Source organism: Bufo bufo, chromosome 1, assembly GCF_905171765.1.
Source record: "Bufo bufo chromosome 1, aBufBuf1.1, whole genome shotgun sequence".
NCBI classification, from domain to species: domain Eukaryota; kingdom Metazoa; phylum Chordata; class Amphibia; order Anura; family Bufonidae; genus Bufo; species Bufo bufo.
Genome location: NC_053389.1, coordinates 266,872,535 through 267,160,892, shown reverse-complemented (window position 1 = coordinate 267,160,892; position 288,358 = coordinate 266,872,535). Strand labels below are relative to the sequence as shown.

The window sequence follows — 288,358 nt, the reverse complement described above, 5'->3', positions numbered from 1 at the left end:
AAGTCATAGTCTTTGTAGAAACTTACAATTGCAAAAAAGATACATTATAGGGATTATTATATGAGAGTTTGTGTTACATTAAGGCGCTCATAAAGGGTTAACATCTGGTTGATGCTGATTGGTTGAGATTACGTAACATGGTTTTTTATATAATGCCACCAAGCCATCCAATTTTGCTTATCGGATTCCAAGTTCAGGCTGGGTGGAGGAGGGTATTGTACAGGAGGCTCAGTCAGTGTCTAATAGATAATGGGATGTGAAGGGTTACTAATATAGCTTAACCCCTTAAGCCTGTTTTGCAGCGTAGTTGCCAAGCTTTTTGTATAATTTTTCCGGCACACTCCATTGCTATAATTTTTAATTTTTTTTTCATTTTTCTATCAATATTTTTTTTGTGCAGGGCAGGTTGTAGTTTTTAAAGACACCATTTTGGGGAACACATACTTCATTGATTAACTATTTAACTGGTAGAATGGAAGAAAAAACAACACTCCAAACAACGACTTTAAATTTTTTTTAAGTTTTAGTGCTTTTTTTAAAATAAAATATATTTTTTGCACTGCTTACATCTCTGCATCTGAAGACCCATAACGTATTTTAATTTTGACAGAGCTTTGTGAGGGTTTGATTTTTGACTTGTAGTTTTCTTGTATATATATGTTGTATTTTTTGGGGTTGAGGGATTGCCTCTCAGCCGCTGGCACTCCAGTTGCTTTTTTTCCATAGCTGTGCTTCCTGATTAATCTACATTTTATATATATACTAGCAGAAGGACCCGGCTTCGTATGGGTATATTTCATCTATTTCATTTCATGTTTCCATGTGTCGTAAAAAGATATCAACAGTGTCCCCCATAACAGTGACCTCTACAGTACCCGCCCCTTTAACAATGACCTCCACAGTGCCCACCCCTTTAACAGTCATCTCCACAGTGTCCGCCCCTTTAAGAATGACCGCATCTTTAACAGTGACCTTCACAGTGCCTGCCCCTTTAACAGTGACCTCCACAGTGCCTGCCCCTTTAACAGTCTCCGCCTATTTAACAGTGACCTCCACAGTCTCCACCTGTTTAACAGTGACCTCCACAGTGTTCGCCCCTTTAACAGTGACCTCCACAGCAGTAATGGCCAGTTCGCATTGCTCGCCCGCGAACATATGCGGGCTGCCATCTTTTTTCACAAGTCCGGCGAGGCACAGGGAAGCCCTTACCTGTTCCTGTGCCGCGAGCCGGTCTAAAATCAAATGTGGTCACCGGGAGCAGGCAGTTCCGAGAACAGCCTGATTAGGGCCCCCGGTAGCTGTTCTCGGAACTGCCTGCTCCCGCTTACCGCACTTGTTTTCAGACCGGCTCGCGCACAGGCACAGGTAAGGGCTTACCTGTGCCTCGCTGGACTTGTGAAAAAATATGGCAGCCCGCATATGTTCGCGGGCGAACAATGCGAACTGTCCATCACTGCTCCACAGTGCCCGCCCTTTTAACAATGCCCACCCCTTTAACAGTGATCACCCCTTTGACAGTGACATTCACAGTGCCCTCCCCTTTAACAGTGACTTCCACTGTGCCCGCCCCTTTAAAAGTGACCTCCACAGTGCCCGCCCCTTTAACATTGACCATCTATTTAACAGTGACCATTATAGTGGCCGCCCCTTTAACAGTGACCTCCATTAACCTCCACAATTCCCGAACCTTTAACAGTGACCACCCCTTTAACAGTAACCTCCACAGTGCCCCCCTTTAACAGTGACCTCTACAGTGACTGCCCCTTTAACAGTGACCTTCACAGTGCCCACGCATTTAACATCGACCTCCACAGTGCTCGCCCCTTTAACATTGACTACCCCTTTAACAGTGATCTTCATAATGGCCGCCCCTTTAGCAGTGACCTCCACTGTGCTCGCCCCTTTAACAGTGACCTCCACAGTGCCTGCCCCTTTAACAGTGAACTCCACAGTGCCCGCCCCTATAACATTGACCACCCCTTTAACAGTGACCTTCATAGTGGCCGCCCCTTTAACAGTGACCTCCACTGATAAGGAACATGTGACCCTGTGTACAGTCTATTTATGGCTATGTTGTTATGAAAACCTGGATAAATTATATATGAACTTATATTGACTGACACACCTCATATGACTGACTATTTATGGACCTGCAAACTGCTAAAACCTGTGATCAGTTGTTATGGAAACCTGGAGTAGGACCTGCGAGCTTCTATTGGCTAATAAGGGACATGTGACCGTGTAAATGGCAGTTCGGATTTAAGTCAAAGGCTTGCTGGCTTCTATTGGCTAATGCAGGTAATTTTTGGGGAATATAACAGGAACGGTAAGTCCTAGAGAGATGAGAACCGGTTTAAAACCTTCCCGGACATCTGATGTACCTGAGCGCCAACTTTTGCCGAATATTCGCCATAAATTCCCAAATTCGTGAATTTGTGATCTCCGGACATTGTTTACTTGATTGCGAAAATCGGCAATGTAATATATTCGCAATAAATTTGCAAAAAATTTGCAATTAGAATATTCAACACTATTCGCAAATACGAATATATAGCACTATATTCTAAATATTCACTATTATTATTATTTTTATTTTTTATTTTAGCTACTTATACTGCAATAAAACCCCTTTTTTTAAAGCAAGAAAAAGTTTTTGCATTGCTTCATCCCAAGACATTTTTTTTATTTACCCATAACTAGGGAGGAACGAAGCGAGCTTTGGACAATAGATCCGAAGTGGCTTCACTAAAAACTGTCATGAGTTGGAGGTCCCAGGAGAGACCACCGCGTCGTCAAGCAATAAACAAACGGAAATCAGATACAGACACATAAGAGTTTATTGCACAAAAAAAAAACAGGGAAGGCAGCACAGACAAAACATGAGCTCTATGTACCGTCAGCACAGTGGGAGAAAACCCCCACTGCGCCACTGTCTAGTAATACTCCAGAGGGGCGTGACTAAGCAACTCCTGGTTTTCACTAGGGCCCCAGAAGGTAGGGTTAGGCTTTGCCGCAGGAAGTTGCCAGGGTCCACTCTGGAGCGTGAACTAGACAGTGACAGCAGGAACGAATGGACAACAGGTACCAGAAGGCACCGACGGCACATAGGCAAACATAACAGACAGGCAAATACAAAACAGGGCAACTAATAACACAAGCAGAAATACATAGCAAGGAAACAGGAGTGACAATGAGCAGAGAAGGACTTGCTCCACCAGTGGTATACTGCATGGCCTTGCGCATGCCACTCTGCTGCAAAGGCTTGCTGAACACAGACATATGAATACACACAAAGTAACTAAAACATAACTGGCAGAACAGATAACAGAAAGACAGGAAAGAGGACGTCAATGAACAAGTAGGAAACCCACAGAGCACAGACAGACAGACACGGATCCCATGGGTCAGCAGCATGGGAGAGTGAGTACAAACAGGAGCAGGACAAGACAACACACACCAGGAGAGCTGACACAGAACTGAGGAAACCCCAGCCTTATATACAGGTTCCATGGGTGCAGCAGAGAAGCCACACCCAAGGAGCAGACAGAGAGGATTAACTCCTAATAGACACACAGGGGAGTTAACCCATAAAGAACCACAAATAACACACAGGAACGGAGCTGCAGCGAGAGCAAAGACAGAAGGTCACAGCCAGAGGTAACGACTGTGACAAAAACTTTGTTTTAATACTGTATGGAGATTCGGAGTAGGAGTTGCCCGGTAATCGGGGGTTGTGAAGAAGTTGCTGGGGGGTGGGGGGCATTCAAGAATTTGCTGTGCGGCCCAGTAATTTTTAGTTACGCCGCTGCTCCGAAGCTCGCTTTGCTCACCCCTACCTATAACATATCTATATGAAGGCTTTAGTTTTACAGGACAAATTCATTTTTACCACTTATTAGTCCCACATGGGTTCCTTGACATGCATTTGATCGCTTTCATAATACACTGTACAACTTGAGTAGTACAGAATATCCTGTTGGCAGCAGGTAACTGAAAGGCATATTCAGAATACAGGCCTTCTTTACATCACTGACTGCAATCTAAAGACATCAGTACCCAGCTATCACATTCTCATTCTGAAACCACTTAGATGCTGAAGTCACTATTGGCCGTGGCATCTAAGAGGTTAAATGTCCACAATCAGAGATTTCTCTGATCCTGGACATTAGAGAAGGTGCCAGGACACCAGCTCCACCCTGCCAGGACACCTGTTCCAGGCTAAACATGTACCTGCGTAAAACGGTGCATGTGTACAGTCGTGGCCAAAAGTTTTGAGAATGACACAAATATTAGTTTTCACAAAGTTTGCTGCTAAACTGCTTTTAGATCTTTGTTTCAGTTGTTTCTGTAATGTAGTGAAATATAATTACACGCACTTCATACGTTTCAAAGGCTTTTATCGACAATTACATGACATTTATGCAAAGAGTCAGTATTTGCAGTGTTGGCCCTTCTTTTTCAGGACCTCTGCAATTCGACTGGGCATGCTCTCAATCAACTTCTGGGCCAATTCCTGACTGATAGCAACCCATTCTTTCATAATCACTTCTTGGAGTTTGTCAGAATTTGTGGGTTTTTGTTTGTCCACCCGCCTCTTGAGGATTGACCACAAGTTCTCAATGGGATTAAGATCTGGGGAGTTTCCAGGCCATGGACCCAAAATGTCAACGTTTTGGTCCCCGAGCCACTTAGTTATCACTTTTGCCTTATGGCACGGTGCTCCATCGTGCTGGAAAATGCATTGTTCTTCACCGAACTGTTGTTGGATTGTTGGAAGAAGTTGCTGTTGGAGGGTGTTTTGGTACCATTCTTTATTCATGGCTGTGTTTTTGGGCAAAATTGTAAGTGAGCCCACTTCCTTGGATGAGAAGCAACCCCACACATGAATGGTCTCAGGATGCTTTACTGTTGGCATGACACAGGACTGATGGTAGCGATCACCTTTTCTTCTCCGGACAAGCCTTTTTCCAGATGCCCCAAACAATCGGAAAGAGGCTTCATCGGAGAATATGAATTTGCCCCAGTCCTCAGCAGTCCATTCACCATACTTTCTGCAGAAGATCAATCTGTCCCTGATGTTTTTTTTGGAGAGAAGTGGCTTCTTTGCTGGCCTTCTTGACACCAGGCCATCTTCCAAAAGTCTTCGCCTCCCTGTGCGTGCAGATGCGCTCACACCTGCCTGCTGCCATTCCTGAGCAAGCTCTGCACTGGTGGCACTCCGATCCCGCAGCTGAATCCTCTTTAGGAGACGATCCTGGCGCTTGCTGGACTTTCTTGGACGCCCTGAAGCCTTCTTATTAATTGAACCTCTTTCCTTGAAGTTCTTGAGGATCCTATAAATTGTTGATTGAGGTGCAATCTTAGTAGTCACAATATCCTTGCCTGTGAAGCCATTTTTATGCAACGCAATGATGGCTGCACGCGTTTCTTTGCAGGTCACCATGGTTAACAATGGAAGAACAATGATTTCAAGCATCACCCTCCTTTTAACATGTCAAGTCTGCCATTTTAACCCAATCAGCCTGACATAATGATCTCCAGCCTTGTGCTCATCAACATTCTCACCTGAGTTAACAAGACGATTACTGAAATGATCTCAGCAGGTCCTTTAATGACAGCAATGAAATGCAGTGGAAAGTTTTTTTGGGGATTAGGTTAATTTTCATGGCAAAGAAGGACTATGCAATTCATCTGATCACTCTTCATAACATTCTGGAGTATATGCAAATTGCTATTATAAAAACTAAAGCAGCAACTTTTCCAATTTCCAATATTTTTCTAATTCTCAAAACTTTTGGCCACGACTGTAGGTTTAAAGCCTATTAGTAATCACTGTAAAAACATGCATGGGTGGTTACTAAAAGTAATGAAAACATCAAATTTTCTAGTGTTGTGAATTAAAGGTGTTTCCTGATGGTGACAAGACAACTTTCGTCATATGCCCTATTAGGGCACACAAACAAGATGAGGGGAGGCGTTCAGGACAACCCTCTTTGAGACAGAATGTGGAGCTGTTCTGAGTGGATCGAGTTGTCCATGGACATTAATTTATCTGAATGGCTGAAAAGTAATTCTACATTTCTCCTCCCTGGGGAAATTTTTGTTCTGCCCACATTTTATGGCAGCAAAATCAGATCCTGTCGAGGTAGCGATCAGCTGATTGCCTTAGAGGCTCTAAACTGAAAGGGTTATCTTTGATGAGACTACCCCTTCAAGGAAAAAAGTACAGATATAAAGTTATTCTTACATCACAAAGTAATGGCATGTCACTAGGATATGCCATGACTTTATGATCCGTGGGGATCTGATCTCTGGGATCATCATTAATCAAGAAAATGAAGGGACTGCACTGCTTCTTACATCACAGCAACGCTCTCCGCCACCTGCTGTGCAAATACCTTGGGCCCTAAAATGTATGAGATGGTACTGAAGCCCACTTTATCATCAGTGGCCGGGGTACTGCTGTGCAGAAATGCAGTGCTGTACCAGTGCTGTAGCTCCTTCACCTTTTTATGATGGTAGATAGATTTAGATGCAATATACAGAGGTACTACTGCAGCATCTAATTCCTGATCTTTGGTCATGACGGCCAGGGTAAAAAATTTAGCCAGGACAGGAAGTTAGTGTGTAGTGCTGTTCCAGTCAGTGTATGTGTGGGCAGAACTGTTCCGGAGGTAACACATGTGACCTGTGTTAAGAGAAGCTGTTTGCAAATAATATCTATGCAAAGAAGCTGAGCAGTTAGTACTGGCAACCCAAAGCAATTCTGGAATGGAACCAGAGCCAGCAGTGAGGAGGCAAGATGACTAGACACTGAAGGTCCCAACAATGGTAAGCCACAGACAGGTCTCAAAGAAAACATTAGATGAACTACAGAGTGGTTGGGAGTGGATATCCAAACAGAAAAGAGCAGCTGGAGCACAGATAGACTGACACCATGGAAGGAATCAGAAACCAAGAAGATCACTGCAAATCCTGACTTGTCCCTTTGGACTGTTTGGTCATTTTTATTTAATTTACAGAAAAGAGCTGTCAGATGAAATTCAGAATTTTAGTACCCCAGTATTACACGCTTTAGTTGCCACTGGTGCTAGGAGCAAAGACTAAATCAAGCCTGTTAAAGATGTCACAGTTTAAATCTGTTTGCCTGATCTTCTTCAGTGAAAGAAGAGTAAATTGTGACCTCTGTCTGGGGCCGTCCACCAAACCCTTATAGATAGACATATAACTAAGTGGATATACATACATACACTGCCCGTCCCCAAAAAAAGTCGCCACCAAAAATATTTCGTTGGACCGCCTTTAGCTTTGATTTCGGCATGCATCTGCTGTAGCATTGTTTCGATAAGCTTCTGCAATGTCACAAGATTTATTTCCATCCAGTGTTGCATACATTTTTCACCAAGATCTTGCATTGATGATGGTAGAGTCTGACTGCTGCGCAAAGCCTTCTCCAGCACATCTCAAAGATTCTCAATGGGTTTAAGGTCTGGACACTCTGTGGTGGCCAATCCATGTGTGAAAATGATGTCTCATGCTCCCTGAACCACTCTTTCATAATTTGAGCCCGATGAATCCTGGCATTGTCATCTTGGAATATGCCCGTGCCATCAGGGAAGAAAAAATCCATTGATGGAATAACCCTGTCATTCAGTATGTTCAGGTAGTCATCTGACCTCATTCTTGGAGCACATACTGTTGCTGAACCTAGACCTGACCAACTGCAGCAACCCCAGATCATAGCACTGCCCCCACAGGCTTGTACAGTAGGCACCCTGATGTGCCTATCACTCTGGAAAAGGGTAAATACTGATGACCTATCCTCTGTATAAGTCATCAGTATCTGATTGCCTTCTTCCATTGCTCCAGAGTCCAATCTTTATGCTCCCTAGCAAAATGAAGCCTTTTTTTCTGGTTTGCCTCACTGATTAGTGGTTTTCTTATGGCTACACAGCTGTTCAGTCCCAATCCCTTGAGTTCCCTTCGCATTGTGCATGTGGAAATGCTCTTACTTTCACTATTAAACATAGCCCTGAGTTCTACTGTTGTTTTTCTTCGATTTGATTTCACCAGACGTTTAAGTGATCGCCGATCACGATCATTCAGGAATTTTTTCCCGCCACATTTCTTCCTCGAATACGATGGGTCCCCACTATCCTTCCAGTTTTTAATAATGCGTTGGACAGTTCTTAACCCAATTTTAGTAGTTTCCGCAATCTCCTTAGATGTTTTCTCTGCTTGATGCATGCAAATGATTTCACCCTTCTCACCCATGCAAATGATTTCACCCTTCTCAAACATCTTTTCCACGACCACGAGATGTGTCTTTCAACATGGTTGTTTAAGAAATGAGAAGCAACTCATTGCACCAGTTGGGGTTAAATAACTTGTTGCCAGCTGAAAGATAATCGCCCATGCAGTAATTATCCAATAGGAGGCTCGTAACTATTTGCTTAGTTAAATCCAGGTGGCGACTTTTTTTTTGGACAGGCATTGTATATTATAGATAGGGAAACGCCATCACAATATCCAGAAACAACTATTCAAATAGTTGGAAGGTGGTCAGTCAACCTTTCAGCCCTCTTAGCTGTCCTCGAGAAGTATTATATGCCGTAGGCTCTGCTCCACTTTTCAGCGAGGACGAGCTACTAGAGGACAGTCAGCAGCTACTGCCCAGCCAAGATGTGGAGGAGACATCCGCAGCTTTCTCCAGTAGGTGGGCAAGTAGTGATGATGAGAGTCGCGTGAGAGCTGGTGTTGCGAGCGGTCAGGCTGCTTACCCTAAGACCATTGAGGGGGACATCAGTGACGTGCAGACAGTAGTGGATGATGATAATGTAGCCAATCGCACTTGGGAGCCTGGTGAAGAAGGAGGGTGGCAGCTTGCATGTGAGGCAGCGGCTGAGCCAGCAAGGTGGTAGCGATGTGTGAGTCATCAAGGTGGCAACAGTGGGAGGTCGGCAGCCAAATGTGCCCGGGGTAGGCCACCCACTTTGCAGGGGCCTACCTGCCTGGAAAGTAACGGTGCAGGGGTTCATGGAGGCAGCAGTAGCAGGCAGTCAGTGCAGAGTGTTAGGGGGAAAATGGCATACTCGGCAGTGTGGCAGTTTTTTGTTAAGCCGCCGGAGAAGGTGAACATTTGCTGAATTCATGGGCAGAAGGTGAAGCTTTGCCAGGGTGCCAATGTTGGCACCACGGCCCTGCATCAACACATGTGGCGTCACCATAAAGTGGCCTGGGAGAACTGTGGCTCCGATGTGGTGGTCCGGCCTGCCGCAGCAACCGCTGCATCACCCAGTGGCACACATCAGATTTCATCCAGTCAAGGCTCCATCACCTCAGCTGAAGGGAGCTGTCTGTCCTTTCCATCATCTACTGGTCCTGATGCTCCTGCTCCTCGTCCTCCTATTTCTCTCATTTTGTCAGCAATCGATCACTGAAGCGATTGCCAAGAGACAACAGAAACAAGTGATGGATTCTGCACCTTTCAGAGAACTGATGGCTTGTGCTGAGCCAAGGTGTCCCAAGCTGTCATTTCATTGCGAAAAAGGCAGTACCAGCCCTGCACACATATATAGAACAGAAGGTGTGCCAGTCCTTGAGCCTGTCGGTGTCTGCCAAAGTGTACAGCAGCACTGACGTGTGGAGCTGTAACTCCGGTCAATGACAATACATGTCCTTTACGGCCCACTGGATAAATGTGGTTCCTGCCCAGCCACACCAGCAACTTGGACAGATGACGCCGCTTCCACATTCTCACGCCGCTGGTCCTGCGACAACGTCCGCCTCTGCCTCCTCATCCTCCACTTCACAGTGCTCCTCCAGCATACCACATGTGCAGGGCACGGTGGTGTCACGCTGTTCTGGACCTAGTTTGCGTGAGCAAACAGTGTCACAGAGGGGGGGAACTGCTCTGCGTCATTCATCAAGAATTCGAATCTTGGCTTTCTCCTTGACAACTCAATATCGGAACCATGGTGACCGACAATGGGAAGAACATATTGTCTGTGCTGCGTCAAGTAGGGTTGAGCCATGCGCCCTGCATGGCGCATGTGTTCAATCTGGTTGTAAAGTGGTTCCTGAAGTCTTCACCCCATCGGCAAGACATCCTGAAAATGGCCCAAAAACTTTTCATGCACTTCAGCCACTCGTACACCGCAATGATCACCCTCCTTGAGCTGCAGCGGCAGAACGGAGTCCCCCAACATAGACTGATATGCAACGCTTCCACCCATTGGAATTACACCCTCCATATGTTGGACCGATTATATGAACGGAGAAAGGCCATAAACGATTTCTCGATGATACAGTCGGACAGTACTCCCCTGTGTAACTTTGATGTCAACCAGAGGAGGCTCATGTGTGACACCTGCTGTTTGCTCGGGCCTTTCGAGGAGCCCACTTTATTTGTCAGTCGCCAGGACTACGGGATGAACAATGTCGTGCCACTGATTCATGTTCTGGAACAGATGCTGCTAAATCTTGCTGACCAGGAGACATGAGTTGGTGACTACATCTCACGACCACATGAGCCATGTGGGGGCTAAACTGGAGGAGGCGGAGGACATTTGAGCACAAGCAATACGCAGAAAAATTGGTGTTTTTTCTACACAGGTGACAAGAGAGGAGGAGCAGGAGCAGCCGGAGGAGCTACAGGGCGATGAGGAAGACGAGGCAGATGACGCAGACACACCGTGGAGATGGAGGCAGGGAGTCCCTCTGAGTCACTTGCGCAAATGGCCGATGCATGCTCAGTTGGTTGTCTAGGGACAGCCGAATTGTCATCATTCGGCAGAGGGATGACTACTAGCTCTCCACCATTTTAAACCTTCACTACTGGTCCAAAATGGGGGCCTTTTTTACACCCGCTGAGAGGGAGGTCAAACTGAGCTACTGTAAGCCGTGTACCGGGTGGGCTCCCCTGGATACAGCGTAATCACGAACAAGGAAAACAACTCCACCACCAGCTTTTTCCAAAACAGAATTTTATTTAAATGTGGTAATTAGTGTTGGGCAAGCATGCTCTACTGAACACTAATTTTACTTGAGCGATGCTCGAGTCTCCTCCCCGCACGTTTGTTGGCTGCTACGCAGCCAATAAACTTGCGAGTAAGTTTCTGCCATTCACTGTAATGCCGTAGCCATGTTGGCTACTGGCATTACAGTGATCGGCTGGCCGGAACGTGTCATCGGGTGCTATATAGCACCCGATGACACATGTTCGACTCAGTCTTTAGTCAGGGAGAGCTGTGCTGAAGAAGGATCAGATAGTGTAGGGAGCGAAATAGTAAGATTTTATTGAAAAAACTTGTTAGAGACTCAAAAGTCCTTTTAAGAACTATTGTTGTATCTGGCAGCAATATATATTTTTAGCGCAACCTGCGCTAAATAGCTTGCAATTGCTTGGCCGCTGCAGACAGCGACATTATCTGCGCTACATCTTCTTGGTAACATGTGCGCAGCCTAAAAATATCTGTGACATCCAGTGTACTTTTTCCGTAGACAGTGTCCGCTGCGGACAGTTACATTACCTGCGCTACATCTCCTGTATAACGTTTGCGTATCTGAAATATCAGTGACATACATTCAGTCTCATTTTTTTGCTGCTGTTGGCAGCGACATTGCCTGCGCTACATCTCCTGTATAACGTTAGCGCATCCGAAAAATCTGTGACATTAATTCAGTGTCATTTTTTATTAGCAGCTGGTGACAGCGACATTACTTGCGCTATACACCCTGTATAATGTTTGCGCATCCTAAATATCAGTGACACTCATTAAGTGTAATTTTTTATTAGCAGCTGGTGACAGCGACATTACTTGCGCTATACCTCCTGTATAACGTTTGCGCATCCTAAATATCAGTAACATTAATTCACTATAATTTTTTATTAGCCGCTGGTGACAGTGACATTACTTGCGCTATACCTCCTGTATAATGTTTGCGCATCCTAAATATCAATGACATTCATTAAGTGTAATTTTTTATTAGCTGCTGGTGACAGCGACATTACTTGCGCTATACCTCCTGTATAACGTTTGCGCAGCTTAAATATCAGTAACATTAATCAAGTGTAATTTTTTATTAGCCGCTGGTGACAGCGACATTACTTGCAATATACCTCATCTATAACGTTTGCGCATCCGCAAATTATCTGTGAGATTCAGTGTACTTTTTTCATAGACCCTGCAGACAGCGACATTATCTGTGCTACATCTCCTGTTTAACCCCTTAAGGACTCAGCCCTATTTCACCTTAAGGACTTGGCCATTTTTTGCAAATCTGACCAGTGTCACTTTAAGTGCTGATAACTTTAAAACTCTTTGACTTATCAAGGCCGTTCTGAGATTATTTTTTCGTCACATATTGTACTTCATGACACTGCTAAAATTGGGTCAAAAAAGTTAATTTTTTTCATAAAAAATACCATATTTACCAAAAATTTTGAAAAATTTGCAAATTTCAAAGTATTAGTTTCTCTACTTCTGTAATACATAGTAATACCCCCAAAAATTGTGATGACTTTACATTCCCCATATGTCTACTTCATGTTTGTAGCATTTTGGGAATGATATTTAATTTTTTGGGGATGTTACAAGGCTTAGAAGTTTAGAAGCAAATCTTGAAATTTTTCAGAAATGTACAAAAACCTAATTTTTAGGGACCACTACAGGTCTGAAGTCACTTTGCGAGGCTTACATAATAGAAACCGCCCAAAAATGACCCCATTCTATAAACTACACCTCTCAAGGTATTCAAAACTGATTTTACAAACTTCGTTAACCCTTTAGGTATTGCACAAGAGTTATTGGCAAATGGGGATAAAATTTGAGAATTTCATTTTTTTGCCTAATTTTCCATTTTAACCAATTTTTTCCACTAACAAAGCAAGGGTTAACAGCCAAACAAGACTGTATCTTTATTGCCCTGACTCTGCCGTTTACAGAAACACCCCATATGTGACCATAAACTACTGTACGGCCACACAGCGGGGCGTAGAGTGAAAGGTGCGCCGTTTGGTTTTTGGAGGGCTGATTTTGCTGGACTGTTTTTTTGACACCATGTCCCATTTGAAGCCCCCTGATGCACCCCTAGAGTAGAAACTCCATAAAAGTGATCCCATCTAAGAAACTACACCCCTCAAGGTATTCAGAACTGATTTTACAAACTTTGTTAACCCTTTAGGTGTTGCACAAGAGTTATTGGCAAATGGGGATGAAATTTGAGAATTTCATTTTTTTGCCTAATTTTCCATTTTAACCCATTATTTCCACTAACAAAGCAAGGGTTAACAGCCAAACAAGACTGTATCTTTATTGCCCTGACTCTGCCGTTTACAGAAACACCCCATATGTGTCCGTAAACTACTGTACGGGCACACAGTAGGGCGTAGAGGGAAAATAGCGCCATGTGGTTTTTGGAAGCCAGATTTTGCTGGACTGTTTTTTTTGACACCATGTCCCATTTGAAGCCCCCCTGATGCACCCCTAGAGTAGAAACTCCATAAAAGTGACCCCATCTAAGAAACTACACCCCTCAAGGTATTCAAAACTGATTTTACAAACTTTGTTAACCCTTTTGGTTGTTGCAAAAGATTTAATGGAAAATAGAGATACAATTTAAAAATTTCACTTTTTTGGCAGATTTTCCATTTTAATATTTTTTTTCCAGTTACAAAGCAAGGGTTAACAGCCAAACAAAACTCATTATTTATGGCCCTGATTCTGTAGTTTACAGAAACACCCCATATGTGTTCGTAAACCGCTGTACGGGCACACAGCAGGGCGCAGAAGGAAAGGAATGCCATACGGTTTTTGGAAGCCAGATTTTGCTGGACTGGTTTTTTTGACACCATGTCCCATTTGAAGCCCCCCTGATGCACCCCTAGAGTAGAAACTCCAAAAAAGTGACCCCATTTTAGAAAGTACAGAATAGGGTGGCAGTTTTATTGGTACTAGTTTAGGGTACATATGATTTTTGGTTGCTCTATATTACACTTTTTGTGCGGCAAGGTAACAAGAAATAGCTTTTTTGGCCCGTTTTTGTTTTTTTTGTTATTTACAACATTCATCTGACAGGTTAGATCATGTGGTAATTTTATAGAGCAGGTTGTCGCGGACGCGGCGATACCTAATATGTATACAATAATTTTTATTTATGTAAGTTTTATACAATAAATTCATTTTTAAAACCCCAAAAAGTTTTAGTGTCTCCATAGTCTAAGAGCCATAGTTTTTTCAGTTTTTGGGCGATTATCTTGAGTAGGGTCTCATTTTTTGCGGGATGAGATGACGGTTTGATTGGCACTATTTTGGGGTGCATATGAATTTTTGATCGCTTGCTATTACACTTTTTGTGACGTAAAATGACAAAAAATGGCTTTTTTTACACTGTTTTTATTTTTTACGGTGGTCACCTGAGGGGTTAAATCATGTGATATTTTTATAGAGCCGGTCGATACGGACGCGGCGATACCTAATATGTATACTTTATTTTTATTTATGTAAGTTTTACACAATGATTTCATTTTTTAAACAAAAAAAATCATGTTTTAGTGTTTCCATAGTCTGAGAGCCATAGTTTTTTCAGTTTTTGGGCGATTATCTTGAGTAGGGTCTCATTTTTTGCGGGATGAGATGACGGTTTGATTGGCACTATTTTGGCGTACATGTGACTTTTTTGATCACTTTTATTACCTTTTTTGGGAAGTAAGGTGGGCAAAATTTCAATTTTCTCATAGTTTTTATTTTTTTATTTTTATGGTGTTCACCGTGCGGGGAAAGTAACATGACCGTTTTATAGATCAGGTCGTTACGGACGCGGCGATACCTAATATGTGTAGTGTGTTTTATTTATTTTAATTTTTATTCGGTGATGAATGTTTTTTTTTTTATCTTAATTTTTTTCACTTTTTTTTACATTTTTTTTGACCCAGACCCACTTGGTTCTTGAAGATCCAGTGGGTCTGATGTCTGTATAATACAGTACAGTACAATATATATTGTACTGAACTGTATTTTACTTACACTGAACAGATCTATGCTTTTAGCACAGATCTGTTCAGCACCATGGACAGCAGGACGCCTGAGCAGGCGTCCTGTTGCCATGGGAACCTTCCCCGTCTGCCACAACTTTGCAGACGGGGAAGGGTAAGCACAGGGCTGAGGGGGGCTGTCGGGGGGCTTTCTCCCTCTCCATCGGGGGGCTGCAAAGGCACAGCAGCCCCCCGATGGAGAGGGAGGGAGCTCCCTGACCGATGACAGTTAACTTTTTCCATACAGCGGTCCGTACGGACCGCGGTATGGAAAGGGTTAAACGGCTGACATCTGCACAGATGTCAGCCGTTTATACCAGGGTGCCAGCAATGTGCTGGCACCCTGGTATACCCACAAGAAGCCAACGATCATTCATGGGGAGGCGGGCGGGGGATCGCGATCCCGCCTGCCGCACCGCCCGCCTCCCGCAACGCCCCCACCGCATGCGACACCCCCCCGCACCACCCGCCGGCATCAAATCGTGCAGGGGTGCAGGGGGGGGTGAAAAATATTGATTTTAGGCACTCAAAAGTTTCTGATCCCCGCGGTCAGGGACCGCGGGTATCAGAAACTGCAAAAAGCGCAGCAAACCGCAGGTCTGAATTGACCTGCGGTTTGCTGCGATCGCCGACACGGGGGGGTCACATGACCCCCCCTGGCGTTGTCACAGGATGCCGGCTGAATGATTTCAGCCGAAATCCCGTTCTGATTAACCCCTGGGGCGCCGGAATACTGATTTCAAGTTAGGACGTACCGGTACGCCCTGAATCCTTAAGGACTCGGGAAATAGGGCGTACCGATACGCCCTGCGTCCTTAAGGGGTTAACGTATGCGCATCCTAAAAATATCTGTGACATTCTGTTACTTTATTTACGCATACACTTACAAAACCTGCGCTACTGTACGTGTGACATACTTGCAAGCATATATCCCATTTAATATGTGCAAGGCGAGCAGTAAGGGACGGGGAAGTGGTCGTGCTGCTGATGGCGCATGTAGAGGCTGTGGCCCTGGGCGCTGTGAAACTGTGCCTGCTGCCAGAGCACAAGAAACACACTCATCCACGATACCTAGCTTCATGTCCCAGTTTGCAGGGCGGCGCAGGACACCACTCTCGAAGTCTGACAAGTGTGACCAGGTGGTCAGTTGTATTGCAGCAGATAATGCTTCTAGTGGGTTAAGCACCACCCTGTCTCCCAAAAAGTTCAGTCTAAGTAGCCAAAAATCTGGTCAACAGAATCCTCACCCTGATACTCCTTCCTACCACAATGAAGAGTCTTGGCAAACAAGTGATCCCACACTCGGATATTCTGAGGAGCTCTTTTTATCGCCATTCCTTGATTTGGACCTCTCGACAAGCCCGCTTGAAGAGGGACATGAGGAGATATTGTGCCCTGATTCCCAAACTCTTGAGCATCCACAGTCACAAGAAGATGACGGTGGGGAATGGCAATTAGTGTTTCACGAGGTGGATGATGATGATGAGACACAGTTGCCAATAAGTCAACCGCAATTAGTTTCTCAAGAGGTTCATGATGAGGATGAGACACAGTTGTCAATAACTGAGGTTTTTGTTAGGTCAACAAGTCAAGAGGATAACCAGAGTGAGGAAGTGGAAGAGGAGGTGGTGGACGATGAAGTCACTGACCCAACCTGGGAAGGTAGCAGGTCGAGTCAGGACAGCAGTACAGAGGGGGAGGGATCCGCAGCACCGCAACAGGCTGGAAAAGGCAGTGGGGTGGCAAAATGGAGAAGGTGGGTCACACCAAACAGGCCCGCAACTGTTCCCTGGAGCCCCCCCCTGCGGCAATCTCCCTTGCCAAGGGGTAGATGTTCCGTAGTCTGGCGCTTTTTTGAGGAAAGTGCGGACGATAAAAGAATTGTCATTTGTAACCTGTGCAGTACCAAAATGAGCAGGTGCATGAACACCACCACCAGCATGATCTGCCACATGGCATCAAAGCATCCTAATAAGTGGACCGAATGCCTGGGTCCACAATCAGTGTCTGCGGGTCACACCACTGCTTCCTCTTCCCCTGTGTTACATGCTGGTCAATCCTCTGTCCAAGACGCTGGCCCGGATGCCACCCGCCATGCACCTGACCCTCGCAAGCACCATCAGCTAGCACATCCACTTCTGTGTCCCAGTGCAGCGTACAAATGTCTATACCCCAGGCCTTTGAATGAAAGTGCAAATACCCAGCCAACCAAACACAGGCCATAGCACTAAATGCGCACCTTTCCAAATTGCTGGCCCTGGAAATGTTGCCATTTAGGCTTGTGGACACTGAGGCTTTCCGCAGCCTGATGGCGGTGGCCGTCCCGCGTTACTCTGTCCCCAGCCGCCAATATTTCTTACTGATCAACGCAGTTATTGGGAAGGTCCACTTAACGACCGACACATGGACAAGGGCTTTTGGCCAGGGACACTACATTTCCCTGACGGCACACTGGGTGAACGTTGTGGAGGCCAGGAGCGAGTCGTACCCTGGGATGGCACAGGTGCTACCAACACCAAGGATTGCGGGCCCTACTTTCATCAGAGTTTCTGCCACCACCTACGTTAGTGGCTGCAACCCCCCCTTCTCGTCCTCCACTTCCACCTCAGTATTATCCTCTTGCAGCACCAATCAGACATGAGTCAGTAGCTGGAAGCAGTGCAGCACTGCAGTTGGGACGTGGCAAGAGGCCGAGCTTAAACTGATCTGCTTAGATGACAAACAGCACACCGCCGCAGAGCTGTGGCAGGGAATAAGAGAGCAGACTAAGCTGTGGCTCTCGCCAGTCAACCTACAACCAGGAATGGTTTTGTCTGATAATGGCCGTAACTTGGTGGCGGCTTTGGAGCTCGGCAAGCTTACACACATATCATGCCTTGCCCATGTGTTCAACCTAGTGGTTCAGCGGTTTCTCAAAACCTACCCCATTTTGCCTGAGCTACTGGTGAAGGTTCGCCGCGTGTGTGCCCATTTCCGCAATTAATCGACAGCTTCGGCTGGTCTGGCAATGCTGCAGCAGCGTATGCAATTCCCAGCTCACCGTCTGTTGTGCGACGTGAGCACGCGCTGGAACTCCACGTTCCACATGTTGACAAGGCTTTGTGATCAGCAGAGGGCAGTAGTGGAATACCGGCTGCAACATGGTCGTCACCTTTCTAGTCAGCTTCCGCTCTTCACAAGCGACAAATGGGCATAGATGATGTCTGACCTTTGTGAGGTTTTAGGAAACTTTGAGGAATTAACACAGATGGTGAGCGGCGATAATGCTATTATCAGCGTAACCATCCCACTTCTGTGTCTATTCAAACGCTCGCTTCTCACAATTAAGGCGGATGCTTTGCATGTGGAAGAGGTGGAAATGGGGGAAGACAGTACACAGGGTGACAGCCAGACCACCCTCAGTTCGTCTTCTCAGCGCAAATTGGATGATGAGGAGGAGGAGCAGGAGACGGTTGCCTCCGCTACAGAGGGTTGTACCCATGGAAGTTTTATACCATCTGTTCAGTGTGTATGGGTAGAAGAGGAGGAAGAGGATGAGGAGATTGAGAGTCATCCTGATTAGGACAGCAAAGTCTTGTCTGTTGGGACTCTTGCACACATGGTTAACTTTATGTTAGGTTGCCTTTCCCGTGACCCTCGCGTTGTACTCATTTTGGCAAACACCGATTACTGGTTGTTCACCCTTCTCGACCCCCGCTACAAAGAAAACTTCTCATCTCTAGGGATGAGCGAACCCGAACTGTATAGGGTTGTCCGAATTTTGGGGTGTCCGTGACACGGACCCGAACCCGAACATTTTCGTAAAAGTCCGGGTTCGGGTTCGGTGTTCGGTGCTTTCTTGGCGCTTTTTGAAAGGCTGCAAAGCAGCCAATCAACAAGCGTCATACTACTTGCCCCAAGAGGCCATCACAGCCTTGCCTACTATTGGCATGGCTGTGATTGGCCAGTGCAGCATGTGACCCAGCCTCTATATAAGCTTGGGTCACGTAGCGCTGCACGTCACTCTGCTGATTCAAGCATAGGGAGAGGTTGCTGCTGTGACGTTAGGGCGAGATTAGGCAGATTAACTCCTCCAAAAGACTTAATTCAGTGATCGATCTCCAGCTGTGGATCATTGAAGTGCTAATATTGAATTGCTCACTTTTTTTAGGCTGCCCAGAGCGTTTTTATGTCACTTTTTTCTGGGGTGATCGGCGGTCATTTTGTGGCTTGTGGTGCGCCAGCACAAGCTACCACCAAGTGCTTTTAACCATCAATAGTGTGGTTATTTTTTGCTATATCCTACATCAGCTGCAGGCTGAGCCTGTGTCACCGAAGTGCATTTAACCATCAACGGTGTGGTTATTTTTTGGCCATATACTACATCAGGTGCAGGCTGAGCCTGTGTCACCCAAGTGCATTTAACCATCAACAGTGTGGTTATTTTTTGGCCATATACTACATCAGGTGCAGGCTGAGCCTGTGTCACCCAAGTGCATTTAATCATCAACAGTGTGGTTAATTTTTGGCCATATACTACATCAGGTGCAGGCTGAGCCTGTGTCACCCAAGTGCATTTAACCATCAATAGTGTGGTTATTTTTTGGCCATATACTACATCAGGGGCAAGTTGAGCCTGTCACCCAGCGCCTAAAAAATAGACCTGACATTTATATTCCTCCAAATCAGTACTGTTTTAGCTGGTCAAGTTATTTGTAGTGACCGTAAAAGCACAGTTTTTGTTCTGGGTTGAAAAACTATTCCCAAAATTGCCATTCTCAAAATTAGTAGTTTCAGCTATATCAGGCCTACTTTAAATCTATCCCAAAAAGGATATCTTAGATTCAAGGTGCTGATAGTGTCATTCTGAAAAACTTAACACACACGCTACCGTGCAAATACAAGTCTAATTCTGTGATTAAAGGTATATCTGTCACACAGCGCGTAAAAAATAGGCCTGACATTTCTATTCCTCCAAATCAGTACAGTTTTAGCTCGTCAAGTTATATTTAGTGACCGTAAAAGCACAGTTTTTGTTCTGGGTTGAAAAACTATTCACAAATTTGCCATTCTCAAAATCAGTAGTTTCTGCTATATGAGGCCTACTTTAAATCTATCCCAAAAAGGATATCTTAGATTCAAGGTGCTGATAGTGTCATTCTGAAAAACGTAACACACACGCTACCGTGCAGATACAAGTCTAATTCTGTGATTAAAGGTATATCTGTCACACAGCGCGAAAAAAATAGGCCTCACATTTCTATTCAACCAAATCTGTACTGTTTTAGCTGGTCAAATTATTTGTAGTGACCGTAAAAGCACAGTTTTTGTTCTGGGTTAAAAAACTATTCCCGACTCCCAGTGACCTATTACAAGACATTCCAGCAAGTGGTTTTACCGCATCTGCTCTCAGTCTGCAACATGGCTTTACAGGGGAAACATCTATCCAGAGATATGACAATGGCCCACATAACTTTAATCCCCAAAGAAGGGAAAAACCCCAAACAATGCGCAAGCTATAGGCCCATCTCACTTCTTAACATTGATCTCAAGTTACTTGCGAAAATGTTAGCAAACCGCCTTGCGACGTTGCTTCCTCTGCTTGTACACAGGGATCAGGTGGGTTTTGTTAGAGGAAGGGAGGGTAGAGACAACACAGCTAGAGTCTTAAATGTGCTTTACTACTCTTCCTTACGGTCAAAGCCGTTGCTTCTTTTAAGCACAGATGCAGAAAAAGCATTCGATAGAATTGGCTGGTTATATTTAAAACAAATCTTACTTAGGTTTGGCCTGCCTGATCCCTTTGTACAAGCAACCTTTGCAATGTACTCCCAAGCTTCAGCATCAGTACTAATCAATGGAGACCTAACCGACCCTTTTAGCATAAAAAATGGCACTCGCCAGGGATGTCCCCTCTCGCCCCTACTTTTTGTTTTAGCCCTGGAACCCCTTCTTGCTAGACTGAGAGCAGACCGGGACATTCATGGAGTCATATTGGGTGACCAAAACCACAAACTTGCGGCTTTCGCAGACGACATAATGATTATGACATCCAATCCCAGTACTTCACTCCCCTTAATCCAAAAACACCTAGAAACATATAGCCTATTGTCAAACTTTAAAATAAACAAACAAAAATCCTTAGTGATATGTGTGAAGATCTCTCATAGAAACCAAATGACTCTAAAAGAAAACTCACCCTTCGACTGGTCATCTCCATTTATCACCTATCTGGGAGTCAAGATAAGCCCCAATCCATCTGAACTTTTTACACTTAATTATTTGCCCCTTTTACAATCTCTTACCACTGACATAAATAGACTAAATATACCTACGATATCATGGTTTGGTCGTAAAAACCTTCTGGCCTCACTAATTTTACCTCGCCTTACTTATATCCAGCAGGTTTTACCCATACCAGTCCCTAAGTCTTATTATGTCTCCCTCAGAAAACTTTTTAGTTCATTCATCTGGACCCAAAAAAAACCTAGACTCTCTTACGCCTTATTAACACGCCCTAAACATTCAGGAGGCATAGCCTTCCCAGATCCTGAAATATACGGCAGAGCCGTCTTACTATCCAGAGCAATAGATTGGCTCAGAACACCTAATCCTAAATCTTGGGTAGCAATGGAACAAGAACTTGTAGGTCAACCCTTTCGGTCTCTCCTTCTAGGGAATTCCAGCCAGAATAAAATACCCTCCTGTCCCTTTCCAATAATACAGGCTACTCTCAAAGCTTGGAAACATCTTCAATCCTCACATTGCTCAATACCATTTCCATCACCAACCCTTTCGGTGGGAGATGTCATAGGTACATCTCTCCCAGTAATTAGAGATTGCACCCCACGTGACATTAGAGAATCTAGTATATCCATATTTGGCCTTCACCAAGCTGAAAATACTCCTCTCACAGTCAAAGAGATTCAAACTAAATTAAACCCTCACAAACAGTGTTTATCCGCTAGCTTATATATCTACTCTTATATATCTCTACACATCTCAAATAAAGATCGGCTGAGACCCCTGGTCTGGATAGAATCTCTTCTTACCCACCCTAACCCACCGGAAAGGTTGATCTCACAACTATATGGAAAACTCAATAACCCCCCATCACTAGTCAAACCAGCCTTTATTGGATGCTGGGAAAAGGATTTAAGCCTTGATTTCGCATTCTCTGACTTACCAAAAATTATGCTTTCTCCACATAAATCATCTCGCTGTGTGCGTATACAGGAGAATGGTTATAAAATATTAACCAGATGGTATAGAACCCCAGATGTGACTTCCCATTATTCAGATGTGGCGACAGACCAATGTTGGAGATGCCTTGAAGATAGAGGCTCGTTCTACCACATATGGTGGTCTTGCCCCATAATTAATAAATGGTGGCAATCCATATTTGATAAGAGCAATCTGATTTGTCACTCAAATATACAGATTTCCCCGACTTTAGCCCTACTCAACATAGATATAAACAAATCCCCCCCCTATCCCTCATTTCTATTTAGACAACTGTTGATAGCAGCACGTCTATTAGTGCCTAAATTCTGGTTATCAACCTCTATTCCATCTTTGGAACAATGGAAACTGAAGGTTGATCAGCTGTTCAGATTTGAGGAAATATCCTCTTGGGAAACACGTACCCACAACACGTTTTCTAAACAATGGAAACTATGGTCAGAATATAGGCTCCCGAAACGAGATAGCTAAAGTTACAATTACTCGGTCTTATACTAGTACAGGATAGCACCTTATAGAAGCTCTGTTTATAATTTGAAGGATTAATATAACTGCTATCATAGACTAGATACGATATAAAGGGAATTACTATATCTTCATTTATTTATCTATAGAGGGTCAAGATTAAACCTACTGGGACTCTGCCTCGTTGTACAAAATACCATGTTGTACAAGTATATCTTGATGTACAATATTATTACTATGTCATGCTGGAGATATAAGACACTTGTATATGTACCACTTTATAATTTGTTATGTTTTATTACTTTAAATAAAAAATTTATAAAAAAAAAAAAAAAAAACTATTCCCAAATTTGCCATTCTCAAAATAAGTAGTTTCTGCTATATCAGGCCTACTTTAAATCTATCCCAAAAAGGATATCTTAGATTCAAGGTGCTGATAGTGTCATTCAGAAAAACTTAACACACACGCTACCGTGCAGATACAAGTCTAATTCTGTGATTAAAGGTATATCTGTCACACAGCGCAAAAAAAATAGGCCTCACATTTCTATTCAACCAAATCTGTACTGTTTTAGCTGGTCAAATTATTTGTAGTGACCGTAAAAGCACAGTTTTTGTTCTGGGTTGAAAAACTATTCCCAAGTTTGCCATTTTTAAAATTGTGGTGAACGGGAACAATGAGGAAAACATCTAATAAAGGACGCGGATGTGGACATGGTCGTGGTGGTGTTAGTGGACCCTCTGGTGCTGGGAGAGGACGTGGCCGTTCTGCCACAGCCACACGTCCTAGTGAACCAACTACCTCAGGTCCCAGTAGCCAGCAGAATTTACAGCGATATTTGGTGGGGCCCAATGCCGTTCTAAGGATGGTAAGGCCTGAGCAGGTACAGGCATTAGTCAATTGGGTGGCCGACAGTGCATCCAGCACGTTCACATTATCTCCCACCCAGTCTTCTGCAGAAAGCTCACAGATGGCGCATGAAAACCAAGCCCATCAGTCTGTCACATCACCCCCATGCATATCAGGGAAACTGTCTGAGCCTCAAGTTATGAAGCAGTCTCTTATGCTGTTTGAAGACTCTGCTGGCAGGGTTTCCCAAGGGCATCTACCTAGCCCTTCCCCAGGGGTGGAAGAGATAGAATGCACTAACGCACAACCACTTATGTTTCCTGATGATGAGGACATGGGAATACCACCTCAGCACGTCTCTGATGATGATGAAAAACAGGTGCCAACTGCTGCGTCTTTCTGCAGTGTGCAGACTGAACAGGAGGTCAGGGATCAAGACTGGGTGGAAGACGATGCAGGGGACGATGAGGTCCTAGACCCCACATGGAATAAAGGTTGTGCCACTGACTTTCACAGTTCGGAGGAAGAGGCAGTGGTGAGACTGAGCCAACAGCGTAGCAAAAGAGGGAGCAGTGGGCAAAATCAGAACACCCGCCGCCAAGAGACTCCTCCTGCTACTGACCGCCGCCATCTGGGACCGAGCACCCCAAAGGCAGCTTCAAGGAGTTCCCTGGCATGGCACTTCTTTAAACAATGTGCTGACGACAAGACCCGAGTGGTTTGCACGCTGTGCCATCAGAGCCTGAAGCGAGGCATTAACGTTCTGAACCTTAGCACAACCTGCATGCAAAGCATGAACTGCAGTGGAGTAAACACCCTAAAAACAAAGAAGTCACTCAGGCTCCCCCTGCTACCTCTTCTGCTGCTGCCGCCTCGGCCTCTTCTGCTGCTGCCGCCGCCTCGGACTCTTCCTCCGCCTCTGGAGGAACGTTGGCACCTGCCACCCAGCAAACATGGGATGTACCACCAACACCACCACCTGCGTCACCAAGCATCTCAACCATGTCACACGGCAGCGTTCAGCTCTCCATCTCACAAACATTTAAGAGAAAGCGTAAATTCCCACCTAGCCACCCTCGATCCCTGGCCCTGAATGCCAGCATTTCTAAACTACTGGCCTATGAAATGCTGTCATTTAGGCTGGTGGACACAGACAGCTTCAAACAGCTCATGTCGCTTGCTGTCCCACAGTATGTTGTTCCCAGCCGCCACTACTTGTCCAAGAGAGCCGTGCTTTCCCTGCACAACCAAGTGTCCGATAAAATCAAGTGTGCACTGTGCAACGCCATCTGTGGCAAGGTCCACCTAACCACAGATACGTGGACCAGTAAGCACGGCCAGGGACGCTATATCTCCCTAACTGCACACTGGGTAAATGTAGTGGCGGCTGGGCCGCAGGCGGAGAGCTGTTTGGCGCACGTCATTCCGCCGCCAAGGATCGCAGGGCAACATTCTTTGCCTCCTGTCTCCTCCTCCTCCTACTCAGCTTCCTCCTCCTCTTCTTCCACCTGCTCATCCAGTCAGCCACACACCTTCACCACCAACTTCAGCACAGCCCGGGGTAAACGTCAGCAGGCCGTTCTGAAACTCATATGTTTGGGGGACAGGCCCCACACCGCACAGGAGTTGTGGCGGGGTATAGAACAACAGACCGACGAGTGGTTGCTGCCGGTGAGCCTCAAGCCCGGCCTGGTGGTGTGCGATAATGGGCGAAATCTCGTTGCAGCTCTGGGACTAGCCGGTTTGACGCACATCCCTTGCCTGGCGCATGTGCTGAATTTGGTGGTGCAGAAGTTCATTCGCAACTACCCCGACATGTCAGAGCTGCTGCATAAAGTGCGGGCCGTCTGTTCGCGCTTCCGGCGTTCACACCCTGCTGCTGCACGCCTGTCTGCGCTACAGCGTAACTTCGGCCTTCCCGCTCACCGCCTCATATGCGATGTGCCCACCAGGTGGAACTCCACCTTGCACATGCTGGACAGACTGTGCGAGCAGCAGCAGGCCATAGTGGAGTTTCAGCTGCAGCACGCACGGGTCAGTCGCACTGTGGATCAGCACCACTTCACCACAAATGACTGGGCCTCCATGCGAGACCTGTGTGCCCTGTTGCGCTGTTTCGAGTACTCCACCAACATGGCCAGTGGCGATGACGCCGTTATCAGCGTTACAATACCACTTCTATGTCTCCTTGAGAAAACACTTAGGGCGATGATGGAAGAGGAGGTGGCCCAGGAGGAAGAGGGGTCATTTTTAGCACTTTCAGGCCAGTCTCTTCGAAGTGACTCAGAGGGAGTGCAGCGTACTCAAGTTAGGGTTAATAGTGTTCCTGGGTGTTGTAGTGCAATCATGACACTAACCTGAGACGGCTGACTCTCTGCAAGGGCAGGGGATGATAGGAAATGTTCGTGACGCCAGTGCCAATTAAACGGTGGCACGCCGTTTGCTGATAGCAGGAATAACTGAGGAACCACGTGATGTTAAAGCAGAACTCAAACTTTAGTAGTCATCATATAGGGACATTAACGGAAACGCAGTTCCTTTGCAGACAGTTGATTTTCAATACAGTTGATGCAGGCAATATATGTATAGCAAGGTGACTTCAGAGTGTTAAACACAGGACTTGCAGTACAGGCGGCTTGCACTCTATTCCTGACTGATCCTGGAACATATAAACTCTCCTCCAAGGTCCAATGCCCTAGCTCTGGCGTATATCCTTGGCTTTATAATTATCAAGTACCTCCTCCGTTGTCTTGAGTACCTCTTGCTTTTCTTGACTTGCCTCTGTCTCTCTCTCAGTTTCCTCAGGCTCTTTAACTGCGGTATTCCTGTTTCTGCATATGGGAACTTAGGAGGGGAACCTTCTCCTTGAATCTGGAACCCGGTTACAGGGACTGCAATACCCTCTCCTGGTCTGCAGGCTTCAGGCCTGGACTTGACTCTGACATAGCCTAATCTCTGGTTAGACTAGACTACAGACTTCAGACTCCAACTACAACTCTAGACTCCAACTCTAGACTGACTTTCCTTTCCCTGACTGGGCCTTATATAAACTAGGGCTCCCTAGCTCCCTCTATTGACTAAGAGCTGGAATGACACCCCTAGCAGGCCTGTACATGCAAGTTTCACAGTAACAGGGAAATACATAGCATTATATTTTATAAAGATGACTTATACCAACTTCCCCATAAATAAGGGGACACGACAGCACAACAAGTGACCCTTTTGTAGTGACGGGCATTACAGTCCCCGTACACTACATACCCCACTGCTTTAAGCTGAGTACGACCTCGTACTCCATCAGGGCTCGCCCAACTGGAATCTCTACCTGAAACAGAAAAAGAGACATGCAGGCATACATATATGTAATTCATCTGCATTTACATTCATATCAGGTCCAATTGGCAAAGGTGAAGGGTGGTGACAAGGGGCGTCGTTCTCTTCTTCTCAGGATAGTGAATGGAACTGGGGCGCTGACCTGGCACAGCGTAACATTATAACCAGGATAGTCCATGACAATGAATAAGTCCATAATAGAACAGCAAAATAGATAAAACAGTATAAAAGTTCTTGGAGGCTCAAAGAACAAACATGAGTCCGTACCCAGGTTATTTTCCTATTAAATCACAGAGGCTCTCGTGCGGTGGAGTCCATCTCTGGGCACATTTCCTTTAAAAAGAGTAAGAATCTCAGAGGCTCAGGTTCTTTTGAGTCTGTCTCCGGGCACGGTTCCTTAGTATCAAGTTGCACAATAAAATTGTATAATATAAAACAAGTGCTGTAATACCCCTGATCAACCTGAAAAGGGGGTTAAGGGTAAAAGGTGCAACTAAGGAACAGGCACAACTTGGCGTGGGGTAGCAAAAGCAGGCAGGAGATCCTGGAAACAAACTTGGCTTCGTTGACTTTAATACTTCAGTGGTTAACACCTACCACTGAGCCGTGGATGAACTGGCAGCAGCAACAAAGAACCAGAAAACATAGGACTCCTGTCCTGGAAGGGTTAACAACATCATTCTTTGGTGAAATAAATCAAAGGCCTAGCAGGCTGATTCACAGTGGCATGTCATAATCACTTGACTCTGCTGGCAAATACGGCCTGTAGTAGTCCTCTACAGGAGGATGTGCCCACATAACGGTGTCAGGGGGCAGCTGCAAGGTAAAGGGGCCCCTAATAGGTATTGGCCCCATGGGCCTAGGGGTAAACCCTCGGGTGGACCGTACCGGTCCCGGCATACTGATTGTGGGTGGTGCTGCATTGGGTACCGCCGCTGCAAGCGGTCCGGTGGGCTCTGTGCAGCAGTTCACAGCAATAGCGGGTCCTCTTTGAGGCCGCAACGGAGTGGTGGTGACAGAAGGTGGTCTACGGGTGGTGACAGGCACCCTTACCTCGTCTTTCTTTGGCGGCGTCCGGATCCTGGCGGTCGCCATCTTGCGCAGCTCCCGCAACTTCTCTTCCAGCCGGACAATCTGGTGACCGATGCTCTCCGTGTCGGAGTCGCTGTCATCTGCTGGCGCCGCCGGCGCAGGTACAGTCAACGATGGCTCGGACTCGGCCTCTGCAGGTTCTGGTGGCGCATCGGGTCTCCGACCCTTCCGGATGTTCTCCAAGGTAACCCGAAGTCCTTTTAAGTTCTCCAGGTCCTGTATGGTCTTCTCCCGACGAGGCAGCTCGGGGGAAGGATAAGGGCTCACCCATTTTTCCAACACGGTTGGCTGCCAGAAGACATTAGGCCCAATGAAGGAGCTCCGCTCCTGGAAGGCGTGATGGGCCGGCTCTGGAGAGCGTTCCGGTTCCCGCTCGCAGCCAGAGTAGTCTTCTTCTGCCTCCCAGTCCTCAGGTTCTCGCTTGGGACGGGTCACGGCAGTTGCATAAGGGCCTCTCAGGCTCTCGGCAGGGGTGAACTCCACTTCCTCTCCCTCGCGGAGGCTGTGCTGATAGGAAGGGAGGTAGTCTCTCTTGACAGATCTTCTGTTAACATATAAGTCTCTGCCAGTTAGATAATCTTGGATGAACCCGTAGCCCCGGGTTTTGTCAAAGGACACCACCAACCCCTTTCTCCTTTCCAGGCGGGGTTGGGTGTCGGTGTGTCGTTCATGGATAGTCTTGGTCAATTCCTCATAATAGATTTTAGTCTTTGTATTCTGCTTTATAGCGGCCTCCTGGATCTCTGCCATTAGTGAAGACCACTTGAAAGAGGGCTGAAAGAAGTCTCTCCAGGAGCCATAGCAGGGCTCTGGTTCTTTCTCCCGTGGCGGGCAGGCGGGTTTCTCCGGTCCCGGAGAGTAGGCCGGTGGAGCCTCCTCTGGCTCTACACTAATATCAGTCATCTTTGGTATTTCAGGCGCGGACGTTGCAGCAAAGCGGTGCTCACTCTCCAACATGCTCGATCCTTCCCTGGAGAGCGATAGGGTGGCGCCAATAAGATCAGCCAGCTCCTCCCATTGCACTGGGAGGCCACCCCCCAGGTATTCCAGTATATGGAAGGCGGAGTCCATGCTAAAGATGACTTATACCAACTTCCCCATAAATAAGGGGACACGACAGCACAACAAGTGACCCTTTTGTAGTGACGGGCATTACAGTCCCCGTACACTACAGGAGGTTTTTTGCAACACCAGAGGCCAGGTACAAATGTGGCCAGACAGGACCCACTACTGGAGGACGAGGAGGACGAGGATGAGGAGGAGGTGGAGGAGGATGAGGATGAAGCATGTTCACAGCGGGGTGGCACCCAAAGCAGCTCGGGCCCATCACTGGTGCATGGCTGGGGGGAAACACAGGACGATGACGATACGCCTCCCACAGAGGACAGCTTGTCCTTACCTCTGGGCAGCCTGGCACACATGAGCGACTACATGCTGCAGTGCCTGCGCAACGACAGCAGAGTTGCCCACATTTTAACGTGTGCGGACTACTGGGTTGCCACCCTGCTGGATCCCCGGTACAAAGACAATGTGCCCACCTTACTTCCTACACTGGAGCGTGATAGGAAGATGCGCGAGTACAAGTGCACGTTGGTAGACGCGCTACTGAGAGCATTCCCAAATGTCACAGGGGAACCAGTGGAAGCCCAAGGCAAAGGCAGAGGAGGAGCAAGAGGTCGCCAACGCAGCTTTGTCACGGCCAGCTCCTCTGAGGGCAGGGTTAGCATGGCAGAGATGTGGAAAAGTTTTGTCACCACGCCACAGCTAACTGCACCACCACCTGATACGGAACGTGTTAGCAGGAGGCAACATTTCACTAACATGGTGGAACAGTACCTGTGCACACCCCTCCACGTACTGACTGATGGTTCGGCCCCATTCAACTTCTGGGTCTCCAAATTGTCCACGTGGCCAGAGCTAGCCTTTTATGCCTTGGAGGTGCTGGCCTGCCCGGCAGCCAGCGTTTTGTCTGAACGTGTATTTAGCACGGCAGGGGGCGTCATTACAGACAAACGCAGCCGCCTGTCTACAGCCAATGTGGACAAGCTGAAGTTCATAAAAATGAACCAGGCATGGATCCCACAGGACCTGTCCATCCCTTGTACAGATTAGACATTAATTACCTCCCCTTAACAATTTATTATTGTAATCCAGGGCACTTCCTCATTCAATCCTATTTTTATTTTCATTTTACCATTATATTGCGGGGCAACCCAAAGTTGAATGAACCTCTCCTCTGTCTGGGTGCCGGGGCCTAAATGTGTGACAGTGGCCTGTTCCAGTAGTGGGTGACGTGAAGCCTGATTCTCTGCTATGACATGAAGACTGATTCTGTGCTGACATGAAGCCAGATTCTCTGTTACGCGACCTCTCTCCTCTGCTTGGGTGCCTGGGCCTAAATATGTGACAGTGGCCTGTTCCAGTGGTGGGTGACGTGAAGCCTGATTCTCTGCTATGACATGAAGACTGATTCTCTGCTGACATGAAGCCTGAATCTCTGTTACGGGACCTCTCTCCTCTGCCTGGGTGCCTGGGCCTAAATATGTGACAGTGGCCTGTTCCAGTGGTGGGTGACGTGAAGCCTGATTCTCTGCTATGACATGAAGACTGATTCTCTGCTGACATGAAGCCAGATTCTCTGTTACGGGACCTCTCTCCTCTGTCTGGATGCCGGGGCCTAAATATGTGACAGTGGCCTGTTCCAGTGGTGGGTGACGTGAAGCCTGATTCTCTGCTATGACATGAAGACTGATTCTCTGCTGACATGAAGCCTGAATCTCTGTTATGGGACCTCTCTCCTCTGCCTGGGTGCCTGGGCCTAAATATGTGACAGTGGCCTGTTCCAGTAGTGTGTGACGTGAAGCCTGATTCTCTGCTATGACATGAAGACTGATTCTCTGCTGACATGAAGCCTGAATCTCTGTTATGGGACCTCTCTCCTCTGCCTGGGTGCCTGGGCCTAAATATGTGACAGTGGCCTGTTCCAGTGGTGGGTGACGTGAAGCCTGATTCTCTGCTATGACATGAAGACTGATTCTCTGCTGACATGAAGCCTGAATCTCTGTTACGGGACCTCTCTCCTCTGCCTGGGTGCCTGGGCCTAAATGTGTGACAGTGGCCTGTTCCAGTGGTGGGTGACGTGAAGCCTGATTCTCTGCTATGACAAGAAGACTGATTCTCTGCTGACATGAAGCCTGAATCTCTGTTACGAGACCTCTCTCCTCGGCCTGGGTGCCTGGGCCTAAATATTTGACAGTGGCCTGTTCCAGTGGTGGGTGACGTGAAGCCTGATTCTCTGCTATGACATGAAGACTGATTCTCTGCTGACATGAAGCCTGAATCTCTGTTACAGGACCTCTCTCCTCTGCCTGGGTGCCTGGGCCTAAATATGTGACAGTGGCCTGTTCCAGTGGTGGGTAACGTGAAGCCTGATTCTCTGCTATGACATGAAGACTGATTCTGAGCTGTCATGAAGCCAGATTCTCTGTTACGCGACCTCTCTCCTCTGCTTGGGTGCCTGGGCCTAAATATGTGACAGTGGCCTGTTCCAGTGGTGGGTGACGTGAAGCCTGATTCTCTGCTATGACATGAAGACTGATTCTCTGCTGACATGAAGCCTGAATCTCTGTTACGGGACCTCTCTCCTCTGCCTGGGTGCCTGGGCCTAAATGTGTGACAGTGGCCTGTTCCAGTGGTGGGTGACGTGAAGCCTGATTCTCTGCTATGACATGAAGACTGATTCTCTGCTGACATGAAGCCTGAATCTCTGTTATGGGACATCTCTCCTCTGCCTGGGTGCCTGGGCCTAAATATGTGACAGTGGCCTGTTCCAGTGGTGGGTGACGTGAAGCCTGATTCTCTGCTATGACATGAAGACTGATTCTCTGCTGACATGAAGCCTGAATCTCTGTTACGGGACCTCTCTCCTCTGCCTGGGTGCCTGGGCCTAAATGTGTGACAGTGGCCTGTTCCAGTGGTGGGTGACGTGAAGCCTGATTCTCTGCTATGACATGAAGACTGATTCTCTGCTGACATGAAGCCTGAATCTCTGTTATGGGACATCTCTCCTCTGCCTGGGTGCCTGGGCCTAAATATGTGACAGTGGCCTGTTCCAGTGGTGGGTGACGTGAAGCCTGATTCTCTGCTATGACATGAAGACTGATTCTCTGCTGTCATGAAGCCTGAATCTCTGTTACGGGACCTCTCTCCTCTGCCTGGGTGCCTGGGCCTAAATATGTGACAGTGGCCTGTTCCAGTGGTGGGTGACGTGAAGCCTGATTCTCTGCTATGACATAAAGACTGATTCTCTGCTGACATGAATCCTGAATCTCTGTTACGGGACCTCTCTCCTCTGCCTGGGTGCCTGGGCCTAAATATGTGACAGTGGCCTGTTCCAGTGGTGGGTGACGTGAAGCCTGATTCTCTGCTATGACATGAAGACTGATTGTCTGCTGACATGAAGCCTGAATCTCTGTTATGGGACCTCTCTCCTCTGCCTGGGTGCCTGGGCCTAAATATGTGACAGTGGCCTGTTCCAGTGGTGGGTGACGTGAAGCCTGATTCTCTGCTATGACATGAAGACTGATTCTCTGCTGACATGAAGCCTGAATCTCTGTTACGGGACCTCTCTCCTCTGCCTGGGTGCCTGGGCCTAAATATGTGACAGTGGCCTGTTCCAGTGGTGGGTGACGTGAAGCCTGATTCTCTGCTATGACATGAAGACTGATTCTCTGCTGACATGAAGCCTGAATCTCTGTTACGGGACCTCTCTCCTCTGCCTGTGTGCCTGGGCCTAAATATGTGACAGTGGCCTGTTCCAGTAGTGTGTGACGTGAAGCCTGATTCTCTGCTATGACATGAAGACTGATTCTCTGCTGACATGAAGCCTGAATCTCTGTTATGGGACCTCTCTCCTCTGCCTGGGTGCCTGGGCCTAAATATGTGACAGTGGCCTGTTCCAGTGGTGGGTGACGTGAAGCCTGATTCTCTGCTATGACATGAAGACTGATTCTCTGCTGACATGAAGCCTGAATCTCTGTTACGGGACCTCTCTCCTCTGCCTGGGTGCCTGGGCCTAAATGTGTGACAGTGGCCTGTTCCAGTGGTGGGTGACGTGAAGCCTGATTCTCTGCTATGACAAGAAGACTGATTCTCTGCTGACATGAAGCCTGAATCTCTGTTACGGGACCTCTCTCCTCGGCCTGGGTGCCTGGGCCTAAATATTTGACAGTGGCCTGTTCCAGTGGTGGGTGACGTGAAGCCTGATTCTCTGCTATGACATGAAGACTGATTCTCTGCTGACATGAAGCCTGAATCTCTGTTACGGGACCTCTCTCCTCTGCCTGGGTGCCTGGGCCTAAATATGTGACAATGGCCTGTTCCAGTGGTGGGTGACGTGAAGCCTGATTCTCTGCTATGACATGAAGACTGATTCTCTGCTGACATGAAGCCTGAATCTCTGTTATGGGACGTCTCTCTTCTGCCTGGGTGCCTGGGCCTAAATATGTGACAGTGGCCTGTTCCATTGGTGGGTGACGTGAAGCCTGATTCTCTGCTATGACATGAAGACTGATTCTCTGCTGACATGAAGCCTGAATCTCTGTTACGGGACCTCTCTCCTCTGCCTGGGTGCCTGGGCCTAAATATGTGACAGTGGCCTGTTCCAGTGGTGGGTGACGTGAAGCCTGATTCTCTGCTATGACATGAAGACTGATTCTCTGCTAACATGAAGCCTGAATCTCTGTTATGGGACCTCTCTCCTCTGCCTGGGTGCCTGGGCCTAAATATGTGACAGTGGCCTGTTCCAGTGGTGGGTGACGTGAAGCCTGATTCTCTGCTATGACATGAAGACTGATTCTCTGCTGACATGAAGCCTGAATCTCTGTTACGGGACCTCTCTCCTCTGCCTGGGTGCCTGGGCCTAAATGTGTGACAGTGGCCTGTTCCAGTGGTGGGTGACGTGAAGCCTGATTCTCTGCTATGACAAGAAGACTGATTCTCTGCTGACATGAAGCCTGAATCTCTGTTACGGGACCTCTCTCCTCGGCCTGGGTGCCTGGGCCTAAATATTTGACAGTGGCCTGTTCCAGTGGTGGGTGACGTGAAGCCTGATTCTCTGCTATGACATGAAGACTGATTCTCTGCTGACATGAAGCCGGAATCTCTGTTACGGGACCTCTCTCCTCTGCCTGGGTGCCTGGGCCTAAATATGTGACAGTGGCCTGTTCCAGTGGTGGGTGACGTGAAGCCTGATTCTCTGCTATGACATGAAGACTGATTCTCTGCTGACATGAAGCCTGAATCTCTGTTATGGGACCTCTCTCTTCTGCCTGGGTGCCTGGGCCTAAATATGTGACAGTGGCCTGTTCCATTGGTGGGTGACGTGAAGCCTGATTCTCTGCTATGACATGAAGACTGATTCTCTGCTGACATGAAGCCTGAATCTCTGTTACGGGACCTCTCTCCTCTGCCTGGGTGCCTGGGCCTAAATATGTGACAGCGGCCTGTTCCAGTGGTGGGTGACGTGATGCCTGATTCTCTGCTATGACATGAAGACTGATTCTCTGCTGACATGAAGCCTGAATCTCTGTTGAGGGACCTCTCTCCTCTGCCTGGGTGCCTGGGCCTAAATATGTGACAGTGGCCTGTTCCAGTGGTGGGTGACGTGAAGCCTGATTCTCTGCTATGACATGAAGACTGATTCTCTGCTGACATGAAGCCTGAATCTCTGTTATGGGACATCTCTCCTCTGCCTGGGTGCCTGGGCCTAAATATGTGACAGTGGCCTGTTCCAGTGGTGGGTGACGTGAAGCCTGATTCTCTGCTATGACATGAAGACTGATTCTCTGCTGTCATGAAGCCTGAATCTCTGTTACGGGACCTCTCTCCTCTGCCTGGGTGCCTGGGCCTAAATATGTGACAGTGGCCTGTTCCAGTGGTGGGTGACGTGAAGCCTGATTCTCTGCTATGACATAAAGACTGATTCTCTGCTGACATGAATCCTGAATCTCTGTTACGGGACCTCTCTCCTCTGCCTGGGTGCCTGGGCCTAAATATGTGACAGTGGCCTGTTCCAGTGGTGCGTGACGTGAAGCCAGATTCTCTGCTATGACATGAAGACTGATTCTCTGCTGACATGAAGCCTGAATCTCTGTTATGAGACCTCTCTCCTCTGCCTGGGTGCCTGGGCCTAAATATGTGACAGTGGCCTGTTCCAGTGGTGGGTGACGTGAAGCCTGATTCTCTGCTATGACATGAAGACTGATTCTCTGCTGACATGAAGCCTGAATCTCTGTTACGGGACCTCTCTCCTTTGCCTGGGTGCCTGGGCCTAAATGTGTGACAGTGGCCTGTTCCAGTGGTGGGTGACGTGAAGCCTGATTCTCTGCTATGACATGAAGACTGATTCTCTGCTGACATGAAGCCTGAATCTCTGTTACGGGACCTCTCTCCTCTGCCTGGGTGCCTGGGCCTAAATATGTGACAGTGGCCTGTTCCAGTGGTGGGTGACGTGAAGCCTGATTCTCTGCTATGACATGAAGACTGATTCTCTGCTGACATGAAGCCTGAATCTCTGTTACGGGACCTCTCTCCTCTGCCTGGGTGCCTGGGCCTAAATATGTGACAGTGGCCTGTTCCAGTGGTGCGTGACGTGAAGCCAGATTCTCTGCTATGACATGAAGACTGATTCTCTGCTGACATGAAGCCTGAATCTCTGTTATGAGACCTCTCTCCTCTGCCTGGGTGCCTGGGCCTAAATATGTGACAGTGGCCTGTTCCAGTGGTGGGTGACGTGAAGCCTGATTCTCTGCTATGACATGAAGACTGATTCTCTGCTGACATGAAGCCTGAATCTCTGTTACGGGACCTCTCTCCTCTGCCTGTGTGCCTGGGCCTAAATATGTGACAGTGGCCTGTTCCAGTAGTGTGTGACGTGAAGCCTGATTCTCTGCTATGACATGAAGACTGATTCTCTGCTGACATGAAGCCTGAATCTCTGTTATGGGACCTCTCTCCTCTGCCTGGGTGCCTGGGCCTAAATATGTGACAGTGGCCTGTTCCAGTGGTGGGTGACGTGAAGCCTGATTCTCTGCTATGACATGAAGACTGATTCTCTGCTGACATGAAGCCTGAATCTCTGTTACGGGACCTCTCTCCTCTGCCTGGGTGCCTGGGCCTAAATGTGTGACAGTGGCCTGTTCCAGTGGTGGGTGACGTGAAGCCTGATTCTCTGCTATGACATGAAGACTGATTCTCTGCTGACATGAAGCCTGAATCTCTGTTATGGGACATCTCTCCTCTGCCTGGGTGCCTGGGCCTAAATATGTGACAGTGGCCTGTTCCAGTGGTGGGTGACGTGAAGCCTGATTCTCTGCTATGACATGAAGACTGATTCTCTGCTGACATGAAGCCTGAATCTCTGTTACGGGACCTCTCTCCTCTGCCTGGGTGCCTGGGCCTAAATGTGTGACAGTGGCCTGTTCCAGTGGTGGGTGACGTGAAGCCTGATTCTCTGCTATGACATGAAGACTGATTCTCTGCTGACATGAAGCCTGAATCTCTGTTATGGGACATCTCTCCTCTGCCTGGGTGCCTGGGCCTAAATATGTGACAGTGGCCTGTTCCAGTGGTGGGTGACGTGAAGCCTGATTCTCTGCTATGACATGAAGACTGATTCTCTGCTGTCATGAAGCCTGAATCTCTGTTACGGGACCTCTCTCCTCTGCCTGGGTGCCTGGGCCTAAATATGTGACAGTGGCCTGTTCCAGTGGTGGGTGACGTGAAGCCTGATTCTCTGCTATGACATAAAGACTGATTCTCTGCTGACATGAATCCTGAATCTCTGTTACGGGACCTCTCTCCTCTGCCTGGGTGCCTGGGCCTAAATATGTGACAGTGGCCTGTTCCAGTGGTGCGTGACGTGAAGCCAGATTCTCTGCTATGACATGAAGACTGATTCTCTGCTGACATGAAGCCTGAATCTCTGTTATGAGACCTCTCTCCTCTGCCTGGGTGCCTGGGCCTAAATATGTGACAGTGGCCTGTTCCAGTGGTGGGTGACGTGAAGCCTGATTCTCTGCTATGACATGAAGACTGATTCTCTGCTGACATGAAGCCTGAATCTCTGTTACGGGACCTCTCTCCTCTGCCTGGGTGCCTGGGCCTAAATGTGTGACAGTGGCCTGTTCCAGTGGTGGGTGACGTGAAGCCTGATTCTCTGCTATGACATGAAGACTGATTCTCTGCTGACATGAAGCCTGAATCTCTGTTATGGGACCTCTCTCCTCTGCCTGGGTGCCTGGGCCTAAATATGTGACAGTGGCCTGTTCCAGTGGTGGGTGACGTGAAGCCTGATTCTCTGCTATGACATGAAGACTGATTCTCTGCTGACATGAAGCCTGAATCTCTGTTACGGGACCTCTCTCCTCTGCCTGGGTGCCTGGGCCTAAATATGTGACAGTGGCCTGTTCCAGTGGTGGGTGACGTGAAGCCTGATTCTCTGCTATGACATGAAGACTGATTCTCTGCTGACATGAAGCCTGAATCTCTGTTATGGGACCTCTCTCCTCTGCCTGGGTGCCTGGGCCTAAATATGTGACAGTGGCCTGTTCCAGTGGTGGGTGACGTGAAGCCTGATTCTCTGCTATGACATGAAGACTGATTCTCTGCTGACATGAAGCCTGAATCTCTGTTACGGGACCTCTCTCCTCTGCCTGGGTGCCTGGGCCTAAATGTGTGACAGTGGCCTGTTCCAGTGGTGGGTGACGTGAAGCCTGATTCTCTGCTATGACATGAAGACTGATTCTCTGCTGACATGAAGCCTGAATCTCTGTTATGGGACATCTCTCCTCTGCCTGGGTGCCTGGGCCTAAATATGTGACAGTGGCCTGTTCCAGTGGTGGGTGACGTGAAGCCTGATTCTCTGCTATGACATGAAGACTGATTCTCTGCTGTCATGAAGCCTGAATCTCTGTTACGGGACCTCTCTCCTCTGCCTGGGTGCCTGGGCCTAAATATGTGACAGTGGCCTGTTCCAGTGGTGGGTGACGTGAAGCCTGATTCTCTGCTATGACATAAAGACTGATTCTCTGCTGACATGAATCCTGAATCTCTGTTACGGGACCTCTCTCCTCTGCCTGGGTGCCTGGGCCTAAATATGTGACAGTGGCCTGTTCCAGTGGTGCGTGACGTGAAGCCAGATTCTCTGCTATGACATGAAGACTGATTCTCTGCTGACATGAAGCCTGAATTTCTGTTATGAGACCTCTCTCCTCTGCCTGGGTGCCTGGGCCTAAATATGTGACAGTGGCCTGTTCCAGTGGTGGGTGACGTGAAGCCTGATTCTCTGCTATGACATGAAGACTGATTCTCTGCTGACATGAAGCCTGAATCTCTGTTACGGGACCTCTCTCCTTTGCCTGGGTGCCTGGGCCTAAATGTGTGACAGTGGCCTGTTCCAGTGGTGGGTGACGTGAAGCCTGATTCTCTGCTATGACATGAAGACTGATTCTCTGCTGACATGAAGCCTGAATCTCTGTTACGGGACCTCTCTCCTCTGCCTGGGTGCCTGGGCCTAAATATGTGACAGTGGCCTGTTCCAGTGGTGGGTGACGTGAAGCCTGATTCTCTGCTATGACATGAAGACTGATTCTCTGCTGACATGAAGCCTGAATCTCTGTTACGGGACCTCTCTCCTCTGCCTGGGTGCCTGGGCCTAAATATGTGACAGTGGCCTGTTCCAGTGGTGCGTGACGTGAAGCCAGATTCTCTGCTATGACATGAAGACTGATTCTCTGCTGACATGAAGCCTGAATCTCTGTTATGAGACCTCTCTCCTCTGCCTGTGTGCCTGGGCCTAAATATGTGACAGTGGCCTGTTCCAGTGGTGGGTGACGTGAAGCCTGATTCTCTGCTATGACATGAAGACTGATTCTCTGCTGACATGAAGCCTGAATCTCTGTTACGGGACCTCTCTCCTCTGCCTGGGTGCCTGGGCCTAAATGTGTGACAGTGGCCTGTTCCAGTGGTGGGTGGCGTGAAGCCTGATTCTCTGCTATGACATGAAGACTGATTCTCTGCTGACATGAAGCCTGAATCTCTGTTATGGGACCTCTCTCCTCTGCCTGGGTGCCTGGGCCTAAATATGTGACAGTGGCCTGTTCCAGTGGTGGGTGACGTGAAGCCTGATTCTCTGCTATGACATGAAGACTGATTCTCTGCTGACATGAAGCCTGAATCTCTGTTATGGGACCTCTCTCCTCTGCCTGGGTGCCTGGGCCTAAATATGTGACAGTGGCCTGTTCCAGTGGTGGGTGACGTGAAGCCTGATTCTCTGCTATGACATGAAGACTGATTCTTTGCTGACATGAAGCCTGAATCTCTGTTACGGGACCACTCTCCTCTGCCTGGGTGCCTGGGCCTAAATATGTGACAGTGGCCTGTTCCAGTGGTGGGTGACGTGAAGCCTGATTCTCTGCTATGACATAAAGACTGATTCTCTGCTGACATGAAGCCTGAATCTCTGTTATGGGACCTCTCTCCTCTGCCTGGGTGCCTGGGCCTAAATATGTGACAGTGGCCTGTTCCAGTGGTGGGTGACGTGAAGCCTGATTCTCTGCTATGACATGAAGACTGATTCTCTGCTGACATGAAGCCTGAATCTCTGTTATGGGACCTCTCTCCTCTGCCTGGGTGCCTGGGCCTAAATATGTGACAGTGGCCTGTTCCAGTGGTGCGTGACGTGAAGCCAGATTCTCTGCTATGACATGAAGACTGATTCTCTGCTGACATGAAGCCTGAATCTCTGTTATGAGACCTCTCTCCTCTGCCTGGGTGCCTGGGCCTAAATATGTGACAGTGGCCTGTTCCAGTGGTGGGTGACGTGAAGCCTGATTCTGTGCTATGACATGTAGACTGATTCTGTGCTGACATGAAGCCAGATTCTCTGTTACGGGACCTCTCTCCTCTGTCTGGGTGCCGGGGCCTAAATATGTAACAGTGGCCTGTTCCAGTGGTGGGTGACGTGAAGCCTGATTCTCTGCTATGACATGAAGACTGATTCTCTGCTGACATGAAGCCAGATTCTCTGCTATGGCATGAAGAGACTGATTCTCTGCTGACATGAAGCCAGATTCTCTGCTATCGCATGAAGAGACTGATTCTCTGCTGACGTGAAGCCCGATTCTCTGCTATGGGACCTCTGTCCAATTGATATTGTTTTTTTTTTTTATTATTATTTTTTTTAATTCATTTTCCTATCCACATTTGTTTGCAGGGGATTTACCTACATGTTGCTGCCTTTTGCAGCCCTCTAGCTCTTTCCTGGGCTGTTTTACAGCCTTTTTAGTGCCGAAAAGTTCGGGTCCCCAAAAATACTAACTTTTAGAATTCTGTTAGTTAGGTGGGTGGCGGCGGCGGCCATTTTATGCATGCTCAGTGCACCAGCTGAGCTTTTGGGACATTGCAAATCACCATTTTTTGGGTGCAAACTACAACATCTGGATTAGTCAGTGTGCAATTTAAGCTAGAAATACACCCATCATTTTCTGGGGTTTGAAAAAAACATTTTTTTTTCTTCAAAAAACAGTATTTGCCAGATCTGCAAGTGTTAAATTCAAGTTTAATATATACAGCATTCATATTCTGTTAGCAAAAAAAGACTTTTTGGGCAATCTAAAACATCTGTATTAGTCAGTGTGCAATTTAAGCTAGAAATACACCCATCATTTTCTGGGGTTTGAAAAACACACATTTTTTTTTTTAAAAACTGTATTTTCCAGATCTGCAAGTGTTAAATTCAAGTTAAATATATACAGCATTCATATTCTGTTAGCAAAAAAAGACTTTTTGTGCAATCTACAACATCTGTATTAGTCAGTGTGCAATTTAAGCTAGAAATACACCCATCATTTTCTGGGGTTTGAAAAACACACTTATTTGACAAAAAACACTATTTTCAGGACTTGCAGCATCAGCACGTGTGAAATTACAGGCTTATATACTACTGTCAAATTCAGTTGTTAAACAAACAGTCGTTTGGGCTCCAAAAATTTAGTTGGCAGCACTCTTAATATATTTAGGTTACATTCAGAGATTTTAAATACCGCCATTTGGTGCACCAATATTGAATTCAGGCCTACAGAGGTTCAGGCCCTGTGAGAAACCACCTCTACATACAGGGGTTTGAATTAGGCATTTGAAATACAGCCATTTGAAATGCAGCCTTTTTGTGCAAAGATATGTTTACTTCAGGCCTACACAGGTTCAGACCGTGTGAGATATCCCCCTACATACAGGGGTTTGAATTAGGCTTTTGAAATACAGCCATTTAAAAATACAGCCTTTTTGTGCAAAGATATATTTACTTCAGGCCTACACAGGTTCAGACCGTGTGAGATACCCCCCTACATACAGGGGTTTGAATTAGGCATTTGAAATACAGCCTTTTTGTGCAAAGATATATTTACTTCAGGCCTACACAGGTTCAGACCGTGTGAGATACCCCCCTACATACAGGGGTTTGAATTAGGCATTTGAAATACAGCCATTTGAAATACAGCCTTTTTGTGCAAAGATATATTTACTTCAGGCCTACACAGGTTCAGACCGTGTGAGATACCCCCCTACATACAGGGGTTTGAATCAGGCATTTGAAATACAGCCTTTTGAAATACTTACTGCCTTTTTGTGCAAAGATATATTTACTTCAGGCCTACACAGGTTCAGACCGTGTGAAATACACCCCTACATACAGGGGTTTGAATTAGGCATTTGAAATACAGCAATTTGAAATACAGCCTTTTTGTGCAAAGATATATTTACTACAGGCCTACAGAGGGTCAGGCACTCTGAGATACTACCTCTACATACAGGGGTTTGAATTAGCCATTTGAAAAACACCCATTTGAAATACAGCCATTTTGTGCAAAGAAATCTTTAATTCAGGCCTAGTCTGGTTCAGGCCGTGTGAGATACACCCTTTACATACTGTCATTCTTTTTTACTATTAATTAAACACCCATTTAGGGCAAGATCCTAAATTAAAAAAATATGAGGAGAGCGTCAAATAAGGGACGTGGCCCAGGTCGTGGTGCTGCTGGTGGAGCTCCTGTTGCAGGGAGAGGACGTGGTCGATCTGTGCCAGCTACAAGCAAAAGTGAAACCCCTTCCTCAGGTGCGAGTAGGCGACAAAACCTGCAGCTGTATTTGGTCGGGCCTAATGCTGCTCTACAAATGGTGAGGGCTGAACAAGTACAGGCGATAGTAGATTGGGTTGCTGACAGTGGATCCAGTTCCTTCACATTGTCTGCCACCCAGTCTCCTGCTGAAAGACCACAGTTGGCACCTGCAGCCGATGTCCATCAGTCTTTCACCTCACCCCCTTGCAAATCAGCCAAGCAGTCTGAGCCCCAAGTCATGCAGCAGTCTCTTCTGCTTTTTGATGACACTGTTAGCAGGGTTTCCCAGGGCCATCCACCTAGCCCTGCCCCAGAAGTGGAAGAGATTGAGTGCACCGATGCCCAATCACTTATTTTTCAAGATGAGTACATGGGAGGACCATCGCAGCACGTCTCGAATGATGACGAAACACAGGTGCCAACTGCTGGGGCTTTCGAAAGCGTGCAGACCGACAAGAAAGTCAGGGGTGAAGACTGGGTGGAAGATGATGTGGAGGACGATGAGGTCCTCGACCCCACATGGAATCAAGGTCATGCGAGTGACCGATGTAGTTCGGAGGAAGAGGCGGTGGTCGTACAGAGCCACCAGCACAGCAGTAGAGGGAGCAGTGTGCAAAAGCGGAGCGGCCGTCCTCTAGACAGTATGCCTCCTACTGCCCACCGCAGCAAGGGACCCAGCACACCAAAGCCAGCTCCAAGGAGTTCCCTGGCGTGGCAGTTCTTCAGACAATGTGCTGACGACAAGACACGAGTAGTTTGCACGCTGTGCAATCAGAGCCTGAAGCGAGGCATAAACGTTCTCAACCTGAGCACAACCTGCATGACCAGGCATTTAAGTGCAAAGCACGAGCTGCAGTGGAGTAGACACCTTAAAAACCAAGAAAGGTCTCTAGCTTCTCCTGCTTCCTCTTCTGCTGCAGTCGCGGCCTCTTCATCCACCTTTGGAGTGACAGTGCCACCTGGCTCCAAACAAACAGAGGATCTGCCAGCAACACCAACACCTGGGTCACCAAGCATCTCCACAATGTCCCACGGAAGCGTTCAGCTCTCCATATCCCAAAGGCTGGAGAGGAAGAGGAAGTACCCCCTACCCACCCGTGATCCCTAGCACTGAATGCCAGCATTTCTAAATTACTTGCCTTTGAAATGCTGTCATTCGTCTGGTGGAGACGGATAGTTTTAAAGGCCTTATGGCGGTGGCTGTCCCACAGACTGTCATGCCCAGCCGCCACTACTTTTCAAGGCGAGCCATCCCTTCCCTTTTACAACCAAGTAGGGGACAAAATCAGGTGTTCACTGCGCAACGCCATCTGTGCCAAGGTGCACCTGACTACGGATACGTGGACCAGTAAGCACGGTCAGGGCTGTTATATCTCCATAACAGCACACTGGGTAAATGCAGTGGCGGCTGGGACTGAGGCGGATAGCAGTTTGGCGCATGTCCTTCCACCACCGAGGATTGCAGGGCGCTTCAGTTTGCCTACTGTTGGTTCCTCCTCCTACTCCGCTTCCTCATCCTCTACCAGCTCCTCATCCGGTCAGCGTAATACCTTCACCACCAACTTCAGTACAGCCAGGGGTAAACGACAGCAGGCAGTTTTAAAACTTATCTGTTTGGGGGACAAACCCCACACCGCGCAGGAGCTGTGGACGGGCCTTGAACAACAGACCGATAAGTGGTTTGTGCCAGACAGCCTCAAGCCCGGCCTGGTGGTGTGCGATAATGGGCGAAATCTTGTAGCATCTCTGGGATTAGCCGGTTTGACGCACATCCCTTGCCTGGCGCATGTGCTGAATTTGGGGGTGCAGAGATTTCTTAAAAATTACCCCGACATGTCAGAGCTGCTGCAAAAAGTGCAGGCCGTCTGTGCGCGCTTTCGGCGTTCTCACCCTGCTGCTGCTCGCCTGTCAGCGCTGCAGCGTAACTTCGGCCTTCCCGCTCACCGCCTCATATGTGACGTGCCCACAAGGTGGAACTCGATACACCTCCCACAGAGGACAGCTTTTCGTTGCCTCTGGGCAGCCTTGCACACATGAGTGATTACATGCTGCAGTATCTCCGCAACGACCGCAGAGTTGCCCACATTCTAACTTGTGCTGATTACTGGGTGGCCGCGCTGCTGGATCCCCGTTACAAGGACAACGTACCGTTCCTAATTCCGTCACTGGAGCGTAATCGTAAAATGCGCGAGTACAAGCGCACACTGGTAGACGTGCTGCTAGTGGCATTCCCACCTGACAGCGGGGGCACAGTGGAAGCACAAGGCGAAAGCAGAGGACGAGGAAGAGGTCGCCAACGCAGCTGGGGCACCGCCAGAACCTCAGAAGGCAGGGTTAGCATGTCCGACATGTGGAAAAGCTTTGTCGGCACGTCACAACAACCAGCACCACCAGCTGATATGGAACGTCTTAGCAGGAGGCAGCATTTCACCAACATGGTGGAGCAGTATGTGTGCACACGCCTACACGTACTGAATGACGGGTCTGCTCCCTACAACTTCTGGGTCTCCAAATTGGGCACATGGCCTGAGCTTGCCCTTTACGCCTTGGAGGTGCTGGCCTGCCCTGCAGCCAGTGTATTATCTGAACGTGTGTTTAGCACGGCAGGGGGCGTCATCACAGACAAGCGCAGCCACTTGTTCACAGCCAACATGGACAAGCTCACGTTCATTAAAATGAACCAGGCTTGGATCCCACAAGACTTGTCTGTACCTTGTGCAGAATAGACATTTATACCGCCATCAAACATACATTCTTGTACGCAAATCAAGTGCAATGATTCTTTGTTTTCTTTTTTTTTATTTGTCACAATATTTTGGGGGCTACCTACCCCAATAAAAAAAAATAAAAAAAAACATTGTTGGCTACCTCCTCCTCCTCCATTGCTGCCTCCACCTACAACACCACATTCACCGCCTCCTCAACTTCCGACTCCATATCCACCTCCTTCTCCGAGTTGCAGGTTAATAATTTGTAATTTGTAATTTGTAATTTTTAGTTATTTTATTTTAAGTTATTTCCCTATCCACATTTGTTTGCAGAGCAGTTTCCATGCATTTTATAGCCATTTTAATGCAAAAAAGTGCCAATTTTTGGGCCCTTAATTGAAAAAATTCTTATTTTCAATTGTCGGGTGACATTTTACCATTTTTGGCGTATACAAACGCTGAGCCTGGGTGACAGGGGCCTAAATCTCTCCAAATCGTCTGTTCTATTGCCTCTGTGACAAAAACCCCTTTTGCCGTGAATAAACCCCTGCTGTGCCTGGGTGACAGGGGCCTAAATCTCTCAAAATCGTCTGTTCTATTGCTGGGTGACATGAACCCCCTTTTGCCGTGAATGAACCCCTGCTGTGTCTGGGTGACAGGGGCCTAAATCTCTCAAAATCGCCTGTTGTATTGCTGGGTGACAAGAACCCCCTTTTGCCGTGAATGAACCCCTGCTGTGCCTGGGTGACAGGGGCCTAAATCTCTCAAAAACGTCTGTCCTATTGCTGGGTGACAAGATCCCCCTTTTGCCGTGATTGAACCCCTGCTGTGTCTGGGTGACAGGGGCCTAAATCTCTCAAAATCCTCTGTTCTATTGCTGGGTGACATGAACCCCCTTTTGCCGTGAATGAACCCCTGCTGTGCCTGGATGACAGGGGCCTAAATCTCTCAAAATCCTCTGTTCTATTGCTGGGTGACAAGATCCCACTTTTGCCGTGAATGAACCCCTGCTGTGCCTGGGTGACAGGGGCCTAAATCTCTCAAAATCGTCTGTTCTATTGCTGGGTGACAAGAACTAGTGTTGATCACGAATATTCGAATTTCGCATTTTTATTGCGAATATAGGTACTTCGAAAATTCACAAATATTTCGAATATAGTTATATATATTCGCAATTTCGAATATTCAAATTTTTTTCCCATTTTTTTTTTTATTCGATTTTTCTTTTTTAATCAGTACACATGATCCCTCCCTGCTTCTAGCTTGTGGGCCAATAAGAAGGCTGCAATATACTTGACTTTAGGAGTAGTAGTGTTTGCGAATTTTGCTCTATATTCGTTTTTTTTCGAATATTCGCTATATTGCTATATATTCTTGTTTTAGAATATTACGAATATTCGAAAAACGAAGTTATAGCAATATAGCGAATATTCGAAAAAAATCGAATATAGAGCAATTTAGCTAATATAGTGTTATAATCTTCTTTGTCTAATAGTTGTAAGTTGAAAAATTTGCAATAAAAAAATTTGAATCCGAAAATTCGTATTACGGAAATTTGCATATTACACAATCAATACCTTGCCGATTTTTCAAGTAAAAAAAATCACAAATTTTCGAATTTGTGAATATTCAACGAATATTCTACAAAATATTCGCAAAATATCGCAAATTCGAATATGACCCCTGCCGCTCATCACTAACAAGTACCCACTTTTGCTGTGAATAAACCCCTGCTGTGCCTGGGTGACAGGGGCCTAAATCTCTCAAAATCCTCTGTTCTATTGCTGGGTGACAAGATCCCCCTTTTGCCGTGAATGAACCCCTGCTGTGCCTGGGTGACAGGGGCTTAAATCTCTCAAAATCCTCTGTTCTATTGCTGGGTGACAAGATCCCCCTTTTGCCGTGAATGAACCCCTGCTGTGCCTCGGTGACAGGGGCTTAAATCTCTCAAAATCCTCTGTTCTATTGCTGGGTGACATGAAGCCCCTTTTGCCGTGAATAAACCCCTGCGGTGCCTGGGTGACAGGGGCCTAAATCTCTCAAAATCGTCTGTTGTATTGCTGGGTGACAAGAACCCCCTTTTGCCGTGAATGAACCCCTGTTGTGCCTGGGTGACAGGGGCCTAAATCTCTCAAAATTCTCTGTTCTATTGCTGGGTGACAAGAACCCACTTTTGCCGTGAATGAACCCCTGCTCTGCATTGCTGACAGGGAACGAAATTTTGTGAAAACATCTGTTACTGATCGGAAGATGCGCGACTACAAGCGCACGCTGATGATAGCATTCCCACCTGACAGTGGGGGCACAGTGGAAGCACAAGGCGAAGGCAGAGGAGGAGGAAGAGGTCGCCAATGCAGCTGGGGCACCACCAGCACCTGAGAAGGGAGGGTTAGCATGGCCAAAATGTGGAAAAGCTTTGTCAGCCTTGGAGGTGCTGACCTGCCCTGCAGCCAGTGTTTTTGTTCGATTTTTCTTTTTTAATCAGTACACATGATCCCTCCCTGCTTCTAGCTTGTGGGCCAATAAGAAGGCTGCAATATACTTGACTTTAGGAGTAGTAGTGTTTGCGAATTTTGCTCTATATTCGTTTTTTTTCGAATATTCGCTATATTGCTATATATTCTTGTTTTAGAATATTACGAATATTCGAAAAACGAAGTTATAGCAATATAGCGAATATTCGAAAAAAATCGAATATAGAGCAATTTAGCTAATATAGTGTTATAATCTTCTTTGTCTAATAGTTGTAAGTTGAAAAATTTGCAATAAAAAAATTTGAATCCGAAAATTCGTATTACGGAAATTTGCATATTACACAATCATTACCTTGCCGATTTTTCAAGTAAAAAAAATCACAAATTTTCGAATTTGTGAATATTCAACGAATATTCTACAAAATATTCGCAAAATATCGCAAATTCGAATATGACCCCTGCCGCTCATCACTAACAAGTACCCACTTTTGCTGTGAATAAACCCCTGCTGTGCCTGGGTGACAGGGGCCTAAATCTCTCAAAATCCTCTGTTCTATTGCTGGGTGACAAGATCCCCCTTTTGCCGTGAATGAACCCCTGCTGTGCCTGGGTGACAGGGGCTTAAATCTCTCAAAATCCTCTGTTCTATTGCTGGGTGACAAGATCCCCCTTTTGCCGTGAATGAACCCCTGCTGTGCCTCGGTGACAGGGGCTTAAATCTCTCAAAATCCTCTGTTCTATTGCTGGGTGACATGAAGCCCCTTTTGCCGTGAATAAACCCCTGCGGTGCCTGGGTGACAGGGGCCTAAATCTCTCAAAATCGTCTGTTGTATTGCTGGGTGACAAGAACCCCCTTTTGCCGTGAATGAACCCCTGTTGTGCCTGGGTGACAGGGGCCTAAATCTCTCAAAATTCTCTGTTCTATTGCTGGGTGACAAGAACCCACTTTTGCCGTGAATGAACCCCTGCTCTGCATTGCTGACAGGGAACGAAATTTTGTGAAAACATCTGTTACTGATCGGAAGATGCGCGACTACAAGCGCACGCTGATGATAGCATTCCCACCTGACAGTGGGGGCACAGTGGAAGCACAAGGCGAAGGCAGAGGAGGAGGAAGAGGTCGCCAATGCAGCTGGGGCACCACCAGCACCTGAGAAGGGAGGGTTAGCATGGCCAAAATGTGGAAAAGCTTTGTCAGCCTTGGAGGTGCTGACCTGCCCTGCAGCCAGTGTATAGTGTGAACGTGTGTTTAGCACGGCAGAGAACATTATCACAGGCCGCAGCCAATGTGGACAAGCTTAGCTTACATTTATTAAAATGAACCAGGCATTGATCCCACAGGACTTGTCCGTACCTTGTGCAGAATAGACATTTATACCAGCCTCAACCATCCATTCTTGTACTCAAGTGCACTTATTCTTTGTTTTATTTTGTTTTATGTCCCAATATTTTGGGGGATACCCCAATAAAAAATAAAAAAATAACACAAATCAGTGTTGGCTACCTATTCCTCCTTCACCGCCACTTCAACCTACACCGCCACGTCAACCTACACCGCCATATCTAACCATCCACCACCTCCTCAATCTCCTACTCCTAGATCCAGATTGTTATTTTTAAATTTTCTGTATTTTATGTTATTTTAAGTCATTTCTCTATCCACATTTGTTTGCAGAACAGTTGTCATGCTCTTAAGCACATTTTGATGCCTTTTGCAGCCCTCTAGCCCTTTCCAGGACTATTTTAGAGCCATTTTAGTGCCCAAAAGTTTGGGTCCACATTGACTTCAATGGGGTTCGGGTTCAAGTTCGGGTCCCGAACCCGAACTTTTTTTTTCAAGTTCGGCGGAACTCATCGAACCTGAACATCTAGGTGTCCGCTCAACTCTACCCCTGACTTCTCTACTCCACCAGAGGAAAGCGGCTGAACATAAAGGCACTCTAAATTGGCTTTTATGACACTGTATTCCCATGCACCCCTTCACCACTAAAAAGGGTATATGGTTCAATCGCCCTTTTCGTGTCCTCCTTCTCCATCATATCAACATGCTTATTAGGCTGCCCTCACTCCTAATGTTTTAGAGGGTCAGCTCAACAGCAGGCCCTCACCCATAATGTTTTAGAGCAGAGTTCCCCAACTTCAGTCCTCAGGGCCCACCTATCGGTGAGGATTTGAGAATATCCCACAGAATGAACACCTGTGGTAAGTCCTAATGCATTGACACTAATTATATCACATGCTCAATACTAAAGAAATCCTAAAAACATGACCGGTAGGTGGGCCCTGAGAACTGGTTCACCAGCATGCCCTCGCCCATAATGTTTTTAAGGGTCACCAGCTGGCCCTCGCCCTTAAAATTTTTGAGGGTCACGACAGGTCCTCACCCATAATGTTTTAGAGGGTCACCAGCAGGCCCTTGTTCTTGATGTTTTAGAGGGTCACCAGCAGGCCCTCACCCATAATGTTTTTGAGGGTCACCAGCAGGCCCTTGCCCATAATGTTTTAGAGGGTCACCAGCAGGCCCTCACCCATAATGTTTTAGAGGGTCACCAGCAGGCCCTTGTTCTTAATTTTTTTGAGGGTCACCAGCAGGCTCTCGCCCATAATGTTTTAGAGGGTCACCATCAGGCCGTTGGTCATTAGGTTTTTGGGGGGTCACCAGCAGGTCCTCGCCCATAATGCTGCTGCCATCTCACCACTTTGTGGACTCCTCATGCTGCTGCTACCTCAACACTCTGTCACTGGGCCACTCTGTAGTCTCCTCATGTTGCTTCCACCTCACTACTATGTCACTGGGTCACTCTGTGGTCTCCTCATGCTGCTGCCAACTCAACACTCTCTCACTGGGCCACTGTGTGGTCTCCTCATGCAGCTGCCAACTCAACACTCTGTCACTGGGCCACTCTGTAGTCTCCTCATGTTGCTTCCACCTCACTACTATGTCACTGGGCCTCTGTGTGGTCTCCTCATGCTGCTGCCACCTCACCACTCTGTCACTGGGCCACTCTGTAGTCTCCTCATGTTGCTTCCACCTCACTACTATGTCACTGGGCCACTCTGTGGTCTCCTCATGCTGCTGCCAACTCAACACTCTCTCACTGGGCCACTGTGTGGTCTCCTCATGCTGCTGCCAACTCAACACTATGTCACTGGGCCACTCTGTGGTCTCCTCATGCTGCTGCCAACTCAACACTCTCTCACTGGGCCACTGTGTGGTCTCCTCATGCTGCTGCCACCTCACCACTCTGTGGTATTCTCATACTTCTGCCACCTCAACATTCTATTATTGGGCCACTCTGTGGTCTCCTCACACTGCTGAAACCTCACCACTATGTCACTTGACCACTCTATGGTCTCTTCATGCTGCTGCCACTCCACCAGTATGTCACCGGGTCACTCTGTAGTCTCCTCATGCTGCTGCCATCTCACTACTATGTCACTGGGCCACTCTTTTGTCTCATCATGCTGCTGCCACCTCACCACTATGTCACTGGGCCACTCTGTGGTTTCCTCGTGATGCTGCCACTTCACCACAATGTCACTGGGCCACTCTGTGGTCTCCTCATGCTGCTGCCAACTCAACACTCTCTCACTGGGCCACTGTGTGGTTTCCTCATGCTGCTGCCAACTCAACACTCTGTCACTGGGCCACTCTGTAGTCTCCTCATGTTGCTTCCACCTCACTACTATGTCACTGGGCCACTGTGTGGTCTCCTCATGCTGCTGCCACCTCACCACTCTGTCACTGGGCCACTCTGTAGTCTCCTCATGTTGCTTCCACCTCACTACTATGTCACTGGGCCACTCTGTGGTCTCCTCATGCTGCTGCCAACTCAACACTCTCTCACTAGGCCACTGTGTGGTCTCCTCATGCTGCTGCCACCTCACCACTCTGTGGTATTCTCATACTTCTGCCACCTCAACATTCTATTATTGGGCCATTCTGTGGTCTCCTCACACTGCTGAAACCTCACCACTATGTCACTTGACCACTCTATGGTCTCTTCATGCTGCTGCCACTCCACCAGTATGTCACCGGGTCACTCTGTAGTCTCCTCATGCTGCTGCCATCTCACCACTATGTCACTGGGCCACTCTTTTGTCTCATCATGCTGCTGCCACCTCACCACTATGTTGCTGGGCCACTCTGTGGTTTCCTCGTGATGCTGCCACCTCACCACTATGTCACTGGGCCCCTCTGTGGTTTCCTCATACTGCTGCCACCTCCCCACTCTGTCACTATGCCACTCTGTGATCTCCTCATGCTGCTGCCATCTCACCACTTTGTGGTCTTCTAATGTTGCTGCTACCTCAACACTCTGTCATTGGGCCACTGTGTGGTCTCCTCATGCTGCTGCCAACTCAAAACTCTGTCACTGGGACACTCTGTGGTCTCCTCATGTTTCTGCGACCTCACTACTATGTCACTGGGCCACTCTGTGGTCTCCTCATGCTGCTGCCATCTCACCACTATGTCAATGGGCCACTCTTTTGTCTTATCATGCTGCTGCCACCTCACCACTATGTCGCTGGGCCACTCTGTGGTTTCCTCGTGATGCTGCCACCTCACCACTATGTCACTGGGCCCCTCTGTGGTCTCCTCATGCTGCTGCCACATCCCCACTTTGTGGTCTCCTAATGTTGCTGCTACCTCAACATTCTGTCATTGGACCACTGTGTGGTCTCCTCATGCTGCTGCCAACTCAACACTCTGTCACTGGGCCACTCTGTGGTCACCTCATGTTTCTGCCACCTCACTACTATGTCACTGGGCCACTCTGTGGTCTCCTCATGCTGCTGCCACCTCAACACTCTCTCACTGGGCCACTGTGTGGTCTTCTCATGCTACTTCCAGCTCACCACTATGACACTGGGCCACTCTGTGGTCTCTTCATGCTGCTGCCACCTCAACACTCTCTCACTGGGCCACTGTGTGGTCTTCTCATGCTACTGCCAGCTTGCTCACCACTATGACACTGGGACACTCTGTGGTCTCCTTATGCTGCTGCCACCTCACCACTCTGTGGTCTCCTCATGCTGCTGCCATCCCAACACTCTATCATTGGGCCACTCTGTGGTCTCCTCATGCTGCTGCTAGCTCACCACTCCATGACTGGGCCACTATTTTGCCTTTTTGGCATGGATGACATCACTATTTATTTGACCCTTCTTCTGATCTGTCATAAGGAAGGAAAAATGAGACACACAATGGATCCTGTCTATGTAGCAGCTGTAAGGCCTGTATGACATGGTCCCTAGTTTGCATCAGAATTGGCTTATGATTTGGTAGCCAAAAGCAGGAGTGGGTGCACAACACAGAAGACAAGCAAATATTCCATTCACGTGCCATCTCTGTTTTGGCTTTTGCAATACCGATGGATTACTGACCAAATGCTGACCGACTGAAGGCAAATGCTCAACAGACAGGATCCGTTTATTGGGGGATTTTCACACTTGAGTTATTAGGTCAGTTTTGGCCCCATGAAGTGTGCAGTGATTCTAAGAGCGATGCCTGTCATCTGTGTGTCATACTGACTCACAGTATTGTTTCACAGCCCCAGCAGACTCCCTGCGTGTTTCTGCAAGGCACAGTGTACTACACCACTATAGGCTCTCTGCAGCCAGAAAATAGCTGTTTTTAACGAGATTCGCCACAAATAAATTTGGATTGAATCTTTTTTTTAAATTCGGCGAACCAACCGAATTAAATTTTTGAGAATTCGCTCATCTCTTGTGTGAACCCACTATGCCAATTAACTGGTTTGGCTTTGGGCCAAACCCTAAGGGCATTATTACTCTTCGGATAGTCCCAGTATAGTTAGAATCTGACCCACCATGGTCAGGGACTTTTGTACAAGCAGCAGAAGCTCCACGCACAAAAAACACACCAAAACCGTGAATTTTAATAGTCACTTTTAATGATTATGTGGTTTTTGGCACAACTTGCCTCTAGGAAAATTGACTGGATGGCTGTGCCAACTGTGCCACAATCGCAGAAGTAGGGTTAACAGGAAGTCTTCAACAAGGAGATTAATCTTAAATGTGTATTTCCACTTAAGCTATGGATTACATATCCACAGAATATGCCATAAGTCTGATACATGGGGGAGACCCAACCCTGGCATCCACACCTATCTCCTGAATGGCAGCCACTGAATTTTACTGTGCAAGATACGTACAACAGCTGAGCATGCTTGCTTTGCTGCTTATGCAACTGCCTCTTCTTCATTCTTCAATTGGCTGTGGCAGTTGATGACTGCTTCACCAGGTGGGACAGGTGTCATGGGAGTTATTCTGGAGATTCCAGAGGTGGTACCCTCATCTACCAGACATTTATGGCTTATCCCTTGGATATGCCCTACACATGTATAGTGTAAATACCCTTTTAACCTTACTAGCAGTTTAAACAATGTTTTCCAGGATTACTATGGTTTTTAATAGATACTGTATGCTCATGTACTTGCTTATCCTATGTTCATCTTCCTAATGTTTGTTTTTCAGTTTGGACTTTACTGACCCATTTTCAACATGTAAATAGATCACTCTGGTTTGTTAACATACTACATGTAGCACTTTCTGATGCTCTATCCAAACAAACCCATGATGCACTTCTCCTTTCTCTGCCACAGCACTGGCACCACCCTTAACAACTCCCAGCTAGTTATATAATCCAATAAGTGATAACGGAGGCAGCATGTCCGGTGAAAAAATCCCTTTATTGGGAACTGCTTACATGCAAAACGTGTTTAAAAGATTGCTACGTTTCGGCTACTACATAGCCTTTGTCAAGCACCAAGTGATCCCCAAATGATCCTGTTTAAAAAGTGTAAGCCACACCTCCACATACCGACGTGGCCAATTACATGATTACACAATACAATGATTATCCACAGTGCATCCAAGTGTGTACATATAAACCCGCTTACCATATATATCGGTGTCCTCCCATATGGAGAGTGAAGCGAAATGGAACACATACCTCCATGATGCACGCTTCCAACGCGTCCTTTGGCAGCCAGTGCGCATGTCTGGGGAGGAGAAGCCGTTCACTCACGTGTCTCACTGGTCACACAGGAGGAGAAGGTGGTGGTACCGGTATCTGACACTGGAGATGGTGTTGATTTTGCATTAAAAGCATTGGAATTAAGTGCTAAGAGTGATTTTGCACCTCCCCGCAATAATTATGTTGTGGAGGCTTACATAGATATTGTGTCACACCAAATTGACCGATTGAGGGAAAGTGGGGAGATGGGGTCCTCTGTGAACCTGAAGAGGGGAGAGAGGGAGGCACTTAAACAATTGGAACAGAATAAGACCCTGACCATTAAACTGGCTGACAAGGGAGGGGCGGTGGTGGTGATGGACACGATTGTCTATGAATGGGAGGTGCATAGACAGCTGAGTGACCGGGAGGTGTACATAGAGCTACAGAAAAATCCCAAGTGGGACATCATGCGTATCCTGGAGAGCATCATCGGTAAAGCCCTAGTGGAGGGCATCATCGACAAGGATGTCAGTGAATTCCTCACGATTAAGCATCCGGTCACTCTCCTGTTCTATGTACTCCCCAAAATTCATAAAAGCCTTGTCGATCCTCCTGGCCGACCGATTGTGTCGGTAGGGGGTCAATTTTCAGTAACACGGCTGTATTTCTTGACTCCTACAGGTGGTCCGGAGGCGGAATTATTTCCGCTTTGGTGACACCTTTTACCAACAACGTGGTGTGGCCATGGGGTCCAACGTGGCACCCACTTATGCCAAGATGTTCATGGCGGAGGTGGAGGACAAACTTATTTACATGTCAACCTTTTTTGGGGGGGCTCGTTGTTGGTGGCGCTACATCGACGACATCTTTGTGATCTGGGGTGGGACCCGAGATGAATTGCAATTATTTTTTCAGCACCTCAATAATATGGTACCTGGTCTAGAGTTCACCATGACGGTCTCCCCAGTCGAATTACAATTCCTAGATGTGATGGTATATCTCAAGGATGGGGCAATTGCGACAGATATCTATCACAAGCCTACTGATAGGAAAAGTTTGCTCAAATTTGATAGTAACCATCCCTGACGGATGGTGAAGTCACTCCCCTGGAGACAATTGTTGAGGGTGAGACGAGTGGTATCTGGGGAGGAGAGGTTTGATGTAAGAGTCGAAGAGATGGGGAGGAAATTCCTAGATAGGGGTTATCCGCGTAAACTAGTGGAGAAGATGACGCAAAGGGTGGGGGCCATTGACCGTGAGTCCACGCTCCAAGGCAAGAAGAGGGACAGGGATCAGAAACGTATCCCCTTTGTGTCCACTTATGGTGCCTTTAGTGGGGAGATTGCACGCATTATACGCAAGGAGTGGCATATCCTGCAGAAAGGGTTACCTACAATTGGTGAATTTGAAAATTTCCCCATGATGGTGTACAAAGGAGGCGCCAACTTACGGGATAAATTGGTGAAGACAGAAATCGGGGATGCCCGAGGGGATGGTCAAAGGTATCTGGCGCCAAGGAAGTTGGGGTGTTATCCCTGCCTTGGCTGCTGCAACTGTGGCAATATGGTGAAAGGAGATACCTTTGCCGACCCCTATAGTGGTAAAATTTACAAAATCAAAGAATTTTTCACATGTAGATCTCGTGACGTGGTGTACATGATCACGTGCCCTTGTGGTCTCATCTACAGTGGGATGCAAAAGTTTTGGCAACCTTGTAAATCGTCATGATTTTCCTGTATAAATCGTTGGTTGTTACGATAAAAAATGTCAGTTAAATATATCATATAGGAGACACACACAGTGATATTTGAGAAGTGAAATTAAGTTTATTGGATTTACAGAAAGTGTGCTATAATTGTTTAAACAAAATTAGGCAGGTGCATAAATTTGGGTACCACAAAAAAGAAATGAAATCAATATTTAGTAGATCCTCCTTTTGCAGAAATTACAGCCTCTAAACGCTTCCTGTAGGTTCCAATGAGAGTCTGGATTCTGGTTGAAGGTATTTTGGACCATTCCTCTTTACAAAACATCTTTAGTTCATTCAGGTTTGATGGCTTCCGAGCATGGACAGCTCTCTTTAAGTCACACCACAGATTTTCAATAATATACAGGTCTGGGGACTGAGATGGCCATTCCAGAACGTTGTACTTGTTCCTCTGCATAAAAGCCTTAGTGGATTTTGAGCAGTGTTTAGGGTCGTTGTCTTGTTGAAAGATCCAGCCCCGGCGCAGCTTCAGCTTTGTCACTGATTCCTGGACATTGGTCTCCAGAATCTGCTGATACTGAGTGGAATCCATGCGTCCCTCAACTTTGACAAGATTCCCAGTCCCTGCACTGGCCACACAGCCGCACAGCATGATGGAACCACCATCATATTTTACTGTAGGTAGCAGGTGTTTTTCTTGGAATGCTGTGTTCTTTTTCGTCCATGCATAACGCCCCTTGTTATGGCCAAATAACTAAATTTTAGTTTCATCAGTCCACAGCACCTTATTCCAAAATGAAGCTGGCTTGTCCAAATGTGCTTTAGCCCACCTCAAGCGGCACTTTTTGTGCTGTGGGCGGAGAAAAGGCTTCCTCTGCATCACTCTCGCATACAGCATCTCCTTGTGTAAAGTGTGCCGAATGGTTGAACGATGCACAGTGACTCCATCTGCAGCAAGATGATGTTGTAGGTCTTTGGTGCTGGTCTGTGGGTTGACTCTGACTGTTCTCACCATTCGTCGCTTCTGTCTATGCGAGATTTGTCTTGGTCTGCCACTTCGAGCCTTAACTTGAACTGAGCCTGTGGTCTTCCATTTCCTCAATATGTTCCTAACTGTGGAAACAGACAACTGAAATCTCTGAGACAGCTTTCTGTATCCTTCTCCTAAACCATGATGGTGAACAATCTTTGTCTTCAGGTCATTTGAGAGTTGTTTTGAGACCCCCATGTTGCTACTCTTCAGAGAAAATTAAAAGAGGAGGGAAACTTACAATTGACCCCCTTAAATACTCTTTCTCATAATTGGATTCACCTGTGTATGTAGGTCAGGGGTCACTGAGCTTACCAAGCCAATTTGAGTTCCAATAATTAGTTCTAAAGGTTTTGGAATCAATAAAATGACAACAGTGCCCACATTTATGCACCTGCCTAATTTTGTTTAAACAATTATAGCACACTTTCTGTAAATCCAATAAACTTAATTTCACTTCTCAAATATCACTGTGTGTGTCTCCTATATGATATATTTAACTGACATTTTTTATCGTAACAACCAATGATTTATACAGGAAAATCATGACGATTAACAAGGTTGCCCAAACTTTCGCATCCCACTGTATATAGTTGAGACCACGATGGAGGCCCGTGAACGAATTAACTCCCATAAGAGCAACATCAGAAGGGCCCAAGTGGACAAGCCTGTAGCGAAACATTTCTTGGAGTGTGGACACTCGATCAATCAGCTTCGGTTCCGGATTATTGACTCAGTTGGTAGAATGAGACGTGGGGGTGACAGGGATCGTATCCTACGTAGGAAGGAACTGAAGTGGATTTTTGAATTGAAGGCACTCCATCCTTTTGGGATGAATATTGAGTTCTATGTGGGGAATATATAGGTGATCCATGTGACGTTACGACAAATTTGTTCTCTGTATAGTGGTTTTTAATAGATATCTGTTTTCTACACTAATGTTATATCCACTTATGCTCACTTTGTTTTACACATTGAACACTGCCTCATGATCCACCTGATTGAGGAACTTGCCCCCCTCCTTAAGTAAGAGTGAATACACGATCGCTGGCTCTTAGGAATATGATGCTTTTTCCAGCGTTACTAATGAGGGGTGGGCGGTTCTTTGTGTGTCCCTAGCAACGGAGCGCTGCCTTAGTGAGGAGTGGGAGGTGGCTCGGCGCCACTGACGATCGCTTGGACGGGCTTGTCTGCGATCATGTGACCAGTGACGGACACGTGAGTGAACGGCTCCTCCTCCCCAGACATGCGCACTGGCTGCCGAAGGACGCGCTGAAAGCGTGCATCATGCAGGTATGTGTTGCATTTCGCTTCACTCTCCATATGGGAGGACACCGATATACACTCACCTAAAGAATTATTAGGAACACCATACTAATACGGCGTTGGACCCCCTTTTGCCTTCAGAACTGCCTTAATTCTACGTGGCATTGATTCAACAAGGTGCTAATAGCATTCTTTAGAAATGTTGGCCCATATTGCTAGGATAGCATCTTGCAGTTGATGGAGATTTGAGGGATGCACATCCAGGGCACGAAGCTCCCGTTCCACCACATCCCAAAGATGCTCTATTGGGTTGAGATCTGGTGACTGTGGGGGCCATTTTAGTACAGTGAACTCATTGTCATGTTCAAGAAACCAATTTGAAATGATTCAAGCTTTGTGACATGGTGCATTATCCTGCTGGAAGTAGCCATCAGAGGATGGATACATGTTCTCATTCTGTTTACGCCAAATTCGGACTCTACCATTTGAATGTCTCAACAGAAATCGAGACTCATCAGACCAGGCAACATTTTTCCAGTCTTCAAAAGTCCAATTTTGGTGAGCTCGTGCAAATTGTAGCCTCTTTTTCCTATTTGTAGTGGAGATGAGTGGTACCCGGTGGGGTCTTCTGCTGTTGTAGCCCATCCGCCTCAAGGTTGTGCGTGTTGTGGCTTCACAAATGCTTTGCTGCATACCTCGGTTGTAACGAGTGGTTATTTCAGTCAACGTTGCTCTTCTATTAGCTTGAATCAGTCTGCCCATTCTCCTCTGACCTCTAGTATCCACAAGGCATTTTTGCCCACAGAACTGCCGCATACTGGATGTTTTTCCCTTTTCACACTATTGTTTGTAAACCCTAGAAATGGTTGTGCGTGAAAATCCCAGCAACTGAGCAGATTGCGAAATACTCAGACCGGCCCGTCTGGCACCAACAACCATGCCACGCTCAAAATTGCTTAAATCACCTTTCTTTCCCATTCTGACATTCAGTTTGGAGTTCAGGAGATTGTCTTGACCAGGACCACCCCCCTAAATGCATTGAAGCAACTGCCATGTGATTGGTTGACTAGATAATTGCATTAATGAGAAATAGAACAGGTGTTCCTAATAATTCTTTAGGTGAGTGTATATGGTAAGCGGGTTTATATGTACACACTTGGATGCACTGTGGATAATCATTGTATTGTGTAATCATGTAATTGGCCACGTCGGTATGTCGAGGTGTGGCTTACACTTTTTAAACAGGATCATTTGGGGATCACTTGGTGCTTGACAAAGGCTATGTAGTAGCCGAAACGTAGCAATCTTTTAAACACGTTTTGCATGTAAGCAGTTCCCAATAAAGGGATTTTTTCACTGCACATGCTGCCTCCGTTATCACTTATTGGATTTTACATTCAGGAGCCTCTATGGATCTAGGGCTCCAGGTAGGCTGCTGCATTCCGGATGACCGTAAGATCTGGCGAGTGCGACTCCTTATTGTTATTTTTTCAGCTAGTTATATTGACAGTCCCCTTTCACTGCCCCTAACATCCCCAGCTAATTTATAGCTCCTCCCACCCAGCTGGTTACATAGACACTCCCCTATCACCGGCCCTAACAACACCCAGCTAGTTTATAGCTCCTCCCACCATCGTTTACATAGACACTCCTCCCCTATCACTGCCCCTTTTGCTATTTTGACAAGCTAATGGGCATAACATCAAAGGAAATAAGAAAAAGCTGCATGGACATGGTCATGTGACCACAGCCCAGAACAAAAATAGTAGCAATAAAGGTAAAAGAAACACCCTGCATTATGCAAAGGCTTCACAGCTTGCCTATCGTCTCCCTGCTCCAGCTTCTGCCTCCATACTCCAGCCTTGCCTCCCTAAATGTGTAATATCTAGTTTTCATTGGGATCACAGGGAGAGGACTTGTGCAACAATGATCAGTGCTGACAGTGTTTGCACTCTATTCCTGTATACTTACTCTCAGCATTAAATGCTGCAGCCCTGCTTGTCAGTCACACTTTCTGTCCCTACACATTACAACAAAAATAAAGTGACAGTTACACTTTTACCACTTAAGGACCACAGGTTTATACCCCCCTAGTGACCAGTCCCTTTTTTACAAATCGGCACTTCACAACTTTAACGGTTTATTGCTCGGTCATGCAACTTGGCACCCAAATGAATTTTACCTCCTTTTCTTCTCACAAATACAGCTTTCTTTTGGTGGTATTAGATTGCTGCTGAGATTTTTCTTTTTTTTTTATATTAATCAAAATAGACCGCAATTTTCTCAAAAAAAGTGTATTTTTAACTTTTTCTGGTAAAATTGTTCAAATATAATTACATTTCTATACAAGTTTGTGTCAGAATTTATTGTTCTACATGTCTTTGATAAAAAAAAAATCCAATAAGTGTATATTTATTGGTTTGCGCAAAAGTTATAGCATTTACAAACTATGGTACAAAAATGTGAATTTCCGCATTTTGAAGCAGCTCTGACTTTCTGAGCACCTGTCATGTTTCCTGAGGTTCTAGAATGCCAGGATAGTATAAATACCACTCAAATGACCCCATTTTAGAAAGAAGACACACCAAAGTATTCGTGGAGGGGCATGGTGAGTTTATGTATGATTTAATTTTTTTTCACAAGTTAGCGGAAAATGACACTTTCTGAGGAAAATAAATAAATAATAAAGTTTCCATTTCTGCTAACTTCTGGCAAAAAAAATAAAAAATCTCCCACGGACTCACTATGCCCCTCAGTGAATACCTTGAGGTGTCTACTTTCCGAAATGGGGTCATTTGTGGGGTGTGTTTACTGTTCTGGCATTTTGGGCGGGGCTAAATTGTGAGCAACCCTGTAAAGCTTAAAGGTACTCGTTGGACTTTCGGCCCCTTTACGCACCTAGGCTGCAAAAAAGTGTCACACATGTGGTATCGCCGCACTAAGAAGAAGTAGGGCAATGTGTTTTGGGGTGTGTTTTTACATATACCCATGCTGGGTGTGAGAAATATCTCTGTAAATTGACAACTTTGTATAAAAAAATTAAAAAGTTAGCATTTACAGAGATATTTCTCACACACAGTATGGGTATATGTAAAAATACACCCCAAAACACATTGTCCTACTTCTTCTGAGTACGGCGATACCACATGTGTGACACTTTTTTGCAGCCTAGGTGCACAAAGGGGCCCAAATTCCAATGAGTACCTTTAGGATTTCACAGGGCATTTTTAGGCATTTGGATTCCAAACTACTTCTCACGCTTTAGGGCCCCTAAAATGCCAGAGCAGTATAAATACCCCACAAGTGACCCCATTTTGGAAAGAAGACACCCCAAGGTATTCCGTGAGGGGCATGGCGAGTTCATAGAAGATTTTTTTTTTGGCACAAGTTATCGGAAATTGATTATTATTATTTTTTTTCTTACAAAGTCTCATATTCCACTAACTTGTGACAAAAAATAAAATTTTACCATACCCCTCACGGAATAACTTGGGGTGTCTTCTTTCTAAAATGGGGTCACTTGTGGGGTATTTATATTGCCCTGGCATTTTAGGGGCCCTAAAGCGTGAGAAGTCTGGAATCCAAATGCCTAAAAATGCCCTCCTAAAAGGTACTCATTGGCCCCTTTGCGCATCTTGGCTGCAAAAAGTGTCACACATGGAGTATCGCCGTACTCAGGAGAAGTTGGGCAATGTGTTTTGGGGTGTATTTTTACATATATCCATACTGTGTGTGAGAAATATCTCCTTAAATGACAACTTTTTCCATTTTCTTATACAAAGTTGTCAATTTACAGAGATATTTCTCTCACCCAGCATGGGTATATGTAAAAATACACCCCAAAACACATTGCCCAACTTCTCCTGAGTACGGCGATACCACATGTGTGACACTTTTTGCAGCCAAGATGCGCAAAGGGGCCAATGAGTACCTTTTAGAGGGCATTTTTAGGCATTTGGATTCCAGACTTCTCACGCTTTAGGGCCCCTAAAATGCCAGGGCAGTTGAAATATCCCACATGTGACCCCATTTTGGAAAGAAGACACCCCAAGGTATTCCGTTAGGGGCATGGCGAGTTCATAGAAGATTATTTTTTTTGGCACAAGTTAGCGGAAATTGATTTTTTTTTTTTTTTCTCACAAAGTCTCCCTTTCCGCTAACTTGTGACAAAAATTTCAATCTTTCATGGACTCAATATGCCCCTCAGCGAATACCTTGGGGTGTCTTCTTTCCAAAAAGGGGTCATTTGTGGGGTGTTTGTACTGCCCTGGCATTTGAGGGTCTCCACAATCATTACATGTATGGCCAGCATTAGGAGTTTCTGCTATTCTCCTTATATTGAGCATACGGGTAATGAGATTATTTTTTTCCGTTCAGCCTCTGGGCTGAAAGAAAAAATTAACGGCACAGATTTCTTCATTCGCATCGATCAATGTGGATGAAAAAATCTCTACCAAAAAATGTGCAAAAAAAAAAGAGGGGAAAGGACATAGAAGTGCTTGCGAAGTAAAGCTGCGATCGCTAATAAAGAACCAAAAAGATCAAAAGTGATCTTTATAGCGCCGCAGCGATTTTAGTGTTTTTGCAGTGATCAGAAAAAAGAAATTCTGTCACTGCGGTGGGGCGGACTGAACGAAAGTGTGCGCACAAGATCAGGCCTGACGGGGGCGAACACTGCGTTTTTTGTAGAGCCTAAGGTGACCCTAATGTACTGATATAGATCTGATTGCGATCAGTCTTGATCACTTACAGATACTATATAGTACTAGTGCTGATTAGCGACAGCGATGACGCTAATCAGCGACTAATCAGTGACTGCGGTGCGGTGGGCGCTAACTACCTAACAAGTAGCTAACTAACTGGCGGTGATAAGGGACCCTTAGGCCCCATTCACACGTCCTCAATTCTGTTCCGCTTCCGTTCCGCTAAAATAAAGAACATGTCCTATTCTTGTCCACAATTGCGGACAAGAAAAGGCATTATTTTATATAGTTCTGGCAATGTGCGGATCCGCAAAATGCGGAAAGCACATTGCTGGTGTCCGTGTTTTGCGGACCGGCGGATCCGTGGATCCGCAAAACACATACGGACGTCTGAATGGAGCCTTACAGGGGGGTGATCAGTGACAGGGGATGACAGGGGGGTGATCAGGGAGTCTATATGGGGTGATCAGGGGTTAATAAGGGGTTAATAAGTGACAGGGGTGTGTGTGTAGTGTAGTGTGGTGCTTGGTGCTACTTACAGAGCTGTCTGTGTCCTCTGGTGGTCGATCCAAGCAAAAGGGACCACCAGAGGACCAGGTAGCAGGTATATCAGACGCTGTTAACAAAACAGCGTCTAATATACCTTTATGATGCGATTTTTTTTAGCATCTACAGCCTGCAGCTGATGATCAGCGCTGGCAGGCTGTAGTTTAACTTCAGAGCTGCGCGTTGCCGTGAATGCGTGCGCATGCGCGCGCCTGTTCACGCAAAATCTCGGGTCTCACGAGATGACGCCAATAGGCGTCGCTGAGACCTGAGAGTGCTGCCGTCTGGACGCCTATCGGCGTTACAGTGACGGCAAGCGGTTAAGAGTTAATCAGAAATATTTATCAAGAAGTCATATACTTTGTACTACCTATTTTTCTCACCACCTTGGAAAACTGATGTGAAGCACAAAAGATTGGAATTTATGGTGCAATTGCAGAGTGCCCCATAATTTGTAACTGTTTGACAAGTCTCTCCTATGTACACAAAAGCAACCCATGTATGGGAGCAGACAGATCATAATTATGTCTGGGTCAGGGGGGAACTAACTCTCCTTAGGGAGAGAGCACCTTAATCAGTGTACAGAGACTTATAGGCCATACATGCTCCTCTAGAATTCTGGGAGGGAAGGGATGCAAATGAGCCTCTTAACAAGCTCTGCCTCTAATACAACCAGATGTAAGGCAGCTATCCTAAAAGTCAATGTTCAGCTCTTAAAATATGCCTTGAGACATGACTTGGATATTAAATAAGCCAGCACCTCAGCTGCAGACAGCTGTTTCATTGTGTTTTCGCCTCATCAGTGCAGAGAGTACTGGCTTAACTGGGTGAGAGGCCTGTGTCCTGGTCAGGGGGGAACTAACTCTCCTTAGGAAGAGAGCACCTTAATCAGTATGAGGAGACTTATAGACCATACATGCTCCTCTGGAATTCTGGGAGGGAAGGGATGCAAATTAGCTCTTAACAAGCTCTGCCTCTAATGCCACCAGATTTAAGGCAGCTATCCTATGTCAATGTTCAGGCCTATAAGTCTCCTCACACTGATTAAGGTGCTCTCTCCCTAAGGAGAGTTAGTTCCCCCCTTACCTGGACACAGGCCTCTCACCCAGGTAAGCCAGTACTCTCTGCCCTGCACTGATGAGGGGCAAACATCCTGAAACAGCTGAATGCAGATGAGGTGCTGGCTTATTTAATATGCAAGTCATGTCTCAAGGCCTATTTTAAGAGCTGAACATTGACTTATAGGATACCTGCCTTACATCTGGTGGCATTAGAGGCAGAGCTTGTTAAGAGCTCATTTGCATTCCTTTCCTCCCATAATTATGTCTGTATTGTTCTACATGGTGCCCTATAAGGCACTATTTTATTACTAAGCTAATCCTTTGTGGGAAACTATCTCCAGTGGAGAATGCCTCTGAACAAAATCTGAGGCACATGAAGGTATGGGATGATCTTATATGAAGCTATAGGAGCTTGCATTACAGAACCATATACCGTATTTTTCGCCGTATAAGACGCACTTTTTCCCCCCCAAAAGTGGGGGGAAAATAGCAGTGCGTCTTATACGGCGAAAGCTGCTGATTTTGCTGAGTTTTCAATGATACACCCGCCGCGATGCCGTGCGGCGGGTGTATCAGCTGTGAGGGAGGCGGGACTGGGGGCCAGCATCTGCTTTTATAATGAAAGCGGGGCCCGTGCAGTGACTGTATTCTACTACACGGGCCCCGCTCACTGTATAATCCTATGTCTAATAGTTAATTGTAATTGTATGTAATCACATAAGGAGCGCTGTGTATTACCGGTACTTACAACTACAAGCGCTCGCCGCTAGGTAGGTAGGAGGGAGGAGGCAGGCCGGGAGGACGGACGCTGGCAGTGTGAGTCATACGTCATGCGCCGCCCACTTTATGAATGAAGCAGGCGGCGTGGGCGCATGACGTATGACTCACACTGCCAGCGTCCAACCTCCCGGCCTGCCTCCTCCCTCCTCTCTGCTACCTACCTAGCGGCAAGCGCTTGTAGTTGTAAGTACCGGTAATACACAGCGCTCCTTATGTGATTACATACAATTACAATTAACTATTAGACATAGGATTATACAGTGAGCGGGGCCCGTGTAGTAGAATACAGTCACGGGCCCCGCTGTCATTATAAAAGCAGATGCTGGCCCCAGCGTGTATTAAGGGTCATTCACTACAGGGACACTTATGGAGGGGATCTGTGGATGACACATAGCATAAAATGCTATATATGTGTCATCCACAGATCCCACCCATAACTGTCATACACAGATCCTCATAACAGTGCCATCCAGAGACCCCAACAAGAGCCACCCACAGATCCCCCATATGTGTCACCCACAGATCCCCCATAAGTGTCACCCACAGATCCCCCATAAGTGTCACCCACAGATCCCCCATAAGTGTCACCCACAGATCCCCCATAAGTGTCACCCACAGATCCCCCATATGTGTCACCCACAGATCCCCCATATGTGTCACCCACAGATCCCCCATAAGTGTCACCCACAGATCCCCCATAAGTGTCACCCACAGATCCCCCATAACAGTGCGTCACCCACAGATCCCCCATAACAGTGCGCCATCCACAGATCCCCCATAACAGTGCCATCCACAGACCACAATTAGTTCAAAACCCACCAAAAAGCACACCTTTTGGTTCAAAATATTTTTTTTCTTATTTTCCTCCTCAAAAACCTAGGTGTGTCTTATGGGCCGGTGCGTCTTATAGGGCGAAAAATACGGTACCTGATATCTGTAATACAGTTGTGTAAATGAGGCCTAAATCACAATCACAATGTCCTTCATATCTTCATGGAAGAATTTTCCCCTCTGTCTCAACACTAATTATCCAAATGAGAGTTGAATGTTTTCTGTGCTATAACAATTAGGAAAATTGCTATAATCACTGGAGGCCACCAGCACAAAAATAGACCTGATGCCTTTAATTTATGACAATGATGTACGTCCGACATGGTTAATTTTTTTTTCTCACTTTTAATGAAATTGCCAACAAGCCGAGCACCTCAGCAGTAATATATACAACATAATTGACAAGGGATCTCAGATATGATTTGAATTATCAGGATTATCTTGACTTTTCCAGCATAGAGGAATCAAGTGCAAGATCTAACAATTAAAATGTCCACTAATTTTTATAAAATATAGTCCTTATCATTACTGTTTGTAAATCCAAGTTTAGGTCTTTATCGGATTTCATGCTGCAAGACATTACTTGAGTCAGGATCAGACTACAGTATGTTTAGTGTAAAGATAATTTGCTCCAGCATGAAATAAGTAGAGATATACCCATCAATTGCACATCCAGCACCAGACTTGACGTTAGCTACCCAATTCAGCGAGAGCTGGCCAACTTAACCTGCAACACCTCTAACACTACAGGCGCCCTGCCTACAACAGAATAGCTGTCTTGGTAGGGGCAATCCCACTTAAGAAACTAATTAACCCTCAACAGTCCTTTTAGTTGGTATAGAATCATATCTGGCATTTACAGGGTAGTGTAGCTGCTAGCAGGTGGCGTGAACAGGTTGAGAACCAGAGGGGAAAAAGTGCCCAAACCAAAATCCTCAACAGAGACAAACCAAGTCAAACCCGAAAGAGACAAACAGTACAATAACAAAAGGAAGGAGAGTAGTCAGGGATAGCGAGCGGAGTCAAAAACACAATAAAATGTACAGAATGCACAGAGCAAAATAGCACAGGAACCAGGTTGAGAATTAAATAGCTGGCACTGCGCAACCTGACAGCAGGAATTATGTAGAGCACAGATCTCACATAAAGGGGTAATGTAAAAAACGAAAATCATGCATGATCTAGTACATGACAATCTCTAACAAACTTAGAACCAGCCGTGGATGTCACCTGGATTAAGAGATCTGCCCATTCATTGCTGCAATTTCTCTCCTAGATTTATTTCAAGATTGGGGTCTTCGCTTTCTCAGGGTGCATGTCCTTTCTGCTGCAGCTGGTGGCAGTTGAAGAATGGAACTGAGCATGTGGTCCACCTCAATGAGCTAGACAGAGAATTTAGAAAAAGGACAAACAGCAGGTGGCGCTATACATATAGCTCTCATTGAATAACTTGGTAGTTATGATACATTTTAATTACATGCAATTATAAAAGTATTCAGATCCGGTTGCTGGTTTGACAAATGTAAAATATTTTTCATGGGACAACCCCTTCAAGCCAAGTCCCCTCCTAAGTCTCAGAAAATGTCTTTTCCTACCCCTTTGCTTTCTTTGATTTCTGGAGCAGAGATTGTTAAACATAGGGTTGTCATCTTCAGGTGAATTTTGACTTTGTCATTTAGCCTTATAATATTTCCTAAATGTGGTGGATTAAAAGATAATTTTAACCCTAGGCCAAACTGCTACTTTTAAAATTCTCCTCTATGATTTTCATTTATATCTCCTCTGTGTATGTCCCATGTAAATAAAACAATCTTATGCATTTGCATTTCCAATCCCTGGTGGCCCAAAGGAAAAGTCTACCCTCGTTGGTAAACTTTTGTTATGACATCCATTCCCTGGTCACCCAGTTAAGTGCTAGTCTCTGGTGAGCTAGTTGGATAGCACCTAGTTTGTGGTGACCCAGTGGGATAGAATCTGCTCCCTGGTGAGTCTATGAGATGGTATCCATTCACTAGTAATCTCATTGAGTAGTATGAAGTTTTTGATAACCTAGTTTAAGATCAAGTATTTTGTGTTGATTCAATAGGATGGCATTTACTCTCTGGTGAGACTATAATGTCATCCAATACCTGGTGATGCCATTTAATAGTATCAAGTCTGGTTAAATCAATGTAAACATGTTTACTACATGCATCAATCCAGAGCTCTGCTGTAGAGACTTAGACATAGACTGTGTCTAGGTCCCAATATGGCAGCTGCAATTTCACTGTGATGATAGGGGTGTTTGAGGGCCACCGATCCCTCTCATAGGTCTTAAACTGGGGCAGTAACAAAAGGGGGTTTTGCCATTGATGATGGTGGCAGTTGTGCCCCTGGGACACTCCCCTGTATGTATCTCTCCTGGCTAATGTTATGTGGGGCAGGGTGTGCTTGATGTTGGCACAGAATGAAGTCAGGGAGTCATGATTAAGTGGAACCAGGCACAGTTTGCTATTTTACGATACAGTTCTGTTTAGCATACAGGTTCATAAGGCATTATACAGTATTTCAAGTACAGTTTATCCAAACATAAGTGACATGTGCTGGGAGTGGTAGGTCTCTGTCCTCTCCTAGTTCTACGAAGGGTATCTTCTTTGGGTCCCCCAGAATATATTGATTGCCAACCTTTTGGTAGCTCACTATTTACTTACAATCCTGGTCCCTTTTCCACAGTCTTGTCACAGTCCGGTTCGATCAAGCATTCTTACTCTGGTAATCTTATACAGCACCTTCAGGGTAAGGTGGACCCTTGAATAAGCTGGGTGTGAATGCTGACATTCCAGCAGCAAACAGTGCACACACTACAGGCTTCAGGCTCGCTTGCTGAGCACACTCCAATATATTACAGGAGCTCTTCTAAGCCACCTTCCTCTGACCATGGCAGGGCTAGAACCTTCTACAACAGGATATGGTGTCTGCTATCTAGCTACTAAGCTCCACCCATACACAAACTAATCAGGACACACCACGTCTTGCCAGCAATAAGGGTACATTCTGGTAATACAGCACAGTGTAAGACAATAGTAGCAGATGTTACATAATCAGAATATACACGTCACCACTGAGGACACTGCATATTAAACACATTAATGGGATTTCCAGACACAATAAGGAAGCATACCATACTGTGTGACACCAAAGAGCACAACCAATGGCAACCAATAACTGGTGATATCATCAAGTAACAGGTATCGGGTTACCTAGTTGGATACCACTTGGTTTGTGGTAACTCATTGAATAGCAGCTACTCCCAGGTGAAACAATTAGATGGCATTTATACCCAAGTCAGGCTACTTTCACACTAGCGTTCGGGGCTCCGCTCGTGCGCACCGTTTGAAGGGGCTCACGAGCGGCCCCGAACGCATCCGTCTGGCCCCAATGCATTCTCAGTGGAGGCGGATCCACTGAGAATGCATCCGCCTGCCAGCGTTCAGCCTCCGCTCCGCTCAGTGAGCGGACACCTGAACGCTGCTTGCAGCGTTCGGGTGTCCGCCTGGCCGTGCGGAGGCGAGCGGATCCGTCCAGACTTACAATGTAAGTCAATGGGGACGGATCCGCTTGAAGATGACACAATATGGCTCAATCTTCAAGCGGATCCGTTCCCCATTGACTTTCAATGGAAAGTCTGAACGGATCCGCTCGGACAAATTTCACACTTAGAAAATTTTCTAAGTTTTAATGCAGACGCATCCGTTCTGAACGGATGCGAACGTCTGCATTATCGGAGCGGATCCGTCTGATGAAACATCAGACGGATCCGCTCCGAACGCTAGTGTGAAAGTAGCCTCACCCCACTGAGTAGAATGAAAAGTGTTTGGTGAGGCATTTGGAAAGCATCCGCTCAGTGGGAAGCTGATGAAATTACATTAATTTCCTAGTGACCCTATTAAGTCATATCAAGTTTTTGGTAACCTACATGAAAAAAAATTAATTATGTGGTCACCCAGTTTCTGGTGACCTCACTGGATAACACTCATTCTGTGGGATAGCAACCATTCTCTGATGATCTTGCAGAGGCTTAGGAGATGGATAGGATGCGAGTAGTAGTAGTTTCATGGATGGGGATGTAGTAGTCATGGTGTTTGTCCTTCCCAGCGATTCCTGAAGCAGGCAATGAAAATGATGATGCATACTATAGTGTAAGGGCAAAAAACAGGTTTTGGTGCAAGAAATCCATTGACTTTACTGAAGCTGGTCAACATGTGATTCACACAAACACTGTATGCATGAAATGCAGCCTTTATAGCTGACATAAGCAATTCCCAAAGTTGTATAAGGTTGTATGCTGTGCAATCTCTCCTTTTTCGGTCTAAAGGGATGCAGTTTCTCTGTCTCCAGATATACTGTATATCTATATACAGACTATCCTCAGATTAATACAGTCTCTAAACAGAGGACCCTTTCTGTTCTTTAGCTATGTTGGGATGCCTGAGTCTTGTTTGCTTCCCACAACATACAGAGAAGCCTATAAGCCAGGATGTAGACCATTACCTTCTCTCACAAATGTTCTGAAGTCCTCTTTGTGCCGGCTAAACATTTGCTAATTTCTCTTTCTCTTGAGCGCTGGCATCTAAACTATCACTTTTACAGCTTGTAATCTACAGGGTAGGAAGATTCCCGGGGTCTCTACTCCACACTGCTCTTAGGTGTTCACCCTGTTAGAGCTAGCTGTAGACTAACTAGCAACTTCCTTCTTGATAGGCAGAGAACGTACCATCTCCCCCTAGCTACATAACTAGGTAACTCAGGTTCCATGTGTCCTATGGGTGTCACGGGTGAGGTATGGGAGGGAACATGAAAATACAATGTAAGCTTGGCATTACACATTTTGTGAGGGAAGGTGAAGAAAAACTGCTGTTTTTGCACAGCTTTTATATTTTTATTTTACAGGTTCACCTGACGGGGCGGATCATGTTATATTTTTATAGAGCGGGCTGGAGTTTTCACTGATGCCGGTGCACCCTGCCCTGATAGCAGGGGCTCAGCTGACAGTGACAGCCAGACCTGTGCCGCTGATCGGACGGGCACAGCTCCTGCACCTGCCCGATCAGCCCGCCATGCCTGTACAGTGCTGGGACTCAAGTCACGTCCTGCAGCGCCGTATAGGTATGGCACTGGTATCCTACAGGTTAATAAGCCTGGTCCTTTCCCATCCATATTTGGGCGCCTTGTAAATTTCTGCCCTGGCACTGGCTGGCAGCAGCCTTGTGACTCCTCAACACTTCTCCCCTCCATTGAAAATACAACACAGCAAGGCCCTTAACTGAAAAAATACCTCTCTAGCAGCGGTGTTGCTGGGGTCTCAAAAGATCCGGGGCCCAAGCAAAAATGCATATGGCCCAATTCTCTAAGTTGAACAACCGCATCCCCCCCCTGCAAACACTAGCACTGAAGACATTTTACTGTACTCACTGTACAGCAGCACGTACTTCTCACATCCAGGGTCTCCCAGGTGATGTCCATTCGGTCCGGACACTTCTCTCAGCCGCCTCGTCTCTGCAGAGTGTGACGAATAGACATCTTAGTTTCCTTACTTTTCTGTACCCCCAAATACTATCCTGAAGAAAAATGAGTGCCCCCCATAGTAATAGTGCTCCTCATAGTCCCACCAATAGTAATTCCCTTCTAGAATGCTAGAATTCCCTTCATTAGTAATACTGCCCCCTACTGGACCCAAAAGTGATAATGCTCCACAAGAGTGCCCCCATTAGTAGAAGAGCCATCCAGTATTAATAATACCCTCACAGAGCCCTCAGTAGAAATAAGGGCCCCCTATTATTAACCCAGTGGTAATAAAGCTCTCTACAGACCCTCAGTAGTAATAAGGCCCCCAGAGTGCTCTTAGTAGAAATAATGCAGATCCCTCCTATAGAGCCCCCAGTAGTAATAAGAACGCCTAATGTCCCCTGAATTTAAAATGCCCCACAGTGCCCCCAGTATTTATACTGCCCCCTACTGTTATAATGCTCACCCTGAAGCACCCCAAGTATTTATAATGCCGCCTGCAGTGCCCCCTGTAGTTATATCGCCCCTACTGTTATAATTCTCGCCATGAAGCGCCCCCAATATTTATAATGCCGCCTGCAGTGCTTTCTGTAGTTATATTCCTCTGTTTAGTGTCCTCAGAAATTATAATTCCTCAGCACCCCCGCCATACAGTCCCATGTAAATAACCCTGTTTTCCTCCCTCCGCCATAGAGTCACATAAAAATACCATCACACCATCTCTCCAGCCCCCTCCAAAATACAGTCCCATGTAAATAACATCACACCATCTCTCCTGCCCCTTCCAACATACAGTCCCATGTAAATAACATCACCCCCTCCCCAGCCGCCTTCAACATACTGTCCCATGTAAATAACATTACCTCCTCAATATTCAGTCCCATATAAATAACAGCACTTCCTCCCCCAGACACCTTCAACATACAGTCCCATTTAAATAAAATCACTCACTCCCCAGCCACCTCCAACATGCAGTCCCATGTAAATAACATTACCCCTTAACATTCAATCCTATGTAAATAATATCACTCCCTCCCACAGCTGCCTTCAACATACAGTCCCATATAAATAACATTACCCCTCAACATACAGTCCCAGGTAAATAACATTACCCTACCCCAGCCACTTCCAAACTTTAGTCCCATGTATATAGCATCACTCCACCTTACTGTCCCATGTAAATAACTTCCCTCCCTTCAGCCCTAACATACAGTCCCAGTTAAATAACTACAACTGCTGCTTTGTAGTCAGGAGGAAGATATAACACTTCTGGGACATTTATTAAGTGTGTTAAATAACTACAACTCCCAACATTGTTCTGCCTCTCTCACTGAGTAATCTTCACTTACCTCTCCTCATGTAGCAGACCTCACCTCAGCCTCTTCCCAGGGCTGCTCTTCACTGCTGAGCCGTTGTCTCCTGCACTGGTCACATGATGCTGACATCATCCCAGGTCCTTTTCAGCTACTGCATTTAGAACTAATCACATGACCTGTGAGGTAATCACAGGTCCTTCAGCTCTTGCAGTGCATTAGATTCAATTGTATTGCAGTCCTGAGTTATATCTAACAGGCAGGCAGTACATTTGGGGCCTGGGACAAAACATCAGGGGCCCAGGCCACGAATGTTTTGACCTAGCAACGCCCCTGCTCTCTAGTCTGTCTAGTATGCTGCCTCTTGCCTGCACACTGTTCTGCCACAGTGCCACTGTGACTGTCTGCACCACTCCTAACTGCCACACACCACAGTGCTTTTTGCAGGGTCAGCTCGGCGGTAGTGTACCGTATCTGCAGACACACACAACACTGGTGAGGTGGTCACTTCCCTAGAAGGCACAGGCCGCACAGCACAGCCGTTTTCTTGCTCAGGAGCACTGGAGCAAGCGGCTACAAGGAAGATGGGAGGTTTTCCTGCCTGGAAAGTGAGCGGCGGCCGGCGGCGAGCATTCAAGTGAGATAGGCGTGAGAGCGCCCACACGCAGGGGTGGATTTAGTATATGATAGGCCGGGAGCTGTTTACCCATCTTGGGCCTCTTCTGTCCATTTGCCCCCGACCATCCCCTCTTTCGCGCTGTTTCCCATGTTTATTTTTTTCTAGTAAATATTAACCCCTTAAGGACCCATGACGTACATGTATGTCATCTCTGGCCATGACTTAAGGACCAGAGAAGTACATGTACGTCATGGTGATCGGGCGGGTGCAGGAGCTGCGCCCGCCCGCTCCATGACAGGGGTCCGGCAGTCACTGATAGCCGGACCCCTGCTGCATGCGCCGGCATTGGTAAAATCACCTATGCCGGCGCTTTGACCCCTGCACAGCCGTGGTCAGCGCTGACCACGGCACGTGCAATGTCCGTGCAGTGAGGAAGCAGCCATTGGGTCCCCGTGCTGCTGTGACGGGGACCTGATGGCATGGAAGGCAGCACAATGCCTTCCTTACGCATCGTGGTTGCCTTCTGTGACAGCCTATGAGATCCAGCCCCCTGGATCTCACAGGCAGGAAGGCTGTAAGTGTATTACAGCGTGTAATACACTTACAGCCAATGCATGACAATACAGTATTGTAATGCATTGTAAAGGGGATCAGACCCCAAAAGTTGAAGTCCCAGAGTGGGATAAAAAAAAAGTTTAAAAAAAAGTTTAAAAAATAAAGTTTTCCCCCAAAAATAAAGTTTGAAGTAAAAAAAAACTAAAAACCTTTTGCCAAAATAAAGGGAAAAAAAGAAAAGTAGACATATTAGGTATAACTGCATCCGCATCGACTGGCTCTGTAAAAATATCACATGACCTAACCCATCAGGTGAACACCGTCAAAAAAATTAAACAAAAACTGTGCTAAATAAAAAAAAAATTCTCACTTGACATCACTAAAAGTGCAACACCAAGCGACCAAAAAGGCATATACCCCCCAAAATAGTACCAATCTAACCATCACCTCATCCCACAAAAAATTAGCCCCTAACTAAGACAATCGCCCAAAAAATAAATATGGAGACACTAAAACATAGTTTTTTGGTTTCAAAAATGCTGTTATTGTGTAAAAATTAAGTAAATAAAAAAAAGTATACATATCAGGTATTGCCACCTCCGTAACAACCTGCTCTATAACAATACCACATGACCTAACCCCTCAGGTGACCACTGTAAAAAAATAAATATAAAAACGGTGTCAAAAAAGCAATTTTTTGTCACCTTACATAACAAAAAGTGTAATAACAAGCGATCAAAAAGTCATATGCACCCCAAAATAGTGGCAACCAAACCGTCATCATATCCTGCAAAAATTTTACCCTACCTAAGACAATTGCCAAAAAACTGAAAAAACTATGGCTCTCAGAATATGGAAACGCTAAAACATGACTTTTTTTTGTTTAAAAACTGATATTATTGTGTAAAACTTAAATAAATGAAAAAAAGTATACATATTAGGTATTTCCACGTCAGTAATGACAGGCTCTATAAAATACCACATGACCTAACCCCTCAGGTGAATACCGTAAAAAAAAACAAAAAAACTGTTAAAAAGCCTTTTTTTGTCATCTTACATCACAAAAAGTGTAATAGCAAGCGATCAAAAAGTAATATGCACCCCAAAATAGTGCCAATCAAACCGTCATCTCATCCCACAAAAATGATACCCTACCTAAGACAATCTCCCAAAAACTTAAAAAACTATGCCTCTCAGACTATGAAGACACTAATACATAATTTTTTTTGTTTCAAAAATCATTCTGTAAAACTTAGGCCTCATGCACACGAACGTATTTTTTTGCGGTCCGCAAAACGGGGTTCCGTTTTCCCGTGATCCGTGACCGTTTTTTCGTCCGTGGGTCTTCCTTGATTTTTGGAAGATCCACGGACATGAAAAAAAAGTCGTTTTGGTGTCCGCCTGGCCGTGCGGAGCCAAACGGATCCGTCCTGAATTACAATGCAAGTCAATGGGGACGGATCCGTTTGACGTTGACACAATATGGTGCCATTTCAAACGGATCCGTCCCCATTGACTTTCATTGTAAAGTCTGGAGTCCCTTTTATACCATCGGATCAGAGTTTTCTAACTACCTAGTTTTCTCCCTTTCTCTCTAGGAGAGAACTGCCATTCATCAGCAGATGGGTGAGAGAGCAGGAGATTATAATAACCAGCCACATATCACTAAAGAGAGACATCAGTGATAACAGCCACTACTAAAGGCTTAATGGGCACCTTTGCACATGGTGGAGGACAGTCTAGCTACAGGCAGCCTCACCATATATTGAAAAATACAGATTAGCTACCTGTTCAAGGGCTTGGAAGATACAGAAACAATAGGACTAAACATACCAATAAGTATTGCAGGTAGTGATGGGAAGTTCGGATCTTTTAGGTGAATCGGTTCATTTGAATCAGCTCATTCAAATGAACCGATTCATGAATCGGATCTTCGGTTCACTTCGTGAGTCAGACTGCTGAGAGCTGACTCGCAAGTGCCAGCCCCACCCCTCCCCGCCCACCAACCAATCACCGACCAGAGCTGAGGGGGCGAGGCAAGCACAGCACACTGCAGCTCTGACTCGAGTCCTCTGATGAGTAGTGCAGGGTCAGGGAGTCTAAATGAATCGAATGAGTCACAAGAATCTAAAGATCCGACTCAGTTAGAGACTCATTCGATTCATTGAGTTAGAAGAGCCGTGAATCAGACTGTAGAACAGGTTACATTACACTGAGGCTGTCGCTCTTGTTGCAGCAGTGATAAGATTAAGGGACAGACAGGAGCAGAGAGATAAGAGAAGGGACAGATGACACAGAGTTTACATTACAGGTTGAATTAACCCTTTAGAATCAAATTGGCTTCTCAGGAGATATATATAACATATATATCTCCTGAGAAGCCAATTTGATTCTAAAGGGTTAATTTAATTCAACCTGTAATGTAAACTCTGTGTCATCTGTCCCTTCTCTTATCTCTCTGCTCCTGTCTGTCCCTTAATCTTATCACTGCTGCAACAAGAGCGACAGCCTCAGTGTAATGTAACCTGTTCTACAGTCTGACAGCCTCAGTGTAATGTAACCTGTTCTACAGTCTGATTCACGGCTCTTCTAACTCAATGAATCGAATGAGTCTCTAACTGAGTCGGATCTTTAGATTCTTGTGACTCATTCGATTCATTTAGACTCCCTGACCCTGCACTACTCATCAGAGGAGTCGAGTCAGAGCTGCAGTGTGCTGTGCTTGCCTCGCCCCCTCAGCTCTGGTCGGTGATTGGTTGGTGGGCGGGGAGGGGTGGGGCTGGCACTTGCGAGTCAGCTCTCAGCAGTCTGACTCACGAAGTGAACCGAAGATCCGATTCATGAATCGGTTCATTTGAATGAGCTGATTCAAATGAACCGATTCACCTAAAAGATCCGAACTTCCCATCACTACCTGCAATACTTATTGGTATGTTTAGTCCTATTGTTTCTGTATCTTCCAAGCCCTTGAACAGGTAGCTAATCTGTATTTTTCAATATATGGTGAGGCTGCCTGTAGCTAGACTGTCCTCCACCATGTGCAAAGGTGCCCATTAAGCCTTTAGTAGTGGCTGTTATCACTGATGTCTCTCTTTAGCTTGGTTTTCTTCCAGGGACGCAAACACTATCCTCTGGTTGTAGGATGTAGGAACTAAGAGGATCACAGGAGGAAAACGCTCTCCTGCCCCTCATACCTTGGCTCTACCTCATTGCTGCATCAGACTTCACCCACTACTCAGTGGTGTGTAGTCTCAGCTTGCCAACTACTTTCCACTCTTTACATTCTCCTTCACCTCTCTCTCCTCACACTAGGCCTGACCTAAGTATATATATAACCTAAGTGCTATCCCCATCTAGTGGTGGGATGTATAAATTACACCAGACCAGCCTATGAACAGGGATACAACAGGTGTTGTAATACAAAATGACATGCAATATGATAATGCCGTTTCACAGTAATTTTGCAGTTCCCACGTGTCCTGAGTGGGACGCTGCATATAGCGTACAACACTCCGCAGTATACAGTGTAATACCCCACATTATACAGTATTTAACATCGCCCAGTATACGGCACCCCACAGTATGCAGTATAGCACCCTATAGTATACAGCACCACACAGTATGCAGTATAGCACCCTCTAGTATACAGCACCCCACAGTATGCAGTATAGCACCCTATAGTATACAGTACCCCACAGTAAGCAATATATAGTATAGCATCCCACAGTATACAGCGCCCCACAGTATATAGTACAGCACAGTATATAGTACCCCACAGTATGCAATACATAATATAACACCCCACAGTATACAGCGCCCCATAGTATATAGTACCCCACAGTATATAGTACCCCACAGTATGCAATACATAATATAACACCCCACAGTATGCAGCGCCCCACAGTATATAGTACCAGTGATGGCCAGTTCACATTGTTCGCCCGCGAACATATGCAGGCTGACATCTTTTTTCACAAGTCCGGCGAGGCACAGGTAAGCCCTTACTTGTGCCTGTGCCGCGAGCCGGTCTGAAAACAAATGTGGTCACCGGGAGCAGGCAGTTCCGAGAACAGCCCGATGAAGGCCCCTGGTGGCTATTCTCTGAACTGCCTGCTCCCGCTGACCGCACTTGTTTTCAGACCGGCTCGCGCACAGGCACAGGTAAGGGATTACCTGTGCCTCGCCAGACTTGTGAAAAAAGATGTCATCCCGCATATGTTCGCGGGCGAACAATGCAAACTGGCCATCACTGTATAGTACCCCACAGTATATTGTACTCCACAGTATACAATACATAATATAACACCCCACAGTATGCAGTATAGAATCCTATAGCATACAGTATAGCACCCCACAGTATACAGTCGTGGCCAAAAGTTTTGAGAATGACACAAATATTAGTTTTCACAAAGTTTGCTGCTAAACTGCTTTTAGATCTTTGTTTCAGTTGTTTCTTTGATGTAATGAAATATAATTACACGCACTTCATACGTTTCAAAGGCTTTTATCGACAATTACATGACATTTATGCAAAGAGTCAGTATTTGCAGTGTTGGCCCTTCTTTTTCAGGACCTCTGCAATTCGACTGGGCATGCTCTCAATCAACTTCTGGGCTAATTCCTGACTGATAGCAACCCATTCTTTCATAATCACTTCTTGGAGTTTGTCAGAATTAGTGGGTTTTTGTTTGTCCACCCGCCTCTTGAGGATTGACCACAAGTTCTCAATGGGATTAAGATCTGGGGAGTTTCCAGGCTATGGACCCAAAATGTCAACGTTTTGGTCCCCGAGCCACTTAGTTATCACTTTTGCCTTATGGCACGGTGCTCCATCGTGCTGGAAAATGCATTGTTCTTCACCAAACTGTTGTTGGATTGTTGGAAGAAGTTGCTGTTGGAGGGTGTTTTGGTACCATTCTTTATTCATGGCTGTGTTTTTGGGCAAAATTGTGAGTGAGCCCACTCCCTTGGATGAGAAGCAACCCCACACATGAATCGTCTCAGGATGCATTACTGTTGGCATGACACAGGACTGATGGTAGCGATCACCTTTTCTTCTCCGGACAAGCCTTTTTCCAGATGCCCCAAACAATCGGAAAGAGGCTTCATCGGAGAATATGACTTTGCCCCAGTCCTCAGAAGTCCATTCACCATACTTTCTGCAGAAGATCAATCTGTCCCTGATGTTTTTTTTGGAGAGAAGTGGCTTCTTTGCTGGCCTTCTTGACACCAGGCCATCTTCCAAAAGTCTTCACCTCACTGTGCGTGCAGATGTGCTCACACCTGCCTGCTGCCATTCCTGAGCAAGCTCTGCACTGGTGGCATTCCGATCCCGCAGCTTAATCTTCTTTAGGAGACGATCCTGGCGCTTGCTGGACTTTCTTGGACGCCCTGAAGCTTTCTTAACAAGAATTGAACCTCTTTCCTTGAAGTTCTTGATGATCCTATAAATTGTTGATTAAGCCACAATATCCTTGCCTGTGAAGCCATTTTTATGCAGCGCAATGATGGCTGCACGCGTTTCTTTCCAGGTCACCATGGTTAACAATGGAAGAACAATGATTTCAAGCATCACCCTCCTTTTAACATGTCAAGTCTGCTATTTTAACCCAATCAGCCTGACATAATGATCTCCAGCCTTGTGCTCGTCAACATTTTCACCTGAGTTAACAAGACGATTACTGAAATGATCTCAGCAGGTCCTTTAATGACAGCAATGAAATGCAGTGGAAAGGTTTTTTTGGGATTAGGTTAATTTTCATGCCAAAGAAGGACTATGCAATTCATCTGATCACTCTTCATAACATTTTGGAGTATATGCAAATTGCTATTATAAAAACTTAAGCAGCAACTTTTCCAATTTCCAATATTTAGCTAATTCTCAAAACTTTTGGCCACGACTGTACAGTAGAGCAGTATAGCACCCCACAATATAAAGCACCCCACAATATACAGCACCCCACACTATACAGTACCCCACACTATACAGTACCCCACAGTATACAGCACCCCACAGTATACAGTACCCACAGTATACAGCACCCCACAGTATACAGCAACCCACAGTATACAGCACCCCACAGTATAAAGTAGAGCAGTATAGTACCCCACGCTATACAGAACCCCACAGTATAAAGTATACAGCACCCCAAAGTATACAGCAACCCACAGTATACAGCACCCCACAGTATACAGCAACCCACTGTATACAGCACCCCACAGTATACAGTAGAGCAGTATAGCACTCCACAATATACAGCACCCTACAGTATACAGTAGAGCAGTATAGCACCCCACGCTATACAGCACCCCACACTGTACAGTAGTTTATAGTATAATAGCATAACAGCCCCTGTCACCTTTTCCTGATGTAATCTTCACACAAAAAAAGCTCCACAATTATGGCAAACTTCTGCAGCAACACTCCTGGTAAAGAGAAAGGACCTTTGATTACTTCATAGCAATGTGACCAGTAATTTCGATGTGTTACTGGTCAATGGTGATGATGTCATCAAAGGTCCTTTCTCCTAAGAGAATCACAGCTCTCCTTCCTTGCAGAGACATTGGGCCAGGCGCTGCTGCTCATCCCGCCTGAGTAATTCATTAAATTATTCAATGAATGGCAATGGCAGGATGCGCTAGCGCCGCTAGACTCTCAGTCAGTGGCTGCCACCTGCCTCTGATTTCTGAATTCTCTTACAGTTCACTGCCTGGAGGGGTGTGGTCAAGAGAAATAACAACTGAAGCAATTAACCAAAGAGGCTGTTAGATTCCTTCACGTGTAGCCAGTCTCTTTGATCTCCTGACATCTGTCACAGGAGGGACCGTGACAATGGGACATGATACATGAAATATAGGACACTGCAATTGTATTACATAGTATCTGGTCTCTGGTGAGGTCACAAGTCTACCAATTTTGTGGTAACCCATCTTAAAAGCATCTACTCCCTGGAGAACCTATTAGCTGGCATCTATTCTCTGGTGACCATGTTGGATAGCATGTTGGAAGTATTTTGTGGGATAGCATCCATACCCTGCTAATTCTATTACATTTTATATTTTTCTGCACTCCCTCTAAACACCCCGTTCCAACCCCCTACTTTTAGTGAAATATCATACTCAAAATTATTCCAGGTTAAATTCAATTTAAACACAACTATTGGAAAACAGATGAATGGGATTTTCTGACACAATAATGAAGTATACCCTGATGCGTGACACCAATAGACATAGGGTAATCTGCCCTAAAACGCAACACTGCTCAAATTTCAGTGTGTATCAAAAGTTTATTTTTTTTCCTGTAATAAAGATTATCTTGATGAAAAGTTTGTTCTTTAAGCCAAACTCTCCAAGCAGATGTCTGGGAATGTTAGAATAATTTTTTCCTCTAATACGTTTTACCAACTGCTAATGGTGTTTTCTTTATTTTCCTGATGGCCAAAGTAGAAAAGGTGATAAAATAATAAAAGAATATTCCTTATCCGTTTTTTCTGCAGCTGATTCCGTACCTATCTGGCCCTTCTTGCTTGCGCCTTTGTTTACTTGGCTTTAACGGTAACATTGCTGTATAGCTTATGCCTTATGGGTCTCATACTGTACATCACCAAGGCCAATTTTTTGCCCAACTTGGCTAACCCCTTTAATAGTCCATCATGCAGCCACAGAAAAAAAGCCATGTGGAACTACCACGAGACAAAGTGGTACTTTGCTTACCCAGCTTTTGCCTCAAAGAGAACATTTCTCCCTGCATTGGGGACACACTGCATTGCTATGACAAGCCAGTATTCCTTCCGTTATACCTGCCAAGGTTTAGTGTCTCTGCTCCTTGAACATAACTTTATTCTTCAGTTAAGAATTTATTTTCCTTGGGTCCCCTTCTCCAGTATTGACTCCCTTCCTCTTGCTCCAGGGCATATCACATTCCTGCTTTCACCTTTGACTATACCTCTGGTTTTTCTTTTTGGTACTGTGTTCTTGGGATTCCTCTGCCAACTTTGCCTTAACATGATGATTTTTTAGTGAAACCAAAATCCTGTCACCAAAGGTGATTATCCGGGAAATTGGTGTATAGACTCTGCACCTCAGTTTATCTATGATCGTGTCACAGTGGTACCTTTTACTTCCGGCCCTAAATACCCCTGAAATCCTTAAGGCTTTTTCCTGCTTCTTGATCAACTTGTATATATCAACTTGAACAACTTGCTTCTTGATACTTGTATATGTAAGTTTTTGTATCACGTAAGTGCAGTGTCGGACAGGGGTACCTAGGGCCCACTAGTCAAATTTATTTTGGGGGCCCACCGTACGGATGCATTCAAATATAATAATTTAATAATTTTAGTTTTTTTATATGAACATCGGCTGGTGGAGGTGCTGTACATTGAATATATGTATGTAGTACAGTAAGTCTACTGTGTTATGTGCCACTTGTGCAGGGAGTGGGAGACTAGGGGCCCACCAAGCCCAGGGGCCCACCGGGAAATTCCCCTGTACACCTGTGGGCCAGTCCGAGCCTGCGTAAGTGTATGGCTAGTAGACTCTCATGTACCTAATAAAGGCAATATTATCTATAAAGTATTGCTGTCAAAACCCTACCCATAATAAAAGTTATGATTTAAAGGGACACTGACAGGCCCAATAGAAACATAGAAACATAGAATGTGTCGGCAGATAAGAACCATTTGGCCCATCTAGTCTGCCGTTTTGAAGCGCCGCCCAGCTCATCAATATTCACTTCGCTGGGCGGCTACTACTGTCCCCGACTTCACAAGATCCGGCGCATGCCCAATACATTCCTATGGGCATCGGCCTCCGTCTCATCTTCAGCGCATGCGCCCGGCACCCTCACTGGCCGGGATCACATCGCGCCTGCGTACAGTCTGCATCCTAGAGGCCGCTTCAGCCTCTGCATTATGCGCATGCGCCGGGCACTGTTCAGCACAGCGCTTCAGAGGGGAGACAGCAGAAGCCGCCCAGCAAAGTGAATATTGATGAGCTGGGCGGCGCTTCAAAACGGCAGTTGGGGCGAGGCTGGCTGGGCGCAAGTGGAGGTGAAACATCGCCCCTTGGGCAGATTGAAGACGATTCAAGCAGGTTATAAAACTTCAGTTTACTGTATTTATAAGGTGGACAGGGGGGATACTTAGATGATTTTAATACACTTTATAAGACCTGTACTGTCATATATATATACCTAAATATGCTTATTGGGCCTGTCAGTGTCCCTTTAAGACTAATTCTTTTGTGATATTTATATACCTGGATGCTAGCTCCCTGCTCTAAAATGGACACGAAAAAGACACTTGCTAAGGCTATGTTCATACTGTATCTGTGGCAGAGGTCCTGTTAAAAAATCTGAATGAAATAGCAGATGGGGCCGATAGACCTAACTATAGTCAATTAACCCCTTAGGGACACAGCCTTATTTCACCTTAAGGACCAGGCCATTTTTTGCAAATCTGACCAGTGTCACTCTAAGTGCTGATAACTTTAAAACGCTTTGACTTATCCAGGCCATTCTGAGATTGTTTTTTCATCACATATTGTACTTCATAAATAAAAAAATACCTAATTTACCAAAAATTTTAAAAAATTTGCAAATTTCAAAGTTTCAGTTTCTCTACTTCTGTAATACATAGTAATACCGCCAAAAATTGTGATGACTTTACATTCCCCATATGTCTACTTCATGTTTGAATTATTTTGGGAATGATATTTTATTTTTTGGGGATGTTACAAGGCTTAGAAGTTTAGAAGCAAATCTTGAAATTTTTCAGAAATTTACAAAAACCCAATTTTTAGGGACCACTACAGGTCTGAAGTCAGTTTGCGAGGCTTACATAAGAGAAACCACCCACAAATGACCCCATTCTAGAAACTACACCCCTCAAGGTATTCAAAACTAATTTTACTAAGTTCGTTAACCCTTTAGGTGTTGCACAAGAGTTATTGGCAAATGGGGATGAAATTTGAGATTTTCATTATTTTGCCTAATTTTCCATTTTAACCCATTTTTTCCACTAACAAAGCAAGGGTTAACAGCCAAACAAGACTGTATCTTTATTGCCCTGACTCTGCCGTTTACAGAAACACCCCATATGTGGCCGTAAACTACTGTACGGCCACACAGCAAGGCGTAGAGTGAAAGGGGCGCCGTTTGGTTTTTGAAAGGCAGATTTTGCTGGACTGGTTTATTTACACCATGTCCCATTTGAAGCCCCCCTGATGCACCCCTAGAGTAGAAACTCCCTAAAAGTGACCGCATCTAAGAAACTACACCCCTCAAGGTATTCAAAACTGATTTTACATACGTTGTTAACCCTTTAGGTGTTGCACAAGAGTTATTGGCAAATGGGGATGAAATTAGAAAATGTAATTTTTTTACAAAATTTTTCATTTTAACCAATTTTTTCCACTAACAAAGCAAGGGTTAACAGCCAAACAAGACTGTATCTTTATTGCCCTGACTCTGCCTTTTACAGAAACACCCCATATGTGGCCGTACACACTACTGTACGGCCACACAGCGGGGCGTAGAGCGAAAGGTGCGCCGTTTGGATTTTGGAGGGCTGATATTTATGGAACGGTTTATTTACACCGTGTCCTGTTTCAACCCCCCTGATGCACCCCTGGAGTAGAAACTCCCTAAAAGTGACCCCATCTAAGAAACTACACCCCTCAAGGTATTCAAAACTGATTTTACATACGTCGTTAACTCTTTAGGTGTTGCACAAGAGTTATTGGCAAATGGGGATGAAATTTGAAAATTTCTTTTTTTTACCTAATTTTCCATTTTAACCCATTTTTTCCACTAACAAAGCAAGGGTTAACAGCCAAGTGGAAACTCCCTAAAAGTGACCCCATTTTGGAAACTACGGGATAAGGTGGCATTTTTTGGGGGACTATTTTTAGGGTACATATGATTTTTGGTTGCTCTATATTACATTTTTGTGAGGCAAGGTTACCAAAAGTTGAAATTCAGAAATTTCATCTCCATTTGCCATTAACTGTTGAGGAACACCTAATGGGTTAATAAAGTTTGTATAATCAGTTTTGAATACCTTGAGGGGTGTAGTTTCTTAGATGGGGGAGTTTTTACTCTAAGAGGGCATCAGGGGGGCTTCAAAAGGGACATGGTGTCAATAAAAAAGGCCATCAAAATCGGCCTTCTAGAAACCATGTCGGTCCTTTCCTTTTGCGGCCTCCCTTTTACTGATACAGCAGTTTACGACCACAAATGTGGCATTTCTGTAAACTGCAGTATCAGGGTAATAAACATAAACTTTTGTTTGGTTGTTAACCCTTGTTTTGTTACCGGAAAAAACGGATTGAAATGGAAAAGTACCAAAAATAGCGGTTTTGGCACCATTTTTTTTTTTTTTTTTGACCGTGTTAATCTGGGGGGTAAAGTAATTTGATATTTTTATAGAGGAGATTCTTACGGACGTGGCGATACATAATAAGTCAACCTTTTTTTTACAATTATTTAGGATTTTGACTATATTATCCTTTTTGATACAAATTTTTTTTTTTGTATCTCTAGAGTCTAAGTGTCATTTATTTATTTTTTTATCCGATTATCTTATGTGGGGGCTCATTGTTTGCGGGATGAGCGGACGGTTTTATTGGCACTATTTTGGGGGCTATATGACTTTTTGATCGCTTGCTATTAAACATTTTATTATGTAAGGTGACAAAAAAAAAACTTTTTTTGCACCGTTTAGATTTTTTTTTTTTGGACTGTGTTAATCTGGGGAGTTAGGTCATGGGGTATTTTTATAGAGGAGATTATTACCGACGCGGCGATACCTAATATGTCTACTTTTAATGAATTATTTTAGTTTTTTTGGGTGTCTCAAGTCTGAGAACCAGTTTTTTTATCCGATGTCAGTGCTAAATCGGGATATAAATTTAGTACTCCATGGAAGTGTGATACTCCCTGAAGCAACCAATAATGCAGAAGCCCGGATGATCGGGGCATGTGTCACATTGAGTTGTGGTGTCCTTCCGTATCCCCCTCCTGTGACACACTCTGCACCTTTTTTGGGTTTGTCCCTTCTTTCCAATATGGGGGACCACACCTGGAAAGTGTTGGCCAGGGACGATCCGGGTGCCTACAGTTCCCGTGGTACTCCGCCCTGCTCTTTCCTGGTCCGAAAAGATCAGGGCCTTGAGGACTGCCTCATAGAACTGAAGGAATGTCCCTGTGTTGCCAGCGCTCCAGGACAGCACAAAAGAGTTGTACATGGCAACCTGTACCAAGTAGACCGCAACTTTTTTGTACCATGCCCGGGTTTTGCGCATGGCGTTATATGGCTTGAGGACTTGATCAGAGAGATCAACTCCTCCCATATACCGATTGTAGGCGACGATACAATCGGGCTTGAGGACCGTTGCCGCGGTACCTCGCACAGGGACAGGGGTGATGCCGTTACCATGAATTGTGGACAGCATAAGGACATCCCTCTTGTCCTTATACCTGACCAGCAACAGGTTTCCAGTGGAAAGGGCATGGGTCTCACCCCTGGGGATAGGTACCTGGAGGGGGAGGGCAGGGAGGCCGTGTTGATTTTCCGCACGGTCCCACAAGCGGACGTGGATCTGGCGGCAAGGGACTGGAACAAGGGGATACTGGTATAAAAGTTATCCACGTAAAGGTGGTAACCCTTATTCAGGAGTGGGTACATAAGGTCCCACACAAGTTTCCTGGTAACACCCAGAGTGGGGGGACATTCTGGGGCTTGAATCCGGGAATCTCGCCCCTCGTATACACGAAATTTGTAAGTGTACCCTGAGGTACTCTCACAAATTTTGTATAGCTTCACGCCATACCTCACCCGCTTGGAGGGAACATACTGGCGGAAAATGAGTCTCCCCTTGAACGCAATGAGAGACTCATCAACCGCGACCTCCCTTCCAGGTACATAGGCCTCCATGAATTTGGCCCCAAAGTGATCGATGACCGGCCGTATCTTATACAGACGGTCATGGGCAGGATCACCTCGGGGGGGACATGCTGCATTATCTGAATAATGCAGACATTTCCGGATGGCCTCAAACCGGGAGCGTGTCATGGCTGTAATGTAAAGTGGGGTCTGGTATAGGACGTCCCCACTCCAGTACAGCCTGACACTGGGTTTCTTGACCAGGCCCATATGCAGCACGAGGCCCCAAAATGTCCTCATTTCGGCTGCACTGACCGGCGTCCAGCCACCGGGCCTGGCCAAAAAGGAGCCCGGGTGTTAATCAACAAACTGTTGGGCGTACAGGTTCGTCTGCTCCACCATCAGATTTACCAGTGGGTCACTGAAAAAATGACAAAAAAAGTCATATTCAGTGTAGCCCACTGTGGAAATCTGGATTCCTGATTGGCCTACAAAATCAGGAATCACGGGCTCGTATCGCTCTGGGCTACACCAGACTAGTTCACCGGCAGGGTGCTCTGGTGGATTTAACTGGTGGGCCGGGAAACCAGTACGAGCCCCGGAGCTGCTCGTACTAGGATGGGCCACAGGGTCCCTAACATGGCGGTCCCCTTGCTCCGCCTGGCAGCGTCTCCGCCGCCTTGGGGGATCATCATCATCGCTAGATGATGAGGAGGACGCGGATGACAACAGGAATGTGGGGTCATCCTCGTCCTCACTGGGACTTTCGGAGTCTGAGGCAAGCTGGGCGTATGCCTCCTCGGCCGAGAACGTCTGGCGGGCCATAGGGGAGTGTGTGTCTGCGTGTGTATGTGCGTGTGTGTAAATCTTTATTAGGTGTGCGTGTGTGTGGGGGCACGGGTGTTCGCGAACTCACCCTAAAACTAACAGAAAAAATTAATAAAAACTAACTAAAAAAAGGGCAAAAAATGTGGGGAAAAAATTTCAAAACCGCTGATCAACCGTCCGAAGTTGATCAGCGGTGGGGTGTGCGATTCGCTAACAGTGGCCGGACGCTAAGAGTACCGGCCACAGTCAGCGTACACAAAAAAAACTATAAAAGATAAAAATACTGCACCCCAAAAAAGTGTGTGGGGGGGAAGCAGGGGGGGCAAGCGGCAGCACCCCTGGGGGGTCTAGGGTCACACAGCTGTGCTGTGGACCCCAGACACCCTAACTTAGGGTGATGCAATCAAAGTTTATCCAACTAACTTTCCCTTTATTTTCCCTGTCTAACCCAAACTTTCCTTATGCTTTCCCTATGTACCTGCGGTATAGATGGGGGGTGCTGGGGCACAGATCGGGTCCTGGGGGGCACAGATGGGGTGATGCTGGCACCGATGAACACGACGTGCAGGCAGCTCCTCTCTCCTCTGGCTCTGGAACACAAAAGGAGGAGGAGAGGAGCGCTTGCATCTTTTGAATCTGCCGCCGTCCCGCCCACCAGCCAATCAGAAGCGATCCTGGAAGGTGATGTCACCATCACCTCTCAGGATCGCAGGATGGTGATTGGTGGGGTAAAATCACACCACCATCACCATCCTGTTCCGGGTTATCAGGTCTTCAGAGACCCGAATAACCCGGAAACGCAGAAAACCGCAGGTCTGAATTGATCTGCGGTTTTCTGAGATCGCCGACATGGGGGGGTCACAGGACTCCGAGGCGTATTTAGCCTAGGTGCCTGCTCAATGATTTGAGCAGGCACCGGGTTCCGATCACCGCCCGCCAAGCGGCGGTGATCGGAACCATACATGACGTACCTGTACGTCATGTGTCCTTAAGTACCAGGACATCATGACGTACCGGTACGTCATGTGTCCTTAAGAGGTTAACTCCACCATATCTGTAACTAAACAGTTTTACTTATAGGAAGATAGCGCAAAAAAACAAAAACAATAAAACTTTATTCACATATAAAGGGTTAAAAGGCTATCTGCCCTCTAAATGTAGTAGTATAACACTTCGGATAGAGGGTAGGGATAACTTGCGCGTAAAGACCCCTCAGTTTGCTTGACTGCCAACACCTGCACAACTCGCTGCCCTGAGATTAGTGGATACATCCATTCATCCACCTTGCTCACTTGAATCAGCGGCAATGTGGCACACCATCAAGCATTCAGATGGTGGAGGAGGATTGCGCATACAAGCACACCTATAGCACACTGTTCACACTCGCACCTACTGATGCCCTATGTTAAATAATCATCGATCTCAGTGCGTATCGCTCACTTGAATCAGCAGCAATACAGAGGATTGCGCATATAGGCACACCTCTAGTATGCTGTTCACACTCGCACCTGCTCATGCCCTATATTAAATAAACATCTATCTCGGTGCATATCGCTCACTTGAATCAGCGGCAATACAGAGGATTGTGCATATAGGCACACCTCTAGCACGCTGTTCACACTCGCACCTGCTGATGCCCTATAATAAATAAGCATCTATCTCGGTGCGTATCGCTCACTTGAATCAGTGGAAATACAGATGGCTAACCTGCCTGTAGCTCTATTAGTCTCCCTCAACACTTTGTGTAGAGGGTAGGGAAAACGTGCGTGTAAAAACCCCTCAGTATGCTTGACTGCCAACACCTGCACAACTTGCTGCCCTGAGATTAGTGGACACATCCATTCATCCACCTTGCTCACTTGAATCAGCGGCAATGTGGCACACCATTAAGGATTCAGATGGTGGAGAAGGAATGCGCATACAAGCACATCTATAGCACACTGTTCACACTCGCACCTACTGATGCCCTATATTAAATAAGCATCTATCTCGGTGCGTATCGCTCACTTGAATCAGCGGTCTACAGATGGCTAACCTGCCTGTTACCCTATTAGTCTCCCTCAACACTTCGTATAGAGTGTAGGGATAACTTGCGCGTAAACCCCCCACACTGGTCACACTCGCACCTACTGATGCCCTATGTTAAATAAGCATCGATCTCAGTGCGTATCACTCACTTAAATCAGCGGCAATACAAATAGTAGAGGAGGATACAGGCACACCTATAACACACTGTTCACACTCAAGTGAGCAAGTTGATGAATGGAGTTGTGCAGGTGTTGGCAGTCAAGCAAACTGAGGGGTCTTTATGCGCAAGTTATCCCTACCCTCTATACGAAGTGTTATACTACATTTAGTGGGCAGATAGCCTTTTAACCCTTTATATGTGAATAAAGTTTTTTTGTTTTGTTTTTTTATCTTCCTATAAGTAAAACAGGTATGAATGTAACCTCATAATAATGTTGTACAGTATAGTCCAAAAATTTCCTCAAGGTGCCTTATTAATAGTGTTGATTAACATAGTACATATGATTGCGAATATTCGAATCGCTAATTTTAATTGTGAATATCGTCACTTCCAGAATGTGCGAATATTTTGAATATAGTGGTATATATTTGTGTTCGCGAATAGTGTTGATCGCGAATATTCTATTTGCAAATTTATCGCGAATATCTGCATTTAGCAACATCCCTAGCAACCAATAGGAAAGTTGACTACCCCTTAGTGTAGATCGCACATTTTTATTGCGAATATATTACATTGCCGATTTTCACAATCAATTAAATAATGACTGGGATGACTGGACTGGAATTCTCGAATTTGCGAATTTATGGGCAAAAATTTGTGAAATATCACGAATTCGAATATTGCCTATGCCGCTCATAACTACTTATTAACAAGGCCCACAGATTTCTATGAGTGCTGTATTACAGATACCCTTCTTACAATAGGCTTGGGGCCTATTGAAAAATTTACAGGTTCAATTAACCCTATATACCTCCATAAATAGGTCTGTGCATAGCTTCCACTGTCTTTTTTATACATTTTTTAGCCACATAGTGGCGCTGTTGCAGTAGATGAAGCTCCACTATTCAGCTTTTCAATCTGGAGTGTTCATTTTTGCAGAACCACGTGTTAGTTCATTTGTAGGGATAAAAAGAGGAAATCACTAATCTATAATGAGCATTTATATTCTGAATGAAATTAAACATGCAGGTCTATACAATTCATCTGGTGCACTGATTATTTATTAAATCTTTTGGTGGTTCTCTGGAACATCTCAACACACGTGCCGCCTTTCATGTTTGTTGACATGGTCAGGGTAAAGGTACCTAAAAATATAACACAGTTAATTCCTCAGGAAAGGCCTAGCACAATCGGATCTGGATTATAACACGTCTTAGCTGCCAGTCTATCAGTCTTGTATTCAAGTACATAAGTAGAGATCATTGCTCTGGTTGCAGAACATTCACAATGTGTATGACAAGTTCTTCTGTTTACAATCCCTCTTCTGGATGCTCAAAAAATATAATACAAAAGAAATCACTGTCCTTTCAACGAATATAATAAAATCCAGAATTTGTTTCAAAGAGCATGATCAAGATTAAATACACTTCCACTGTGATCAAAGATAAATGATGTTTGAAGAACTAAAAACATGTTTGGCGCTGAGATGTTTCATATTTCAGCCCTTTTCCACAATGTTATTTTCTTTTTCTTTTGTTCAGTGTACACATTTTTGGCAAGTTTTAGCTGTCAGATATCAAATTTCAAGGCGTGTTATTTGCATGCAAATGTGTAGAGTACACACATACGTTATCCCCTCACACAGACACACACGAACACATTTATGCTTATGACCCCACCACCCCACCCTCCCACCACCCTTATGCAACAGAAAAGTCAGTCTTGGTCCACGTCTCTCTGTCTCTCGGGAACTCTGTAATAAGTGTGAGCCTTTTGCACTGCTTATCGTAGTCAGAGTTTCATAAGACTTAGTGGGATGAAAGAGCCTCCTAGATCTATCTTATCTACATTCAAATGTTAACCCTTGTGATGGCTAACAAGACCGGTTGACTCTTTGTTTGACAGCAGTGCTCTGAAGCCTTCTCTGTCTCTAAAAACTACATTGGATGGCTTAATCTGTCACTCAACTATCCAGGGGGTGGTGTATTCCTATGGGAAAACATATTCTGAGATTTGCCAGCCAACACTTTCACTGCAGTTCGTTTGACTTGGCTTGCTTGAAACTCCCTGATCGGTTCTTGGGACTCATGTTGGAGAGTCAATCTAAGAGAGCTGGGAAACCTTTGCACACTTTGCAATTTTTTCTTTCAACTTTTGTGGACTCAGAAAAATGCTCAGATCATTGACATTACTACAAGCTACTGAGAAGCAGTTTTTTAAACAATTTTCCGCCCAGGAGCGTGTGGCTGATACCTTTTTCGTGTCTGATTGCGAGCTTTCAACTGTGACCAGTAGAACAGCCGGGAATGTTCAGACCTGGGCAATTTGTATAGAGCAGATTTTTTTCAAGCTGTTTTGTCTATTTCATCTGATTGGAAAAACTCTTCGGATTCAAAGTAAAATTTACCCTACTGAGAATCCTAGACCCAGAAGAGGGTGTAGGATTTCCTGAAAAGAGGGCACAGGTAGGGTCAAAATGCCAAAAGATATTTGAAGATGCAAAAGGGGAAACTGGAGATGGATATACTCAGGAACAAAAGGAGTTTTGGGAAAGTGGAATAGAAGCAACTACACCTAATTTCAATGTAACCCAATGCTTTCAGTCTCTAAAAGGTATTTGAAGGTCCACTTAACAGTTGCAAGAATATACATGTCATCTTAACTGTTCAACTGATAATCTAACATATAGTTTAACACATTTATTTTAAGTAACTAAAATAAGGTTTAGAGCAGTGCATTATGAATTATGTTAAATATTCAGTACATAGATCTGTATAGGTAATAATGTAAATCAAATTACAATGACCATAAAATAGAGATTTGGCCACCATCACCAAAGTCCTATTTAGAGACTAATATAAGTATATTTTTGTATAGATAGCAGTTTTAATACTTTTTGACAGCCATGAATGTCAATATACTTTTCGCTTTCACTATAACAGTTTGAATTTTATATTTAACGGCTATTTTATTTTTTATTTTATTATTGCTTCCTTATAATATTTTGACATGTAAAGGCTATGTCACATTGAATCATTTGAAAATTAAATGTAAAAAATTGTCTCAGAATTTTATAAAAAAAATTAATAATAATAATTCAAACAGTTAGTTCTTTACCTCAATCCCAATGAAAAAAAATAACAACTTTTAAAATACAATCAGGAACCTAGCACGTTTTGTGGTCAAAATCAAGTAGCAGCTCCTGAGATTCTGCACAGTGTTGCTTGGCAGGGAAAGGGTTACTCTTCAGAGCACCGAGCCATCTGGCTGGGCTGGTTTGGTATAATCGAGCAGATTATGTTCACAAGACTCAGAGTTTAAGGCTCCTCACCCATAGAGCAACTCAGAAAAATCTTTTGTAGAAGGCTTGCAAAAACCAACTTTTTTGTTACTCTGAATGAATACACTTCCAGCAAACTACAGCTTCATGTCGATGTTTCTTAATAGATTAACACGGATGCCATGGTCAATCCAACCACCACGGTAAGAAATATTACCTGTGATCTGCAAAAGCAAGGTAGGCAGTTAAGAATAGGAAAGGGTGGGGGTAGATCTAAGACTTTATTAAATGTTTAGATAATTTTATATTCTCATTTTTGAAAAATATTTAGCTTTACCTATTTTGCTGGTAATTTAAATGTATTCTTTCAGAAGATATACATATTTACTGTATACATAATTGGTTACCTTTTCAAGTAAAGAAAATGGGGAAAAAAAATTAAAAAAAGGAAAAAATATACAACTGCTGGGAATAAAAAAAAGAACTTTGCTCACAGAAGGAATGTAGAACTAGCTGTAACAGACCTCACTCACCCCAGAGGCAAATTTTAGTCCTTGCAAAAGCAGTCAAAATCTCTCTTCTCTTACTGCTTTCCTGCTCAGGTAATGCACTTAAGCTGCCAGCTTAGTTAAACATTTGCCACCATTGTTTGTGTGTGTGTGTTTTTTTTTTATAATGCAGTGTTCCATCTACATATGCTGGATACTGTAAGTGTTCTTGTAGAGTGTGGTGATAGGGTTATTTACTATTCTAACAATCTCTCGGGTATACTAATTCTGAACATACCATTTCCACATGCTTAAAAAGTTACTTAATAGAGTGTGGTATCCAAAAATAACGTCCTGTTCCTTAAGACATGTCAAACTGTTTTATTACTGTATTTATTTTAGTTAAGTGTAGAAAAAAAATTATTGAAATAATATATTAGGCTAAAAAATTCTCTATATGTTCAGGTGCATTTAGGAGTCATGTATTTATGATAATATTAAACAGTTGGGACAAAAATGTCACTTTGGGACGTGATTTATACAGTTACACCCTCATAGGTATACTGTTATTGTATAGTTTTTGTGCTGCTTAAGAATCAACATTATGTTCTTATGGTAAGAATCGGTTTACTATTTAGTGGTTGTATAATGAATGTCATCAGTGCTTAGTGATAGACATAACACTCTGAACTGCTGTGCTGTATGGTAGGTTTACAAAAAAATTAAGTGTGAACATGTTTGGCGTGTACAGTGATAAACTTGACTGATTGCAAAGAAGTCATCCCTACATGCATGGGCATAATAGATGATTATGACTAAACGCTAAAGGGAAGCTAAGAGTGTTATAACGATGAATGATCTCAGCTAATTACTTTGCTTGCTCGAAAAGCCATTACAGTGTATCATTTATGTTTCTTTCTGAAATCCGTAAGTCAGAAGTTCAGATTCTCTTGGAATCCTTCACTTTTTCTTCTCATCAGTAATTATTTTAAGGCAATGGGTTAGCATGGTTTTGGAATCTCATTTGGTAAGTCACAACTAATAGGATTGTACCGGATATTTCTGAATAGCTCTAGCCAGTTTGCTGTGAGCAAATCTTGTGATGTGTTGATTTATTTATGGACCAGTGAAATTTTGAATGCCCACGTATTTAGTATTTGTTTTTTGGGATTTGTGTTTTAAAGATTTTTATATTTCGTTTTTTGTTTTTGGAAGGAAAGGACAGGTGCAGCCAATGGAGAGCTCACATCTCAAGCTATACAATACTAGATATTACAATATTAAAAATTTATGAAAATGATAGTGCTTTATAGAGTAGTGTCAGTGCACCATTTGAGCTTCACACTTTTAGCACATCTTGCCCCTACAATTACCTGCCAGGGGTAATATGTAGGGCACAGAAATGGAGAAAGTCCAGAAAGGTCAGAAACTAAATTTGATTGGCCTATTAATTCTACCAAAAGCAGAACAGACTAGGAGCAGAACTGTCACTAAGATGTTGATGAACGTGGTGGTACATAGGTAGAAAATTTGGAAAAAAAACATACATTTTTGGGTTTAGTTGGACCTTAAATTAGTTCAAAATGTGGGTACCCATAGAGGAAAGTGTAGAAGAAGATTCAGAAAACCATCTTTTGGGAAACACCACACAAGATCGTATGTTGCCCTAGATGATGGATGATTTATCAACACAATACATCTCTATGGTTTCAGGACATAAACTATGGAAAAGGCTCCATGAAATGATTGCACTTTATTTTGCATTGCTTGAATCATGAGTGATTTAGATGAGCAGAGAGACACTTGTCTAATGTATGAAAATGTAATTGTAAGTTAAGATTTCACTTACTCACCTTCAAAAGTGCATAACAGTAAATATGTGTCATATTTAAAGATGATAGTAACAGAGGGTGTCCTCCTACTGGGATCTCCAGTAATCAGCTGCAATCTGGGAAAGAACTCAAAAGCAAGAGCAGTTTATCTACAGCGCCACTACAGGAGAAATTAAGAATTACACAGTTCTCATTGAACTGTGTAGGACACAGGTCTGCCAGTTCCTCCATAGAGAGAGAGAGATGTTCTTCAAAGCCTATAAAGATTATTAGAAGTGGTTTGTAACTTTAGATTCCACTGATCATGTCAGAAAAATCACTAATAGGGTATTTAAAGTGGTCTTTCTATACAGTACATCTCCTTTAACTAACATATAATAGACATAGTCACACATTAGATTTGTGCTCTGATACCCATACTAGTAGGCATACAAAAAAAGCTACAGATATGGGATTTGGGTTTGTCTTTTCATTTGATGTAGGCCACATTCAACTAGAACTGCAGTAGAATGAGGCTTTTAGGAGTTTTGTTGAAGAAATGGCCCAAGAGAGAATTATCCCTAGATGATCAACATGAACAATGTGATTCTTGATTCCACAAGATACATAAACAGGAGACCTTGTAAATCACTCTGTCTCCATCTATACAAACCAACATCTGAGGGCGGCATAAACCAGTGACGGAAATCTTGAGCAAAACGTACAACTGACCCAGTCATTTTACTAAACTCTTTATTGAACAGCTCCAGCATGAGTTGAGCACTAGAGTCATCTCAATATACTGTAAAAGGTAGGGAGTCTTGATATTCATGAGCTCCCAGCTCCCCCCAATCCCCACAACTGATTGACATATTTTTTCCTATTGCAATCAACATAAAGGGACAGGGAGAGCTAGGAACTAATATAAGTACTCCCTAGCACATAATGTGAATTGAACAGCTCCAACACTGGAAATGTTCTATACAGATCTTAGTAAAATGACTGGGTCAAGTCAAGAAAGTGACCCAGCATTTTGTTTAGGATAGTTCATGCTGCCTTCAGATAGGACACCATAAAACTGGTGACAGATTCCCTTTAAATACCTACAAAATATTGGCCTACAAGACAGGGTTATATGGCTCACTTGTAAGCATTAGGACATGCCATCTCTTACATACTTACTGTATGCTAATAAAGAATGGAACCCCCAATACTTTCATTCATATCGTTTTTATGTGTACTGTATGTACAGTTTATTCATTCCATGCTTCTTGATTTTGACATAAAATAGATACATTCATTGTGTGTACTTGGCAAGTTAATTAAGCATTTTTTGTTCTCATGCTGGCACTGTTTCTAAAAGAAGGCAGCTATGTCTTTCTAATTCCGGACAACCCCTTTAAATGATCACTGAGATTTCACAAAGCTTTTTATATATCATAGCAACTATCAAATATTTTGAGAAATGAAGAGCAAAGGTAGACAACAACAATCTGAGTTCATAAGAAGCCAAACATAGAAAAACAGGTCCAGTCCACAAGGCCCAGTTTACACACATTTACAAAAGTCAACTTTTGCAGACTTATTCAAGCTACTACTGACCAAAAAACTGTTGCCACTCACCATTACCAGTCAGCGATAAAAATCAAGAAGGAAGGGTCTCTGAAACTGTCTGAAATCTCATTTCATTAAAGAACTGGAAGAAGCCTGAAGTTAGGCAAAACACTGGGTTGGGCCATAATCTCAGCATACCTGTATTTTAAAGATTTATTGTTAGTAAGGAGAATCAACCTTCTTACTTTTAAAAGTGCCTATGCACTATTTCTATTCCTCTCTCCTAAGTGTCCTGATCAAGATTTGTGGAGTCTACATTTTTGATCGTGATTACACCTGAACCACTCATCTTCATTGACAGTGTCTGGATTATCTTGCTGTTGTGGAGAGGATTTAATGAAATGAGATCTCAGACTGTTTGGGAAACCGTTTTACCACTGACTGGTATTGTTTAGAGGCAACAGTTTTTTTTTGGGGGGGGGGGGTTTTGGTCAGAGGTAGCCTGACTTTTGTTTGTGCACTTGCTCATTATTGTTCACCAATGTGTCTGTAAGATAATTATACGGCACTTACTAATATAGTCCTTGTTGAAATTCTGCACCATTTTATATATTTTAAGGGGTTTACAAAGTCTCCCTTGTTTACAAAGTCTGTCCAGAGGTCCTGTCCATAAAATGGCTGCTGCTGGTGGGTCATGTGACTAGGCAAATCACCTCCATGTTATGCCTCCTCCATTTAAACTCACTGCACCTACCAACTGTACTTGTTCTATTGAGAATTTAGTGCAGGTGCAGTGTATTTGAATGCAGGAGACATTGCATTGAGGTGATTTGTCTGGTCACATGACCCTCCATCACCAGCCATTTTATGGACAGGACCTTTGTGTGGACACTACAAAAGGATTTGTAAACAAATGAGCATACCCCATGTTGCAGAATTTCAACAATGACTATATTAGTAAGTGTCATATAATCATCTTACAGACACATTTGTGAACAATAACCAGAAAGTGGCCAACCCATTCAATATAAAGGGTTTTGATTGGTGGAGATCTAGATGCTGAGACTGACCCCTATTGCAAGAATGAGGAGAGAGAAGCACTCACATAGCATGCTCTCTGTCCTTGCTCGAGGAGACGGGTTTAATAGAAAGTCTGAGTCCATTTAGAGAGTACACTTCTCTCTCCTCTTAATAGTAATCAGTATGGGGCTTAGAACGTAGACCCCCACCAATCAAAACCTTTCATATGATGTTATTACATAAGCTCACTGACCCTTTAAAGGGTAACTGACATATTATTTTTTATTTGCTAGTTTATTAGAGCTAGGCATGTATACCTGAGTTAGTCTGTCAATTATTGTCAAAAGATCTGTAATTACCTTATAATAACAGCTTTCATTAATGTTGTCTGTCCTTTTCCACTGCTCCCTTAAAAGAACGTTGCTATGGCTTGTCTGTCTCCCAACTTACTGTAAACAGAAGACAGGGGCGGTCCTTCACACTGCATGCCTGCATTAGGCTTCAGAGTGAGGAGGCATGTCTCTCAGTAATCCAATCTGATTGGCTGGCAGGGAGCTGCTGGCTACAAGTATGTATGGGAAGTGAGGGAAAGCAGTTTTGGCCTCAGAGAACTGGCAGAGGAGCCATCTTAAGAAGGTCCTCATACTCATATTGTAAATGTTTAAACAGCCATAACTAAGGGAAAAACTCAAGGGAAACAGGGGTTGTGAAGAAACTAAAGATTGCTTTATGCATAATGCTGCTGCAGCAGTAACATATGCTAAAATTGATTTTTTTATGAAAACATGACAGTTACCCTTTAAACATACTGAATGTCTGTACTTGTTCTACATAATAGGTCAATAGACAATGACCAGTTCATTTTACTCTTGCAAGCTTATTTTTACCCAGTTTCAACACACTACCTTTTACTAAGTAGTGTGTTTTAGTAAGATTCTAATGCACAAGATCTTATGTTATACTTGGTGGTTACATTTTAGACATACAAAGCCAAATTAACAGATGTGCACATAGGAATTAGAATGAATTAAAATGTATTTAGGACTCCATTGTCTACAAATAAATGCCTAGAAGGCATGGAAGCAAAACTATGCCTTCATTTATGTTGTAAAAATTTGGAGTTAATCCAAAAGAAAGAATCTTTTTCTTTGGTGTACCCAAGACACATATTAAGTGCACTTCTCAGCACTGCGGGTGAATGGAGATTGCCCATTTAACAATCTTACGACAGTTGTTATGTTGATGATGATGGCTTGTTACCATAGTAATATGACTTGTTCAACCATATACCCTTCAATTTACAATAGCCATTGACACAGTCTTTTAAACCATTGTCTGTTTTATATCCTTCCGAATTAGTCATAATGTTTGCCTTCATCATTAAGCTTTTTCTTTAGGGAGTGGTAACCTAGAAGATGTATAGTAGAATGCGGGGCCATTTTAATAATAGATCACATGATGCAGCTGAACCAGGTCTCCCCACCCCCCTCAGTCCATATTCCTGTCCATAACCCACCAGTATTAACTATTAGTTGAGATATACATAGGCATGCAATATGAGGTAATGCCTGGATCGTCTGCAGCAGGTCTGCTGCCTATAGCTTCCACGTTTCATGCTTCAACCATCGCATGCTCTTGCCCTCGCCTGCAGCAAGGTAGTATGTCATTTAGTTGTGTTTCTATAAGCATGTCCAACTACTTTATATATACTGTACATTGTATGTACCTAATGAGCATATATTTGTCCTTTCACGATTGGTGCTTCCCTGCATGAAAACTAGACTGCAGCATAAAATCAAGTGAGCAAGTTATCTGTAGACCAGTTTCAGTGTCTATTCACATTAGAATTGGAAAATCAAGTTAAATAAGTGACGTGGAACTAGGCATGGCCAGGGATGGACTGGGAACTTAAAGTGGCCCTGGAAGTAGGTGGGCCCAAATTGACAGACGGTGGGGCAACACAATTAGGCATGGCCAACATATGTAGGCAGGGAAAAAAGAAGAAGGCGGGGCCAGCAACACCATAATGCAGAACAAAATACCGTCCCAGCAGAAGAAATACCACAGTTAAGCACATAATACTGACTGGTGGCCATGAGGAAGGCTTGGGGGGCCGTCCTCTGCATTGGCCTAGCAGGAAATATCCCTGAAGGGTCTATGGCAAGCCTGCTCCTGAACATGGTCATTAGTGCTAGACTAAATAGGCCCAGTATTTAAAAAACTGCCATTGTTGAAGGGTTTTCTCATTCAACAGCGTCAAAAGCATACTGAAAATGGTGCGATCCAGTGGACATACTGTAAACTCTTCCACAAAATGGACTGAGGAGGATGTCAAGAATCGCTCTGAAGAACAACAGCGCACAGTGGAGAAATTGTAGCCTAAAACAACCCTAACAATCACATAGCCTGAACAGGCTGATATCCTCACTTGTCCCTCCCAGATAATAAAATATAACTTTCAATAGATACATTTAAAGAAAATCATCACATCTATTGAAATATTATTATGAGAAAAGAAGTGTGAGTTAAAACTAGCTGATACTCATTGCTAGTGTTTATATAGGATAGCTGGGAGTGCACTTCCCTGCACTACCACTCTAATTATGGCACACACTGGCACACACTGTGCACTCTTAGACACTCTTCTAAACTACTTTCGCTTTTTAGCACATTGACAGAAGAGATCAGCAAACTAAAACCTAATTCTGCCCCCCTAGTTCTAACCCACACTTCTTTGCTCACTAATAATATTTTAATAGATGCGATGATTTTCTTTTAATTTATCCATTAAAAATTATATTTTATTATCTGGGACAAGTGAGGATATCAGCCTGTTCAGGCTGTGTGATTGTTATATTGTAAATCCTTTCCCAGATAGGGTCTACATTATTTTTTGTTATTTTTTTAAAACAACCCTTGTGCTCCAACTAATGTGTACAAATGCACAACTCATCATCCCTTACCACAGATGAGTTATAATAGCAGATGAAAGAGAAAGGCAAGACTTCTGTGGGCAAAAGACCAGAAAAATTGGATCATTGAGCAGTGGAAAAACAGTACCTGGTCAGATGAATGCAGATTTCTGTGGCATCTTGCTGATGGGAGGGTCAGAATTTGGGCTCTAGCAGCACAAATCGATAAACCTTTTCTGTCAGGTGTCCAGGCTGGTGGAGTAAAAGCATGGGGAATGATACCTGTAGCACACCTGGGTCTTCTAATACCTGTGGATGGATATTAGGACTGTAGGGGCTTACCTAGGCATTGTGAATGACCAATTTCATCCCTTCACGGCAGCTATTTACCCTAAGGAAGGACATTTTTAGCACAACATTGCCACAAAGGTGGTATAGTCAATGTTTGGTTGCTTTAATTCTCTTCAGAGTTCCTAGATCTTAATCCTATAGCGGATGCTATAAAGTCAATGAAAAAAAGTTATGATGCATTTAGTTACATGTTGCATAGCTTTTGCTCAGCACCTCTTGTAGGGAAACCCACAAGTTTATACTTTTTTTTATATGTTTGTCATGTAGCACTATTCGATTTATAACAACACATGAAGTTACTTGTTCAATTGTAGTTGATCACAATTTTCTGCTCGTGGCCATGTCACAATTACAGTGTCGCATGAAATTGAAATTGACTGGCTCCTTGCATTGGAAATCTGTTAGTCGATGTTAATCACTAGTGATGAGCGAATTATTGAAAAGTTCGATTCGGCTGCTTTGCTGAATTTTACAAAAAAATTCACTTCGTGATGAATTACTTTGTCTAGCAGTGTAAAAATGTAAACAAAAAGCCCTTGCCCTGCACAATTCAGTGCAGGGCAAGGGAGAGTATTGGAGCATTAAATGCTCCAATGCTCATCTCAAAGCGACTGCCTGGGTAAAAAAAGGGGATATGTCTGGGTTCAGCTCTGAACCTGGACAACCCCTTTAATACTGCCACTGTGAGTAACTACTACCTCCATCATTTCTACCACCAATTCTGTCCTCTTCCACACTATTCCCTTCCTGGACTCACTGCACATACAAAAACAGATTGTCCAGCTGGGACTAGTCTAGATAGTATGTTGATGTTATATCATATAGATACCACCCATTTTTTCTGACTACAGCTGACATCCTTACTTTTCAAATAGTATACTATTGTAATCTAGGGAACACATAAAAACTTAATCATGCATGTTTAAGTCAAGTTACAAAAGTTTAGACAACTCTTCATAATAGTTTACAATTCACAATTCACTTGAGTACAATTGAAATCAACCACAGTGAAATCCAACCGTAAACCTCAAGTATTTGTTTGTCTGCGGTAACCCCTTACCAGTCTGATCCAAAGTGCTTCAACGAACCAATATTATGCTTCTTAAAAGACACTGGAGTCAACTGAGAAGACAATGACCCGACCTAGAACAGTATTAAGCAGCAAATATCTTCAAGTGTTTTTAAAGAGCCATTGTGAGGTTTTGGCATCACATAACATACATCACAATATCACACATTATAAAGTATTTCCACAGATGGGAGATTTTGCATCAATTCTTAAAGATGTAGCCAAGCAATTTCATGTCTAATAATAACAGATGTATCTTCTAAAATGGCTTCATGAAGTCTGAGTGAATGATGAAGGATACAACAGGGAAGATATACTAACTACACTGTGCCAGAATTCTGCCGCAATTTGCACCAAAAACTAGTATACATGCTTTGCACCACATTTATTGTTTTACATAATTTTACACCCTTTTTTTTAATTCATCCAACAAGGGACAAACCTTAACAGAAAATGGTTGCGACCTATCGGGAAAGAGGCACCAAATTATGCCAAAAATATATCAATATTTTGACACACAGACAATTCTGGTGTATACTAAGCCAACTAGTAAGAAGTGTAAATTTAAACTAGACTGCCTTAAGGTGCTCCAGATTTATCATCCAGCATCAGCCACATTGTTAAAGGGATTGTCCGGGTTCAGAGCTGAACCTGTACATAACCCCTTATTCCGTCATTCAGCCCAATGCTCTCTCTTGCCCTACACTGCATCGCTCAGGACAAGGGCTGTTTGTTTACCTTTTTACCCTTTCTTCCTCCATTCAGCCCCTCTGGCTAGGGCAGCGCTAAAGACCGCCCATAAGTGCTGGTGACATCACTGGGCTCACTGCTAGGCAGAAGCCTCCGCTCAGCATAGCCCGGAACATCACCGGATCTTAAAAGATGCTCTGAGGGTTATGACTGGGTTGAGCTCTGAACCCGGACAACCTCTTTAAATCTGGCACATTTTTAGACTGCGTGTTTACTGTTGCATTAATTAAACTGTCCTTGTTTAGGGGTTATCCCATGACAACAAATTATCCCCTATCCACATGTCTAATCCGCAAGGGTCCTATCATTGGGGCCTACCTGATCAGTAGAATGGGAGCTTGTGTTCCCCATTTGAATTGAGCAGCAGACATGTATGCTTGTCTGCCATTCCAGTCAACTCTATGCGACTACTCCAAAAGAAACATTGATGGTCATCTACTTACCTCCGTCTGGTTGTCCTCAAAGTGGAAATCTGAGTACAAGGAGACAATTCTGGATTGGAAACAGAACTGGAATTAGGTTTCTAGAGAACTTGCATACAAATACATCCTCTTCTCTAACACTTATTTATTCAGTTACGATTAAAAACATCTTGTACAAAAGCAAACAGTAGTCAATAACTTTATGGAACTGCTGGAGATAGCCGAGTACAAGTTCTCATGTGCTTTTCTTTAATAATCTTAGTTTCTCATCTCTAACTGTATGGTTATGGATTTGATGGACTTCTAGATTTTGGTCTCTTGAGTACACTGTAATAGACTGGACTTGGTTTACATTATTCTATATATATATGTACTATTTTAGGCCCCTTTCACACGGGCGTTGCGGGAACACCCGCAATTTTTCCGCGCGAGTGCAAAACATTGTAATGCGTTTTGCACTCGGGTGAGAAAAATCGCGCGTGTTTGGTACCCAAGTACCACTTGGGATAGGTGTTCTGTAGATAGTATTATTTTCCCTTATAACATGGTTATAAGGGAAAATAATAGCATTCTGAATACAGAATGCATAGTAAAACATCGCTGGAGGGGTTAAATTTTTTTTTATAATAATCATTTAACTCACCTTAGTCTGCTTGATCGCGTAGCCGGCATCTCCTTCTGGCTTCATCTGATCTCTGTGCAGCAACAGGACCTTTGGTGACGTCATTCCAGTCATCACATGATCCATCACCATGGTAAAAGATCATATGATGGATCATGTGATGACCGGAATGACGTCACCAAAGATCCTGTTGCTGCACAGAGATCAGATGAAGACAGAAGGAGATGCCGGGCTACGCAATCAAGTGGACTAAGGTGAGTTAAATATTTTTTATTTTTTTTTAACCCCTCCAGCGATGTTTTACTATGCATTCTGTATTCAGAATGCTATTATTTTCCCTTATAACCATGTTATAAGGGAAAATAATAATGATCGGGTCTCCATCCCGATTGTCTCCTAGCAACCGTGCGTGAAAATCGCACCGCATCCGCACTTGCTTGCGGATGCTTGAGATTTTCACGCAACCCCATTCATTTCTATGGGGCCTGCGTTATGTGAAAAACGCACAAAGAGGAGCATGCTGCGATTTTCACGCAACGCACAAGTGATGCGTGAAAATCACCGCTCGTGTGCACAGCCCCATAGAAATGAATGGGTCGGTATTCAGTGCGGGTGCAATGCGTTCACCTCCCGCATCGCATCCGTGCGGAATACTCGCTCGTGTGAAAGGGGCCTAAGGCGTTTGCCAAAACCCAAGAGACCAAGACATAGTACAATAGGGGCATTACTAGAAGTACAGGAACTGAGCTGGGACGATTGGCATTTTTCATGGTGTGATGGCTATGATTATGATTTTGTCAGACTATATTTTGCTGTAGTGACATTACCAAGTAGTACCTGCGGTTATGTTACTTTATGTAGTGTGTCAACTGGTTTCTAGTTCCATTGACAGCTTGGGAAGAAGGGGGGGGGGGCTGTGGCTTTCCACAGCATCTGCTCTTTTCAGCACCTACTTATTGCATGACTACTCAGTTTATCCTTGAGAGAAGCTGACAGGACCACAAGATTCCCTTATGCCTCAGATAATGGACCTAGTAATGAAGCCTTCTCTGAAGGTGACTTCTTTGATACTCAGCCAGTATAATAACTTGCAATCTTACATTAATTGACAACCATACAAAAAAACATGGAGACGATTAAAACTCTTAATCCTGCCCCAGCCCAACAAAAGTAACTGTGGCTCTAAAATAATTGCCCATTGCAGATAACCTAGCATTTCTTTAATGTAAAAAACATGACAAATAGGGTACCAGTGAAACGATCATGATGTTGCTTCACAGACAAAGGTGCTCAGTGTTGGGGAGATTCCCATCACATACCTTGGTGACTTCTGTATTTTGTCTCATGTGACATTAATACATACTCCTCCATATCCTCAAAGCAAGCAACATGAATTTGAAGACACCCATTATAAATGTTGAAGCTGTAAAGAAATGTTGGTGTAGAGGGCAATGACATTCATAGGTTTGTATGAGTAGCCTCCAGGCTTTGTAACTTGTAAAGTGGAATTTTCTGGTGAACTACTTTAATTACATGTCATTTGTAATCTTATTGGAGTTAATGGTCAGTGTTAGTCATTGACGGTCTACATAATGAGTATGACCCATATCTGAGCTGAGAAGATTAGTGGATTATTGCGTAAAGGAATGGAAGGAACCAAGTTAACAATTTTAGTTAATGATGGTGCTATCACACAAGTAATGGATAGTTCTGTTACTAATCTTGTAAATCCAGCCATTAACAATAGGACAGATTTCACTTGTGGATATTTTTTTAAATGGAGCGATTAAGAATTGAAAATATTTACTTTCCTCTAAGGTTTTTGGCAATTTAGATTTCTTCCAGGTTTGAAAATCTCTAGAAATACCACATCTATTGTCCATGTGCTGTGTCTTGTATTGCAGCTCAGCCACATTAATTTGATCATATCTATCTATAGAAATGAAAAAGAGCAGCATCATTTGGAAACAGCAACAAAGCGGCTGCAACTTCTCAGGATAAATCTATCAATCCTTGATATATAAAGTAGAAAAATAGACAGCAGTGCAATAATCCCAAAAAGTTTGGACTTTATTTTGCCCATGTGTAACACGTTTCAGTCCATATAACAAGAAAGGCTTGAGCAAGGACCTTGTTATAGAGACTGCAACATCATTCATGTGTTAAAAAAGTACTTTCTTGTTTTGAATTATTGTAGTGAGGTATCTATCTATCTATCTATCTATCTATCTATCTATCTATCTATCTATCTATCATCAGGTCTATGATGTCCCACCTGTTGGAAGCATAAACTTATGACAGACATCCTGATTGAAGTGTTTGCTCACTAACAGTATATTTAGACTATATGAATCACTTTTTATTAGCAAAAAATCTTGCTTAAATGTGCCAGTGTCTTATCATCCACAGTCAGGGTGCTCCAACAGGGTCAGACCTCCCTGACTGCTTCCTTAGCAATCCCTCAGAGTGCTCAGATTGAGCTTTCCTGGATAAGCAAGTGAGGTATGCCTCTGCACACTTCTCTCTCTCCCTGCCTGACATTGATTCATGTAATCAGTGCAGGCAGAAGAGGAGACTGCTCATGCTAAGGGTCCCAAGGCAGCAAGGAAATACATGAAAGTTCTGACTTAGTGTACCTAATGGATTTTTGATGATATCACCAGTGGGAGGGGCTAGTCTAGTATGCAGAACAGGATGACACAGGGGGTACTGTATTGTACTGTACACTGTAACTTTTGATATTTATTGTGCTATTAATACTCCTATCATGTGGCCTCAAGCGCCATTGCTGTTTGTTTCAATAGTCAAAAGTTGACACACTAGGATTAACAGGAGCTGACTGTAAACTATTAAAAAAGGTACTTCTATTAACCCAATCATTTAAAAAAAATCCCTGGTAAGAATCTCCAGCATGCTGAGCTTTCGAGTCCTGATATTTATAGGCTGACAGTTCTCTTCCTATACTGTGTATAAGGAGAAAGTTGCCAATCAAGGAGTGTGGGGATTGGAAACCCAGAAGCTCTTGAATATGTCAACCTCTGAGCTAGATCATTGCATTGAGTTGACACCAGTGCTTGAGCTGGAGCTGTTCAAAAGGTATTTTAAGAAAACTACTAGACCAAAAAAAAGAAAGTGACTGATCTTCTTAAAGGGTAATAAAGACCACATTATAAAAAAAAAAATCATTAAATCACCAATAAATATGCTCTTGTGGCATCCAACACTGAGTGACAATTAATATCAATAATACAGCATCCAAATAGGTTGTCACCCAGCTTCTGAAGTCTGTAGAGGAGTTATAAATAGAGGTCATCCCAAAGGAGGATTGACTACTTATTTTTTGGATGAATGATTGGACTAAAGTATACAAATACTTTCTGTGATAACATGTTTTGGGCTATTTTTTGTTAAGCTTTTTGTAAAACTCCCCTTTAATGGAATTTTTTTTTAACTTTGATTTTAGGGTGTTAATGATCTTTCAAATTTATTTCTGATGTCTTGAATTACTTGAAAAACAAATAGGTAATGTGTGTCTCTATGTGTTACTCAAAACCATAAGCTGTTTGGAGTCTATAATAGAAGCAGACAGGTCTTTTACACATACAGAAGATCTAGGCTAAGCAGGATTTAGAAAATGAGAACCACAAATGGTCTACCCAAATGCAACCCAAGAATCCGCTTAGCAAAAGAACTTACCCATGACATTCTGACTGTGACATCAGAGGATTTCCCTTTATCTATCGTCAGATCTTTAAGGTATTTTTTCAAATCAGAACTGTAGTATCTTCAGTAAAAATACAGTATTTTATTCTTACATGCCTAGAATGTTTTCCTAGTGTAGTCTATAAATCCTGAATACCCAACATGTGGTGTTTCACATGAAAAGAACCAAGAACAGTAAGTACAAGATGTGTTGGTAAATAATGGAATATGGATTATCTTGTTGGATTAGCCAAAGTAGGTCTCCAGAGGACTTCTCAAAGTTGAAGCCACTAAGGTGTTTAACTATCATTAATTTATTAGAACAAGATTGAACATCAGATCAATAACTTTGGCCTACCAAAGCCAGATTTCATAGTATTCACAAACACCCCATTCATTTATTTTATGCCAAATTCTATATTATTTTTATTATGATGTCCTGAACAGTAAAGGGTGACCTTGGTCACTGCTGTATGCGTACAGTGTAAAAAGAGAGCTGTTGATCTTGGGTTCATTTGTTCTGTGAGACTTTATGATTCTATAAACATAGCTTTATGTATTTACATAGATTAAAAGCTTATTTATGTCATTAGCACCCTTTGGGACTCACCTGAAATAGACGTAAATTGGGTCTAGGTGTAACCCGTGGAAGAGGCACGTAACAAAAACTCAGCAAGAAATTTGTAACAATTTACATAGAGCGGACTCACAGGGAACTTACATACGTGATAATGTTGTTAAGGAAATAACTCAATAGGCCCACTTTGGCTCCCCTTTTTCATGTGCAGTTTAAGAAAAAGCTGTAAACTTAATAATTTACCAACATTAGCCTAATACCTGTATTTAAGATAAAAAAAAGTTTTCTCTAAGGGATTATTCGCCAGTTAAAGGGATTGTCTGGGTTCAGAGCTAAACCCGGATATAACCTCTTCTTTACTCATTTACTATGTACTAGTGGTACCCGTCTCTAAAACAGCCTAGGGCAATGCTACAGACTGCCCATTTGTGCTGGTGACGGAAGTCTCTGCCTAGCATAGTGAGGAGAAGCCCGGTACGTCACCGGCAGTAAACAAACAGAACTTGCCCTGTATGATGTAGAACAAGGAAGGGGGAAGCATCGGAGCAAGGAAATGCTCCGATGCTCCACTTATACATAGTAAATGAGTAAAGAAGAGGTTATATCCGGGGTTCAGCTCTGAACCCAGACAACCCCTTTAGAAGTTGTGATGAGCGATAAGTGATGAGCGAACCCGAACTGCAAAGTTCAGGTTCGCACCGAACTTTGCGAGTTTGGGTAGCCAGACTTAAACCTGGACTTTTTCACTGAAGTCTGGGTTCGGGTTTGGTATTTTCTGTAATATGGTTATATCGCAAAATAATCTCCAAGGTACAAGTTTTTCCTTTTGATCTAGTATTCCCTCTTTTGGTTAACAAAAGGCCACTTGATCCAGTGCTCTTATTTCTTTTCCATGCTCCGTTACCCCCTCCTCGGTCCATAAGGGATCTTTTTAGGCCATGTTATCTTGATGCACTAGCTTAGCCGCATCTAGCGACCCGTTACCCGGGTAACCAGTAATGTGACCGTGGATCTTGCGATCACATGACCGGCCGGCACAGTTGCACATCTGGCATCTCCCAGCTCATCCCGAGCAACCGCTCATGGGACAATGACTGCTGCGATCACGTGACTGACCAGGAATAGCACATATCCGCCATCACTTCTCTTCTCCTGAGCAACCGGTCATGTGACCACAAGGCCAACAATCACGTGACCAGCCTACATACATTCATTTATTTCATTTTTTACTGTAAGTCCTATTTGTTTCTCTTTCTTTTCATTCACATCTGCAACCAAAGATTCTAATCACTGTGTTGACATTCAAAACATGGAATGCAAAATGGAATGCCTCTTAAAGGCTTCCGCTTTGCATTCTGTCAAAATAGAAGTCTATGGGCAGCATAACAGATTTGTTATGCTGCCCATAGACTTCTATTATGATGGAATGCAAAACAGAATGCCTCTAAAGGTTTCTGTTTTGCATTCCATCTTAAGAATGCCATTATTTTTCAATATAACCATGTTATAATGGATAGTAATTAAGTGAAGTTCGGGTCCCTATTGACTTTAATGGGGTTCAGGTTCGGGGTCAAGTTTGGGTAAAGTTCGGGTACCGAACCAGAACTTTGACCTGAAGTTCGTCCGAACCTGGCAAACCCAAACTTCCTTATCGCTTATCCCTAGTTATCATCTATTCATGAGAAAGGTAGCAAATGTAAAATGGAGAGGGGGTTCAACCACTGGAACCTCCAGTTTTTTTTACATGTGTCTCCCACCAACATGTTCTACGTAAATTGCAATGGCCAGTAGTTTTAAATTTGCACAAAATCAGGGCTAAAGCTTTAGGTTTTAATCCAGAAACATGTAATTCTATCCTATTCATTGAAGTACCACACCAGAGAGACTGCATGGTCATGAGTGGAAAAAAATGCAGGCCTTCTTTTCTAATCTCAGAAACCATCTTTAAAGGGCTTCTGTCACCCCCAAAACACATTTTTCATTTTTGGGCTTGTTAAAATCCTTATTGAACGACTATTCCCTATATAGGGCTCTTACCTTGGTCTGTGGCTTCGTTTCATTAAAAATCGATCTTTTAAAATATGCAAATGACTTCACTACCAGCAAGTAGGGCGTCTACTTGCTGGTAGCCGCGGCATCCTCCTTTTAAAAAACCGCCCCCTCCTCCTGTTGATGGACAGGGCCAGCGAGCGCTCTCCTCCTCCGGCTGGCCCTGTCAGCATTTCAAATCCCGCGCCTGTCTTCATTCGGCGCAGGCGCTCTGAGAGAAGGACGCTCGCCTCCTCAGCACTCCCTCAGTGCGCCTGCGCCGAAGACCTCTTCTCTTTCGGTGACGTCATCGGCGCAGGCGCACTGAGGGAGTGCTGAGGAGGCGAGCGTCCTTCTCTCAGAGCACCTGCGCCGAATGAAGACAGGCGCGGGATTTGATCGGGCCCACGGAATTTCAATCACATTGGTCACTCATCTACTCTTTCCCCTATACATTACATGATTAGTCTGTCCTAATATTAAGTAATACTGTAAAACTTTTTGCCCCTGCTATAGGTGCTCTCATTTTGTTTGTCTATAGCAATAGAACCATTAGGTCTCCCTGTATTGAGTGGACCGCCAATTTTATACTTTTCATAGTGTTTATGTGCACTTTTTTTTAAGTATAGTGAAAAAATTCTATTGGCCTCTTCAATGTACTAAATTTAATATACAATATTTTTAGCATTACGTATACAGTACACAGTATAGACTTTTATTTTTGGAGGCTGCTATTCTTTGTACCCTTACTTTTTTAATTTTGTTGATTTTTTTTGTCTTTTTTTTTCTTCCACCTCTGTTCTTTTACAGAATAGATTACCAAGAGGTATGTAGTAAATAATCAGCCAAGTAATATGTGGTAAGGGACATAATACATTTTTTCAGCTCAATACTTTTATACTTAGAGTCTAATACTTTTATAAGGATATTACTATAAATGATCATTTTATGGTTTGAAGTTTATCATACATACACCTACTCTACAATCTTATTGCTGTGCAACAGTATCTTGATATATAAGAGAGTATACAACTTTTTTCCAACATTTCTTGACTTTTGATTTTGATCTTTTTTTTTTCCTTTTTTTTTTTTATAACCTGGCCTTTTCTGTTGCTTCCTTGTTTTTCGGTGACGCAGAAAACTGACAGAAAGTTATTTATATCCACAATATCATTAATCAATCTCTGATCATTTCAGCTGCTAACTGTACTTGGCCTGGAACACTTGGCTAGTTAAACTACAGAATCCGAATTTCTTGCCTTCCTGTTTGGAATATCATATTTTTGTCTTTGGAAAGCTGCTAGGAAACATCAATGAGGCTTGTAGCAGCTACCCATTAACTAGGTGAAGATGAGATAGTGAGCACAAGTGATGACATTTTACAGTTGGCAACGTTCTCCAGTGAGAGGTTTATGTATCAGCTTTGGTTTACTCTCGAGTAAAGAGGATTCTTATGAGGCAAAGGAACACTTTTGACTTTTAGAGAAATAAGAGGCGACCATGTTTCCCATGGAGCAACTTGATAAACACCAATTTGATGGCTCAAATTACTGAAGTTTTGAAATCAAACACATGTCTGGTGCCAAGTATTTTCATATTACAATTCTTGAATTATGGAGAATACATACAGTTTAGGACAAATTCTTCTAATCCTTATGGAAATGTTACAGAACGCACACTGGGGCTTATTTGCATGGCCAACACTAGTACTACGTGAATCTTGGTAGATATCAGTGCTTTTGCACTGAGGTAACATGTTCTAAGCCATTTGGGGGATAGAGACCCCAAATGTGAGGTCTGTCACCACACATGAGGCACTGTCCTCTCTCTCTTCCTTTTTTCTCTTGTTCTGCATTCAATGGAGGCAGACCACACAACTGCTACGGGGCCCAGGGAAGGGGGGTCCAGCGCTGAACTCCTTCTGTTCCTAATGTGAAAAAAATGTATCCATTTGTAGGGGCAAAACAGATTATTACAGCTTCTAATTCAGTAAATTGTTACTGCATAAATTCCCATACACTGAGCTCCCCCTAGTGGTGGATATAGGCAGTCAGCTTTGTAATAAAAGAAAATATAATATCTTAGGTTAATAAATAAAAAATTATTAGTGGTATTGCACTTTGCAAAAAAAAACAAAAAACTCTTGACAGGTTGCATGTGGTATTGTAGCGCATAATCATTCACTTAAAATGAGTGAGTTGCCATACCAGACAAAACCTTTGAACAAGTGCAGTGATAAAGGTAGAAGCCATGCTTTTATAATCCCCTTTAAAGGGATTGTGTCATCAAAAATGACCAATTTCAATCATGTTTTTATTTTAAACATTTTTATTTTTATTTTTGGTGAGTTTTTAAAATGTTTCCATGTCACTATCTACATTAAAAAATGTATATAATCCTGCAATGTTCACGCTTGCCACTAGACCTAAAATATGTTAGGACTTCCTGTCTTTTGACAGCATCTACAGGGGCCATAGACACATTGGACAGGAGCTGACTCATTGTCTTATATGGGGCAGTTTTCTAGGCATGCTTTGTGACCTGTGCAGAGGTCAGAAAAGAGCTGATAAGCTGTGATATCAACTATTTTGAATGGTGTATCCTGTTTTATCCATATAGCGGTGTTGCTTGCCATTGTAATTTTGCCTGTGGTTATAATGATAATAGCTATTGAAAAGTTATTTCCACATAACAGGAAATCATGACCTATTATTACACCTAGAAGCCAGCCTAAAAACTGCACGATTATATAAAAACTAGTGGAACTGAGCATGTGCATCCACCTCAGTATGGTGGGCAAAGAAATTACAAAAATTAAAAACAGCAGGTGGTGCTATACAGATAGAGTTTATTGAATAACTTAGTGGCTAAGCTAAATTTTTAATTACATGCAATTACAAAAGTATTTGGATCCAGGAGCTTGTTTTAAAGCTGCAGAATTGTTTTATGGGACAACCCCTTTAAGAGGTCAGGATGTATTACTTTATTTCCCTTGTAGTTTCCAACTTATTCACAGATGAGTTGTAATACTAGACACATCCTATGAACAAGAGTGGTGCTGTGTCTAGAAAAAGGCAACCATGTTTTCAAACTCAAGCAACCTGTTTAAACTGGCCATAAATATTAGATTTTTGTTTCTCTGCGGATCTTGCTGAAGTCAAAGGATTTACTTAAAACCTTAACATGTATGGACATAGCTCAACAGTTCCTCGACATCTCTTTTCCAAGAAGAACCTGGCAGGTTGAATTTTAACTGGTCACTTTGTTCTCTTAGGATATAAATGGCACCATAAATGTCAGGCAGCCTATTATCCCCTTTTTCTATTGAACATAGAACTTGAACAATCCAATTGTGCATGTGTAGGGGGATGTCAAGGAATATGGTAGTTGTTTGAATCAACATTTAAAGGGGCTTCCCGATGAAAAATATTCACATTTTTCAAAGCAGCACTTGAAAGCAAATACTTTTTTAATTGCGTATAATAAAATCAAAGTATAGTCACTGAGTTATTCAATGAAATCTATCTGTATAGAGCCACCTGCTCTTTGCTCTTTTCCTTATTTCTCTGTCCACCTCAGTAACTTCGCTGAGGTGGTCGTGCATGCTCAGTTCTATCCTTCAACTGCCCCAGCTATATCTACAGTTTGAAGCTATGACAGTTACAGGGATAGAGCTGCAGCAGAAAGGACACAACACCTGAGAAAATACACACCTCCTAAGAAAGGAGACACCCCTAAGATAGGACACACCTCTGATCTACAAGCTTGAAAAAATCTAGTATAGCAAGTGGAACAATTAATAGGGGATCCTTGAATCCATGTGAGGTACAGGACTGGTTCTAGCTTTGTTAGAAAGATATTGTCGTGTACTATATGATGTCTGATTTCCATGTGTTACTTTAATCATAGAATAACCCTTTTAAGCACATGAAGAAGGGGTCCCTTCTCAGTTTTCCGCCAGATCAATCCAACATTGCATATTCCCCATGCTGTAGCTTCTGTATTTTACATCTCGGAGGTTGGGCTCCCACAATCCTAACATGCCATAACATTCAATGACGTGGATACCTCTTTAAATCAATATTATGTTAATATCAATATTACTTTTGAATGCAAAGTCCACACTAATACAAATCAGTTTTCAGATACTCAATAACACTCAGGTATCTGCATCTTTTGTAGACCCACTTTCCCCAACAACCTCATGAAGCTTTAAATACTGTAGGTTTGAATTGGCTAAGATTCTTTTACACTGCACAATTTAGCAGATGATTGTCATGAATCAAGTGTTCCTTCCAGGCAAGAGACTGCTCATCAGTAATGCCATCGCTCATCCCCATACAGAATCTTTTGCCCTTAGCAGAGGCTGTTTAGACGGCACAATTTGCTGCCAGTAAGCAATGATTTAGGTGACCCCATGAAACTTGTGTTCATCAGGTAATCGGCGACACCTTTAAACCAGCAGATAACTGCTAACAAGCGTTTCTACGAATGCTTGTTAGCGATGATCTGGCTGATGCTTGGTCAGTGTAAAGGGTTGCAGTGTAGTCATCATCAGCTCTGACCTTGAGGTACCCCAAAGAGATAAACATGCCATTACTATGGTATATTCATTTAGAAAAGATGTTACCTAAAGCTTCATTCACACGTCAGTGTTACACGTACATGTGCTGTATGTGTTCTCCACGGACAGCGTACTTACCCATTCATTTTAATGTGTGTATTCACACATCAGTTTGTTACCACAGTCCATGAGTCCGTGTTTTTAGCACAGATGCATGCTATATTTTGCCTGTGGTCATGGATCCATCACACCCATTATAGCTATAGGTGGACCACCCCCTTCTATTCAACAGATACAAAGATACCAACTAACCTACACATAGGTTACTGATAATTGAAGTAATTATACATAAATCCTTAATTGACCTCTACACGTAGTACCATGACAATATTCCATTGCTTTATGTTGATAGCATAGTTTTCCACTAGCAGCAAATCTGGAAGGGTAGACTACATATTTGTTCTATGTAGTGTTGGCAAGCTGAATCATGATTTAAAAGAGGACATTGGTGCAGGTTCCCATGAGAAAGCAGTCTAATCACAGTCCTTGACTCTGAAAAAGGTCAGCTATGTTCAGCATGTCAACCGTGGTAATAGCGTTCACTGCTGGACTCATGCACTAAAAACATTCATTTTCAGAATTTCTTAATGTGAACAAAGTCTAGATGTAGAGACATGAGATAGGAGAAGTGGGCTGTTTAATAACAATGTCAGTTGAGGGTCTTAGGATCAAGGGGTGGTCTTATGTTCTGCTCAATGACCTGAACGATGGCCCTCTGTCCTACAGACAATGTCACCAACCTCACTGCAATGTGTTTGACATCATATGACTGTTGGAAAACATTCAGATGTAGAAAGATAACAAAATATATCAAAAGCCCAGTTTGTGATGTATGAGGATCCTGTGGGAAAGCTTGCATTCTGTTTCTAATATAATTTTCCAAGTAATTGAATCTTATTTGCTGGAGCCATAAATATCCATGTTATTGCAAAAACATTAGCAAATATAGGGAATGTTACTTTGATGAGGTTATCTAAGGCAAGCTTCACAAGATGCTTTGGCCTCCAGGCACATACTGTGCATCTAGTATGCCCATAGACTTCTATTGGGCAGATGCACAGTTGCAAATATCTGGGGTATACGTTTGGCGACGCTGTTCAAACAAGTATGCCAAATGTAGAGCCGAAGAATGATGTGAGCGGAATCAAATGAAGATATCAGCAGCAAGACATGTTTTACTTTATGTAAATGTGACAGGCAACTGCAATGAGTATGGTAAGAGCACTCCTTGATGACCCTTTCCTGTAACTGTAGATGTTTGCATATGGATTCCTCTACAAGTTGAAAGCTGCTTATTTGATATTCAAAGCTTTTAAACACTTATAGCCCATGCAGCTAGTGGCTGAGGAGCCGGTGAAGAGGATGGGAGTGGTAGTGACCCTGATGAGATGTATTCCCTCAGGCCATTGCTCCCTGGGGATTGGTGCAGTTTGAAAATGCAGTTTGAAGAATGAGGCTAGAAGTAAATGTATAACAGTCTCTTCTTACTGTTCAAAATATAACTTATGGTACTTGTACATCCAATAGCATCAGAATAAAAGTGCAGTCCCTGGAACCAGTTGAGGAGATAAGGAGGCAAGTTGGATGGCTGCAAATGGTACCTTGTAGGCATAGGCACTGTTAAGTTCAGAATTGAACTTTAACTGGCCTAGTGGTGATTTTGAGTGATGGTTGTCTGAGCCGTAGTCCCTCACTTTGCAGCAGTGTCTTTAATGAAGGATTTTGTTGATACTGTCTTGCCTCTCAAATGTTTTCTTGAGGCAGGATTAAGTTGGTCTCTCTGGAGAATTTTTACAAGAAGAAGAAGCTCTGCATTGTGCTTCCTCTCCCTTCCAAGACTGCTCCCCCTCCTAGTAGGAAGCAGGTCCTGCCCACTCTTACCAAGAGAGAAGAAACAGGATGGTTAGCTCTCTTCCTGCCAAACATTTGCCATAAATATATTTTCTTACTGGAACTTATGGCTAGAACACAAAATATATAACATTATAATGCACAATAAAACAATGATTACAGATACCTACCAGTTCTGGCGTATTGCACCCATTGCAACCAATCACAGCTCAGCTTTTACTTTTTAAGAGTATTATAAGTAGTGTTGAGCAAATCGAAGTGCAACAAATTGACTTCGATCTGAACTGAAAAATTTGATTCACAACAAATCTGAATTTCTTTGCTCTTCGTGGTAATGAATATTTTTTTTCCCTTAAATGGTGGCTACACGTATTACAAAGTGAAAGTAAGAAGCTGGGAACGCGATATGACCCATAATGCCATAATGTCCCTATAAAAGCTTCATCCTGCGCGGTCACCGTCATTTCACTGTGAACTGAGCATAGGGAGAGACGTGGCAAGTGATAGGGACAGTGTTTTAGAAAGCTTTCAATTGTAGAATATTGTATATATACAGTGCAGGGACATTGTAGGCATAATCATAGGGAGAGTTTTTAGACACTGTAAGGAGAGAATAGGAAGATCATAGGGAGACTGCAGGAACAATGCAGGGACAGTGCAGGCTCAGTCTAATCTTCTTTTTCCTCTTGTTCACCTGCTGTGCAATTCATATTTAATCTGTTCTGTTATACATAGACTTACTACGCATCAGAATTAGTCTCAACAGGAGGTCTAACAAATAGACGGGTTTACCTAATTCAGACCCACTATTACCCCTACGGGGGATCCTAGGGATGAATAACACTGAAAGCCCAACGATCTATTTGATCACAAAAAATCCCAATAGGGATCCTCTCACATTAGGTTTAAAACTTAACTTTTATTTGAATATATACAAAAGCAAAAAAGTGAAAAAGTAAGTAAATAAGGAAAAAATGATTAAAACTATCAGCTGACCCATATGTATATCCTGATCTCAAACTGATGATCACACATGGTTTCCGGATTGTCGGTAAATGAAGCATTGACAGAGTGAGAGAGGTGATAAGAAACTGGAAGAATATAATTACCTCACTTGTTACTGGCGCTATATGCTACTAGCTATGAAAGCAGTCCTGTAACCAATCAACTGTAACCACAAGCATATATCTGTGGCCACAGACTATAACATGTAGCAACAATGATTATTTTAGTTATAGATATGCTGGGTTTCCCTGCCTTCTAATTTTGACCCTACGTCTGTAGCGGTCAGATAAGCCCTATTCTGCCTCTCTATCAGCTCTAATATGGCTCCATAAATACCATGTAAATTGCCTCTAGTGACTATGATACTGGATATAAAGGGTCAGCTAAGTCTAAAACATGAACTCGCACACCCATCCCGACATGTTTCACCGCAGAGTGCGGCTTCATCAGGGGATGATGGGTCATGGTGTGAGAACACCATTTTGCCCTGTTTTATGGCCTCCCTATTCCCTCCCCACCCCTCACCAGTAGGTCATAAGGCATTTTGATTGTCAATAACTAAAGCCAATAAGCATATCTTGCCTCAAGATATCTTCTCCACAGTAATATGTAAATGAAAGTGCTCAGCCAATCATTGTTTGCTATGTAGAGTGTCATCAGTGACGCTATATGAGCTGTGGGCATTACTAAAGGTCCTTGCTGCAGCAATATAAGAGTGGTGAGGGCTCTCAGCCAATTAAACCATCAGCAGTGGTGGGTGTCCCTAATATGCATTATTACTACATTACCTTCAGGTCATGTAGGCAGAGATATTCAGCCAATCAGCTCCAGTAGTAGTTCACCTACTGCGCCATTAATAATGAATCTGTTCAGTTACACATAGACTTACTGTGCATCAGACTCATTGTCAACAGGTGGTATAAAATATAGGCGTGCCATTGCCATTCACCACAACGTCCTAGAGGCACGCCGCAAAAGATATAGCCATGCACCTATTCCAAGTTTTTCCTCCCAGGATCCCTCTTTTAACCTGCTCAATACGACAAGAACAGTTTAGCCAATCTATCCTGAACTAAATTTTTACAGGTGGGTAGGTGGGTGGGAAATTTCTCTTCCACAAATCCAACTGACCCGGAACTCCTCCCCCAAAGCCTTAAACACCTGGCGCGTTTCGCTCAATCCCCCCCACAACTCCACCCCTACAACCTAACTCTATCCTAATTTTAACCCTGTGTGCCACAACCTTCCACCGCAGTCAAGCCACATTTCGCTACGTCTGCGCCCCGCTCCATTGCTTTTCATCTAGCACCTGCTGTGCCATTCATATTTAGTTACTCTACACTGTGGCCAACAGACAGCTCCCTTGACCCTCAAAAGGAATGGGCAGTGGCAAAAATGTTCCTGTAGCAGGCACAAGTAGCAGCAGAAGAGGTGATAGTAGCAGCAGCCGCAGCAACAGTCCAGAGATGCCAGTGTTATACAGCGGTCGTGTTTTGACCAAAAATCCAGCTGTACTGGAATGGTTGACTCACACTTCAACATCATCTCAGGTGACAACAGATATGCACAGCCAGGAATCGGTGGGTGCTTATGACACCACAATAAGTTGGCATGGCCCAAGAGCAAACTCTATGCCCTCACCTGTCCTGCAAGTGCCTCTTTCTTTTGCTGCTGCTTCTGCTCAGGAAGTAATGCATTCTGCCAACTCTGCTCCACTTTTCAGCAAGGATGATCTTAGTGAGGACAGTCAGCAGCTACAGGCCAGCACAGACTTGGGGGAGAGGTCCGCTGTATCCTTAGGTGTGCAACCAGAGATGATGACAGTTGGGTGGGAGCACGTATTGTGAGCGGTCAGGGATGTGGCCATGAAAATGGTGAGGGTGACATAAGTGACAAACAGACAGGGGGAACTGGGTGAAGAGGGGGCATCATCATCAAGGGGCGAGGATGGCAGCAGGCCCACAAGACAGCAGCAGGGCTGCAGCATGCCAATGAGCCAACAGAGGTGAAGCAGTGGGAGATCTGGAGCCAAACGCGCCTGTGGTAGACCGTCTGCTACTCAGGAGTCTAACTGTCAGGAAATAGCTAGTGGTGCCGGGTTCATAGGTAGAGGCAGGAAGTCAGCATGCAGTGGGGGGTGCAATATACCATACTCGGCAGTGTGCAAATTTTTTATCAAGTCCATGGAGGATATCAGTGTGGCAGTGTGCAGGATATGTGGGCAGAAGGTGAAGCGTGGTAAGGGTGCCAATGTTGGCACCACGACTCAGCGTCAACAAATGGGGCACCACCATAAAATGGCCCGAAAAAACCATGGCAGTAATGTAGTGGTACAGCCTTATGCAGCAATTGGTGCATCTCCCAGCGGCCTGCATAAATTCTCCAGCAGTCAGGGCTCCTCAACCTCAGCAGAAGGAAGCTGTTGTTACTTCCTTTCATCTATTGCTCCTGATGCTCCTCCTCCTACTCCTCATCATGTGTTGAGGATTGCAAAGAGACAGCAGTATGCGTGCACTTGTCCAATGGCACAGGAGCGAAAGTTGCATGTACTACAGTCCCTTTCTTTCCATATTGTGGACTCTGAACATTTCAGAGAATTGATGGTTTGTGCCCATCCAAGGTGGAGAGTCCCAAGCCATTAGTACTTCTCTAAAAAAGCTGTACCAGCCCTGCACACGTATGTTGAGCAGAAGGGGGGCAAGTCCTTTAGACTGTTGGTGTCTGGTACAGTTCATGCCAACGCCGACATGTGGAGCTGTAACTATGGTCAAGGACAATATATATCTTTTACAGCCCACTGGATAAATGTGGTTCCGGCCCAGGCATACCAGCAACTTGGCCAGGTGATGGCAATGCCTCCTTCACATTGTAATGCTGGGATTTCTTCGCCAATGTCCTCTTTTGCCTCCTCATCCTCCACCTTGTCCTTATCCTCCACTGTAGGCACAGTTCAGAGTGGCCCTCCAGCATACCACCTATGCAAAGCTTGGCCTTGTCACTGGGTTCTGGACCTGGTCAACCTGTGGGAAGGAAGTCACATAGGGGAGGAACTGCTCCGCATCATCAACCAAAAAATCGAATGACAGAATTGTGCTCCCCTACATCGCCTCATTTGCGACGTTTCCACATGTTGGAACTCCATGCTCCACATGTTGGACCGACTGTATGAGCAGAGATAATCCATGACCAATTTCTTGATGATGCAGATGGACAGGACTACTCCTGACTTTGACATTAGACAGTGGCAGCTCATGCGTGACACCTATCGCTTTCTCAGGCCCTTTGAGGAGGCCACTTTATTTGTCAGTCGCCAGGAATACGAGATGAATGATGTCATTTCACGTCCTGGAGGGGATGCTGATAAATCTAACTGGCGAGTGGACAGAAGACGTGGCGCCTACATCTCATGGCCACCTGAGCCCTACAATAATAATAATAACATTTATTTATATAGCGCCACCATATTCCGCAGCGCTTTACAAATTTATAGGATTCATGTAGAAAATAAAAGTAACTGGCTACAACTGAAACACTAGGAGTCAGGGCCTTGCTCTCAAGAGCTTACAATCTATGAGGAATTGGGGGTGATACATAAGGTAGTTGATTGTGATCTGTAGGATTTAGGCCATTATTGAACTGAAAGGAGTGGTGCCAGACGATCTGCTTCGGGTTTGGGACTGTTAGAGGATCGAGTTCAGGCCAGAGGAGTTGGTGGGGGAGATGTTTAGTCGGGGAAAAGTCATTTTTGGTAGGTTGAGAAGCCTGCCTGAAAAGATGTGTTTTTAAGGCACATTTGAAGGTAGAGAAGTTGTGAATTGACCTAATATCTCAGGGCAGAACATTCCAGAGAATAGATGCAGCTCGAGAAAAGTCTTGAAGATGGGAGTGAAAGATACGATTTATGGAGGATATTAATCTTAGGTCGGTAACAGAACTGAGAGCACGAGTAGGGTGGTAGATGGAAATGAGGGAGGAGATGTATGGAGGTGCAGCACTGTGGAGAGCTTTGTGGGTGAGGATGAGAAGTTTGAACTGTATTCTATGGTGGATGGGCAACCAGTGAAGTGACTGGCACAAACTAGTAGCATCAGTGTAGCAGTTGGATGGATAGATGAGCCTGGCTGCAGCATTTAGGACAGATTGAAGGGGAGAGAGTTTAGTAAGAGGGAGACCAATTAATAATGCATTGCAGTAGTTAAGACGAGAATGAATCAAGGGTTTTTGCCATTTCTGCCGCAAGAAAAAGGCGGATTCTGGCGATATTCTTGAGGTGCAGACGACAAGAACATGTAAGTGATGGAATTTGGGGAACAAAGGAAAGATCAGAGTCAAATGTTGCCCCAAGAAAGCAGGCAATTTGCACAGGAGTTATGATAGTGCTGCAGACCGAAATTGAAATATCAAGTTTAGGTGGGTTATTAGATGGGGGAAAGACAAGAAGTTCCGTTTTTGAGAGGTTCAGTTTTAGATACAGAGAGGACATGATTTTAGAGACAGCTGCCATACAATTACTGGTGTTTTGGAGTAAAGCAGGGGTGATATCAGGGTAGGAAGTGTATAGTCGAGTGTCCTCAGCATAGATGGTACCAAAAGTCAAATCTACTGATAGTTTGTCCCATGGGGGCTGTATAGGGGGAGAAGAGTAGAGGACCTAGTACTAAGCCCTGAGGAATGCCAACATCAAGAGGAAGAGGAGGAGAAGAAGAAGAGCCAGAGAATGATACACTAAAGGAGCTGCCAGAGAGATACCAAGATAGAGCAGTGTCCTTAAGGCCAATTGAGTGGAGTATGGTGAGGAGGAGTTTATGGTCTATGGTATCAAATGCTGCAGAGAGATCCAGAAGAATCAGTAGAGAATAATCACCATTTCTTTTTGCAGTTAGGAGATTGTTAGACACTTTGAAGGATGAACTGGCACAGGAGGAGGATAAGAATGAGAAGGAGGACATAAACATCCAGGAATTCTATACAGAACTACATGGTTTATCTGCCCAAGCAACATGAGAGGAGCATAAGGAGATAGAGGGCAATGAAAAATATGATGCAGATGACCTAGACAGACTGTGTCAGTATGCAGTAGAGATGGAGGCAGGGAGTCCCTCTGAGTCTCTTGTGCAAATGGACAGATTTATGCTGAGTTGCTCGCATAGTGACAGCCGTGTTATCATTTGGCAGAGGGATGACTACTGGCTCTCCACAATGTTAGAGCCTTGCTACCAGTCCAAAATGGGGACCTTTTTCCCACATTCAGAGTAACTACTATTGAGACATCCTTTGTAGTCAGTTGGTTGCTGCCTAGGTGCTCCATCGCCCATCCTCATGAAGGTCTAACCGGGGGAACCTCTGACCTCACGCTCCACTGTCATGACTGCTGTGTGGGGGCACAGGAGCAGCACCAGCTCCATCAGCAGCAACTTTAGTCTTGTCTCTGATGAGCAGTTTTCTTCAGCCACCTACTGAAGAAACCACCCAGCAGCAGGACATGGAACAGAACCTGAGTCAGCAGGTGGTGGGATACTTGGACTGCACCCTGCCACCCCAGATCCAATATACCCTGGACTACTGGGCAGCCAAACTTGAATTGTGGCCACAACTGGCTGAGTTTGCCCGGGGAACGCTTTCCTGTCCGGCCAGTAGTGTGGCATCAGAGCAGTTGTTTTGTGCTGCGGGTGGCATAGTTACCCCAAAGAGAACTCGCCTTTCAACACAAAATGACGAGAAACACATCTTTATAATGATGAATCTGGTGTGGATCAAGCAGGATTTCCAGACACTGGTGCCTGATGCAACAGACTAGATCATTCTGGCAGTAATGTGATAAATGGCCTATTATTTCTGGCCATATGCCGCTGCCACTATTCTGATGCTGCAGCTGCCTGATCTCACACGCCTGCTGCCTCTACTGCCATCTGCTCCTACTGAGATCTGTCACCATCTTGTGCTGTTACTGCCACTGCTGTTGCTCCCCCCCTCCCCACTCTGTCCGGGAACACTATTGTGACTCTTCATGCTGTTCCCACCCTCACCACTCTGTTCTGGGACCACTATTGTGACTGTTCATGCTGTTCCTACCCTCACCACACTGTCCTGGGGCCACCATTGTGACTCTTAATGATGTTGCCACTCTCGCCACTCTGTTCCAGGACTACTATTGTGGGTCTTCATGCTGTTACCACCCTCACCACTCTGTTCCAGAGCCACTATAGTGACTTTTCATCATGTTGCTACCCTCACCAGTCTCACCAGGCCATGTTGACATCACCGTTTATTTTTCAGTTTTTCCGTCAGAATTTTGCATCAGGTCAGTATTTTGCATTAGGATTTCATCATGATTTGGAAGCCAAAAGCAGGAGTGGGTCCAAAACACAGAATACATGCAATCACATCTCTGTTTTGGACCCACTCATGTTTTTGCCTTACCCCAATACTGATCAAATACTGGTGCAAAAAACTCACCAAATACTGACCGTGTGATAGAGGCCATTAATATCCTTCATGCAAAACTTATTTTCCATCTGAATAAAGCCAATTTCAGATGCAAATGGCCAAAACTCATGCAATTTGAATATGAGGCCTCTATCACACGGTCAGTATTTTGCATCATGATTTGGAAGCCAAAAGCAGGAGTGGGTCCAAAACACAGAACAGATGCAAATATTTCCATAACATTTTATCTCTGTTTTGGACCCACTTCTGTTTTTGCCTTACAAATACTGACCAAATGGTGACCAAATACTGATGGATTGAAAGCGGATGCTCAAACTACAGCATCTTCTTTTTTTGGACTGTTCCTCTGAAGGATTAGAAGAATGGAAAAATAGACAGTGATGTGAACACAGCCTTACTGCTAAAACCCTCCCCACTGTCATGGGGCCACTACTTGAATCTTGGCCGACTGCACGGTTAAGTCCATGCCGATAAATTAGACTTGACGCTAACATTCATCTGTAAAGCTAAATTCACTTTTCTTATATTTGGTCAATTATTTCCATCACTTATTGTGAGCCAAATTCAGGAGCCAAGCCTATCCTCAGATTAGGTATCATGAATAGATCTGCACCTGTTCTGTGGTTTTGACCCGCACCTGCTTTGGGCTGACAATAAATGATGAGAATAACTGACCAAATCAGTCAAGTGTGAACTAAACCTAATAGTGACGCACAGTCATTCTGTAGCTAACAGAAGGGATTCCAATGCATGTGTTTGCTTTGTACTGCCACAACATGCATTAAAAGACCTTTTTTTTGTCCATTACTTTATTGGTGCTGCCTGCATGTCCTTATTTTGTTCCACTAAAGAGTCATTGGGACACAGCTTCTGCAGGGGCACACAGCGTTTTGTTTTTTTTGCTTTACTGAAGGCTGCTGTATGCTTTTCTTTTGGTTTAGCTAGGGGTTAACTAGGACTGTGGGTGGACTGCACGATGATGCACACTTCCATATATGTGACCTGCCTGACATTTTGATGCACAGTAACTACCTGAAAGGATTAGCTATGCATGTTGCTGCAATGCACAGTGATGTACGCCAGGATACATTCTCACTAAAGTTTTACTGCAGGCCGGGATAGACCTGATTTAATGCGCTTCGTTTTGAATTAATTTGTAACAAACCAAATTTCTTGGAGAAGTTTGGGAAAGCAACAGAATGAAATTTTTGAAAACAAATTATATTAGAGATGAAATCTGTGCTACTTGCTGTCCTTGGTTGCTATGAGCAACAGATCCAGTTTTTCTTTTAGACAGGTTCAACCAATTAAGGTTTAACTTTAAATGGAGTCTGCACTGTGATCAGTTTCTAATGACTTTGCCCAGAACCTGCCAGAACCTGGCACCAGGGGCATGTTCCCTTAGTTATCTGCTTAGCACCCGGATCTCTTGGCACCAACCATCACAACATTTATTCGTATCTGCCATTGCCAGATAGTGCCTCTGCAACATTCTGATATTGTTTCAATTCCTCACACTTTTCAAGATCTCTTTTGGCTGTCAATGGATGAAAAACATTTTGTTCATCCTGAGGCAGACTAAAGGCACTTTTACACGCGCCAAGGAGAAGCTGATTGTCGGGAAGGAAGCGCTGGTTCCCAACAGTCAGCTGCTCTACTCAGTGGAGGTGAAGCACTGCATTTACATGCACCGATCTCCTCCACGATAAATGATGTGTCTGCATGAATGACAGAATCAACCGATGAACTTGAGTTTCGCTAGTTCATCGGGTGATCTGCTGCACATTTAGGCCGGCAGATTTTTAGGAACGAAGCGTTCCCAAAAACCTGCCTGTGTAAATCCACCTTTACAGTACCTTCACTTTACAGTGTAAGATCCTTATCAGGCCCCCTTATTTACTATACATTATTTGTAAAATTGGTGCCTTCTTCAGTAGCACAGGAACCTTTGGGATCCTCAGACACATGGCCTCATGTGCAGCTGCATATGCCCTACCTATTGCTACTTTCCTGTCCACAGGCTGAAAATCCATACTGGCCTAAAACTTCTAACAGATTTAAAAGTAGATATAATTGTACCTAATTTAAACCATTCTTTGTGTGCTAAACATATTAGCAAATCTCTGTCTTATAGTTTGCTACAATATATCAGTGCAGGTAAAATATATCATTTTGCTTAGTTCACAGAAGATTGATTAGACTGGATAGGAAACTCTCAGCTGTGTGTGGTATATAAAAGCCTCTAGATTAGGCATGCTCAATCTGCGGCCCTCCAGCTGTTGCAAACAACTCCCATCATTCCCAGACAGCCTACAACTATCAGCCTACAGAATGGCATGGTGGGAATTGTAGTTTTTACAACAGCTGGAGGGCAACAGGTTGAGCATCCGTGCTCTAGATGATCATAAAAAAGTAATTGACTGACAGCAAGCAAAGATCTTGAAAATGATGAAATTTTGAAGCACAAAGTATATTAGAAAGTTACAGGTGTGGTCAGGTTACAAAGACTAAAGAGTCACTGTAATTTCACACAATTTCATTTCATTTAATAGAGAATGGTGTAACTTGAAAATTTCTAAATGACTTAATTTAGAAAGTATAACTGCATACTCCTGAAAAAAAGCAGTAAAGGCAAGGTCTGTCCCTGGTAACAGAGACTCAGAAAACAGCTGAGAGGAAGGAGAAGGGGGGAGGTATCAGAGCTGGCTAAGATTGTGAGCATGATACAATAACAGTTTCTGAACATTGCATGAGCCTCCTGTGTGTCTAGTTGTGATTAATCCCTCCTTGTGTTTTCTGTGAGCTCTGGAGCTGAAAACAATCATAGTGGTAAGTAAGGGAAAGGATGTCACAGTAGAATAGTTCTAGCAAAAGTTAAACACCCCCTGCTTCTGAGTGAAATGCATCTAGCTGTGCAGCCCAAAACAGACATGTTCCTTTACAGTTATGATTGTACAAAGAAGCACAGCCATTGTACAAGATATTTTTTTTTTTTAACTCAGGTACGCTTTAAGCCTTTAATTTAAAATCTTTAATTTCCAAGTACTTTAAATACACATGAAAACATATGCTCTGGAAAATAGTTTCAACACATATGCTGAATATATCCCATAGAGTCTATAGACTCTATGGATTTAACAAATCCCCAAAAAATCTTTAAGTATATAAATGCTAAAAAACCAAGGTCCGAGCATGTAGGTCTCCTAAATAATGGTAAGGCAGGGGGGGGGGGGGGTTGTAGTCACTAAAGATAAGGAAAAGGCAGAGTTACTAAATGTTTTTTTTAGCTCTGTATATACAAAAGAAGAGAAAGGACCTGATATCTGTGGTGCTGGGGCTGTTAGTACATCCAGTAATATACTCAATTGGCTAACTTTAGATATGGTCCAAGATAAGTTAAATAAGGGAAAAATGAACAAAGCTCCGGGTCCAGATGGATCATATCCAAGTGTGCTTAAAGAGCTCAGTTCAGTCATTGCTCTGCCCCTGTTTAGAATTTTTAAAGATTCTCTAGGTACTGTTACAGTGCCAAGTGATTGATGCAAGGCAAATGTGGTCCCATATTAAAAAAATTATCTAGGTCCACAGGTAATTATAGACCAGTTAGTTTAACTTCTGTTGTTTTGAAGGACTCTTAAGGGACTATATACAGGAGTATAAGACTGTAAATAATAATATAAGTGATAACCAACATAGGTTTACCAAGGACAGAAGTTGTCAGACTAACCTGATTTGTTTTCATGAGGAGGTGAGTAGAAGCCTGGACAGAGGGGCGGCTGTGGATGTAGTGTTTCTGGATTTTGCAAAGGCTTTTGATACTTTCCCTCCTAGACGTTTAATAGGTAAAGTAAGGTCTATAGGCTTGGAAAGTATAGTTTGTAATTGGAATAAAAACTAGCTGAAGGGCCGTGTCCAGGGAGTTGTGGTTAATGATTCCTATTCAGATTGGTCCCGGGTTATAAGTGGTGTACCCCAAGGTTCAGTGCTGGGCCCACTATTATTTCATTTATTTATTAATGATATCGAGGACAGGATTAATAGCACCATTTCTATTTTTGCAGATGACACCAAGCTATGTAGTACTGTACAGTCTATGGAAGATGTCCATAAACTACAAGCTCACTTGAACACTCTGAGTGATTGGGCATCAACTTGGCAAATGAGGTTCAATGTGGAAAAATATAAAGTTATGCATTTTGGTAGTAATACTTTCCATGCTTCATATGTCCTAGGTGATGTAACACTGAGAGAGTCACTTATAGAGAAGGATTTGAGTGTCCTTGTAGATGGTAGATTAAATAACAGCATACAATGTCAATTAGCTTCTTCTAAGGCCACCAGAATATTGTCATGCATTAAACGAGGCATGGACTCGCAGGGCAGAGATGTGATATTACCACTTTACAAAGCACTGGTGCGGCCTCTTCTGGAATATGCAGTTCAGTTCTGGGCACCAATCCATAGAAAGGACGCACTGCAGCTGGAAAAAGTACAGAGGAGAGCGACTAAACTGATAAGGAGCATGGAGGGTCTTAGTTATGAAGAAAGATTAAAATAATTACATTTATTTAGTCTTGAGAAGAGTCATCTAAGGGGGGACATGATTAACCTATACAAATATATACAAATATATAAATGGGCCATACAAAAAATATGGTGAAAAACTGTTACCTAGAGAAGAAAAAGTTAAATCTCCAGAAGCGTCAAAGCTTTTTTACTGTAAGAACTGTGAAGCTGTGGAATAGACTTCCTCAGGACGTGGTCACAGCAGGAACAGTGAAAGGGTTTAGATAAATTCTTAAAAGTAAACAACATTAATGCTTATGGAAATGTGTAGAAATCTGAGTCTCACTTCCTTCTTGGATTCGCGTCCCCACCTATCCCTTTTTTGAACTTGATGGACTTATGTCTTTTTTCAACCGTATCAACTATGTAACTATGCAGAACTGTTCATTAGACAATGGATAACCTTTATTTATATAAAATTAGAAAATCTTCTTACAAAATCAGTCTAATGTATAAGAATTCCTAACTGATAGCAATAACAAGTCAGTATCTGCCCCACATATCAATAGATTACATACCGTACTAAAGGTATTAAAACTTTTTTGGTAAACTACAGATGAAAAAAGTAAATTAAACTTTTAAAATGCTGCATTCCAAAAGGTAAAAATTTGGCTCGAGCCTCTGTCACGAAGTAGTCAAGCACCTACGTTTATTACTCTACGGCAGGAAGTTGTTTGACTCATGAATTTTTATTACAACACATGTTTACCATGATCTCTGGAATTAAACCTGCAAAAGGCCTTGGATACCAAGGTACTCACATCAGAGGTGTATGTTCTTTCTCTGATACTGTAGAGGCATTGGCAATTTTTTGTTGGTGAAATTGTTTCTGAAGTTGCATTTTTCATCTAGGAGTACAGATGTGGGTGAAGTATATCTGGTCGTTATAAATGTGTATTATGTGTAATATGAAGAACAATGTCATCAATATACAATGGCATTTTACAATACATGTAAGGAGTGATGTCATTTTATAAATTAATATATATATAAAAAAGTTGTTTTAGGGTGAATGTGGATGTTTTAACCAGTTCACGACCGGGCCATTTAACCCCCTTCCTGACCAGGCACATTTTCAGTTTTTCTGTTCAGTTAAGTAAATAATTTTTACTCTTTTTACATGGGGCTTTACTTTTATTTCATTTTTATTTTAGTATTTTTTTATTTCTTATAACCAGGAAAAAAAAAGAAAAAAGAAAAAAATACTGTTTCACATTTAAAAATATTTTCTTATAATAGAACAACGTGCAACTAAAATATTTTTTTTAAATATATCAACTTTCTGTAATGATCATCATTTTGATATATGGTTATGGTTTCCGAGGGTTGGACTAAAAGCTGTGGTATGGTGTGTGGTGTCAGTTTTTTTTTTTTTCTTTTTTTTTTACATTGGGGAAAAAATATTAGTTCAATTAGTACAATTGCATGGAGGAATACAGCCCCCAGAGAGGATGTACAAGGCTGTATGGCCTCACTGTAGAAGTGATCTGGATCTGCTAAGACTCAGCAGCTTGTGCAGATACCCAGCCCCTTGGGATCACGTGACCCATGGGACTGGAGCAGAAAGCAGCAATGTGGCTTCCTAATCTCTATACACAACGCTTGTTGAGCACTGGGTATAGTGCAATGGGGAAGACATGAATGGTTCTCTATGTAGACCCCCACTGTCACTGACAGCGGTCTCCCCACTGTCACTGACAGCGGTCTCCCCACTCCCACAGCAGCACAATTAGTGTGCAGCTGCAACCTTTATCTGTACATATATAGTCAACGGGTGGTCGGTAAGCCGTAAATATAGATCAAGGAATAATGAACTGAACATTGTAAATCATGATGAAGCTAATTAAGATACATAACTGAATCTGTTGTATACTGTAGGTGTTTGTTCTTAAAAAAGTTGTTGCCCTAGAGCTCTACAAGTCAAGCATATATTAACCATATCTTGTTAATTATAATATATGATAATAATTTGTCCTAACTATATTATACTTCTAGGAGTTTTGCTTAGCACTGGGTAGGTGGCCATAGCGGCAATCCCTTGTTGCTCGAAAGATCCTTACAAAATCAGATGATCACATGATCACTGGGTCTTCCTCTGGTGGCATCCCTAGTAATCATCACTGATCTTTGGCTAAAATTGACATAAAGTGTTCAATTCCCCTACAGCGTCACCACGGAGAAAATGGAGCATTTTTATTTTCTTTGAACGCTTTCTTCATTATATTTACTGTAGTTATCATGGCAGCAATACTTATGACTGCAACAAATTTCAAGAAATAAATATTTTATGACATTCTCAATCACAATCAATGAATCTACTATAAACCTTTAGGCACTGGCCAGGTGAGTTAAGAATGAGGAGTGACAACGAGCCTACTCTTTGCTTTAGGGCATCGTGAATCGGCCAGTGAACTAGTTATTGTTTGAGCCTTCAGCTTATGTTAACCTAACAGTACATTAATATGAAAATGCAGGAGATTGTTTTTGAATCTTGTGCCATGGACTTCCTCCTTCAGGCACTGTACTGACATAATGTAGTGTATCAGGTCATTTAGGAGAGTTTTTTTTTTTTTTTTTTTTTACCAAGGTTTGATAACACTCAGATAACCAGAATATCAGGGAAGTAACTATAGAGTGCATATGGGTTTCTGTTGCTTTTGGGTCCTTTTGGGGCACATATGCCTCTCTGTCACATAAAGAGATATCTGTATTACAGTATAAGGGCAGGTCATAGATGTTGTATGGAGACTAGAGACGAGCAAATTGATTCTATACAAATCACATTCGTTACTATTTAAAACAAAAATTTGGATTGTAGCAAATCCGACACTTTTGCAATTTGTTTCGGATGAATCATTCAAAATGGCATCTGCCATTTTACAAATTAGAGAAAAGCCCAGCAGGGCAAGGAAGATGAAGAGCAGAATTACAGGACCCATTTTTCTCCATCACAGTTTCTGTGTATTATAATGGACTCTGTCCAATTGACCAGTTAAAAAAATATAAAAATGTTCTTTTTGTGTTTTTTTTTAAACAAAAACAATTTTCATGTATTAGTGGCTGTCTTGATGCTAAAGACCTTAAAAGAGGTTGGATACAGTAGAAGGATTCCTCAAAGTGTCATACGTGACTTTTCAGGTCAATCAGGGCACTTTCTACTCAGATTAATTTATTCTGACATAAATCGAATCTGATGACCGATGCAAATCGGACACGAAACAAATTTGCTCATCTTTAAATAAGACCTAAGAACTGCCTGTTGTGCCTCTGATCATTCTCAATGTTATGGTGTATCAAGTTGTAAAACTCAGCGTCAGGGGCACCGCTTTCACAAGACCATAACATAAATGCTATAGCAACGTTAATACAGCTTAGCAGAACCATACTAAAATGCAGCCATAATATGGCCCTATTAAAATAGCCTTATTAGACAACAGCTTAAATTTATTAAGGCACTGCCTATCAAGAAAAATACTTGCTGAGATTAATCATTAGCAAATCTAAGGCTCCAAAATCAATAATCACAATGGAAAACTTTGCTTTGTTCTAGAATTTTTGTATCTTCTGAAGATTTCTAAAAAGTTAAAGAAGGAATTGTCCAAGGTGAGATCACTTTATATATATGCATTCCATATACAGTAGCTGAAGGAGTCTAATCTATTGCACTGTCCTTGATTTACCTGACTGTGAAAGCCTACTAAATAAAGAACCATACTTTCCTAATCCTATGTTGATTTTAGGAAGCGATTTATCAAACACAGAGGTGTTTTATAAGACACTTTAATAAACTGACGTAATAAAAGAAGAACACAAAGTGAAAATTTTCTCAACAGTGTTTTCTTTGGCACCAAACAAACCAGACATTCTGGTTTTATTTGAATTAGAATGCCCCAATGAGACTTTTTTGGAAAAGTTATGTCGTCCTCAGGAAGGTATCAAGATCTACAGACCATTAGCCACAGTCCTACTAAAAAGCATTTATCATATATATAATACTTGTTGTCTTCAGACAATAAAGTCTGTTTGTTTTTTGTTCCGGAGTAGAATTATCTAGAAATCTATTGAACTGGGAACTAAAATATTACTATTAAACTCAATCACAGGGGCGTACATAGACATCATTGGGCCCCATAGCAAGAATCTGAATTGGGCCCCCTAACTCCGCCCACTACCCACCACTGGCCCATCCCACCACCTGACCTGGCTCCTCCCCTGCAACCGTCCCATTGTATTCCTACTGACCCAGAGAATAAAAAGCACAGGTCAGTTTCGTTGCAAAGGAAACACCGTAGGAACAAAAAACAAATCTGGTATCCTAACTGTTAAAGGGGTTATCCAACCCCTATTATGCCCCACAAAGGGGATGGCCACCACATACAGGTAATACTAATGCCCAGGAGGGTGAAGCCAATAGCAGGCCGCAAAGGAAATAAGCCTCCCTAGCGTCACCAGTGATGCTAAAGAGGCTCGTTCCCATTGTGGCCTGCTATTGACTGCCCCCCACGTCTCCGGATGTTTTTATTCATGTGATGGGGGCGATGCAGTGGCGGCCGTGTGGGCATCAGTGACGCGGGTGCCGGGAGCGAGCTAAGTATTCCCTGTATGAGGTGCCCAGGCATTTTGGGGGGCATTATAGGGATTGGATGACCCCTTTAACTCCTTGCTGCTGATGCTTAGTTTACCATGAGAAAAATAGCCATTTATTATGAATAATGACTTTAGAGTATAAGTTGATATTGCTGTCATAATGTGCAAGAAATAAAAGCGTTCACATCATACGTTATACACAAAATAATATAATATATATTAGAGGTTACACACCAATAATGTTGTTATACCTTGCACACACCAGTAACTCCACCATATAATGCTTCTCCCATACCTATGCACAAATAATAACATAATATGCTATACAGATAATCCTGTTAAGGGTCCATTCAGACGTCCATAGTGTTTTGCGGTCTGCAAATTGCGAGCCGGCACTGTGGACAGGAATAGGACATGCTCTATTTTTCTCCGCAGCCGCGGACCGGAAGTTCGGGGCAGTGGACCGGAAATGCGGATGCGGACAGCAGACTGTGTGCTGTCCGCATCTTTTCCAGCCCCATTAAAATGAATTGGTCTGCCCCCGTTCCGCATAATTGCGGAACGGATCCGGACCCATTCAACGGACGTCTGAATGGACCCTTATACAATGTACACAGATAAAGCCACCATATCCTGTACACAGTGGGACAGGGCAGCTATTAGCACTTTTTTGTCCCATTATTGCCACAGAGTCAATGCCACTAGGCACTGTTAGAGGAAGCAGATGTCAGGGACACTGCAGTGGGTGGGAGATTAGAAGCTGCTAGAGGCTCTATGAAGAAAATGAACATAAAAGACAAAAGGTGATGGAGATCTGTTATTAGAGGGAGGATAGCAGCAGCTGACATGGACTCTTTGATAGAAAAGGGGAAAGAAGCAGGTGGCATGGACTCTGTTAGATCAGGGGGCAGAAGTTGACAAGGGCTTTGTGCTAAGGGACTGGGCACATCAAGTCCAATAGGTGATAGGGGCTGAGTTACTGATGGATGGACAGAAACAGATTGGAGGAGGACAGAAGGTTCCATGGGCTTTGTGAGTGGGTGGTGGTGACAAGGAATACAAAAAGTGGCAGGGGCTCTGTTATGAGAAGGGGGCACAGAAAGTGGTACAGGTTCTTCGGGTCACAGAAGGTGGCAAGAAGTCTCTGGGGAACATAGAAGATGATAGTGGCTGGAGGCCACAGATGATTGCAGCTATTCTGTGGGGAGAGTAGTAGAGGGGCATACAAGAGAGGTCCTGTGGGGGCCAGGAGGGCGATAATAGGTAACAACAGCAGGATAGAGGGAGGTGGCAGACAGCTAGTTTCCTACCTGAGATTCTTTCCTGCTGCAATATTTTTTCCTGCTGGCGTTGGGGGGGGGGGCTTCATGGGGCATAGGCGGGGATTCATGGAGGAGGGCGTGGCCGGTGAAGTTCTGTCTGCTTGAACCTGACAGGGAGAGTCGGGACATCAGCAGCGTGTGCTCCCTTTGTGTACGGGATGGGGGAGGTTCGGAGGGGGGCCCTGACTGAGCATAGAGGAAGCCAGCAGGGCCTGGCCAGGACTGAACGGAGGACAAGTGGACATGCCTCAATGCCTGATAAACTGTCTGCAGATGTAGGGGGCGGGGCCTTCCATGCACTCTTGGCCCCCCATGCAACGGGCCCGATAGCAGCTGCGTGATCTGCCTATATGGTAGGTACGCCACTGCTTAGTCACTACAAGCTGTCATCCCAGTTAGGCATGATCTATTACTTTGCCATTTGTCTCTAACATGGAGCTGCCAGTTACTCCTTATATTAAATCAGGAACTTTTCAGGTGCTTAGTGTTTTGCGATCACTTGTACTCTCTCTGTTATCATCAAAATATTTCAAATAGATGATGTTTGGTTAAAAAATAAAAAAGACCATATTAGGAAACATTGCATTTGTAGAAGATGTGTCACGATTCAGTAAGCATCTTCTACTTTGGAGCACCCAACATGTCTGTGCAGGCAAGTAGCTAAAGGGTCATGGGGCCTGGTGAAAGATTTCAGCTTGGGCCCCCTCCCCTCTGTGCTATGTGGCCAGGGGCAGGGAAGCAAATAGCCTTCGTGCTGCCAGAGGCAAAACTTGGAATGGCACCACCGCCATGCCAAATTTTTGACCTAACCGCTTCACTTTAGCCAGAGATGTAACTTGACCTGCATGTACTTTCAATAATACCGGTGTCTTCTGTGGCATAAGGGTCTTTGGGCCCCCTCAAGCTCCTGGGCCTGGTAGCAACTGCTACCTCTGCACCCCCTATAGCTACGCTCCTGTGTCTGTGCATTATACTGACATCCCACTCTTTTTAATACAATTTGTGTAATACCTAATTTCTCCCATAGTGGCACTACTGAGGAGTTAAATCCTTGCTGCCAAGTTCCATCACAGTTTACAGATGGTGGTCTCAGTAGCAGGGGCACCATTCTAAAACAAAAGAAATTATCCAAATTGGATAAATTCTTTAAGATTTGGATTGTAGATAGGGAGAGCAGATACAGTTTCAGGAAGGTCTGTCTGGTTGATTCAGGCCTATTGCTTGAGCACTCGGCCTTCATTCAAGGATTTTGGCATTTGGCCTAAATATGAATAGACTCATACCTTAAAATAGAAGCTTGTTGAGTAATTGTTTAAATTCTTCTCATAATTCCTACTTAAGCAAGCTCTTGCTTTTGAAGAATTGCTGGTAGAGAACAGGCATTTATTATGTTTATGGAGATTTGTACAAACTACAAATTGGCGTGGTATTAAAAAGCAGGAAGTGCTCAACCCCATATGCAGTGGTGCATCTATACCGGGGGGGGGGGGGGGATCCTGCACTTGTGGCTCGTTGCTAATGGCCATCCCAAGCAAAAATGCATACAATGGAGGATGCCTGCAGCGGACCACAAGTACCACAATGGACATCCTACACAGGATAGCAATTGTGTGGATGTGATAAACAGTCAAAATAACATAACAAAAACAAATACAGGTGCACTCTGCGGTCTTACTAACCCTCGTACTGGTGTAAAATTGAGAATTAGCCAACATATCCTGCTTGGAGGACATGTCTGAGCCCGAGCACCGCGCCAAGGTTTCTCAAGTAGCCTGGGACCTAACACTCACCTACCTGTGCCGTATGGGCAATACCAGGAGCCAGTGGGCAAATTACAGGTGCGCAAGGTCCGACTCAAAGCAATCTCCCAGTAACCTCCAGCATGTGACCAAGCATACAATGGGAGGAGGCAGAGAGCTCTGAGCCCCACCCAAGACTGGCTGATATAGCCTGGGCCTCACATGTGCACCAGAATGCTGTCTGTGGATGGAAATGAAGGCACATTCAGACTAGGAGCTTCTACACCTCCAAAAATTCAAAATACAAACTACAAATTGGCATGGTATTAAAAAGCAGAAAGTGCTCAACCCCATATGCAGTAGTGCATCTATACCGGGGGGCAGATCCTGCACTTGTGGCCCGTTGCTAATGGCAATCCCCAGCAAAAATGCATACAATGGAGGATGCCTGCAACGGACCACAAGTACCACAATGGACATCCTACACAGGATAGCAATTGTGTGGATGTGATAAACAGTCAAAATAACATAACAAAAACAAATACAGGTGCACTCTGCGGTCTTACTAACCCTCGTACTGGTGTAATATTGAGAATTAGCCAACATATTCTGCTTGGAGGACATGTCTGAGCCCGAGCACCGCGCCAAGGTTTCTCAAGTAGCTCGGGAACCTAACGCTAAACCTACCTGGGCCGTATGGGCAATACCAGGAGCCAGTTGGCGAATTACAGGTGCGCAAGGTCCGACTCAAAGCAATCTTCCAGTAACCTCCAGCATGTGACCATGCATACAATGGGAGGAGGCAGAGAGCTCTGAGCCCCACCCAAGACTGGCTGATATAGCCCAGGCCTCACATGTGCACCAGAATGCTGCCAGTGGATGGAAATGAAGGCACATTCAGACTAGGAGTTTCTACACCTCCAAAAATTCTAAATTGCATGATATCACATTATTTAAATGTAAATTTTTAATATTTAAGGACAAAACATAGTTGTAGGTACTACACAGGGCTTACCATAACAGTAGGATGTACTGGACAGCTTATAGAGTCTCAGTAGGACATATGCCCTACTCATAATGGACACCTTTTGAGGGTCTTGAATAGTAACCATAACCCTTAGGTACAGGGACATAGCTACAGAAGGGTCAGAGGTACCAGCTCTACCCAGGCCCTAGTGCTCCACGGGCTCAACACCCCCTCTGACACAAAAAAAACACCAGTATTCCAAATGACACATAGTAAGTCAAAGATTTTGCATTGGGATCCAGGAGCTTGAAGTAATTCCTCTCCTGAGATGGACTCATGAGTGGAAAAAGCTCTCTTGGTGCGCAACGTAAGGGTTTCAGAATGCGTACTACCATTGATTCCTGAAGTTCAACATGATAGATTGCAACCAGCAACATATTTGGCTTTCCTGAATATGCATGATATCCGTTCACATACACGAAAGCAGTCAATGACAATAACAGTACTGACAGTGTGCCTGACTAAGTGCAATGGGTTTATTTATGCAATAGTCACTCTTTTCTCACCAATGAGCACTTTCATTTAGCTTAAAGGGACTCATCTTCTTAGACCCAGTATCCAATTGGGTTACATAGAAATATAATTTTTTTTGCCATTTCCATGACATCCTCTTCTAGAGTAGGTATCCTAGGTGGCTGCCCTCTCCCTGGCCCTGCATAGACTGTAGGGTAACTAAGGCTGGGTCCACGTTGCTGTTCTGTTTTCTGTTCTCCTGATCCATCAGTAGAGCAAAAAAAAAAAAGAATCCTGTATTTTAGGAATCAATTATGCACATTTCACATCTGGTTTAGCTATTTCCAAGTATGCTTTTTTACCATCTAAAAAAAACGGATCTCAGGCGCAAATGGCTAAAGCGGATGCAAAATGTGCATAACTGATGCTCAAAGTCCTTTTTTTCTACAGGATCTGTATTTTTTTCTGCTGTGGATCAGAAGAACGCAAAATGAAATGATGATGTGAACCCAGCCTAACAGTGGTAAACACCGGCTCCTGATAATGGAGGGTTATTTACAGTCTTTGAGGAAACACAAGTAAATAGCTGTAAGAAGTGAGAAACTTGACTGCTGCCAGAGGGAATTTATGCACCTGAAAAAGGATTTATGGTGACTCTTAAATGCATTGTGTGTCCTTGTGTCCACAATAAATCTTACATTTCGTACCTACAGAGATTTTTCTTGACCCTTCAGATCCTGCATAGTCTGCATAGTTGTTCATGTCTACAAAAAAAAAGGATCAGAATCAGATCTCTACTGTAATGCAAGCACAATGAGTCTGAGCAAATGAAGATTTATCCCATACACCATGGGCATAAGTATAAAAGATGCAGAGGTACTGGGTTCTGGTGCTTCTTTATGGCCCAAAAGTCCCTCTGCACATAGGAAGAGAGAAATACTATAAATGGGGGATTGTCCTATTACAGATTTTCCATCTCTGAAGCCTCTTCATACTGTACCTACAAGACACCAACAGTGAGCACCTTCTCTCCAAACTATCTCACCTCTAATCAAGAACTCTAGTCATATCCATCCTATACTAATGTTGTTCTTACAAAAGTAGTAGGTGGTTATTTTCACTAATGGCACGTTGGGCCATACAAAGCACACAACTGGGTTATTGTAATAACAGTTTCTCCTCAATACTTATAACTTAAAACTCTAGGTGAAAGCAACGGTGTTTAAAAAAAACAAAAACCCTCACTCACCTTTTTAGGACCAGGACCAGAATTGATGAAGAACCATAATTAGTTACAAGACCACTACGGTCAATCAATAGCCTCAGCGGTCACATGTGCAGGAATGGCACATCACTGAAGAGGCAGTGTGGCACCATGGCACTGGAAAGGAGAGTTTTTTAAAAGGTGAGCGGGGGAATTTCTTTTTTAACACATTGCTGCCCTTGAGTTTAAATTACCCTGGACAACCCCTTTAAAGGGTATGTCCTGTGTTCATTTTTTTTGTTTGGCAAAGGCATATACAATATAAGATGAAGGATGTATTTTGTATTTCTTTTGCAGACTTATATGTTTACCTTGTTATGGGATAAAAACAAACCTAGCGTAGTCTGATCCTGCAGTCATCCTTCAATCTCTCAGCTTCTTGCTAACCTTCAAACTTCATGTTAACCTACAAACTTGTTGAAGCTTCATTATGCAGCATGTATTTCTTATAATTACTGTGATGACTGCTGTGCAAATATTCCATTAACAATTGTTGTCAGCGCAAGATAAACTCCGGCCTTACAGGGATCAACAAAATGCAATCACTGGATATCTGCTGACATCAGCCGTTGAAACATGAAAGATCACGGTGACTGATGGGACAGATGTGTAATCTGTTTATTTGTTATGTGGATTAGGATGAGAGGATGGTACCCAATATTAAATAATGCCCATAATAAGGCTTGGCCTGCACTATGATATCAAATTGCATGTAAATTGTGGTAAAATTGAAGTCAGACCTCAACTGCAATTGTTCTTGAACCTGTGGCTATTGCAAACATTCTGGTACAGTTGGTCATGTTTTACATGGCCACTAGATAATCTCCTTCACATAGGAACAACTGAAGTGATTTTAGTGTAACAAGCCCATGGAAGCCACTGAAAAAGATTTTAGATGGCCATACAACACCAGATAGATGGTAGTGGAACCCTTCAATTTGGCAGAACTAACCAATTATATCATGTATTTATCACCTAAAAGTTAAGTGTCACATTTGACGTTTTTTCTTACTTTAAGTTTCCCTTTCTACAATTATTGAAGTGTGGATACACATTTGAATACCAGTTTAGGCTAGGTTCAACATTATAGGGGCAGAACAGTGAAAATGACGCATTGCTTAAGCTATCGCATGTTGGATACCAACTACACCTGACAGACAACATTGACTGTAATGAGGTCCGTTGGGTTTACCATTAAGGTGTACATCAGTTTAACAGATAAAAAAGCTGTACTACTTTGCCCAGCAACATTGCGAGTCTCCAATGTAAATGTTAGATATGGTAATGGTGATTGTATTGCGTTATGTATCTTGTACTGGTCCTATTTTATAGCCTGTATTACTGTATACTGCAGAGCTGCATTCACAGTTCTGCTGATTGCTGCTATCATCAATCAACATGTCCACAGCCACATAACATAATAGCTTTGCTTACGATCATGATGCAATAACCTCTCCATTTTCTCTCCCCCTGTTAAGGAGGCCATCATTGTGTTTTTTTTACATGCAGAATCCTCTTTTTCCCAATGCGTGAAGTTCCTAGAGGTGGGACCTCTACATCTCAAATATTCATAATATATGTTTCTATGTTTGTAAATAGAAATGGCCTTGCGGTTCGCCCGGCGGTCGTTTCGCGGCGAACTTTGCCCGTTCGCAATTCGCCGAACATTCGAACATATGGTGTTGTCCGCCGGTGCAATATTCTTTTGCATTGCGCCAAACTTTGACCCATGACAGGTGGGATGGGACAGGTGGGATGGGACAGGTGGGGTGGGATGGGACAGCCAATTGAGATGTTTAAGCACATGGACACACCCCCAACCTATCACAGAACCCGATCTGGCAGCCATTTTACATTCTGTGTTTTGCCAGTGTAGGGAGAGGTTGCTGTGTGGAGCAGGGACAGGCTGTTAGGGACACCATAAGATAGCTAATAGGGCCACAAAAGTTCTTCTAAGGACTGGTATAGGTGTGCTATCGATAGGTGTGATAAACTGAGGGGTGTCATATACTTATAATATACTTTCTAACATAGAAAGTATATTATAGTGCATTTGTATTGTATGTGCAGTTGTGTGCGGTTCTGCTGCGAAACTGCAGCTATACAGAGAGACAAACACTATTGGAACAACTATCTGCAACTGGTGTGAAATACCTGTTGCCCCCAGAAAAAACTGATTGAGGGGTGTGATATACCTATAATATGCTTTCTAACATAGAAAGTATATAGTGCATTTGTATTGTGCAGCAGTTGTGTGCGGTTCTGCTGCGATACCACAGCTAGATAGAGGGACAAGCGCTATTTAAACAGCTAATTGCAACGTGTGTGATATACCTGTTACCCCCCAAAAAACTGATTGAGGGGTGTGATATACATAGTAACATAGTATATAAAGCCGAAAAAAGACATCTGTCCATCCAGTTCAGCCTGTTATCCTGCACACATCACTAATTCCAGTTCTCCAGTTTTATTAGTCAGGCTTCTGGCATTAATATACATACAATTAAGCGGTTTATGTATATTTATGTATATTTTTTACCCTACACCTTTCCTTCTGAACTGTTCTAGTCCCTCCTTCCATTCCTCCTCCAGTCCCACTATACTTTCTAACATAGAAAGTTTAGAGTGCATTTGTATTGTTCAGCAGTTGTGTGCTGTTCTGCTGTGATACCGCAGCTATATAGAGGGACAAGTGCTATCCAAGAGAGGAAGAGGAGTGGAGTTCAGAGAGAGAGAGAGACGGAGCTGCAGAGAGGAAGGAGAAGGAGGAAAAGCAGGCAGAGCTCGTAGGGCACAGGAGACAAAAAGCAGACTGCAACTGTATCTGGAGCGAGCCATCCACCATGCACGGTCACTTCTGGCGCTCCCAGGACGCTGGCACTTGGCTCCACAGTGTGGACTTTGCTGACACTAGTGTTGCCACCTGCAGCCTGTGCTGTCAACGCATAAGTCGCGGTAAGCCCAACACTCACCTAGGGACGACTCACCTGGCCTCCCATCATCGAGCCCAGTGGGAGCAACGCCGTCAAAACCCACAAAGCCACACTCCTGGCTCTCCACGTCCTGCCTCTTCTCCTTCTCCTCCCATTTGTTCTCCACCTTCGACCGAACCGTCGTCGCGTTCATCTGGCAGAAGGCAGGCTTCCGTGGCCCAAATGTTCGAGCGTAAAAATTTACTGTATACTGCAGAGCGACAGTAACCGCCTAATGTACCTCCAGCCACATAATCACAAGTTATTTTCTGTCAGGTGAATACCTAATTTTTGGGGACTGTACTGGCCTACAGTAACATTTTTATCCAGTGACTACCTAATGTACAGTACCTCCAGCCACATAATCACAAGTTCTTTTCTGTCAGGTGAATGCCTAATTTTTGGGGCTTGTACTCCAGTGGCCTACAGTAACATTTTTATCCAGTGACCTCCTAATGTACCTCCAGCCACATAATAACACGTTCTTTTCTGTGAGGTGAATGCCTAATTTTTGGGGCCTGTACTGCCCTACAGTAAAAATTTTATCCAGTGACCGCCTAATGTACCTCTAGCCACATCATCACAAGTTCTTTTCTGTCAGGTGAATGCCTAATATTTAGGGCCTGTACTGTCCTACAGTAAAATTTGTATCTAGTGACCGCTTAATGTACCTCCAGCCACATCATCACAAGTTATTTTCTGTCAGGTGAATGCCTAATTTTTGGGGCCTGTACTCCCGTGGCCTAAAATAAATTTTTTCTAGGCTCCAGCAGGGCACATTTTTGAGAGTTTCCCTTTAAGACACATAAAAATGGCCCTGATTGAAATACATATTTTTTGTGGGAATTTTTGCCAATGATGCCCTATTTGGTATGTCACTGTCCATGTTGTGGGACTATTTGTATACTTCTATTAAGTATTTGGTGGCTGCAAATATGACCTGAATGTTTTTCAGGTTCGCCTGCCATCAAAGTGAATGGGGCCTGTTCGTCCATCACTATTTGTAAATACCCACTAAATCAAGTTGTTTCTCAGTTTAAAGTTGTCTTCTCTTGGAAGAAGGAGAACTGTCAAGTGCCACTTTTTTTTTTTTTTTGGGGGGGGGGGGGGGTAGCTGCTGGATAAGCCAATGTCTGACATTTAACAGTCCCTGTAACTTGACTTGGAATATACGCCAAACCAGGAACTTCTCGACAAGGAAAAATAACCATCTGTTTCTGGGTTTTTGCCCCTCCTCAGTGAAGTGCATGTGGCTGGTTTGGCTAGATGTGAGGTCTTTGACATGGATTTGACTTTTTGTAGCGTGCCAAGTATTTTTGACATGGGAAAGTGAGGTACAATGCATCAATATTTAGTCTTATACTCACATCCTTTTAAGTATTTTTAACAATGCATTGTTTTGACACAATGTAGGAGGATTAGTAGAATGTGGCTGTTTACTTTGAGAAACAGCAATACATCTGTTCATAAACTACATATGGTATTGCAGACCAAGTCTAATGTAGTGACTGTGGACATGTTTTTCAAAGTTTTATTAGGATTTTGAAAATGGCACTGTCATTGGTAAACAGAGGACAAATGTTCATTCATTGTTTTTTATTAAATGTGTTTAATCAAATATAAGAAGAAAAATGAACTGAGTGAGGCTACACATCATCACGGATGGTTTTGTGGTTTTCAAACTGTTTCTGTGGTTGTTCTAGGCTCATGAACTTCTAAATGCTCCCTGAATGCCTTGTTGAATAATGACCTCATATCATCATGATCTATCAGTCTCTCTGGTAAACCATGTACTAGTATTATTTAATTGTAGGCTGAGCCATGTGCCATTATTATTTCACTGTATAGTAGTCATCGACTCCCCTCCCCCAAACCCTTTGAACATTCAGACTGAGCTCCAAAACCAATGAAAAGCCTAGCTTCCGAGGACTTTGCATTGACAACTGTCACTGGCATTTCCAAGGCTAGGAAGTTGACCAGTTCTGATCCCATAAGAAACTTAGTATGCACTTTAGTAGTGTAAAGTATGCACTTAATTACTGTTCACAATCCCATAATGCATTTTGTATGCATTCTAAGACTGTGATCCATATAAAAGTCAAGCAATATGGCTCCTTTCTCTCCTAAACTTAATTAATCCTCAAAGGTCGACAGAATTGCTGCATTGGTTGTTCATAGGATTTTAATTTTGTATACTAAATATTGATGGTTTTAATTCTTGAGCCAGCCATGCATAGGTCACCAGGGAAAAAAACCTAATTGCTTGGCAAGGTGGCTCTAAAAATGCATCAAAGCTAAAATAAAATAAAAGGTCCCAAGAGAATGAAAGCATGTTGTTTTAAAGGGGTTGAATGTGATTAGATATGATTCTACTTTTTCCAGGAACAGCTCCAGTCTTGTTTAATGGTCACTTCTGGTATTACTACTCATCAATATTCAAGGACTCAGTTGCAATATCAGCCATTGTTTATGGACAGGTGTATAGTTGAGGATGACTACTCCAGTCAGCTGATATATAATCTGGCAGCCTCTACAGAACAATGAACAGCAGATCAAGACATGGGATGATACCCGTGTGAAATAAAAGTGAGAGTGTAATTGGTGGCGCACCTCATGAGTTGCAACTATGCATGTAGACAAATAAAGGTCTTCTGTAGACTTGCTGCTAGAATTTGGGAATTCTCATTGAGGCCGTAAGGAGGTAACCAGACATATATCTGAAGAGGACAGAGGAAAAAATCGTAGGGCTAGTGATTTCCACAATCAAAAACTTATATATCGCCTATAGAAAGGACACACAGTTGGCACAGCTACCTATGGTATGTTGGTATGAAGTTTCTCTGGCACAACTTCAGCGGGGTGCTCAGAAGCAAAAGTCAGTGCATAAATGCGCCTCCATAAGAAGAATATCCTCGGCACTCAACCGCAGTGAATGCCTTGGAAATTCATGTTATGGATGTACATATATATCACCCATATGTTCTTATCTGAGGAAGGTGCTGTTATCCCGAAATATGTCACTGGACTCATTGAACCATCTTGTCTACATTAGAAGTCTTCGATTGTGGAAAACGCTGGCTCTGGGATTTTTTCCTCTATCCTCTGCAGCACATATACCGTAATCTGGCTGGGGAGGGGAAATTGATGGTCATTTTGCCCTTTGAAACATCACCAAAGCTCATTTAGGCATCAACAAACTGGAGACATTATCTAAAGTCAACAGAAGATTAAAAACCACAAGGTGTGCCACGTTTGTGCATAGGTTGCATCCAGTATTTCAGTTCAGCCCTGTTGAAGTGAATGGAACCAAGTTGCAAGGCCACACAACCTGGGGACAGACATGGTGCTATTTTTGGAAAAAAGCAACAATATTTTTTAATTCGTAGACAATCTCTTTAATGATGTCCTCATAAGGCCCATGAAGAGGATATTTATAGAAGACAGTCCCTTTAAGTAAAATCTTTTAGTTGCACCAAGCAGAAAATTCTAATTAATTATACTATTAAGCGGCTATAAATCAAATATAGAGCTATCACTTTTCTTCTAATGGGTTCACTTAAATTACATATCGGCTAATGGCTAAGGTTCAGATGGAATAATTAGAAGCAGATTCATGGAAGCTGCTAGTGCTTGACTGGATAATTGGTTTTACTTGTTTAATTGAAGAATGATAACGGCATATGAATTAATTTGAATAATAATTGAATTAATATTATTTAATTTCAGCCAAATAAGATCAATTATTTTAAAATGTTGTAATATTTCCAAGTTAATATAACTTTAAGATGGAATGTTGTAAAGGAATATTCCCATTTCAGACATTCATGCGGCAACCAATAGTTGCCGGGAAGATGAAAACACACCAACTGACTGTGCTGTACTTTTTCCATAACTTCCATGGAAACAGGAAGTTACGGAAATACGTAGGGTGCAGTAGCTTCCATTTATTCTGAGGGGATTTATGCAAACAGCATAGCACAGCCATAAGCCATAAGCAAATGTACTGTAGAATGTTCTACAGAAACAGTTGCTGGCATGTGACTAGAAGCTAGAAGCAGTATCATCATTGCACACCCTCGGACAGTCCCATTTTTTGCTAGACAGTCCCAAAACTGGACAGCAAAAAGAGAATGGCTTGTTCAAATTTGGAATAAAAAGGCATTTTGCAACAATTGAAGACAATCCTGGACATGGTAGGACTAAAAATGACCCATGATTTGGGATTCAGTTACTAGAAAAGGATACCATTGTTCTGCACATCAATGCACACATTATTGAACCTTAAAGAGAATTAAAATTAAAACAATCCCTAATATAGTTGCATCAGGAGGGCAAAAAAAATAGTTCCTAGTTTTGTTTACTCAGTATCACATGACCCCTCTTAACCAGTTTGAAGACCTTTCTGTTTAGTCCCTCTGTTAAGAAGCTTAGAGGAATGTTTAGCCAGTGAAAATGCACCTACTTGTATAATACTGTTAAAATATCACATGGATGTTCTAATTTGAATAGGTGCATCATAATGATGGTTTATTTTTTACTTCTTGTGTACAGAAGTTCTATGTTCTGGGTTACTTCATGTGGCACCTTATTAAAAATATATTCTCTAAACTGCTTCTATGAAAGAATAACTCCCTAATTATTGCATGTGATGGAGACAGCTATAATTTTTGTTCTGAATTCATCTGGACCCTTATAGAAGCTCTGTGAAACTCATAGGTTGTATAGTATTACACAAATATAACTGCCTTCTTACAGAAAGAGCTCCACACCTGACCACTAATTGTGTCTGTTATTGCAGCTCAATCCCAGTGGAGTGAATGGGGCAGAGCCACAATGCCACACCCAACCTGGGGACATAAATCAGTGCCCAGATGTGGTTGCAATGCCCCACTATTTATCTTCTTCAATTTTGACACCTCTTTAGCTTGAACTACAGCATAAACATCGTGTTTACTAGAGATGAAAGAAGGCTCGAATTGACTGAAATCTATATTTTTCACAGCATATTTGCTTTTTGTGATTGGTAGCTGTGTATAAAATCAGGTCTGTCAAAAGCTGTTCAGAAAATTGGTATATAAAGAGCCGGGTTTAAATACAGCAAGGAATAATTGAATGATGACTCTCTCAGACCGTGGCAGCAACCAAGGGTACCCATATCTCCGGCCTTGGTGTGAATGGTGGGGCCCTGGAAAATCACAGATTTAGGGTCCATTCACACGTCCGTAAGTGTTTTGCGGATCCGCAAATTGCGGATCCGCAAAACACAGACACCTGCAATGTGCGATCCGCAATTTGCGGATCCGCACTTCACAGACACTATAATAGAAAATGCCTTTTCTGGTCCGCAATTGCGGACAAGAATAGGACATGTTCTATTTTTTTCAGGAACGAAATTGCGGATCCCGAAAAAACGGATCCCGAAAAAACGGATGTGGATCCCGAAAAAACGGATGCGGATCCCGAAAATGCGGATGCGGATCCAGGAAATGTGGATTTGCATCCGTTCCAGCCCCATTGAAAGTGAATGGGTCCGCAAATTGCGGAACGAATGCGGACCCAAATTACTGACGTGTGAATGGACCTTTAATGTGACTTTAATGCAGTTACATTTTAGTGTCCATTTAACAGTCACATATGGACCCCTGCTCTTCTGCTCAACCTAATATGATCGCCATCGAACCCTATGGCAATCTAAGTTCCTTTCAGTATAATTGTTTGGGTTGTCTCAGCCTTTGCTACTATAAAATGGACACTACAATAAAGCTACATTATGCCCATCTGAAACTAGCCTAGGGGAATGTTCCACTTTAAAAAAAATAAACTGTTGGTAATCCGCATATATTTACAGATGATTTATCTGCAATGTATTCGGAAAGTCTTCAGACTCACTTTTTTCACATTTTGTTGTGTTGCGGTCTTGTGCTAAATAAAATAAAAATCAAGTTTTGCCCCATCTTTCGCCACCTAATACCCCATAATGACAAAGTGAAAACAGAATATTTGGAATCTAATTTATTGAAATGGAAAAACTAAAATATTGCATTGACATAAGTATTCAGAACCTATTCAGTGCTTAGTTGAAACACCTTTGGCACCGATTACGGCCTCCAGTCTTTGTGGGTATGATGCCACATGGTTTGCACATCCGGATTTGGTGATTTTCTGTCATTCTACCCTGCAGATTCTCTCAAGCTCTCTCAGGTTACATTGGGAATGTTGATAGAAAGCTATTTTCAAGTCTCTCCAGAGATGTTTGATTGGGTTCAGGTCAGAGTTCTGGCAGGACCACTCAAGGACATTTACAGAGTTGCCCCTAAGCCACTCCTGTGTTGTTTTTGCTGTGTTATTAGAGACATTATCTTGTTGAAAGGTGAATATTCACCACAGTATGTGGTCCAGAGCACACTGGATCAGATTTTCATTAAGAAGATCTCTGTATTTTGGTCCATTTAGCTCTCCCTAAACTTTGACCAGCCTCTCTGTCCCAGCCAATGCTTCACTGTGGAGATGGTAGTGGGTGGGTGAGAATTTTGTTTGTCACAGTTTCAGTCTTTTAGGTGCTTTTTGAAAACTCCAGTTGGGCTTTAATGTGTCTTTTGCTGAGCAGAGATTCTTTCTGGCAACTTTGCCATAAAGCCCAGAAACAAGATCTTTGGAGTTCAGCCAGAGTCACTATCGGGCTCCTGGTCACCTCTCTTACCAAGACCCTTATTTCCTGATTACTTAATATGGTGGGATGGTGAGCTCTAAGAGAGATGGGAGGCCCAGAGCTGAATTTCAAGTGTCATATCAAAGGGTCTGACATACTTATGTCCATGCAAAATTTTAGATTTTCCTTTTTTAATACATTTTCAACAATTATGGAATTTTGAATGCAGAATGATGGGGGAAAACTTTTTTATTTTTTATTTTAGCGCACGGTGGCAACATAACAAAATGTGAAAAAATTTAAGTATCTGAAGACTTTCCGAACACACTGTAACCCATAGATTTTTTTCTTTCTGATTATTCTGAGTCACAATGAAATATCCTATGACATATTTTTCCCATTCTAAAATGAGGTTTCCTTTTGACTTCAGCTTTTTTTCCAAATTGTGAAATCCCAGACTCAGAACTCTCTTGATGCCAATAATCCATATGTATTATAGGTTATGGCTTTTATTACATATGCACTTGAAGTATCTGGTTGTGGGTAATGGAAGTTGGTAATCCCATTAATATATACATAAAGAGGTATTAATCGAAAGACGTGGGTCTTACAAACAGTAGTGTTATCCTAGTCAGCCTCATTTATAATTTTTTAAACAGGAATTACCATGTAGCCCAAAAACAGCCATGTAAATCTATTCCACATATGTACTGAAATTGAGAGTACTGTAATACAAAGCTCATTTATTAGCCAAAACAGAGTGGCTACAAGAATATCTCTAATTTTGGAGGACCCAGTAAATTAAATGATTCTTATCCACTGTGGAAACACTGGAGGGAAATGTAATCCTTTCTATTGGGTTCCTTCACAGACTACAGCTGATGCTTCTGACAAAAAGATTGTCCAAAGTATAGAGTTTCTTTAACAAAAGAAAGTTAACTTCCGAATTGAGATGAGCAAATTTCTTAAAATTCAATTTGTGTCCAATGAATTATATCCAAATTGAAAGTGTTCTGACTGCCTAGACATCTCTATTTCTCTGAATCGAATCACACAAATATTGGCTTCATTAGAATGAGAAACTTTGTAAAATTCAGGTTGAATTACCACATTTTAGAATCACTTTGCTTATCTCCAACTGGAATTTGTATTTTGGAACATCAAAAGTGTCTTATATAGTCTTAATTGCCTTGATTCTGTAGATTCATAGGCCTGTTGATCTAGTTGTAGATATTCATATTAGGATTTAGTATAAAGTGCTGTGGATGGGGCAGGAGAGTCACAGGAACTGATATTTCTAGTTATCTATACAATGTAAAATATGAGCAACAAACCAGAGGAACCCTGCTGGTATTTAGTTGAATTCAGAGAAAAGATGATGAATACTGGAGCCAAGAACAATTATGAGAATTATCTACACTTGGTGGGATCATTTAATAGTTCTGGTGTCAAATATGAAAACTATACCATTGGGACCTTGATGATATGTTGTTAAATTTAGTGACCAGTTGATGCAAACTGGAGCCGAGAACCATTAGTATAAGTATAAGAGACATCTTCACTTGGTGGGATCCATTAAATAGTTCTGGTGTCAAATATGAGAACTACACCAGTGGAAACTTGCTGCCCTTTAGTTGAATTTAGCTTTCAGATGATGCAAACTGGAGCTGAGTATCATTAGCATGGGTATGAGAGGAATCTACAATTGGTCAGATCCATTCAATGGTTCTGTTATCAAATATTAGAACTACACCAGTGTAAACTCACTGATATTTAGTTGAACCAGAGCTAAGTACTATTAGTATGGGTATAAAAGGCATCTACCCTTGGCAGGATCCAATCAATGATTCTGGTTCTTAAAGACATTCAAGTCAAAACTTTATAGCTTAACCTATAGATTTCCTTTTGACCATGGACATTGTGATGTTGAATAATTTTGTGTTAATAAACACAAAAGTATTATGGGAGTGATACCTGTATTAGCTAAGCAGAAAAAGTCATTGCAGCTTTCAGAGCACAGGGCTCCTTTTTAAGGCAAGATCACAAATTAATGACTAGGAAATAAGCACATTATTTAGATAATATTACCACAAAACATGTACATGGGGAGATACATAATTAAGATAAGACATACAATGGTAACATCAGTAATGAGTCTGTAGATAAGGGATTTGGAGCTGCACCAAGAGTGTGTGGAATATGGACATATAGTGGCTCATAAATCCAGGTGTTAGATTTAGTTCTTGATTAAAGTCTGGAATGTGGTCATAAGCTTAAAACCCCAAGTTTTTCTGTCCGTATGACTCTTAAAATTCCCTTTATGAATTAAAATTTGTCCATGGAGTGTCCTGGTCCAGAATAATTGTTTCCCACAGTTGTATCAGCCTTGTGCTTTATTGTGTATCTGTGTAAATTAACTCTGGATTGCAGTTTCTGTGCAGTCTCCTCAATATAAATTCCTCCATTAGGTCACCTTGTACAAAGTATTGTGTACACCACATTGGAGGATGCATATAAAAGTGTCCGTGATGTTATAGATCTGTTCGCTTCTCTGCCTTTTGGCTAAGATCAAGTGTAGTATCGAGAGGTGCTGCCTTGGTCTTGGCCGGAGGTGCCCCGGGTACCCTGACCGTTGGCCTTGGGGGAAGGCAGTAGTTCATAGCTGCTGCTGGACCCCTTGCTGCTATTGGAGGAAAGGCTTAGTCCCGGGGCAACGGGGAGCAATCACCTTACCTGCCCACTAATCTTTTGGTGGGTGAAGGGTTTTGTGAACCCGGAAGAGATGGAGTCAATGGATGTGCCAGAAGTCCAAGTTCCTAAGAACGATGAAGTTCCTGCATATGCGATATGCGAGGATCAAGAATGGAGTTTGTTTTGTCTTGAAGGATTCTCAGAAAAAGGAATACGGATTGGCTTTTCTGGTGGAAAAGGTTCTATTCGCCTTATTTGGGATTCAGAAGCACCAGGGACTTTCGATGCTAGAATTCCCTAAGAGGGGATACTATGATGTTGTTTTCAAAACAGATGAAGATTATAATTGTTTCTGGAGTCGCTTTGATCTTTGTAAAAGAGATCCGGTGTTGGAAGGTGTGGAAATATGTCCTCACTTTCCGAGAAAAGAAAGAATACTGGTCATTCAAATGTACAGTCCCCATGTACCAGAAGAAGACATTTTGTTCTTTATATCTAGATTCAGCAACGATGTGTTTTGTTTTGTTTGGGGAAAGTTTATAACCAGTATGGTTTTTGGACTACTAAATGGAGGTTTACGGTAAAATTAAGATGTGATGATGATGGAAAATTTATTTTCCCTCCTAGTCATTTCAGAATTGGTGCAGTTAATGGAAATATTTTTTTTGCGGGGATGCCATGTTTCTGCAGTAATTGTAAGCAATATGGACATAAAAAGGAAAATTGTTCATCTGTGTGGTGTCATAAGTGTGAAACAAAAGCAAAGGACTATTCACAAGCAAGAAGTTGCAATTTGTGTGGTAGTGATCTACATTTATATTGTGCCTGCCAAATAGTCGAAAGGAAAAGAAAAAGATAGAAGATAGGAAAAGAAAAGCTCAGGAAGAAGCTATGATTCTAGAATTAGAAGAGAGGGCTAGGGATATTGTAGAAGAGGAAATAGAAAAGAAAGTTGGAAAAGAAGAAGTGGTAAAAGAAAGGAAGAAAGAAGAGAAAAAGAAGAAAATGGAAAAAGAGATAGGATTAAAAATATCTAATTCAGAAAGTGAGAGTAAATGTGGAAAATTTTGAATACCAGAAGAGTATACGAAATGGAAAGGCCTTTTAGAGACAGAATTCCCTGGGAAAAAACTAGGGAAAGCAAGAAATAGAGTTTTAGATGATTATGAAAAAGACCCAGTTATGTTTCAAAGGAATTTCAAGTTGGAGGGATGGTTAGTCAAATTTCTGGATGAAAAAATTGATGTCACAATGGAAGAATTACAGTTTTTGGAAGATGCTCTACTAATTGCTGTTAAGAAAACGGGTCGGAGGGTTCCGTAGGGGTGTTAATTGTTTTTTGTTTGTATATATGTTTTTTGAGTTATTTATAGTAAAGAAAGACCACGATGATGAGTTAAATTAATGCAACGTGGAGTTAAGATAATACTGTTTCTTGGTAATGGGATATAATGTGTGTTTTGTGTTTTTGTATATTTTTTTTTGTTTTGAAATAAAAATGAAAATAACCATGAGGATGAATGGCAAAGTATAAGCTTACGTTATAGAATGCTGAGTACTTTTTACTGAAATAAGATACTAACCATTCTGAATGGTTCTTAGATTCCTGGTGGCCAGAGCCCTGCCAGGATGTAGAGTAGAGAACCCCACAGCAAGCCTAGGGTGTACGGCTTGGGTTTAAAGGCACCCTTGCTAAGTGACCAAGGCTTCTGCTGGATCTAAGCTAGTGGCGCCAAAGTTGAAGACCGGAGCCACAGACGTGGCATACCCTTCAGCTTCGGCTGAGGGTTGCCTGGGTGTACCCCCGGCTTTGGATAGGGCTTACCTGTTTTGTCTCAGTCCCTTGCAGGAGCCTTCTGGCCCGGAGGGACTGGGAAAGGTTTATGGGGGGCCCTTCTTCTTTGGAAGAGGGCCTGTGATGGACCGTACCTAGTGCACGTTTTTTGTGTGGCACGCTGCACGATTTTGTTGCACGGGTGTAGAAAGCACGCTCCTCGGGTTTAAAAAAAAATAAAATCTGTTGGGTATTGGGTATATGGACTGTATTTGTGGATAAGACATTTGTGCGGATCTTGCATTTTTCGTTATTGCATAAAAAGATGTCAGTCTCTGGTGGTCATTAAAGGGCACTTCTGACAAAGAGATTCCTTCCTTTGGTGGTTGTTTGTATGCCAGAAAAGGGTAACTCTGGAAATATTTATTTTAGGCTGTTGTCTTTGTTGAATATGGGGTGGAGAGCCACCACAATCTTCCTTAGGATGCACATTTGAATACTGATGGTGTCCTGCTCTTGTCTTCCTTTTGTCTATACTTCAAGAGGCTACTCTTTGGAATCTTTGTGGCCCTATGTATTTGCTCATCTATAACCATTGGATGATATCCCTGCTGCAGGATTGTATTCCTTAATGACAGCAGGTGTGGCTTTCTGTCCTTGCTGTCTGAACAGATACAAATATATCAAAGAGCCTAAATGAATTTTTTAAATGTGTTTATGGTGAAAGCTGTCCCATCTAAGATATGTTGGATGGCCTGTAGGTTTATAATAGATAGATAGATATTTGCATGTTTTTGTTCCTTATGTATATAGTTGTATCCAGAAAATTGATTTGGGATTGAAAATAATTAACAGTAAGCCTGATGGTCAGATGTTTTTATGGAAAATCAGTAGTTCCTCCTCCTCCTGAGCCAGACCTGATTATCAGCAGGTCATCAATATACCAGAAGTATGCTATAGGTTTGGTTGTGCAGTTCGATAGAACCTCCTTTAGTTTAGCCACCTACATGTCTTGTTATAATAGCCTTTAAATGATGTGCCTATTTCTTATTCATTTGTGATCTTGCCCAAAAGCTCTGAAAGCAATATGACTTTTTCTGGTTAGGCATTAAATGTTTCAGTTCCATTGTACTTTTATATTTATTAACACAAAGGTATTTAATATCACATAGTTTTTTTTTCTAGCTGTGCAATTTTCACTGCACATTATGACCACTGACATTGGTTTGGGTCACCACCACCCTCTTGGCACAAGAAATAAGGTATAGTTATGTGGCTCTACCCAGGCATATTAACTGAATAACTCTGCCTTAAAGGACATAAAGGAGATATCGCACACCATAGCTTTTGCTTGTAACTGGGAAATTGTATGTTTGGTCATATGTGGTGTATTGTCAGTAGGCAGGCTTGTAGTCAAAAACAAACCCGGAAAGCTTGGCATTGGCAACTCCCTTCTTTAAGCAGAGCATCTCACCCTCTGGAGGACTACATAACAGTTCATTCATGGATGAATAGGCTGTATGCAATACCACATGCAATACCACATTTCTCCAGCAGTGGCCACTTTAGAAGGATTGTGTTTTGCCGTTCTTGGCTTTCCTCAACGGGTTTTTAGCTGATTTTAGGAGTTTCTGCTGCTGGAAACAAACCGTGGGTCCTTTACTCCAGATGAGACAAACCCTTTAATCTTAAGTCTGGAATAAACTTATTTTTTTGTTCATTTTCACTTGGGAGAGCTGATTTAGTTCCATGTAGCTATAATACTGAGAATTCTAGCTTAAAGCATATTAGTCACAATTTCAGATACCAGTACATCTGTGACCATCAAAACTTCAATGACATTCTTATTAAACATGTCCAAGAACGCCCTGTGAGCCTAATTATTAAATCCCTCAATTACATCTGAACACCACAGGCAAATCCTTCAATATAGACCTCAGTTCAACTGAGGACGATGTAGGAAACGGCCTTGTGTGCATTCTGATTGGAAGCAGAGTGTTTTGTGAACTCTTCCTATCTCTTCTACATGGCTGGTTGCTATATTAAGCTTTGGCTCCTTTGAGACTCTGAACAATTTCAGATCTGCAATGTCACATTTTATCTCTGTCATTAAAGTTGTGCGCAGTGTTGAAATTTCTTAAACCTGCTCATGTTTCTCTTTGTTCATTAATATCCAAAAGAATGAAATCAGTAAATTAGAGTGTAGACAAGTACCTAGATATATAACAATACTGGGCAGAACTATGTGTTTTCATAGATAAAGATAAAGAAGATGAGCAAATCTATTCGCAGATTCGTAGATTCGTTTCGAATCAGTTTTTTTTCAGCTCTAAATCGAACCCGAATCTTTTCTAGTTCGATTCGGACAAATCTTGTAAAACGGCGCCCAATAGTGTTCTGTCGCCACCAGACAGGAGGTAATTGCAGTCAGTTGCAGCCAAGCAATAACCACAGTTTGCGGAGGCAACGATAAAAGTAGATACAGTTACACCTGACGCTGTATCAGACCGAGGCGACGGGTGAGTGAAAATTAAAAAAATTAGCAAAAAATGAATGAAACGAGATAGGAGATTTTCATTAAAAATAAATCAGTGTTTTAGAGGACTAGAGGGGGTTATATACAGGGAGTGCAGAATTATTAGGCAAGTTGTATTTTTGAGGATTAATTTTATTATTGAACAACAACCATGTTCTCAATGAACCCAAAAAACTCATTAATATCAAAGCTGAATATTTTTGGAAGTAGTTTTTAGTTTTTTTAGTTTTAGCTATTTTAGGGGGATATCTGTGTGTGCAGGTGACTATTACTGTGCATAATTATTAGGCAACTTAACAAAAAACAGATATATACCCATTTCAATTATTTATTTTTACCAGTGAAACCAATATAACATCTCAACATTCACAAATATACATTTCTGACATTCAAAAACAAAACAAAAACAAATCAGTGACCAATATAGCCACCTTTCTTTGCAAGGACACTCAAAAGCCTGCCATCCATGGATTCTGTCAGTGTTTTGATCTGTTCACCATCAACATTGCGTGCAGCAGCAACCACAGTCTCCTAGACACTGTTCAGAGAGGTGTACTGTTTTCCCTCCTTGTAAATCTCACATTTGATGATGGACCACAGGTTCTCAATGGGGTTCAGATCAGGTGAACAAGGAGACCATGTCATTAGATTTTCTTCTTTTATACCCTTTCTTGCCAGCCACGCTGTGGAGTACTTGGACGCGTGTGATGGAGCATCGTCCTGCATGAAAATCATGTTTTTCTTGAAGGATGCAGACTTCTTCCTGTACCACTGCTTGAAGAAGGTGTCTTCCAGAAACTGGCAGTAGGACTGGGAGTTGAGCTTGACTCCATCCTCAACCCGAAAAGGCCCCACAAGCTCATCTTTGATGATATCAGCCCAAACCAGTACTCCACCTCCACCTTGCTGGCGTCTGAATCGGACTGGAGCTCTCTGCCCTTTACAAATCCAGCCACGGGCCCATCCATCTGGCCCATCAAGACTCACTCTCATTTCATCAGTCCATAAAACCTTAGAAAAATCAGTCTTGAGATATTTCTTGGCCCAGTCTTGACGTTTCAGCTTGTGTGTCTTGTTCAGTGGTGGTCGTCTTTCAGCCTTTCTTACCTTGGCCATGTCTCTGAGTATTGCACACCTTGTGCTTTTGGGCACTCCAGTGATGTTGCAGCTCTGAAATATGATCAAACTGGTGGCAAGTGGCATCTTGGCAGCTGCACGCTTGACTTTTCTCAGTTCATGGGCAGTTATTTTGCGCCTTGGTTTTTCCACACGCTTCTTGCGACCCTGTTGACTATTTTGAATGAAACGCTTGATTGTTCGATGATCACGCTTCAGAAGCTTTGCAATTTTAAGAGTGCTGCATCCCTCTGCAAGATATCTCACTATTTTTGACCTTTCTGAGCCTGTCAAGTCCTTCTTTTGACCCATTTTGCCAAAGGAAAGGAAGTTGCCTAATAATTATGCACACCTGATATAGGGTGTTGATTTCATTAGACCACACCCCTTCTCATTACAGAGATGCACATCACCTAATATGCTTAATTGGTAGTAGGCTTTCGAGCCTATACAGCTTGGAGTAAGACAACATGCATAAAGAGGATGATGTGGTCAAAATACTCATTTGCCTAATAATTCTGTACAGGGTGTACTAGTTTCCAGGGCAATTGGAGCAAATTTGGTTCAGATTAGTCATACTAATAGATCGGACCCGATACAAACTTTTTGAAAAATTTGGCGAATCCGAAACAAACCGACTCTTGGAATATTAGCTTATGTCTAGTTATAGACTACAAATAAATCCTGTGTGTAGTCTAATCCTTAATTTGAAGCAAGCCTGTGGGATGAATTTTGTTACCTTATCTGAGAACATGATGTGATAGAGAGAGATAAACTGAGCCCTTTAATATATGGTATGGGCTTGTATAATTTGGAACAGGATTTCTGATTAAAAAGCAGAGTAAATCCTGACAGGATCCCTACAAGAGACAGTGAGAATCCTGCTTACCTCACCCACACACAGTGATTGACAACCTTCTGTGTGCACACACACATGGGACAGCTATCAATCCTTCTTTGCGGGTTGAGTAATCAGGACTCTCACTGTCTCTTCCAGGAGTCCTGTCAGGACTATGCTTTTTACTCAGAAATCATGCTCCAAATCAGATAAAATGATATATCTCTTAGCGGCTCTCATTCCAGCATATAGAAACATAGAAACATAGAAACATAGAATGTGTCGGCAGATAAGAACCATTTGGCCCATCTAGTCTGCCCAATATATCTGAATCCTATGAATAGTCCCTGGCCCTATCTTATATGAAGGATAGCCTTATGCCTATCCCATGCATGCTTAAACTGCTTCACTGTATTTGCAGCTACCACTTCTGCAGGAAGGCTATTCCATGCATCCACTACTCTCTCAGTAAAGTAATACTTCCTTATATTACTTTTAAACCTTTGCCCCTCTAATTTAAAACTGTGTCCTCTTGTGGTAGTTTTTCTTCTTTTAAATATGCTCTCCTCCTTTACCGAGTTGATTCCCTTTATGTATTTAAAAGTTTCTATCATATCCCCTCTGTCTCTTCTTTCTTCCAAGCTATACATATTAAGGTCCTTTAACCTTTCCTGGTAAGTTTTATCCTGCAATCCATGTACTAGTTTAGTAGCTCTTCTCTGAACTCTCTCTAGAGTATCTATATCCTTCTGGAGATATGGCCTCCAGTACTGCGCACAATACTCCAAGTGAGGTCTCACCAGTGTTCTGTACAGCGGCATAAGCACTTCACTCTTTCTACTGCTTATACCTCTCCCTATACATCCAAGCATTCTGCTGGCATTTCGTGCTGCTCTATTACATTGTCTTCCCACCTTTAAGTCTTCTGAAATAATTACTCCTAAATCCCTTTCCTCAGATACTGAGGTCAGGACTGTGTCAAATATTCTATATTCTGCCCTTGGGTTTTTACGCCCCAGGTGCATTATCTTGCACTTATCCACATTAAATTTCAGTTGCCAGAGTTCTGACCATTCTTCTAGTTTTCCTAAATCCTTTTCCATTTGGCGTTTCCCTCCAGGAACATCAACCCTGTTACATATCTTTGTGTCATCAGCAAAAAGACAAACCTTACCATCGAGGCCTTTTGCAATATCACTTATGAAGATATTAAACAAAATTGGTCCCAGTACAGATCCCTGTGGAACCCCACTGGTAACATGACCTTGTTTTGAATGTTCTCCATTGACTACAACCCTCTGTTGTCTGTCACTCAGCCACTGCCTAATCCACTCAACAATATGGGAGTCCATGCTCAATGACTGCAGTTTATTGATAAGTCTTCTATGTGGGACAGTGTCAAAAGCCTTACTAAAATCTAGATATGCGATGTCTACTGCACCTCCACCGTCTATTATTTTAGTCACCCAGTCAAAATAAATCTATAAGATTTGTTTGACATGATCTCCCTGAAGTAAACCCATGTTGTTTTTCATCTTGCAATCCATGGGATTTTAGATGTTCCACAATCCTATCCTTTAATAGGGTTTCCATTAATTTGCCTACTATTGATGTCAGACTTACTGGTCTATAGTTGCTAGATTCCTCCCTACTACCTTTCTTGTGAATGGGCACGACATTTGCCAATTTACAATCTTCCGGGACGACTCCTGTTACTAATGATTGGTTAAATAAATCTGTTAACGGTTTTGCCAGCTCACCACTAAGCTCTTTTAATAATTTTGGGTGTATCTCATCAGGCCCCTGTGACTTATTTGTCTTCACTTTAGACAGCAAACTTAGAACATCTTCCTCTGTAAAGAAACATGCATCAAACGATTTATTAGTCATCCTTTCTAGTGGAGGTCCTTCTCCTTCTTTTTCTTTTGTAAAAACTGAACAGAAGTATTCATTAAGGCAGTCGGCTAGCCCTTTATTCTCTTCTACATACCTTCCATCCTTTGTTTTTAATTGAGTTATTCCTTGTTCTAATTTCCTTTTTTCATTTATATATCTGAAGAATGTCTTATCCCCTTTTTTCATAGACTGAGCTAGTTTTTCTTCTGCCTGCGTTTTAGAAGTTCTTATAACTTGCTTGGCCTCTTTCTGCCTAATCTTGTAGATTTCCTTATCTTCATTGCTCTGGTTTTTTTTATAATTACAAAATGCTAGCTTTTTATTTTTAATGATTTGGGCCACTTCTGCTGAGTACCACAGTGGTCTCTTCCTTTTTTTGCTTTTACTGACAAGTCTAATGCAATTTTCTGTTGCCTTCAATAATGCACCTTTTAAGTAGTCCCATTTCTCCTGGACTCCATGTAATCCGTTCCAGTCTGATAAGGACTCATTTATGACTAATTTCATTTTTGAAAAGTCTGTTTTTCTAAAATCTAAAACTTTTGTTTTTGTGTGGTGGGACTCTTTCACAGTTCTTATATTAAACCACACTGACTGGTAATCACTAGATCCCAAGGTTTCGCCTACAATGACATCATATACCGAATCCCCATTTGTGAATACCAAATCCAAAATGGCCTCCCTCCGGGTTGGCTCCTCAACCACTTGTTGTAGAGATAACCCCAGTAGGGAATTTAGAATATCTGTACTCCTGGTAGAACTTGCTATTTTGGTTTTCCAGTTTATATCTGGAAGATTGAAATCTCCCATAATGATAACTTCTCCTTTCATTGTCATTTTAGCTATTTCTTCAACTAGTAGATCATCTAGTTCTTTAACTTGACCAGGTGGTCTATATATCACACCTACACGAGTTACTGCATGATTAGCAAACTGCAACGTAACCCAAACTGACTCTATGTTGGCCTCACCAACTTGTATTAGGTTAGATTTAATGCTATCTTTCACATACAGGGCCACTCCTCCTCCTTTCTTGCCTTCTCTGTCTCTTCTGTATAAAGAGTACCCTGGTATGGTTATGTCCCAGTCATTTCTTTCATTAAACCATGTCTCCGTAACAGCCACTAAATCTACATTCTCAGATGCCATTATTGACCCAAGTTCATTGATTTTTTTACCTAAACTGCGAGCATTTGTAGACAGGACTCTGAGCTTATCATTTCTTAACCTCTGTGCTTCTGACCTGTTCTGGCATTGTTTCTGATATACTCATGTCAGATAGGGCATCAGAAATAACTTGACTGGTTCACTTAAATTTAATATACAATGTAGGCAGCTGAATGTGATAATGTACCAAAAATATACAATTCTATACAGTCCAAAGCGTTCCAATTTTATGATAGCATTCATTATTGTGCTTGGAGTAAATTGTACTTAAACTTCAACCACAAATGTTGAAATGTCTGCTCTGGAAGTGAGTGTGAACATTTTGTGAAATATTTTCCTACTAGTGAAAGTAAAATGTCTTTTGTTTGTCATCTTGATTACTCTTGACAGATTTATGCTGTTCAGTTGCAAAGGGTAGATTAATAACTATACATAACCTTGTAGTTTACATGGTCTGGCTTTATATATTAAATATGTTTTAATAACTATAAAATTATGCTTTAAATAACTACAAAATTACTACTAATAGATGTAATGTGCAATTATCTCAAAACAAAAAATATTTAATTTTGGTCTCCAACTCACTTGATAATAGCTACTGTACATCTTTAAGAGTTTGTCTGCCTTATAAAGCCCAATTTTATATAAACAATTAGGTAATTCTGATTTAAGAGAGGGGGTCCTCTGTTGGTGATCCACAGCTATTAGCCATATTAGAGAGCTACTATAAAGTGTCTGCAACTCTGGAGGACCCATCAAAGCATGTCAAAGAAAACCCCTTAATTAAAATGGACAGTACTTAATTTTACACATGGTGGCGCTGCCGGGAAATGGAACACTTTCTGCCAGGTTTTCCCAGAGATTAGAACTGATGACTGGTGTCCCAGCAGTGGACAATTTATGATCAGTTTATTTTTTAAGGGAAGTTCCTAACAAGTAGTGATTATCCAGAGTGGAGAACCCCTTTAACCCCCTAACAATATTGGGAAAAGGACCCAACAGTTAGCAGAGCCCAAGCAGCAGGGTGAGTGTGGGAAGGGGTGCTTTAAGCCTTCATATCTCAGCTTCTGTAGAAGATAAAGATATTGTCTTGCTTTAAAGCTTTAAATTTCTCTCTACTGTACTCGAGAGATATAACCTTTAGAAATCGGGTCAGGAGTGGCAGCAGCTGATCGTGAAAGCAGTTTTCAGCTGCTTTCATTCCCAATTTCATTTCTTAAGGCTGTACCTTCCAATGTAAAGCAACCTCCCCCTTCAGCTGACTGTGATCTCAGCCAGGCTGAATAAGGAGGGGGCAATAGGGGAGATGACAGCCTGCAGTATAGGAAAGAAAATCATCCTTTCTCATGATAACAATTATCACTAGAGAAGAATCTAATATATTAGCTGGTTATGTAGACCGAAAAATATTCTGGGTATTGGAATGCAGTGACACAAAAATAGATTATTTAGAAAAATTTATTTTTTTAATTATGCAAGTATTAAAACATAATAAAAATGACATAAATTTGACATCATCATAATCTCATTGACCCACAGAATAACGTATTTAGAAATTTTGTAATAATGTAACCACACCGTAGACATAAATCCCACAAAATAATGTTAAAATGTTTCCCCTCCCCCCTTAAAATAAAATCCTAAAAGTTATTTAATACACTATATGTACCCCAAAATGATTAAAAAGAAAACTACATCTTGTCCTACAAAATTCAAGGTCTCACATAGCTAAATTGTGTGCTGGAACAAAGAGGGGGGAAAGTGTGAACTTTTTCCACCTTTAATATGACCTATAAACTGTACAACGCAATTAAAAAACAAACTGAACTCTTTTAGGTAGAGGGAAGAAAAAATAATAATATGAAAATGGTTACATAAGTGTGCACACCCTTAAACTAATATTTTGTTGAAGCACCTTTTGATTTTATTACAGCACTCAGTCTTTTTGGGTATGAGTCTATCAGCATGGCACATTTTGAATTGGCAAGATTTTCCCACTCTTCTTTGCAAAAACACTCCAAATCTGTCAGATTGCGAGGGCATCTTGGATTCAGGTCTGGGCTCTGGCTGGGCCATTCCAAAACTTTAATCTTCGTCTGGTGAAGCCATTCCTTTGTTGATTTGGATGTATGCTTTGGGTCATTGTGATGCTGAAAGATGAAGTTCTTCTTCATGATCAGCTTTCTAGCAGAAGCCTGAAGGTTTTGTGCCAATATTGACTGGTATTTGGAACTGTTCATAATTCCCTCTAGCTTAACTAAGGCCCCAGTTCCAGCTGAAGAAAAACAGCCCCAAAGCATGATGCTGCCACCACCATGCTTCACTGTGGGTATGGTATTCTTTTGGTGACGTGCAGTGTTGTTTTTGCGCCAAACATATCTTTTGGAATATGGCCAAAAAGTTCAACCTTGGTTTCATCAGACCATAACACCTTTTTCCACATGCTTTTGGGAGACTTCAGGTGTGTTTTTGCAAAATGTAGCATGGCTTGGATGTTTTTCTTTGTAAGAAAAGGCTTTCGTCTTGCCACTCTACCCCATAGCCCAGACATATGAAGAATACGGGTGATTGTTGTCACATGTACCACACAGCCGGTACCTGCCAGATATTCCTGCAGCTCCTTTAATGTTGCTGTAGGCCTCTTGGTAGCCTCCCAGACCAGTTTTCTTCTCGTCTTTTAATCAATTTTGGAGGGACGTCCAGTTCTTGGTAATGTCACTGTTGTGCCGTATTTTTTCTACTTGTTCCATGGTCTATCTAATGCCTTGAAAATTCTTTTGTACCCTTCTCCTGACTGATACCTTTTAACAATGAGATCCCTCTGATGTTTTGGAGGCTCTCTGTGGACCATGGCTTTTGCTGTGGGATGCGACTAAGAAAATTTCAGGAAAGACCAACTAGAGCAGTTGAACTTTATTTGGGGTTAATCAGGGGCACTTTAAATGATGGCAGGTGTATGCTGACTCCTATTTAACATGATTTTGAATGTGATTGCTTAATTCTGAACACAGCTACATTTCCAGTTATAAGAGGGTGTTTTACACTTATGAAACCACATTATTTTAGTTTTTTTGGTTTTCTTCCCTCCACCTAAAAAAATTCAGTTTGTTTTTCAATTGAGTGGTAGAGTTTATAGGTCAAATTAAAGATGGAAAAAGTTCTGAAATGATTAACTTTGTCTCATTTTTTTACAGCACAGAAAACTGACATTTTAACAGGGGTGTGTAGACTTTTTATAACACCATGTAGGTGGTGTAGAGATAGCATCTGAGGCCTGGTGTCTGAGTATAGCCAAAGGCATCTCTGCCACATAGGATGACAAAAGTGATTAAATTTTTTTACTGGGGCCCTGGAGCTTCAATTTTTTGGGGAACTACTAAAAGATACTTGATATATGACACAAACCTCGTAATAGTAAAATTAATCAGAGTTTGTCTGCTTTATAAAACTCGTCTTCAAATATAATTTTAGGGAATTATGTGTTAATAAAGGTGTCCTACATTTAGGACATCTAGGGTGGACTATGGCTATAATAAGCATATCTCTCTGGAGGACAATATGGATTACGTGCTTTCAGTAGACACTATATAATGCTTAATTGGTGGAGGGACAGAGGAATCTTAGCAATAGGGAATATTGTGATAAGCTTTCCCATTGTAGATACTTTCCAACTAAACTTGCCTAATTGATTATATTTTTAAAATTATGCAGTTAAAACAATTTTATGATAGAAACTAGCTTTGAGCAAATCGAAGTGAAACAAATTGACTTCGATACGAATTTCAGGAAAAATTAGATTTGCAACAAAGCTGAATTTCTTTGCACTTCGTGGTAACAAATCAATTTTTCCTGAAATGGCGTTTAAAAAACCCCAAATAAAACTCACCTCATCCATTTGCTCGTGGAGAGTCATTCGCAGCCATTTTGATTGAATGAACCACGCACAATCTCGTATGCTGTGATGTGTGATATCACCACGTCAGCACACTGGCCGAGTGCGGTGACATCATAAGTGATGACGTCGTCATTCCTGGCCAGCGTGATGACGTGGTGATGTCATCATGTCATCATACGCAATTTTTTATGTGGTTTCTTCAATCAAGATGACTGTAACGGCCTTTCCATGAGCAAATGGATGAGGTGAACATGTTTTTTTTTTTTTTACCCCTGATTAACGGTGAACGCGGCATCTGATGGGTTCGCCGTTCCCCATCATTGCACCCACTACATAAAATGGCATGCGATTTGTGACTAAATAATTCATAACAAATCGAATTTCTTTGCAAAATTCGGCAAGGCAGCAAAATCGAATCGAATTGAATTTTTTTATAGCTTTGCCCATCTCTAATGGCGACAATAAGCTTTCCTGTATATAACAACTTAAAGATCTAATTATTATATGTGTCCTAATATGGTAAAAAAAAGAAACCCAGGTCTCTACAATCTCAAGCCCCCTACCTGCCCTTCGGTTGTGCCTTGTATTGTAGCTCAGCTTCATTGAAATGAATAGAGCTGATCTACAATACCATAATGAACCGAAGTGCAGGTATGTTGCTGCTTTGTTGCTTGATACCCCATTGTAGGTATCTGCGTGGGCCCCAGCTTTGAGGCCTCCAGCAATTGGACTTTTATCACCAATCTGGTGGTTAGATGCTAAATGTAGATAACCCTTTAAAGGAATTGTTCACCTTTAGCCTTTCCATCCATGTATAATAACATTTCTACCCAGGTTACCGTATATCTAGAATATGGCAATTTCATTAGTAGAATTTTTATATTGCCAAATTTTCATAGATAGGTACCCACAAGTATTTACACATCCTGACTTACAGGGCGTAATGCAAACAGGTGGAAAAAAAAAAAAACTGTAGGACTATAACACATATCTTACATTGTCTCTATTTCTCCTAAACTAAACTAATTCTGTGTTTTTTTATCCTTTAGATCTTACAGGTGAATAAGGTGATGTCCATCCTGTTCTGTGTGATGTTTCTTCCTTATCTTTGTGGCATCCACGCTACCACCATGGATAAAAGGAATTTGCCAGAAAGTTCTGTAAATTCTCTATTTATTAAACTCATGCAAGCAGATCTTCTTAAAAATAAGATTCCCAAACCAGTGGTCAACACCAAGGAAATCAAGCAGCAAAGTACAATACCAAAAGCAGAAATACTTGACGTGGACATGGTTGACAATGGAAAGTCTGACTTCCAGCCAGTCATCTCAATAGAAGCCGAGCTGTTTAAGCATCAAAGACAAAAACGCTATAACTCACCACGTGTGCTTTTAAGTGATAGTCTTCCCTTGGAACCACCACCTTTGTATCTTATGGATGATTTTATTGGACACTCTTCGTCTTCCAACAGAACCTCAAGGAGGAAAAGATTTGCAGACCACAAAAGTCACCGAGGGGAATATTCCGTGTGTGATAGTGAAAGTTTATGGGTCACAGATAAGTCGAATGCAGTTGACATTCGGGGGCACCAAGTAACTGTTTTGGGTGAAATTAAGACTGGAAATTCACCCGTCAAGCAATATTTTTATGAAACCAGATGTAAAGACGCAAGACCTGTCAAAAATGGGTGCCGAGGCATTGATGACAAACACTGGAATTCTCAATGTAAAACATCCCAAACTTATGTCCGTGCATTGACTTCAGAAAATAATAAACTGGTGGGTTGGCGATGGATAAGAATAGACACATCTTGTGTGTGTGCATTATCAAGGAAAATAGGAAGAACATAGCTTTGACTTTTCACTATATAAATTATTACTTTAAATTATATAATATGCATGTAGCATATAAATGTCTATATTGTTTATATATTATAAGATGTTCTTATTTATTAAATTTCAGTAAACATATATAAGCTTTATCTCCTCTCCAGATGGATCTCAGAAGAAGTCTGTGCCTTCTTTCAGGGCATTGTCAAAATTTCAAAACATACACATCCAATTCTACTGCGAGCAGTATATAATATGACCCTATGAAACCAAATCTATATGTCAGTATTCTTCCTACAGTATTTTCATGTCATTGACTCTTTCTAAGTAGACTTTTGAAATCCGACTATATCAGAGATATATAAATTGTATGAACATTATATTCAATTCAATATATTTTACCTCAATTAAAAGAAGAAAAAAATAATATTTAAAAAAACTAACTTGTTCAATTTCAAACAAATGTTGAAATAAGATCCTGGTGATGTTATATGTGACTTTAGTTTGTTTCTTTTTGTATATATGAGATGTTTTTATCGATATAGACATTTTCTTCTTATCTCTGACATTTTTCAAAATAGTAGCCCATTGGTGTCCACAGAAGAGAAAGAGCACCATAGCAAAGATCAAAATTATCCCCATTATACTATTGGGTTTTGCCACCCAGGACAGAAGCACCTGTTGTTTGTTTCCCCCTCCATGGTCTCTCCTGGTCCTATGGGCCAATTCCTCAGGTCCTTTTGAGAGGGGGAGTTCTGTACGGTCAGGATGGGACTAGCCAGGGTGGAACTCCTCTGTAAGAGCCACATAGCATGGCGTATCTCTATGGTATGTACACCCTTGTAGCTACCCAAATTAAATGAAAATTTCTATCACATTTGCAATGTAATGGGTCATGTTTTACTGCCAACTTTATTTAAGCTACCTTAGAACTTAAACAGTATATATACTCTACTGAAAGTGGCATCACTGCCAGTATATGTGACAAGAGGATATTCTGCATTTATATTTTCTACCAGATATGTAAATTAGAAAATATCTACTGTAGATCGCAGTAAGCCTACATCTGTAAAATATCATGTATGCATGATGTTGGCACCAAGACACGTAAATCATTGGAGGTCATAGAATTATCCAGATAATTGTAATTGCATTTATTAAGGTGCATTCCAAATTGTCCTATTCCTTTTTTCATTATCCCTATCAGTTATTTCCAAATCGTATTTAAACAAAGCCAAAAGAAATGTATTCTCCCATGGATGTTCCAAGACCATAACATTAAAGTGGTTGTCCTCTTTCGATAATCCTTGTTGTAAGAGTATCCCCTAATGCAGTGTTTCCCAACCAGTGTGCCTCCAGCTGTTGCAAAACTACAACTCCCAGCATGCCCTTAGAGCCTTTGGCTGTGCAGGCATGCTGGGAGTTGTAGTTTTGCAACAGCTGGAGGCACACTGGTTGGGAAACACTGCCCTAATGAAATCGGGTTGCTAGCAATAATCGTTAATTTGTAAGGGAATCTAGCAGTGAGTGTTCAATTTCTGAAGCATTGCCCTCTGCCCATTTAACTCAAGGGGCTGTCTGTATGATGTGTAGACATGCTGGGTCCTCCAGAGTAAGAGATAATGTCTGTATCCACTCTTCCCCCTTGCCAATAGATGAGAGTCCTGAATGGAAGCCATTATTTTGCTAAGAATTACTTAAGCTCTAAACAACCCATTTAATCTATAAGGATTTTGATGCTCACCTAAACGTTCTTAATCACCTATGCACAGCACCAGTAATAACTGTGCTACTTTCAAAAAAACTGTGTGTAGGTCGTTTAATAGTCCTTTTATTCTAGGATCTAGCAGTCTAACTGGTGGATCCTTGGTGATATTATCTCCCACCATTTCTCAATAACCAGTCAGTAGATAAGTGAAGGCAGAATATCCATTGAAGAAACCTAATGCAAAAAGTATACATAGATGCAAACTATCCAGATACCCCTGAGAACCTAAAGGGAACCTGCAGTCTATGGGACTCTGCTGCCCTAAAGCTTCCACATAGTTCTTCTAAGGAAAGGCAAATGCTCTCTTCATCTACCTACAACCATAATACTTAATATTTATTATAACTTGAAAGGTATGAAACATGTTCAGTACATAATTGGCACTATATGTTGTGTTATTTATACAGCCAATACTGTTGTTAGTAGTTTTATGGTAGTCCCTGACTTGGCTGAATTGTAGGACATGTGCAATTGCAAAATATAGCAGTGCATATACTCAAGATCCAAAGCCATGACTAGGAATACTACAACGTGCACAATCATAAGTGGTAAGGATATAGGACAATGTAAAGAGTGCTCCCCAGACTCTTCTATCTCCCAGGTTATACTATTACTTACAACACCCTACGTTCCTGTGAAATCATAAAATGAGATGGAATAGCACAGCATAAAACATCACAGATGACAAAGTCATGTCTCTTAGTATCAATTTTGCATATACTTGATATAGAAAATTGACCTTTTGAGATTTTTTTGGGAAAAATGAAAGATATTTTTAAAGTTTTACTCCAGTTTGGCTATTGAATGAAATGACCAAAGTTATGCAAGAATATTCTGTTTTTCACTCATGTTTCTGACAGATGTTTTGTGCAGTTCAAAGCTTAAACAAAATTTGATACGTCCTCCAAGTAGCCTTATTCAATATGTTTTGTATTATTTTCTGTATGAAATAAATGTGTCTTTTGATATGGAAAGATCTTACTTAATCTCAGTGGTTTGCCTGAAATCTCTAGAACAACCGTTTATAGCTAGATCTATCTATCTGTCTCTATCTATCTCATATCTATCTACCTATCCCTTATCTATAAAAAAAAAACTATCTATCTATGTATCTATGTATCTATGTATCTATGTATCTATGTATCTATCTATCTATCTATCTATCTATCTATCTGTCAATCTATCTCATATCTATCTATGTATCTATCTACCTATCACATATCTATTTTATGTGTGTGGGGGAAGGTGGTGCTAAATCAGAAAAAATTAAGGTGGCATGCTACTGAACCAAGTGCAGTGACCCTTTATTTGGCACATTAAAAGCCACATAGTAACCAGTAGACCCTATTACAAATTTGCCATTTGGAACTAGACAATTTTGCCCAGATATTTATACAGAACCTCTTTGGAAATTCCAAAAGCTAGGTTTGAAAATGTAGTGCACATAAGCATATATTAATATACATGGTTGACAAATGGCTGAAAAAATGTTTCTTTGATGTCTATATATCTTAGAAATAACCTTCACTCTACAGACACATCAAGCTATTCTGAAGGAAAAGAAACAGGCACAAATATGAAAATCATCTACTACTAAACATTTTTCTGTTTGTGAAATGATCCAGTGGCGCCATTCATGTGTAAGGTTTCAAATGTCATCTATAAGTTTCCAAGAGCAGTGATGCATAAGTAATTTGTACCACACGTTCACAAAAATGTCACCAACGCCATAAAGGAAGCTTACATTAAACAATAGGCATCTTGTTGTGAAGTCACCATTTGTCATTTGTTGCAGTGTCTTAATATAGTATGTGGGTTTGGGAGAAAGGGTTGGATTCAGCAGTTCTGTGTTAAGCAAGGAGAATACATTGGAACTAAGAATTTTACTCTTTAGTTTTTAGATTTTCTACCACAGAACCACGGCTGAACAAGTAACATGGGTAATATATTTTCAAATACAGTGAAAATCAACCAGCCCGAACTGCTGGGCCCTTGCAGGATGTCATTTATAGTAATGTTTTTTTTCATAGGGGATTCATAGGGCCACCTTCAAGGACATCTGTCAGCAGATTTGTACCTGTGAAACTGGCTGACCTGTTGCAAGTGCGCTTGGCAGCTGAAGGCATCTGTGTTGGTCGCATGTTCATATGCATATGTGGTGATATTGCTAAGAAAGATGACGTTTTTTGCAAATGGGCCTCTAGGAGAAACAGGGACGTTTCTGTTACTCCTAGAGGCTCAGCTCTCTCTACAACTGTCACACCCTCTGCACTTTGACATGGCCAGGTGTGATCACCTTTACACTGCCTGATCCTGTCAATCAAAGTGCAGAAGATACGGCGGTTGCAGAGAGAGCTAAGCCTCTAGGTGTAATGGCAATGCCCCCTTTGCGCCTAGAGGTTCATTTGCATATATTGCATATAAAACTTCACTTTTCTCAGCAATGTGGGCACATATGGACATGGGACCAACACAGATGTCTTCAGCTGCCAAGCGCACATGTAACAGGTCAGCCAGTTTCATAGGTACAAATCTGCTGACAGATGCCCTTTAAAACACCAGGGTCTACATGGAGTGCCTAAGGTGGCAAGATACCCTTCTCTGAATGCTAAGCCCAAGGGCAGAATAGTACTATTATAAGGCATTCAATTGAACATGGCAAACATTTTTTCGTGTATTATGGATTCAATATGATAAAGTGTTCACATAAAATCAAGGCACTTGAAAGTACAGTATAAGTCATTAGTAGTGTTTTTTTTCTCTTGGGGGGGAGAGGAAGCAACAAAATGTAAGCATATTTTTAAAGAATTTTTGGTGGTTATTTTTCATTTTCCATGTCAATATCTGTAATTAAAAAGAATCCTACAGTCTAGCTGTTTAGGCACTGGGCACTAGGCCTAATATTAGGCACCCCTTCTTGGTCTGTACAGAACACTTATCAGCAGTCATCTCATTGTCAACACAGACATAATTACAATGACTGATATCACCCTACATATACAGATAACACAGGATCCACCATTCACAATAGGTGATATCACAGCTGATCTATTCCCTCCTGACCTCTGCACAGGCCACAGAGCATGCCGAGAAAATGCTCCATAGAAGTCAACGAGTTACCTCCTGTCTATTGAGTCTATCACCCATGGTGACTGCTGTAAAGCATGTCTCTAAATGCTGTTAACAAAATTTCAGGCAAGATGGAAGCCCTCATAATCATGTGCAGGAAATTAAATGAAATAATCTACAATTAGAAAATAAAAACAGATGAGAAAACAAGATATGTTTTGCTACCTGATTTTTAACTGGCAGAAATAATTATAGGTGGCACATTCCCTTTAATACAATAAAATAATGACATTTCAAAATAAAACAAAATAAAAAAATATATGAGTAATAATAATATGCAATTTTGAATACAGTAAGGTCTGTAAAGAACAAAGGCTGAGGCAAAAACATTGCAAATTCGTGTAAGTCAAAAGTTTAAAAAAATATTTGAAATTCCTTCCCCAATCAGTGACACATTTTGGAAATGTTTAATGAAATGAAAAAAAACAAAAAAAAAACTGAAAACAAAACTACAAAGCGTGTAGCTTAGAAAGCCCATTGTTCTAATATGGATTGCAAACATTAATCCAAATGATACAAAACAGATGGCAAGCACAGAGCTTTGTTAGAATTGTTTATAGGAAGGCTATGTGGTATTATTGGCTTCCAACAATCTTTTGTCAGGCTCCAGTCTCCTTTCTGTACTCGGTTTTATGTTACAAAAAGCATAAAAGCTATCATTAACCCCGTGGAGGCCGATGCACGGTGACATGTGACCTCAGCATTTCACAGATATCACTTCACTTCAGGAATTAATTCTGAGGATTTCTTCATAACATTGCCACACTGTGTCCAGTTACTGGAGAGTAGATGGAGGCACCCCAGATGTTAAAAAACTGCAACTCCCAGCAAGATTAGGCAAGCAGTAGTTTGGAACACATAGTTTTGTGATACCATGTTGACAGTCCACATTGGCTCCAACAAGCACCATAAAATTCACTGTAAATATAAAGGGGCATCAAGGTTGGTAGAGGCTACTGGGTAATTTTTTTAATGTCTCCTCTGAAGTAGTCACCTTATATAATATGACACTCATAAACTGGATATAAACATAGGATCCATCATCAATAGATCATAATCTAAGGCACATGAGGGCAGCTTCACTGTGCCATGATGTCTTCTGTTGCATGAAGGAGGAGGGTTCTGGGAAGTTGCCCACTGTTCCTTCCTAGGATTTAGTCATGAGTTGTTGTTTTTTATAATTGACTGCAAAATGTTAAAATGTCTCCAAGGACAAATTTATGTATAAATCACTGTGTTAAAGAGAGTCTGTCATCTCCATAATTGGTTTTAAAGTAAGCATACCACCATGTTGGGTAGGTGCCATGAAATATAACCGTACCTTTCTTGTGAAAATCCCGTTCCTGCAATCCAGAGAAAAGCTTCTTTTTATTTTTATGCAAATTCGATTTTCAGTGCACCATGGGAAGGGCCACTCTATATGGTACAGCATGACTCTGCCATAATACTGCCCAGCACCACTCCTCTTATTTGACTTACAGTCACTGAGATTTCAGGACTAGTAGCGATAATACAGGGGAAGCCTGGTGCACTGAGCAGAGTGCAAGGAAAACCTTATTTTTATAAAATGTAGAAAAAGCATTTCTCAGGACTAGATTAATTAAGATTTTCACAAGAAAGGTATGTTCATGATTTGGGTCAACTACCCTATATGGTGGTATGCTTACTTTGAAATGATGAGATTCACCTGGAATTTCCACCAGTGACACAAAGAGTCACATAACGTTGGTTTTAGTGGTAGGGTGACCTCTCAAGCAGAACTTTTTGCTTTGAAAAAGGAAGTCACAAGTTTTGGAAGTCAGAAGGGAAGCACCTGAAATCAGTTGATTACATAGAGGAAAGAGGACAACCTATCAAAGATCAAAATGGCCACCTTCTCTACTACTAGGGATAGGGGGAAAGGGGATGCAAAGGAAGTGGGTCATCTGGTTCCAGGTTGTTGGATGTGCAGGGTATCTGCAATTTGGTTTGTAATGTTTGTACTGTTTGTAATCATAATATAATATACTGTACACCTGTTCTCTAAGCATGAGACAGCTATGGCCAGAGTTAACCATCCTGGCCCAGCCCTCTCTGGATTGTTGATTTTGGGCTGTCCCCACCCTTTAATTCCAGAAGTTTCAGAGTCAGTCTAGCTATTGAGAGGGAGAAGCAAGGAAGCAGACTCCATGTGCTCCTCTCCCCCAGACTTCAGATTCAAGCCCTGAAGCCTCCAACACCTCCACATGCTCTAAGCCATGAAAGCAAGAAAGAACTAGAGGAGGAGGATTTGAATGGCTACAACGAGAGACAGACAGACAGAGAGAGAGAGAGAGATAGAGACAGAAAGTTAACCCAACATAAAGCATTCCAGACCCTGCTTCTGCAAAGGAGAAATAAGTTAAGGCACCCCATGCACCCCAGAATAGTGGACCCTACCCGGTTGCCAGAACACAGCTATTAGCCAGAGATCCTTGTAACAGATATTTTAACCAGAGTTATCAGAGGGCCAATGTCATACTCATCTGCCTAGCTCATGCTTGGGCATATGGGAGGATTTTGCACCATGTAAAGAGATTTGCTGGATGTACTGTACTTCAACTTCTGTCCTGCACACAGTAAAGTAACTTTTGTTAAATTCAACCTGGCCTGGTCTCTGACTCTCTCAACACCACATGCTGGCCATTGCATTTCCATAACATGCCCTGCTTAGCACCAAGATGGACATTAACACCATGGGCACCCCTGAACTACCATCAGGCAGGGAGCCCACAGCTACAGGGAGTGCCCTGAGGAAAAAAATGGTGACCCTTATTCACTGCACTGACCCCAGGGAGCTAGAGTCTGAGGGAGTACACCAAGACACATCATTGCGAGGGCCCCTGTCACTCCCATCCTCTACTCCGGCTCCTCAGGAGCTCACTGTAGATGCATGAATTAGGCTCCATTCACACGTCAGCAATGTGTTTTGCGGATACACGGAGACACGGATCCGCAAAACACGGAAAGCGGCAATGTGTGTTCCGCATTTTGCGGACCGCACATTGCCGACATAATAGAATATGCCTGTTCTTGTCCGCAATTGCGGACAAGAATAGGACATGTTCTATTTTTTTGCGGAAACGGAAGCACGGATGCGGAAGTGCGGATCCGCAAATGTGGATGCGGACAGCACATTCTGTCCCCATAGAGAATGAATGGGTCCGCACCCTTTCCGCAAAATTGCGGAAAGGATGCGGACACATTTTGCGGACGTGTGAATGGAGCCTTAGGCTACTTTCACACTTGCGTTTAGGTCGGATCCGTCTGGTATGTGCCCAGACGGATCCGCACCTATAATGCAAACGCTTAGATCCGTTCAGAACGGATCCGTTTGCATTACCATTACCATCCGTTTTTTTGTTCATGATAATGCAAACGGATCCGTTTTGACTTTACATTGAAAGTCAATGGGAGACGGATCCGTTTGAAAATTGAGCCATACTGTGTCAACTTCAAACGGATCCGTCCCCATTGACTTCCATTATAAGTCTGGACGGATCCGTTTGCCTCCGCACGGCCAGGCGGACACCCGAACGCTGCAAGCTGCGTTCAGGGGTCCGCCTGCTGAGCGGAGCGGAGGACAAACGGAGCCAGACTGATGCATTCTGAGCGGATCCGCATCCATTCAGAATGCATTAGGGCTGGACGGATCCGTTCGGGGCCGCTTGTGAGCCCCTTCAAACGGAACTCACAAGCGGAGCCCTGAACGCTAGTGTGAAAGTAGCCTAAGCAGCATGGATGGTGTTCTCTATTTGTTTTTTAACTTTAGGGCCTTATATCCCGTGGACAACATAAATCATATGTTTAGTTAACATTTATGTATACATAAAAATATCCTATAAAGGATTATCTAATTTTTACAATATCTTCTTATTAGAAGGCACCTGAAAAAAAGATGAGACCACCAGTAATGAGCTGTAACCTGTGTGGGAACACAGCAGCAAGTATTCAATTTCCCCATAGCACACCAAAAGGCAAAAATGTCTATTGTCTATGGTGTCTATTAAAATCAGTAGTATGTAATGAAGTGGTGAGTCGAGTCCTCCAGATAGATACTCTTGTGGGGATTGAAAATGAGGTCTATTTACTCAGAAAAAAACTTTTTTTCTAAGCCAGAGAACCCCTTTAATATAATATTATTACGCCTGGTTTAGGTAAATGCACAGTCCTAGTCCTCTGCCTCCCACTCACATAACCTTCCAGTTGTCTCTTCTGTGTAACCTATATCTGCTTTTCTCATCAACTTGTGTTTCTTTCTTGTGAATTGTGTCGCCCTGCATACACCAGAAATCGGATATTGTGGTAATATCAGAAACATGCACCTGATTCATAAAAATCTGGAACAAATTTTTCCCGCTTAAATTAAATAATTTTGTAAGAGAGCAGAGGGAGGCTTCAAGTTTTCTTTTAGCATGTTGACCTGTTACCGATTGAAGAGTTTTCCAAAATATGTCATCATTTCATCGGGATCCAGATTGCTATCTTTATAGAGCTGTAGTTGAATGCAGGCCGGTGCTCAATTTTATAAGCAGATCCAGATTATCCGTAATATATGCTGGATTACAGGGATAACAATCAAATGAATCAATGGGAACATTAAGACACAGAAGAGAAAGTTAGAAATTGTGGATAAAACAAAACAATTGTTATTAAATTATATAGAATATTCCACCCTGTTGTGTAGAAAAAGTTGGTACTAATTTTTTGAAATATGTGGGATCACCATAGGTATCACGTTATAGCAGAATTGCTCCAAAGTATAGTTGAGGGAACACTGGGACATTATGTGTCCAGGGTGCTGGGTAAGGTGATTACGGTATTTGCTCCAGTAAAGGAAAGCTCAGCTATGTTGCCTTCCTAAACATTTAATGTGATGTAGCCACATTTGTTCTTATCTGTTTCTCTGATGTTTCTATTTGGACCATAACCTCAAATGGCTGCATATCCATACATTAACAGACTTGGATGCTCCTCAAATGCTACCTAAAGTACCAGTCACAGATGACCTTCAAAACTAAACCCCAACTTACCTCCTGAGCTGGGCTTTCTCTTTGATTCTGATGTCACATATTATGTGCTGCAGAGGTGAGGGAAGCTATGTTTCATAGCTAAAGTGGCTCTGCAGATCAAAGTGAGCTTGCATTTTGGATCAATGCATCAGTGTAGAATAAGATTTTCATTTTTTTTAAAGACCTTATTGAAGTTTCACATTATTGAAGTTTCACATTGATGAATATTAATGTTGAGCAAGCATGCTCGGCCGAACACCAGTTCAGCTCGAGCATCGCGATGCTCGGCACATCGCGGTGTTCGGCCGAATACCGCATGTGCTCGAGCGCAATGCTTAAGTTTCCTCCCTGCATGTTTGTTGGCTGCTACGCAGAGGTGAGAGAAGCTATGTTTCATAGCTAAAGTGGCTCTGCGGATGAAAGTGATCTTGCATTTTGGATCAATGCATCAGTGTAGATTAAGATTTAAAAAAAAATTTAAGACCTTATTGAAGTTTCACATTATTGACATTTCACATTGATGAATATTAGTGTTGAGCGAGCATGTTCGGCCGAATACCGAGTTTGCTCCGCGCATGTTTGTTGGGTGCTGCACAGCCAATAAACGTGCTGGTAGGTACTGCCACTCACTGTAATGCCATAGCCATGTTGGTTACTGGCATTACAGTGATTGGCTGGCAGGAACGCGTCATTGGGTGCTATAAAGCACCTGATGACACAAGGTTCAGCTCAGTTTTAGTCAGGGAAAGCTGTTCTGTAGAAGGGACAGATAGTGTAGGGAATAGAATTTAATTTTTTTGTTAGGCAGGGTTGGTGTTAGAGACCCAAAAGTCCTTTTAAGGACTAATGTTGTATCTGGCAGCAATATATATTTTTAGCGCAACCTGCGCTAAATAGCTTGCAATTGTTTGGCCGCTGCAGACTTGTGTGCAGCCTAAAAATATCTGTGAAATCCAGTGTACTTTTTCCATAGATGCTGCAGACAGCAACATTATCTGCGCTACATCTCCTGTTTAACGTGTGCGCATACTAAAAATATCTGTGACATCCAGTGTACTTTTTCCGTAGACGGTTTCCGCTGTGAACAGTGACATTACTTATGCTACATCTCCTGTATAACGTTTGCGCATCCTAAAAATATCTGAGACATCCAGTGTACTTTTTCCACAGACGCTGCGGACAGTGACATTATCTGCGCTACATCTCCTGTTTAACGTGTGCGCATACTAAAAATATCTGTGACATCCAGTGTACTTTTACCATAGACGCTGAGGACAGTGACATTACCTGCGCTACATCTCCTGTATAACGTTTCCGCATCCTAAATATCTGTGACATTGACTGCAATTTTTTCTTAGCCGCTGTTTACAGCAGCGCCATTACCTGTGAAACCACTCCTGTATAACGTTTCCACATCCCAAATATCAGTGACATTGACTGTAATTTTTTCTTAGCCGTTGTTGACAGCAGTGCCATTACCTGTGGTACCTCTCCTGTGTAACGTTTCCGTATCCCAAATATCAGTGACATTAACTATAATTTATTTGCGCATACACTTTAAAAAAACTGAGCTACTATACGTGTGACATACTTACAAGCATATATACCATTTAATATGATGAAGGCAAGCAGTAAGGGACGGGGAAGTGGCCGGGCTCCTGATGGAGCATGCAGAGCCCGTGGCCCTGGTCACGGGGAAACTGTGCCTGCTGGCAGAGCACAAGAAACACACTCATCCATGATACCTAGCTTCATGTTCTAGTTTGCATGGCGGCACAGGACACCACTCTCGAAGTCAGACCAGTACGAGCAGGTGGTCGGTTGGATTGCAGCAGATAATGCTTCCAGTTGGTTAAGCACGACCCTGTCTTCCACAAAGTCCAGTCTCAGTAGTAGTGATGGACGAACATACATTTGATGGACGATCAAATGTTCAAGAACCGCTAGTTCGCGGCGGGCCCCATTGACTTTAATGGCAGGCGAACCTGAAACACCTTTAGGTCATATTTGCAGCCACCAAATACTTACTAGAAGTGCACAAATAGTCCCACAAGATGGATAGTGACATACCAGAGGGGGATCATTGGCAAAAATTCCTACAAAAAATATGTATTTTAATCAGGGGACATTTTTATGTGTCTTAAAGGGAAACTCTCAAAAATGTGCCATGCTGCAGCCTAGAAATTTTTTATTTTAGGCCACAGGAGTACAGGCCCAAAAATTAGGCATTCACCTGACAGAAAAGAACTTGTGATTATGTGGCTGGAGGTACATTAGGCGGTCACTAGATACTAATTTTACTGTAGGCCACTGGAGTACAGGCCCCAAAAATTAGGCATTCACCTAACAGAAAGAGCCTTTTATGCCACTATATATATATATATAAGACAAGGACCATTCTTTATTCTCTGTGGTGGCGGATATGTGTGGGCTGGCATAAAGAAATTCAATTACACGTGGTCGTTACAGGTGTTGAATTTCTCTGAGATCAATTCCTCATTCATTTTTAGAAATATGAGGTAGTCCACACTGTCGTGAGCTAGGCGAGTGCGCTTATCGGTCACGATCCCCCCTGCTGCTCCTTTCGGACAGGACACTCGACGAGGGGCAAGCCAGAAGTTCCATGGCAAATTGTGCCAGCTCTGGCCACAGGTCAAGCCTGCACACCCAGTAGTCCAGAAGTTCCTCGCTTCGCAGAGCGTCCACATAGGTCGTTAACCCGATGTAGTCGGACACCAGGCACAACAGCCGCAGCACAGCATGGCAACATCTCACCTGGGAACTCGAATAGATTCTGGGGAGCTTGGGGGGGGGCAGGAGAAGAGGCGGTAGCAGTGGAAAAGGAGGAGTAGGAGGAGGAGGAGAAGAAGAGGCAGGCCTGCATGCAATCCTTGGCGGTAACACCAAATCCACATGGGAGCCATGGGTTACATGCTTGACGGCCATCAGAAGGTTCACCCAGTGGGCAGTAAAAGTTATGCACCTTCCCTGCCAGTGTTTGCTAGACCACGTGTCTGTGGTCAGATGTATCTTGGCACCGACTCTGTGAGCCAGAGATATACACTGCTCAAAAAAAAAAAGGGAACACTTAAACAACACAATGTAACTCCAAGTCAATCACACTTCTGTGAAATCAAACTGTCCACTTAGGAAGCAACACCGAGTGACAATCAATTTCACATGCTGTTGTGCAAATGGGATAGACAACAGGTGGAAATTATAGGCAATTATCAAGACACCCCCAATAAAGGAGTGGTTCTGCAGGTGGTGACCACAGGACCACTACTCAGTTCCTATGCTTCCTGGCTGATGTTTTGGTCACTTTTGAATGCTGGCGGTGCTTTCACTCTAGTGGTAGCATGAGACGGAGTCTACAACCCACACAAGTGGCTCAGGTAGCGCAGCTTATCCAGGATGGCACATCAATGCAAGCTGTGGCAAGAAGGTTTGCTGTGTCTGTCAGCGTAGTGTCCAGAGCATGGAGGCGCTACCAGGAGACAGGCCAGTACATCAGGAGACGTGGAGGAGGCCGTAGGAGGGCAACAAACCAGCAGCAGGACCGCTACCTCCGCCTTTGTGCAAGGAGGAACAGGAGGAGCACTGCCAGAGCCCTGCAAAATGACCTCCAGCAGGCCAAAAATGTGCATGTGTCTGCTCAAACGGTCAGAAACAGACTCCATGAGGGTGATATGAGGGTCCGACGTCCACAGGTGGGGGTTGTGCTTACAGCCCAACACCGTGCAGGACGTTTGGCATTTGCCAGAGAACACCAAGATTGGCAACGGCCACTGGCGCCCTGTGCTCTTCACAGATGAAAGCAGGTTCACACTGAGCACATGTGACAGACGTGACAGAGTCTGGAGATGTTGTGGAGAACGTTCTACTGCCTGCAGCATCCTCTAGCATGACCGGTTTGGCATTGGGTCAGTAATGGTGTGGGGTGGCATTTCTTTGGAGGGCCGCACAGCCCTCCATGTGCTCGCCAGAGGTAGCCTGACTGCCATTAGGTACCGAGATGAGATCCTCAGACCCCTTGTGAGACCATATGCTGGTGCGGTTGGCCCTGGGTTCCTCCTAATGCAAGACAATGCTAGACCTCATGTGGCTGGAGTGTGTCAGCAGTTCCTGCAAGACGAAGGCATTGATGCTATGGACTGGCCCGCCCGTTCCCCAGACCTGAATCCAATTGAGCACATCTGGGACATCATGTCTCGCTCTATCCACCAACGTCACGTTGCACCACAGACTGTCCAGGAGTTGGCAGATGCTTTAGTCCAGGTCTGGGAGGAGATCCCTCAGGAGACCGTCCGCCACCTCATCAGGAGCATGCACAGGCATTGTAGGGAGGTCATACAGGCACGTGGAGGCCACACACACTACTGAGCCTCATTTTGACTTGTTTTAAGGACATTACATCAAAGTTGGATCAGCCTGTAGTGTGTTTTTCCACTTTAATTTTGAGTGTGACTCCAAATCCAGACCTCCATGGGTTGAAAAATTAGATTTCAATTTTTTTTTTTTGTGTGATTTTGTTGTCAGCACATTCAACTATGTAAAGAACAAAGTATTTCAGAAGAATATTTAATTAATTCAGATCTAGGATGTGTTATTTTTGTGTTCCCTTTATTTTTTTGAGCAGTGTATTAACTTACCACTGAACGTGAAATATTTCCTTCTGGGGACTTTCCATTTCAGTGTGCCAATGGCCACAAATTTTCTAAAGGCCTCCGAGTCCACCAGTTTATATGGCAGTAGTTGGCGGGCTAGCCAGCGGTCAGCCATTGGGCTCCAGATACATTTGTAGTCTGCTTTTTGCCTACTGTGCCCTGCAAGCTTAGCCTGCTTCTCCTCCTTCTCCTCTCTCTCTGCTGCTCTGCTCCTCCTGCTTCATCATCGTCACCTTCACCACCACTGACATTTGAGATCTCGGAGTAGGCAGCAACAGCGGGGACCTTCCTCCTTAGGCTGATCTGGGTACTGTCGTCAGACTGCCTAGTGGTGAACGTTGCTACCTCCTCTTCCTCATCCGATGTCAAGAATGGCTGTGCATCGGTAAGGTCTGGGAATGGATGGGAAAATAATACCCCTACTCGAGTGGAGGTGCTATGTTGGTGGTGGTGGTGTATTTGGGGGTGCACACAGCAGAGAGTGAGGAGGGTGCAGATACAGAGAATGAGGAGGGTGCAGAAGCGGAAGGCTGAGTGAGCCAATCAACCAACTATAGTGTGCCCTTTGAAGTAATCGCATGCGCCTTCTCCAACTTCCCACTTAGGCTCCGGCCTGGTGCACCTACCCGACCCCTACCATCCCTGTGGAATGGCCTGCCTCTTCCTCTGCCTGTCATTTTCAAAATGACCCTGTGCCTAAGTCCCTAGAGAAGAGCAGTATTTGTGGAAGCAGGTATATTGCAGGCCTCAATCAATTTTTGCCTCAATCAGTATTTTGTGGAAGCAGCTACAGTGGATATAAAAAGTCTACACACCCCTGTTAAAATGTCAGGGTTCTGTGATGTAAAAAAATGAGACAAAGATAAATCATTTCAGAACTTTGTTGAAGCACCTTTTGATTTTATTACAGCACTCAGTCTTTTTGGATATGTGTATTCTTTGCAAAAACACTCCAAATCTGTCAGATTGCGAGGTCATCTCCTGTGCACAGCCCTCTTCAGATCAGCCCACAGATTTTCAATCGGATTCAGGTCTGGGCTCTGGCTGGGCCATTCCAAAACTTTAATCTTCGTCTGGTGAAGCCATTCCTTTGTTGATTTGGATATATGCTTTGGGTCGCTGTCATGCTGAAAGATGAAGTTCCTCTTCATGTTCAGCTTTCTAGCAGAAGCCTGAAGGTTTTGTGCCAATATTGACTGGTATTTGGAACTGTTCATAATTTCCTCTAGCTTAAGGCCCCAGTTCCAGCTGAAGAAAAACAGCCCCAAAGCATGATGCTGCCACCACCATGCTTCACTGTGGGTTTGGTGTTCTTTTGGTGACATGCAGTGTTGTTTTTGCGACAAACATATCTTTTGGAATTATGGCCAAAAAGTTCAACCTTGGTTTCATCAAACCATAACACCTTTTCCTACATGCTTTTGGGAGACTTCAGATGTGTTTTTGCATAATGTAGCTTGGCTCAGATGTTTTTCTTCGTAAGAAAAGGCTTTTGTCTTGCCACTCTACCCCATAGCCCAGACATGAAGAATATGGGAGATTGTTGTCACATGTACCACACAGACAGTACTTGCCGGATATTCCTGCAGCTCCTTTAATGTTTCTGTAGGCCTCTTGGTAGCCTCCCAGACCAGTTTTCTTCTTGTCTTTTCATCAATTTTGGAGGGACGTCCAGTTCTTGGTAATGTAATTGTTGTGCCGTATTTTCTCCACTTGATGATGACTTTCTTCACTGTGTTCCATGGTATATCTAATGCCTTGGAAATTCTTTTGGACCCTTCTCCTGACTGATACCTTTTAACAATGAGATCCCTCTGATGCTTTGGAAGCTCTCTGTGGACCATGGCTTTTGCTGTGGGATGCGACTAAGAAAATTTCAAGAAAAACCAACTAGAGCAGCTGAAATTTATTTGTGGTTAATCAGAGGCACTTTAAATGATGGCAGGTGTATGCTGACTCCTCAGCTACATCCCCAGTTATAAGAGTACGGCATACATATTAGGACATCGTCAGACATCATCCACAACTCCATCCTCCGTCAGGCAAAACTCCCTCCTACCTCAGACTTTAGACAAAACTCCGTCCTCCCTCATCCAAAACTCCATCAGACCTCAGACAAAACTCCGTCCTCCCTCATCCAAAACTCCATCAGACCTCAGACAAAACTCCGTCCTCCCTCAGACATCAGCCAAAACTCCATCAGACCTCAGACATCAGCCAAAACTCCATCAGACCTCAGACATCAGCCAAAACTCTGTCGTCCCTCAGCCAAAACTCTGTCGTCCCTCAGCCAAAACTCTGTCGTCCCTCAGCCAAAACTCCGTCGTCCCTCAGCCAAAACTCTGTCGTCCCTCAGCCAAAACTCCGTCGTCCCTCAGCCAAAACTCCATCAGACCTCAGCCAAAACTCCGTCGTCCCTCAGCCAAAACTCCGTCGTCCCTCAGCCAAAACTCCGTCGTCCCTCAGCCAAAACTCCGTCAGACATCAGCCAAAACTCCGTCAGACATCAGCCAAAACTCCATCAGACCTCAGACAAAACTCCGTCCTCCCTCATCCAAAACTCCGTCAGACCTCAGCCAAAACTCCGTCCTCCCTCAGACATCAGCCAAAACTCCATCAGAACTCAGACATCAGCCAAAACTCCATCAGACCTCAGACATCAGCCAAAACTCTGTCGTCCCTCAGCCAAAACTCTGTCGTCCCTCAGCCAAAACTCCGTCGTCCCTCAGCCAAAACTCTGTCGTCCCTCAGCCAAAACTCCGTTGTCCCTCAGCCAAAACTCCATCAGACCTCAGCCAAAACTCCGGCGTCCCTCAGCCAAAACTCCGTCGTCCCTCAGCCAAAACTCCGTCAGACATCAGCCAAAACTCCGTCAGACATCAGCCAAAACTCCGTCCTCCCTAACTCAAAATATGCCCTACTACACACACTCTTCACCTGACAGAGCTGCTAGCTGCTGGAGAGGCAAAGGACCTGTGATGATGTCATGACCATGTGATGAGTCACGTGTGTGGGAGGGGTCAGATGTGCACAGCAGCTGGTAGAGTGTACAGAACTGTAGCCATCAAATAGAGCTCTGTACTAGAGATGTGTGTGTAACCTGCATGTAGCAGATCTGTATGTGTAACCTGCATGTAGCAGAGCTGTATGTGTAACCTGCATGTAGCAGATCTGTATGTGTAACCTGCATGTAGCAGATCTGTATGTGTACCCTGCATGTAGCAGAGCTGTGTACTGTGTAGCAGAGCTGTATGTGTAACCTGCATGTAGCAGAGCTGTATGTGTAACCTGCATGTAGCAGAGCTGTTTACTGTGTAGCAAAGCTGTATGTGTAACCTGGATGTAGCAGTGCTGTGTACTGTGTAGCAGATCTGTATGTGTACCCTGCATGTAGCAGAGCTGTGTACTGTGTAGCAGAGCTGTATGTGTAACCTGCATGTAGCAGAGCTGTATGTGTAACCTGCATGTAGCAGAGCTGTGTACTGTGTAGCAGACTGTATGTGTAAAATGCATGTAGCAGAGCTGTATGTGTAACTGCATGTAGCAGAGCTGTGTACTGTGTAGCAGAGCTGTATGTGTAACCTGCATGTAGCAGAGCTGTATGTGTAACTGCATGTAGCAGAGCTGTGTACTGTGTAGCAGAGCTGTATGTGTAACCTGCATGTAGCAGAGCTGTGTACTGCGTAGCAGAGCTGTATGTGTAAGTTGCATGTAGCAGAGCTGTGTACTGTGTAGCAGAGCTGTATGTGTAAACTGCATGTAGCAGAGCTGTATGTGTAACCTGCATGTAGCAGAGCTGTATGTGTAACCTGCATGTAGCAGAGCTGTATGTGTAACCTGCATGTAGCAGAGCTGTATGTGTAACCTGCATGTAGCAGACCTGTTTACTGTGTAGCAGAGCTGTATGTGTAAACTGGATGTAGCAGAGCTGTATGTGTAACCTGCATGTAGCAGAGCTGTATGTGTAACCTGCATGTAGCAGAGCTGTATGTGTAACCTGGATGTAGCAGAGCTGTTTACTGTGTAGCAGAGCTGTATGTGTAACCTGGATGTAGCAGTGCTGTGTACTGTGTAGCAGATCTATATGTGTAACCTGCATGTAGCAGAGCTGTATGTGTAACCTGCATGTAGCAGAGCTGTGTACTGTGTAGCAGATCTGTATGTGTACCCTGCATGTAGCAGAGCTGTATGTGTAACCTGCATGTAGCAGAGCTGTATGTGTAACTGCATGTAGCAGAGATGTGTACTGTGTAGGAGAGCTGTATGTGTAACCTGCATGTAGCAGAGCTGTATGTGTAACTGCATGTAGCAGAGCTGTGTATTGAGTAGCAGAGCTGTATATGTAACCTGCATGTAGCAGAGCTATATGTGTAACCTGCATGTAGCAGAGCTGTGTACTGTGTAGCAGTGCTGTATGTGTACCCTGCATGTAGCAGAGCTGTATGTGTAACCTGGATGTAGCAGAGCTGTTTACTGTGTAGCAGAGCTGTATGTGTAACCTGGATGTAGCAGTGCTGTGTACTGTGTAGCAGATCTATATGTGTAACCTGCATGTAGCAGAGCTGTATGTGTAACCTGCATGTAGCAGAGCTGTGTACTGTGTAGCAGATCTGTATGTGTACCCTGCATGTAGCAGAGCTGTATGTGTAACCTGCATGTAGCAGAGCTGTATGTGTAACTGCATGTAGCAGAGATGTGTACTGTGTAGGAGAGCTGTATGTGTAACCTGCATGTAGCAGAGCTGTATGTGTAACTGCATGTAGCAGAGCTGTGTATTGAGTAGCAGAGCTGTATATGTAACCTGCATGTAGCAGAGCTATATGTGTAACCTGCATGTAGCAGAGCTGTGTACTGTGTAGCAGTGCTGTATGTGTACCCTGCATGTAGCAGAGCTGTATGTGTAACCTGCATGTAGCAGTGCTGTGTACTGTGTAGCAGATCTGTATGTGTACCCTGCATGTAGCAGAGCTGTGTACTGTGTAGCAGAGCTGTATGTGTAACCTGCATGTAGCAGTGCTGTATACTGTGTAGCAGAGCTGTATGTGTAACTTGCATGTAGCAGAGCTGTGTACTGTGTAGCAGAGCTGTATGTGTACCCTGCATGTAGCAGAGCTGTGTACTGTGTAGCAGAGCTGTATGTGTAACCTGCATGTTGCAGAGCTGTATGTGTAACCTGCATGTAGCAGGGCTGTGTACTGTGTAGCAGAGCTGTATGTGTAACCTGCATGTAGCAGAGCTGTATGTGTAACCTGCATGTAGCAGTGCTGCGTACTGTGTAGCAGATCTGTATGTGTACCCTGCATGTAGCAGAGCTGTATGTGTATAACCTGCATGTAGCAGAGCTGTGTACTGTGTATATAGAGCAGTGTGTCTAACCGCATGTAGCAGGGCTGTGTACTGTGTTACAGAGATGTGTGTGTAACCTGGATACTATAAAAAAAATAAAAAAAAATAAAATAAAATTCTGACCTTTTCCCAAAATGAAAATAAAAGAACTAAAAAAATACACATCATGGGTTTTGCAATGTGTAAAAACACTCATTGTATAAAAATATATTCCCCATAAGGCAAACAGCAAAACAGAAAAAAAAAAAGAGTCCAAATGTCCGATTCGCTGTTTTTGGTCGCTTCACTTGCTACAAAAATTTAAATAAAAAGTGATCAAAAAGTCTTAAACACCCCAGAATGGTATCAGTGAAAAGTTCAGATTGCCCCTCAAATAATGAGCCCCCACCCAGCTCCGTACACATAATTACAAAAAAGTTATAGGGCTCAAAATATGGCGACAAAAAAATAAATCAGATTTTTATTTTGTTTTTTTATCACTATTAAAACGCAAGAAAAACTATACATATAAGGTATCGCCGGATTCGATCTGACCTGTAGAATAAAAGTAACCAGTCAGTTTTATCTCACATCGAATGTCGTAAATAAAAATCCCGTAAAACTGTGGTGGAAATGCTTTTTTTTTTTCAACAGGAAGAATGGGCAGAGCCTCATCCACAACTACCACAAAAGACTTCAAGCTGTCATTGATGTTAAAGGGGACAATACATGGTATTAAGAACTGGGGTGTGTAAACTTCTGATCAGGGTCATTTGGGGAGTTTGTGTTGTGATTATGATTTATAAAGAAGAGTAAACACAGTTGCTTGACATAAATGGCTTCAGCCGACCACTAACCATGAGCGAGAGAAAAGTGTCCGTGTTATCAATTATATTCTCTGCACAATGGTTAAAGGGGTATTCCCAGCACAATGATCACTGTTAAATCTGTTAATGATTTGACAGTGATCATTTTTCTAAATACATTTTATTACCCAATTCCCACCCTTTTTTAGAAAATAAGTCACCTCTTGCCTGATGTTGTCTTTGGTCTCCCCTGGTTACGGCCACCTCTCCTGTCGAATCCCGCCGGGCCACGCTTGCGCAGAAGACTGAAGATTCTCTCCCGGCCGGGCCGCGCAATGTCCTGAATGCGCATGCCGCCGCGCATACGCCATGATGACTTCTTCCTGGCCAGTATAGTACAGAGCCGCGAACGCGCACGCCGACTCTGTAATATACAGGCCAGGAATAAGTCACCATGGCACATGCGCAGCGCCGTGCGCGTTCAGGACATTGAGCGGCCCGGCCGGGAGAAAATCTTCAGTCTTCTGCGCAAGCACGGCCTGGCCGGGAGAAGAATCCAGGAAGTGAACGTCGCGCTCAAGGAAGGTAAGTATGAAAAGGGAAGATGAGAATACCCCTTTAAGAAATCATAAGTTTACATACCCTTGCAGAATTTATCAGCACAACTGTAAGTAGCTGTGTGATATAAATCTGTGGAATATGGGAAGCATAGGAGGATGTGCACCATAAATCCCATCTTTGTAAGGCCTCTTGCACATGGCCGCTGTGTGCCTGTGGTTGTATTGTGGACCACATACGGCAGTTCCGCAATACACAGGGCACCAGCCGTGTGCATCCCGCATCCGTGATGTCGACCCATTCACTTGAACGGAACGGAAACACGGATCGGATCCCCATAGAAGCACTACAGGGTGCTTCCGTGGTGTTTCTGGCCGTGCCTCCGCACAGCAAAAAAGTAGAACATGCTCACGGACCCATTCAAGTTGAATAGGTCTGGATCTGTCCCGGCCGCTGCACGCACGTTGCCCGTGCATTGGGGACTGCAAATTGCTGTCCCCAATGCACGGAATGGACCAACAACGTTTATGTGCAAGAGGCATAACACTTGTGATCTAGTTTTGTGTGAAGTGGCATATATGCATTCATGTTGCATGTATTTATTAATTAGGGCTACCAATTCTGAGTAACTCGGAGTGACAGGAGATTTCCAGAATCAGAATTTTTTTTTTGTCGTCATATTTTGACCCCTATAACTTTTTTGTAATTATGTGTACAGAGCTGGGTGGGGCTAATTTTTTGCAGGGCAATCTGAACTTTTCACTGATACCATTCTGGGGTGTTTAAGACTTTTTAATCACTTTTTATAAAAAAAATTGTAGCAAATGAAGCGACCAAAAACGGCGAATCGGACATTTGGACTCTTTTTTTTTCTGTTTTGCTGTTTGCCGTATGGGGAATATATTTTTATACAATGGGTGTTTTTACACATTGCGACACCCATGATGTGTATTTTTTCAGTTCTTTTATTTTCATTTTGGGAAAAGGGAGGTGATCTGATTTATTTATTTTTTTTACACTTTTTTATAGTTCCGAGGTTACACACACATCTCTGTAACACAGTACACAGCTCTGCTACATGCAGGTTACACATACAGCTCTGCTACACAGTACACAGCTCTGCTACATGCAGGTTACACATACAGCTCTGCTACACAGTACACAGCTCTGCTACATGCAGTTTACACATACAGCTCTGCTACACAGTACACAGCTCTGCTACATGCAGGTTACACATACAGCTTTGCTACACAGTACACAGCTCTGCTACATGCAGGTTACACATACAGCTCTGCTACAGAGTACACAGCTCTGCTACATGCAAGTTACATATACAGCTCTGCTACGCAGTACACAGCTCTGCTACATGCAGGTTACACATACAGCTCTGCTACACAGTACACAGCTCCGCTACATGCAGGTTACACATACAGCTCTGCTACACAGTACACAGCTCTGTAACATGCAGGTTACACATACAGCTCTGCTACACAGTACACAGCTCTGCTACATGCAGTTTACACATACAGCTCTGCTACACAGCACACAGCTCTGCTACATGCAACTTACACATACAGCCCTGCTACGCAGTATACAGCACTGCTACATGCAGGTTACACATACAGCTCTGCTACACAGTACACAGCTCTGCTACATGCAGGTTACACATTCAGCTCTGCTACACAGTACACAGCACTGCTACATGCAGGTTACACATACAGCTCTGCTACATGCAGGTTGCACATACAGCTCTGCTAGACAGTACACAGCTCTGCTACATGCAACTTACACATACAGCTCTGCTACGCAGTACACAGCTCTGCTACATGCAGGTTACACATACAGCTCTGCTACACAGTACACAGCTCCGCTACTTGCAGGTTACATATACAGCTCTGCTACACAGTACACAGCACTGCTACATGCAGGTTATACATACAGCTCTGCTACACAGTACACAGCTCTGCTACATGCAGGTTACACATACAACTCTGCTACATGCAGGTTACACATACAGCTCTGCTACACAGTACACAGCTCTGCTACATGCAGGGTACACATACAGATCTGCCTCACAGTACACAGCACTGCTACATCCAGGTTACACATACAGCTCTGCTACACAGTAAACAGCTCTGCTACATCCAGGTTACACATACAGCTCTGCTACATGCAGGCTACACATACAGCTATGCTACACAGTAAACAGCTCTGCTACATCCAGGTTACACATACAGCTCTGCTACATGCAGGCTACACATACAGCTCTGCTACATGCAGTTTACACATACAGCTCTGCTACACAGTACACAGCTCTGCTACATGCAACTTACACATACAGCTCTGCTACGCAGTACACAGCTCTGCTACATGCAGGTTACACATACAGCTCTGCTACACAGTACACAGCTCCGCTACTTGCAGGTTACACATACAGCTCTGCTACACAGTACACAGCACTGCAACATGCAGGTTGTACATACAGCTCTGCTACACAGTACACAGCTCTGCTACATGCAGGTTACACATACAGCTCTGCTACATGCAGGTTACACATACAGCTCTGCTACACAGTACACAGCACTTCTACATGCAGTTACACATACAGCTCTGCTACATGCAGGTTACACATACAGCTCTGCTACACAGTACACAGCTCTGCTACATGCAGTTACACATACAGCTCTGCTACATGCAGGTTACACATACAGCTCTGCTACACAGTACACAGCTCTGCTACATGCAGGTTACACATACAGCTCTGCTACATGCAGGTTACACATACAGCTCTGCTACACAGTACACAGCTCTGCTACATGCAGGGTACACATACAGATATGCTACACAGTACACAGCACTGCTACATCCAGGTTACATATACAGCTCTGCTACACAGTAAACAGCTTTGCTACATCCAGGTTACACATACAGCTCTGCTACATGCAGGTTACACATACAGCTCTGCTACATGCAGGTTACACATACAGCTCTGCTACATCCAGTTTACACATACAGCTCTGCTACACAGTAAACAGGTCTGCTACATGCAGGTTACACATACAGCTCTGCTACATGCAGGTTACACATACAGCTCTGCTACATGCAGGTTACACATACAGCTCTGCTACACAGTACACAGCTCTGCTACATGCAGGGTACACATACAGCTCTGCTACATGCAGGTTACACATACAGATCTGCTACATGCAGGTTACACACACATCTCTAGTACAGAGCTCTATTTGATGGCTACAGTTCTGTACACTCTACCAGCTGCTGTGCACATCTGACCCCTCCCACACACGTGACTCATCACATGGTCATGACATCATCACAGGTCCTTTGCCTCTCCAGCAGCTAGCAGCTCTGTCAGGTGAAGAGTGTGTGTAGTAGGGCATATTTTGAGTTAGGGAGGACGGAGTTTTGGCTGATGTCTGACGGAGTTTTGGCTGATGTCTGACGGAGTTTTGGCTGAGGGACGACGGAGTTTTGGCTGAGGGACGCCGGAGTTTTGGCTGAGGTCTGATGGAGTTTTGGCTGAGGGACAACGGAGTTTTGGCTGAGGGACGACAGAGTTTTGGCTGAGGGAGGACGGATTTTTGGCTGATGTCTGACGGAGTTTTGGCTGATGTCTGACGGAGTTTTGGCTGAGGGACGACGGAGTTTTGGCTGAGGGACGACGGAGTTTTGGCTGAGGTCTGATGGAGTTTTGGCTGAGGGACGACAGAGTTTTGGCTGAGGGACGACAGAGTTTTGGCTGAGGGACGACAGAGTTTTGGCTGAGGGACGACAGAGTTTTGGCTGAGGGACGACAGAGTTTTGGCTGAGGGACGACAGAGTTTTGGCTGAGGGACGACAGAGTTTTGGCTGATGTCTGAGGTCTGATGGAGTTTTGGCTGATGTCTGAGGTCTGATGGAGTTTTGGCTGATGTCTGAGGTCTGATGGAGTTTTGGCTGATGTCTGAGGGAGGACGGAGTTTTGTCTGAGGTCTGATGGAGTTTTGGATGAGGGAGGACGGAGTTTTGTCTGAGGTCTGATGGAGTTTTGGATGAGGGAGGACGGAGTTTTGTCTAAAGTCTGAGGTAGGAGGGAGTTTTGCGTGATGGAGGATGGAGTTGTGGATGATGTCTGACGATGTCCTAATATGTATGCCGTATAAGAGGGTGTGCACACTCATGCAACCACATTATTTTAGTTTTTTTTGTTTTGTTCCCTCCACCTAAAAGATTTGTTTTTCAATTGAGTGGTACAGTTTATAGGTCACATTAAAGGTGGAAAAAGTTCTTAAATTATTTATCTTTGTCTCATTTTTTTACATCACAGAAACCTGAAATTTTAACAGGGGTGTGTAGACTTTTTAGATCAACTGTATATTGCAGCCCTCAATCAGTATTTTGTGGAGCAGGTATATAAAACCCCTTAATCAGTATTTTGTGGAAGCAGGTATATCGCACTCCTCAATCAATATTTGATGGAAGCAGGTAAATCAAACCCCTTAATCAGTATTTTGTGGAAGCAAGTATATCGCAGCCCTCAATCAGTATTTTGTGGAAGTAGGTATATCAAACCCCTTAATCAGTATTTTGTGGAAGCAGTTATATCGCAGGCCTCAATCAATATTTGGTGGAAACAGGTATATCAAACCCCTTAACCAGTATTTTGTGGAAGCAGGTATATTGCAGGCCTCAATCAATATTTGGTGGAAGCAGGTATATCAAACCCCTTAATCAGTATTTTGTGGAAGCAGGTATATCGCACACCTTAATCAATATTTTGTGGAAACAGATATATCGAACCCCTTAATCAGTATTTTGTGGAAGCAGATATATTGTAGCCCTCAATCAATATTTGGTGTAAGCAGGTATATCAAACCCATTAATCAGTATTTTATGGAAGCAGGTATATCACACCCCTCAATAATTTTTTTTGCCACAACAGTTACATCACACCACCCTGTTTAATGGGACAACAGGTATATCACAGCCCTCAATGAGTATTTTGTGTAAGAAGGTATATTACACCCCTCAATCAGTTTGGGGCAGTTGTATCACACCCGTTGCAATTAGTTGTTCCAATAGCGTTTGTCCTTCTATACAGCTGCAGTATCACAGCAGAACCGCACACAACTGCTGTACAATACAAATGCACTATGATATACTTTCTATGTTAGAAAGTATATTATAAGTATATCACACCCCTCAGTATATCACACCTAACAATAGCACAACTATACCAGTCCTTAAAAGGACTTTTGTGGCCCTATTAGCTAGCGTTTGGTGTCCCTCACTGCTCCACAAAGCAACCTCTCCCTACACTGGCAAAACACAGAATGTAAAATGGCTGCCAGATCGGGTTCTTTTATAGGGTGGGGGTGTGTCCATGTGCTGAAACATCTCAATTGGTGCTGGCGGACATCGCCATATGTTTGCATGTTCGGTGAATCGCGAACGCGCAAAGTTCGCCATGAAACGACTGCCGGGCGAACCGCAAGGCCAACCCTACTCAGTATCCAAGAGTCTGGTCAAGAGAATCCTCACCCTGATCCTCCTTCTTCCCACCATGGAGAGTCTTTGCAAACAAGTGATCCCACACTCGAATATTCCGAGGAGCTCTTGTGCCCTGATTCCCCAAATCTTAAGCATCCACAGTCAGAAGAAGATGGCGGTGGGGAACGGCAATTAGTGTTTCACAAGGTGATTGATGATGAGACAGAGTTGCCAATAAGTCAATGGCAATTAGTAAGGTTCAAAGGTCTCTAGGACCTAAGCGTAGCATTTGCATACCTATCTGACTAATACTATGTAAAACATAATACTTTATTGTGTACTCTTAAAACTACATAGAACTCTTGGGAACTAATTTAAAATTCCTCAGCAAGGACAGGAGGGAATTTGTATCTTTATATATTGTGGTTATCTCATGTGTTCAGATAAACCGTATCTCGGTGGAATGCCTGATTGTTTCTCAGGTCTCTCACCCTTACTACTTTCTTCTATCTGTCACTGTCTAGAATAGACTTTCCCACTTTGGGGTCCCTACCTCTCTATCATGAACTAAAAATCTTTGCCTGCATCCCTACATGTTTCGCCGTTTAGATCGGCGTCTGAGGGACCTGTATGTTTGTTGGTTGAATGGCAATTAGTGTCTCAAGAGATTGATGATGAGGATGAGACACAGTTGTCAATAAGTGAGGTTGCTGTTGGGTCAACAAGTCAGTAGGATGACCAAAGTGAGGAAGTGGAAGAGAAAGTGGTGGACGATGAAATCACTGACCCAAACTGGGAAAGTGGCAAGCCGAGCGAGGATAGCAGTACAGAGGTGGAGGGATCCACAGCTCCGCAACAGGCTGGAAGAGGCAGTGGGGTGGCAAAAGGAAGAATACGGGCCACACCAAACAGGCCCGCAACTGTTTCCCGGAGCAACCCCTTGCGGAAATCTCCCTTGCCAAGGAGCAGTCTGGCACTTTTTTGATGAAAGTGCAGATGATAAAATAATTGTCATTTGCAACCTGTGCAGTACCAAAATGAGCAGGAGCGTGAACACTAGCAACCTCACCACCACCAGCATGATCCGACACATGGCATCAAAGCACCCTAATAGGCGGGCCGAACACCTTGATCTACAACTAGTGTCTGCGGGTCACACCACTGCCTCCTCTTCCCCTGTGTTACGTGCTGGCCAATCCCCTGTCCAGATGCCTCCTGCCCTGCACCTGGACAATCGCAACCACCATCAGCTAGCACATCTACTTCTGTGTCCCAGCGCAGCGTACAGATGTCCATACCACAGGCCTTTGAACGAAAGCGCAAATACTCAGCCATCCAGCCACAGGCCATAGCACTAAATGCACACCCTTCCAAATTGCTGGCCCTGGAAATGTTGCCATTTAGGCTTGTGGACACTGAGGCTTTCCACAGCCTGATGACGGCAGCCGTCCCTCATTACTCAGTCCCCAGCCGCCACTATTTTGCCCATTGTGCCGTCCCCGCCTTACACCAGCAAGTGTCCTGTAACATCACCCATGCCTTGACCAACTCAGTTATTGAAAAAGTCCACTTAACGACTGACACATGGACAAGTGCTTGTGGCCAGGGATGCTACAATTCCCTGACGGCACACTGGGTGAACGTTGTGGAGGCCGGGAGCAAGTCGTACTCTGGGATGGCACAGGTGCTACTGACGCCAAGGATTGCGGGCCCTACTTCCATCAGGTTTTCTGCCACCACCTACCTTAGTGACTGCAACCCCCCTTTCTCCTCCTCCACCTCCTTCTCCACTTCCGCCTCTGAATTCTCATCTTGCCGCACCAGCCAGCAATCAGTCAGTAGGTGGAAGCAGTGTAGCACTGTAGTGGGGAAGCGGCAACAGGCCGTGCTGAAACTTATTTGCTTAGGTGACAAACGGCACACTGACGCAGAGCTGTGGCAGGTTATAAGGGACCAGACTGCGCTGTGGCTCTCGCCACTCAACCTATAACCAGGCATGGTTGTGTCTGATAATGGCCGTAACTTGGTGGTGGTTTTGGAGCTTGGCAAGCTCACACACATACCATGCCTAGGCCACGTGTTAAACTTAGTGGTTCAGCGGTTTCTCAAACCCTACCCCAACTTGCCTGAGCTACTGGTGAAGGTGCGCCGTGTGTGTGCCCATTTCCAAAAGTCATCTACTGCTACCACCGATTCGCAAATTGCAACTTTGAGGAATCAACACAGATGTTGAGCAGCAATGCCACTATTATCAGCATAACCATCCAGCTTCTGTGTCTACTGAAATGCTCGCTGCTCACAATGAAGGCGGAAGCTTTGCATATGGAAAAGGTGGAAATGGGGGAAGACAGTACACAGGGTGATAGCCAGACCACCCTCATTTCATCTCCTCAGCGCGAATTGGATGATGATGAGGAGGAGGAGGAGCAGGAGACGGTTACCTCCACTACAGAGGGTAGTACCCATAGCAGGGTTATTCCATCTGTTCAGCGTGGATGGGCCAAAAAGGAGGAAGAGGATGAGGAGATTGAGAGTCATCCTCCTAAAGAGGACAGTGAAGTCTTGTCTGTTGGGCCTCTGGCACACATGGCTGACTTTATGGTATGCTGCCTTTCCCGTGACCCTCGCATTGTACGCATTTTGGCCAACACCGATTACTGGTTGTTCACCCTTCTCAACCCCCGCTACAAAGAGAACTTCTCATCTCTCATTCCTGTGGTGGAGAGGACTAGCAAAATGGTGCAATACCAGAAGGTCCTTGTAGAAAAATTGCTCCAAAAATTTCCAGCTGACAACGCTGGCGGCAGAGTATGTAGTTCCTTAGGCAACCAAGGAGGGGAGACGAGGGGAACACACAGCAGTTCCAAAGGAGGCACAGCAACACTCAAGATGGTAAAGGAGTATGTAGCAGATTGTGTCTGCGTCCTCAATGATCCCTCTGTGCCTTACAACTATTCGGTGTCCAAGCTGGACATGTGGCACGAATTGGCGCTCTACACCTTGGAGGTGCTGGCCTGCCCTGCCGTCAGCGTTTTGTCAGAGCGGGTATTTAGTGCTGCTGGGGGCATAATAACTGATAAGTGCATCCGCCTGTCAGCTGAAAATGATGACCGGTTGACTCTTATCAAAATGAACATTGCCTGGATTGCCCCTGACTTCTTTACTCCACCAGTGGAAAGCGGCTGAACCAGGGGCGTTGCTAGGATCTCAAAAGATCCGGGGCCCAAGCCCTAATGCATATAGCCCCAGTCAACGCCCCCTACCCGCACTAGCACTAAAGACATTTTACTTGCTTTACTTTGCATTTACACTATCAAACATACAGGAGAATACAGCAGCACATACCTCTCACATCCAGAGCCTCCCAAGTAACGTCTCTACTGATCTTCTTTGTCATCATCTTCTACATTAGGTCAGGACAACTTCTCTCAGCCAGGCCTCGTCTCTGCAGAGTGTGACACACAGATATCTTAGCTTCCTCACATTTCTATCATCACCCCCAACAACCTGGAGTCCCAACAGTGTTATCCTACCCCAAATACTACCCTGAAGAAAAATTATTGCCATACAAATAGTCCCCTCATTGTAATAGTGCTCCTCCAAGTCCCACCAATAGTAATTCCCTTCTAGAATGCCCTCATTAGTAATACTGCCCCCTACAGTGCGCCCAATCGTGATAATGCTCCCCAAGAGTGCCTCCATTAGTAGAAGAGCCCTCCAGTGTTAATAATGCCCTCACACAACCACCAGTAGAAATAAGGCCCCCTATTGTTTCCCCAGTGGTAATAAAGCTCTCTATAGCCCGATGTATAAACACTCCTATAGAGCAATAGCAAACAGGACTCCAATAATGTCCTCTGTATTTATAATGCCCCCTATAGTTATAACCCTCCCTGTAGTTCCCTCAGAAAATATAATGCCACAGACATTCCAAGATACTGTCACTGCCAGCTCTATGAGTAGCTCTGGCAGACGTTCTTCTGTACCTCTTGCATGATGTTCTTTGTTTTGGTTTCACTTTGTCATCTCTTTTCCTTCTCCCAGCTGTCATCTATTTACACTGATTGCCACCCTTTATATTCCCTCCCATACTGCCTCACTTTGCGGTTTATACTACTTCCTGGATTTTGTTCACTGCTACATGCTGCAACTGCTGGTTCCTCAGATAAGTCTTTTCCTTTATTTGTGTTTCCGTCCTGGCTTGATTCTAGGTGACCCTGACTCCCTCCGTATTAAGTACAGGGAGCCGGTGGTCGCGTCCCCTCACTATTATAGGGTTTTCAGGTGTCACACAGTCTAGGTACGAGGGCATGCAATTATCTATCATAAAGATCTTTGCATGGGCAGAGCAGTCAGGGAGAGCTCTAGGGGTTTTATAGGGCTCACCCATATGTTCCTTAGTTTGGGATCAAGTCAGTCGGATGTTTATTTATAACTTCCAGTTTTCTACAACACCATCCGTGACAGATACAGACCCAATAACATAATTTCCTTCCCTCCACCATACAGTCCAATGTAAATAACATCACGCCATCTCTCCTGCCTCCTCCAACATACAGTCCCATGTAAATAACATCAATCCCGTCTTCAGCCCCTCCAACATATAGTCCCATGTACAAAACATCATTCCCTCCCTTTAGCCTCATCCAACACACAGTCCCATGTAGGAAACATCACTCCCTCCCAAACCGCCTCCATCATACAGTTCTATGTAAGACTACATGCACATGAATGTAGAAAAAGTAAATAAATAGGCGTTTAGAAGCATAACCATTTTCGATCTCTTTGTGCATCCATTTTCTCGCCATCTGGCTGTTTAAAAATGGATGCATTTCATTAGCTTATCCCAAGCCCCCATAATGGCCCCAATTGTAAATAATGCCCAAATATTGGCCCCCAGCATTAACCCCTTAAGGACTTAGGGCGTACCGGTACGCCCTATTTCCTGAATCCTTAAGGACTCAGGGCGCACCAGTACGTCCTAAGTTTAAATCGTGATTTTGGGGGCCGCGGGGGTTAATCCGAACAGGATGCCGGCTGAAATCATTCAGCTGGCATCCTGTCACAACGCCAGGGGGGGGTCATGTGACCCCCCCCGTATCGGCGATCGCCGCAAACCGCAGGTCAATTCAGACCTGCGGTTTGCGGCTTTTACCTGCGGTTGCGGCGGGTGTCGGCGGTGCCATCGGGTCCCCATGAGGCTGTGGGGGGGACCCGATGGCATGGAAGGCAGCGCGATGTCTAAGGAAGGCATCGCGCTGCCTTCCGGTGACGAGCCTGTGAGAAGCTCTATGAGTACAGGAATACAGGAATCTGTATGAGTAATACACACAGTATTACTCATACAGCCAATGCATTCCAATACAGAAGTATTGGAATGCATTGTAAAGGAATATACCCCCCAAAGTTCAAGTCCCAAAGTGGGACAAAAAATAAAGTGAAAAAAAAAGTTGAAAAAATAAAGTTTTCCCCCCCAAAAAATTAAAGTTTCAAGTAAAAATAAACAAAAACGTCATTTTCCCCAAATAAAGTTAAAAAAATTGGTAAAAAATAGGGGGGGGGGGGGGGGGAAGTATACATATTAGGTATCGCCGCGTCCGTATGGACTGGCTCTATAAACATATCATATGACCTAACCCCTCAGATCAACAAAAATAAAAACTGTGCTAAATAAACCATTTTTTTGTCACTTTACATCACAAAAAGTACAACAGCAAGCGATCAAAAAGGCGTTTGCCCACAAAAATAGTACCAATCTAACCGTCACCTCATCCCACAAAAAATGAGCCCCTACCTGAGACAATCGCCCAAAAATAAAAAAAAATATGGCTCAGAATATGGAGACACTAAAACATCATTTTTCTTGTTTGAAAAAAGCTGTTATAGTGTAAAACTTACATAAATAAAAAAAAGTATACATATTTGGTATCGATGCGTTCGTATCGACAGGCTCTATAAAAATATCACATGACCTAACCTCTCAGATGAACACCGTAAAAAAAAAAAAAACATTTTTTGTCACCTTACATCACAAAAAGTGTAATAGCAAGCGATCAAAAAGTCACACGCACCCCAAAATAGTGCCAATAAAACCGTCATCTCATCCCGCAAAAATCATACCCTACCCAAGGTAATCGCCCAAAAACTGAAAAAATTATGGCTCTCAGACTATGGAAACACTAAGGCTGGTTTCACACGGGCGTTGCGGGAAAAGGTGCAGGTGCGTTGCGGGAACACGCGCGATTTTTCCACGTGAGTGCCAAACATTGTAATGCGTTTTGCACTCGCGTGAGAAAAATCGCGCATGTTTGGTACCCAAACCCGAACTTCTTCACAGAAGTTCGGGCTTGGGATCAGTATTCTGTAGATTATATTATTTTCCCTTATAACATGGTTATAAGGGAAAATAATAGCATTCTGAATACAGAATGCATAGTACAATAGGGCTGGAGGGGTTACATTTTTTTTTATAATTGTAGGAACAGGACCTGTGGTGACTTCACTCCGGTCATCACATGGTTCATCACATGATCCATCACCATGGTAAAAGATCATGTGATGGATCATGTGATGACCGGAGTGACATCACCACAGGTCCTGTTCCTGCACACAGCTAAGATTAAGACAGAAGGAGATGCCGGGCTGCGCTATCAAGTGGATTAAGGTGAGTTAAATTTTTATTTTTATTTTTTTAACCCCTCCAGTGCTATTTTACTATGCATTCTGTATTCAGAATGCTATTATTTTCCCTTATAACCATGTTATAAGGGAAAATAATAATGATCGGGTCTCCATCCCGATGGTCTCCTAGGAACCGTGCGTGAAAATCGCACCGCATCCGCACTTGCTTGCGGATGCTTGCAATTTTCACGCAACCCCATTCACTTCTATGGGGCTTGCGTTGCGTGAAAAACGCAGAATATAGAGCATGCTGTGATTTTCACTCAACGCACAAGTGATGCGTGAAAATCACCGCTCATGTGAACAGCCCCATAGAAATGAATGGGTCGGGATTCAGTGTGGGTGAAATGCGTTCAACTCACGCATCGCATCCGCGCGGAATACTCGCCCGTGTGAAAGGGGCCTAAAACATGATTTTTGTTGCTTTAAAAGTGAAATCATTGTGTAAAACTTACATAAATAAAAAAAAGTATACATATTAGGTATCGCCGTGTCCGTATTGACCGGCTCTATAAAAATATCACATGACCTAACCCCTCAGATGAACACCGTAAAAAATTTAAAATAAAAACTGTGCTAAATAAACCATTTTTTGTCACCTTAAATTACAAAAAGTGTAATAGCAAGCGATCAAAAAGTCACACGCACCCCAAAATAGTGCCAACAAAACCGTCATCTCATCTCGCAAAAATCATACCCTACCCAAGGTAATCGCCCAAAAACTGAAAACATTATGGCTCTCAGACTATGGAAACACTAAAACATGATTTTTTTTGTTTCAAAAAAGAAATCATTGTGTAAAACTTACATAAATAAAAAAAAAGTATACATATTAGGTATCGCCGTATCCGTGACTACCTGGTCTATAAAAATATTACATGATCTAACCTGTCAGATGAATGTTGTAAATAACAAAAAAAAAAAATGGTGCCAAAACAGCTATTTCTTGTTACCTTGCCTCACAAAAAGTGTAATACAGAGCAACAAAAAATCATATGTACCCTAAACTAGTACCAACAAAACTGCCACCCTATCCTGTAGTTTCTAAAATGGGGTCACTTTTTTGGAGTTTCTACTCTAGGGGTGCATCAGGGCACTTCAAATGGGACATGAGTGTCAAAAAAAACAGTCCAGCAAAACCTGCCTTCCAAAAACCGTATGGCATTCCTTTCCTTCTGCGCCCTGCCGTGTGCCCGTACAGCGGTTTACGGCCACATATGGGGTGTTTCTGTAAACTACAGAATCAGGGCCATAAATATTGAGTTTGGTTTGGCTGTTAACCCTTGCTTTGTAACCGGAAAAAAAATATTAAAATGAAAAATCTGCCAAAAAAGTGAAATTTTGAAATTGTATCTCTATATTCCATTAATTCTTGTGGAACACCTAAAAGGTTAACGATGTTTGTAAAATCAGTTTTGAATACCTTGAGGGGTGTAGTTTCTTAGATGGGGTCACTTTTATGGAGTTTCTACTCTAGGGGTGCATCAGGGGGCTTCAAATGGGACATGGATGTAAAAAAAAAACAGTCCAGCAAAACCTGCCTTTAAAAAACCGTATGGCATTCCTTTCCTTCTGCGCCCTGCCGTGTGCCCGTACAGTGGTTTACAACCACATATGGGGTGTTTCTGTAAACGACAGAATCCGGGCCATAAATATTGAGTTTGATTTGGCTGTTAACCCTTGCTTTGTAACCGGAAAAAAAATATTAAAATGAAAAATCTGCCAAAAAAGTGAAATTTTGAAATTGTATCTCTATATTCCATTAAAGGGGTTATCCCATCATAATGATCACTGTTAAATCAGTTAATGATTTGACAGTGATCATTTTTGTAAATATACTTGATTAACAAATTCCCACCGTTTAGGAGAAAATTCATCCCCACTTACCTTATTGTTGTGACTCGGTCTCCCCTGGTTACGGCCACCGCTCTTCTCCAGAATCCCGATGGTCGCGCTTGCTCAGAAGACTTCTTCTTTTCTCCCGGCTGGGCTGCTCGCTGTCCTGAACGCGCACGCTGCCGCGCATGCGCGACGGTGACTTCTTCCCGGCCAGAATAGTACAGAGCTGCGAACGCTCACGCCGGTTCTGTACTATACTGGTTACATGGCGCATGCGCGGCAGCGTGGGCGTTCAGTCCAGCGCGCGGCTCGGCAAGGAGAAGACTTCAGTCAAGATGAAGCCCGCCCCCAGCCAGAATCCAGGAAGTGAACGGCGCGGTGGCAGCTGGTAAGTATGAAAAGGGGAAGTGGGATAACCCCTTTAATTCTTGTGGAACACCTAAAAGGTTAACGATGTTTGTAAAATCAGTTTTGAATAACTTGAGGGGTGTAGTTTCTTAGATGGGGTCACTTTTATGGAGTTTCTACTCAAGGGGTGCATCAGGGGGCTTCAAATGGCACATGGGTGTAAAAAAAAACAGTCCAGCAAAACCTGCCTTCCAAAAACCGTATGGCATTCCTTTCCTTCTGCGCCCTGCCGTGTGCTTGTACAGCGGTTTACGACCACAAATGGGGTGTTTCTGTAAACTACAGAATCAGGGACATAAATATTGAGTTTGATTTGGCTGTTAACCCTTGCTTTGTAACTGGAAAAAATTATTAAAATGGAAAATCTGCCAAAAAAGTGAAATTTTGAAATTGTATCTCTATGTTCCATTAATTCTTGTGGAACACCTAAAGGGTTAACAAAGTTTGTAAAATCAGTTTTAAATACCTTGATGGGTGTAGTTTATAGAATGGGGTCATTTTTGGGTGGTTTCTATTATGTAAGCCTCGCAAAGTGACTTCAGACCTGAACTGGTCCCTAAAAATTGGGTTTTTCAAAAATTTCAGAAAAATTTCAAGATTTGCTTCTAAACTTCTAAGCCTTGTAACATCCCCAAAAAATAAAATATCATTCCCAAAATGATCCAAACATGAAGTAGACATATGGCGAATGTAAAGTAATAACTATTTTTGGAGGTATTACTATGTATTATAGAAGTAGAGAAATTGAAACTTGGAAATTTGCTATTTTTTACAAATTTTTGGTAAATTTGCTATTTTTTTATAAATAAAAATGAATTTTTTTACTTCATTTTACCAGTGTCATGAAGTACAATATGTGACGAAAAAACTATTTCAGAATGGCCTGGATAAGTCAAAGCGTTTTAAAGTTATCAGCACTTAAAGTGACACTGGTCAGATTTGCAAAAAATGGCCAAGTCCTTAAGGTGAAATAGGGCTGAGTTCTTAAGGGGTTAATAATGTCCCTCATAGTGGCCGCCAGCATTAATAATATGGCCCACAGCATTCTTTTTGACTGCAAAAAACAATACATACCTCATCCACTTTCACGCACGGGGACACTCGCTCCTCACTGGATGCAGCAGGACCGATGTGATCGTGTGATTTAATCACGCTGGGAGCGCAGGTCCTTCTGCATCCAATGAGCAGTCTGTGTCCCTGTGCTTTGGATGAGGTGGGTATTTTTAAAATTATTACTCTGTACCTGTTTTTTTTTCAGTTGTTAAATGGGCACGCTCCTGTCTAGACAGCTGTTAAAAATGGCCCCATTGATTTCAAGGCCAAAAATAGGACATGCCCTATTTTTTGTTGGCTGCTATTTACTAGACCTTTAAAAATAAAAAAGCAGTGTGAACAGCCACATAGACTGCAATTGGTTATAATTGGTTATATATGGACGCTACTTAAACTGTGGTGACATGACTAGGGATGAGCGAACCCGAACTGTATAGTTCGGGTTCGTACCGAATTTTGGGGTGTCCGTGACACGGACCCGAACCCGAACATTTTCGTAAAAGTCTGTGTTCGGGTTCGGTGTTCGGCGCTTTCTAGGCGCTTTTTGAAAGGCTGCAAAGCAGCCAATCAACAAGCGTCATACTACTTGCCCCAAGAGGCCATCACAGCCTTGCCTACTATTGGCATGGCTGTGATTGGCCAGAGCAGCATGTGACCCAGCCTCTATATAAGCTTGGGTCACGTAGCGCTGCACGTCACTCTGCTGATTCAAGCATAGGGAGAGGTTGCAGCTGCGACGTTAGGGCGAGATTAGGCAGATTAACTCCTCCAAAAGACTTCATTCTGTGATCGATCTGCAGCTGTGGATCATTGAAGTGCTAATATTGACTTGCTCACTTTTTTGAGGCTGCCCAGAGCGTTTTTAGATCACTTTTTTTCTGGGGTGATCGGCGGCCATTTTGTGACTTGTGGTGCGCCAGCACAAGCTATCACCAAGTGTATTTAACCATCAATAGTGTGGTTATTTTGTGCTATATCCTACATCAGCTGCAGGCTGAGCCTGTGTCACTGAAGTGCATTTAACCATCAACAGTCTGGTTATTTTTTGGCTATATACTACATCAGCTGCAGGCTGAGCCTGTGTCACCGAAGTGCATTTAACCATCAACAGTCTGATTATTTTTTGGCCATATACTACATCTGGTGCAGGCTGAGCCTGTGTCACCCAGTGCCTAAAAAATAGACCTGACATTTCTATTCAACCAAATCTGTACTGTTTTAGCTGGTCAAGTTATTTGTAGTGACCGTAAAAGCACACATTTGTTTTGGGTTGAAAAACTATTCCCAAATTTGCCATTCTCAAAATAACTAGTTTTTGGTATATGAGGCCTACTTGAAATCTATCCCAAAAAGCATATCTTACATTGAAGGTGCTGATAGTGTCATTCAGAAAAACCTAAGACACACGCTAGCGTGCAGATAGAAGTCTGATTCTGTGATTAAACCTATACCTGTCACACAGCGCAAAAACAAACAGGCCTCACATCTCTATTCAACCAAATCTTTACTGTTTTAGCTGGTCAAGTTATTTGTAGTGACCGTAAAAGCACTTTTTATTTTCTAGATTGAAAAACTATTCCCAAATTTGCCATTCTCAAAATAACTAGTTTCTGGTATTTGAGGCCTACTTGAAATCTATCCCAAAAAGGATATCTTACATTGAAGGTACTGATAGTGTCATTCAGAAAAACCTAAGACACACGCTAGCGTGCAGATAGAAGTCTGATTCTGTGATTAAACCTATACCTGACACACAGCGCAAAAAAAAACAGGCCTCACATCTCTATTCAACCAAATCTGTACTGTTTTAGCTGGTCAAGTTATTTGTAGTGACCGTAAAAGCACTTTTTATTTTCTGGATTGAAAAACTATTCCCAAATTTGCCATTCTCAAAATAACTAGTTTCTGGTATTTGAGGCCTACTTGAAATCTATCCCAAAAAGGATATCTTACATTGAAGGTACTGATAGTGTCATTCAGAAAAACCTAAGACACACGCTAGCGTGCAGATAGAAGTCTGATTCTGTGATTAAACCTATACCTGTCACACAGCGCCAAAAAAAACAGGCCTCACATCTCTATTCAACCAAATCTGTACTGTTTTAGCTGGTCAAGTTATTTGTAGTGACCGTAAAAGCACTTTTTATTTTCTGGATTGAAAAACTATTCCCAAATTTGCCATTCTCAAAATAACTAGTTTCTGGTATTTCAGGCCTACTTGAAATCTATCCCAAAAAGGATATCTTACATTGAAGGTACTGATAGTGTCATTCAGAATAACCTAAGACACACGCTAGCGTGCAGATAGAAGTCTGATTCTGTGATTAAACCTATACCTGTCACACAGCGCCAAAAAAAACAGGCCTCACATCTCTATTCAACCAAATCTGTACTGTTTTAACTGGTCAAGTTATTTGTAGTGACCGTAAAAGCACTTTTTATTTTCTGGATTGAAAAACTATTCCCAAATTTGCCATTCTCAAAATAACTAGTTTCTGGTATTTGAGGCCTACTTGAAATCTATCCCAAAAAGGATATCTTACATTGAAGGTACTGATAGTGTCATTCAGAAAAACCTAAGACACACGCTAGCGTGCAGATAGAATTCTGATTCTGTGATTAAACCTATACCTGTCACACAGCGCCAAAAAAAACAGGCCTCACATCTCTATTCAACCAAATCTGTACTGTTTTAGCTGGTCAAGTTATTTGTAGTGACCGTAAAAGCACTTTTTATTTTCTGGATTGAAAAACTATTCCCAAATTTGCCATTCTCAAAATAACTAGTTTCTGGTATTTCAGGCCTACTTGAAATCTATCCCAAAAAGGATATCTTACATTGAAGGTACTGATAGTGTCATTCAGAAAAACCTAAGACACACGCTAGCGTGCAGATAGAAGTCTGATTCTGTGATTAAACCTATACCTGTCACACAGCGCCAAAAAAAACAGGCCTCACATCTCTATTCAACCAAATCTGTACTGTTTTAGCTGGTCAAGTTATTTGTAGTGACCGTAAAAGCACTTTTTTTTTTCTGGTTTGAAAAACTATTCCCAAATTTGCCATTCTCAAAAAAACTAGTTTCTGGTATTTGAGGCCTACTTGAAATCTATCCCAAAAAGGATATCTTACATTGAAGGTACTGATAGTGTCATTCAGAAAAACCTAAGACACACGCTAGCGTGCAGATAGAAGTCTGATTCTGTGATTAAACCTATACCTGTCACACAGCGCCAAAAAAAACAGGCCTCACATCTCTATTCAACCAAATCTGTACTGTTTTAGCTGGTCAAGTTATTTGTAGTGACCGTAAAAGCACTTTTTATTTTCTGGATTGAAAAACTATTCCCAAATTTGCCATTCTCAGAATAACTAGTTTCTGGTATTTGAGGCCTACTTGAAATCTATCCCAAAAAGGATATCTTACATTGAAGGTACTGATAGTGTCATTTAGAAAAACCTAAGACACACGCTAGCGTGCAGATAGAAGTCTGATTCTGTGATTAAACCTATACCTGTCACACAGCGCCAAAAAAAACAGGCCTCACATCTCTATTCAACCAAATCTGTACTGTTTTAGCTGGTCAAGTTATTTGTAGTGACCGTAAAAGCACTTTTTATTTTCTGGATTGAAAAACTATTCCCAAATTTGCCATTCTCAAAATAACTAGTTTCTGGTATTTGAGGCCTACTTGAAATCTATCCCAAAAAGGATATCTTACATTGAAGGTACTGATAGTGTCATTCAGAAAAACCTAAGACACATGCTAGCGTGCAGATAGAAGTCTGATTCTGTGATTAAACCTATACCTGTCACACAGCGCCAAAAAAAACAGGCCTCACATCTCTATTCAACCAAATCTGTACTGTTTTAACTGGTCAAGTTATTTGTAGTGACCGTAAAAGCACTTTTTATTTTCTGGATTGAAAAACTATTCCCAAATTTGCCATTTTCAAAATAACTAGTTTCTGGTATTTGAGGCCTACTTGAAATCTATCCCAAAAAGGATATCTTACATTGAAGGTACTGATAGTGTCATTCAGAATAACCTAGGACACACGCTAGCGTGCAGATAGAAGTCTGATTCTGTGATTAAACCTATACCTGTCACACAGTGCCAAAAAAAACAGGCCTCACATCTCTATTCAACCAAATCTGTACTGTTTTAGCTGTTCAAGTTATTTGTAGTGACCGTAAAAGCACTTTTTATTTTCTGGATTGAAAAACTATTCCCAAATTTGCCATTCTCAAAATAACTAGTTTCTGGTATTTGAGGCCTACTTGAAATCTATCCCAAAAAGGATATCTTACATGGAAGGTACTGATAGTGTAATTCAGAAAAACCTAAGACACACGCTAGCGTGCAGATAGAAGTCTAAATCTGTGATTAAACCTATACCTGTCACACAGCGCCAAAAAAAACAGGCCTCACATCTCTATTCAACCAAATCTGTACTGTTTTAGCTGGTCAAGTTATTTGTAGTGACCGTAAAAGCACTTTTTATTTTCTGGATTGAAAAACTATTCCCAAATTTGCCATTCTCAAAATAACTAGTTTCTGGTATTTCAGGCCTACTTGAAATCTATCCCAAAAAGAATATCTTACATTGAAGGTACTGATAGTGTCATTCAGAAAAACCTAAGACACACGCTAGCATGCAGATAGAAGTCTGATTCTGTGATTATACCTATACCTGTCACACAGCGCCAAAAAAAACAGGCCTCACATCTCTATTCAACCAAATCTGTACTGTTTTAGCTGGTCAAGTTATTTGTAGTGACCGTAAAAGCACTTTTTATTTTCTGGATTGAAAAACTATTCCCAAATTTGCCATTCTCAAAATAACTAGTTTCTGGTATTTGAGGCCTACTTGAAATCTATCCCAAAAAGGATATCTTACATTGAAGGTACTGATAGTGTCATTCAGAAAAACCTAAGACACACGCTAGCGTGCAGATAGAAGTCTGATTCTGTGATTAAACCTATACCTGTCACACAGCGCCAAAAAAAACAGGCCTCACATCTCTATTCAACCAAATCTGTACTGTTTTAGCTGGTCAAGTTATTTGTAGTGACCGTAAAAGCACTTTTTATTTTCTGGATTGAAAAACTATTCCCAAATTTGCCATTCTCAAAATAACTAGTTTCTGGTATTTGAGGCCTACTTGAAATCTATCCCAAAAAGGATATCTTACATTGAAGGTACTGATAGTGTCATTCAGAAAAACCTAAGACACACGCTAGCGTGCAGATAGAAGTCTGATTCTGTGATTAAACCTATACCTGTCACACAGCGCAAAAAAAAACAGGCCTCACATTTCTATTCAACCAAATCTGTACTAATTTAGCTGGTCAAGTTATTTGTAGTGACCGTAAAAGAACACTTTTTGTTCTGGGTTGAAAAACTATTCCCAAATTTGCCATTCTCAAAATTGTGGTGAACGGGAACAATGAGGAAAACATCTAATAAGGGACGCGGACGCGGACGTGGACATGGTCGTGGTCGTGGTTGTGTTAGTGGACCCTCTGGTGCTGGGAGAGGACGTGGCCGTTCTGCCACAGCCACACGTCCTAGTGTACCAACTACCTCAGGTCCCAGTAGCCGCCAGAATTTACAGGGATATTTGGTGGGGCCCAATGCCGTTCTAAGGATGGTAAGGCCTGAGCAGGTACAGGCATTAGTCAATTGGGTGGCCGACAGTGCATCCAGCACGTTCACATTATCTCCCACCCAGTCTTCTGCAGAAAGCGCACAGATGGCGCATGAAAACCAAGCCCATCAGTCTGTCACATCACCCCCATGCATATCAGGGAAACTGTCTGAGCCTCAAGTTATGCAGCAGTCTCTTATGCTGTTTGAAGACTCTGCTGCCAGGGTTTCCCAAGGGCATCCACCTAGCCTTTCACCAGGGGTGGAAGAGATAGAATGCACTAACGCACAACCACTTATGACTTATGTTTCCTGATGATGAGGACATGGGAATACCACCTCAGCACGTCTCTGATGATGACGAAACACAGGTGCCAACTGCTGCATCTTTCTGCAGTGTGCAGACTGAACAGGAGGTCAGGGGTCAAGACTGGGTGGAAGACGATGCAGGGGACGATGAGGTCCTAGACCCCACATGGAATGAAGGTCGTGCCACTGACTTTCAGAGTTCGGAGGAAGAGGCAGTGGTGAGACCGAGCCAACAGCGTAGCAAAAGAGGGAGCAGTGGGCAAAATCAGAACACCCGCCGCCAAGAGACTCCGCCTGCTACTGACCGCCGCCATCTGGGACCGAGCACCCCAAAGGCAGCTTCAAGGAGTTCCCTGGCATGGCACTTCTTCAAACAATGTGCTGACGACAAGACCCGAGTGGTTTGCACGCTGTGCCATCAGAGCCTAAAGCGAGGCATTAACGTTCTGAACCTTAGCACAACCTGCATGACCAGGCACCTGCATGCAAAGCATGAACTGCAGTGGAGTAAACGCCTTAAAAACAAGGAAGTCACTCAGGCTCCCCCTGCTGCCTCTTCTGCTGCTGCCGCCTCGGCCTCTTCTGCTGCTGCCGCCGCCTCGGCCTCTTCTGCTGCTGCTGCCGCCGCCTCGGCCTCTTCCTCTGCCTCTGGTGGAACGTTGGCACCTGCCGCCCAGCAAACATGGGATGTACCACCAACACCACCACCTGCGTCACCAAGCATCTCAACCATGTCACACGGCAGCGTTCAGCTCTCCATCTCACAAACATTTGAAAGAAAGCGTAAATTCCCACCTAGCCACCCTCGATCCCTGGCCCTGAATGCCAGCATTTCTAAACTACTGGCCTATGAAATGCTGTCATTTAGGCTGGTGGACACACACAGCTTCAAACAGCTCATGTCACTTGCTGTCCCACAGTATGTTGTTCTCAGCCGCCACTACTTCTCCAAGAGAGCCGTGCCTTCCCTTCACAAACAAGTGTCCGATAAAATCAAGTGTGCACTGCGCAACGCCATCTGTGGCAAGGTCCACCTAACCACAGATACGTGGACCAGTAAGCACGGCCAGGGACGCTATATCTCCCTAACTGCACACTGGGTAAATGTAGAGGTGGCTGGGCCCCAGGCGGAGAGCTGTTTGTCGCACGTCCTTCCGCCGCCAAGGATCGCAGGGCAACATTCTTTGCCTCCTGTCTCCTCCTACTCAGCTTCCTCCTCCTCTTCTTCCACCTGCTCATCCAGTCAGCCACACACCTTCACCACCAACTTCAGCACAGCACGGGGTAAACGTCAGCAGGCCATTCTGAAACTCATATGTTTGGGGGACAGGCCCCACACCGCACAGGAGTTGTGGCGGGGTATAGAACAACAGACCGATGAGTGGTTGCTGCCGGTGAGCCTCAAGCCCGGCCTGGTGGTGTGCGATAATGGGCGAAATCTCGTTGCAGCTCTGGGACTAGCCGGTTTGACGCACATCCCTTGCCTGGCGCATGTGCTGAATTTGGTGGTGCAGAAGTTCATTCGCAACTACCCCGACATGTCAGAGCTGCTGCATAAAGTGCGGGCCGTCTGTTCGCGCTTCCGGCGTTCACACCCTGCCGCTGCTCGCCTGTCTGCGCTACAGCGTAACTTCGGCCTTCCCGCTCACCGCCTCATATGCGACGTACCCACCAGGTGGAACTCCACCTTGCATATGCTGGACAGACTGTGCGAGCAGCAGCAGGCCATAGTGGAGTTTCAGCTGCAGCACGCACGGGTCAGTCGCACTGTGGATCAGACACACTTCACCACCAATGACTGGGCCTCCATGCGAGACCTGTGTGCCCTGTTGCGCTGTTTCGAGTACTCCACCAACATGGCCAGTGGCGATGACGCCGTTATCAGCGTTACAATACCACTTCTATGTCTCCTTGAGAAAACACTTAGGGCGATGATGGAAGAGGAGGTGGCCCAGGAGGAAGAGGAGGAAGAGGGGTCATTCTTAGCACTTTCAGGCCAGTCTCTTCGAAGTGACTCAGAGGGAGTTTTTTTGCAACACCAAAGGCCAGGTACAAATGTGGCCAGACAGGGCCCACTACTGGAGGACGAGGATGAGGAGGAGGTGGAGGAGGATGAGGATGAAGCATGTTCACAGCGGGGTGGCACCCAAAGCAGCTCGGGCCCATCACTGGTGCGTGGCTGGGGGGAAACACAGGACGATGACGATACGCCTCCCACAGAGGACAGCTTGTCCTTACCTCTGGGCAGCCTGGCACACATGAGCGACTACATGCTGCAGTGCCTGCGCAACGACAGCAGAGTTGCCCACATTTTAACGTGTGCGGACTACTGGGTTGCCACCCTGCTGGATCCCCGGTACAAAGACAATGTGCCCACCTTACTTCCTACACTGGAGCGTGATAGGAAGATGCGCGAGTACAAGCGCACGTTGGTAGACGCGCTACTGAGAGCATTCCCAAATGTCACAGGGGAACCAGTAGAAGCCCAAGGCGAAGGCAGAGGAGGAGCAAGAGGTCGCCAACGCAGCTGTGTCACGCCCAGCTCCTCTGAGGGCAGGGTTAGCATGGCAGAGATGTGGAAAAGTTTTGTCAACATGCCACAGCTAACTGCACCACCACCTGATACGGAACGTGTTAGCAGGAGGCAACATTTCACTAACATGGTGGAACAGTACCTGTGCACACCCCTCCACGTACTGACTGATGGTTCGGCCCCATTTAACTTCTGGGTCTCCAAATTGTCCACGTGGCCAGAGCTAGCCTTTTATGCCTTGGAGATGCTGGCCTGCCCGGCGGCCAGCGTTTTGTCTGAACGTGTATTCAGCACGGCAGGGGGCGTCATTACAGACAAACGCAGCCGCCTGTCTACAGCCAATGTGGACAAGCTGACGTTCATAAAAATGAACCAGGCATGGATCCCACAGGACCTGTCCATCCCTTGTGCAGATTAGATATTAACTACCTCCCCTTAACAATATATTATTCTACTCCAGGGCACTTCCTCATTCAATACTATTTTTAATTTCATTTTACCATTATATTGCGGGGCAACCCAAAGTTGAATGAACCTCTCATCTGTCTGGGTGCCGGGGCCTAAATGTGTGACAGTGGCCTGTTCCAGTGGTGGGTGACGTGAAGCCTGATTCTCTGCTATGACATGAAGACTTATTCTGTGCTGACATGAAGCCAGATTCTCTGTTATGCGACCTCTCTCCTCTGCCTGGGTGCCTGGGCCTAAATGTGTGACAGTGGCCTGTTCCAGTGGTGGGTGACGTGATGCCTGATTCTCTGCTATGACATGAAGACAGATTCTGTGCTGACATAAGGCCAGATTCTCTGTTACGGGACCGCTCTCCTCTGTCTGGGTGCCGGGGCCTAAATGTGTGACAGTGGCCTGTTCCAGTGGTGGGTGACGTGAAGCCTGATTCTCTGCTATGACATGAAGACTGATTCTGCGCTGACATAAGGCCAGATTCTCTGTTACGGGACCTCTCTGCCTGGGTGCCTGGGCCTAAATGTGTGACAGTGGCCTGTTCCAGTGGTGGGTGACGTGATGCCTGATTCTCTGCTATGACATGAAGACAGATTCTGTGCTGACATAAGGCCAGATTCTCTGTTACAGGACCTCTCTCCTCTGTCTGGGTGCCGGGGCCTAAATGTGTGACAGTGGCCTGTTCCAGTGGTGGGTGACGTGAAGCCTGATTCTCTGCTATGACATGAAGACTGATTCTGCGCTGACATCAGGCCAGATTCTCTGTTACGGGACCTCTCTCCTCTGCCTGGGTGCCTGGGCCTAAATGTGTGACAGTGGCCTGTTCCAGTGGTGGGTGACGTAAAGCCTGATTCTCTGCTATGACATGAAGACTGATTCTGTGCTGACATGAAGCCAGATTCTCTGCTATGGCATGAAGAGACTGATTCTGTGCTGACATGAAGCCAGATTCTTTGCTATGGCATGAAGAGACTGATTCTCTGCTGACGTGAAGCCAGATTCTCTGCTATGGGACCTCTGTCCAATTGATATTGGGTCATTTTTTTTTTTTTTTTTTTTTTTTTTTTTTTATTCATTTCCCTATCCACATTTGTTTGCAGGGGATTTACCTACATGTTGCTGCCTTTTGCAGCCCTCTAGCACTTTCCTGGGCTGTTTTACAGCCTTTTTAGTGCCCAAAAGTTCGGGTCCCCATTGACTTCAATGGGGTTCGGGTTCGGGACGAAGTTCGGTTCGGGTTCGGATCCCGAACCCGAACATCCAGGTGTTCGCTCAACTCTAGACATGACCTAAATAACATCACTCTCCTCCAAGATACTGTCCCATATAAATAACATCACTCCCCGCCCTTTAGCCCCTCCAACATACAGTCCCATGTCAATATTATCACTCCCCTCCCCTCAGCCCCTTCAATATACAGTCCCATCTAAATAAAATCACTCCTCTCCCTTCAGCCCCTTCAATATACAGTCTCATGTAAATAACGACCCTCCCTTAAGCCCTAAAATACAGCCCCTTGTAAATAACATCACTCTCTCAACCAAGCAGGGAGATGGTGTGAGAGAGCAGAACTACAACTCCCAGCATTCCTCTGGCTCTCACACTGTATCCATCCCTTCACTTACCTCTCCTCAGTCACAGAAGCCATCACTGTCAGGATCTTCTCCACTAGTTCTCCTCTTCACAGCTTAGCTCCCTCCCGCACTTATAACATGAAGGTGACATCATTGAATGTCCTTCTCCACCACTGAGCTCTGCCTCTAGCACAGATCACCTGACTGTGATTTCATCACAGGTCCTTCAGCTCCTGCAGTGCATTCCTGTTTAGTAGTCACGCTTTTTTTTTCATTAGCAGGCTGTACATTCGGGGCCTAGGACAAAAAATCTAGGGCCCAGGCCCCGAATGTTTTAACCTAGTGACGCCCATGGGCTGAACATAAAGGCACTTTAAATGTGGCTTTTATGGTGTATTGAATACACTGTATTCCCATGCACCCCTTTCACCACAAAAAAGGGTATATGGTTCAATCTTCCTTTTCTCGTCCTCCTCCACCTTCTCCATGATATCAACATGCTTATTAGGCTGTCCTCGCTCCTAATGTTTTAGAGGCTCAGATCAGCAGCAGGCCCTCAACCATAAGTTTGTCGATGGTCAGTTCAGCAGCAGGCCCTCGCCCCTAAATTTTTTCCATGGTCAGCAGAGCAGCAGACCCTCAGCTATAATTTTTTCCATGGTCAGCTCAGCAGCAGGCACTAGCCCCTAATGTTTTAGAGAGTCAGCTCAGCAGCAGACCCTCAACCATAATTTTTTCGATGGTCAGCTCAGCAGCAGGCCCTAGCGCATAATTTTTTCCATGGTCAGATCAGCAGCAGGCACTCGCCCCTAATGTTTTAGAGAGTCAACTTGGCAGCAAACCCTCACCCCTAATGTTTTAGATGGACAGCTCAGAGGCAGGCCCTCGGCCATCATTTTTTCCATGGTCAGCTCCGCAGCAGGCCCTCACCCATAATGTTTCATATGGTCAGCTCAGCTGCAGGCCCTTGCCCCTAATGTTTTACACTCACCTAAATAATTATTAGGAACACCATACTAATACGGTGTTGGACCCCCTTTTGCCTTCAGAACTGCCTTAATTCTACGTGGCATTGATTCAACAAGGTGCTGATAGCATTCTTTAGAAATGTTGGCCCATATTGATAGGATAGCATCTTGCAGTTGATGGAGATTTGAGGGATGCACATCCAGGGCACGAAGCTCCCATTCCACCACATCCCAAAGATGCTCTATTGGGTTGAGATCTGGTGACTGTGGGGGCCATTTTAGTACAGTGAACTCATTGTCATGTTCAAGAAACCAATTTGAAATGATTTGAGCTTTGTGACATGGTGCATTATTCTGCTGGAAGTAGCCATCAGAGGATGGATACATGTTCTCATTCTGTTTACGCCAAATTCGGACTGTACCATTTGAATGTCTCAACAGAAATCGAGACTCATCAGACCAGGCAACATTTTTCCAGTCTTCAACAGTCCAATTTTGGTGAGCTCGTGCAAATTGTAACCTCTTTTTCCTATTTGTAGTGGAGATGAGTGGTACCCTGTGGGGTCTTCTGCTGTTGTAGCCCATCCGCCTCAAGGTTGTGCATGTTGTGGCTTCACAAATGCTTTGTTGCATACCTCGGTTGTAACGAGTGGTTATTTCAGTCAACGTTGCTCTTCTATCAGCTTGAATCAGTCGGCCCATTCTCCTCTGACCTCTAGCATCCACAAGGCATTTTTGCCCACAGGACTGCCGCATACTGGATGTTTTTCCCTTTTCACACCATTCTTTGTAAACCCTAGAAATGGTTGTGCGTGAAAATCCCAGTAACTGAGCAGATTGTGAAATACTCAGACCGGCCCGTCTGGCACCAACAACCATGCCACGCTCAAAATTGCTTTAATTACCTTTCTTTCCCATTCTGACATTCAGTTTTGAGTTCAGGAGATTGTCTTGACCAGGACCACACCCCTAAATGCATTGAAGCAACTGCCATGTGATTGGTTGACTAGATAATTGTATTAATGAGAAATAGAACAGGTGTTCCTAATAATTCTTTAGGTGAGTGTAGATGGTCAGCTCAGCAGCAGGCACTCGCCCATAATGTTTTAGATGGTCAGATCAGCAGCAGGCCCTCGCCCCTTAATGTTTTAGATGATCAGCTCAGCAGCAGGCCCTCGCCCATAATGTTTTAGATGGTCAGATCAGCAGCAGGCACTCGCCCATAATGTTTTAGAGAGTCAGCTCAGCAGCAGGCCTTCGCCCATAATGTTTTAGATGGTCAGCTCGGCAGCAGACCCTCGCCCATAATTTTTTCCATGGTCAGCTCAGCAGCAGGCACTCGCTCATAATGTTTTAGAGAGTCAGCTCAGCAGCAGACCCTCAACCATAATTTTTTCGATGGTCAGCTCAGCAGCGGGCCCTCACCCATAATTTTCTAGATGGTCAGCTCAGCAGCCGGCCCTCGCTCATAATGTTTTAGATGGTCAGCTAAGCAGCAGGTCCTCGCCCATAATGTTTTAGATGGTCAGCTCAGCAGCAGGCCCTCGCCGATTATATTTTAGATGGTCAGATCAGCAGCAGGCACTCGGCCCTAATGTTTTAGAGAGTCAGCTCAGCAGCAGACACTCACCACTAATGTTTTAGCTGGTCAGCTTAGCAGCAGGCTCTCGTCCATAATGTTTTAGATGGTCAGCTCAGCAGCAGGCCCTCGCCCATAATGTTTTAGATGATCAGCTCAGCAGCAGGTCCTCGCCTATAATTTATTCCATGGTCAGCTCAGCAGCAGGCCCTCAGCCATAATTTTTTCGATGGTCAGCTCAGCAGCAGGCCCTAGCGCATAATTTTTTCCATGGTCAGATCAGCAGCAGGCACTCGCCCCTAATGTTTTAGAGAGTCAACTTGGCAGCAAACCCTCACCCCTAATATTTTAGATAGACAGCTCAGAGGCAGGCCCTCGCCCATCATTTTTTCCATGGTCAGATCAGCAGCAGGCCCTCGCCCATAATGTTTTATATGGTCAGCTCAGCTGCAGGCCCTTGCCCCTGATGTTTTAGATGGTCAGCTCAGCAGCAGGCACTCTCCCATAATGTTTTAGATGGTCAGATGAGCAGCAGGCCCTCGCCGCTTAATGTTTTAGATGATCAGCTCAGCAGCAGGCCCTCGCCCATAATGTTTTATATGGTCAGATCAGCAGCAGGCACTCGCCCCTAATGTTTTAGAGAGTCAGCTCAGCAGCAGACACTCACCCTGAATGTTTTAGCTGGTCAGCTCCGCAGCAGGCCCTCGCCCATAATGTTTTAGATGGCCGACTCAGCTGCAGGCCTTCGCCCATAATGTTTTGGATGGTCAGCTCAGCAGCAGGCCCTCGCCCATAATTTATTCCATGGTCAGCTCAGCAGCAGGCTCTCAACCATAATTTTTTCGATGCTCAACTCAGCAGCAGGTCCTCGCCCATAATTTATTGCATGGTCAGCTCAGCAGCAGGCCCTCAACCATAATTTTCTCGATGCTCAACTCAGCAGCAGGTCCTCGCCCATAATGTTTTAGATGGTCAGCTCGGCAGCAGGCGCTTGCCCATAATGTTTTAGATGGTCAGCTCAGCAGCAGGCCCTTGCTGATTATATTTTAGATGGTCAGATCAGCAGCAGGCACTCGGTCCTAATGTTTTAGAGAGTCAGCTCAGCAGCAGACACTCACCCCTTATGTTTTAGCTGGTCAGCTCAGCAGCAGGCCCTCGCCCATAATGTTTTAGATGGCCAACTGAGCTGCAGGCCCTCACCCATAATGTTTTAGATGGTCAGCTCAGCAGCAGGCCTTCGCCCATAATGTTTTAGATGGTCAGCTCAGCAGCAGGCCCTCGCCCATAATGTTTTAGATGATTAGCTCAGCAGCAGGCCCTCGCCTATAATTTATTCCATGGTCAACTCAGCAGCAGGTCCTCGCCCATAATTTTTTCCATGGTCAGCTCAGCAGCAGGCACTCGTAACTAATGTTTTAGAGAGTCAGCTCAGCAGCAAACCCTCAACCATAATTTTTTCCATGGTCAGATCAGCAGCAGGCACTCGCCCCTAATGTTTTAGAGAGTCAGCTCAGCAGCAGACTCTCACCCCTAATGTTTTAGATGGTCAACTCAGAAGCCCATCATTTTTTACATGGTCAGATCAGCAGCAGGCCCTCGCCCCTAATGTTTTATATGGTCAGCTCAGCATCAAGCCCTCGCCCATAATGTTTTAGATTGTCAGCTCAGCAGCAAGCACTCGCCCAGAATGGTTTAGATGGTCAGCTAAGCATCAAGCCCTCGCCCATAATGTTTTAGATGGTCAGATCAGCAGCAGGCACTCGCCCATAATGGTTTAGATGGTCAGCTAAGCAGCAGGCACTCGCCGATAATGTTTTAGATGGTCAGCTAAGCAGCAGGCACTCGCCCATAATGTTTTAGATGGTCAGATCAGCAGCAGGCTCTCGCCCCTAATGTTTTAGATGGTCAGCTCAGCAGCAGGCACTCGCCCATAATGTTTTCGATTCAATAGTTTTTATTAAAGTTTTGCAGCATACAAGAAACATGCCGGGCATACCCGGGAAACACAGGTATAAGGAAGCTAACATAGTAACCAACATGAAAAGAACAAAAGTGGTGCAATTGGAGGGTATAATCTAATGGAATATGAATACCATGCCAGGAGAAGAGGAGTATTAGCTGGACTAAAGGGGCATTGCTGCCTAAAAGATATAGCCAAGTGGCAAACAAGTGGATTGAGACAAAATATAAGTAAGTAAGTAGATCTGATCACTAAGGCCTGGTGAGGGGAAGGAAGAGAACAGTATGGGGAGGCCGACCAGTGGCACCAATTTTGTTGACAGCGGGAAAATCCACCATTACCCATAGAGAGAATCTTCTCATAGGAGTAAGTAATGTTAAGTGCTGATATCAATTTGAATGTTCAGGCATGTCAGAGGTTTTCCATCTCCTTGGCAACAGCAATTTTGCTGTAACACAGAATATACATAACAAAGCCCTAAATGGGACCGGCACCAGGTTGACCCCAATAAACAAAAGGACCAATTGTGGAGACCAATCTATCTCAGTCTGCACAATCTGGCCCAACAGGTCTCGGCATGCGGACCAGGAAGGCTGGATGATGGGGCATCGCCATAGGATATGGAATAGGGTTCCCTTACTCCTGCATCCCCTTCAACACTGATTAAAAACAGAAGTGTACATGATCGCCAATCTGTCTGGTGTGTAATACCAACGTAAGACCGTTTTTATCGCCGATGCTATATGTGGTGTACATTTCAGATGTTGATGCATCACTCTGAGGGCACTGAGCCATTCTACGTCAGTGAGGGACGTGTTCAAATCTTTTTCCCAACTAGTCATGGGGTGAGTCCCCCATAATGTTTTAGATAGTCAGATCAGCAGTAGGCCCTCGCCCATAATGTTTTAGAAGGTCAGATCAGCAGCAGGCACTTGCCCATAATGTTTTAGAGAGTCAGCTCAGCAGCAGACCCTCACCCCTAATGTTTTAGATGGTCAGCTCAGCAGCAGGCCCTCGCCCATAATGTTTTAGATGGTCAGCACAGCAGCAGGCCCTCGCCCATAATGTTTTAGATGGTCAGCTCAGCAGCAGGCCCTCGCCCATAACTTTTTCCATGGTTAGCTCAGCAGCAGGCCCTCGCCCCTAATGTTTTAGATGGTCAGCTCAGCAGCAGGCCCTCGCCCATAATGTTTTAGATGGTCAGATCAGCAGCAGGCACTCACCTCTAATGTTTTGGAGAGTCAGCTCAGCAGCAGACCCTCACCCCTAATGTTTTAGATGGTCAGCTCGGTAGCAGGCACTCACCCATAATGTTTTAGATGGTCAGCTCAGCAGCAGACCCTCGCCCATAATTTTCTCCATGGTTAGCTCAGCAGCAGGCCCTCGCCCCTAATGTTTTAGATGGTCAGCTCAGCAGCAAGCGCTCGCACATAATGTTTTAGATTGTCAGCTCAGCAGCAGGCTCTCGCCCATAATGTTTTAGATGATCAGATCAGCAGCAGGCCCTCGCCCCTAATGTTTTAGATGATCAGATCAGCAGCAGACACTCGCCCCTAATGTTTTAGAGAGTCAGCTCAACAGCAGACCCTCACCCCTAATGTTTTTGAGGGTCACCAGCAGGCCATCAATCATAATTTTTCATGGGTGTGTATGATTCCCTCCTTTATGTGTAATAAAGGGCGTATTGGAGTGCCGATTCCTTGTAATTTTTGGCAGCCCTTTCACTTAGTGCATAGGCTTATTGAATGTAGGAGTCCCAGTACCTGAACAATTGTACCACAATGTGAGGGAGCCCCTCCTTTATGTGATATACAGGTTGTATCGGAGGTGCCTCTTCCTCGTACTTTTTAGCAGCACTTGCACTTTATATACAAGTAAATATACGGGAAAGAATTTGTCCAAAAATTTTTCCTCTAAAATCTATTTTATCTTCGGTTTTGTGCGTATTATTGTCAGTCAGTAAAATTAGCATATTACTTGGACAACATCGTTCCCAGCAGCAACCTGGGAGTCCAAGATACATCCAGACATCCTCCCCATGCTGTTCCCGAACCATTTCAGTGTTGTTTCCATCAATTTCTGACCTGTGAACCAGACACCCTCCCCTCTTCAGAGCAGGGGGTGCCTGGTTTAATGCTCAGGTTCTCCCATTGATTTCTATTGTGCTCGGGAGCTCGGTAGAGCACCCGAGCACCCAGAGGTGTTCTACTTGAGCACCTGAGCACTTTGGTGCTCGATCAACACTAATGAATATGTCATATTAAATGTTAAAGAAAAGAAAATTAGATATTAAAATGGCATTTGGTCACGCCATTGAGAGGCAGACTGTAGGCAGGACTTTTACTGGTGTTAATTATTGTCAGCTTCTATTGCAGGAACGTTTTCAAAAGAAGTTAGAGCAGCGTGGTACTGTACAAGGTCCCCTGGGCCCAATAAATATCCATTGCCATGCCTGCACTCACTTTACAATACAAAAATGTGCATTGACACGTCTGCCTTCCCAGAGGTCCCCCAGCAGCTGCTTGCTTTCCTGCAAGTTGCTGGCTGGCTATGTAAAATAAACATCAGTGACAGCTTCACATCCACTGCACGCTTATTTACTGTAAACAAATATAATATGGTATTTTCGCAATTTTCACGATATTTTAGCCAAGGATAGAAGACCTTTTAAACTTTCATAAACATTTATTGATATTATCGTATTTCCCACACAATAAGACACACTTTTTTCCCCTAAAAGTGAAGCGAATACTAATGAGAACTTGCATTATGGAAGCGCTCACTAATACACAGTAGGACAGGGGAGTAGTGAATATGGCACTCCTTATGCTAGCCTTACTCATTGCTCCCTAGTCTTTTGCAGGGCATGTATGTAGTCAGGACTCTGTGCTGTGTCCTGACTACATACAAGACACTGTGCAACGTCAGTTCACAATGCAGAGCGGCAGAAGACTAGGCAGCAGTGAGTGCAGGAAGAGCGCGCTGGATCTATTATTTTCCACCTGGAACAGGAGAAGTAAGTTAATTTATTTTATGTCTCATCTGAGGTCGGATGGGGGTCTGATGAGGAATGGGGTCTAATCTGAGGTCTGAAGGGGGTCTGATCTGAGGTCTGATGAGGAATGGGGGTCTGATCTAAGCTCTGATGGGGGTCTATCAGTGTATTATACAATATATTATGCAAGATAACGGGTAGTTACAGCAAATGCAATACTGCAGTAAGGCCATTTTTACACCCGTGGTGTGCTATTTAACACACTGTATATTGCTGCAAGGTCATTTTTATACCAGTAATATTGAACGCGTAGATCAAAGACACTTTACCACAAACATTGCATTGTTATATTTGTGATATGAGATACATTACTGCATCAGACCGTGTAGTTCAAAGACAATTCTTTGCAAAAAATATACCCGTGATATGATATGATGCGTTCTTAATTCAAATACATTTTACTACAAACCTTGCATTGCTATATTCGTGTTAGCAGATGCATTACTATATCAGTCCACTTATTTCAAAGATATTTAACCACAATAATTGAATTGCAGTGCTCTGTGATATATTGTTATACCTGTGCTATAATTGAACGCATAGTTCAAAGACATTATACTACCACAAACATTCCGCTGTAATATCCACATTAGTGGAGGCATTACTGCATCAGACCATGTAGTTCAAAGATATTTCACCACGAAAAATCCATTGTTATATCCGTGATATAGTTGAATATATAGTTCAGACATTTTACCGCATATGTTCCATTGTTATATTTGTGTTAGAGGATGCATTACTGAATCATACCATATAGTTCAAAGACATTTTACTACAAGATTGCATTGTTATTTCTGTGATATACTTGAATGCATAGTTTAAAAATATTTTACTGCAAAAGGTGCATTATTTCTAAAGTAAATTGTCAATACCAGTGTGCAGTGTGTTTTTAGAAGGGGAGAGAGATTAATTGCACCTCTGTCTTAAAATTGCAGAAAACAACACTTGCAATTTTGCTAGTATCATTTAATAATAGCAGTCACATCCATCTGACCCATAGTAGTAGGAAGCCACAGTTCTCCCTGGCTTCTGATGGGTTCCACATTATTATTATGAATAAAGAGCATGAGATTGTGGACATCCCGTCCACAATCTCATGCTCTTTATTCATAATAATATGCCTCACACCTCCTCTCAGTCACAGCTGGATGATGTGGAGGTCAGCTATGAGTCTGACACTGTGCCTTGGAGACAGGGGTCACAACATTACTCCTGCTTCTCCCCAGAGAAGCCTTTCAGTTTCAGTTTTACTCTCTCTGTCATCACTTCCCCCTCCTAGTGTGGATCCTTCTTTTTTTCTAAAAAGAGGCAAAAAACCCACTATGCAATATGGAAAATAATCAAGAGAGTCTTCCTGTTGTATGAGTTGTGTGAGATCAGGCAGTTTTTTGACTGCCATGGAGAGGAGGTTCAGGAGGGATTCTATGCATAGTTTTGGTGGTGGTAGTAGCGGAACTTATAGCCAAGATGGTGGTGGTAGGTCACTCAGGGCAATAACAGAGAAGAGAATGGGGAGGGGAGCCAAGGAGCCCACGGTGGCATATCATAGTCTGATAATACTAACAAGGAGGAATCTGATAATGACTGTGTGTTGGACAGGACTTGAGAGAGGGATTGGGGTGCAGAGGAGGGTGGTGGCAGAGGCAGGAATAAGGAGCAGAAGCAACATACCCCCAAAAACTGCCAGGGCCAGATCTGCATTTGTTCTGCTCAGTTTGGGAACTGGTAATGTCACTTATACTGTGGGATCAGGCACAAAATGTGTCAGACCTCTGCCAAACTTGGCTGCCTCTAGTTCTATATAGAGTATACGAGTATCTAATGTCTGGCAGTTTTTCTCTAAAGTGCTTGAAGGCAAAAAACATGGCAATGTGCAAGTGCTGCAGGATTAAAATAAGACATCGGTATTCAAACACAAATATAGGCCCCACTGCTCTATTGCACCACATGAAGTGGCATCACCCGATCCAGTGGGAAAATAGAAGTGGCCACTAGCCAGCACAACAACAGTGTCCTCCTTCTTCTAGTCTCCTTTGCAACAGCTAGGCTCCATTCACATGCCAAACAGTACACTTTTCATTGTCATTAGTGTTGATCAAGCACCAAAGTGCTCGGGTGCTCGAGTAGAACACCTCGGGTCGCACAATGGAAGTCAATGGGAGAACCCGAGCATTAAACTAGGCACCCCCTGCTCTAAAGAGGGGAGTGTGTCTGGTTCACATGAAAAGGTCAGAAATTGATGGAAACACAACTGAAATGGTTCGGAAGCAGTATGGGGAGGATGTCTGGATGCATCTTGGACTCCCAGGTCGCTGCTGGGAACGATGTTGTCCAAGTAGTACGCCACTTTTACAGACTGACAATAATTTTCACAAAACCGAAGATAAAATCGATTTTAGAGGAAAAATTGTAAATTTACTTGTATATAAAGTGCAAGTGCTGCCAAAAATTACAAGGAAGAGGCAGTCTGATACAACCTGTATATCACATAAAGGAGGGGCTCATTCACATTGTGGTACAATTGTTCAGGTAGTGGGACTCCAACACTCATAAAGCCTATGCACTAAGTGAAAGGGCTGCCAGAAATTACAAGGAACCGGCGCTCCAATACACCCTTTATTACACATAAAGGAGGGAATCATACACACCCATGAAAAATTATGATTGATGGCCTGCTGGTGACCGTCTAAAACATTAGGAGCAAAGGCCTGCTGTTGACCCTCTAAAATATTAGGGGCGAGGGCCTGCTACTTATCTGACCATCTAAAACATTAGGGGTGAGGGTCTGCTGCTGAGCTGACCATCTAAAATATTAGGGGTGAGGGTCTGCTGCTGATCTGACCTTCTAAAACAATAGGGGTGAGGGTCTGCTGCTGATCTGACCATCTAAAACTTTAGGGGTGAGGGTCTCCTACTGATCTGACCTTCTAAAACACTAGGGGTGAGTGTTTGCTGCTGATCTAACCATGGGAAAAATTATGGGAGAGGGCCTGTTGCTGAGCTGACCATCTAAAACATTAGTAGTGAGGGTCTGCTGCTGAGCTGACTCTCTAAAACCTTTGGGGTGAGTGCCTGCTGCTGATATGACCATGGAAAAAGATATGGGCGAGGGCCTGCTGTTGAGCTGACCATCGAAAAAATTATGGTTGAGGGCCTGCTACTGAGCTGACCCTCTAAAACATTAGGAGCAAGGGCAGCCTAATAAGCATGTTGATATGATGAAGGAGGAGGAGGAGGAGGACGAGAAATGGAAGATTGAACCATATACCCTTTTTTGTGGTGGAAGGGGTGCATGGGAATACAGTGTAAAAGTCACATTTAAAGTGCCTTTATGTTCAGCCGCTTTCCTCTGGTGGAGTACAGAAGTCACTGGCAATCCAGGCCTTGTTTATTTTGATAAGAGTTAACCGCTCAGCATTTTCAGTTGACAGGCAGATGCGCTTATCAGTTATTATGCCCCCAGCAGCACTAAATACCCGCTCTGTCAAAACGCTGGCAGCAGGCTTGCCAGCACCTCCAAGGCGTAGAGCGCCAGTTCATGCCACGTGTACAGCTTTGACACACAATAGTTGTAAGGCACAGAGGGATCATTGAGGACGCAGACACAGTCTGCTACGTACTCCTTCACCATCTTCCAAAATGTTTCCCTCCTTGTGACAGTAGGCCGCGCATCAGGGTGAGGGTGCTGGTGGGGTGTCATGAAACTGTCCCAGTCCTTGGATAGTGTTTCTCTGCCTCTGTTGAAACTGATGTGTGTTCCCCTCGTCTCCCCTCCTTGGTTGCCCAAGGAACTAAGTACTCTGTTGCCAGCGTTGTCAGATGGAAATTTTTGGAGCAATTTTTCCACAAGGACCTTCTGGTATTGCACCATTTTGCTAGTCCTCTCCACCACAGGAATGAGAGAAGTTCTCTTTGTAGCGGAGGTCGAGAAGGGTGAACAACTAGAAATCGGTGTTGGCCAAAATGCGTACAAAGCGAGGGTCACGGGAAAGGCAGCATAACATAAAGTCAACCATGTGTGCCAGAGTCCCAACAGATAAGACTTCGCTGTCCTCATCAGGAGGGTGACTCTCAATCTCCTCATGCTCTCCCTACTCTTCTTCCCATCCACGCTGAACCGATGGAATAAACCTGCTATGGGCACTACCCTCTGTAGCGGAGGTAACTATCTCCTGCTCCTCCTCCTCTTCATCCGATTCTCGCTGAGAAGACGGAATGAGGGTGGTCTGGCTATCACCCTGTGTACTGTCTTCCCCCATTTCCACCTCTTCCACATTCAAAGCATCCGCCTTCATTGTGAGCAGTGAGCGTTTCAGTAGATACAGAAGTGGGATGGTTACGATGATAATAGCGGCATCGTCGCTCATCATCTGTGTTAATTCCTCAAAGTTGCGTAAAACCTCACAGAGGTCAGACATCCATGCCCACTCTTCGCTTGTGAAGAGTTGAAGCTGATAGTGCTATATATTAGTTTATGGAATATTCGTCATTTTTTCCATCTGAACACGATTCCTCCCTGCTTCTTGCTTGTGGGCCAATGAGTCAAGGCCCACAAACAACTTAAGCGGGGAGGAATCATGAATTCAGATGGAAAAAAATGACGAATATTCTAAAAAATCTAATATATAGCACTATATTCAATATAGTGCTATATATTCGTAATGACTATTCGTAATTTTTTTTAATCTGCACACGATTCCTCCCTGCTTCTTGCTTGTGGGCCAATGAGTCATTGTCCCAAAAGCAACTTAAGCAGGGAGAAATCATGACTTCAGATGGGAAAAAATGACGAATATTCAAAAAAATTTATATATAGCACTACTGTATATTAAATATAGTGCTATATATTTGTTTTTTAGAATATTCGTCATTTTTTTCCATTTGAAGTCATGATTCTTCCCTGCTTAAGTTGCTTGTGGGACAATGACTCATTGGCCCACAAGCAAGAAGCAGGGAGAAATCGTGTGCAGATGAAAAAAATGCCGAATATTCGTCATTACGAATATATAGCACTATATTCTAAATATTCGAGAATTCTCGAAGTGCCGATATTCGAGATTAAAATTCGCTATTCGAATATTCGCCCTCAACACTACTATAAAATTTTTGTTGGGTAAAATAGGCAGAACTGGTCCTGGCATGAATACCTTCTTTTTCCTCAAGGTAATGAATGCCATAGGGTAGGGCATATGCCCTCCTTATATACAGGAATATTTTCTTATGTGTTAGAGAGGTCTTTGGGCTTCTTCAGTCACCAGGGCCCAGCTTCAACTGCTACTTCTGCAGAACTTACAACTAAACACCCCATGCTTTGAGGATCTGCACACAGAAAATTATTATAATGCCACTTGGGGACGTGTCACTGCTGAGGCCAGTTACTAGCAGCAGCAAAGCATGTGACCACATCTGGAAGTTTACATACATGGAACTGGAAGGATCCAACCATCGTTGTTGGAACAGAATAGCGGGGAACAGTTGAGTACCTTTTTTATTTTAGGTACAGCTCTGTTTTGGCCCAAGCTAAAACGAAGGTTGAAACTGGAAAACCACTTTAAAGGGCATCTGTCAGACTTGTACCAATGAAACTGGCTCACCTGCTGGATGTACGCTTGGCAGCTGAAGGCATCTGTGTTGGTCCCATGTTCATATGTGCCCAAATTGCTGAGGAAAAGTTTTAATATATGCAAATGAGCCCCTGGGAGCATAGGGGTTATTACCATTAGACCTAGACCTAGGTTCTGCTCTGTCTGCAACTGCCTCAACCTCTATACTTTGATTAACAAGACCATGTGTGATGATATTTTCATTGGCTAGCCCTGTCAATCACAGTGGAGAGGACACTACAGTTGCAGAGAGAGCAGAGTCTCTAGGAGTAATAGCAATGCCCATGTTGCTCCTAGAGGCTTATTTGCACATAGTAAAACATATTTTTTCAGCAATTCAGGCAGATTTGAACATGGGACCAACACAGATGTCTTCAGCTGACAAGTGTATGCTGCAAGATGCCCTTTAAGGACTATGTATAATGCTCTGTTAGTGTATGTTCACACATGGAAAATGGTCTTTGGAAAAAATCTGAAGTGTATATTCTGAGGAATCTGCAGCATCAGAGGCTAGCCCTTGGATTTTTTCCACAGTTTGAATGCCATGGGTAAGATCAAGGATTATCCGCATTCAGTGGGGTAATCCAGCAACGTGTTTTTCGGGTAGTTTGCACATGGAAACTGTGCCAAGAAATCTCTTTTTTTTCCCTGTGGTTTGATGTAGGTTTGAACAGAAAACAATTGAAGGAGGATACCGCACTGATTTTGGCGCGAGATATGGTAGGAAATCCATACAGAAAATCCGACATGTGAACAAGCCCTAACAAACATAAAGTTTCTTTCTGTGCTTGTTCCTGTTCCATCGTCACCTCCTTCCCTCCCCCTTGACAAGTTTGAGTTTCTTATTATTGGAGGGCTGTAGAAGCTTATAACTAGTGTTGTATTCCCCCAGTGTCATTGAGCAAGTCGACACTTGAAGTCTGCCTGGTGGAATTAAGACGAGCGACATCCAGGTGTTTTCGCCTAGAGTACAAACTTAAACTTAAACCTTTAATCCCCCACTGTTTTATAGTCATGGTGTTCCTCAGTAAATGTCTGCCTTTCCAATATTTACTGCACTTTCTGACAGTGTTTCAGAATATCAGGGGAAGCCAACACCCTGGGTGCCTTATTTTACTGTAAATGAAATAATGGCATTTTTCCCTCCTGTCTAATCCTGTCCTCACAGCTGTTACGTATAGGAATATTAATATTAAATTATACTGGGTTTTAGATTCCAGGAAAATTAAGTAGAAGGGGCACATGTCTTGGATGGAGGGGATGTATGAAAACCAAAGCACAAGAAAGATTGATAAAGTACAATAGTCCTATAAATGTATCCTTGCTATAAACCTACTGTGAGTTTACATGTAAGGCTGGGTTCACATCACGTTTTTGCTATCTGTTTAACCTATACATTGGGAAAAAAGGATACAAAAGCGTAACACAAAACACTTTACTATCCTGCAGAGTCTGGTAAAAAAACATATCCGCTAATGTATTTTTTTATTTTTTATGGAACTCTATGGTGAATCGATGCCACTGTACAGCATCTGTCCGAGGCATCTATTTAACCTATACTTTTTTTGTGTACGTTAAACGGGTGGCAAAAAACGCAATGTGAACCCAGCAAAACAAACTTCATATCAAGAAGAAAAAAGGACATGTATGGCCAGATATGATGTCTTATGTGGTACCTTCTGATGCGTTACCTCATGTTGTATCATATAGAGTCCAAATAATATATACAATCTACAAATAACACAGAATTAATGAACTGGAATGAGGATGGAGATGTAGGTGGACAAAGTGTAGGACTACCAGCCAGTAGAACCTCCTTCAGTAATCAAAAGGAGTATGGATCTTTGCAAAAATTAGAGAGGAAACATTTTTCTCCTTTACATTAAATGGCTTCAATTTGGGTTCTCTTCTGCTGCCATTACAGTGTCATACACAAGGCCCACCAGAAGAACCAGTGGTAACCTGTTGGGCCAGTCTGGCCCCAATATCACCGCAATAACAGCCGATCTGTGGATTTTTTAACCTACTTCGTGAAAAGAACAACTACGGTATATTGAGGCAGCAACATCTATGTGATAGCCTACGTGTACACTAGGGGATAGGTATGCAAACACCAACTAATAATATAGTATTACAGTGCCCGGTATGGCACATTTTTGTAAGAAATATATGAAAATCTGATCTTTCTGAGCTAGGGCAAATAACACTAGAAATTATCTAACTGTATAGTAAGTACATTGTAGGAAAAAAAGGTATATAACATCTAAGGAGAGATGTGAAACCATACTGAACACATTAGATACAGTAGATGACCTGTAAAGTTATTTGTCTATAAGGACCAATTTTTATCATTTCACTGGAAGTTCAAAAAGAGAATGCTCGATTGATACTCATCTGGAATGCTGACCTCATCTCATGAACCCTGACACTCAGATGTTAAAATGGTTCCTTTCCCCCCTCCCCCCCATATTCCTTTTCCACTAACTTCCTTCTAACTTGAGGTTGATATGGGCTTAAGTTGCATGTTTCTTAAATGCGGCCACCTGTGCCAAGTTCTACTGGTAACCTGGGACTTAATGTGGGAAACCATCAAGTTTCAGAATCCCACAAAAACCCATAATCTAGTCAGTAGCAATTTTATAACAGCTGATGTAATTAATCTCTTTCTTCCAGCTAGCATGTTGCAGTAAGAAATGTAGCCTTCCGTATTCATTGTAAAAATATTCTAAAAAAACTATGAAAAAAGTTCAGAAAAATAAAAAAAATTGGTCTATTATTTAATTTCTTCAATGTTGAAAGTGACAGATATGGGAGACTTTTATGCCCAGAGCAGCACATGTATAGTTTATACAATCTTTTTTTGACTGCGTTTGGCATACAGGTGAACCTGATAATGGCAACTGTTCTGTTGGCATATGACAATTTTTAATTTTAAAGCTGGGTCTGATTTGTCTAATTGTGCACCAAGCTTCTAAAGTTCACTTTTTTTTATAGTAAGAGTAGCCTAGACCTACACGCCTCAAAAGGCCCCCTACAAATTACAGTACTGTTGTCTGAACCTGCAGAGAATGGCAGATTTGGCTGACAGTCTAATGTGTGTGGGAAACTCCCAACAGAGTGTATATTTTTGCCCCCAAACCTTTTGTTCTCCCAGGAAATAAGCCATCACCAGAAGTTACGGGCAACGGTTTTGCACGTCTCTCCCTATTGAATACACATTTATCTGAAGGCAATATATGTATATGTGTATGGGGAAGTGAGTAGGGAACTGGAAGAGATAACTGTCGGCCAAATTATAGATTGAATGTGTATGGAGGACTGTAGGCTGAGTTCACATACAGTTGTGTCCATCAAGTTGCTTTATGCCTGAGCTAGACCACCAATGACATTTTTGTGCACTTTGTCCAGCATCCAGATATAACTGGACTAGGTTAACGGGAACCCTAAGGGTACTTTCACACTTGCGTTAAACTTTTCCGGTATTAAGGTTCCGTCCTAGGGGCTCAATACCGGGATAAAACTGATCAGTTTTATCCTAATTCATTCTGAACGGAGAGCAATCCATTCAGTATGCATCAGGATGTCTTCAGTTCAGTCACTGTACGGTTTTTGGATGGAGAAAATACCGTAGCATGCTGCAGTATTTTCTCCGTCCAAAATTCCGGAACACTTGCATTAATGCCGGATCCAGCCCCAAGTGTTCCGGAAAAATGGATCCGATTTTGCGGTCTGCGCATGCGCAGACCTTTAAAAATGTAAAGAAAAAGGTAAATACTGGATCAGTTTTTCCGGATGACAACCGGAGAGACGGATCCGATATTGGAATGCATTTGTGAGGCGGATCCGCATCCGGATCCGTCTACAAATGGTATCAGTTTGCATACAGATTGCCGGATCTGGCAGGCAGTTCCGGCGACGGAACTGTCTTCCGGAATCCAACAACGCAAGTGTGAAAGTACCCTAAATCATCAGGGATTGGAGTTAGGGAATTGTTGTGAGCAAGTGCTCAGAGTTATAATGAGTTCCTGTCCATAATAATTAATCTCTTTTTACAGTACTTTTTCTGAAGCATGTGCATGCCAACCATACTGAACACTCAAGCCGGGCAGACTTGTCTGGATCTAGAACAAACATACAACACAAAACGGTTTCCAGACTGACTATGATCATTGTGAAATGCTGGAGTACAATTATTGATCTATCTGACAGTGTTTGTGACCCAGAGAGGCTTTGAACAATTTTTATGTTTGTTATTTCCTTTCATGACCTGTTGCCACTGCTGTCTCACATCAAAGAATAAAAAATTCAAGATATTTAAAAAAAATATTTAGAAGAAACAAAAATCAAACATGCCAGCTGCTGGCAAAAGTGTCTCAAGTCAGGAGCAGACGAGGAAGAGTGTTAGTTACGGTAAATGATCCTATTTATTGCTATGATTATCATGAAGACAAAGGTTCTTTCTGTATTTTACGTGTCGTTTTCCTCCCTGACATGAAGGAAACGTGTTGGACCGGCCACCACTTAAGTAAAGTCAAACTTTGTTTATAAGGCCTATTAGTCTGACAGCTGTTTTCTGCTATATTATTTTCTATTTATAATTAACCAGTTCAATACCAGTTGTTGTTTTTTTTTGCGTCCTTGAAAGCCATAACCTTTTACTTTCGGTTATGTAAGTAATTTTTTATTTTTTATTTATTATGTTTATATATAGTAAAAAGTGAAAAAATGATGTCCCGTTTCCATATTGGTTGTTTTAATAAATGGGATGTATGGGTAATAGTGTCTGGAGGCAGGGCTGCAGTGGTGCTTGTGGTAGTGTTTTTTTTTTATTGTTCTTTATTTTTATTTAATCTTTATTTTTATTTATTTTACTCTTTGTGGTCCCATAAGGTCAAACAAGTCCTTCGGGGGACATTTAAAGGGTTTCTACCACCTCATTTTGACCTAATTAGCTGTCAGACACTAGCGATCTGCTAGTGTCTGCTCTACCTAACAATGCTATTCTCAGACCTGTGTGTGGATCCGTTTCACTAAAAAACGAACTTTTATTAATATCTTATTTATGAATGTCTGACCGCTGCCTGCACAGACATCTCAGTCATCGGCGCAGGCGCAGTGAAGATGTCTGTGCAGGGAGCGGTCAGACATTCACTGCGCCTGCGCAGAATACAGACGCGCACGGCGCAGGCGCGAGAATTCGTCCACTGGCTCAGATGGAGGATGGCATTCAAGAGGAGATGGGCGGGCTTAACGGATGAGCGGGGCAGCATACAATGTGAGTAGACGGAGCCTCTAGGTGCTGAAAAGACGCCCCCAAAGCACCTAGAGGCTCATTAGCATATTAATAAAAGTTCGTTTTTTAGTGAAACGGATCCACACACAGGTCTGAGAATAGCATTGTTAGGTAGATCAGACACTATCAGATCGCTAGTGTCTGAGAGCTAATTAGGTCAAAATGAGGTGGTAGAAACCCTTTAACATTAAATTTCTTGCTGATTTCTCCTGTAACTGGGGCTCATATAGTACATGACAATCTCTTTCTAACAAAGCTAGAACCAGCCCTGTACCTCCCTAGAGATGTTGCGATCATAAAATTTTCCTTTCGCGAACGGCGAAACGTGAACTTCCGAGAATGTTTGCGAACGGGCGAACCGGGCGAACCGCCATAGACTTCAATAGACAGGCGAATTTTAAAATCCCACAGGGACTCTTTCTGGCCACAATAGTGATGGAAAAGTTGTTTCAAGGGGACAAACACCTGGACTGTGGCATGCCGGAGGGGGATCCATGGCAAAACTCCCATGGAAAATTACGTAGTTGACGCAGAGTGTGGTAAGTTGAATTCGCAATGTGATTAATATAACCTGCATTAATCGCATTGCGATTACAACTTAGATCTGAGTTCCTAATGATTGTATTGCTAGAATTGACGAATATAACGAATATAGCACTATATTCTCAATCTTCGTTATATTCTAGCAATACAACCATTAGGAACCCAGCTCTAAGTTGAATTCGCAATGCGATTAATATAACCTGCATTAATCGCATTGCGATTACAACTTAGAGCTAAGTTCCTAATGGTTGTATTGCTAGAATTGACGAATATAATGAATATAGCACTATATTCTCAATCTTCGTTATATTCTAGCAATACAACCATTAGGAACCCAGCTCTAAGTTGAATTCGCAATGCGATTAATATAACCTGTATTAATCGCATTGCGATTACAACTTAGTCAAATTTGTGACACTGCAGCTTCAGAATGAATCTAAGATGGAAGCTGTCCTTGATTTTTGATAGGAGGTGGGAGGGTCTGGGAGGGAGGGTATGCTGATTGGCTGGAATGTGTCTACTGACTGTGAGGTACAGGGTCAAAGTTTGCTCAATGATGATGTATAGGAGGCGGACCGAACATCGCGAGCAAGCTATATTCGCCGGGAACTGTTCGCCGGCGAATAGTTCGTGACATCACTATACCTCACATGGATCCAGAGATCTCCCCATTTATTGCTCTACTAGATTTATATCAAGCTGGCAGCTCAAGGGGAGTGTCTTTTCTGCTGCAGCTAAGGGGGCGTGTCTCAGCTCTCCCTATCACAGCTCAGGAGGCAGTTAAAGGATGAATCTGAGCATGTGCGGCCATCTCAGTAAGCAGGACAAAGAAATAAGAAAAAGAACAAACAGCAGGTGGCGCTATACAGATACATTTTATAGAATAGCTCAGTGGCTATTTAATTACATGCAATTGCAAAAGGATTCAGAATCAGGTGCTGGTTTGAAAACTGTAAAATATTTTTCATGGAACAACCTTTCTGTGACATTCAAGCTAAAATTTACATTTAAAGTGCATGAGGAAAAAGTCAAGTGAATCTGCCTAGATAAAAGATTCAGGTAAAAGGCAATACTTTCATCAAAAATGTGCTGGTTTGTAGGTTTGACACTTCATAAAAATTATCATGGTCCCAGCAGATTTTTAAAGCAATGAATTCAGAAGAATTTGTTAACTTGAAATGGTTATCTGATATTGACAAAAAGGTTTGCTTTCTTTCTAGAAACAGCACCAATCGTGTCCATGGGCAGGGTCTAGCATTGTAACTTAGTTCCTAAACTGTCCATCCTGCAGTTTTTCTTTCTCCCTATCCAGTTAGGGACCCTGCATTTTGGTCTCTTGCCATAACCCCTGGAAAATATGCACTTTTTATTGGAACATATTTAACGACAAGCAAACTTACTGTAAAATTAGGGCACTGACCTTAATTGATTACTTCAAAATTCCCTTAAAGGAGTTTTCCAATATTTTTTCAGACCTCACAGAGTGGGTGACCCATGGTAGTGTACTTACCGAGTCCTCACCACTGGGTGAGGTCTCTATTGCTCCCCGGCCAGCTGTGTTCATCTCCCTGGTGCACTGATATCAACATTCTATTGACTAGGAGTATCGGAGGAGGGTGTCACATGACTGCTGCAGCCAATCGCTGGCCGGAGAGTTGAGCTGCTCCCCTTGCGTCACAATATATAGTTGCAGACATTGGCTGCAGCTACAACAAGAGAGATGAAGAGCTGTCTGGTGAGCGATAGAGACCAAATCAGGTGGGAAACCATGTAATTGAGATCACCACCATGGGTCAGCCACTCTATGAGATCTGATATAATGTTGTATAACCCTTTAACCATTTGGCTCCACTCACTGTCATATGTGTCTACTTTTTAAAAATGACTAAAGGAAGCATGCTTTACGGGCAGCATGTTTTGTGTTTCACAATTTTTTTTTACATATATTGTCTGTGCCCATATAGAGATTATACTCTCAGCCTAAAGTCCTTGGATTGTACCAGTTAACATATCTGTAAGGGTGGGTTCACATCTGCTTTCTGGATTCCGTTATGGCTTTCCGTTATAACATGGTTATAATTGAAAATAGCGGAATCCATAAGACAGATGTCAAAACGGAAGCCTTTAAGGCTTCCGTTTTGCATTCCGTCATAATACAAGTCTATGGGCAGCATAACAGATCCGTCCTTCCGTCTTATAGATTCTGTTATTTTCTGTTATAACCATATTATAACGGAAAGCCATAACGGAATCCAGAACGCAGATGTGAACCCACCCTTAATCCCCTGAAAACAAATAACAGTGCCAGCCACAGTGGCCATATAAGAGTGAGAGTCTGACTGCAGCCATTGTGTTACTTCTGTTACATGGGTTCGACGATAGAGTCAATGGGAAGCCACTATTTTTGGTTTAGTGACTTTAGCAAGGACTGGCGCACACACGCACACTTTACAGTCCCAACAGCAAAGACAGTCACCTGTCCATGCTATCGTCACTAAACCATCATCATTGGACGAATCAGGAGAAAACCAAACTCTCCCAGAAGGTCTCTTTTTTTATGAGTCTACCTTGCATTCAAACAGAGTTGATATCTTCATTAATTTCCTTTCCACGAAAATAATGAAAGCACATTCAAGGTAGAATACCATTGTCATCTTTTTTTTCCCCATAACATTGGGGGCGATGCATCAATGTCACTATGCCTGGAAAGTGTATTCTTCTGTGCCAGAAAATGGCACATGATTGCTGCACCAAATATATGAAGACTATGTGTCACAATTTAGCTTCATTTATGACATGCTAGACACAAGTCGGGTCATCAAACTGGTGTAAAGTAGAACTGGCTTAGTTGCCCATAACCAATCAGATTCCACCTTTCCATTTTGACAACTTCTTTGGAAAATGAATAGTGGAATCTGATTAGTTGATATAGGCAACTAAACCAGTTCTACTTTACACCAGTTTGATAAATGACGCCAACGTTTTTTTTTAGATAACTTTTTGTCTAGTCCTATTTTGCCACTTATTTTGCTGCACTCTTAGACAGTTTTTGGTGCGTGTTTTGGCCAAAAAATAGGCGGTACAAGGTGATTTAAAAAGTAGTGTACAATTCTGATAATTTAAATGACTATGGCACATTGTGTGGCAAATAGGAATGTTTGTGGTCACATCTTTCCTTTACCCGTTTCTAAAACAACATCACAGATTTAAACGCATTTAGCAATCCAAATCCATACTGGTCATCAACTTGGCGCATACTAAAAATGGCGCAGGCAAGATATTCTGGTGCAAAATAAAGCTATCGTAATATTCCTGATTGTGTTGAAGGGTAATCAAACATTTTTGGAGGGTTTGGGTCATAACTCATTCCTGACATGGGTATGCCAGTTAGATGCACACTCTAATTTGCCCCCTCAGACAAGTTTGTAAAGGGGCCTCCCTTCTGCTATGCTGCATTTATCAAAATGGTGTCCTCTTACATGGCAGAGGAGCTTTTAGGTCTACTCAGCCCCCATAGCCAAGATACAACTGCCACCTTTGCACTTCCTATAACTTCGCCCCTGGTGCTACTGATTTCCTGTCTAAGACATGATAGAGCTCCTTCATTTTAGACCAGTGGTGGCGAACCTATTGCACGGGTGCTAGAGGCGGCACTCAGAGCACTCTCAGTGAGTATTCGCACCCTGGAAAAAGTCTATGGTGGACCGATATGCCTTAGACTTTTCCAGCCATTCATCAGCGCACTGAATGTAGGCAGGCTATTATAGCTAAATGATGAAGTACATGGAAGATACTACTACTATACTGGGTAAATTGCTGTGTTCGCACTTTTCGATAAATAATTGAGTTTTGGGTTGCAGTTTGGGCACTCGGTCTCTAAAAGGTTCGCCATCACTGTTTTAGACTATGTGGGGATCTGAATATTTAATGACTAATCAGAAAATGTTTCCTAAAGAGGTTGTCCAGGATAGGGAAACAGAGTTACCATTTTCCTCAAAAACAGTGCCACTCTAGTTGACAGCTATATCTGCAGCTCAGCTTCATTCACTTGAGTTCTGAAAAACATTGACCTTTTTTTAAAATCCTGGACAGCTCCTTTAAGAAAGACTTTCTGTCATTGAAAGAAACAATTACATCTAACATTATATACTGGAAACAAAGGCCCTCTTCTAAGTAGGTTGCATGATTTGTGCGTTTATAAAATGGCACATATTGAACTCAGACTTTTATAACCTCACATATAGTCTTGTTTATAATTTAGCTACTCTATCATCCTGACGAGGTGCCAAAGCCCGAGGCCTTGGCAGTGCGTTCTGCATAATAGAGCATTGTCGCGTGTAAGTTCTGCTCTTCAGATACAATGTGCCCTACAGATGAGTCTTTCTCAGGATCTGGCAGGCGGCTCACCATGCTGTTTATTTTCTTTGTTCGGCAGGGTTGTAAAAGCTCATATTTGTCATTCTATAATAAGGCTTTTATACAGGCCGTATACACACCGGAGGATATTTGTGTTGATTGCTGGTTAATCCCATATTTATTGTGATTTATGGGTCGGTTTGTCAAATCTGCTGGAAATTATGTTATAGTTACAATTAAAACTATTACCCCTGTCCCAACATCCTTAGTGAATTTCATGGTGTTTCTGTAATCTACTATGGAGAAGAACATCTATCTATTTACCTATCTCATATCTCTCTATCTATCTATCTCATATCTATCTATCTATCTCATATCTCTCTATCTATCTATCTATCTATCTATCTATCTATCTATCATAAAAAATAGTAGGCAGCAAAAAGATAAAGTGGACTCCTTTATTCACCCATGCAACATTTGTCAAAGGCTCTATTGAGATGAGCTGAAACGTTGCATGGGTGAATAAAGGAGTCCACTTTATCATTTACATACAGGAGTGCTGCCTACTATTTTTTACTTCATTACTTGAGGATCCTAGTCTGGGATTCATTGAGGATTTGCACCTGGGATTTTTAAGAGTGTTGCTGTTTGCTTTACTTTTCTATCTATCTATCTATCTATCTATCTATCTATCTATCTATCTATCTATCTATCTATCTATCCTGCTGGATTTATATTGAAACTTAGGGGGTCATTTACTATCAGATATACACCAGTTTGGGGCGCAAAGGTTATTTGCTAGGTTTAAAAAAGAGGGCGAGGCGTGGGCAGATAAGGGGACGGTCTGGCAAGCCTGTCTCATTTATCATTTTCTACGTCTGTTTTAGGCATAGACAATGGTCTAAATTTAAGTAAGGAAGCTGGCTTACAATTAGACTGTCGATGGATGTGCCACAGTTATGCAGAGGCTGGTGCCAAGGCCCCTAATAAACGCAAGGGATAATTAAGACCGGCGTCTAAAACACCGGTCTTAATAAATGACCCCCATAATCTTTTTGATGATCTTCACCAAGGTCATTGGGACACCTAGACCCTTAGCACCAAATGGTGTCAAAATAAAATGATCACAAGACTTGTTTCCATGATGAAGTGTTATGCTTGTCTCCCAGTAGTCAGCAGGGATTCTACTAAGAGTATCATTTAAGTTAACAAGTTTCTTCTTGCTCGCCACCAACGTGTTATGTGACCGTAGGTGTGGGCTTTATCAATGTGTTAAACACTGCTACATTTCCACCATTAAAATTATTTTAGCTCTGTCGTAATTAAGCAAACACGGTGGACACCGATGTTGCCAGTATCACAAGTTAGCTGATAAGACTGACAACATTGTATGTTTATGCTATGAGAAACCCAATGAGTTTGTGGAAACTGTTCAGACCTTATCCAGCAAGGTGGGATTTTAGGTGGATCTCAGGTTCCCAGAGGTTATGGTACATCACAGGTCACTGAGATCACTGTTGACTATAACATCTACTTTATTTAATTATATAGAGTGTATACAAGCATCAAATCAACTTCTACATCTAATTTTATAGGAGTTTTCCATACTGATGGCCTATTGATAGGATGGGCCATCAATATCAGATCTGTGGAAGTCTCACTCCTGGCACTTCCGATCAACTGACAGAGAGGCCATAGAGTTTCAGTAAGTGACAAAAAAAACTTATCATCAGACATAGTGATAAATATTTGGTAGTGGCTATACCTGGCATTGCTTGAACTGCAGTACCAGGCACAGCCATTATTAAATGTGTGGCACTGTGCCTGGTAAGCAAAGAAGAGGGCTATGAAGAGGTCATAGTGCCGATATGCTGTTGCGCTGTGCACTACCATGTGCAGCGTTTGAACGCTACATGCTCCTATAACTTACCTGCGGCTGCTAGTCTGTACCTGATCCTGATGAAATGCGAGTTCACCACCGCATGGAAACGAGTAGAGCGGGGTGTCTATGGGTGGTAGTTAGCATTTACAAAATGGAGAATTGACAGGTGCATAACAAAAGCGCTATTGATGTGACTGACCATATTAAAGGAGGCCCTGTCACTAAGCCCATTTTTCCTTAGGGAAGTGTCCCTGAGGGTGTCTCTCAGGACAGCAGCACACCTGCTGTTTAAAAGAGTAGGTGCTGAGATTTGTGGTAATATTGACACTGTTGCTGGTATACTTCCGACAGTGACATAATTTACTTAGGACCTTATAGAGAGAGGCGTATCCCTGGATCTCTCTTAACTATTATTGTTGAGAGACAATAGGTGGAGACAGATATCCATATGGTCTTCACTTTTCCATCCCCTCCAAGAGGTCATGCCTCACATCCTGATCAGTCTGTATTAGTGAGCTCTGGGCTCCTTTGTTTTAATAGTTTATTTAACAAAGGTTTATTATTTTATTTCTAACGTTCCATTCAGGTATAGATAGAGGTTGAGAAATTTGGGACATACACCATAAGCTACCACTTGAGGTATTTAGTAAACAATGGAGAAGACTTTCAATATGAATAGACTGTCAATATTCTAGTACTGGAAAACCCTGGGCTTTCAGCAGTGAGCTTCTCCACAACCTTTCCCCTTGGCTTTGAAGTGATGACTCTAGCATCCACCAAAGAGATGGCTACAGCCAAGGGAGGAGCTGTGGAGGGCTTATTGCAGATACCTGAGATCACTCTAGGGTAAGGGTCGGCCTTCAGGATACTTGCAGGAGCAGTACATTGGATTAAAAGTTATTTTCAGAGTAAATCAAAACATTAACTATCCACAGCCCCTATTTAGTGCTGTCAGAAGTTTTGCAGGGTCAAAACTGCTGACTGACTCCTTTAAAGATACTTTACATCATCATAATATTTAATATTGTGTCCAGCATTGACCAATGATGGCATAAAATCATATCATTATTCTCATTACTGACAGGGGTTGTCTTTGGACAACCCTTCTTGTAAGAAGGGCCCTTTGATAGCAAAGTGATCATAAAGTGTCTTCCTGCTGAAAACCTCAGCAATCAGCTGTTGTCTGGGGGGAAATCTGGCAGTAAGGGTTCAATTTCTGTGCAGCGCCACCACAGGACAAATCAAGCATTACACAGCGCTTGTTCAGATCAGTGGGCTACCTATGTAATGCAAAACAAGATTGGTCCCCCAGAGTGAGAGAAGGCCCTCTGTTAGGTGAGAATTCCCTTAAAGGGAGTCTTTCACGCAGATTCACCCTATTAACCTAATAACAGTGTTATGCCCACGGCATCCCCCCTATTAAAACGGTGCTTACCGTTTGTTCCTTGCTAGCATCGTTGTGGAGAAAAACAATCCGCATGCAAATGAGTCTGTGAAGATGCGCAGGGGCGGCGTTACAACGGCCGGTGCCCAGGCCGATGAACGCGATATCGGCGCGTGCGCATTGAATGAGCACTGTCGGGCCGCGGGGCATCGCAGTTTAGCGTGCGCATGCGCGGGATTACGGATGGGAGGAGGGAGGTTAGAACAGAGACTAAGGGCGTGCAGATTTGGCGGAGGGGGAGTGCCTTCGTATGAAAATGACCTAGGGGCCTGGGCACCGGCCGTTGTAACGCCGCCACTGGGTACCTTCACAGACTAATTTGCCTGCGGATTAAAAGTGTTTTTCTCCACAACGATGCTAGCAAGGAACAAGCGGTAAGCACCGTTTTAATATTGGAGATGCCGTGGACATAACACTGTTATTAGGTTAATAGGGTGAATCTGCGTGAAAGACTCCCTTTAATAAGGTTTATGAAAATAGTTTTTCTAAACTAGACCTCCCTTCAATTCAGAGAAGGTTTTACAAGAATAAAAATAAAGATATCTTTTCATCAGATATAAATGAATCTCAACTTTACCCGTAAATAGATATTATGCTCAAGGGACAGTTGGGGAAGTTAAAAATCCTCATTACTTTAGTCCTTTAAACTATGTTCCAAGTGTTTTATCCCTGTGGATAGGATAAATCCCTTAAATATGCCCATCTGGGTATTAGCAGCGACCATGCCTAATTTTGAAATCTTTTCACAGAATGTGTGGGAAGAGGAAAGCAGAGAACTGTAATCAATGTACAGTATAGCGAAAGTAGTTTGCTGTATTTCCCAAGAAAACGTCACATACAGAATTTAAAGGGATTTTTCAGTTTTATACAAATAAAGATTAATTATTCTATGAGGCCTCTTTCACACAAACGATATGGATTGGCTCAGGATGCATTCAGGATCCGTTCAGTGAAACTCGCACCATTTCCCAAGCAAGTTCAGTCAGTTTTGTCTGCAATTGTGTTCAGTTTTTTCCGTGCGGGTACAATCCGTTTTGATGTGTTTTTCACACGTGTGAAAAAAACTGAAGATTTACAAACAACATCTCCTAGCAACCATCAGTGAAAAACGCATTGCATCCGCACTGTATCCGAATGCAATGCGTTTTTCACTGAAGCCCCATTCACGTCTATGGGGCCAGGGCTGCGTGAAAAACACAGAATATAGAACATGGTACGAAGACCCTTTGAAATGAGTGGGTCAGGATTCAGTGCGGCTGCTATGCGTTCACTTCACGCATTGCACCCGCTCGTGTGAAAGGGGTCTAAGGAAAATTTCAGCAAATTTCTAACATACTGTGTGGTTTGTTTTCTCAACATTGTGAAGATTCCTGCTTGCCATCAGTGAATGGGAACAATCTTGTTTATATCCATGTTTTGTACAGACTTTTAGGGCCCATTCATACTGCCACATTGAATGGAACTAAAAAACAATGGACACCTGCTGCAGCTACTAGCGACATCAGTCTGGATTCAGCACTAGTGATGAGCGGCAGGGGTCATATTCGAATTCGCGAATTCGAATATTCGTTATATTCTACGATTTTTTTTACTCGAAAAATCTACAACGTAATGATCGCGTAATATGCAAATTTTTGTAAAATACAAATTTTCGTAGTGCAAATTTTTATTGCAAATTTTTCAATTGTTGAGTAAAAACATGATTCCTCCCTGCTTCTTGCGTGTGTCATGAGTCATGACACTTTATCGAATATATTAGTTTTTTCAAATATTTGTAATATTCTAAAAAAAAAAAAAAAAAACGAATATAGAGCAACTTAGCTAATATAGTGCTTGCTATAATCTTTTTTTTCAATAGTTGAATTTTTTTTCCAATCTGAACTTCAGATGAGAAAAAATGACAACTATTAGACAAAGAAGAATATAGCACTATATTAGCTAAATTGCTCAATATTATTATTATTTTTTTCGAATATTCGCTATATTGCTATATATTCTTGTTTTAGAATATTCGTAATATTCTAAAACAAGAATATATAGCAATATAGCGAATATTCGAAAAAAACAAATATAGAGCAATTTAGCTAATATAGTGCTATAATCTTCTTTGTCTAATAGTTGTAATTTTTTTCTCATCTGAAGTTCAGATTGGAAAGAAATTTCCACTATTGAAAAAAAAGATTATAGCAAGCACTATATTAGCTAAATTTCTCTATATTCGTTTTTTTTTTCGAATATTCGCTATATATTCTTGTTTTAGAATATTACGAATATTCGAAAAAATGAAAATAATGACTATATAGTGCTATATATTAGTTTTTTAGAATATTCATCATTTTTCCCATTTAAAGTCATGATTCCTCCCTGCTTCTTGCTTGTGGGCCAATGAGTCATTGGCCCACAAGCAAGAAGCAGGGAGGAATCATGGTTTTACTCAGCAGTTGAAAAATCGCGATAAAAATCACATTACGAAAATTCACATAACGAAAATTCGCAATAAAAAAAATCACCGAAATTACGAATATATATCACTATATTTTAAATATTCGCGAATTTTCGAAGTACTTATATTCACGATAAAAATTCGCAATTCGAATATTCGTGATCAACACTATTCAGCACCAGGAAAGGACTGCTTCGTGAAGGACTGTGTGCCCTCCCATAGAAAATAATAGGAAGTAGACACTAAGGATGAGCGAATGTTGCTATTCTTTGGACGGCAGACAAACATGCCATTTTACTGCGCATGTGGGCGGGGAAAAAAGCAGGGAGGAAGAAGTCGAGCGGATGGTTTTCCCTGATTGGTTCCCATGCTGACAGACAGCCTGGATGAGCCAATCAATGCTTCAGCAGGCAGGGAGGTGCCCTAGCAGAACGAGCAGAACACCATTCTGTCCTGGGCTGTGAATGGGGGTTGCAGTGTCTGCCAGAAAAACATTCTTAGGAAGTCAGAGAGAGTGAAAAATCAATCAATTAATCATGTATTATATTGTCAGGTAGAGTGAAAGGAAAGACTAGGATTACAAAGAAGAATTGTTTGTGTAGAATAGGGAAAAGCAGGGAAGCCAACAGAGCCAGGAAAGAAGGAATGAGGAGCTGTGGCCACTGTGCCTCCTAGCAGAACTGAAGCTGCTGCAAACCTCAAAAGCAGCTACCTGCAAGGAAATCATTTTTCACAGTAATCTTTTTTTGGGGGTGGAATAAGCAAAAAATTTACCAACTCGTGTTCTACCATCAATCTAGCACAGTATATAGAATACTAGTGAGAACTCTGTATCAGGTCATCTCTCATATTTAATTTAATTTATATTTTTTTGGTTTTAGTTTGAAAAACCATACACATCAGTGATTGAGAACCAAATCAATTTATTATCACCACATACACACAGTTCAGTATCATTATTTTTTGGGAGGGGAGTTATTGAATTTAATGAAACCAGCATATAGGTGATCAGTACAACAATACACAGGCTAGAGTAACAATTAACCTGTGAAATTAAGGGTCAGGCCTCACTCATCCGTTTCCATATATTCAGTTTCCACACGGTTGAAATTATAATTTCTTATGGACATGTTCAATTTGATTAAACCAGCATATATATGGGATTACTGCAGCAATACACAGGGTAGGGAAGCAATCTACCTGTGAGTGTTAACGTGAAAAAGCATTAAGCCTTAATTGTCCGTTAACATGAATTTAATTTCCACGTGCTGCAGTTTAATTTTTTGGGGGGGAGATTGTTAAATTTCATTAAACCAACATATATAGGTGATTAATACAATACACAGGGTGGGGCAACAATCTAAATGTGAGTATTAATTTGAAATTGAGCATCAACGAGCCCACCATGATATACCACAGTCTGATAGAACCAGAAAGAGAAGGTGAGGACTCTGGTGACGAGTGTGTGCTCGACAGGATCTGGAAGCCGGGTCAGGGTGCTGAGGAGGGGGAACATCAAAGGAGGAAGGTTGTGGTGGAAGCAATAAAGATCAGAGGCCACATACCTCTCAAAGAACAGCCAGGCCAAGTCTGCTTTGGGATTTGGTGATGCCGCTGACACTGTGAGCGGGTTAGGTCCAAAATGTGTAAGAGCTAAGCCCAGCTCGGCTGCCTCTAATTTTGCTGAGTATCTCCCTGCTTGTTCCTTTTCTACACAACATGCACAATTATTTAGAATCCTAGCCTTTCCCTTCACTCTCCTTTGCAATAAGCTTGATTGATTTCTGACTGTCCCTGATTAATTTCTGACTCTCCCCATCTCCCTAAGATTGCATTCCTGGCAGACACTGTAACATCCAACCACCCTCATTCACAGCCCTGCTCTTTCTGTTAGGACAACTCCCTGCCTGCTGCAGTACTGATTGGCTAATCCAGGCTGTCAGCCTGGAAGCCAATCAGGTCAAGCCCTCCCCCCACTTCCTCTCATGGTCATGTGAGAACCCTTATTCCACCCTAGTGCTCTTTTCCCACTGATATATGCACTAAAATGGCACTATGCGCCACAACCTGTGACTCTTCTGCACTTTCAGTACTACAGCTCTAAGCAGGCTCAAGGAATTGTAAATACTCAAAAGCTGGAGAAGTATAGATTGGGAACCACTGGTGTGATGTCTCATGGATTCTAAAATGTTGTGTGCATTGATTCTGTACAGTGGCATGACATAGAGCCTTTACAGGTCCATTTTCAGTGTTGTAGGCATCCTGTATCTCTATATGAATTTTAGAAATTTTTAAAGAATTTATTAAAGAGGAAAAACAAACATTTTGCATGGACATAAATATTCAGATCCTTTGCTATGACACTTGAGCTCCCAGGGGCCTCCCATTTCTTGATCATCTTTCAGATGTTTCTACACCTTCACTGGAGACGACCTTTGGTAAATTCAGTTGATTGGACATAATTTGGAAAGACACACTCCTGTCTATATCATGTCTCACAGCTGACAATTCATATCAGAATAAAAACCAAGTCATGAGGAAGAAAAAACTGACTGAGGAGCCAGGATTGTGTGGAGGCACAGATCTGGGGAGGGGTACAAAAATTTATTGCAGCACTGAAAGTTCTCAAGAACCCAGTGGCCTCAATAATTCCTAAATGGAAGAAGTTTAGAACAACCAGGAGTCTTCCTAGAGCAGGCCACCCAACCAAACTAAATAATTGGAGGGCCTTGGTAAGACAGATAACCAAGAGCCCAATCGTCACTCTGATCGAGTCCCATTGTGCAAATAAGAGAAACTTCCAGAAGGTCAACCATCACTACAGTATTTTCACCAATCTGGTCTCTGTGTCAGAGTGGCAGCAAAGAAGACTTTCTTCACCAAAAGAAACAAAAATGTGCAAATAGGCACTCAAAGAACTCTCAGACTAAGGGTCCATTCACAGGCCGGGGTATATTGCGGATCTGCAAATTTTGGATCCGCAATACAACCGGCCGTAATCCCCATAGAACTGCCCATTCTTGTCCGCAATTGCGGACAAGAATAGGACATGTTCTATTTTTTCCAGAGCTGCGGACCGGAAGATCGGGGCCGCGCTCCGGAAATGCGGATGCAGAGAGCACATAGTGTGCTCTCCGCATCCATTCCTGCCCCATTGAGAAGGAATGGGTCCGCACCCGAGATTGCGGAACGGATGCGGACCCATTCCACAGACGTGTGAATGGACCCTAAGAGAAACAAGATTCTCTGGTCTGATGAAACTAAGATGAACTTTTGGCCTCAATTCTAAGTGTCATGTCTGGAGGAAACCAGGCACTGCTTATCACTTGCTCAATACCATTACTACAGTGAAGCATGATGGTGGCAGGAGCATGCTGTGGGGCTGTTCTTCAGCGGCTGGTCTGGGTTGAGGGACAGCTGAATGGAACAAAGTACAGAGAAAGCCTTAATGAAAACCTGATCCAGAGTGCTCTGGACTTCAAGCTAGGCTGAAGGTTCATCTTCCAAAAAGACAGTGACCCTAAGCACACTACTAAGGCAACACAGAAGTGGCTTCGGGACAACTCTATGAATGTCCATGAGTGGCCCAGCCAGAGCCCTGACTTGAACCCAATCAAACATCTCTGGAGAGACCTGAAAATGGCTGTTCATTGACATCCCCATCCCATGTGATAGAGCTTGAGAGGATCTGCAGAGAAGAATGGCAGAAAATCGCCAAATCCAGGTGTGTAAACCTTGTGGCATCATACCCAAGAGGAATGAAGGCTGTACTCACTGCCAGAGGTGCTTTAACCTAAAAAGCTCTGAATACTTATGTCAAGGGAAGATTTTAACTTTTATTTTTCAACAATTTAGGAAAGTTTTCACTTTCTCATTATATGAGATTGAGTGCAGAAAGATGGGGAAAAAACATAACAAAATGTGAAAAAGTGAAAGGGTCTGAATACATTCCAAATGCACTATATGTCTAATAAAACATTTGATAGTGAGCCCCATTGGGGACACAGAATGATGTTAATGATGGCAATCTGTGTATGGCGCTGCAGAATATATTGGTGCTAAATAAGCAACAGGAATAAATAAATGACAGGAAGTTTAGTGCACTTCTATTTGACTAGCTGCAGTATGTATAGTAAATCCACTTCATTGAGTTTCAGAGCATATTGTTCCCGTTTATACATTGTATACTTTCTGTGCAGGCCTTGAATTCATAGTTTGTGTTGAATGGCTGCCAAGTCTTCTATGATGTAGTCTAAATTTCTATTTAATCCCCATTCTGTCATCTATCGCACTTGTATCATCAAGTGGAGTTTTTAAATACGTGTGAAGGAAATTTTGAAAAGTAAAAGTGAGATCAGAAGTTAATAGTCTATAAACCATCTCTTGAATTGGTGGTGTTTATAAAGCCAGCCATGTAATTTATAACTGTTAGCTTTATTTTCTTATCAACTTCATTCTGAATAAAAGGGCAATACCACAAGCTGCACAAATGTGGAAGAGAGGGGAAACCACAGGCTTTCTTTCTTTCTGGTTTTGGAATATATAGGAAAAAAACATCTGTTTTCTCTAATACGGAACAGGTGTCTGATAAAATGTCTGGGGAAAAGGTTACCTAGTGGAGTGGTATAGAGGGCTTGTACATAAGTCGGATTCTTCGGTGGTTGATACTGGGTCTAATTAGCTATTTCTGTTATTATGAATGGCTAATCACATTCAGTATGGTGTATCCCCCAGAGATTATGGAGCCTCTCTCCACTATGAGTTAAATCCCAATTCCAATCCTGGAAGGGTGCAAACTAAGCCATATATATACATTGGGCCAACATGTCTAATGATTATGGGTGCATATTGACTAGGTATATTGGATTTTGACATGCCCAATTTTTGCTCCCACAGGAGATAAGCCACTATCAGAGGTGTCAGGAATCAACTTAAGGTGACCATACACATTAGATAGATGGTTGAACAATAATTGACTGAACAACCATCTGGTCAACAATCATTTTGCAGACACATTCATATGCATTTTAGTCCATAGTGGCCGTCACGGTTGTTCAGACTGGGTTATAGATGACAAATCAATCTAGGACTTTTTGTCCAACCTTTGAAAAAACTTTCTTTGAATGAAAGAACTTTTAAAGGATCATTGAACAAAAATTTCAAAAACAGCCAACTTCTATTCAGAAGATAATGGTCTGTCATTAGTCGGCTTAAAGGTCGTCTGTCAGCAGATTTGTACCTATGAAACTACCTGACCTGTTACATGTGCACTTGGCAGCTGAAGGCATCTGTGTTGGTCATATGTGCCTGCATTGCTGAAAAAAATGATGTTTTAATATATGCAAATGAGCCTCTAGAAGCAACGGGGGCATTGCCGTTACTCCTAGAGGTTCAGCTCTCTCTGCAACTGCTGTGCCCTCTGCACTTTGATTGACCAAGACCAGGCAGTGAAAACATCATGACACCTGACCCTGTAAATCAAAGTGGAGAGAGAGCTGAACCTCTAGGTGTAACGGCAACCCCCCTGTTGCTCCTAGAGGCTCATTTGCATATAGTAAAGCTTCACCTTTCTCAGCAATACGGGCACATGGGACCAACATAGATGCCTTCAGCTGCCAAGCGCACATGTAACAGGTCAGCCAGTTTCATCGGTACAAATCTGCTGACAGATGCCCTTTAAAGGAACATTCATTGGTACATTTCTCCCCACTATATGATCATTTAGATTGAAATTATATATTTTGATCAATTTTAGACTAATAGATGTGGTTGTCTTTATCCTGTAAGTTTTGAATAGATTAAGCCCTTTTGTTTGAAAAGAGCAGCTATGTTTTTTTAACTCTAGCCCCTCCGATTAGCTTAATGGAGGGGCTGTGGTGTTCATGTCTGTTCATTTTCACCTCATTTGAACTACTCACTTGCCATCTACACTTTGCCATGTTCACCTGAATAGGCTGAAACTGCGGTATCCTGTACTACCACTACCGGAGTGCAGATAACTCCTTCTAACAGCTAAGGGTACTGATCTGACATTGGCGGACTATACAGAGGATAGTCCATCAATATAATGAACCCTTTAACATGGAGTCACCAGGGCACACAAAGTAACAGTTAAAATAAAAATAATATGTATTTCTGACATCAGGATGATCAATGCTATAGGTCCCACACAAAAAGAAGTTCCATGCTGTAGAGAATTTTGGAAAGGAAAAAAAGGAAATGTCTGGTATTTTGACATGTCTGTTTCAATATTGTGTTACATTAATGAGCTCCGAGGCATGAAGCCATTAATAATATGAAGACACCAAGACGCTTTGAACTTTTGTGCCAAATGTTTTCTTCAACGTTCTATGTTTCGGTTAAGACATTTCCTAACCTGATTTTCTTATAACTTGGTTGTCTTAACCAATCGTACAAAGGCTATGTTTGAAAACAGAAAGAACTGTTCAATAAAACTGTAGTGAGCGACTGACTGGTACAAGGCATTCCATAGCTCCACCTGGTATTATCCACCTAACGCTAGATATATCACATTACCTCTAATCTCCAGTATACTTAGCTCCAGTCACTGTTCTGATGACTCCCTGTGGTCTTCACAAGACCACACACTTTTTGATTCAGACTTTGTGGGTAAAAATCCATATAAATTTGTCCTAACTGGAAGTTAGAAAATGGAATGACTTATTGATATAGCAGAGATGACCTAATGATTTCAATGTTTCAGGCTGTTTAACTGCGGTAATGCTCTTTGTAGGTAATTAAAATCACAGATAACACTTGAAGGTATGAATGACAAACCTAGCTCTTTTTCATCTCTGGGGAAATCACCTACCACTTGAAAGTAGGTATGTGGTATGAAGAAAATGTCGGATTCTGTAATAAGTACATGACAAAGTGCCAGGAGATACATTTGGAATAGATTGTTAGTATTATAGTAACACTTATAGAAAAGCTGAGGTTCATCCTCAACATAAATTGTTGGGTTATATAGCAGTTTACTGTATATGGCTACTCAATGGTGGTTTAACTAGTGGGTGATCTGTTTCTCTAAACCTTGCAGCAGCAGTGTAACACCTGTAGGTTGGGACTGACAAGGACAGTGAGCTCTACCCTAGAAACCAGCCCGGTTTCCCTACCTTCATGCAGTATAAGGGTCCATTCACACGTCCGTTTTTTCTTTCCTGATCTGTTCCGTTTTTTCTGGAACAGATCTGGACCAGATCTGGACCCATTCATTTTCAATGGGTCCTGGAAAAAAACGGACAGCACAATGTGTGCTGTCCGTTTCCGTTGTTCCGTTCCGCATGTCCGTTTAAATATAAAACATGTCCTATTCTTTTCCTGAAAAAGTCAATGGATCCGCAAAAAACGGATGACATACGGATGTCATTCCGTATGTCATCCGTTTTATACGGAATCCGTTCCTGGAAATTACATTTTAATTTTTTTATTATTTATTATTTTTTTTTTTTTTAAAGAAATCCAAACAACTTTATTTGCTTATTGAAATTTATACATGTTTCCGTTTTTTGCGGATACGCAAAAAAACGGATGACATACGGAAACATTTTCAGGAACAACGGATCCGCAAAAAACTGACAGAAAATCGGATTATAGAAAAATACTGACGTGTGAATGTAGCCTAAGCCTTACTTGGCAGAACCGCAAATAAGTGCAGAGATGGACAAACACCAACGGACAAACAAACACCAAAGCAGAGTCGTACGGAAATGGATCACAATCAGATGGGCTACGTGGGCTACCAGAGACAAAGGGTGGTCAGAAGACAAGCCAAGGTCAGAAGTACAGATGAATCAGTACACAAATGTGGGAACAGGGAACAAGGAACCTAGCCAGTGAGCCAAACAAGACTATCACAGGCAATGGTGCATGGCCAGGAAGGGATTTAAATAGAGTGCCAAGTATTTGTATCAGAACTTGATAGGTCCATTGACTTGGCGCTCTTCTAGTCAGAAACACTAGTACACAGTAATAGAGCAACCGAGCTAATCAGCCCACTGGTAATCTCAACCAACACATGCCCGCTGCAGGGTGAAACAGAGCATTGCATCCTATTTCTAAGGATTCTGTCGCGTCACCAGGGGCCGTGGGTCAGCAGCGCATCTCTCCTGGCATGGCCGTGCCTAGGCTGAGGACCACGCCGCTGGAGCCCAGACAGGTATGTTTATTACAAGCAGTAGCATTTATGTAGCTGCCCAAAATCAAGACAACTCAGATCAATGTCACATTGCTATAAATTTCGCCAATAGATATGGCAAGCTACATAACAGAGATAAATAGTTACCTGGTTTTTTTTTGGGTGTAAAAAAAATAGCAAACCCCAGATTTGTGACTTTTTAAAACACCATTGCAACTAAATTAAGTTGCAATTGGCAATTTTATGCTTCTTTCACCAGGCAGGGAGTGGGCAGGGCTATCACTCTTGGTACATTGTTCATCAATTACACCAGTTTTCTGGCACAAAAAATTACTAAAATCTGATTTCAATCAGGAGCATGGACTGCCAGAGGATGCATGGTGTCTATAGTTGGCACAGTTTAGTTAATTATGCCCTGACTCAGCATAGGGAACTAGCTTTCCCCTCTGAGGGAGGAGCTTTCTAGTTAGTATTGCTTCTGCCTATTCTGTTTAGCATTTCCTGCTATTTAGGCTTTGCTTGTGAGAGAAGCAGATGCCTGTGAGCCTGTGTTAAGCTGGAGGCAAGGAAAGAAACATTCACCAGGAAAAACATCATTCCTGGGAAGGGGAGAATCCCTAAGGGAAGGAGAAACATATATCCAAATACTGTCTAGGATCACAAGGCCTCAAGTGTTTGCAAAGTATTTGCTAATTATGGCTATGGACCAGTGATGGCTAACCTCTGGCACTCCAGCTGTGGTGAAACTATGATTCCCAGCATGCTCCATTCATTTCTATGGAGTTCTGAGAACAGCAAAGCAAGTGTGTGGGTGTTGTAGTTTTACCACAGCTGGAGTGCCGGAGGTTAGCCATCACGGCTAAAGACTTTCCTGCTTTTTAGAGGGGTTGGCTGATTTTCTATATTGATGACTAGAGATGAGCGAATCGAAGTTGACAAAGTGGAATTCGATTTGAATTTCAGGAAAAATTCAATTAGCACCGAATCCGAATTTCCTCACGCTTCGTGGTAACGAATCACATTTTTTCCTAAAAAGGCTGCTGCACGTGTGAGGACATGGAGAAAGGAACTCTGGGAACGCGGGATCACCCATAATGCCAAGCATGTAGCCAATCAGCAACCAGCCATTCCTGTGATGTCACAGCCCTATAACTAGCCTCAGCCATCTTGGATTCTGCCATTTTCCAGTGTACTTAGTGCAGGGAGAGATGTCAACAGGTGCTAGGGACAGTGCTAGGAAAGACTTCATTGTGCAAAAAAAATTATTTACAAGTTCAGGGAAAGATTATTCAAGGTGCAGGGAAAAGATAAGGAGGAATCATACCACAGCATTTATGTAGAACAGGGTTCAGTAAGGGAGGTTACAGCCTGGGTAATAATTAATCAAATTGAAGGCCCTAGATGAGACACTTGGGATAATTTCAACAAAATCCCAAACGGTCAACTGACCAAAAAGAAATCCCTGAAAAAAAGGAAAATCACGTGTAAATAAAACAGAGGACAGTGGAACAGGGTCACCAATGGTTATTATTAATAACTGGAGGGAGGGAGATATTTGTGCATGAACTCTCCTTTTTGTGTTTATATAAACACTATTTTTATTTAGTTTGTGTGGTGTATTTATTATGAGTATTTATTCACTGTCACACCTCTTACCTGAGTAATAGGAACAATCCTATTACACCTTGCAGCACTGACTGGGGATCCAAATTGCCATTATACAGCTCTGTAATTCCAGAAAACCATTCTTGTTATTGGGGTGCAAGTGCTGTTTGATACAGCCATTAACAGGGTTTATTACAAGGAAATATTTATACGTCTTATTTGCCCTTGTGCGGTGCAGTTATATGTTCTAAAGCATTTTTTGGCTTGTATTAGTGGGAAAAAAGGGCTTATTAGCCGTTGAGTACAGCCCTTTTTGGCGTGTATTAGTGGCACAAAAAAAAATTATTTGCCGTTCAGTGGTGCAGTTATATGTTCTAAAGCCCTTTTTGACGTGTATTAGTGGAAAAAGAAAAATATATTTGCCATTCAGCGGTGCAGTTATATATTCTAAATCCTTTTGTGTCATGTATAAGAGGAAAAAAGAAAAATGTATTTGCCGTTCAGCGGTGCAGTTATGTTCTAAAGCCTTTTGTGGAGTGTATAAGTTGAAAAAATATATATATATTTGCCGTTCAGCGGTGCAATTATATGTTGTAAAGCCCTTTTTTGCGTGCATTAGTGGCACAAAAAAAGTATTTGCCGTTGTGTGGTAAAGTGAGAAAATGACAGCCCTTTTTGCCGTGTATTAGTGGGAAAAAAAGGGCTTATTAGCCTTTGTGTGGTGAAGTGAGAAAATTACAGACTTTTTGGGGGTGTTTTAATTAAATTTTTATTTATTTATTTTATCTAACAGTATGTCAGACAGAGAAGTGCCAGGCCATGCACAGGGGAGTGGCCTAAATGTTTCAGGCACAGGTCGCAGCAGAGTAAGGGGTCATGGCAGCAGGAGTCGCAGCGAGAGGCCTGAGCTCCCGGTGTCATCTAGCGGTCGTGTCTTGATAAGCAACCCAAAGGTTCTTGAATGGTTGACTTGGTCATCCACTTCGTCCCAAGTGATATCAGACACCCCCAGCCAAGAGTCGGTGGATTAGACAGACACAACCCTTAGTTGACATGGCCCGAGAGCAGGCCCTATGCCCTCACCTGTCCTCAACCTGCCTCTGTCCTTTTCTGTTCCCTCAGCCAGATAAGTACTATATGCTGTGGGCTCAGCTCCACTATATAGCGAGGACAAGCTACTAGAGGACAGTCAGCTACTACTGCCCAGCCAAGATCCGAAGGAGACATCCGCTGCTTCCTCCAGTAGGTGGTCAAGTAGTGATGAGGAGAATAGCGTGGGAGCTGGTGTTGCATGCGATCAGGCTCCTGTCTCAGTGACTGTTGAGGAGGACATCAGTGACGTGCAGACTCGATGATGATGTAGCCGATCGCAATTGGGAGCCGGGTGACGAAGGGGCTTCATCATCATTGGGAGAAGAGGGTGGCAGCTTGCGCTTGAGGCAGCGGTGGAGCCAGAAAGTGGGTAGTGTGGCCAGGAGTCAACAGGGTGGCAGCAGTAAGAGGTCGGGAGCCGAACGAGCACAGGGTAGACCACCTGCTTCGCAGCAGCCTACTTGCCCGGGAAGTGGTGGTGCATGGGTTCACGGAGGCAGCAGCGGTAGCAGTCACTCATTGCATAGTGTTGGGGGTAAAATCACCTACTCGGCGGTGTGGCAGTTTTTTGTTAAGTCGCCGGAGGAGGTGAACATGGCCATATGTAGAATCTGTGGGCAGCAGGTGAAGCGTGGCCAGAGTGCCAACATGTTGGCACCATGACCCTTCGTCAACATATTCAGCATCACCATAAGTGGCCTAAGAGAACCGTGGCTCCGATGAAGTGGTCCAGCTTTCCGCAGCAGCCGCTGCATCACCCAGTGGCACGCACCTGGTTTCAGGCAGTCAAGGCTCCACCACCTCAACCGAAGGGAGCTGTCTGTCCTTCCCCATCATCTGCTGGTCCTGATGTTCCTGCTCATTCTCCTCCTCGTCAGTCATTCCATCAGCAATCGATCACCGAAGCGATTGCCATGAGAAACCAGTATGTTGTTACGGCCCACTGGGTGAATATGGTTACTACATAGCCACACCAACAACTTGGCCAGATGACGCCGCTTCCGCCTCCACGTTGTCATGCTTTTGGTCTTGCAACAATGTCCGCCTCTGCCTCCTCATCCTCCACCGTGTCCTCAGTCTCCACTGCAGGGACAATTCACAGTGCCCCCCCAGCATACCACATGTGCAGGGCACAGCGATGTCATGCTGTTCTGCACCTCGTTTGCCTGGGCGAACGGAGTCACACAGGGGAGGAACTGCTCCGTGTCCTTCATCAAGAAATCGAATCCTGGCTTTCTCTGCGGTTCGTGAAGTCTTCCAACCATCTGCAAGACATCCTAAAAATGGCCAGGAAACTTTGCATGCACTTCAGCCACTCCTACACCTCAAAGCACACCCTCCTTGAGCTGCCGCGGCAGAATGGCGTCCCCCAACATAGGCTGATATGCAACGTTTCCACTCGTTGGAATTCCACCCTCCATATGTTGGGCCGACTATACGAACAGAGAAAGGCCATAAACGATTTCTTGATGATGCAAGAGGACAAGAGTACTCCTCTGTGTAACTTCGATGTCAGCCAGTGGCAATTCATGCGTAACACCTACAGTTTGCTCAAACCCTTTGAGGAGGTTATGTTATTTGTCAGTCACCAGGACTATGGGATGAACAATGTAATTCCACTGCTTCATGTCCTGGAACAGATGCTGGTAAATCTGGCTGGTCGGGGACTAGAGACATGGCGCCTAGATCTCACGGCCACATGAGCCCTTTGGGGGCTGAACTGGAAGAGGAGGAGATGGAGGACATTGGAGCACAAGCAATGTGTATCGAAATGGGTGATTTTTACACACAGGTGACAGGAGAGGAGGAGCGTGAGCAGCCAGAGGAGCTACAGGGCGATAAGGAAGATGAGGTAGAGGACCCAGACACACCGTGGCAGTATGCAGTGGAGATGGAGGCAGGGAGTCCCTCTGAGTCGCTTATACAATTGGCCAGATGCATGCTCACTTGCTTGCGTAGTGACAGCCGCTGAGAGGGAGGACACCCCCTGAGAGGGAGGACAAACTGAACTACTATAGAGACATCCTATGGGGGGTAGGAGCAGTTTCAGCTCCATCAGCAGCAACTTGAGTCTAGAGTCACTGATGAGCAGCTTTATTCACCCGCATAGTGAAGAAACTACTCACCAGCAGCAGCTAGACCTGGAGCAGGTGTTGGCATACTTGGACAGTACCCTGCCCCCTCAACATTGAAGATCTGCTGGACTACTTGGCAACCCAACTGGATTTGTGGCCGCAACTAGCAGAGTTTGCCCTGGAAAAGCTGTCCTGCCCGGCCAGTAGTGGGGCATCAGAGCGGGTGTTTAGTGCGGCGGGGGCCATAGTTACCCCAAGAAGCACTCGCCTGTCCACCCAAAATGTGGAGACCTTTGTCAAGATGAATCAGGCGTTGATCAGCCAGGATTTCCACCCACCAATGCCTGATGCATCAGACTAGATCATCCATGGTGCCACACCAACACTTTGACAAAAGAGATCAGTTTCTTCTGGCTACCTGCCTCAGCTACTATTCTGATGCTGCCATCCACCTGATGCCACATATCTGATGCCAAGTACTCCTTCTTTCACCCACCATCTTCAGCTGGTACTCGTATTGCCACCCACCTACCCACTCTGTCACCGGGTCACTCTGTGGTCTCCTGATGCTACTGACACCGCCACACTGTCATTGTGCCATTCTGTGGGCTCCTCCTGATGCTGATGCTGCTGCCACCTACACACTCTGTCATTGTGGCACTCTTTGGCCTCCTGATGCTGCCACCACCTCCAAGCTGTCATTGTGCCACCTCCAGACTTTGTGGTCTCCTCATGCTGCTTCCACCTCACCACTATGTCATAGGGCCACTCTGTGGACTTCTCATGCTGTTCACACCCTCCACACTTCATGACTGGGCCACTTTTTTGCCTTTCGGCCTGGCTGACATCATCATTTATTTGACCCTTCTTCTGATCTGTCAGAAGGAAGGAAAAATGTAGTGTGTGTAATGACCGGCGTCACGCAAAGGGAGGGAAAAGGGAAGGCCCTGTCCAAGGGAGAGGGAAAGGTGGTGACCCCTGACTCACCTTGATGCTGGCACCTGACTGCCCTGACGTTCCTAGACGGGTTCCTCACCCTTACGCCGATCACGTGCCTAAACTCTGGCTTTCCCTAAGATGAGCCCTATGTAGTGAACGGGGCGGTGGGATCACTAGTCCGCACCACTGACACTAAAAGGAAAACACCAAGGAGAGGACAGACAACACAGACAAAACATATAATCCCAGGTGGGCGACCACAGCAGACAACAAAAGCCCAACAGGTATCCAGAGGGTAACGTTCTGGAACAACAACCAGGGAACACAGCTACACAGCTCCAGTGGGTCAGTATAGAAGTCCAGGCAGGAAGCTCTATATCTGGCAACCAGAGAAGTGAGAGATGGGAATATAAGGAGGTTGGGATTGCTGGACAAGAAACAGCTGAGGAGGAGAAGCTATGGATCCCTGAGTGAGCCAAAAAGGATTGCAAAGCAAACCCAGAAAGCTACCATTAAGAAACAGTACTGTCTTTAGACATACACTGCGTGCAGAATTATTAGGCAAATGAGTATTTTGACCACATCATCCTCTTTATGCATGTTGTCTTACTCCAAGCTGTATAGGCTCGAAAGCCTACTACCAATTAAGCATATTAGGTGATGTGCATCTCTGTAATGAGAAGGGGTGTGGTCTAATGACATCAACACCCTATATTAGGTGTGCATAATTATTAGGCAACTTCCTTTCCTTTGGCAAAATGGGTCAAAAGAAGGACTTGACAGGCTCAGAAAAGTCAAAAATAGTGAGATATCTTGCAGAGGGATGCAGCACTCTTAAAATTGCAAAGCTTCTGAAGCGTGATCATCGAACAATCAAGCATTTCATTCAAAATAGTCAACAGGGTCGCAAGAAGCGTGTGGAAAAACCAAGGCGCAAAATAACTGCCCATGAACTGAGAAAAGTCAAGCGTGCAGCTGGCAAAATGCCACTTGCCACCAGTTTGGCCATATTTCAGAGCTGCAACATCACTGGAGTGCCCAAAAGCACAAAGTGAGCAATACTCAGAGACATGGCCAAGGTAAGAAAGGCTGAAAGACGACCACCACTGAACAAGACACACAAGCTGAAACGTCAAGACTGGGCCAAGAAATATCTCAAGACTGATTTTTCTAAGGTTTTATGGACTGATGAAATGAGAGTGAGTCTTGATGGGCCAGATGGATGGGCCCGTGGCTGGATTGGTAAAGGGCAGAGAGCTCCAGTCCGACTCAGACGCCAGCAAGGTGGAGGTGGAGTACTGGTTTGGGCTGGTATCATCAAAGATGAGCTTGTGGGGCCTTTTCGGGTTGAGGATGGAGTCAAGCTCAACTCCCAGTCCTAATGCCAGTTTCTGGAAGACACCTTCTTCAAGCAGTGGTACAGGAAGAAGTCTGCATCCTTCAAGAAAAACATGATTTTCATGCAGGACAATGCTCCATCACACGCGTCCAAGTACTCCACAGCGTGGCTGGCAAGAAAGGGTATAAAAGAAGAAAATCTAATGACATGGCCTCCTTGTTCACCTGATCTGAACCCCATTGAGAACCTGTGGTCCATCATCAAATGTGAGATTTACAAGGAGGGAAAACAGTACACCTCTCTGAACAGTGTCTGGGAGGCTGTGGTTGCTGCTGCACGCAATGTTGATGGTGAACAGATCAAAACACTGACAGAATCCATGGATGGCAGGCTTTTGAGTGTCCTTGCAAAGAAAGGTGGCTATTTTGGGCACTGATTTGTTTTTGTTTTGTTTTTGAATGTCAGAAATGTATATTTGTGAATGTTGAGATGTTATATTGGTTTCACTGGTAAAAATAAATAATTGAAATGGGTAAATATTTGTTTTTTGTTAAGTTGCCTAATAATTATGCACAGTAATAGTCACCTGCACACACAGATATCCCCCTAAAATAGCTAAAACTAAAAACAAACTAAAAACTACTTCCAAAAATATTCAGCTTTGATATTAATGAGTTTTTTGGGTTCATTGAGAACATGGTTGTTGTTCAATAATAAAATTAATCCTCAAAAATACAACTTGCCTAATAATTCTGCACTCCCTGTAGAGCGCGCAGCCACCCGCTGCGACTTCCTGACCCCGGGTATAACGGAGTCAGACGTGGCTCTTGACACCCTCGTGACAGTGTGGCATCAGAGCGGGTGTTTAGTGCTGCAGGGGCCATAGTTACCCCAAGAAGTACTCATCTGTCCACCCAAAATGTGGAGAGACTGACCTTTGTCAAGATGAATCAGGCGTGGATCAGCCAGGATTTCCACCCACCAATGCCTGATGCATCAGACTAGATCATCCATGGTGCCACACCAACACTTTGACAAAAGAGACTGCAGCATACGGGTAGGTTACCCGACACTGCTAGGTTTTATGTGTATTCCCCTTTAAGCCAGTTAGGCCTGTTGCAGGCAATCCTTGGTACAGTCAGCAGAGGGAGCTCCCAGTTCTGTATAAATAGGCAGGGCCTAGCCTAGGAAGGGAGTTCAGAAGTTTCTAGAGTCTGAGGAAGCTGAGAGAGAGACAGAGGCAAAGCTCAGAAAAGCAAGAGGTACTCAAGACAACAGAGGAGGTACTTGATAAAGATAAAACTAAGGATATACGCCAGAGCTAGGGTATTGGGCCTTGGAGAAGATTTTCTATGTTCCAGGATCAGTCAGGAATAGAGTGCAAGCTGCCTGTACTGCAAGTCCTGTATTTAACACTCTGAAGTCACCTTGCTATACATATATTGCCTGCATCAACTGTACTGAAAATCAACTGTCTGCAAAGAAACTGCGTTTCCGTTATTGTCCCTATATGATGACTACTAAAGTTTGAGTTCTGCTTTAACATTACGTGGTTCCTCAATTATTCCTGCTATCAGCAAACGGCGTGCCACCGTTTAATTGGCACTGGCGTCACGAACATTACCTATCATCACCTGCCCTTGCAGAGAGTCAGCCGTCTCAGGTTAGTGTCACTATTGCACTACAACACCCAGGAACATTTCTAAACATAACTTGAGTACGCTGCAAGACCAGTTTCTTCTACTATTCTGATGCCACATATCTGATGCCAAGTACTCCTTCTTTCACCCACCATCTTCAGCTGGTACTGCCACCCACCTCCCCACTCTGTCACCGGGCCACTCTGTGGTCTCCTGATGCTGCTGCCAACTCCTCACTATATAAAAAAAAGGCAGAAAGGGAGAGAAGGCGCTCATAGGGTGAGTATGTGAGTTAGCAGTGCTCTTTTATGGTGATGGTAGTGTGCTCACCTTTTTTGGTTGCACCAAATTGGTTGCAACCACAGTAAAGGCCAAATGAAAGGATCGTTGGTTGGTGCAGCCGAACTTGTCCAATGACGTGGAACGAGAGCCAAGTCGCCAGGCAGGTAAGTATTGCGTAGAAGATAAGCTAGACCAAGTAGGTCCAGCAGGCTTGTGGGCGACAAAGGGCGCAGAGTCACAACCAGGCATTCGCTCCACGTGCAGTCCCACAGTGGTCGAGCTGAGGCTGCAGCTCGCTACTTAAAGACTTGAGAAAGGGGTCATGCACCCGAAACGCGTCGTCTATAAATAAAAGAAGCCCCTGACGAAGCCTAAGGTGAAACCCGGGTCGGGCGCTTTTTTATAAAATGCTTTTTACTCCATGGATTTTTTAAGTACAATAAACTGTATACTTATTTTACCACTTGGGTATTGCGCCATGTGCTTCTTTTCTTTGTGAAGATGGTGCTATGTATTAAAAGTTTCGGTTGGTGGCAAGACGCTGTAGGAGAGGTCAATAGGAGTGGAAAGAGAACAGCTATCTGTTGGATCGAGTGTCGAGTCTGCACTGTGTCTTAACTGCCTGGAATTGCTTGTGGACTTTACTGTTTTAAGGAGACGGAACCTACTCCTGGATAAGGGTTCCGCTGCTTATTTGTGACTGTACACCAAGCTCTTTTTCTTTGCTATAAATAAAACAAGATCAATATCACGCCTGGTTGTGACTCTGCGCCCTTTGTCGCTCATAAGCCTGCTGGACCTTCTTGGTCTAGCTTATCTTCTATCTCCTCACTATGTCACCTTGCCACTCTGTGGTATCCTGATGCTGTTGCCACCTCCCCACTCTGTCACCGGGTCACTCTGTGGTCTCCTGATGCTGCTGCCACTTCCACACTACCTGCCCAAATAAGTGAAGTGTGCAATGATTCTAAGAGTGACTCCTGTCCTCTGCATGTCATACTGACTCACAGTATTATTTCACTACCACAGCAGACTCCTTATGCGTGTTACTGCAAGGCACAGTGTTCTACACCACTATAAAGGCTCTCTGCAGCCAGGAAATAGCCATTTTGTAAAGCGATTTTGAAAAATTCGCTCATCTCTATTGATGAGCTATCCTCAGGATAAGTCATCAGTCTCAGATCGGCAGGGGTTCAACTCCCGGCACCCACACGAACAGCTTTTTGAAGAGAACGCTCTGCTAATATGAGCTCTGCATTCTCTTCACGGTTTACTTGCTCGCCATCTACATCACAGGGGCAGCAAGTGTAATTGCAGCTTCTCTGTCCCATTCACTTCAATGGGAAGGAGCAGATGGAGTGTAACTGCTCCTTCCCATTAAAGTGAAAGGGATGGAGGAGCTGCAATTACACCTATTTGCCTCTGCGATGTCAAGGGAAAACTGCAAACAATAAACAGAATGCAGCACTCACACAAACACTGCATTCTCTTTAAACAGCTGATAAGCAGGAGTATTGGGAATTGGACCCCCATTGATCTGATGTTAATGACCTATCCTGAGAATACTGTAGGTCATTAATATAGGAAACTAAACAACCCTTTAATGGCACCTTTCACAACTATAATGGATTTGCCGACCATTTGTTGAATTTGGACCTTGGAGTGAGAATTGCAATACATATTTTGAGAGTTTTGCCTGTATTATGATCATATTGGCAAGGTTGCAAAGTATTTAGAAGGTGCTCAGGTACTACTACTCTTATTATCTTCATTGTTGCTGTATGCCAATAGACAGCCATTGATTGCACTGTGTATTGACTTGTAATTGTACCTTAATATCGTTGGATATACTAAAACTCCCATTCTGCACTTGAGAGAGAGACTTGTTTATTTTCTACAACTGGTCTTGTTTCTGACTCCAGTAGCATATGTCAGCCACAGCACCTACAGTACATCTCCTGCCTTGTACCCGTAGCACACTTATGACACCAAGGACAGCCCAACTACCATCGGACAGGAGTCCCAACATCAGGGTGTGCCCCAAGCTACGAAAGGGTGCATCCTCCTATCACTGCCCTGGCACTAGGGAACATCAGTGTGAGGATAGCCACTGTGAATGATTATTGCAGCCAGAGCTATTCCCATCCTGTGCTCCATTACTCCCGGGGCTTGCAGCATGTAGCACACTGGTCTTGATAAATCAGGTCTAAAGTATCTTAAGATCTTTGTTTTGTCTGTATAGAGAACATAACACCTTATAAAAATATAGCAGATTACTTATTGACAGATTCCTTTTGAAGATCAGTGAAAATAATGCACACTGTCTGTGACATGCATGCTGCTGCACAAAGCACAGTTTGTAGACCCCCATGCAAGTTCAACATTATCTGTGGTTCTCTTTGCAGTACCCCAGACCAGGGTACTTGCAAAATCGTTTTGTTATCTAAAGTCATGTCATTTATTGCCATGTATATAGTCAATATGGTTATGTATGGAAATGGCAAAGTAAAAGCAAAGAGCCAAGAAGGTCTACAATCTGCATGGCCAAGCATTGGAATCAGCCAGTAAGGTATTTGCTGATCAAAGCTGATAGATGTTACCAGAGGCGTATCTAGTGAAAATGGCGCCTATGGCAAGCACTGAAACTGCGCCCCTGTCAAAATATTTTAAACCCATCTTTCAGATAACCTTAACAAAAAAAAAAACAGCTGACAAATCTTCAAGTCAAACTCTTTAATCTTCCAATTAAAGTTTTTGTTGCCTAAAATTAATGTTTGTAAGGTAGAAAAACAGAATAGTGTAATGATTCTGTTAAAAAACGAGTAAATACTTATTAAATTCCTTCATCTATATCACCTCCGGCGTTCTAGTTTCTGTTCTCTCATTCACTTCCTGGCTTGCGGCGCTCGTTCATGTAAGAACTACATTTCCCAGTATGCATTGCAGCACGCATAGTAATTCACATCTCCTTGATGTCTCTAACACGTAGAGAGCGTCCTGCCACACAGATGTAGTTCCCAGGAGGGGGTAGGAACAGTGTACACACTGATTCGAAAGCGCCACTGCCCATTGAAATCAATGGGCAGCGCCGCCGAACCGCCAGCAATGTACCGCTGCAAGCTGCATTTTGCGGGCGGTTTTAACCCTTTTTGGGCAGCTAGTGGAAGCTCAAAGTCCTGCGAGCCGCATATTTGAGGCGCCCTGCTAGCGGCTGAATAGCGCCGCAAAAACTACAGTAAAGCGCCGCTCAAATAGCGACGCTTTACCGCCAATAGCGCAACGCCCCAGTGTGACAATAGCCTAAGCCTGGCATCATGACAGTCTCAAACAGAAGCAAGCAGCCCATCCAATATAGTGCTTGCACAATATGGATTAAATTAATTATAATTATGCATAGCCATAGATATAAATAAAGTGATTTGTGCAACAGCAGGTACAACTTGCACAAATCACTTTATTTAGGATATCTATGCATAATTCTAATTTATTTATTCCATATATTTAGCAGCACTATATTAGGTATTTAGCAAGGTTACATTTATTAGGTTGCCTGCAGTGCTTGGCAGATTGCAGAATGTCAGTACATCATTATACAGTGTGATCATGATGTGTGTGTGTACCGTAGCAGACTAGCAGTGCTGCCTGGCTGGGGGTCCAATCGTCCAACTTCTCACAGTTCTTCTCCTCACTTCACCTCAGTGCAGTCAGTCACGGTGACTGAGTCACCTCACGAGTGACACGCTTGGATAAATGAAGCTACGATACGCAGAGGAGGGTAGGCGGAGCTTGAGGCGGAGCTGGAGGCGGAGCCTCTGCAAGTTAGCAGATACACGGACGGACTGGGCGATCCCATTCATAGAAAATCATGGGGGCGCCTGTCTTTCTCCTACATGCCAGCCCTCAGTCCAGACTGTCCAGCCAAGGTAAAAGTACTTTCCAAGTTAATTTGCGTGCCGCCGCCAGCGCTGGGGCTAAAGGAGGTGGCTGCAGAATGGGTGGGAATTTTTTTTTCATGATATTTTTTTTTTTGTCGCCCCCCCCGCTTGGCGCCTATGGCACTAGCCATGGCTGCCATAGCTTGGATACGCCACTGGATGTTACTGCTGTGAGAAGGACCATGTTGAGGCACTTTTCACACTTGGATATAACCTGGCCAGTCATAGTTGGAAATTTATAGAGATTTGCACTGTGTTTTGATAGTGTTGGATGTACTACAACTCCCATTCTCCACCTTAGTAAAGAGAGACGTTTGTTTTCTACATGTGGCTGTTTACTGACTCCTGCCCCATATGCACCCTACACCTCCTGCCTTGCACCCACACCAAGCCTAAAAAATCAAAAGGAACCCCAACTAGGCAGGAGCCCCAGCATCAGGGTGTAGCCTGAGGAAAGAAAGGGGGCATCCTCCTTGAACTGCTCTGGCCCTAGGGAGCATAGATATGAGGATTTCAACTGTGATGTCTTAACCTCTTAAGGACACAGGGCGTACAGGTATGCCCTGATGTCCTGGTACTTAAGGACACAGGGCGTACCTGTACGTCCTGTGTATTTCCGGGCAGTGATCGGAACAAGGTGTCTGCTCAAATCATTGAGAAGGCATCCTGGGTCAATGCGCGGGGTGGTCCCAAGACCCCCCGTGTCGGCGATCACCGCAAACCGCAGGTCAATTCAGACCTGCGGTTTGCGGCTTTTACTGGAGGTTGCGGCAGTGATCGGAGAAGCCATCGGGTTCCCGTGCGGCTGTAAGGGGGACCCGATGGCATGGAAGGCAGTGCGATGCCTTCCTTAGGCATCGGCGCTGCCTTCCGGTGATGAGCCTGTGAGATCCAGCCCCCTGGATCTCACAGGCCGGAAGTTGTATGAGTAATACACACTGTATTACTCATACAGCTAATGCATTCCAATACAGAAGTATTGGAATGCATTGTAAAGGGGATCAGACCCTAAAAAAAAAGTGGAAAAAAAAGTTGAAAAAATAACGTTTTCCCCCCAAAAAACTGCAAGTTTAAAGTAAAAAAAAACAAAAAAAGTCATTTCCCCAAATAAAGTAAAAAAAAATTGGTAAAAAAAATAGGGGAAAAAAAAAAGTTTACATATTAGGTATCGCCGCATCCGTATCGGCCGGATATATAAAAATATCACATGACCTAACCCCTCAGAAGAACACCGTAAAAAATAAAAAGGGGGGTATTTTTATAGAGCAGATTCTTACGGACGCGGCGATACCTAATATGTCAACTTTTCTTAATTTTTTTTATAGTTTTACACTATATTATCTTTTTATAAACAAAAAAAAAAACATTTTAGTATCTTTATAGTCTAAGGCTTGGATCACACTTGCGGCAGTGTGATCCGGCGGCCAGTTCCGTCGTCGGAACTGCCCGCCGTATCCGCCGATCTGCCGCTGACTGAAAGCATTTATGAGACGGATCCGGGGCGGATCCGTCTCACAAATGCATTGCAAGGACGGATCCGTCTCTCCGCTTGTCATGCGGACCGACGGATCCGTCTTGTACATTTTTTCACATTTTTACCGATCTGCGCATGCGCATGCCGGAACGACGGATCCGGCATTCCGGTATTCTGAATGACGGATCCGGCGCTAATTCATTCCTATGGGAAAAAAATCCGGCGTTCAGGCAAGTCTTGCCTGATCAGTCAAAACGACTGAACTGAAGACATCCTGATGCAAACTGAACGGATTACTCTCCATTCAGAATGCATGGGGATAAAACTGATCAGTTCTTTTCCGGTATAGAGCCCCTGTGACGGAACTCTATGCCGGAAAAGAAAAAAACGCAAGTGTGAAAGTAGCCTAATTAGAGTCCTTTTTTTTTTTTTTTGCCGATTATCTTAGGTAGGGGCTAATTTTTTACGGGATGAGAGGACAGTTTTATTGGCACTATTTTGGGGGGCATATGACTTTTTGATCGCTTGCTATTACAATTTTTGTGATGTAAGGTGCAAAAAAACCCTTTTTTTTGCACCGTTTTTATAAAAAAGTTTTGACCGTGTTCATCTGAGGGGTTGGGGGGGTATTTTTATAGAGCAGATTATTACGGACGCGGCGATACCTAATATGTCATCTTTTTAAATTTATTTTAGTTTTACTAAATAAGATTTTATTAATATTTTTTTTTGTTTTAGTGTCTCAAGTCTGAGAACGAGTTTTTTATCCGATTGTCAGTGGCTAAATTTGGATATAAATTTAGTACTCCATGGAAGTGTGGTACTCCCTGAAGCAACCAATAATCCAGAGGCCCGGATGATCGGGGCACGTGTCACATTGAGTAGTGGTGTCCTTCCGTATCCCTCTCCTGTGACACGCTCTGCACTGTTTTTGGGTCCGTCCCTTCTTTACAGTATGGGGAACCACACCTGGAAAGTGTTGGCCAGGGACGATCTGGGCGCCTACAGTTTCCGAGGTACTCCGGCCTGCTCTTTCCCGGTCAGAAAATATCAGGGCCTTGAGGACTGCCTCATAGAACTGAAGGAATGTCCCTGTGTTGCCAGCGCTCCGGGACAGCACAAAAGAGTTGTACAAGGCAACCTGTACCAAGTAGACCGCAACTTTTTAGTACCATGCCCGGGTTTTGCGCATGGCGTTATATGGCTTGAGGACTTCATCAGAGAGATCAACTCCTCCCATATACCGATTGTAGTCGACTATACAATCGGGCTTGAGGACCATTGCTGCGGTACCTCGCACAGGGACAGGGGTGATGCCGTTACCATGAATTGTGGACAGTACAAGGACATCCCTCTTGTTCTTATATCTGACCAGCAACAGGTTTCCAGTGGTAAGGGCACGGGTCTCACCCCTGGGATAGGTACCTGGAGGGGGTAGGTGGGGAGGCCGCGTTGATTTTTCCGCACAGTCCCACAAGGGGACGTGGATCTGGCGGCGAGGGACTGGAGCAAGGGGATACTAGTATAAAAGTTATCCACATACAGGTGGTAACCCTTATCTAGCAGTGGGTACATAAGGTCCCACACAAGTTTCCCACTAACACCCAGAGTGGGGGGACATTGTGGGGGTTGAATAGTTTAGTTGTTTTTTCAGACAACAGTTTGTGGCCGCCGTAGGGCCCCCTGATCTCTGGGGCCCATTTGCTTGGTTTGTGTGGTAAAGCCCATCACTGTGGGAGGGAGGTCAATAGAAGTTTCTGCACATGGCACCATCCAGTCTAAGGCCGGCCCAGATATGGATAATTACTGCTGATGAATTCTAGTCCCCTTCTCAATTTCTGCTGATAACAATTCTTGCAGAAGTGAGATGTGACTGAGGATCCATTTAAGAGGCCAGATTTTCATGAGTAACTTCATTCTGCATCCAAGTATCCATATATCTCTTCCCATCTCTTCCTTTCTCTGTGAAAGACACAGTTGGACATCTGAATCTCTGAGTCTCCCTGCTCCAATAATGTTTTGCATGTGAATTAATTTAACCTTCAGGAAAGCCCCAGTCTGAGGGTTTGACATCCGAGTTGCATGCATACATGAGTTGCAGATGGCAGGTGATTGCTGTTTGCTCCATGTCGCAGTGCACAACATAATTGTGATTTCTCAGTTTTCATTAGCCCCCCTAACACAACTTGTTTGGCTCTTTTTAAGTCCATTGTGCATGAGAAAGCTGAGATGACCTGAAGGTTTGCCTGATCCCTGTTGGAAATCAGCTAAATTGGAACCTTTCCAGAAATAGCTCTGGGTCTCAATCCAATCATGTTTGCATGACAGTTTCAAACATTTAGGAATTTGTCTCCTAGATACCGGTTCCCACAAAGAAAGGTTTTATTGCAGTCTAAAAAGTATTTCTATATTAATGTCGTCTTTGACTTTTACAATTGCTGGGTAAAGTTATACAGACCCAAGCCCTAAGAGATGTGCAGAACTGGCGTAAATCTGAGCTTGAAATTGCAGGGGGCGCCAGACTCGGCCAGAATTCGTCCCGGAATTTCCCAAACATCTGTATGTCTGTATCAAATCTGGCCTATTAAGGGAGTTTCCTTTTCCTGTCAACTGTCTCTTGTCGTGTCTAACTTGATGCTGTCTCCAGGTCAGTTCGGTATATCTCATTTCTCAAGGTCATGTGTTGAAGCCTGGCTTAAAGACTCTACTTGCATCTGTGTTACCTAGGGATGACCTCTTCCATGGCTAATATGTAGTGATGATCGAGCATCTCGATGCTCGGCACATGGCGGTATTCGGCCGAATACCGCATGTGCTTGAGCGCAATGCTTGAGTCTCTGCCCCGCACATTTCTTGGCTGCCCTCACTGTAATGCCGCAGCCATGTTGACTGATGGCATTACAGTGATTGGCTGGCTGAAACGCGTAGTCGGGTGCTATATAGCACTTGATGCTAATACTGATTGCTAATACTAAAGGAGGGGCACAGAGGGTGGAGCTTTATCATCTCTGGCCAGGGCAGTGACAAGTCCATGGAGGGCGTTCTCTATTTTTCCCGCTCCTGAAGGGGCGTATTCGACATCTTCGCGCCTTTCTTTAGAGGGTGTCACTAGTTTTTCCCGCTTCTGGCGGGGCGTAGACAGCATTTTCGCGCTCCTGAGAGGGCGTTTCTTGGTTTCTTTGTTCTTTGGCATGAAGATGCAGCGCCATCTTGAAACGAATATGGCGAATCTCCACAATATCAAATTAACTCCTTGTATGCAGTAGCGCACGTGCAGCGCTTTCTTGGTACAGCAAAACAAGTAAGCAAGTCACTTTTCTAGCGATCTTGGTACAATCGGTAGCGCTTTCAATACTGTGAAACATGCGGTTTTTAAGTCTGTTTTTTTTGCGCACAATTAGATGCGGTTCTGTTAGGGATGGACACACAATTTAATCCGATCCTGTTCGTGACGCCACTTGATGCAATGAGCAGAACACTGGGTCAGTGGGCATGCTATGCAGTGGGTCAGATTATGTGTACAAGAGTTCGTGACGCCAGTTGCAGCTTGCGCTGGTACTGTAGCAGGGCCCTTTAAGATGGTGTGAGCACACGTACTAGGTAAGGAATGCCAGAGGGGGAGATTGTCTCTATATTGTGTCAACGGTGTCTCCTACCTGTAGTGCGGCTGGACTCCTGTATCCTGGCTCACAAGCAACAAAATTGAGTGCTGTAAATAGGAGTAACTGAGGAATGATGGAATTCCACACAGAAAATAGGGTCCAACTTGTCTTTACTTGATGTTAGAAGAGGCAGCTTTAGATCCATGCAATATGCAGCAATAGTCTAGGATCCCAGCAGGTATTGGCAATATGTGGCAGGAATTATATATATATATTCTGCATCTAGTACATACGTCTTTAAGAATCTGGCAGGTATCTGTCTTCTGCTCTGTCTATGGTCTGCTTGATATGGGCCTGACTAGCTGTAGAGGTACTTATCTTCTCCTTGTTCTGGAATCTGTACTTACAGGACTGCTCGCAGGGAATGGTGGTGGCGTCCTGGAGATCTGATAGTTCTGAAGTTGGCTGCTTTCTTGGTCCACCAGCTGAGGTAAGGAACTCAGGGTGGGAAGGTTGATCTTGGGCCTCAGCAGAGGCTTGGATCCCTGGTTGGGGTCCCTGTTTCTGGGAGCTCCTATTCACGCAGCCTACCCCAACAGGGGGTGGCTGGTACACTGCTAGAACTTTCTATCCTCCTCCTAAAGTAGGATGTGGGAACATTCCACTCCTCCTCAGATAGGGGGAAGTTAGCCTGGAATGGTCTATTCCAGTCTAGATATACTAACTGGCTTGGCTCTGCTACATACTTTGCTGCCACCTGCTGGTGTACATGGATATTACAGCATAAATACAATGCAACAGGCCTGGAAAATGCACATTATGGGGGAAATGATGCAAACTTATACCAGATGACAATATACATACACTTGACATTATGAAGCAGGGGACCAGAAGTTTAGGGACATACTTCAGGATGTTACATATAGAGCCTTCCCAGGCCTCTGCTGCACACAGACTCTTCCTCCTCCTAACCATCTGGACTGGGCTCTTATCCCAGACTGATTGTTCCACCTGGTGCGGCCTCTGACCTGCTGATTGACAGCGAAGAAATGGAAACTCCTGCCATATCTCTCTCCTAGCAGCCGTGAGGCCTGTCACTGCCTCACAGCTTCAAAAATTTATCTGTGACATACAGTGTGCTTTTTCCGTAGATGGTGTCTGCTACGGACAGTGACATTACCAGTGCCGCCACATCTGCAGTGTAACGTGTGTGCTTCTAAAAAATTTCTGTGACATACAGTGTACTTTTTCCATAGACGGTGTCTGCTGCGGACAGTGACATTACCAGCGCCACATCTGCAGTGTAATGTGCGCGCTTCTAAAATTTATCTGTGACATACAGTGTACTTTTTCCGTAGACGGTGTCCGCTGCGGACAGTGACATTACCAGCGCCACATCTGCAGTGTAACGTGTGTGCTTCTAAAAAATTTCTGTGACATACAGTGTACTTTTTCCGTAGACGGTGTCCGCTGCGGACAGTGATATTAGCTGCGTCACATCTCCTGTGTAAAGTGTGCACATCCAAAAAATATCTGTGAAATACAGTGTACTTTTTCAATAGACTGTGTCCGCTTCTGACAGTGACATTACTAGGGCCAAATCTGCAGAGTAACGTGTGCGCTTCAAAAATTTATCTGTGACATACAGTGTACTTTTTTTGCGTAGATGCTGCGTACTTGGCTATTACCGGTGGTCCCTCTCCTGTATAACTTTTCCTCATCCCAAATACCTGTGACATTCCCTGTAATTTTTCATTAGCCGCTGGTGACAGCATTGACATTATCTGTGGGATATCTCCTGTGTGACGTTTTCACATCCCAAATACCAGACTTTCAATCATATATAACATTTAATATGAAGAAGGCGAGCAGTAAGGGATGGGGCAGTGGCCATTATGCTGATGGTGCACGCAGAGACCGTGGCCCTGGGCGCGGTAACACTTTGCCTGCTGCCAGAGCACAAGAAAAACAATCATCCACGATACCTAGCTTCATGTCCCAGTTTGCAGGGCGGCGCAGGACACCACTCTTGAAGTTAGACTAGTGCGACAAGGTTGTCGGTTGGATTGCAGCAGATAATGCTTCCAGTCGGTTAAGCACAAAGTCCAGTCTCCGTAGCCAAGAGTCTACTCTACCTAATCCTCACCCTGATCCTCCTTCCTCTCACCATGGAGAGTCTGGGTAAACAAGTGATCCCACACTCGGATATTCCGAGGAGCTCTTCTCAGCTCCATTCCTTGATTTGGCCCTCTCGCCAAGCACGCTTGAAGAGGGACAGATCTTGTACCCTGATTCTCAAACTCTTACTGTCTCAAGAGGTCTCAAGAGGTAGAGGAAGAGGATGAGACACAGTTGTCAATCACTGAGGTAGTGGTTAGGTCAACAAGTCAGGAGGATGAGCAGAGTGAGGAAGTGGAAGAGGAGGTGGTGGACGATGAAGTCACTGACCCAACCTGGTAAGGTGGAAAGCCAAGCGAGGACAGTAGTACAGAGGGGAGGGATCTGCTGCACCGCAACAGGCTGGAAGAGGCAGTGGAGTGGCAAAAGGGAGAAGGCAGGCCACACCAAACAGGTCCGCAACTGTTCCCCGGACACCCCCTAGCAGAAATCTCCCTTGCCAAGGGGTAGGTGTTCCGCAGTCTGGCGCTTTTTTGAGGAAAGTGCGGACGATAAAGGAATTGTAATTTGCAACCTGTGCCATACAAAAATGAGCAGGGGCGTGAACACTAGCAACCTCACCAGCACCAGCATAATCCGCCACATGGCATCAGAGCACCGTAATAGTTGGGCCAAACGCCTGGGTCCGCAATCTGTGTCTGCGGGTCACACCACTGCCTCCTCTTCCACTGTGTTACGTACTGGCCAATCCCCTGTCGAAGGCAAAGGCCCGGATGCCTCCCGCCCTGCACCTGGACCTTTGCAAGCACCATCAGCGACCACATCCACTTTTGTGTCCCAGCGCAGCATACAAATGTCCTTACCCAAGGCATTTGAACGCAAGCGCAAATACCCATCCACCTACCCACAGGCCATAGCACTAACTGCGCAGCTTTCCAAATTATTGGCCCTGGAAATGTTGCCATTTAGGCTTGTGGACACTGAAGCCTTCCGCAGCCTCGTGTCGGCGGCTGTCCCGCGTCACACAGTTCCCAGCCACCACTATTTTTCAAGGTGTGCCATGCCCACTTTACACCAACATATGTACCTTAACATCACACGTGCCCTGACCAATGCAGTTACTGGGAAGGTCCACTTAACCACGGACACATGGACAAGTGCATTCGGCCAGGGACGCTACATTTCCTTGACGGCACACTGGGTGAATGTTGTGGAGGCTGGGAGCGAGTGATACCCTGGGATGGCACAGGTGCTACCGACGCCAAGGATTGCGGGCCCAACGTCAATCAGGGTTTCCGCCAGCACCTACGTTAGTGGCTCCAAACCCCACTTCTCCTCCTCCGCTTCCTCCTCCACTTCCACCTCCGAATTATCCAAATGCAGCACCAGTCAGTCATCAGTCGGTAGCTGGAAGCAGTGTAGCACTGCAGTGGGGAAGCTGATATGCTTAGGGGACAAACAGCACACCGCCGCAGAGCTGTGGCAGGGGATAAGAGACCAGACTGAGCTGTTGCTCTTATCACTCAACCTAGAACCAGGCATGGTTGTGTCTGATAATGGCCGTAACTTGGTGGCAGCTTTGAAGCTCCGCAAGCTCAGACACATCCCATGCCTAGCCCACGTCCTAAACTTAGTGGTTCAGCGGTTTCTCAAAACCTACCCAAATTTGCCTGAGCTATTAGTGAAGGTGCGCCGCATGTGTGCACATTTCCGCAAGTCATCGACAGCCTCAGCCGTACTGTGAACGCTGCAGCAGCACTTGAAATTGCCAGCTTACCGGCTGTTGTGCGATGTGAGGACGCGCTGGAACTTGTGAGCAGCAGAGGGCAGTAGTGGAATACCAGCTGCAACATGGTCGTCGCTTTTCCAATCAGCTTCCACTATTCACAATCGAAGAGTGAACATGGATGTCTGACCTCTGTGTGGTTTTAAGAAACTTTGAGGAATCAACACAGATGGTGAGCGGCAATAATGCTATTATCAGCGTAACCATCCCACTTCTGTGTCTACTCAAACGCTCGCTGCTCACAATTAAGGACAACACTTTGCATGTGGAAGAGGTGGAAATGGGGGAAGACATTACACAGGGTGATAGCCAGACCACCCCCAGTTCGTCTTCTCGCGAATTGGACGATGACGAGGAGGAGAAGCAGGAGACGGTTGCCTCCGATACAGAGGGTAGTACCCATGGAAGTTTAACTCCATCTGTTCAGCGTGGGTGGGCAGAAGAGGAGGAAGAGGATGAGGAGATTGAGAGTGATCCTCCTGATGAGGACAGTGAAATCTCGCCTGTTGGTACTGTGGCACACATGGCTGACTTCATGTTAGGCTGCTTTTCCCTCGACCCGCACGTTATACGCATTTTTGACAACACGGATTACTGGTTGTTCACCCTTCTCGACCTCTGCTACAAAGAGAACTTCTCTGCTGTTACAAAACTACAACTCCCAGCATGTCCGAAGAGCCTACAGGTATTAGCTTACAGCAGGGCATTGTGGGAGTTGTAGTTTTACAACAGCTGGAGGGCTCAGTTTGAGGATGCCTATTTTAGAGGGTCAGCTCACCACTTCCAGCAGGCCCTCAACTACAAATGTTTTACAGGGTCAGCTCACCAGCAGGCCCTCGCATATAATGTTTTACAAAGTCAGATCACCAGCAGACCCTCGCATATACATTTTTAGATGGTCAGCTCACCAGCAGGCCCTCACCAGCAGGCCTTCACCTACAATCTTTTACAGAGTCAGCTCACCTGAAGGCCCTTGCATATAATTTTTTAGACGGTCAGCCCACCAGCAGGCCCTCACCTATAATGTTTTACAGGGTCAACACACCTGAAGGCCCTTGAATATAATTTTTTGGAGGGTCAGCTCACCAGCAGGCCTCACATATAATGTTTTACAGGGTCAGATCACAGGCAGGCCCTCGCATATAATTTTTTAGAGGGTCAGCTCACCAGCAGGCCCTCACCTACAAGTCCAGTCTCACTATCCAAGAGTCTGATCAACACAATCCTCACCGCTGGGGGTCGCGTAACTTGTTATCACAGAGGAGTCTTGTTTGTTATCGGAATTAACTAGACAAATCGCTCCACCAACTAAGAACGTCCATGCACCACCACCCACAGAATCAAGAAAGAGCTATCAATCTGTCAATAATTTCCGAGTCCGGGCCGGGTAAGGTTTCCCATGTTGAGTCAAAATAAGCCGCAGGCTCCACTCCTGGTGGTGCCCTTCCGTCAATTCCTTTAAGTTTCAGCTTTGCAACCATATTCCCCCCGGAACCCAAAGACTTTGGTTTCCCGGAAGCTGCTCGGCGGGTTATGGGAAAAACGCCGCCGGATTGCCTTTCGTCATTGTTTATGGTCAGAACTACAACCGTATCTGATCGTCTTCGAACCTCCGACTTTCATTTTTGATTAATGAAAACATTCTTGGCAAATGTTTTCGATTTGGTTTGTCTTGCGCCGGTCCAATAATTTCACCTAGCGGCGCAATACGGATGACCCCGATCGTCCCTCTTAATCATGGCCCCAGTTCCGAAAAACACCAAAATAGAAGTTCTATTCCAGTATTCCTAGCTGAAGTATTCGGCCTGCTTTGAACACTGTACATTTTTTCAATAGTCAGCTAAGCAGCAGACACTCTCTCATAATTTTTTGAATGGTCAACTCAGCAGCAGGCCCTCAACCATAATGTTTTAGAGGGTAAGCTCAGCAGCAGGCCCTCGCATATAATTTTTTAGAAGGTCGGATCACCTGCAGGCCCTCACCTACAATCTTTTAGAGGGTCAGCTCACCAGCAGGCCCTCACCTACAATCTTTTACTGGGTCAGCTTAACTGCGGGCCCTCACCTAATTATACCTAATAGGTAATTTGCACGCATGCTGCCTTGCTTAGAAGTGGTAGCCATAGCTGTTTCTCAGGCTCCCTCTCCGGAATCAAACCCTGATTCCCCGTTACCCGTGGTCAACGCTGAAAATAAGATCGAAAGTTGATAAGGCAGACATCCGAATGGATTGTCGCCATCACGGGGACGTGCGATTGGGCCCAGGTTATCTAGAGTCACTATAGAGGCAGCAGGCCCTCGCCCATAATGTTTTAGATGGTCAGATCAGCAGGCCCTTGCTCCAAATGTTTTTGAGGGTCACCAGCAAGCCATCAATCATAATTTATCAAGGCTGTGTATTATGCCCTCCTTTATGTGTAATAAAGGGGGTATTGTAGTGCCAGTTACTTGTCATTTTTGGCAGCCCTTTCACTTAGTGCATAGGCTTTTTGAGTGTAGTAGTCCCACTACCTGAACAATGTGAATGAGGCCCTCCTTTATGTGATATGCAGGTTGTATCTGAGTGCCTCTTCCTTGTAATTTTTGGCAGCACTTGCACTTTATATACAAGTAAATATACAGGAAAGAATGTTTCCTAACAATTTTTCCTCCAAAATCGATTTTATCTTTGGTTTTGTGCGTATTATTGTCAGTCTGTAAAAGTGGTGTACTATTCGGACAACATCGTTCCCAGCAGCGACCTGGGAGTCCAAGATGCATCCAGACATCCTCCCCATGCTGTTCCCGAACCATTTTAGTGGTGTTTCCATCAATTTCTGACCTTTTCCTATGAACCAGGCACCCTCCCCTCTGCAGAGCAGGGGGTGCCTGGTTTAATGCTCGGGTTCTCCCATTGACTTCCATTGTGCTCGGGTGCTCTACCGAGCACCCGAGCATCCCGATGTGTTCGGCCTCAGCCCCCAAACACCCGAGCACTATGGTGCGCGATCAACACTACTAATATGCAATCACTGAAGACTTGAGCTGGCTACAATACAAGATACTGTACCTAGTCACAGTGGGACTAAAGTCTACTCCACCTTTTACTTATGAAGTACTGTGGGGGTAATTTACAAACAGATATACACCAATTTTTGGCGTATAGCTGTTGCAGATTGCGGTGCAAAAGTTATTTGCGCCTCAATATGCAAATTTTTCCCGCTCTTGCCATGTCTAAAAAGGGGTTGTGGGGAGGATGGGGAGGCAAGGCCCGTCTCATTTATCTCATTTTATACGCCTGTTTTAGGCATAGAAAATTGTCTAAATCTACACCAGTAAGGGAGCTGACATAGATTTAGACCGGCGGTGTATACACCAAAGTTATGTAGAGTCCGTCTAAAATGCCAGTCTTAATAAATGACCCCCTGTATGTTTAACCCAGATCTACATGTGCCCTACGAGACCAGTGAGCTCTTGTATCTGTCTAACATTATCTGACGATACTGGTTATTAAATCTATTCAACTGCATAGAGCAATAGGTTGAAATTTATCAAAAGTGATGCAAAGTTGGTTTAGTTGCCCATAACAACCAATCAGATTCCATCTTTAATTTTTCAAAGCTTTTTTGCAAAATGAAAGGATCGATCTGATTGGTTGCTATGGACAACAACGCCTGTTTTCCTTTGCATCACTTTTGATAAATCACCCCTATAGAGAAACGGATAAGCAAGGAGGTATCACCCATCTCACCAGCGCCACCTATTGGAAGTGGCTCCCAATAAGTCAAAAACAAACTATCCAATAAGCCTTGGGACATATATTCCCTTGTCAAATCCCAAGGCTCGTTGAAAAGTCAGATTTTGACCCATAGCGATCCACTCCAATAGGTGGCGTTGGTGAGATGATTCTCTTTCTTAGGAGATACTTCCTTACAGACTTGAAGATCTAATATAGCTCCTTTATTTGTCACAGTGTATTATACTAGCAAAGCTGCTTTAAAATCAATTAAAATGTGGACATTGATGTGGAGGGTGATTTAGATCTACTAAATGTTAACACTGAACTTTCATCAACTATTATGTCGCTCTTAAAGGGGTTATCCCACTTTCCCTTTCTATACTTACCTGCTGCCACCGCGCCGTTCACTTCCTGGATTCTGGCTGGGGACGGGCTTCATCTTGATTGAAGTCTTCTCCCGGCCGGGCCGCGCGCTAGACTGAACGCGCACGCTGCCGCGCATGCGCCATGTGACTTATTTCTGGCCAGTATACTACAGAGCTAGCGTGCGCGTTCGCAGCTCTGTACTATTCTGGCCGGGAAGAAGTCACCGTCGCGCATGCGCGGCAGCGTGCGCGTTCAGGACAGCGAGCGGCCCGGCCGGGAGAAAAGAAGGAGTCTTCTGAGCAAGCGCGACAATCGGGATTCTGGAGAAGAGCGGTGGCCGTAACCAGGGGAGACAGAGTCACAACAATAAGGTAAGTGGGGGTGAATTTTATCCTAAACGGTGGGAATTTGTTAATCAAGTATATTTACAAAAATGATCACTGTCAAATCATTAACTGATTTAACAGTGATCATTATGATGGGTTATGATGCGGTTGTCTTGTGCTTTTTGATTAAACACTCATTATGTGTTTTCTTTTACAAATTGTCATGTGATTTGCACTTGCACTTTATTTACCCGCCTAGACTACTTGAATAGGTATATATACATATATGTATTTAGGGACCCACATTGAAGGGTTATTTCTCCTCTTCTTTGCTTATATATATAAGCTTGCACTTGCACTTTATATTTGACGAGATTATTTGTACTCTTACCAATAGTGGGTATCCCTTCAACATATATTTTACATGGTAACTTTGCCTTATTTAGATATATCCACATTCGGGTCACTCCTGTTTCCTTACCCTTTTTGTACTCTATTAACTCTCCCAGGATTGTGCTGCACTTTGTGCATTTGTCTATTATCTCTATGTATGCTTTTAACCAAGTACTCAAATAAAACAATATTTTTATAGTTCATCAGCTTTCAGTGTCCTTTTATAGGTTTTCCATTAGTTTCTGAGTTAAGCTCTTTTGAGGGGCCTTTACTGCGGCTTTACGCCATTCTTTTGTGTAATCTACTTCTGTATTAATTAGTCTATCCTCTGTTGTTCCCACAGATTTTGTTTTTTGATTACAGGCCCCATGGATTTTAGAACGAGAGAACGCACCTGGCAATCTCGTCTTGTAGAGGTTTTTAGAGATGACAGTTCATCTGTTGATTTTAATACACGTAGGGATGTGGGCACACTGCAGGGCACCTTGAGGTCTCAACTCCACCGTAAGTTAAAAACTTGGTGGAATAAGGCCTCTTTAGAAAATTACATACAGCGGGGCCTTGTACCTAGAGGTTTACGTATTCAAGTGTTCCCTTCCTTTCCAATAGAAGACGAAACATTCACAGAGAAATGGGAGGAGATTTGCACAAGTAGTTCCATGAAGTTCATGGAACTATTGGTGGGCCTTAATGTTAATACCCTTTCAATACTGGATAAGGAGATTGAGACCACACAAAATCACTTACAGACAGTAATGTCAAGCGAGGAATGGACCTCCTTCAATCTCCAATTGGAAGCCCAATTTGAGACGTGGGAGAGGGATATCCAACAATTAAAATCCAAGAAATTCAATAGGGACCTCACTGATGCACAAAATAAGAAGGTGTACCGATGGCGACGTGTCCAAAGATCTGAGACATTAGTTCGGTCCTCATCAATCTCATCACTGTCTGGAGTCAGTAACACAGGCAGTCAAGCAAGTGGTCAAACGAGTCCTGGGATGATGACCAGATGGAGGGGTCAAAATAAAAGGAAGTGGGAACATAGGACCCAGCCTTACAAGAGGAGACAGAGAGATGAACCCCATCAAGACAAAAACTTGAAGGTAATTAATCTTTCTGAACATGATCTCTCTGATGTGGATATTTCTATCCTACAGAAGGGACTCACTTTCTCACCCTCTGCCTCTCTTGACATCTTCACAGCGATAAAGGATCTCCACTTATTTGGTCGATCGCTGATTTTCAAGAGGTGGTTTTTTAAACCTGAAGAAGAAAACCCCTCAGGCGTACCAACAGAGGAAGAAACTTTAAATATTTTGGAGAGTCTATTAGAGGAACAAAGTGAAACCTCAGGTAAGGTCCCTATGGTTATTAGGAAACGTTCTGACAAATTCCCCTCCTTGTCTCTATGTCCGGCAATAGACCTCTTTGTGAGATCGGTATCAAATGAACTCACAAAAGTATCAGCTGAGAGGACTCCTGACAATTTGACCTTTGACCAACGGAGGAGTCTAAAGAACCTACGGTCGTGGAAGGACGTAGTGTTCAAACCGGCTGACAAGGGGGGGAACATTGTCATCTGGCCTCGTAAAATCTACGAGGCAGAGGCCTACCGTCAGTTAAGGGATATGGTATGCTATAAGAAATTAACTTTTAATCCCCTCTCCGCCTACAGTCAATTATTGCTGGATTTATTGGAAACAGCGGTAACTGATGGAGTTATATCCCGACAATTATGTGAAGCATTGACCATACGACATCCCTCAATACCTACCTTATATCTCTTACCCAAGATTCATAAGAGTTCTACTAAACCAACAGGTAGGCCGATAATATCGGGATGTGGGGGTTTCTTGGAAAATGTGTGTAAATTCTTGGATCACAATTTGAAACCCATGGTGGAAAACTTGTCATCGTACACGCGAGATACTGCCGACCTTCTTCGGAAGATTGACGGCATTCACCTCGAGCCTGATATGATGCTGGTGACATGCGATGTTGAATCGCTGTACACCAGCATCAACCACGCAGATGGGATACGTGCTGCCTCCTATTTTTTGTCCATGACAGACAATGATAGGAGGTTCTCCGCCTGCTTGATTGACTTGTTACAATTTGCTTTAACGCATAATTTTTTCACCTTTAACGGCTCCTTCTACCTACAGCTCCGGGGGACGGCAATGGGGGCGGCCTGCGCACCCTCATATGCCAATTTGTTCCTGGGGCTGTGGGAGAGGGAGCTGTTTATGTCTGATGGGCATGCGTCGATGGACCGGGTCATATTTTGGGCCCGGTACATCGACGATATCTTTCTCATATGGCAGGGTACTTCCGAAACCTTGGGTTTGTTTATGGATGGCCTGAACCATAACACATATAACATCCATCTGACTTATAAATGTGATATGGAACAAATTGAATTCTTGGATGTTCTAATTAGACGTGATCAATTGGGCCATTTACAGACAGACATATACAGGAAAGAAACGTCTGTTAATGCTCTCTTACACGCGTCATCCTCTCACTCTCCGCAGACGATCAAAGCGATACCAACCGGTCAGTTCATCAGGATCAGGAGAGTTTGTTCCACTGATGAGGATTTCGAGTTTCAGTCGGACATCTTGCGACAACGTTTTTTGGAGAGAGGGTACAGCAAGAGATCAGTTAAGAGAGCGTATAACAGGGCTAAACACTCGATGCGGCAAGATCTCATCAATCCCAAACCAAAGACAGCAACATCTGACGTGGTAAGATATATCACCCCTTACCATTCGCAGTGGCAACACATGCGAGGGATTTTAGAGAGGTTCTGGCCAATACTGAGGGCTGACCCAATTCTGGATAAAATATTACCATCACATCCATCGGTGGTACCCAGGAGGGCGAAAACCTTAGGAGACCATCTGGTCAGATCTTATTACGCCCCTCAAACACAAGGCACAATCTTTGGTTCAAAGGGACCAAAATGGGGGTGTTCCCCCTGTGGGAAATGTGTGGCCTGTGATAACATCTTAAAAACCACCGAGTTTATGAATTCTGCACAGACAAAAACATATAAAATTACACACCACATCTCGTGTACAACTAAAGGTGTAATTTACCATGCTACCTGTCCGTGTCCAAAAATTTACGTGGGACTGACAAGCAGGGAACTAAAAGTACGAGTCCGCGAACATGTCCGAGATATTTTAAAATCGAAGGACACCACTGAAGTGGATGATTTAAAACCGATCGCGAGACACTTTAAGAGCTTCCACGATAGTGACCCCTCATCCCTGAAAGTCTGTGGCATTGACCACATTGACTTAGGCATGCGGGGTGGTAACTTAATGAAACGGCTGGCCCAATTGGAAACAAAGTGGATTTGGACCTTGGACACTAAACAACCAAAGGGCCTCAATGATGCCCTGTCGTATGCCCCTTTCCTACAGTGAACATGTAATTTTACATCTTTACTAACAAAAATGTTCTATATATTTTTGTTTTTTAACTTTTCTTTTTCCTTAGATAGGATTTCATGTTCATAAGTGTTTTATGTATCTTCCCACTGGGGAGTCCCGCTATTAATAATGTTTCTCTATTATAGGTTATTAGATCTATTTCCACGCTCTCTACAAGTACTTTGAGCATGTTCTATTGGATTATCTACGTCACCGATGATACAATCTGAAGGATCGAAATGTCACTTCACGTCTCTTTTTCTCTTGTGTTTTTACATTAATATTTTTTATGGCTTATGAATGACATATATGTATTGTCCCCTCAGGTTCATATATGTATGTCATATACGTGCCCTTCTTTCACTTATTGATTGTTTTTCTCTTTTTCACCTAGCAATAATATTTTGCATTTTGCACAATGCACTTATCCAGTGCATCAATAATCCCTTTTTTTCTTTTTTTGTACTTTGGGTTTGGTTGTGACTCCCGGCCATACAGTCTACCCTATTGGGTCCCGTTGGGGTGTTGCCCTGTCGGGAGACTGTGTGGCCGTGACTTATTTTACCTCTTCCAATTTTTTATAAATTTGCACAATGCACTTATAAGCACATTATTAATATTTTTCTTGTGCTTGGTTTTGACTCCCTGCCATGCACTCTCTCCTCCTTTTGGGGAGATTGTATCGCTGTGATTCATCTTACCCAGTCCAATTTTCACCTTGTTCATCAGGTTGTGCATATTGCACCACTATGTATATATATAATTGCACTACGCTACATATGTGATTTCACCTGTTGAGGTTATGACGCGCGGCCGTGGACTCTCCTTGTGGGGATATCCGCTATAGGTTCTCCTTTCAGGAGAGACTATGTAGCCGCGACTCATTTTACCTCATCAAATTCCCATTCCTTCATTGTTTTTCTTATGCACTTAATGTGCATCACAATTTTACGAATATATATGCGCATTACTTTGTGCTTAGACACCTATTTGCTCACACATCGTGACGTGCCTACTTGTGTCCTCCCCTTTTGGATGACGTTCGAACCATTGGAGAAACATGTGATTATAACTCACGATCATGTGATCCGCCTGCATGACCTTGTTGGTTGTATAACTAACTGTTACGTGACTGCTGAATATCTCGTGAGACCATGACGTTTATTACGTCACGGAAGGTCCTTGAACAATAGACGTAGTTGTAATATCGGCTACCATATGACTTTTGAATATCCCGCGAGATCATGACGCTTTTGACGTCACGGAAGGTCCTTGAGTGAATAGACGCAGCTGCACCTGCGCGTTTGGCCACCGCGCGGTTCACCTGTGCCTTAGAACCCATGTGTCCGATTAATGGACTCCGATTGGCGGAACACTTGTTTAAGAGGGACTGCTCCAGTGGGAAGACTGTACCCCCAGAGGAAGGTTTCAAATCGAAACGCGCGTCGGGGTGTGCAGTCTTCCTGTGGACTTACCATCATTTTACACACGGTATGTGACCTTATCCCTGTTCATCTGCTTACCTGTTTAACTTTTGCGGTTGTCTTGTGCTTTTTGATTAAACACTCATTATGTGTTTTCTTTTACAAATTGTCATGTGATTTGCACTTGCACTTTATTTACCCGCCTAGACTACTTGAATAGGTATATATACATATATGTATTTAGGGACCCACATTGAAGGGTTATTTCTCCTCTTCTTTGCTTATATATATAAGCTTGCACTTGCACTTTATATTTGACGAGATTATTTGTACTCTTACCAATAGTGGGTATCCCTTCAACATATATTTTACATGGTAACTTTGCCTTATTTAGATATATCCACATTCGGGTCACTCCTGTTTCCTTACCCTTTTTGTACTCTATTAACTCTCCCAGGATTGTGCTGCACTTTGTGCATTTGTCTATTATCTCTATGTATGCTTTTAACCAAGTACTCAAATAAAACAATATTTTTATAGTTCATCAGCTTTCAGTGTCCTTTTATAGGTTTTCCATTAGTTTCTGAGTTAAGCTCTTTTGAGGGGCCTTTACTGCGGCTTTACGCCATTCTTTTGTGTAATCTACTTCTGTATTAATCCCTTTAATGTTCTATATGAATGATATACATCACATTTCAACAATCGTCCTATTTACATTCTGCTTCTTCAGTCCTTGTTTCTTGTTGGGGCTTTCAACTTAGAGGGGTTCAATAGATCCAAAAACTATGACTACTTTCATCCTGAAACACTATTTGTCCAAAAACTGAGTCTGGCAGTGGGGTTAAGCTGCAATACCAGACCCAGCCATGGACAAGAGTGGTGCTCTTTCTTGATGAAAGTAGGAAAGTTTTTCTACTTTTACATAAACCTTTTAATTTTTTTAATTTTAGGGCATTTTTATGGAATTTTTCAAACCAAACAACTCTCAGAAATAAAGCACTGATCAGGATTTATCCATAATGAAAAATGGAAACCTCTTTGAAGTGTAAGAATAAATCAGCAGTGAATTATTATGAAGGATTCTTAATTTTGTCTGGGATTAGGTTAATACCACGGCAGATAAAGAATAATCTTCAGCGGTTTTAATGTTTCCTTAATGCACTTAGTAGTATGCAGGGGAAGAAGTTCACTGAATCTATAAAATTAGAACCTGCAATAAAAAGAAAGTGATGCATATTGGTTGTCAATGGCTCCTCTGATTTTCCCTTTAAGGAGGCATTTTAATGGAGGCTTAAAAACAGATGATGAATTGGCTTTGATTGCTCGCAGTCTCTCCAAACAGAGTCCGGTTTCTTCATGGATTCAGTTCATCTGGTGCTTTGGGACTTATTAAAATGATCACATTAGTCCAGGACAGATGTGGGAAACATATTAATCCTGGTCACTTAAGCATATGTTAGATGATCTGCAGTGAGACATTTAACGCTAAATAATTTTAAGTGGAGTTGTTGTCACCTCATCCGCTATAAAACATCTTTCTGTTTGCTCTACTCATCGTGGGGCCTCTCATGTCCCAGCTCTTTTAATATTTCAAGGGCAGTTCTTATAACGAAACATGACTTGTAAGTATAAGACATTGAAGTGTCCAAGGACTTTTCTAAATAGTATTCAAACACTAGCAAAAATAAACATAACCCTCTCTCTCTGACCCTAAAAACAAGTTAAAATATAATGTGTAAGGTAACATTTTTACCAAATTAAATTTTTGGCCCCAAAGTTCTTGAGTGTAAACTACAGATGTACCAAGAAACCTACCAATCTTGCCTCCCAGAATGGTATTTCTACCACTGATCACCCATAATTTTATGACCACCACAGATGCTCCATAAGGCTGGTTTCACACGGGCGTTGCGGTAAAAGGTGCGGGTGCGTTGCGGGAACATGCGCGATTTTTCTGTGCGAGTGCAAAACATTGTAATGCGTTTTGCACTTGCGTGAGAAAAATCGCGCATGTTTGGTACCCAAACCCGAACTTCATCACAGAAGTTCGGGCTTGGGATCGGTGTTCTGTTGATTGTATTATTTTCCCTTATAACATGGTTATAAGGGAAAATAATAGCATTCTGAATACAGAATGCATAGTAAACTAGCGCTGGAGGGGTTAAAAAAAAATAAAGAAAAATTTAACTCACCTTAATCCACTTGTTCGCGCAGCCCGGCTTCTCTTCTGTCTTTAACTGTGAGCAATAGGACCTTTGATGATGTCACTGCGTTCATCACATGGTCCATCACATGATCCATCATCATGGTGATGGATCATGTGATGAGCATAGTGACGTCATCAAAGGTCCTATTGCTCACAGTTAAAGACAGAAGAGATGCCGGCTGCGCGAACAAGTAGATTAAGGTGAGTTAAATTTTTTTATATATTTTTTTAACCCCTCCAGCCCTATTTTACTTAGCATTCTGTATTCAGAATGTTATTATTTTCCCTTATAACCATGTTATAAGGGGAAATAATAATGATCGGGTCCCCATCCCGATCGTAATCTAGCAACCGTGCATGAAAATCGCACCGCATCCGCACTTGCTTGCGGATGCTTGCGATTTTCACTAAACCCCATTCACTTCTATGGGGCCTGCGTTGCGTGAAAAACGCAGAATATAGAACATGCTGCGATTTTCACGCAAAGCACAAGTGATGCGTGAAAATCACCGCTCGTGTGCACAGCCCCATAGAAATGAATGGGTCATGATTCAGCGCGGGTGCAATGCATTCAACTCACGCATCGCATCCGCGCGGAATACTCGCCCGTGTGAAAGGGGCCTAAGGCTCCATTCACACGTCTGCACTTTGGGTCTGGATCAATTATGAAGAACGGGTGCGGACCCTTTCATTTTCAATGAGGATGGAAAAGATGCGGACAGCACACAGTGTGCTGTTCGCATCCGCATTTCCGGTCCGCGGCCCCGTACTTCGGCTCCGCAAAAAAATAGAACATGTCCTATTCTTGTCCGCAGCTGCGGACAAGAATAGGCATTTCTATTGGGGTGCCGGCCCGGTGTTTTGCAAAACACTGCGGACATGTGAATGGACTCTAACAGTGATATCTGCTTTACCAGATATCAACACACCTAACTGTCCTTAAATTGTACCCACCACAGATGCTGTTTAGAAGTCATTGACTTGTTGAGTAGGATCTGCAGTGACCTGGTGGTGCATTTCGGTATTCCAAGGGCTGTGTATGGGGAGTAGAGGGTAAATGTCCTGGCCCTTCAGTTGCTGGGTGTGGGCTGGTCCCACCCCTTTAGTTAGGAGCTGTATTTGAAAATGTGTAACCAGCAGCTGGCATGTGAGCAGCTAGAGTGTGAAGCTAGTGCCTGACAGAGAAGGCGCCAACATGGATACACCAGCCCTGCAAACTGACAACAGCAAGAAAAGTGAATGCCGGTGCCATTAGAAAAGGGTCAGGCCATGGGAAAACATCAGTGAAGGCAACACATGTATTGAGGCTGTGGACTGCACAGACTATCCATCTGTTAAAAAACCACACCGCACAGTTGGGCATTGTAGTGCCATATTGAGAGCGAGCATTTATTATGAGAGAAAATTTTCACCCCCTGGCTGAATTGGGAAGTTTGCTTGGATTAACTGACCCAGAGAGGTATTGATCGTATAGCCTATATTCCCATACAAAACTGAACTGTGCATGTAACCTGGAAAGACTGAACTTACTTTTGCAAATGACTATGTGTGTCATCTGCCCATGTAGTGTCCCACTCCAGGTGGATGGGAACACTCCAAATTGCTATATGTCATTTCATGCATTTCCTTTGTCACAGCTACTAAATTCCTATTTCAGGCTGGTGAATGCATTACATACATCCAACACTAGAGGTCTCTGTAACATCATTTATATAGGTCAGCTACAGGAAGTTAGTTAGAGATGAGAGATTAGGAGTGAGTGCAGCGTGCCAGTCTGCAGGGGTAGAACACGTGAGGTTCACGGTGGGCCAGAATGTACATACAGTTCAACGGTTACTCACGGTTTAGCAGACGCCTCCCTGGGAAAGCAGTGCAGTGAAGGGGAGAACTCCGGGGCACACTCGGTTACAGGGGACACACCAGCCAGGTGGTGATTAAGGTGCCCTTGATGGTGAATGGGTGCTGAGTGCTTGTGCGGTAGGGCCCCTGACTAAGGTATTGTCGTGAGGCCAGCACCTTGGTGGTGCAAAATGTTGAGAGTGGTAGTGGAATGAAGTTAGAGGAATGAGGCAGGTTTAAATTCAACTGTAAACTTTACTATAACCAGGTTCTTGACAACAGTTTACATCCAGTAATAATACAGTCTCTGGTATACATGCAAGTTGGATGTGATGAATCCCATTAACAGGCTGTGCTGGTAGTAATGTGCCAGGCTAGGGTAGTTAGTTAGGTACTCACTGATACTCAGTTCCTTAACCTGGTTCTGTTTCTCCAGCTCTTTAAATGGTGAGGCTGCTAGAAGCTAAGAAGTCCTTCACCTTGAATCCAAAGGTCCTTAAGGCCCGAATAAATGGCTGTTGTCCTTTGTGTATTATTCCTCTCTTTTTCCCTTGAATTGTCTTGCATTAAACACAGCTAGCAGCTGCACTCTCACTCCTTTACTTCCTACTCTCTCTCTCAACTCACTAACTAGGCCTGAACTGTCCTATATATACTGTGGTGCTACCCCCATCTAGTGGTCGATGTATGTGGTGCACCTGACAGCCTGGTAAAAAGGGATTTTACATGATAACACAATACAGCATGAAATTACAGAAGACAACAAAAAGCTTCTGCAGTTCCCACATAAGCTAGTGGGATGCTGCATGAGGAGGAGAGGAGAGGAGACAGACTTGGCTCTGTTCTCCTAGCCCTAGCCCAAGGGATTATACTACTGCGACCTTTGTAGTCCAAGACTAGGACTTATTGATCATTTACTGTAATATCCCTTCCAGGGGTCCCTTCCGGGGATTAAGAGTATAATTGCTGTATCTTGTGCAACCTTTTCAAAGAATGGAGCAGAGAGTTTGCCTGCCATGAGGGAGACCGCCCTTGGGTTGCTGAATCGCTAAGCACAGAATATTTAATTATAGAGGATCCACACAATATTGAAAGGCTGAGTAGCCAGAGCAAGATCAGGAACTAAGTATAGTAAGATCATCACTTCTACACAGTTGAGCTGGAA

General features: G+C 43.6%; 1 protein-coding gene and 1 pseudogene across 5 annotated transcripts; both read left to right on the top strand.

Moving 5' to 3' along the window:
* Positions 1-91,983: 91,983 nt before the first annotated feature.
* On the top strand, positions 91,984-231,743 carry NTF3 (neurotrophin 3). Of its 5 annotated transcripts, none has more exons than XM_040439202.1 (3): positions 91,991-92,808; positions 93,643-93,678; positions 166,250-167,192. In XM_040439202.1, the coding sequence occupies exons 2-3, from the start codon at positions 93,658-93,660 to the stop codon at positions 167,048-167,050; spliced, it is 822 nt and encodes a 273-aa protein (XP_040295136.1). In that variant the 5' UTR covers positions 91,991-92,808; positions 93,643-93,657; the 3' UTR covers positions 167,051-167,192. The 5 variants fall into 5 exon arrangements, 4 of the variants coding, with proteins under 4 accessions (XP_040295136.1, XP_040295138.1, XP_040295139.1 ...); XM_040439204.1 differs by having other exon boundaries at positions 93,643-93,712; XR_005780393.1 differs by lacking the exons at positions 93,643-93,678; positions 166,250-167,192 and adding an exon at positions 231,529-231,743 and having other exon boundaries at positions 91,984-92,808.
* On the top strand, positions 151,830-151,972 carry LOC120987348 (annotated as a pseudogene).
* Positions 231,744-288,358: the final 56,615 nt, after the last annotated feature.

Bases quoted from the DNA above. Each gene is read 5' to 3' on its own strand.
- NTF3 (XM_040439202.1), top strand. From the start codon at position 93,658: ATGGTCAATCCAACCACCACG. The intron at 93,679-166,249 runs GTAAGAAATATT...TTTATCCTTTAG, and splicing joins TGGTCAATCCAACCACCACG to ATCTTACAGGTGAATAAGGT.